The sequence below is a fragment of the Pelmatolapia mariae genome, linkage group LG7 (genome assembly GCF_036321145.2).
Source record: "Pelmatolapia mariae isolate MD_Pm_ZW linkage group LG7, Pm_UMD_F_2, whole genome shotgun sequence".
Lineage (NCBI taxonomy): Eukaryota > Metazoa > Chordata > Actinopteri > Cichliformes > Cichlidae > Pelmatolapia > Pelmatolapia mariae.
The window spans coordinates 10,384,030-10,604,810 of NC_086233.1; the positions used below are offsets into that span (position 1 = coordinate 10,384,030).

General features: G+C 39.9%; 8 protein-coding genes across 12 annotated transcripts; 6 read left to right on the forward strand and 2 right to left on the reverse strand.

Annotated features, from left to right (window-relative positions):
• Window positions 1–18,074: 18,074 nt before the first annotated feature.
• ajm1 (apical junction component 1 homolog) lies at window positions 18,075–35,242 on the forward strand. Its single transcript, XM_063477853.1, has 2 exons — window positions 18,075–18,293; window positions 29,668–35,242. Exon 2 carries the CDS (start codon window positions 29,722–29,724, stop codon window positions 32,998–33,000), a length of 3,279 nt encoding a protein of 1,092 aa, XP_063333923.1. The 5' UTR covers window positions 18,075–18,293; window positions 29,668–29,721; the 3' UTR covers window positions 33,001–35,242.
• Window positions 35,243–42,243: 7,001 nt separating this feature from the next.
• LOC134630517 (target of rapamycin complex 2 subunit MAPKAP1-like) lies at window positions 42,244–67,458 on the reverse strand. The gene is made up of 12 exons (XM_063477854.1): window positions 67,298–67,458; window positions 64,940–65,417; window positions 56,425–56,514; window positions 54,784–54,932; window positions 53,948–54,120; window positions 53,654–53,830; window positions 50,720–50,829; window positions 49,467–49,574; window positions 48,428–48,568; window positions 47,547–47,684; window positions 47,033–47,130; window positions 42,244–45,338 (listed from the first exon to the last, which is right to left on the reverse strand). The coding sequence occupies exons 2-12, from the start codon at window positions 65,220–65,222 to the stop codon at window positions 45,216–45,218; spliced, it is 1,590 nt and encodes a 529-aa protein (XP_063333924.1). The 5' UTR covers window positions 65,223–65,417; window positions 67,298–67,458; the 3' UTR covers window positions 42,244–45,215.
• A 2,914-nt stretch (window positions 67,459–70,372) lies between these two features.
• LOC134630519 (multivesicular body subunit 12B-like) lies at window positions 70,373–91,052 on the forward strand. Its single transcript, XM_063477855.1, has 10 exons — window positions 70,373–70,637; window positions 75,998–76,120; window positions 80,592–80,699; window positions 80,807–80,903; window positions 81,062–81,191; window positions 81,665–81,805; window positions 84,705–84,799; window positions 85,431–85,486; window positions 87,723–87,782; window positions 88,033–91,052. Exons 2-10 carry the CDS (start codon window positions 76,010–76,012, stop codon window positions 88,117–88,119), a joined length of 885 nt encoding a protein of 294 aa, XP_063333925.1. The 5' UTR covers window positions 70,373–70,637; window positions 75,998–76,009; the 3' UTR covers window positions 88,120–91,052.
• An 8,694-nt stretch (window positions 91,053–99,746) lies between these two features.
• Window positions 99,747–131,823, forward strand: LOC134631674 (LIM homeobox transcription factor 1-beta-like). Its single transcript, XM_063480233.2, has 9 exons — window positions 99,747–99,813; window positions 100,715–100,901; window positions 119,817–120,049; window positions 120,225–120,400; window positions 121,376–121,453; window positions 124,646–124,712; window positions 126,162–126,370; window positions 130,626–130,765; window positions 131,559–131,823. The coding sequence occupies exons 1-9, from the start codon at window positions 99,747–99,749 to the stop codon at window positions 131,821–131,823; spliced, it is 1,422 nt and encodes a 473-aa protein (XP_063336303.2).
• Window positions 131,824–140,675: 8,852 nt separating this feature from the next.
• LOC134630521 (calcium-binding mitochondrial carrier protein SCaMC-2-B-like) lies at window positions 140,676–164,654 on the forward strand. Of its 4 annotated transcripts, XM_063477860.1 has the most exons (12): window positions 146,969–147,014; window positions 150,121–150,319; window positions 153,041–153,167; window positions 153,792–153,879; window positions 157,211–157,246; window positions 157,582–157,693; window positions 158,194–158,352; window positions 158,434–158,586; window positions 158,732–158,839; window positions 159,528–159,695; window positions 159,789–159,939; window positions 160,521–164,654. In XM_063477860.1, exons 2-12 carry the CDS (start codon window positions 150,278–150,280, stop codon window positions 160,703–160,705), a joined length of 1,329 nt encoding a protein of 442 aa, XP_063333930.1. In that variant the 5' UTR covers window positions 146,969–147,014; window positions 150,121–150,277; the 3' UTR covers window positions 160,706–164,654. The 4 variants fall into 4 exon arrangements, with proteins under 4 accessions (XP_063333926.1, XP_063333927.1, XP_063333930.1 ...); XM_063477856.1 differs by lacking the exons at window positions 146,969–147,014; window positions 150,121–150,319 and adding an exon at window positions 140,676–141,478; XM_063477859.1 differs by lacking the exon at window positions 146,969–147,014 and having other exon boundaries at window positions 149,628–150,319.
• Window positions 164,655–166,007: 1,353 nt separating this feature from the next.
• On the forward strand, window positions 166,008–172,225 carry uap1l1 (UDP-N-acetylglucosamine pyrophosphorylase 1, like 1). Its single transcript, XM_063477861.1, has 9 exons — window positions 166,008–166,538; window positions 168,504–168,708; window positions 169,325–169,500; window positions 169,573–169,745; window positions 170,080–170,273; window positions 171,113–171,253; window positions 171,359–171,541; window positions 171,730–171,796; window positions 171,949–172,225. The coding sequence occupies exons 1-9, from the start codon at window positions 166,259–166,261 to the stop codon at window positions 172,033–172,035; spliced, it is 1,506 nt and encodes a 501-aa protein (XP_063333931.1). The 5' UTR covers window positions 166,008–166,258; the 3' UTR covers window positions 172,036–172,225.
• An 859-nt stretch (window positions 172,226–173,084) lies between these two features.
• Window positions 173,085–190,325, forward strand: zdhhc12b (zinc finger DHHC-type palmitoyltransferase 12b). 2 transcript variants are annotated; one of them, XM_063477862.1, is made up of 5 exons: window positions 173,085–173,639; window positions 173,740–173,879; window positions 176,765–176,857; window positions 187,601–187,770; window positions 187,856–190,325. In XM_063477862.1, exons 1-5 carry the CDS (start codon window positions 173,543–173,545, stop codon window positions 188,169–188,171), a joined length of 816 nt encoding a protein of 271 aa, XP_063333932.1. In that variant the 5' UTR covers window positions 173,085–173,542; the 3' UTR covers window positions 188,172–190,325. The 2 variants fall into 2 exon arrangements, with proteins under 2 accessions (XP_063333932.1, XP_063333933.1); XM_063477863.1 differs by having other exon boundaries at window positions 187,604–187,770.
• A 71-nt stretch (window positions 190,326–190,396) lies between these two features.
• On the reverse strand, window positions 190,397–218,123 carry pkn3 (protein kinase N3). Its single transcript, XM_063480234.2, has 21 exons — window positions 218,067–218,123; window positions 215,148–215,317; window positions 214,321–214,444; window positions 213,406–213,557; window positions 212,427–212,646; window positions 212,085–212,243; window positions 210,705–210,814; window positions 206,472–206,615; window positions 206,209–206,284; window positions 203,951–204,101; window positions 201,961–202,051; window positions 201,666–201,727; window positions 201,193–201,262; window positions 200,787–200,878; window positions 197,856–198,032; window positions 197,711–197,773; window positions 197,530–197,606; window positions 197,128–197,270; window positions 194,642–194,749; window positions 194,344–194,424; window positions 190,397–191,049 (listed from the first exon to the last, which is right to left on the reverse strand). The coding sequence occupies exons 1-21, from the start codon at window positions 218,092–218,094 to the stop codon at window positions 190,849–190,851; spliced, it is 2,499 nt and encodes an 832-aa protein (XP_063336304.2). The 5' UTR covers window positions 218,095–218,123; the 3' UTR covers window positions 190,397–190,848.
• Between the last annotated feature and the right edge of the window lie 2,658 nt (window positions 218,124–220,781).

Below are 220,781 nucleotides of genomic sequence, written 5' to 3' on the forward strand. Positions count from 1 at the left end.
TCACACTCTTGAATTAAAATTTTTTGTCACCACAGTAAATCTAAAATTAAAGTATCATGGGAGTCATCTAATTGTTGAAGTTTCGCAATAATATTGTAGGGTCTTTACCTTAAAATATTAGGGGCCTTGTGCTGACTGTTGTTGTGATTTGGCACTATATAAATAAAATTGAATTGAATTGAATATTGAGTTCAATTCCACCATTGGATCGGGGTCTTTCTGTGTGGAGTTTGCATGTTCTCCCCATGTTTGCGTGGGTTCTCCCTGGGTCCTCCAGTTTTCTCCCACAGTCCAAAGACATGCAGTTACTGGGGATAGGTTAATCGGAAACTCTAAATTGCCCATAGGTGTGAATGTGGGAGTGCATTTGAGTGCGAATGGTTGTCTGTGCATATGTGTTAGCCCTGCGACAGACTGGCGACCTGTCCAGGGTGTACCCTGCCGCTCGCCCTAAGACAGCTGGGAAAGGCTCCAGCACCCCCCGCAACCCTGAAAAAGGATAAGCAGAAGCAAATGGATGATTAATCCATGTAGTAACTAGATGTATTTTGTATAACTAAAGTACTAAAAAAAAAATAGAGTACTATTTTTGCCATATTTTTCGAGTACTATTGAGTACTATTTTTGTGTTTATAAATTAAAATGAAAATACCTCAAGATTCAAACAAGTCTCAGCTATCTTCAGAAAAATGACACAAGTTTGTAAGATGGGTTAAAGAGAGAAAAATACACTGACCTGTTGAAGCCACAGGGTAGCTTAACTTAAATATGCCAAAGGTTATTCATTTAAAATAAAATATGAATTTTGTTATCACAAAACAATAGTGAATGTTTCACAGAGCTTCACAAACAAGTGTAAACACCATAAATATGGTGTCTATCATATGAAACTAATAGTACTGGAAAATGTCTGAGCTGAAATGCAAGAAGTAGTGCATGGTCTCCTATTCCGGCACAATGAAAACCCCTTGGAGTAAGGAGGTGGTTCTTTGTCATTAGCATAGCTTAGGAGGTAGTATGGGTCATCTACTAATCGCAAAGGTGATGGCTCAATTCCTGGCTGCTTCAGTTTGCATGCCAAATAGATAGTATACTAACCCTAATTTTTTCTCTGATGCATCTATTGGAATATGAATGCGTCTGAATTTCAAATAGAAAGTACTTAAGGATGAAAAAAATGCTTGTGTGTATGGGTGAAGGAGCCATGTTGTATTGAGTGCTCCAGAAGAACAGAAAAGCTTATCCGGGGCCAGGTCGTGGGAGCAGCAGCCTAAGCAGAGAAGCCCAGACCTCCTTCTCCCTGGCCACCTCCTCCAGCTTGTCCTGGGGAACACCAAGGCGTTCCCAGGCCAGCTGAGAGATATTGCGGGTCCTAGGTCTGCCCCATGCCCGGAACACCTCGCCCAGGAGGCGTCCTTGTCAGATGCCTGAATCACCTCAACTGGCTCCTTTTGATGTGGAAGAGCAGCAGCTCTACTTTGAGCCCCTCCCAAATTCATCACCCTGTCTCTAAGGGAGAAGCCAGCCACCCTTTGGAGGAAGTTCATTTCCGTCACTTGTATCAGCGATCTCGTTCTTTCTGTCACTACCCACAGCTCATGACCATAGGTGAGGTTAGGGACGTAGATCGACTGGTAAATTGAGTGCTTTGTTTTTACACTCTTTACCACGATGGACCGGTACAGCGTCCGCATCACTGCAGCCACAGCACCAATCCATCTGTCGATCTCCTGATCCCTTCTCCCATCACTCGTGAATAAGACCCTCAATACTTAAACTCCTCCACTGGGGGCAGGAACTTGTCCCTGACACAGAGTGGGTACGCCACCATTTTCCAGCTGAGGACCATGGCCTCAGATTCGCTGGAGGCTGTCGCCTGATTAAGGCAACAGAACTCATCTGCGAAAAGCAGAGATGAGATTCTGAGAACACCCAAGTAGAAGTCTTCCGCCACTTGGCTACACCTAGAAATTCTGTCCATAAAAATTATGAACAGAATCGGTGTGTGGCAAGGATGATACATGACGGGTCCAGAGGTTTGATTTGAGAGCCAACTTTATTCACACAGTGTGACTGCAGCTCTCAGCTGCAGGCCACACAGACTCCTTGCCACTACACACGCCAACAACCCTGAATCCCCGTGTCTTTAACTCGGCGGGCGTGATTGCGGATGCCATGCAGGTGCGTCCGCACGGCACCGCAGACCACGTCCCACCACATACCCCCATCGCCCATCCAGCCGAACTTACTCCCCCCCACCAGCTTCCAACCCGACGACAGGGCAGTGTCCCTTCCAGAGGCTGCCTACGCCTCCAGCGGTGGCGGCAACGCAGGTCCCGAGGCCACTCACGCCCCCAGCGGCGGCAACGCCCATCCGGAGGCTGCCCACGCCTCCAGCGGCGGCGGCAACGCTGGTCCGGAGGCCGACCACCTGGTGAGCCGGCACAACGCCGCAGACACGGTTGGGAGCCCCGGCTCACGGGCAGCTGGGCCGGCATCCGTCACTCCAGAGTGACTCGCTCCTCGCCCTCGGCCCCAGGTTGCACAGATTCCCCTGGCACTGGCACCTCCGTCATCTCCGGCTGAGGCAGCTCCTCCACCACTCCCAGCTGGAGCAACCCCTCGTCAGCGGCTCCTCCACCTCCAGCGGGCACGAACCCTCTCGCCCCTCGTCCACCTCTGGCTGGAGCGGCTCCTCCACCACTCCCGGCTGGAACAGCCCTTCCTGGAGCGGCTCCTCTTCCTCCGGTCGGTGTGGACCCCCGCGCGCCTCGTCCACCGCTCCTGGCCAGGTCTCAGGCCTGGGGGCGCCCAGGCCTGAATCAGCGCCGCCATCTCCGCCATTCTTCCTAGGTGTCGCTCGGTCTCGTCCCGCAGTTCTTCCTGCCGGCGGGGCACCTCCGCCGCCTGCTCCCACTGGGTGGCCACCATTTTGGCCACTATCTGGGCCAGCTCCTCCCTTCCCTGGTTCAGGTGCGCACCCGCCATGCCACTTCCTGGGTTTCGGCACCACTGTGCCAAGGATGATGCATGATGGGTTCAGAGGTTTGATTTGAGCCAACTTTATTCATACAGTGCGACTGCAGCTCTTAGCTGCAGGCCGCAGAGACTCCTTGCCACCACACACACCAACAACCCTGAATCCTCGTGTCTTTAACTCGGCAGGCATGATTGCGGATGCCATGCAGGTGCGTCTGCATGGCACCGCAGACCACGCCCCACCACACGGTGACAAAGAGCTGCTCTGGTGGAGTCCATCATCCACCAGAAACAAGCCCAGACAAAGCTCTTGCAACAGTGATATAAATGGCCCATAGCAATGGACCAGACACCAAATACTCCTGAAGCACCTCCCACCTCCCACTCTGACATGGTCGAATGCCTTCTCCAAGTCCACAAAACACATGTAGACTGGTTGGGCAAACTCCCATGCACCCTCAACTATCCTCGAGAGGGTAAAGAGCTGGTCGATTGTTCCACAATCAGGGTGAAAACTGCATTTTTCCTGCTAACGACTAACAGACGGACTCTCCTTTCCAGCACCCTGGCATAGATTTTCCAAGGGAGGCTGAGTCCTCCCTGTGATAGTTGGAACACACCCTCCAGTCCCCCTTCTTAAAGATGGGAACCACTACCTCGGTCTGCCAATTCAGAGGTACTGTAACTGATCTCCATGCAACATTGTAGAGGTGTGTCAACCAAGACAGCACTACATCATCCAGAACCTTCAGGAACTCAGGGTGAAACTCATCCACCCCAGTGGCCCTGCCACCAAGGAGTTGTTTAATTGCCTCTTCTTTAACTCATATTGCTCCAGCAATGTTGATCTTGTCCGTCACTCCGGGTGAGACCCAGGTCACGGGCTTGTATCTCCTACTTAACTCAATTATGGTACTGCCCAACAAGGAGATGGCAAACTGGAGAAATGGAGGACTTCTGCCTATTATTTCCTCTATGGCATTTAGCCCAACTGACATGGTCTTTAATGTGAGACTTGAACATGCGAGAAAGGAATTCACATACTCTACCCAATTCCAAAAGCAAAACTGAACATACCGCTCATGAAAATACACTTTCAGCTTCACCTACCCCCGATGTCATCGGCATTACTCACCAATGCCAGAGTCTGTGGCTACACCAGTGTCTGTCCAGGGTGGGTTGTCTGAATATACCTCTGTGGTGAGTGAAATTCACTTTTCTCTTTATGCTTGCTCAGACCCAGCAAACCAGAAAACAAAGAGTTTTGTTTTCAGCACCAAAAGTTTAGAAACTGATTCTTTTGTTCCTGAGTCAGCCAGATCTAAAGTTTTCTGTTTTTCTTATAAACTGGCCCACAATAACTTTATGTTTTCAGTGTGTGTGAGTGTGTTTGCAAATGAAAGTTTTGTGTTTCGCAAATGAAACATTGTCTGGTCTGGATCTATGTTGTTAATGAAAGAGTTTTTTAGTGTTCTCTGTCTGAGCCGGCCAATTAGTTTTCCACACTGACGAGTAGAAGAAAGACAATTGCTGTGTCCGAATTCAGGGGAAGGATGCTCCGAAGGACACTACCTACCTACTCCATGTAGGTAGTGTCCTTCGACGGACGGGTAGTCAGGAAGTGAGCGGCTGTGGACAGCCTTTTTTTAATATAAACTTTATTGAACAACAATGAGTATACAACATAACAGGTGGACTGTGGACAGCTTCTAGCCTTCATTCAAGTCCGCCCTACTAGTTTTTCCGGTCGCTAGCGCCAGAGCGCGAAAACTTTAAAATGGACCCAGAAATGTCGTTCCGTTTTCTTATACATTTTTAATTCTCGAGGAGCTAGAAAAACCTTATCGTCGTCGCCCGCATGTTTTGTACCATAGGCTCATCAGAGACAATCATATCCAGGTAAAATAATTTCCTTTAATCTACACGCATTTAGGAATTACTTAGCTAATTACATGGATAATTGAATTATTGCCGGTGGTGTTCCAAAAAGTGTTCGCCTGCCAAAAACTGATTGCCAATGTGTCCGTGTGTAATATCTTCATGTATGTTGGTAAACAGACTTCGGTGAACATGGTTTACAAATGGGTTATATATATAATTTAAAAATTACCTGTTTTTCAAGTATCTTAACTCTGGTTATAATATAGGTACAGTTGATATATTTGTTGCACTGTCTGCTGCCCTCTTGGCCAGATTACTCTTAAAAAATAAATTTTTAATGTCAACAAGATTGTTTGTGAACTGGATAAATAAAGGATAAATAAAAGTCACTGCCAAAAACTGATTGCAGCTTCTACCTTGTTACAGGAATGTTGCTTGTGGCTCAAGGTGACTTGATATCATTATTAATGAGGGATACATTTGACATATGTTTAACGTATTATAGACCAACAAGTTATTTATAGCAGTTTAAATATGAGCAATCAGTTTTGGGCAAAAACCGGAAATCAGTTTTTGGCAGACGATCATTTTTTGGCACAACACCGGTCATTCTTACACATGTACTGTATCATATAAAATATATAAACTAAATATCTTTGAAACTTCTAGAATCTAATCTTTTGGTTTCTTTTTTTACATAGCACTTTATTTAACTGTTGTCTGCTACAGAGTTACAAGTAGTATTCTAGTAGTAATATAGCATCCACCATCTCCTGCTTGCATATTTCTGAAAGCATCTTAGTGGTGTGGCAGCCACGAGTGAGCCAGCCCTGCAAACCCTGTGGATGGACGATGCAGTGGACAGTGGGAGGAAGCATCCTAAAGCTCTCTTTGTAGACCACCCTGTGTGATTCTCCACTCGCCAACCAGAAAAGACAAACCGCAGGTCTCAGTTGCAGCACCCCATCCATTTCTGATCTTGCTCAGGCAGATTCAGCAACACTGCCAGAGACTTCCTGTAATCTATTACAGTTGTTAAAGAAACTGTCCAGGAACAGGTCACTCAGGTTAACCCTGTGTGAACAACTGTAAATATAGTTTTTTCATCTACATACTGTGTATTTGAAATATTCTTGTTTAATGGTTATTGTTATTTACTTTTTTGCTATCAAATAAATATCCATGCAATATTGTTCAAAGTTAGCGTTATGTTCATACATGTTACAAATACCTGTAAATAAAATGAGTTCAGTGACAATTACTGTTTGTTTGAATCAATTTATTAATAACATAAAACCTTTAAACTAATGCAACGCATATAACAATGTAACAAATATATTCAAATAAATAAATGGTACAATGCATAACTCATTTTGGACCTAATCTTTCAAAAAGTGAAAACAGTCTGTCCATCCTCTCCCTGCTCACCTGCGCTCTCCTCTCCTCAGCCTCTCTTTGCTACCTCATGTCCTCTCTGATGAGGTCTAGCAGCAGATCAGCCCTGTCTCTTCTCCTGTTCCTCCCTGTTGTGGGTGGCTCACTGCCTTCCTCCTCGCTTTTGTTTTGGTTACCCACTGCTGCGCTTGGCCCTTGAGCGTCCTCAGGGATAGAGGAAATTTGGACAGGAGGCCTAATTTGGAAGGCCTCTGTCCTATCACCTCATCCATGAGGGCAAACCAGGGCCAAGTAGCAGCAGTGAGATTCCCACTGACCCCCTCTCCTGAGCCTGGATACTTGCAATCCTAAAGGCAGAGGTAATAAAAAAAATGAGAGTGGACAAATAAAAACAACACAACAACTCTTAGTAATTGCACATTCATTAAATTGTGTTCTTAAGAATTATTGTCTTGATAACACACATACGTACTTTGTATTTTTAAAAGTTATCCCATGTCTTCTGGCCTGCAAGGGGGTGACTTTCCCCTGTAGGTCCATCTTCTCCAGAATTATCCTGTCACACACAACAAATAAGAGAAGAAAGGAAACCATGGCAACTATGTTAATCCCTAAATCCAAAAGTTTTCACAGCAGAACACAAGAGGAATACCGTCTCGACATTACAGGTTCTGCACACCAGCAGTCCTGGGGTTGTCTGGTACCGGGCCGCGAGAGTTGAGGCTCCGGTGTGAAATTTATGGTTTTCAAGGTTTGTATCGTTCCCTGGGTCTTTTCCTGTGTTGTAGTTGTGTGTCTTATTTTGAAAGAAATATTTACAAGTTACCATAGCAAAGGGGGCGCATTAGGGGGCAGAGAGGAGGATGTTACTCTCAATGTTGGCGCATTTCAGGACGACGCTGCAAATAAAGTTACACAATGACACAGTTAATTCGCGTTTATTATTACATTTACAAAATACCACAGTGTTTGTCTTGGTCGTATCATTTTATTTTGGTGTATTTTTCCACGACACCTTAAAGGCCGGTCCTTGTCTGACATTAAACCGGTCTGTGGCGCAAAAAAGGTTGGGGACCGCTGCTGTACAGCATGAGGGTTAATAAAACCGTACTCATATGAATATGATGTGTAAATTGATTTATTCTTATACCTCCACGCCACAGTGGCCCAATTCTTCAACCTAGTGAAGAGGTGATCGTTTTCTCCTCGTTTTAATAAATTGAGCCGTTTGGTCTTTGTTCCCCACAACATATCACCATAATGATTAATTCGAAAAAATCAAAATTAGCTGTATGTAAGCGGCAATACATGACAAAACGCGGGACCCACCATACAAGCTAGTTTACGGTTATTTAAATTGAAAAGAAACATGTGTATGCAGATGCCCAAAGCTTAACAACACAACCGCTATGACAATTTAACTTTTGTACAACCAGATTTTCATATACTTACATTTGAAAGTGTTTTCCTCTCCCACTTCAATCACCGTCGTTATCAGAAAAAAAATCTCCTGTATGGCCCGCAATGAATCCTGGGATATGGTAGGACATGAAGGATACATACATAAAATTTGGGGAAAAGTAGGACGCATTTGTCGCCACATTTTGAGTATTCTTTGCATTCGGACAGCCTTCGTCGCTTTGCTGTGACATCATTGAATCCAAATATGGCATTTGAAGCATCCTTCCCCAGAATTTGGACACAGCCATCCAAGTAAGATGCATTTGTCGGCACATTTCACGGGAATGTGAAATTCACAGAGAAACTCCCGGATCCTTCCACTGACATGACCGCTGCGGCACACCTGCACCAGGGCAAACCTCCACCTACCCCACTCCTGCTAAACAGGTGAAAATAGAGCAACAGGACCGCTGAGTCTTTCATTTTATTTATTTTCTGCTGTGTTTTACTTGCATCTATTTGAAAGAGTGAGTGTAAACACAAACAACTATTTTATTTTATATGCCGGAATATGTAGAAAATAGGTTTCAATGTTAAACAAATTTCTTTCAGTCAGAGAATGTTACATATAATTTCATTTTTGCTTGATGCATAAAGTTAAAAGATTAAAAATAATAAAACTAGTTTTAAAAAGAGACTTTTTCACTTGATTACATTTTAGATGATGGATTGTGCAGAGAAAGTAGAATTGGGCTGAAAGATCTATTGCTTTATTACCTATTCAGGTTGTAAATCATGTTTTTAAAAAGTAACTAAGTAACCAAGCAACTAATTACTTTTGAAAATAAGTAATCAGTAAAGTAACGGGATTACCTTTTGGGGGAAGTAATCAGTAATTAGTTACTGATTATTTTTTTCAAGTAACTTGACCAACACAGGTTAGATTTAGTTAGTTTGATTTCCTGAGTTGGCTATCCCAGAAACTTCCTGAACTGGCCTTTCTTGAGACTGTTGTCTTGCTTGGGGCACTGGCAGAAATTGGCTGAGATCCTGAGCTCACACTCCCAGATACTGTCACTCTGCTTGGGGAATTCCCAGAGACTCTGCCTCCGTTTAAGATGCCAGATGCCAACTCATGTTGGTACAGTGATATGAGGAAAGCGTTTGCCCCCTTCCTTATTTCCTATTTTTTGTATGTTTGTCACACTTAAATGTTTCAGATCATCAAGCAAATTTAAATATTAGACAAAGACATTACAAATAAACACAAAATGCAGTTTCTAAATGAAGATGTTTATTATTAAGGGGAAACCAATGGCAGTTTATGCTCAAAAACCCTCCAATGTGGTTGAATTACAATAATTCTGCAAAGATGAGAAGGCCAAAATTCCTCCACAGCACTATGACAGTCTCATTTCCTGTTGTAGCAAAAGCTTGATTGCAGTTGTTACTGCTAAGGGTGGTCAGGTTTAGTAATCACGAGTTGCTGTTGTCAGTATACTGCCAGACTATTGGGTGTCCCTTTATCCCTGCTATCACCACCAGCATCCCAAAGGACACTGCTTTCCATGCTGCTGCTGTCTTTATGCTTTGTCCTCAGTGTGTCCAGTGAGATGTCAGTCTTGTTTCTGTATTTCTTTACCTTAATTTCTGTTTAGTTGTTCCTCCCCTGCAGTTCGTCTCCTTTGTGAACAAGTGTTGGATTAATTCTGGGCTTACATCTTGTTTGTTTTGTTATTTCTTTTTTTTAAATCTATTTTAAAATTAGAAACATCCTGTCTCAGAGTGATGCTGAAAAACTAGTTCATGCATTTATTACTTCTAGGCTGGACTACTGTAATTTGTTATTATCAGGATGTCCTAAAAACTCCCTGAGAAGTTGATCCAAAGGCTGCAGCAAGAGTACTGACATGGACTAGAAAGAGATCGTGGTTCAAAGAGTTGGCAGTTCGTCTTGTAATCGGAAGGCTGCCAGTTCAAGCCCTGGCTCCAGTCTCTAGTCAAAATCCGCCCAGGCATTTTGAACTTTTGAAACTTAGCAAGCAGTTTGCTAACTGTAGCATGGGAGATAGGTGGTCTCGTAGGGTGTCTTGCATTGAAATCTTCTGCAATGACCCGGTTACTGCGTTCATATCAACACAATTTCGATCCGCTCCTCACGTGTTAACCTCTTCAACATGTTAATGGCTGTGAACAAAGAGAAACTTGTAAATAACTCATGAAAGAATAAAGTTACGTTGAAACCAAGCACACAATTGTTTTTCTTGTGACATTACCAATAAGTTTGATGTGTCACATGGCCCTCTTCCTATTGAAAAAACAAAAGTTGTATCCAAGATGGCCGACTTCTAAATGGCCACCATGGTCACCACCCATCTTGAGGAGTTTGCCCCCTCACATATACTAATGTGCCACAAACAGGACTTTAATATCACCAACCATTCCCATTTTATTACGGTGTATCCATATAGATGGCCCACCCTGTATATGATTTCTATACATTTTACATCAGATGACAACTTTGGCTGATTCAGATCATTATTTAATAAAAGCTAGACATTTTAAGAATAAGAAAGAAAAGTATTTCTTTGTGCCCCCCTTTTCCCTGTTAATGCCCTACCTTGCCTCCCTGTCAAAACTTTGCTAGACCCGCCCCTGCACAGTTACCAGTTGTCAGCTACGTAGAAAAGCATCCTGGTGTTATTTGTCTCTCAGAAACAGTTCATAACTTCCCTTGTCACCTAAAAGATAAACCTGTTTCTCCATCACCTGTTCAGCCCTGATGATTCAGCAAGGACATCTCTTGGTTTTATCTTCATGTTTCCCTCTCACCAGATATCCAAACTGATATCATGGCCAACACCTTTTACGGCCATGGCTCCAGCAGACATCAGCTGACACTAGAAAGTAATATTAAATAAATTCTAACAACAGCTTATCAAGCTTCAGCGTGCTGCTGCTGTTTAGCGCGACATCCGCTGGTTTCCTCTTTCTGGCACAAAGTGGGCGATAAACAAACAAAAAGAGAAAAGCCAATCAGCTGATCATTGATCAGTTTCATGATTGAAGTAGCAACAGGAGAGGGAGGGGGAGAGAATGAGAGAAGAAGAGGCAGCTGACAGCGTAAAGACACAGAATAACTCCAGCTTTGTGTCTTTTTTTCATTCTAGCTGAAGTACAGAACAAATTGTGTTCCTTTTCACCTCAATGCGGCTACCTCAATACCATTTTCTTCTGTTTGTCTGTGATAAGGTTGCTTTCAGAGCCATTGCCCAAGCAAAAGGGAGGGTGCATCTGACCTCCTCGGCTGTAATTGGTCCAGCCCAGAGTTGATCATGACCAATTGGCCAATCCACCACCTTTCATTGTTTATACCGTTACAAAAAACCAAAAAAAAAACATTGGCCTATAAAAAGGAAAAAAACCCTAATCGGCCCAAGGCCAGTCCTGCTTGCTTCCACAGGATGTCTCTGTGCTGTCATTATCCACTCACCCCCAACCCGTTGTGGCTGTCATGTTTAGAGGCATAAGAGTTCAAGAGACACTTCATACTTGTACTTTTTTGTCATAACTCCTGTAAATCATTTCTTTTCAGAAAGTTGCTGGTTCACAGTCGACCTTCACTTCCTGTTAAGTCTTTCACAATAAAAAAGGTTACACTAAAACAGAATAAACCACATCCTCCTTCCTTTCATAACACCACAGTCTTAAGAGAATATATACTGCATATATGAAAACTATAACTCTCTTTGCTCTTTTTTCCCCAAGAACCATTTACAGAACACTGTCTTTATTCTTTACATTTAAACCTTTTTTCTCCCTTGCATAAATCCAGTCTTTGTGGCTTTATGACAAGCCTGCCAAACCTAGTTCTTACAGGACATGGGTCAGCTGTCTTTGGAGTCAGAGCTGCAGGTGCTAATTGGTTTGATGCGGGCAGGGCGCCCTCTGTTGGTCTGATATTTTTGTCATCCAGTTGTCAGGAGTGCTCGGTTAGGGCTTGATTTCCTAGCAGGCTGACGAGTGGTCATTCTTTAAGTGTCTCCCGATTAGAAAATCTTTAAATCTTTCATACATTCCCACGTTAATCCAAGCGCCTCCTTCTCCACTTGTGCATACCTCTGCTCCGTTTCCGTTAAAGAGCAAGATGCGTATGCCACAGGTCTCCATTTGTCACCCAGTCCATAGAATGAGGCATCTGCAGACAGTTTTAACTCTTTGTTGCAATTTGTTGAGCACTGTGTGAAGTCTGGCGTTGTGCTCCTGCTGATCCTATTCCCAAATGAGGATGTCATCCATGTGACAAACCACTCCCAGCAGCCCATAGAGGATCACTGACAATCCTCTGGGGCTGAGGCTATTCCAAAAGGTAGCGCCCAAAGAGGGTAATGAACGTTGTGTAGTGTGCTGACTCTGGTGACAATGGAACCTGCCAAAAGCCTCTATTTGCATCCAACTTACTGAAGACTTTTGCTCCAGCCAAGGATCCAAGTGCCTGAAGGCAGGACTTTTCTCTGCACACTGCTTTATTGAGGTGAGTAACGTCAACATAAAATGCAAAATGAGTCATTTTTTGTTCTGTTGGTTCTTCGGCTCTGCTGATTACTTCCATGGACTCCATTCTTTCCAGTTCCTGTTTCACTTTTTCTAACAAAGGGATGGGGACCCTTCTTGGCTACGGAAAAAGGTACAGCATTGGGTTTCAACTTAGTAGTATAAGGTTGCTGCATTAAACCCAGTCCCTGACCCAGCTTTGGGTAGTTCTCATTCAACACATTCACGTCTATGCTGTCTGCTCTACACACAAGGTTCACACACCCTTGACAATTACTGGCCTGCTTAACAACGTTATGTGAAAATCTTTTATAATAAACCCATTTTCTTGTATTACTTGTTCACCTTTGTATAATGTTTCTCTGCACTTACCCAACACATCAAGTGGAGTACCACCTGGTCTATCTGGTTTACATAACTCTGTCACATTTTAGTTTATGCAGTAATACATCTGGGCTGGGATAACAGAGACATCTAACTTTGTGGTTTCTGATAGTAAGGACTGACCAAGGATCTGAACCTGTGTCTACAGAACCAAGGAACACGGGTGCATCATTACCTTTCTCTGTTTCTATCACATGCACAGATTTAACAGATTTACACTGAACAAATGAAAACAGTTCGCATGGAAGGGGGCTGTGCCAAAACAGTTCCGGAGGCCGATCACATGGAAGAAGGCAGTTCCGAAACAGATCCAGAGGCCGACTGCGTGGGAAGCAGCGGCGGCGCAGGTGAAGCAGGTCCTGAGGCCGACCACATGACTTGGTGGATGGATGTGGCCTTGCAGGCCGTGCAGGACCTGGAGGAGCCAGCAGGTGTGCTGACGTCTGGCGGAGATGGAGCTGGACCAGATGGTAAATGGTAAATGGACTGATTCTTATATAGCGCTTTTCTCACGGAGTACTCAAAGCGCTCTATACACCATGCCTCATTCACCCAATCACACCCATTCTCACAATCACTATACATAGTGCTTTCTAACGACATTCATACACATTCATACTCCGATGGATGCATCGGAGAGCAAGTTCGGGTTAGTATCTTGCCCAAGGATACTTGACATGCAGACTGGAGGAGCCAGGGATCGAACCACCAAACTTCCGATCAGTAGGTGACCAGCTCTACCTCCTGAGCTACAGCCAGATGGCACGACGACCTCCAGCAGAGACAAATCAGATGGTGTGGAAAACTCTGGCGGAGACAAACCAGACAGTGTGGAACCTCTGGCTGAAGCCAAATTAAAAAAAATGTTCAGCCCTGCTGAGAATCCATGCAGGCAAGGCTGGGACTTTATTTTCATGGTCACACCATGCAGCCAATCACATGCAAAGACAGACTGTGATCATTATGTGAAAGAAGGAAGGGGGAAAGACACTACGAAGACAGCAAGTGTAGTAGTACAGGCCAGGTACACGGAGAGGCAGGGAAATGCAAGGGGAAAAGTGAAAAAACTAGCCAACTGGATTCAATTGAATTGAATTGAATTGAATTGAATTGAATAAAGTGATACCCGTTTTTATTTTCAGCCATTTTCCATTGTGGAGGACAAAAGGTTTAAAACTTTAACAGGCCTTCAACCTCATAGTAAATGCATAAATATAAGGCTTTTAAGAAAACACTGAATGAAAATTGCAGCCTTAGAAAAGCCTAAAATCACAGTCCACTATTGAATATTTCATAAAATAAAAGTTTCTTTGAATGGCAGAGATGCAGAAATGTCTGCATGTACCACAGAGCCATGGTTCAGTGTCTGAGTGTCTAGTTGAGTCTCACGCAGTTTTCCCTCTCCCAAAAATGCCCTCTGACAAGAAAGCCTATTTTGTGTCATTAAGTACTGAAGAAATTTCAACTTTCACAAATTCTGCCAAATTAGAAAAAGGCTTAGCTATGTTTCTAATAAAACCTCTGTAACTTTCTGAAGAAAAGAAAAGTTTATGGTTACTATAGAAATTTCTTAGTGACTGTACTATCAATCTGTAATTATGCATACCTACTAATGATGTATTTTTAACCTTAAATGTGCTGTGAAGTGTTAGTAATGTGCAGTTAATTAGTTTAAACTGCAGCTAAAATATAATCAGTTGGTCTATAAACTGTTCAAACATCAGTCTAAAACCTAAAATGGTCATAGCTGCATGAAAATCTAGACGTGAACAGGTTTGTTGTTTTATATTAACGGGTTTTGATAGTTTTCTGTTGGTAAAATAATGTGCTAAGGATGAAAAACACAGCACTCCTTAATTGTTGCTGCTGCTGTTATTACAGTCAGGTGATGGCAAGAAAATGAATAAATCTCATTAATTGATGTGAATGTAAACTGTGTTCCAAATTATTATGCAAATTGTATTTAAGTGTTATGAAGATTAAATATGTTATTTTTCAATTACACTCATGGATGGCATTGTGTCTCAGGGCTCTTTGGATTACTAAAATCAATCTCGGACACCTGTGATAATTAGCTTGCCAGGTGAGCCCAATGAAATGAAAAACTACTAAAGAAGGATGTTCCACATTATTATTGTACTGTTAAGAGATTTGTGGCTGAGCCACAGCACACATGGGTTCGTGCAGATAAAGGCACAATGAGGAAGGTTTCTGCCAGACAAATACATTGGATTAAGAGAGCAGCTGCTAAAAGGCCATTACAAAGCAGCAAACAGATATTTGAAGCTGCTGGTGCCTCTGGAGTCCCACGAACGTCAAGGTGTAGGACCCTCCAGAGGCTTGCAGTTATGCATAAACCTTCTATCCGGCCACCCCTAACCAGTGCTCACAAGCAGAAACGGCTGCAGTGGGCCCAGAACTACATGAAGACTAATTTTCAAACAGTCTTGTTCACTGATGAGTGCTGTGCAACCCTGGATGGTCCAGATGGAAGAGTAGTGGATGGTTGTTGGATGGCCACCATGTCCCAACAAGCAGAGGTCTGGACTTGAGTCACATGACTTGGACTCAAGTCAGACTCGAGTCATTAATTTTATGACTTCAGACTTGACTTGAAAAAATGTTCTAAGACTTGTGACTTGACTTGGACTTTTACACCAATGACCTGGGACTTGAATTGGACTTGAACCGGTTTACTTGAAAAGACTTGATATTTCACCTGTTACGAAATCAATTTCACCCCGGTTCTTTTTTATTCCTCGAGCATCCAGAGACAGCACCGGACTCAGTAGTCATTTCACAAAACCTTTATTCATCTTCATTCATCTTCAGTTAAGCATGCATCTTCTAGAAGGGGAGACGTGCAAGGCCGGTGTCCCTCTGCAGATCTCTCACTCCTTTGTTTGTTACAGTCAGCTTTATAGAAGTGACCCCATCATAAAACCCCCATGGTGTGCTGCAAACTCTGCGTCTGTGTGTGTATGCACGAGCACGTGAGTGTCTGTATGTGCGCGTACCCGTATGTCTATGTGAGTGCACGTGAGTGAGTGTGCATGTAGGTATGGGTGCGTCGTAACAGTCAAAGCACTGTTTGTGTGTCTCTGTGTACGTGACTTCCTGCCGGTCATAAAAGCAATCTCCTCATCCAAGCTACACCAAATTCCTCTACACAACATAGAAAACACAGTTAACATATTACAAACACTGAGACCCCCACTCTGCATCCACTGGGCCATTGGCCTCTTGTTGTCTTACATTTACAGATAAGGCGGAGAGTCTCCTGCAAACCTACTTCTAAGTTTATAACAATTATGAGCGTTTATTAAATTCAGGTTAAAGCGTCAGCATCAGCAACCCCCAACTGTAGCTTCCTGTCTCCTTTTATGACAGCAGACCCCCAGTGTCAATAAATTCCTTTCCCTGTACACAATTACACACACTCTCAGGCCTACAGCTAAGCCAAACTGAAACACAGACAAATCCTTCCTTATTCCTCTGATCTAAACAAATTTAACACATCATATTATAATAATTATTTTCTTGTACTCACACACCCCAAATATAAAATTTAACACGCATATTATATAGAAAGTGTGCACCATTAATTCAATTCATTCATTCATTTATTCAAACCACACTCCGTACGTATGTGTGCGTGAGCTGTAGCACAGCCAATCAAATTAACCAGATTTTTTTTTAAAGAGGAAAAAACGCTCAAAAATGCTGCAAGGAGTTATTTTTTTCAGGTACATAAACTATGAAGTAGTCAACAAAAAACCGAAATGCAATATGCAAAACATGCAAGAAGAGAATCACAGACAGAGATGGAACAACTTCCAACTTTGTCCGACAGTTGAAGTTGCATAAAGGTAGGTGGTGCTTCTCTTTTGCTACGATGAGATAGCTGACTTCATCTAACTAGCAAATGTTGTCCAGGCTACGTTGGTAATACAATTTTTTTTAATGTGTATGATATTTTTGTCATGCAATTTTAAAGCCGGTCCTGCAAGCGCATCCAAGAATAACATGCAGCTTATCTCAGAACTGTCGGTGAAAATTATTCTTGGATCCAAGTTTAATTGAGCTGCATTTTATAGAGGTGCAATTTCACAATTTGTGTATATTTTCTAAGTTCACTATTTCGTCATGTGTTGAGAAAAACACAGATTTAAAAGTTACATGGTCTAATATTTACATTTAGCATATAACTGCAACATTCTTTTTTCGTTTTTTTGTTTTTTGTTTTTTTAAAGACTCGAAAGGACTTGAAATTCAAAGTTTCAGACTTGTGACTTTACTCGGACTTTTACACCAGTGACTTGAGACTCGACTCTGCCTTGCCTGACATTACTTGAGACTTGACTTGTGACTTGAGGATAAAGACTTGAGACTTACTTGAGACTTGCAAAACAATGACTTGGTCCCACCTCTGCCAACAAGGCTGCGATGTCAGTAATTACGTGGTGGAGTCATGTTTTGGGCCGGAATCATGTGGATTCCAAGCTGGTCAGCCCCTTTAGGCTCCCTGAAGGTGTGAAATTGACCTCTGCAAAGTATGTGGACTTTCTGACCGACCACTTTCTTCCATGGTACAGTATAAAAGACCGTTCTTTCTGCAACAAAATCATCATGCATGAGGATGCTGCAAGGAATACTATCTCATGCTGCAAGGAATACCTCTGCATCATTGGCTGCTATTGGCATAAAAGGAGAAAAACTCATGGTGTGGCCCCCATCCTCCCCTGACCTCAATCCTATTGAGAACCTTTGGAGCATTCTCAAGCAAAAGATCTATGAGGGTGGGAGGCAGTTCGCATCCAAACAAGAGCTCTGGGAGGCTATTCTGACATCCTGCAAAGACATTCAAGCAGAAACTCTCCAAAAAACACACAAGTTCCATGGATGCAAGAATTGTGAAACTGCTATCAAATAAGGGGTCCTATGTTAATATGTAACTTGACCTCTTAAGATGTTTTTGATTGAAAAAGCTTTTGATTTTAGTAAATATGATCTCCTAATGCTGCAAATTTAACAAATGACCATTTTCAGTTCTTTACAACCTATAAAATGTTTTGAAACTCTGTTGTGCATCATAATTTGGGATAGTGCATTTTAAGTGTGTTATTTTTGAAAAACATACTGTTTTCACTGGGATGTTTGTTCAGTAACATTCCAATTATACTCTAATGTCTGATGACTCGAAAATTATGCTGACTGTCACTTGAATCGACTATTTAGTTAAATCAGAGAAAAATATCATTTGCATAATAATTTGGAACCGCGGTGTAAATGTGCGCCAGAGCTTTGCTTCTTTTGTAAATGGTCATTGCAGTCAGGCGAAAGACTGAGGCACTCAGCCTCATTGGAAGGGGTGGTTTCAGGCGTGTTGCTGTCAGTGGTGCAGGCGCAATGGAAGGAGAGAGACCGCGAGAGAGAAAGCGGGAGGGGAGGCGGGGGAAGGGAGAAGGGACGGAGCACGGGTTGCGGCGACATACGTGTGGATGTTGCAGCAGGGTAACGCAGCAATCTACCGAGTAGGGAGGAGGAGGAAAAAAAATCTAAAGATTCTGACCAATAAGGAGCAGCTTTGCCTTTTGCACATGTTCGATGTCGTCACTGAGAAACCACTATCACACTCCCTCGTGTCACGTCCCTAACAGAAAATGGATAAGCACAAGCTGGGAATCCGAACTGATGCGGTAAGATGCAGCTTTTGATTTACGGTATCGCGCTGTCCACTATTATGCACGCAGGCACGGATGGATCGTCTCCCCCTCGCAAATCTCTGCTTAATTTCACAACACTGCGACGGTAATACGGGCCGAACAACATGCAGACTGTACACCTTGTTCTCGGATCTATGGTCTAATAATTAAACTGCTTGTAATCACTCGAAGCTCGCAGAGCATTGCATGTTCTGAGCATAGATGGGGTATTGGTTCTTTGTATTATTCATTTGGCCACTTTTTTTTCCTTTTTTTTTTTGCTTTCTGCTGGCTGACGATAGGCTAATGTGTTCCCATCATCGAACACTGACATCATCCTCTTAAGGATTCAGGCTCCAGGCAGCAGCAGGAGCTGCAGGATGTGCTGCAGCAATCAGGATAGTAGCCTGCGCAGTATTAGCTACCCCAGCGATCCCATGCGACGTTTATTCACGCTTGATTCACGGCTCTGAGACCAGAGTTCATTTTATTTAAAAAAAAAAGCTAGTGCTAGCCCTCAGCACTATGTATGCCCTCAGCATAGATACAAAGATGTCAAAAATACTGGCAAATGCCTATCATTGCGCCCATCAATACCCATCATTGCTTTATTGCCTCCCATATTAATTGGTCCATTATCAAATGGTCAATACAAACTAATAATTTTACCACTTTAGACCAGTAAAGTCAGATTTCTGCTGTAATGCAATAGGGTCGGCATGTGGCCACAGAGAGGCCACATACAGAGGTGTCTAAGAAGAACAATAGACATGTTGTGAGGAAACTGCAGCAGAAACATTGATCCAGCACACTGTCAGTCATCTACACACATCATTTGTCTGCCAATGGATGCAGGAAAGTGAGAAGAAAAGGGCATTTGTAGAGGTGAGGAATCAGCTTGCCTGTAATAGTTCAGTTATGGGGCTGACACACAAGATACCAGAGACTGCTCCACCTGGATTAAGAACAAGTAAAGAGATGGAGCCTTCAAGTCTGCTGCACAGTGTGTCTTGGGTTGAACTTTGGTCTTGAAATTTCATATGTTCGTCAAAACAAAACACTTTATACACAATCCAAAGAGAGAATGAATGAACCACACATCCAGCTGTCATATAAGTTTGTCCTAGTTACTTTTATTTTGTTTCAGTTTGGGAGGGGATGAAGTTAAATTTTTGCTTTTCATTAGGGCTATGCCATATCATGTTGTCCGTGGACTAAAATTTTACTTGATATAAAAATGCTATATTAGGATGTCATTGCTATTGCCTTTCCCTCGTACATGCAACAACAAGACAAGCTGAGATATGTCTTTTTGTGTGATGATTTAGTATCTAAAAGAGAACCATAACTGAACATGCATATGGTGAAAGCCCTGAAATCTTCTACCATGAATTTTACGTGTAATAGATATAGTATTTGGTTTAGCATTATCTTGCTGAAATACACAATTCCTTCCCTGCAAAAGATGTTGTCTGGATACGAGCATACACTAACAGTCAAAAATTTGGACACACCTTCTCATTTAATGTTTTTTCTTTAATTAAATTACTATTTACATTTTAGATTCTCACTGAAGGCATCAAAACTGTGAAGAAGCACATATGGAATTATGTAGTAAACAAAAAAGTGTGAAATAACTTAAAACATGTTTTGTATTTTATATTATTCAAAACAGCCACTCTTTGCTTTGATTACTGCTTTGCACACTCTAACATTCTCTCAATGTCCTTCATGAAATGGTTTTCCAAGATCTTGTTGGCTGTTTTCTGTGGTCCATCACCTCCCAAACCTTCTCAATTAGGTTTAGGTCAGGTGACTGTGGAGGTCAGGCCATCTGGTGCAGCATTCCATCACTCTCCTTCATGGTCAAATAGCCCTTACACAGGCTGGAGGTGTGTTTGGGATGGGATGGCACGCTGCTGCAGGATGCTGTGGTAGCCGTGCTGGTTCAGTGTGCCTTCAGTGTTGAATAAATTCCCCAACAGTGTCACCACCAAAGCACCCCTACACCATCACACCTCATCCTCCATACTTAACGATAGGATCTATGCATGTAGAGACCAAAGACACAAAGACACTGCGGGTAGAACCAAAGATCTCAAATTTGGAATTATCAGACCAAAGCACAGATTTTCACTGGTCTAATGTCCATTCCTTGTGTTTCTTGGCCCAAGCAAATCCCTTCTGCTTGTTGCTTTTTCTTGGTATTGGTTCTTTAGCAGCTATTTGACCATAAAGGCCTCATTCACACAGTCTCCTCTGAAGAGTTGATGTAGAGATTTGTCTACTACTGGAAGTCTGTGTGGCATTTATCTGGGCTCTACTCTGAGGTGCTGTTAACTTGTCTTCCTTTCCTGGGGCAGCCCTTATGTGAGCCAGTTTCGTCGTAGTGCTTTGTGATTTTTGCAGCTCCACTTGGGTACATATTGGATGTTTTAGCAATTTTCCAGACTGACTGACCTTCAGTTCTTAAAGTAATGATGGACTGTTGTTTCCCTTCACTTAGCTGATTGGTTCTTGCAATAATAGGAATTTTAACAGTTGTCAAATAGGGCTGTCAGCTGTGTACCAACCTGACTTCTGCACAACACAACTGATGGACCCAACCCCATTAAGAAGAGAAGAAATTCTACAAATGAACCCTGACAGGCACACCTGTGAAGTGAAAACCATTTCAGGTGACTGCATCATGAAGGCCAAGGGTTTGCAGTTCTGTCAACAAAGCAAAGGGTGGCTACTTTCAGGAATCTAAAATATAAAACATATTTAGAGTTATTTATCAATTTTTTTCTTTGCTACATGAGGGTACAACATGTAGGGCTGTCTTGGTTGATATCACGTGGAAATCTGGAGCAGAACCTTTCGTTTGGGAAACCAGGGTGGTGATTCCTGTCTTTAAGAAGGGGGATCACCAACATAATGAAGACATATTTGATGTCTTCATTATGTCTCTACAATGTAAAAAGTAAAAATAAAGAAAAAACATTAAATGAAAAGGTGTGTCCAAATTTTTGACTGGTAGTGTATGTTCCTCTAAATTCTGTATATACCTTTTGGCACTGATGGCGCCTTTCAGGATCCACATGCTGCCAATTTGATAAGCACTAATGCACTCCATGCCATCAGAGATGCAGGCTTTTGAACTGAGTGCTGACATACAAGCTGGATGGTCCCTCTCCTATTTTGTGCAAGAAGAAACACATGAAAGACATGGTGTTTTCCTCTTCCTCTCACCTAGATATGTAGAATGTTATGTGTTACACCTTGAAACAAGCATTAAATTATCATGATAAGTGTGTTATTTTAAAAAGATCACTGGGAGATGTTTTCAAAAGATCAAATTTTCCCAGGAACAATGGGCTTATATTTTGAAGCCTGTTACAGTATATAATTTTTTGCTGTTGCTGTAATTTATTACTGCTGTATAAAGTATATGCCATATTCTCACTGTTATGTTTCCATCTTATTTTTACCATGAAATATTTTATCTATTCCCAATGTCATCTTTTGGTCAGATCTGTCCATTTGAATATTTAATATGAAAGTAGTAGTTTTTACTGAACCAAAAACTGTGTTAGGCGTGTTGGCACAACTGAAAAGCTTTGATGAAGGAGTTTCACACACAGCCTCCCATATACTGCTCCTGAACAGAATTCCTGTATCAGCTTAAAAGTCTTCTTACCTTCTTCTGTAGTTATAAGTATTTTGGTATATGTGGTATGTTTTGTAATACCACAATAAAAAATCAAGTACACACGTATAACAGCTTCAGTTTTTATTACTGTATTATAATTTAGATTTTCAAGGCTTCCATGCCTCAAACATTTGACAGTACAGAACAAAAAATGTCTAGGTAGTCTAAGTAGCTTGGAAAGAAAAACATCTGGACTTCTTTTAGTTTCTTGAAGATGTTTCACCTCTCATCTGAGAAGCTTCTTCAGTTCTAAGATTGGTGTGGTGGAGTGAGTAGTGGATGTAGAACTGGAACTATGGAAAATATAGGGATTTCAGTCCTACGGTTCATTAGCTCAATCATCATTGAGCTAATGAATGGTAGTTCAATGATGGTAGCTCATTGCTTTAAAAGCATCAATATCAGCTCCTCTCTAACAGCATGGTGGGAGTTTCTAAAAATGACTGAGTCTTCATTGATCCCATGGTCTTCGAACACCCATTTAGAACAACCCTAACATACTACAGAACAATGATATGATAAACTTTGCAGATTAGAGTTGTAAAGGAATTAAATACTTTGAACAGTTATGAATAATCGAAGAAACAGACTTTATTCCAATTGACAGATTAGCTAAACAATATGGAATTATCAAGAATAGATTTTTAGAATATTAACAAATTAAATCTATAGTAAAAAATAAATTTAAGCCTAATCAAGTCAAATTATAAACACCACCAAGTGTGGTATAATTCCTTAATCTCAAAACCCCTCAAATTACTGTCTAAAATATACAGGCCACTCCTAAATAAATGAATCAATATCACTTCCTATTGCGAAATAGGAGGCGGATCTATCAGTCAGCTTGGACAACAACTTCTGACATGTTCTTCTTCAGACATGTTTAAAAACATTTAATTTGATTAGAAATCACAGTCTACAATTAATACAATATAAAATACTACACAGGGTGCACTATACAGGTCAGCGGATGTTCAGGATGGGTTTTACATCTTCTAACAACTGCGCACACTGTCAAGACAATACACCTGACAATTATATCCACGCTCTCTGCTTCTGTCCACTTTTTCAGACATTTTAGCACAGGATATGTGAAGACTATCAGTGTCTGAAATGTAACATTTCAGCCTCCCCTTTGCTTGCTGAGTGACTTAAATGATTTCACTACGGAGATGAATACAGTCCACATGGCTCTCACTGCCTTCTGAATTGCTAAGCAGACTGTCCTCATGAACTGGAAAAAATAAAACTAATGGGCTAGGGGTGTCTGGGGGTTCTCTAGGGGTGGGTTTTTTGGGGGTCTTGACCTGGGGGCTGTAGTGCTGACTGGGATGGGGCTCTGGTGGCTCTTGGGTGGTGTTTTTATGGTGGCTGCATGCAGCAGGGCTCGGGGAGGTCTATGCTGGCAGACATCGCAGTGCGGGTCCGGGCCAGGCTTGGGGACTTGGGGTTCTGTGGGTGCTTTGCTTCCAAGCTGGTGTTCTGGCTAGCCTGGGGGGCTTGGTTCCTGGTTGGTGTATCACCGGAGTTGTGCGTGGGTGCGTGCATGGGGCCTGGCACTGACGTGGGGCCTTTAGTGCATTGGTAGAGCTAGGGCCTCTTTAGATGGCGGGGAGGTTGTTACCATCTTTTGCAGGTGGTTTCTGCTCTTGTGGAATACACTCTGCAGGTGTAGTCTGTGAGTTGACTGAATGTTGGGGTGGGTGTAGTTTTCCTCTGCAGTAGGGTCGAATGGGCTATGTGGGCTCTGTGGGCCATGGTAGTGCTGTTGCTGTGAGCCCCGGTCTCGATGGGCCTGAGCCCTCTGCCCTTGGTGGATTTGGGGGAACGGGGGTGCCCATGGGGGTCAACGAGAAGGCTGGCTGCAGGGCGGGGGTACTTTGCCCCCCACCCCTTTCCTCGCCTCCCCATCGCTAATTTCTTCCCTCTTCTCACACCCCCATTCGCTGTTTGCTCTCTGGGGCAGGGGGCCAGGAGGAGGTCTGGTTGGTGTCTGGGCTGGTGGACTTCCCTGCTGCTGCGGGACCGGAGCAGTCTGCTAGTCTCCACCCCAGAGTAAAGGGAACCATATCCTTGGTCTGGGGTCAGATTGCCCCTCTGGGCATGTTGGTGCCTGGACCTGGGAGCATAGAGTATGTATTGGGAGTGTGTATACTGCGTTCTGTGTGTCTCAATGTTGGGTGAGTATGTGAGTATGTATTTGTACTAGTGCTGTCAAAATTAACGCGTTAACGCAAATTAATCCGCCATCACGGTAAACGCGATTAAAATTTTTAACACAATTGACGCATCTAGAGTGCAGAATGACTCAAAATACCTGAACTGTTTCTGTCAACGCATTTCGAGCAGTTTGTTGACTGATTCTGATTCTTATATATACAACAGATAGATTAAAGACACTGCAGTGTGCTGAAAGTTCACAGGCGCTCCGTGTCAGTGCCTGTTGAGGTGGTAACCAACAAACCAGAGGTGAATGGAGCCATCTACCTCCTTAAGGCCCTACATGTTGTAGGGCTGTCTTGGTTGATATCACGTGGAAATCTGGAGCAGAACCTTTCGTTTGGGAAACCAGGGTGGTGATTCCTGTCTTTAAGAAGGGGGATCACCAACAGTGTTCCAACTATAGGGGCATCACACTACTCAGCTTCCCTAAGAAGGTCAATGCCAAGGTACTAGAAAGGAAACTTTGTCCTAGTGGAACATCAGCTTCAGTGGTCTTTTTCCTGGTAGTAGAACACTGGACCAGCTCTTTTTCCTCTTTAGGATATTTGAGTCTGCAGAGAGTTCTCCCAACCAGTCTACATGTGCTTTGTGAACTTGGAGGCATAAAACACATCCTTCAGGGTACAGAGTATTTGCTACAAGCCATTCAGCCACTGTACAACTGTCGTGAGAGCTTGGTCCACATTGCTGGCAATAAGTCGTACTTGTTCCCGACTGGTCTCAGCATATTAGTAGTTCAAAACCATGTAATGATATGCCTGTCTGTTTCAACAGTTGTTTATTCTTTCTGCTTATGACTTGGCTGGGTGTTCCTGGAAAACCTCCTGATTACTAGGTGACCTGTTCTACCTACTGAGCTACAGCAGCCCCAATTAAATTATGATTAAATGATGGCTATCCGCTCCCCTAGCACTGTCCCAGGTGAGGATGCTGCCCCATCCTCTTCTGCAGCCGAGCTACAAGTCACCGCCGCCTCACCTCTAAGTTTAACCAGCTTAAGTTTAAGAACCCTACCATCATTAGTCTACTTCTTAAACCATGCAAAGATAGATGACTACCATCCAGCTACTGCCCAATGTCACACATAAATCTAGACCACAGAATACTTTGCAAAGCCCTTGCCAGAAGATTAAGAAAAATATCACTCCATTTATAATACACCCTGACTAAACAGGTTTTATCAGGGGCAGACACTCAACCACTAACACATGCAAACTAATAAATGTAATAGATTATTGCTTACTTTGGAGCTTTGGAAAGTAAGATCAATCTACAAATGGGCACCAGACAGGGCTATCCACTCTGCCACTTCCTTTTTTGTCATTTTCATTGAGTCACTATCAGCAGCAGTCCGACACAAATGTAAATATTAAAAGAAAATACAAACCGTAACATAAGCTTATATGCTGATGATGTATTATTTGTCCTTGGTAACACACAAACCTATCTTCTGAGGACAATCACACTAATAGAAAAGTATTCATCTATATCAAACTACTCCATCAAATGGAGCAAATCAACAGTTGACTCTGAATTGTAATTTTTAGAACACCTCCACTGTGTCACTATAGTCAGGTAACATTAGATATTTAGGTATAATTATTTTTTTCCCAGGGTCTCAGACATGGTACAGTTGAACCATATTCCTCTACTATAAATGGTCTCACATGTTGGAAAACTTTACCTATATTTCTTGTAGTGGCGGCACTCCGTCTCTATTTCACTCTTCTGTCCCACCTTTAGGAGTCAGTCCGGCAACATGCATTTGAAACGCGAGCAAGTCCATTTTCTTTTCTTGCAAAAAAGATGTTTATTGAAACTTTGAATTTACATGGCAAGGCTCGGTCAAAAAACTGTGTTGCTTCCAGCTTATCTGACTCCCCAACTACGTAACTACAGTGTGCCGGAAGCCCAAAATACTAAAAAGCGCATTAGAATGTCGCACTTCTATATTTTTATACCTTTAACAAACAGTATTTTGAAATTAACTAGAAAATATATTCTTAACAACAAACATGTATATTTCTCCTTTAATCATTTTACCATTAGCAATAAAATTAACCTTTAATTGGCTCTTACATTTCTCATGGGAAGAATTTCCACAAATAAGTCTTAAAACTCTACAAAAGCCAAAACACAATGGTGGTGTAGCAATACCAAATTTTCGTTACATGTTATTCAAGATAGAAACTCTGTTTCATTTCAGAAATTCATCAGCAAAAGTAAGTTTCTTGAATATCAGGAGTTGAAATCCATCAAACAGGAAAGATTTAATCCCAATGAACTGAACTTGATTATAAATTATTACATTCCTGTACCTAGGACTGGGCGATATATCGAGTTTTTAAATATATCGATATATTTTTATATGAGATAAGAGATGTGACAATATCGTTTATATCGATATAGTCTATGTTACGTTATAATTATATTTGTGGAACCGCAAGTTTGCCTCTCTTTCATCCACATTTGTCTCTATGCTGCGTTACTCGGCCTCGCCTCTCTCCTTCACTGAACACAACTCCCCCTCCCCCATCGCTTCACCTGCAGGTAACGACAAGATGGACACAGCAGCTATCAAAGAGGAGCTGGTCGGTAAAAAGAAAACATTTGGAGATTACTATTTTAGTGCTGCAGCGTTACTCTCGTTAAAATGACGTTAACGCCATAACTGTATTAACGCGGTAAATCTCCGTTAATGAGTTACCGCGGATCGCCCCATGAGTGGGGCCGCACAGCGTCAACGTGTTAGCGTTGCGGTTAGCGGTTACCTCATTAACGTGTTGACGCCGTGCAGCTAGCACTACTAGTATTTTCACTATTTACAACAGCACCATAAAGTGCAAAATGAAGAGTGTGTGAAGAGTGCTGTATCCCAGACCGCGAAGTCTCCCAGCCTCCTGCCCCAAAACAAACTACCTTACAAAACTCGTGTACCGTATTTTTTGGACTATAACCTTACACTAAAATCATTTCATTTTCTCAAAAATCGACAGTGTGCCTTATGTATGAATTCTGGTTGTGCTTACTGACTGCGAACCGTTTTTATGTGGTACACAGCGCTCAGCAATCTGTCAAAAATGCTTTAGTACGACTTTGGTAAGCTACGAAGCCGCACCGCTTGATGGATTGTTGGGGCATTACGGCTACCGTAGTCTGGAGCCTCGCGGAGTAATGCATACTGTGCTTCAACGTAATATTTCCGTATTGTGTGCGTATAAGGACCACAAATGGCACCTGTAAGAGACACGGTTACGAAGCGGATTTAAAACTCAAGGCTGTCAGTCACGCAGTAGAACTTGGGAACAGAGCAGCTGCGAAATCTGTCTGGCTTTGTTATTATGCTCAGCGTCTTTTAGTTTACATTTTGACTACACAATTGTAAGTATTTTGTTATGCACAAAAACAACATTGTTTTATTTTATTTATGGAGAATTATTATTTAATAAATGCTGATAATTTATTTGAGTAATTTTTTCATGTACATCTATGCTGTATGTTAATAAAAGTGCCTATGTGAGATCTGGGACACAGCTTTGACTAAGAACTCTCTTTTTGTTCTTACTTTATGGCTTTAAAAAATATCGAGATATATATCGTATATCACCATCCAGCTAAAGAATATCGAGATATGAATTTTAGGCCATATCGCCCAGCCCTACCTGTACCCCCAAATTGTTATCAAAAATATTATTATTAAAATGATGATTCAATTTCCTTTACAACCACAAAGTGGGAGCGAAGTCTTTCCATCAATCCAGACCAAAACTTCAAGACACAAATATGCTTACACACCTTCAAAATGACTAAAAGCACCAATTTACAACTTATACAATACAAAACTATACATAGAACACACTACACAGGACAAAGGATGCTCCAACTGTGCCTTACAGACTATGCACACACTGAACAGTGAACACAACAGATAACTATATGCACACAACAGATAACAATATGCATGCTATATGATCTTGTGTTCCTGTTCATAGAGGTTCTGGCAGAGAACCGCTGAACAGGACCCATCCATATGAGGACCTATCCATATGAATTAGTTGCTATATCCCAACCCCACATAGTTGTGTATCTTAGGTGACGTAAGTGAATTTGCTAGGAAAGTAAATACGTCACATATACATCTTACTTCCTTACACATCACTAATTAAAACTACAATCATGAAAGGAAAATTAAAAAAACAGATTCTGTATAACTCAATATAGAATTTTACGTATAGATCTACTGTTATCATCTTGTTTCTTTTATTTCTCTCTGGTCCCCATTGATCAAGTACATTACTTAGTTGGTGATAGTTGTCGACTGTAGTGCCCTCTCCCTGTCTGCGTTGCAGGTGGCTGGGGGTGGTCTCTAGGGCTATGGGTGTCTAGCGGATTCCTGGGGCCTGGAGGGGCCTGGAGACGGGTGCTGGCCCCAGGCCGGGTGGCTTGCCTCTTCTTTGCAGGTCCAGGAGCTCAACCTGGGGCTCTGATGCGGGGGTCGCAGATTTTCTGGTTAGGCCCCTGGTTCCATGGGGGTGGTCTGCACCCTCTTGGCCGTTCTAACAAGAGGCCCACTTAAACATACCCGGTCTGTGCCTCAGTGGCTGTTGAGTTCTTTCAGGCCCTTTGGGAGAATATTGACTTTTGTCACCTACATTGTTGATCAGCTAGGTTACTGCTGTTGGAGCAAGGGGTGGTGGCCTTGCATGCAGCGGTGCTCTGGTGTACAGAAGAAGAGAGAATAAGAAAAGTGGGCCCAGGACCCATGCAAGCTGTTTGCATGGGTCCCGGGTTCTTCATGTTATGGGCAGTGGGTGACCTGCTCATCTCGCATCTGTCCCCTCAGTTTTAATAGCACTCTAGTTCTCATACAGTCATACTTACTATTTAGACCCCATACTGGTTGGCTGGTGATCCGGGGCCAGGCTGGCTGCATTCCAGTGTTGGCTCTGGGAGGGCATCTGTTCATATGCATTTTTAAGGGTCGGGTCGATGTGGATAGATATGTGTCTTTGTGTATTGTGTGTGTGTGTACAGCTAGGCATGGGTCTGGGGATCGCTAAGTTTTAGTCAATGTGGGAAATTCGATTGAAGATAACAGGGGCCCCCTCCCTGCCGCCCCCAACTGATTGTTGCCACCCTCAATATCTTATTAGTTAAGTAGTTGCCTAAGTGGCATCTCACTAGCTGCATCAGTGTCAGCAGCAACTCTATTCCAAGTTGTTCACAAGGGAAGTTAATCTTGAAATAGAGAAAAAATTTTGATGACCTTATTCAATTCCATGATTTAGACCGGTTTTAGAGCGGTACAATTTTGCTCGACTAAATTTGTAGTACTGCTCTTGTTTTGATCTACAACAGTCCTAGAAGGCTGAATAGTTTGCAGAATTTAATATAAATTTTCGTTATTAATGTTTGTACAAAATGTGACTGAAATTCTTTGTTTTTCTCCAGGCAACATCAACATTAAAGCAACTTGATGGAGAAAACTAGAGGAATCCCTTTAAGATGACACGCACAGACCCACCTGACATACTGGTATCAACGGTGCATCAAGACATAAAAGTGATCCCCATTTCTTCACTCTATAAGTCCTTACAATCTTCCAAACAATGTGATAGTATAAATTCCAACACACTGGAGGACGGTAAAAGCAAAGACAATAAGAGACACTGCCGTACCTTTGACTACAAGTCACTGGAGTACCCCAAATCACACAAATATCCTATGGATTCTCCATACAGGAAAGGAGATAGGCAGGCATCCAACCAAGATGTAGCCTGGAATGTGTTGGGCCACCGGCAGAGGTACCGTTTTTCTGCTCCTGACATTTTTAGTCACAGGTTGACTCCTCAGCCAGTGACAACAGATATGGCCAGTGAGGTAATTGTCCCTGAACAAAAACGAAGGACCAGGTCAAAAAGTGCGCCTCGAGTCCACACAACTTTCACTGCCGTGTCTCTTGAAGGATCATCATCTTCAGGAAGGAAGGGCAGAGAGTTCCAAAGGGATTACAGAGACTCCCGTCGGAGACCAGAAGTATCACCACATAGGGAACCCTCCTATGCAGCAACCAGGGCTCATATGCAAGAAGTACATCCCATTAAGTTGCAGCCACAAATGGGTGACAGTAGTCGATATTCTCCTCACTACACTGCTGATAATTTTGAGGATGAAGGTCTGGATAAACCAGCAACTAGCCCTCATGTCAGGTGTCGGGTTGACATCAAGCCTGATGATGCAACATTACATCATTCAGGACGGAAAAATGCCACACCTCAAATGGACATACCCTGGCAGAGACACCACAGTGCAGGGACTAGGAGCCTGACTGTCCCACGCCATTTCTCATATTCTAGAACGCCCACTCCCACTGACTCATTTGTTACAGAAAGTAGACAAAGTTATCAATATTCCCGTAGCATGCCAAGTAGTTATGTACAACCTATGGAGATTTCCTTGCAGAGGATGCCTTCATCAGGTGATTTCTATGGCAGAGAACGCAGAGCTCACTCTAGTCCTAATGTGCCAACTAAGTTCTTTTATGCAGATGACCCAGGGGGATATGTTACTACTGCTCCTCCTCAACCAAGTTCTTACTTTCATGATGAACGTTACACACCTGGACAAGCATATACTCCAAAAGTCCAATTTGTGCAAGATCCAAGAACTCGAATAGTGCATGCTGTAGCTACAAGACCATATTATTCTGAAATGGAGCCCTATTCATACTCAATGAAGACAGGGTATCCCAAATCCTATGCAGCAAATGAACCATGGCCATATATCATACAGACACCTCCAACAAGAATATTTTATGGGGATGATCCAAGGTCTTATCAAATTCAGACTGCTCCACCTAGGTTTTATTATTCCAGTGAGATGTATGCAATGCCACCAGAGCACCATGTCCCAGCTAGGGCATATTACACTGAAGGCAGAAGACATGCTAGAGTAATGCATTCACAAACAGATGACTGGTATGGCTCAGATGCATCTGGTTACACCACCAATCCTCCCTCTCAAGCATCTCAAGTCACTCCAACAAGAGTACAACAAGAGCCTGCACTGACTCCGTGGTATACCAACCCATGTGTTGAACCCCAAAGATTTGGTACAGATTCCAAATCTTACTCAAGGTCTTGGGACAATATTCTGAACTCACGTGTGGAAAGAGAACAGCCTCTTCCTGTACAGCGAGGTCAGAGTTATGATGATCTTCTTGACTCCAGAAAGCCTGAGAGATCTGCTGGTGAAAAACCACAACCAGTGGTTGTTAATCTCTCTAGTTCACCAAGACGCTATGCAGCCTTGTCAATGTCTGACAACTCACTGATTGACAAAAGCCCAACAGAGATATCAAAGAGCAGCACCAGTAAACTCTGGTTTGTCACCCCTGAAATAACAATCACAGATAATGACATTCGATCAAGTAGCCTTAATAAGGCTGAAGGACGATCTGCCAGTTGGGACATTCTTGATACCAGAAGCACAGAGAGTCCAGAAATGATTCATCGGGACTTTGAGAGCTCAGCCAAAGAGAAGACACATGACAATGCTTCACTTCAGCAAAGTCTTGAACAACTTGATGAACTTCTGGCTGATCTTGTGACTGACTATAAACCACCCAGCAGAAGGGCAAGTGAAGACATTCTGGACCAACTAAAGAAGTTAATTGATGAGGAAGAAGCAGTGTCTTTGTCCAGAAAGAGTTCAAAGACAGGCACAGAAGAAGCAGCTCCTCTGGACAAACAGCCCACCTCGATCCGAATGAATCCTGATGCTTTTCGAGATATAGATGGGGCAAGTGATGTAATGAAGAGTGCAGACGAGTGTTCCCCTGATCAGAGCCCAGATGAGGATGACACAATGATGTGCTCTAACAACAAATGCCGGAGGACAGAAACCCTGTTCAATGCCTGTCTTTATTTTAAATCCTGCCATAGCTGTTACACCTATTACTGCTCTCGAAATTGTCGCAGGGAGGACTGGGATATTCATAAAGAAAGCTGCCTGTATGGAAGAATTGGTAGCACTTGCCGTCATATCATCAAACACTGTCGGGAGACTGTTGAAGTCCACAAAGCCTTCTCCCGTATTGCCAAAGTTGGCTACCTTTCTCGAGGTAGAGGAGTTCTCTTCCTTGGTTTTCCTAACCCTTTGTCATCTAGTAACTTCTTGCAGTATGGTCTGGATAGTTTACTTATGTCTCCTACATATTTGTCCCTTCGAGAGCTTGAAAGCTTCAAAGACAACCTAGGGGAGTACTGTAAAGAACTGCAGGAAGCTGGTAAAGAGTATGACCCAAACGAATGTTTCATCTTAAATGTATCCATTGCTGTAGGTGAGCAGTTGCCTGAAGGGCCATCACCAAGGAACCAAGCTCCAACTGTCAGAAAATATGCAAAAGTAGCATTGGCTTCGTTTAGCCCAGAGAGAAAGGTTCACAAGCAAGAGAGTGACATGGAAACACTGATCCTTACTCCACCCCCAGGAACAGCAGATCTCGACAAAGAGGGAGAAGAAGGCCGGAAGGCCAGAGAAATTTGCTTCATTAATATACAACGAGAGTTAAGGATTCGAGGGGTTTTCTTACGCCACGAATACCCACAAGTGTATCAGCAGCTCTGTGAGTTTGTGGAAAGTAACAGAAGATTCACTCCTACAACAATCTATCCTATTGATAAGAGGACCGGTAAACAGTTTATGTGCATGATTATGGCTGCTTCAGAGCCCAGGACGTTGGATTGGATAGGCACCCCACATCTCCTTGATGACATTATTTAAGTGCACCTTTAGTTGTAAATATATATGTATAGAAATACATATATATTGTTATACATATTTATATATCCACTCAATAACAAAACATTTGTAGATAACTATTTTGTTATCAAAATAATATATATATTCATGTTTACTTCGTCAGTATTAATCTTTATCAGAATACTTCCTGTCAGGTGCAGAATGAGTAAAATACATTTTTTACATTTTTTTAACATACCTTTTATCAGCCACACTTAATTTAAATAAAATAAAATTATTCGTATGCTGATCATTTATGATACATTTTTTTTGCTAAGGTGTACACAAAGGAAAATTCTGGTGTTTTCATTTTATTTAAATTAACAAGTTCTGTATATTCTTTGAATTATAGCCTCTTTAAATGATTGTCCGTTTCTGTGAGTGAATACCTTATGACTATGTCACTTAAATGGTATACCATGCTGAAAAAATGAAATTTATTTATAATTTTTGTAACTATATAACTTTCCTATGCAAAGTTATTTCACGAATTAACTACAGAAATTGTAGTTTCTCTTATTATATTATATTATATTATATTATATTATATTATATTATATTATATTATATGTAAAAAAAATAGCTGCAACTGAGCTAAAATATTAAAAAATTTTAATGGAAGCATAAATACTCATAATAAGACAACTCTGAAGTGAGATTTAAAACAAAAACTGATGCATGTATGCTGCTTTGGTAGGAATACTACACTTACAAAAACACTATTTTCCTCTTTCCCGAGACAGTACTTTGGAGAGTGGCTCAATTCAGTAGTTGTTCATGGCTGCTTTGCAAAATCAGCTGAGCAGTATTGGGCTTGAGTTACATTTTAATGGATATTGGAATGGTGCCAGCTATCAGCCACACTGTATGTGTTGGCCTGTACTGTTTAGTTTTAAGCACTGTGAATAGTGAGTGTTATCTACTACAACAAAAATAAGCAAACAAAACCATGCACATACAAAATGGTCTGATATCGATAAATTATGTATTTTTTAGATATATTAATAAATGAAACTATATGAGTAAACAGCAGGAGCAGGTTATTGTTCTTAGAGCAAGGTGAGCCAGAGTAGTAGCTATATGGTACATACATGTTTAAAGGAGACATTAGCTGTGTATTTGTGCTGCACTAGTTTTAATTCATCTGTGTCTTACACCCTCCTATTTTGGTTTTAGCAAACTGGAATCATTACATGTTACTCATTGGTTTTAGAAGTTTTAGAAATATTTCTGAATGAAACCATTTCACATAGAAAGTGGCTTGTGCACTGACTGCTAGGTTGAGCGAATGGCTCAAAATTTGTGCTGTGCTGTGCTTGGGTTTGTACTACAAATTTTTTTTTGCAACCACTTGTGATCTTTATGTGTATTATGTAACCATTCCCCATCATTCTGTGTTTTCTTTTGGTTGTACAAATTTACATTACACCGCATGCAGAAGTGCTCCACAGCTGCCATGCTTGCACTGCACTTTGCTTGACGCAATGAAAATCTGTTCTTGCACGATGCAAGCTATAGAAAAGAATGCATTCCAGAGCGCAAAGGTGCCATTGTCACCTGGTATGTGAAAGACACTTCAACCATGTTGGTTCATTATTTGTAAGCATAGAACATTTCTCGACTTTGTTTTTGTAGTATCCTAAATCTCAAATGCCTGCCAGCACAGTGATTACATTTTTTAAATCAGTTTTAAAGAATCAGTCATATGTTGCAGCAATTTGAAAATTGTTCAGCCAAGCCCTTTTTTGACCTGTGTATTTGCAAAAGTCATGACTTTGTCAGTTAGCTAGTGCTCAAAAGACAGTCCAGCCTTTAATCATTCCTTGACATTTCAATTTTTCCCTTGTGATATCACCTTTCCTTACATTTTGTAATACAAAGTACAATGAAACTTGAAGCACATATATTCGAAAGTCAATTTATAGGATGTGCTGTATAGATTCAGTGAAAAGTTGCTGGCTGCATGTGATTCTGTTTTCTATGCTCTGATATCATTTTAAAATGACATAAATGATAGTAACTTGCTTGATGAATGGATTTGTCAAAACTATCCTAAGGAAAATAGGAATTTTCCATTTTTGTCATTTAAGTTAAAATAATATATTAAAGCAATGAAGAAGAGACCTCACTAAAAAGTCTAGAAAACTCTGTAGTCTTGTATTTTTTATACTTTCAATGTGAGTGTCTGAGTGTGTCAATTTATAAATCATATATAATAAATGGAATGGGAACTGCTGTCTAGCTGTTCTTGTGATTATTATAATATTATTTTATATTCCCTGTAAAGCACTTTGTAACAGATTCCTGTCTTAAAAAGTGCTATATAAATAAATTTAACTTACTTACCTACTATGTTTAGCAAGGTCAGACTGTCAAGTTCTTAATTTTTCTTCAAAAGAGGGATACATATACATTCACAATACTGTGCAAAAGTCTTGACCCCTTGTTACTTTATATTTTGCTTCCACAAAGCCATCAGAAAATCTACCAGTTGATCAATCTGAACGGTCTCAGTGGGAAAGGTGGCTGTCAAGACGCCATTCTTAAGGAAGGGAAACAGGGAGAGATTCCTGATGTAAGAACTGAACTGAAAATCAGTGGCAACAGGTCTTATAGAGTGATGCATCCAAATTTGATATCTTGGCTCCAATCATCCTCAGAGTAGACGTCCCAGCAAATCCACCCTGTCAGATCATGCAAAACTCAGTGAAACTGCAATTAGCTTTTTTCTTTCTTTTTTTAATAGCTGATCTACGTTCCTGCCTACAATACAGCAGTGCAAAATTCTGAAACCAAGCCTCATTTTTTATATTTAGCTGGGAAAATAGGAAAGTGGTGCAGTGATTTATTGAAACGTGCAAACATACATGGAAATACAGTATAAATGCCAAACTCTTTATTCTTTAACAAAGCCTGGAGTGTCTTAGGCAAGCTCTTGTAATTTCTTTCATTTCTTCAGGATTATTTCTTCAGACTTCTTGAAGGACAATCCAAAGTGCTTCTTTGGGTTTTGGCTCTCTTTTGATCTGTTTTCTGTTGTGTTTCTTTCTTTTCTTTGTTAGTTTTTTTGTTGTCGTTTTTTTTAAAAAATATCCTGTCCTGTCTGGCAGCTTTTGCAATCGGAATATAGAAACAAATAGAAATGCACACACTTTTTCACTGCTGTGTTTCAATATAGTCTTTTTCTCTACCCAGGTATGCTTCTAGTGCATTCACACTGTGTTTTGGGAGACTGTCATGCTGAAAAATGAAACTGTTGTCAATCAGATACTTTCCAGATCATATTGCATGGTGGATCAAAATCTAAGAGGACCTTTCTATGTTCATAATTGATTACCTTTGATACCCCAACGCCACTGGGTAAAAAGGCAAAACTATCTACTGTGTTCTACAGATCGTTGTATATCCTCATTATTGTCATACATACCAACAATGATTTGAAACAAAAGATCAAATGTGAAATCATAACTCCATACATTCTGTTGCTACTGGTCTTCAGTCTATTTCTTGTGTAATTTGGCATAACACAGCCTTTTCTCTCCCCATTTCCCTTCTGGACAGCTACTCCTTCACTAAGACAATTTCTGATGAAGCTTTATCAAGCAGTAGATGCATCAACTAGCCCCATCTCAGGTCTTTATTGGGTTATTTTCTCTTTCATAAGGAGAAGATTTTTATACTCTGTTCATCTGCTGTAGATCATAGGCCTGCCACTTCTTTTGTGCCCAAATAATGAGATTATAAAAGAGATCTCGACTGGCTTGGAAATGCATTGATGGCACAGCTGGAGCCAAATGGTGAATATCACAGGTGGGGAGAGGGAGCTCTGGATATCGCTGCTTAAACTGCTGCCACCGCATTCCAGACCTGGATAAGTGGCAGAAAATGGATGGATGAATAGACTTCTGACGCTTTTTCTCCATTTTCATTTTTAAGTAAAGAGAATTTCTGAAATCTCCACAACAAAAAACGAAACAATACATTGTGTCACTTCTACTTGTTAGTTTAGTGCTTTCCCCTCCTCTTTCTGACTTCTTTCCTTTGTTTTGTATCGTCTTTCGGAACCTCTCTCTGATGAAACCTCAGATGATAAAGAAAAGATGACCTTCATCAGTCCACACATGCCCAACAACCACTAAATCGTTTAATATCTTTACATGTGGACTTGTGTGTCTCCTGTGCATGTGTTTAAACTGTCCAATGCCATTGTAAGATTGTAATGCAGTGGTGTAAAATTGTTTAGGCTTTCTTCTTTTGGCTGGGCATTAAGCTGCTAGGCACAGCTCCTTCTGTGACTAGTGGCAGTCTGACAAGTCTGCAGAGCTTCAGATTAGTGCCACACACCAGTGCACTGTGGGCACAGTCAATGCAAGTACTCTAGAAAACCCACCAGAGAATGTGAATGAGTCTGCACTGAATTTAGGCCATGTGTTAGAGAATGAATAACAAGGGCATAAGAGCACTGACTCAGAGAGCTCATCATGCTGTGGTTTAAGAAAACAGGAATCAGGTAAAACATTGCAAAGTTTAAACATTTTCATCCACTGCTGGTGTTTATCAGCAGATATCTACAATAGTCATACAAACGATGTGACCAAAACCATTAAACAAAATAAATGTCATTTCAGCTCATTTTAGCAAACCTCTCTTGACTTCATCAGCAACATGAGTCACCATGGCAACAACAAGCAAGTCTCAACTGTGTTCAAGTTGTAAGTCCCACACAAATGTGACAAAAAATGGTCACATTTTTGTTTTAGTCTCTGCTACTTTCAGGTTTTCCTCATTTCAGCTTCATATTTTTTTTTTTATTCTTGGACACTACTAAAGTAGCATTGCATTATTCCATATCAAAATAATCAAGTGGTATAAATTAGCAAAACAGGGAAACTGATAAAACACAAGATGGGATAAAATAAAATAATTCAAATAAAAGGAGGTATTAAACAATATGACATGGACTAAAACTCATAACTGGAATAACAAAAATGTCCCAATAGGAACCAGCACAAAAACAAAACCCTTGTTAGAGCTAAAGCTTAAGATTACTAAGATGATAATAAAATCAAGCAGTTGTCCAATACTAAACATTACAACACAAACCCCGGACTGGAAATTCATGGCCATTGACCTAGTCAACCTATTTTCTGTTTGCATATGTAAATGGACTGGTTCTTTTATAACGTGTTTACCCGAGCATTCATTTCTACTGAATTTTTACACTCCAGTGAATGCATCGGGGTTAGTATCTTGCCCAAGGATATTTGGCATGCAGAATGGAGCAGCCAGGAATTGAACTACTACCCTTTTGATTAGCCAGATAACCTGCGCTACCTCCTGAGCTACAGCCACCCCAACAATACACCTTCCTGATTTGCCAGTTAGTGTTGTTATTAAATAATTTAAACATACTATAAGAGACACAGTACTCTTCAAATCTATTTTAAATAAATGGACGAGTAGTCTTTTGAAGTTTTACTGAACTAACATAAAGATAAAGTCATCAATTCACTCACATTTTCATAAGGTATTTTAGTCTTTACACTTTAAGGCTTTTTTTTTTTTTAATTCATCACCTGCACATTCAAACTCTGAGGTATACATAGGGGCGGGCGGGGGGGTAAATTGGTGTTCTGTGTTCTTTCCCCATGAACACTTCAATATATACTGGAGAAGCAGAGGATCAAACCGCTGACCTTATGTTTAGTAGATGTGCAACACATTTTTAGTGACCTGCTGCCATCTTTACAGTAACTGCTGCATTCTTACTATTGTTGTTAATCGCTGATAAAATGTAAATGTTAAGAAACAGTTCTATGTCAGTGTGTGGTTTTTAGCTCTGCGGAGGAGGAGGGACAGGGCACTGGGTTCAGGGGGAGGCTGCCCGACACAGCTGGCAGTCAACACTCTAATTATGTCTTCCCTATTTAAGCAGCACCTTGAGTCCCAGAGGAGAAGGAAGGAGAGCTGTGTGTGGTGTGCTGGGCAGCAGAAGGCAGTTGAGTGCACAGGCCCTGCTGAGAATGTATGCAGGCAGGAGTTTGTCTTTATTTTGATGGGCACGCCATGCAGCCAATCACATGCAAAGACAGACTCTACCATTATGTGAAAAAAGGAAGGGGGCAGACGTCACGCCACGTAAACAGAGGGGCGCTGGATTTAAATGCAAGCTAAAAGAGTGGGTAAACAGATACCGCAAATGGATGTAAACAGAAAACGCGGGTCCGGACATGCCGTCACGTGTTGAAGTCGACATCTCACCGAAAATGCAGATTTCGTCACTCTGACCAAAAATCTGTGAACCAGCAGCAAAAGAAGACCTAAACTACACTTCACTTTTGAAAAAAATTGTAATGAATTCCTTCTTAATTTTAATCGAAACTTCCTGGACAGCTCTATCTCTCAGTGTGCTTCGGGACCACCTTCCCATCAAATCTCTGCTTTCTTTCGCTTGCTCACGCACCGTTGTGTAGTGTTGTCGACCGCTGCTTTTTCAATACCGAAGAAGTTTCAACTTTCACAAAACCTGACAAATTATAAAACGCTTAGCTATGTCTCTAATAAAACCTCTGTAACTTTGTGAAAAACAGAAAAGTTTATTTTTTTTTACTTTCTACTATAAAAATCTAAAGTTAATCTTGAAAAAAAGTTGAGCAACCAGAACTTTTTCTGTAATTTTACACATTTAATTCTTACCATTTTAAGTCCAAATAGTCGTGCTGACAGCAGCTTTTTCTTTGTCATACAGAAAAACAGTTAAATATGCAACTTCTTTACACTGACAGAAACGGGATCCCGAGTTTCCTTGGTCCGGTCCGCTTAAGATAGAAGTGGGCTGTATTTGGCTCACGATGTAAAATCAGTTTGACACCCCTGGTTTAAAGCCACATATTGTATTACACCATACCAAAATTATCTGTGATATAATAAAGCACTACAAAATTATAAAGAATAATCATAATATTAATTAATATCTAATATTGTCAATTGTAATCACTTAAAATGGTGTATGTTGTAATTTTAGTTTTTACTGAAGTTATTTTTATATACCTATTTCTTAAAAACATGACGTTACATGGCTGCACACCTTAATTAAACATGATTGAATGTGAACTCTGTGCATAATGGTAGAGAATATGACTGCAAAAAATAAATAAAAATATACTTAAATTCAAGATCCCATCTATCAGCAGGTTCCAGGGGAAACTGGAGTTTTAATGTACTGGTGTCTTTAGCATCTGAGAATAACAGCAAGCCATTGTCTACCACTATGCAGGAAATTGAAAAGATGGGCTACACCAATTCAATCTTCTGCCCTACTTCTGAGAATTGTTTCCCTGCAAATTTTTTCATTTCTCCAAATTGAAAATCAAGTTTAAAGGTTGCTGAATGAGATCATTGCAGAGGCAAAAAAAAACCCAAAATGTAACCATGCTGGGAAGAAAAAGTGACATAGTCTTGAAGGGGACACTGATCAATTTTGAACCAGATTATCTTTAGGTTAATTTCTGTAACTTTCTGATCATATAGATTGTTCCCTAAGGCCTCAGTATGTACCAACAAAATGTCAAGCCCTCACTGATAATAACTACCTCAATCACATATAGACTCTGGAGAGCACAGCTGAATTATATTATAGGATCTACCTTACAATATAAAGCAACTGTTGTTGTGATTTGGCGCTGTATAAATAAAACTGAATTGAGCTAATCATTTCTATCATTTAGGAAGTGAGTTCAGCTTTGAAGATGTACAACAGGTCCAACCTACCAGAACTTCAAAGTGTTTAAACTAGACCTCTCTGCTCAAAGGCTCACAAATTCAGCTAAACTACAGCTATTCCAGGTATCTCCATTTTTCTGCTGATACTGGTGTCCTGATGTGCAATTTTACTGATGTTCATATTTCCATTTTGAACAATTTATCAAATGATCATTTTACTACAGGTCACATACACTGCTGTCAAAAACTCAAACTCAGTTGTGAAGAACATTCTTCTCGCACTTGACTCTCACCATCAGCTAAGTAACACTGTTCTAAATCGGTTTCCCTTCATCCTGCAGTATTAAATATCAAAATTTTAGGAAATTGCTCTGGTATTTCATTAAGTGCTGCAGTGGTAGGTGTGTCAACGGGGCTGGCAGCTGTGTTCCGGGGTCCTCCCTGAGGCGGAGTCAGGCAATCTCCCGCACCTGGGACTAATCAGCTGCGATGTGGAGGCTGCATTTAAACCCAGCCTGGTCTACTCTCCTTCACCAGTCCGTCAGCTACTCATGGTGATAACAGGCTGCTTATCTCTGTGTCTCCTGTGGTTCAACGTTGGCCTTACCTGTGTTCTCCTTGTGCTCGCAGCTTGCTTCAATACTCACACCACTGGCAGCCTCCAGCTGGGAAACCTCATCATTTGCAACCGATCCTGCTCAGTCTTGACTTAGATTACCTTCACTCTCTCTGCCTGCCGTCTGCTTCAATGTACTGGACTCACAGATCGGACTTCTTTCCCTGTCACAAAACCACTCACTCGGATCAGCACTCCTCCCCAAAACTGAACCGTCTCTTTGTACAAGTAAGCAGCAACACCTACTGATTAACTCTTCGGTCTCCCTGCCTTGGTTTTCCCTTCACTTACTCTGCTCTCCCTGTATCCTAGAGACTCTGTGCTCCCCGCCCTGGAAAAACCTGTCCTTTGTGCTTTCCCCACGTCCCCAGTGTTTCCGGAGAAACTTCCTGATGCCCTGCACATTCCCCTTTGAATATAGATTCTTGTAAATAGTTGTCACCAGGTTAGGTTGAGGGTTTAGGTGTTGTTATTCACTGCCATCAATAAATAAATCACTTGTGTAATCATTGCTGAGTTCACTCTGTCTGCTTCTAGGACCTCCCATTTCATGCCAGCCTCTGGGCGGATTGTGACATATTATATAATTACTATATATACTGATCAGCTATTCTGTTATCAGTTATCCTGTTTTTGTTAACTAACCTAGTTAAGGAAGAATTAACTGCCATTTTTGTAAGGTAGACTCTACAATAATACATACAGAGAAAAAACCCAACAATCATATGACCCCCCTATGAGCAAGCACTTTGTGACAGTGGGGAAAAAAACTCCCTTTTAACAGGAAGACCCTCCAGCAGAACCAGGCTCAGGGAGGGACGGCCATTTGCCGCAACCAGTTGGGGTGAGAGAAGGAAGACAGGACAAAAGACATGCTGTGAGCCAGAGATTACAATTTATCACCTAATAGACAAATCCAGATATTTCAGCCACAATAAACGAAAAAGAGAATTTAAAGCTTAAGCTGCAAGAGGCACAGACACCAAACTGCCTGTAACAGGTATATTACAAATACAAATACAGCAGGTAAAAGAAGTATTGAACGCATCACCAATTTTCTAAGAAAATAATTATTTAAAGGTGCTATTGACATGAAACTCTCACCACATGTCGATAAAAAACAATCCAATCTACACATGCAAAGTAATCACACCAGAAATGTCCATAAATTATGTGTAATAATGACAAATTACACAGGGAAAAGTATTAAACACGCTTACTGAAATGTAATTAATACTTGATAAAAAGCCTTTGTTGGTGAGAACTGTCATAATGAAAATTGTTCAATACTCCTTTTACTGTATGTAACACTGCTTTTTTTGTACATTCACAGTATCTCTAAAATTAGAAACATTGAGTCTTAAGTGATTCTGAAAAACCATTCCTGCATTTGTTACATCTATCCTGGACTATTGTAATTTGTTATTATCAAGATGTCCTAAAAACTCCCTGAAAAGCCTTCAGTTGATCCAAAATACTACAGTAAAAACACCGAAAGGGACTAAAAGGAGCATGTTTCTCCCATATCGACTTCTCTTTGGTGGCTCCCTGTTAAATCCAGAATCAAATTTAAAATCGGTCCTGAGTAACCAGGCTCCATCTTAAGACCTCACAGTACAGAATTTTGTGATTCCTAGGATACTGGAAGGCTGAGCCCTCATACTTGAGGGCTCTCTTCTGTAAGACCAGCTTCCAAGTTTGGATTCAGGTGACAGACGACTTCTATACTTTTAAGATTAAGCTTAAAAATGTTCTTTCTGATAAACCATATATTTAAGGCTGGATTATGTAAGCCTGAATCATCTCTTAGTTGTGCTGCTAGGCTACTGGCCGTTTCCCACGATTCATCTTTTTACTTCACTCACCTTTTTTTCCACAATGCGTTTATACACCACACATTTAATGATTAATCATTATTAATCTCTGAATCTCTTCAATGTGACTTTTGCTTCATCTCTCTCCCCTCACCCTCAACCATTTGCAGTAGATGGCTGCCCCACCCCAAGCCTGGTTCTGCCTTTTCCTGTTAAGTGTTGAAATTGGGCTGCATGGCCAGAATTTTTATGGAGAGAATTTCTAGGCGTAGTCAAGTGCTGGAAGGCTTTCACTTGGGTGGTCATCTCTGCTTTTCACAGATGACATGGCTCTGTTGCCTTCATCGGGTGATCGCCTCTAGCTCGCACTAAAACGGGTCACGGCCAAGTGTGAAGCGGTGGGAATAAGAATCAGCGCCACCAAATCTGAGGCCATGGTCCTTCGCTGGAAAAGGGTGGACTTCCCGCTCCAGGTTTGGGATGAGTTCCTGTCCCCAGTGCAGGAGAATCTCGGGGTCTTGTTCATGAGTGAATGGGAGAGGGGATCAACAGACGGGTTGGTGCTGCAGCTGTAGTGATGTGGACGCTGTACCAGCTGTACTAGGGATTTGTGTTGGTGTGTGGGGCTGTAGCCTGTAGGTTTATATTATGAGACAGTGTGTTTAAGATCATTATACAGAGTAAGATTGAAGTAATGTAACGAGTAGTTATAAAGGTAGTTTAACAAATTTCTTTCTCCTGGGAGTAATTAATCAACGTGCTGCATTACTTTTAAGAGAAATGTTCTTTGTATATGTGTAACAACTTTTTTACTTTAGTAATGAACACTGATCACAAAGAGGGGAAATACCTCCAACATAAACAAACACTTGAATTCAGCAAGAATGTAATGTCTTTGATATCCTGCTTAGAGATGGTGGTGGTTCTCAAAGTGGAGCAATGAGAATTGATAAGGGAATCGATAAGGAATTTCATTTTTTTTTTAGATTTATTTTTTTTATCCTGGCAAGTTGTTGCTTAGTTTTACAGTCAGTGTTAATTGAGCAGGGATAAAGAGTTAACCCAGCAATCAAAAGTTTGACATTCAAATGTCATATCTTTATATATGGAGGTGGCTGTAGCTTAGGAGGTAGAGCAGGCGATCCACTTAACGGAAGGTTGGTGGTTTGATCCTTGTCTGCTCCAGCCTGCATGCCAAGTAGCCTTGGGCAAAATACTAACCCTGAGTTGCTCTCTGATGCATCCATCAAAGTATGAATGTATCTGAATGTTAGATAAAAAGCACTTCAGCAGAAAAATCAGAGAAAAAAAAAGTGCTTGTACAGATGAATGAGGCAAGTTGTATAAAGCGCTTTGAGTGCACAGATAAGAACCAGTCCATTTATCCCTTTAAAACTTTCAAATTAACCATTTTTTTATTTTCTAAAAGTGTTTGATCTTCTTAAAGCATGAAGAATATTTGCTATTAAAACTTTTTTTTAAAATATATGCCTGAAAGAAATGCTTTAATGTTAGACTGATAAACCCAACAACAAAGTCCAGAGAGACCTTTTCATTTCCTAAATAAAAAATATCTCTATACAATACATTAAAAATGTGAAACCTTTATTTTCACATTATGTTAAATCTGTTAGATGAGGAGGGCAAAAGCAATAATATAGTCTGTAGCTTTGATTTTTTTTTTGGTGCACATTGCCAACTTGTTGAAGCTCTACAAATCCATCCTGGAGGACAGAGCTTAGATTCAGAGGCAATGAATGAACAAAAAGTTTAAAAAAAAAAAAAAAAAAAAAACTAACAAAAACACAACAGCCAAAACAAGTCTTTTTTTTTCAATTTTAGAAAAAGAATGACTTGACACTGGTGAAGTTTCAGAAACTTCCACCTTGCTCTGCTGAAGCAGACATACATCCTACAGGACCATTTTCTAACCATTGCTCTCTTCCTCTCATTTTCATCTTATAGGGATTGTAGATTTAGGTTGATGCTCTCCATATGCAAGGCTATATATAGAGAATGTACTGACAGGTGGCAGAGGAGCCCGTCTATTGCCCAGTTTTCTTCTCCTTCTGGAAACTGAAGCTGGTCCGGCGGCTCAGTTTTCGTTGTTTCTGGGCAAAGTAATCAGCACGGGAGGTGCTGGCCCGGGACTCCAAGATGTAGTTTACCTGAAAAAAATTGGGAAAAACTGGCATTAATTATGAATTGACTTAAAAGATTTGTGTGATGCATTCATTTGCATTTCAAACACTGCAATACAGTACTGTGAAAAATTATTGAGCCACCCCTTTTTTCTTTACATCTTCCTTCCAAGGATCCAGACTTCTTTCTTTCTTTCTTTCTTTCTTTAATAACTGGTCTTCAGTATTAGCTGAAGGTGCTTCAAACTCAGGGGATTACACAGTGTCACATAACAACTTAGGAAAGAATGCATTTTAAAACTGTATCTTAACACACTTTGTTTCTAGCGGCATAAAACAAAAATGCATAATTTGCTCTCATTTCTTCAAATCCCAACAATCACACAGTTTGATAATCACAAAAAACCATTTTTTGGCACGAACAAGATGGAAAGGATACAGGCAGTCATCTTAAACATTTACTTTCAAGGACAGATCTGCTGGACTGGTTCAGCTATTTCCCCCTTGCTTCAGCAGCTCTAGGCTTGAAGCAGAGGACTGACCCTTTGCCTATGCTAAAAGGCTGAAGGTTGCAGGAATCAGTGCCAGCACCAAAGAGAAAACTACCTGTTGCCCCATCAACCCAACCAAAGCTACCAAATGGCACTCTCGCTAACGCTTTATTCATGCATTTCACTCCTCAGAACCTCTAGCTGTACACAGATGCTGATTTAACAGAACCTGGTTTGCCCTGGGGCTTTGGTGGAAGCAGACTGGGTTGAAGCGTACATGGTGACGTTTACAAATATCCCATGGTGATTAATGGACATAAAACATGGGCAAAATTAACAGAAATAGCTCCTAGTTGACTGACCCAGGTTTAATAGGTTGGTAGAGCAATGTTTGGGGGTGTACTAACAAGAGCTATGAATATGTATTGTCCATAGCACAAAAGATACAGGAGAGATAAGGGACAGACTTTATCAACTGAGTCCTGACACTCGCACTGAAGAGGAACAGTTTTTGGTGGGAAATAATTGTGGAGGCATATGGTATGCTAAAACTTTGGACCAAATTATGACCCAATTCTAGTGGCTGGGTATCTAAAGAGATGTGCACTGCTTGTGTGCATCCTGCTCAGAATGTTAAATAGCACCAACTAGCCTTTTCAAAGTCTCCTTTATGCCCTTTCCTATTAATGGATGTTCCATTTGAGCGCACTGGCAAGGACCTCATTGAGCCATTTCACTGACTGCACGAGGATATAATTTTTGGTTTTGTCCTGTTGGATCATGAAACATGATATTCCGAAGCACTGCCTGTGTGCAGCATCTCTGCAAAGAGTGTCACACATCAGCAACTACAGACATGCGAGTCTCTTTGTACTCATGGCGTACATTCACATTTGATGGTGACACATTGGAACAGAGCTACTTTCCATCATTCTGATGAAATCTAAAAATAAAAACGATGCAATTGTTTCAACGAGTTGAAGGGCACTGCAATCTAATCAAAGCTGACCAACAAAAGGAAAATCATCAAGGGAAATACGTACATTAAACTGTACTTGCGTAAACACTCGTTCTTTTAACATAGCAGAGATTGTTCTGATCTGCTTAGTCTCTTTTGCCACTCCTGCTTTGCCATATTTAGCAGGTATTAGAATAACTAATTAAATCAAAACTGTTAAATCTTGTCCTCACAGAAATGTGCTCCAGCACAGACATTCGGCTCAAACTCACCTTCAGCACTATTTCATTGACAGTAGCAGCATCAGACTCAAAGTAGAGAGGCTTGTAGTCATGATTGCTGAGATAAGTGAGTTTAAATATTGCATGACCTGTAAAACAAAAAGGAAAAACATGTTTCATTAGACAAAAATGATACAACAAACTTGTCCAACAACCATTCTGAGGTGACTGCAGGGTAGGAGCAGGAGATGAAACTATTTGAATGTCAACAAGAATCTCAGTATGATTTGGCGTGTGTGCCTTCTAGTGCACCTTTTGTTAATTTCATTAACACCAAAACAGCTGAAATGCATCAATAACCCCGTAAGCTACTTAAACTGACCAGATACCAGAAGTTTAACTGACTTCTGGGATAAGGAACTGAGTGTTTCTTTAATTTTTTGAGTAGTGTAGATGTAGATAAATGGATAAAAGCAAAATAAACCTTAAAGGTAACGAAAGTTTAAGTACATGAATATCATGTTGACATGTGCATGGTGACCTAATGTTTCTGTGCTGCACTCACTAGGGCTTCTTTCCTCCACAAGGTCACAAGCACAAAGGTGGTCCGAGTCAATGGAAATGGGTTTCTGCCGAATCCAGAACTTAGTACTGGCTTTCTGATTGGTGACAGGATCAATCTCCAGTTTTTCTCCTGAAATCCCTGATGAGATACCCATATGTAAAACATGATGGTCAATGTATTTCACACATGATACACATTCACTGTTGGCGCTGCAGAATGCTGTGGTAGCCACTCAGTTTTTTATTTTAGTTTTTTGTTTTTCAGTCTTCCTCGCGGTCGTCGGCTTCCAGGGTCGAGTCAGAGGGCTGTTCTTGACACCAAATTCTCCTCACTGCGCATGACATGTCCATACCACCGTAGGCACGCTTCCCTCATCTTTTTTTCGATTGGGGCAACTCCGAGTCATATTCGAACACCTTCATTCGTCACACAATCCAGGCGGGTTAAGCCCACCATCCACCTGAGCATCTTCATCTTCACATTGAGGATCTGCTAATTTATTCAATCATGCATACTTGCATAATTGCAATAAATTCTTTCAATCAATTTGTTTGTTTTTTATTTGTTACCTCTAGTCGTTTTGACTGTTCTTTAAAAACTGTTTTATTACAAGTTTAAACAATGAATTAAAAAAAAAAAACAATTTTTTTTAAATTCATTGTTTAAAAAAAAAATACAGCTGCCAATACAGCTGCTATTCAAAAATCACTAAAAATGAGATGCATCATTCTTTGTCGAGAAATAGGGACCCATTGTATTTCTATTATTAATAATCATAAAACATCCATTAAAAAAATCTTTGTAAGCTGCACACAATGAATTTAATTAAAAAATACTGACTACAAATTGTAAGCAGATAACGTGCATCAAGCAGTTTGTACCTAGCTGGACATCTGTGGTGAAACGCAGTTTGTGAATCATGCTGATCTTGAAGGACTTGTAGTGATGACTGCTCAACATGTCTTGGACTGTGGTGATATCAATAGGAGGGTCTTCCTCTGAACTCTCCTCACCTCTGGAGCCTGAAGACAGAAAGAAAACAAGAGCACTCAGAGAGTGCAACTACCCCTGAAGGGCAAGGGCTTTATACTAAAACTTTGATGTTGCTCTTCCAGAAGGAAGGAAATATGTAATCGGTTTGTTTGTTAGTTTGTTAGCAGTCTAGGGTCCACATTTTTCAAAGTATCATTTTTTTTATTCTGTGGGACGGTAGATACCAATAATAGCTCCGGCTGATTTCATTTTGGTAATAACTGGGTCAAGGTCACACCAACTCCAGGTATTTTAATTTAGGTGAAAATTGGGTCAACATCAAGATCACACCAAATCTGAAAATCAGTTTACATTTTGTATTACACCCATTTTTTTTAATGAATTGACTTTAAAATTCACAGTATAGTATGAATTGGGGGATAATGAGTACCTAGGTTGGCTAAGCGTCTGACCTTGACCTTCCTGTTAGTGCCCAAGGTCAAAGTTGGCTGTGAAATTCTTTTTAAAGAAACCATATCATATGAAAGGACATAAAGCAAGCTGTACAACACACCTGACATATTCTGGCATCAACAATATGCTTCAGGACTTCTTTTAAGTTTCTTGAAGAGGTCTTCTCATCCGAGAAGCTTCTTCAGTTCTAAGAGCAATTGGTGGAGAGTCCCAGATTTTAAGCCCTATTTGGGAATGTCCCCAAAAGGGTTATGGACCCTCTTGGGGTCCTCTGCCTAATCACACAAGCCAAGGTGTGTAGAAGCCAGCTGAAGAAGCTTCTCAGATGAGAGGTGAAATGTCGTCAAGAAACTTAAAGAAGTCCAGACACTTATCTTTCCAAACATAATAACTTTTTTATGTACCTTACTTAGTCCATGCAAAAGGTTTGCTGTCTAGAGGTCTCATGACAACAGTCATTCTAAGATCACTTACTGTTTTCTCTGACCAGGCAAAATTCCAGGGTACTCTGGCTCTCCAGTGAGGAGTCCAGGTCTACTGCTACATTTGGCTCGGTCTGCTTCTCGAGACGATACAAGGGCCCTGTTTGAGAATAAGAGTATTTACATCAACACAGCACTGACAACTTTTATTGATATTGCAAAACTCTTATGAGAAAGTTATTTTTTAACAACTTGGGTGTTGTTTTTAGTTGTTACTTTCAAACTAGTGCCAGACTAATTGTTTGACTGTGCTGCAGTTGTTCAAGTAGAATGAAATGTTAACTAATAGGAAAGCTACTGGTAACAACTGGAACTGTAGACATATAAACATATATTTTTTATAAAAAGAAGCATATCCAAAATAATCTGGGCTCCTCCTTTGACCGTGACCTTCGGACTAATATTCATTCATGTGTCAAAATCATATTTTAGAAGGTGAGTTTCAAAGTGAAACATTTTAGGCTCTACAACCACTGGTTGCTGTCACTAATTAGAGACCAGTGTCATTAGGGTCACTGCAGCTCTACTCCACCAAACTTCCCTCTTAAGAGCCAAGTTATTCTATGTATTATTAAATTTCTAGCCATTCCCTTTGTCTCCTCCGAATTCCTGTAATGTGAACCTTCTTTGGTTTGACTTCCTTAGATCAAACAGTTAATAAAATTACTGTCTCTCAGAAACAAAACTCTTGTTGATGAAAAGAGATAGTTATTTCCATCACTGACATCCTATCCTCACATACACACACACTTGGTAACATTCTGCAACTTAATGAAAAGTGTGTTCATAGTAGAAAGCAGAGATGTCCCAGGAGAAGGAGGGAGGACTCCCAGCATCTGGGAAGTGACTGGAAAATGGCTGACACTCAGCTCTCATAACTGCCACCCATAGCTTGCTAAGGGCCTGTATCTGTACATGGCACTCAGGGTGGAAAGTCAAGTTACAATCTAGGCAGTCTGTAGGTTAATCACTCCTTATCTAGCAATGTGAGGTATATAGTAAAACATGCCAAAAACTATTTTCAGACACAAAATACAAAGATGTAGAATTATGCCCAATGTATCCAAAAGAGATTATATTTATGGATAAAGATTATGGATAAAGATTATATTTATGGATTATATTTATGGATAATTCAAGGAAGACAGCACACTGTCTTTTTATGATTAACAGATCATAAAAAGACAGCACACTGTCTTCCTTGCATTAAAGAGAGAAGGGAATAAATGGTGCAAACATCATTACCCGAGCCTTTCTGTGAACCTTTCCTCTTCTTGAGAGCTTTCTGGAGAATTTCCTTCATAGTCACCTTCAAATTGTCCACCGGAATTAGAGAAAAACCATGAGCAGCATTTCTAAAATAGAAAAATAGAAAGTAATTAAGAATGCATTAAGCAACATTTAATGGTTCTGATTGTTTCATAGCAATAAGATGCAAGTATGAGAGTACTGCTTTTTGTGCTAGCACAAACTGCTAAGCTGAAGACACAAAGACAAGATTGTAATCTGAATAAATAATCTACTGTGTTCTGCTTTCAATTTGCAAACAGCAGGAAGTTTCAATATGCTGGTTGTTTTGAATAGCCACCTCATGCATTTTTAATCTCAACTACCTTATTTGGAACATTTTACTTTAAATAGTTTTTGGAGAAATTATTATCATAGACCTTACTTTTAGCAATTAAACAGTATTACTGTTGTATACAAATGCCTTCCTGTTGGAAAATATTCAAATATTTATTTAAATGCAGCACAAAATAATCAGCCTGTAAAAATGTACTTGTGCACACCCTAACATCGTTTAATACTGGAAATATTTAAATGCCTTTTTATTTATATAGCGGCAAATCAGGCAGGGGGTCCATCTCCCAAATCCAAACTATTAAAGCTGATTCCACAGAAAAGGGGCCTGGAAGTTAATACTCTATCTCCCATTCTTCTTTTAAATACTCTAGGAACAACAAGTAAGTTTGCAGTCTGAGAGCAAAGGGCTTAATTGGTGTGATTAGATTATTAAGATAAGATGGGGCCTGTTTACTCAGGACCTTGTATGAGGTGAAGGATTTTAAATTTAATTCTGGATTTAACAGGGAGCCAATGAAGGTAAGCCCACATAGGAAAAAATATGTTCTCTCTTTTTAGTCCCCGTCAGTATTCCTACTGCAGCACTTGGGATTAGCTGATTTTTACATCAGCTTATAGGACATCCTGATAATAAGAAATTACAGTAGTCCAGCTTAGAAGTCAAAGAAGTCAGCATCACTCTAAGACATGATTAATATAAGCATTGAATGACATGCTCATATTTTAAAAAAAAAAAAAAAAGGATCTAAGATTCCTCACAGTGTTACTCGAGGCCGAGGTAATGCCATCCAGAGTCGGCATCTGGTTAGATACCATATTTCAAAGACTTTTAGGGCCAAGTACAATAACCTCAGTCTTATATAAATTTGTGAACAGAAAATTAGTGGTTATCCAGGTCTTCATATCTTTAAGCCATTCCTTCAAGTTGGATATCAATATATATCTTTTAATGATACTGCCAAAGGGAAGCATGTATAATGTAAACGGAATTAGTCCTAGCACAGAACCCTTTGGAACTCCATAATTAACTTTAGTGTGTGAAGAGGACTTCCTGTTTACATAAACAAATTAGTCTATTAGATAGATATGATTCAAACTGCTGAAGTACCTTTAATACCTACAGCATGCTCTTATTGCTGTGATACATTATTATGGTCAACAGTATTGAATGCTGCACTGAGGTCTAGCAGAACAAACACAGAGATGAGTCCACGGTCAGAGGCCATAAAAAGATCATTTGTAACCTTCACCAAAGCTGTTTCTGTATTATGATGAGCTCTGAAAGCTGACTGAAACTCTTCAAATAAACCATTTTTATGTAGATGATCACTTAGCTGTTTTACAACTACTCTTTCAAGTATTTTTTTTTAGACAGAAAGAAGATTGGAAATTTGCCTATAATTAGCTAAGACAGTAGGGTCAGGTGGTGGCTTTTTAGGCAACTGTTTAACTACCTCCTATCACCCCTTATCACCAGAGGTTTTGCATGAAACCATTGTGAGACCTTGCCTCACCCTATCTTCTGACCTACTGAGATCACCTAACGCAAGATGTGGGACTCCTTTGTGGATCTTCGGAAGTCCATATGTAAAGGGTATAGCATTGATGGGGCAAATGTAGACAATGGCTTTTTCCCTTTCAGGCTGTTGTAGGCAACTGATTATTTTCTTTTTTTAGTTGCTTGTGGTGTCTCATCTTAAGACTTCATAAATATTGCTGTCACTGAGGAGTGTAGTCATTTTGTATGATAAGGAGTGGGTTCTTTTTACTGTGAACCCTGAAAAGGATGTGCTAGCTAAAGGTCTCATTTCTACCATAACTCCACAGCAGCTGCCCATAGTGAATCTCCTCATAGTTTAATAATACTTATTGTTGTTTCTGTTGCTAACAACCGGAGGAAATCAGGATGAAGCTTTCAGCTATCCTCTCCAGTGCAAGACCATCTCCATCCAACATCACAATTGAAGAAAGGGTCATTAAATCTCTAAATAAAGAACAAAACATCACCATGCCACCAGCTAAAAAGGGGATGCTAACCGTTGTTCTAAACTCAAGTTGCGTTAGGTAACCTCGATAGGTTACATGACAGGACAAGGCAAGGTCTCACAGTGGTTTTACCCAAAATCCTGATGCTAATGACCCATGCCTTTTTTCACAACTTATGTGATGATGCACATGATTAATAGTGGGTCAATAATCACCTCCTAAGGGACAACCCAACTACTGTTTAAATACATCGGCTGTCAACTTTTAAAACTGAAGAAGCCTCTTGTTTGAGAGGTGAATCGTCTTCACAAAAACCAAAACAAAACAAAAAAAATTTAAAGTCCAGTTGCCTTCCTGTTTAGCTCTTAAGGCTACCATGACCTGGAAGACTGTGAACCTACAGAGCCAAACTGGTTGTTTATGTCATTTTGTGCTGTCCCAACAATGTAGTTTTATTCATAGATGTAAATCATTATCTTAGTCCTAGCAAGACTAAGATAATCTTGCTGTCTAATAATAGATACTTGTGTAAGTATCTATAATTAGACGACTCTATCAGCTTTCCACCATTTGTTGTTATAAATGATATATCACTCATTTCATACTTACATTCTAACAAACAGTGACTGCCTGGAAGCGATGCCAGGGGAGGAGTATTTCTCCACCAAGGCCAGAGTGCTGAAACCAAACTTGTGTATTGGCTCATTGGAGTCTAGCGGAGGGAAGTCAGTGTCTACCTCGCCATCATCTTCAGCAATGTGAAGGCAATAAGCATTCACATTTTCACTGTTGGATATGTGGTGGAAGGATTTGGATATAGAGAGACAGAAAAAGTGTGTTACAAAGCAAAAGACATCCTGTGAAATGTAGCAGTTTTATTTTTTTTAGCCATTTTGTGCTCACTTGAGTTTGGGTTCTCGTCCCTCGCTTGTGTATTGCCAACAGATAAGTCCAATGAGGTCATGGACACGGGCATTGGCGATGGTCACCACTGTCATTGGATGTACTTTCTCTTGAGTCATTTGCATTGATAGGTAGACGTCTATCTTTTTTGTAGCTGTGGTGCCGATGTGGCCCTAAAGGTGAAGAGAGGATTGTGCAGTAAAAAAAAATTACATCGAATAAATAGACAAAATGTAGACAAATATTAACTTATTGTTTTTCAAATAAACACTAACAGGCAAGTTATAGTTTCCACATCCACAAGGCTGCTAGAGTCAGCATGGCTCAAAGTGATGTAAATTTTGTCATCAGATTAGATCATTAGCACAAGCACGTTCGTATGTCTGTCAATTTTGTGGCTGCACAGATTCACCTGCTGAGAATGCTTGATAGCACCATATGCCTTTGAGGCAGACTTCAAAACACAAAGCTGATCCTATAAGTCCTACCAGACAAATGAAATGATTTATTTCTACTGTGGCATTCTAACATCAAATGCCAAAGGAGAAATAAATACACAATTAGATTGAAACTGTGTTGTGATTATTTGGGTAATAACTTCAATAAAATTTATAACTGCTTATTTAGTTAGAAACAAAATTTTCACCCTGAATTGAGTGAAAATTGAGTACTGTCTTGACTATCATGATATATGGAAAAACCTATACAAAGAAAAAGCTTATCAATTCTTGAAGAAAATCAAATTGAAGACAAAGGTTTTCCCACTCTACAAAACTGGATTCAAATCTTATTATTTAATGTCCAAATAAACCTAAATAAAATGTTGAATAATTCACCTTGCCATCAAATTTAGAGTATTCATTGAAGGGATTATTGAGCTGCTGGGGACACTGCTCAAGCCTCAGTGACAAAGTGGATTTTGTACCAGTTGTCTGCGGCCTGTCTTTAAAGTTGCGCTTTTCAAACAGAGACCCCAGATCTTCCACTGGACAGAACACACAGAAACAGAAAAAGAAGAGTTAACGTATACTGATGGAGTTTTGTCAACTAAAGAGCTTTTGTGTCTGAATCTAAACACATTATCTTAGAGGTTTTGCTGAGAATTTCAGGAGATTTTATCAAACAGCTCGTGTTGATACAGTGTGAAAAAACATCTGACCATTTCCCAATTTTACTATTTTTTGTATGCTTGTCACACTTAAATGTTTCAGATCATCAAACAAATTTCATAGACAAAGATAACCAAAGTAAACACAAAATGCAGTTTTTAAATGAAGGTTTTTATTATTAAGCGGGGAACAATTCCAAACCTGTGTGAAAAAGTTATTGCACCCTAAACCTAATAACTGGTTGGGCCACACAACAACAGCAGTTGCAGCAACAACTGCAATCAAATGTTTGCAATAACTGACAATGATTTTTTTCCAGCAATGTGGAGGAATTTTGACTTACTCATTTTTGCAGAATGGTTGTAATTAAGCCACACTGGAGGGTTTTCGAGCATGAACTGCCTTTTTATGGCCACAGAATCTCAGTTGGAATCAGGCCACTCCAAAGTCTTCACAACAGCAAGGTGGACTTGCTGTTGTGTTTTAGATCATAGTCCTGCTGCAGAACCTAATTGTGCTTCAGCCTGAGTTCAGGAACAATTAGCCAGACATTCTCCTTCAGGATAAAGGAGAGCAGAATTCATGGTTCATTTACCACATCAAGTTTTATGGGTCCTGAAGCAGCAAGACAGTCCAAGACCATCACATCACCATGATATTTTACTGTTGGTATGATGTTCCTTTTCTGAAATTCTGTATGACTTTTTGATCCACCACCCTGTAATAGGATACACACCTTCCAAAAAGTTCAACTTTTGTCTAGTCAGTCCACAGAGCACTTAGCCAAAGGTCTTGGGGATTGTCACGATGTTTTCTGGCAAAACTGAGACAAGACTTTATGTTCCTTTTGCTCAGCAGTGGTTTTCGTCTTAGAACTCTGCCATAAACACATTCATTTAGAAACTGCATTTTGTTTACTTGTGTTATCTGTCTTGTGTTATTTGTTTGATGATCTGAAACATTTAAGTGTGACATACAAAAAAAAATGGAAATCAGGAAAGAGGTAAACACTTTTTCACACCACTGTATAGAAGTGCCATTCACTTCACTGGCTCAGTTACTGATTCAGATTCAATAAAGACAGGTTTTTGTCTTTGATTACTTAAAATGTTAACATACTCTTCTATAAATGCTTCAATATATATTACTAATGAAGTGGTCTGTGCCCTGCGGCAATAGAATATTTGATTTCATATTTTAGACAAAATCATTTGAACATGCAGATCCTCAGCAAACTATGTAATCAGAATGACATTAAGGGATATAAATGACAAGCAAAAACAACGTTTGTAGAACATGGTGTTACAAAGTTTGTAAAATGTGCAATTTAAAAAAGTAAAGGTATTTAGAAATGACTAGGAACAGTACCTGATTGGGAGGACGCCCTCTCTTTCCACTGAATGTTTTTGCATTTGATTTGGTTCTGTCGTTCTTTTCTTAGTCTTTCAAGTCTTTGGGCTACAAAGAAAGGACAGCTGGTCATTAACTTCTTTGCATACAAAAACAGAGTCACTAAAACTTAGTTAAACAGACAACAGATCATCATTTACGACACATCATGAAAATTATTGTAAATTCCTGTAAACAACTGCTTCTATAGAATGTAGATCATTGAACAGTCATTATTTCCAACCACAGAGGATGTCATTGCTCTCCAAAAGTTTGATTTAGTTGACTTTACTATTTTATTATACATGTAACAAGCATAGCCAGTATAAGGAAATTTGCAATATCAATCATGTTGTTGTATGTTATTGTACAGAAAGCAAAGTAACATAAAACACAGAATAAGATAAAAGATTTAAAAAGGAGAGAAATTCAAATGCATTACAATATCATACAATAAAATATGGAATAAGATGTATATAAAATATCATATTAGTAACTTATTGTTAGGCTGTTATTGCTGAAGTGGCGGTATATCACAGTTTCAGATTCAGTCATTGTGTATAATATAGTGTATGAATGTGTTTAATAGAGTCCATTTGATAAAATACTTACGAAATATGGTCAGAGATAGAGTTACACTCATGTCGGATGCAACACTTTTAGATGTCTTTGATGACAAGTTGCTGACAGTTAACACTATTAACAGTGTGCTCAGCTGCTTTTACTACCCACTGCAGGGCCCTTTGACCAACGGTCGCCTAGTTACCATACCACACTGTTATACAAGATGTTATAATGCTTTGTACAGTGCAGTAGGAGATGCTACCAAGGTATTTTTCAACCTCCTCAGAAAGTGTAGGGATTATTGACATTTTTGTATCAGACAGAAGGTGTATCTATAGAAAATGACATAGATTAAGGAATTTAAAGCTTGTTGCCTGCTCAATTTCTGCAGTTGATGAAAACCGGGTTTTCTCTGCATTTACTGGACAAGGTGAAATAATTTCATGACCAGCTTAGAAAGGAAAGAGGTACTAATGGTACGGAGCTATAATCGTTAAGTAGTGTTTAAGGGCAAAGTGAAGTAAATTTACTTCTACTTCTATAGCACGTTTTTACTCTGAGCTTTTTACCACAAGTCTCTTTCACCCAGTCTCTCACACATTGATAGAACCTTTATAACTCTCATTGATATAGCTTTATATGTAAGGCAATAATTGGATTGCTGCTTTCTATATATGTTCCCTTCTTGCAATCAAACATGCTGGTTCTTATTCTCTTCATCCACAAGATTACTTGTTGCTTTCTGTTCCATTTGCACAAACTGAACTTGGCAAAAGAGCTTTTGTCCATTTAGCACCCTTGGCTTGGAACGAGCTGCAGAATGACTGAAAAATGACAAAATTATTTTCATTAAGTGTTTTTAATCCATAACATGCAACTGTTTCAATTAGATTGCTTGTCATTTTAATTAAATTTTATTTGCATTTTTGTGTATGTGTGTTTTGTTGTTGTTGCGTGTGTTTAATTGTGTCATTTTTGTAACTGCGTGATACTTGCTGCTGCCCATCTTGGCCAGGTCTCCCTTGAAAGGTTTCAAGGGTTTTTAATCAAAATGGGATCTTCCTAGTTAAACAGAGGTTAAATTAAAAAACAAACAAAAAAAACCCCTTTATATCCACAAATGTTTAACTTTCTAACAGTCGCACTCTGATGACTGCATCGGGGACAACTTGGGGATTCAGGATCTTTCCCAAGACTGGACTAGCTGGAGAACTGATCCACCACCCTTCTAACTAGTACATAACCCACTGTACCTCCTGAGCCACAGCAGCCAATAAATAGTACAGTGAAGACAGTACTCTCCATCAACCTGCTGGAATGATAGGCAAAGAGATGATGGTCGAGAATGGTGGTGGTAGTGTTGGCTTTAATATAGGTAAACACAAGTCTCTAAGAGTACTTCATTACAGTAGGAGTAAGGGCTATAGGGAGGTAGTCGTTCAGGCAAGTTAGTGGTAGTTGTTTAGGCATAGGATAATGGTGGTCGACTTGTAAGCATTTGAGGACAAGTTAAAGATGTTAATAAACACCTCAGCCAGCATACTGCCACATGCTCTGATCACCCGTTCTGGTATACCGTCAGGGCCAGCAGCTTTGTGTTAACTCACTCTGTTTAGGGAGGACCTGACCTCAGAGGGCAGAGGTACATGGCCATCTGGTGGTGGCAGGGTTTTGATGGGAGTCTCTGTATCGAGTCTGTCAAAATTGGCATAGAAATGGTTTAATACATCAGTGAGTGAAGCATTATGGACAATAGGGGAACTGTCTGTGCTCATGTGATCAGTTATTGCACGTATTCTTTGCCACGGGCTCCGTAGGTGATTGTGTTATAGGAGGGCATTATCAATTTGTCATGTATAGTTTTGCTTTGCAGTACCCTTTTAGGATTGTACCTGCATCTGTGGGCTAGAGTGCCACCAAATCTAAATGCAAGGTATGTGTATCAGCAAGAGACAAACGTCATCCTTTATCCAAACTTTATTCAAAGTTTTGTGATTTGGGTATACGTCTATTAAGTTCTATATTGTGACAGACTATGCAACTTTTTATACTGAGGAGGGATATACTTCTATTTCTGTGTGGGAACCCTGGGTAGCTTTGTGATGATACGGACTCCAATTAGTACTGGCAAAACAGCACTTGAGGGTAGACTCAGCCACTTGTGGCCAGACTGTAACCATCTTAGTTACAGTTCGTCCCTTTCTGTAAGTGGTCTGTTTCTGAGTAGTAAGAACAAGGAGTGGTAGTCCAAGATGAGTGCAGGGTAAGCTCCTTTGTTGTTAGTACAGTAGAGATCAATTTATGTCCAAGGTAAGGCAAGGCAGCTCAACAGTCCACAATAATAGTGGTAATAAATGTTGGAAGGGTGGTATATCAGTACCATGCTGAGAACCAATTAAGTGAGCTCTTTAGAATGACCCATTTCTCTCAAAAATGTTTAAAGGCTTTCAGAATGACTAGGTGCTTAATTTTATACCCCTGAATTAAAAAATTAAGAGATGTGACTCACTTCTTTTGTCCATATAGAGTACCACTAATTGAGCCTTTAAAGAAAAAGACCAGTTTTCATGAAGCTACACTGACTATCTGGCATGTAAATTTTTTTAATAATATGACCAACCCTTTAAATACAGTCGTGTACACAAATAAGTATAGCAGTTCAAAAAGGGCTAGCATAAAATAAAACTTGCATGGTTGTTAATCCATGTCTTACCAGCAGCCACTGGTTTGTCACAGCTATCTTGGTGAAGTCCTGATGAGAGCCACAAGAGGTCAGTATCCAGTGTCAAGTCTGAAAGTCTCAGAGGATTGCAGCTTTCTACCCACAACCCAAAACCATCCCCGTCACTCTACAAAACCTAATACAAAAGTCAAGGGAGCCAAAAGGAGACAATGTCTACCTTTGGACTCCCTCTTTCACCAAAACCAACTTTTTCTTCCAAATAAAATTTCTGAAAGTAGTTGCAAACTCACTTTAACCTCACTATAGACAATTTTTACAAAACAAACAATATAGTACACCAACACCCTCAATTGATGACTGATTAGATTAGATTATAACACCAAACTTTAGGATTATGGGGATAATAGAAGAACATGACACAAGCAAGTCTGTATTCTGGTGGGTGGCAAGACTCGTGGGTTAGTGAGGTCTGTTAAGCCAGATAGTCTTTTTCCATGGCATATAGACTCTCAGCTGAGGATATCCCTGATGAGCCAATCAGCAACAAAATGAATACCACTGTCAAATGAAGTTAATTACATAGATTATTTTAACAATTTTGGATTCTGATGTCCCCGCATAGACAACACTGGAGACCAAGCACCCTTCGCAGCATTATTTCGAGTCATTCTACCCTCCAAAACTCCTGAGGTCCTCATCCCGTATCTCATTAAGATTAACTAAGACATCCAGCAACAAGCCCAACTATTCACCCATGGGATGCAGAAGATCTACTGCCTGCATCCCATTACTGGACTCTGCAGAACAGCCCCAGCCCTAAGGTCCCTTTTTTCTGTTGGGTCAAAGTTGTTTTGGAAGCACAAGTAGAGATGCTTTCTATACGTTAAGGAGGGCACCATCATCGTTTTGCACTAAGAGTGTAAAATACTGGTGGGTGCTTGCAATTTAATTGCTTAACAGTAATTAAATGGCAAGCAAAAACAGAGCATGTGCTTTAAGATAATCAAATCTAAATGGTGAATTATTCTATTAAATTCTGGTCTTGTTTATAGTTCTGAATGTCATTTTTAACAGTAGAAATACAGCAATTTTAAAACTGAGAATGAAGTCTTTTTTTAGGGGGTTGTTTTTTTGTGTGTTACTCATCCATTTGAATAATTAAAATATAAAAAGAACAAATGAACTTAAGCATGGTTCCAGAAGAATTGTTGTCCCATCAGTTTCTCAGTGCTCGGTAGCACACTAAATTTCACACATGATATGAAATTTATCTACTTATTTATTTATTTATTTATTTTATTCAGCTTATACCACAACACTAGCTGTGGCTTTTCAAATTATATAATAAACTGCTTTTATACTGGCTACCAGGAGCACTAAAGAGCACATTTAGACAGGACCTGTATTAAATTAGCACAATTTTTACTATGATTCTAACCACATAAGGGCAACACAACAAACTTCTTACACGGGGCAAAATATCCGGACACACAATTTGTGAAACTACGGGTAGGCAATATAGCAATTGTGTTTCTAAGACTATCGAGTCAAAAAGAAAAAAACAAAAAAAAACAAAAACAGAAAAAAAACAACAGCAACAAAAAAAAAAAAAAGAACTTCATCTGTGAGAGCAGTTTCGAAGCAGCATTATTTATTACTGCAAACAAAGTTAAGGATAGCTTAGTCATTTTTTTCCAATGAGCTATTGTCATTGATGGCAACCATGTAATTCGCAGTGTGAATATATTGCCACAAGATGCCAGGAGTAGCAGTATTATAGTGGAATATTCTTGCATTACAGCAATACGATGATACACCATTAGTCAAACGTAAGCACAAAAGCAGCCTAGGTAATGTTTTCCCTGCTCAGCCCACTCTTGCACAGGAATAAATTACCACCCCAAGTGGAGGGCTTCAAATATCTCACAATCTTGTTCATGAATGAGGGCAGAGCTGAGCTTCAGCCTTGCATATAGACTGAAGAGCTTGGCCACTTGAGAGGGGCTTGCAGTGGAGCCGCTGCTCTTCCACATTGAAAGGTGACACTTGAGCTTGTTCAGGCATTCAGGTCTCTTGGAAGGCTCCGAGAGGAGGTGTCCAAAGCATGTCTGGCCCCAAGGGAGACCTATGCCCCAGAGATTAGCTGGCTTGGCAGCGTCTTGGTATACTCCTTCCAGAAGAGTTAGAGGAGGTGGTCAGGTAAAGGGAGGCCTTGGTTGCAGGGGTAGCCTAGACCTAGCAGAAAATAGATCAATCCAAATGGATGGACTGTTCTTTTTCCACTGTGGACTGATTGTACAGTTTATATTTTTAATGACTTTAAAAAAACAAGTATTGTTGGAACAGTGCTCTTGGGTCTAAAAGCCTCATCTTTTCTCCTCAAAACACACATCCTTTTACTTTCAAATACACACCTTAAAGCATAACTCGTAAGCTGGAGAGGAAATGGCAACTCACTCATTTAGAAGATCATACTTTAGCCTGGAAGATTAGTTTTTTGCTCTATAAAAAGCCCTCTGTAAAGCTGGAAGATCTTACTATTCAATACTGAGTGAAGAAGAACCACCCTAGGTTTCTCTTCAGCACTGCAGCCAAAATTGTGCTTTTTAGACCCCATTCCTACAAGATTACTCAAAGAAGCATTATTGACCATTAATAAATGCTTTAAGCTAGAGCTGGGCGATAGAACGATAACGATATGTATTGCGAAATAACTTTTTCTCGATAGAAAAATTAAACTATTGCGATAGGCCTCATCTCTCTTGTCCTCTTAATAAAAAAAAAAAAGAACAGCCAATCCAAATTAAGTAGCGCAGAGCCGAACCAATCACAGCCGCAGCGTCACGTCACGTGACTTGTTACGTACAGCACAAGTGCCAAGGCGCACATGTGTATTTGTTTTTGCAGCCGGGCTGCCCAGGTAATGGAGGAAATGAGTTTGCCGACTAGAGAAAAATCAACCGAGAGCGTGAGCGAAGGTTACCGAAGAAAAAAAAACGATGATGGTTCCAATGCCGGAGAGCTTGTCGAACGGAAGGGCCATAGAAGTTCCGTAGTGTGAAGGTATTTCGGCTATTTCAAGTCTGACAAAAAACAGAGTAGCGCGCACTGTAAATTGTGCCAAAAGCAAGTCTGGAAATACAATAAACCGGTGCATGCTCAATCTCTGACTGAAAGCGCTAATTCGTCATTCGGCTTTTGTCAGACTAAAGTAACTGTTAAAACTGTTTGAAAAGCTAAGCTATACAACAAGGAGAGATTGAGAATTTCCTTTTAGTTCTCAGTTTATTTGATATTGACAAAAGTTAGTCAATTTTGTCTGTTCTTCTGTAAAACGAACTAAGATTTATTTTTAGAATTAATATTTTGTTTCTAAGTGGAATTGACAATTTAGTAGTCTGTTTTGTTTGTTCTATTTTGAAACTTAAACGCTTTAGCGGCTGCCTTTTGTGTAGTTTGCAATATTTGCCTTTATTTATCTGAAACTGAAGTCTCATGTTCCTTAAGTACATCTACCCTGTTGAACTTATTATGGGAAATAAATATTTAAATCAAAACAAGCTGCAGATTATTTCACATTTTACTTGTGAGCAACGGCACATTTAAATCTTACAAATATAGTTATTTGGTTTATATCGTGATATATATCGTTATCGCCTGAAATGAAAAAAACATATCGTGATATGAAAAAATCTTATATCGCCCAGCTCTACTTTAAGCTTAAACATAATCAACCTATCTCTATGACTTGAGTACGTAAGACAGGCCTTTAAGCTGTCAGTAGCTAAACAGTTACTTAAAAAGCCATAACCTGACCCAGCTGTCTTAGCTAATTTTATGGGCCAATCTCCAATCTTCCTTTCATTTCAAAAATTCATAGTAGTTGTAAAACAGCTAACTGATCCTCTGCAGAGGAATGGTTTATTTGAATTGTTTTAGTCAAGTTTAAGAGCTTATAATAGCACAGAAACAGCTTCAGTGAAGGTTACAAATGTGGACAAACAGTGGACTCATCTCTGTGCTTGTCCTCCTAGGCCTCAGTGCAGCATTCCATACTGTTGACCATAATATATTATTACAGCAATTCGAGCATGCTGTAGGTATTAAAGGTACTGCAGTGCAGTGGCTTAAATCATAGCTAACAGACTCCAATTTGTTCATGCAAATGGAGTCTTCTTCACACACTATAGTTAACTATGGAGTTCCACAGGGATACCCAACTTTATTTATCCATGAAGCCAGATAATATATACAAATTATTTAAACTGCAGGAATTTCTTACAGACATAAAGACCTGGATGACCTGATTTTCTGCTTCCAAATTCACATAAAAACTGAGGTTATTGTAGTCTGACCTAAAACTCTTAAAAGTTATTATTGGGAAGGTATTACAAGTATTACCAGTATTACAATACTAAGCGCCTTGAGGCGACTGTTGTTGTGATCTGGTGCTACATAAATAAAATTGAGCTGAATTGATTGTAAGCCAAATAGTTCAAGCTTTGTCTTGTCTGACCATAGCAATATTTTCCACAAGGCATTTGGCTTGGGCATGTGGGCAGCTACAAATTTCAGTTGAGTTTCTTTATTGGTCAACATCCTCTCAGTCCATGACAATGTAAAACTCGCTAGAAGTCTTTAGGTAAGTCATTAAAAACGTATGCTGAATCACCATTCCATCCTGAAAAATGAAGTTTAAAGACATTATTAAAAGTGCCAAATTACTATTACATTCATGTCCATGATCCACTGGAGCCACAGTAGTAATGGTAATAACACCGACAAAGAACAACAACAATATGAAAGCTGAAAATGTAAAAATGAATTCCACATTTGCTGAAGTAGTGGGTTTCCCTCACTTTTTGTCATCATGGTGGAAATGTTTGCAGAAATTTGGTTTTATATAGAGTAGGCACTTGATTTTGGAGCACACAGAAGCTGTGTGACACATAGTCAATGATTATTCATTCTGCTGTGTCATTTGTCATCTCCATAACCATATTTAATGCAATATGTCACATCATATAAATTACTTAAATGCACAATGAACCACAGTGTAATCCCAAGCTTTTCACATGCGCTGCACACAATTTAACTCAGTGAAACCACTGGCCCTGATTAGCCACACAAAACCCCTTCAAACAGCAGCAGAACAGGCTTTCTGGCTGCCTCCCACCATAATGACAGGAGGGAGGTCTGACAGAAAGCTGGCCCAACTAACAAGCTAAAGTCTGAAGATGAGTTTACCTGTGTTGGAGCGCCGACGAATGCCAAAGTCCCAGCTGGAGGTGATGTCCATAGACTGAGAGAGGTCACAGGGATGACTGTCTGTCACACTACTGCCCCCCTCATTCAGGAGGCCCGACCCAGTTGACCCAAAGCTGCTACCAGGCACCAGAGAAAGCTGGCACTTCTCAAGATCAACATCCTGATCTATTAGCACCATCTCACACATTCCAGTATCATCACTGGTCACATGAGATTGTCTGATGTGAGCCAGGATAATGGCCGGATTGTCCAAGAATGCCATTTCCTCTGTTTGGCTAAGTGTGTCTTTTCGCTTTGGAAATTTCTCACCCTCTTGCCTGTATGCCAAAGGGTTCCTTTTCTTTTCTTATCAGTCTCTGTTTGAGAGTGTTACAGCGCTGACTGATGACAAGAAAGGTGTCACCTTTTCCATCTTTTGATGACTATTTTTTCAGGTCCAAGGTAGGCAAAGTAGTCCCTAAGGAGAGCAAAGAAATTGTTATTAAATGTTGCAGTCTAGAAGTAGGATTTCAGCTCAATCTTTTAAAACTGATATATTTAAAAACTATAAGCTCAATTCACACATTCCAAAGCCCACTTTAACTTCCAACTTTCACAGTTTAAATAAATAAATACAATAAACTAAAACAAGAAGCAAACCTCTGCCAAGGCAGCTCACTCTCTGGGCAGTATTTGCTTTTAAGGGACTAGTATTGTATTTTGTATACATTCTTTTGTTTTTGTTCTTTATACAGTCCAGACCAAAAGTTTAAGATCACTTGAAAAATGGGCAAAAGAAGTTGGGGTTTTTTTTTCATATTTTGCATGGTTTGATCTTAACAAGGTTCCAAGTAGAGCTTCAACATGCAACAAGAAGGGATGGGAGTGAGACAAAACATTTCTTTTGAGCATGCATTTTATTGAAAACCACACTTAAACTGAAACAGGCGGTTTTACACTCGATCAAAAGTTGAGGACACATCTAGCTGTTTGATGTGGAACAGTAAACTTTAATGTTTAAATGGATCTATTTTAAAGATGTAGAGCTCTAATGTGCAGCTGCTGCCTTAAAAATCATCAATGGCAGCAAAATCCCACTCAGTGATAAAACTGTTAAGTAGAATTAAAATGAATGCTGTTTGCGCCAAATCACCAGATTAAGTAAAGAATTTTCTCGTCATTTTTAAAAACAGTGATGCATTTTACTGGTATATTTTTATGATAAAGATTTTTATTGCAATTTGATAACATCTCTAAAGTATAGGTAGCACCCACAGGGATCATTTTCTATGGAAGAAGAGTTACATGATTCCTGAAACGCCTATTTTGTGATTGGTCAGATGTCTGCCAGTGCCACACACTTCGTGTGAATGCACAGGGGAGACCCTTCGTTAACACAGTGACTTGATAACCAGCTTTGTGTGATCGATTATCCTGATCGTCAATGTTAGGATAAGTGAATCCAGACAATGGAAAGATACCCTAAATATATTGAACACACATAGTTTACCCAACTCCTGCTTCACAGTATAGGCCTCAGCTTGGCTGAAGAGGCTTTAAAAGTCTCAACAGTTAAAACAAAGATCGTCATTTTGCCAATAATCTCTTCAAATGGGTTTGAACTTTGATACCTAGACCAACAAACAAAAACTGAAGTTTGAATGTCTGTGATATTAACACTGAACATAAAGATGTTGATAATTTCAACATGTAAATAAGAGCTGTAAGCCAGGCCAAAACAACCCCATACTCAAACTAGGTTGAATGAGATACCAACGTTAACATGTCCAATAAAGGATCAGGACCAGAGCGCCAAGATTTTTTTTTTTAACTTTAGTAAACAAACGTCAAACTATTAATAAAATATTGTTAGGTTTTGAATAGTTCAAATTGTATGCGGCGGGCCTAATCTTACATTAGAAGATCCAGTTATTGCAAAGAGCTTCTAGACGACGCTAACTGCAACTAATGAAAAACTGTAGTGTATTGACAGGTTTGTCCTTGCTGACAGCTTAAGGGTCTTCTTCTCTAAAGCGAAATGTGTTATGGCGTGTAATGCCAAGTGATACTGTTTGATACCTGCAACAAGCACCTCACTTAATGATTCATCGTAGCTTTTTTTAATGATAGGTGATGTAGCTATTGTCTTTTTTGCTAACCTTCGTAGCCAACTGACTTCAAAGTAATACTTTTTTAAATCAAAGTTCGCGTGCTTAGAGTGGCAAAAAGGTTTATGTTTAGTATCAGGATTGGAAAAATATTTCACCAGAAGCGGTTCAATCTAGTAGCTTGCAAGCTCATTTAAGCTAACGCGACCAGCATTTGGTTGCACCTCCCTTGTTTAAGACGACGTCTTACCTTTAGATTTATCCACCAAGGGAAAGAAACATCCACGATTCTCCATATTATACAAGCATAATCATAATAGAGTCAGAAACTCTGTTCATCACGACTAATGTTCCACATTAAAGTCATAATACAAACACAAACCAACTCAACCTGGTATGCTCTGCCTAACAACCAACCCACAACCAACCCAGCTATACTTCCGGTTCCGTTACTTCGTGATAAAAGAAACAAAAAAGACTATGATTTCGTTTTCACAAAAAGCGTCAATCATCGACATATTTTGCAACATTTTTATCCTTATTACGCTTTTATTAAAACATATCTCCTAACACACAATAACTGTTTATGAAAATATCAGGTGACTTAATTTGATTAAGTCTAAATTATAATTAATTATAATTTAGTTATAATTATAATTGTAAAAAATATACCCGACAGTCAGGGAGTGCATTTTATGTGCTTCGACCTAAAATTAGGTCCATATATATTTGGAAACTGTGTTTTTTTTTACCTGTTTACTGAAACATATTCCAATTATAGTTATATAATTGACATGGACATAATATGTAGAATCTCACCTTTCATCTGAGGGTATCCACTTTTAAACTGGAATGAAGAGTTCAGGAGATTCAGGTCCTTAAAATGTGCCACCCTATTTTTAAAGACACCAAAAGTAATTGGACAATTGGCTCAAAGGCTAGGGGAGCCTATGGTGAAAGAGTTCATTACGATTTGTTCTGCACTGAAATCGATTGGACAGTGTTAACTGCACAGTATTGCAGGCAGCATTTAGTGGAGATGGACAAGCCGCAAGGAAATGCTCCAACGAGCCATGATACAAATATGCCATTATTTGCATCTGTCGCTTTTCCGGTGTTAATCAGACCCTTCCCAGCTACATCAGCTCAGCAGTGTTGTTGCTGGAATGATTTAATAAGCATTCGGCTGCATCCTCCTCTGTGTAAGGATGATTGAAGGTATGTTAAAAAAAAAAAAAGTCATTAAAGAGATGTGAGTACATTTATCGATTTTGTCAAGCCTTCTAAAGAAAATAAAGTGCTTAATTTACTAATACATGCATAATTTTAAGAGAAAGCCGTATAAGCTGTATTATGTGTGTATTTGTCACGTTCCATGAGAGTGTCTGTTGGTGTGCTCCCAGGGTCCGCCCTCTGGGGCGGAGGTTTTGGTGTTGCATCAGATAGCATCGCCTCAAGGGTTGTCAGGTCCTGCGCAGATCTACTGTGTGGGGTGATGGAGCACAACTTCGAACTGAGTCTGAGGCTGGGGAGAGTTCAACAGCTCTGGAAAACCTCTTGTGCTGTACCAGTGCCAAAGACTCCATGTCCCAAGAACCTCAAAGGCTACAGGCTGGTAGCTCTGACATCCTACCTGATGAAGACCTCTGGATCAGTTGGTCCTGGCTCAGCTTCAGCCCCTGGTGAGCTCATCACTGAACCGACTTCAGTTTGCCTGCCAACTTGGCATTGGAGTGGATGATGCCGTCATCGTTCCCTCTCTCACCTGGAGACTGCTGGGAGCACTGTGAGAATCGTGTTTTTTTAGTACCTTTAACACTATTATTCCCACAGTCCTTAAGGACAAGCTGGAGAACTCAGAAGTGGGTCATCATCTCACAGCATGGATACTGGACTACCTCAAGAAAGGACAGAGCAGGCTGTACCTGCTGCAGGGGCTCAGGTCTTTTGGTTTGAGGGGCCCACTCCTGAAGACCTTCTATGACTCTATGCCCCGGACAACATAGACCCTGGGATCCTTGGGACACAAAAACCTGTTCTAAACTGCAGCAATTGCCCCACTTTGTTTTCCATCACTGGGTGTAATAATTGAAGCTTCTCCTGTGTCTAAAAAATAATAATAGTTATCTGAATACCTAAACAGTTATCAAAATACAATAGCTATAATAACATGCTCAATCATCCAGGTAAGTAAGTCGGACTACGGACGAAAGTTTGAGCCTGTTTCAGCAATGCCCCATCCAACATCAACATGGAGGAGAGGAAGGCACTCACATCACTTATAATGACAATAACATTATCATCCTTCTGGCAGACAAGGGTAGGTGCACGGTTGTGCACCAGGAAGACTATCATGAGAAAATGTTGTCACTGCTCAGTGACAAAAATACTTATGAGCGCCTGAAACGAGACCCAGGAAGTGGTTACAGGAAGAGGGTGATAGATTGTCTCAAGCAGTTAGAACAAGAAAATGCTATTGACCAGATCTCATACCACATCTCATAACAGGGGAATCTACACCAAGTCTGTATGGTTTCCTGAAGATGCATAAACAGGGTGTAGGGTGTACCAATTGTCTGTATGATCAACGCGGTCATCTATAACATTCCAAAGTTTCTGGTTTGAAAACACTATGCCCAGATGAAAAGAATCAACCTTTTGGGATTTGTTACATGGTGGACACAAAAATGTACATTAGCAATTAAACAACAGAATAAGGCTTTCAAAAGATTTAAAAAAATGTTCCCAAAATCTAATAAACTACAAAAAGACACAAGCACAGGTTAGAAGGATCATGATTATTGGAGAAAATACTGTGATTCCCTGGGTAAAAATACACCATTAGACAGTGTTTGGTGTACTTTAAAAAAAAAGAAAAGAAAAAAGAAGAAAAAGAAACCCTTTTCACATCCCCCATGTAAAGGTTGGCTACAATAGGTGACACTGGGGAGCCCATGGCACATCCATGTTTTTTTTCTGTAAAAACTCTTGCTGTAATTAAAATATGTGGTGGTAAGGCAGAGGTCTAACAGTGTCCTTAAACACTCCTGAGAGAGAAGTATTAATGAGTAATCTTAATAATAACAAAACTAATTTAAGGATAAGGAAATTCCTTCAAAGAGACTCAGGGCATATAGTTTTTGCTGATATTTTTTTACATTTTTGAAGGCGACAGGAATTTTAAAAAGAAATATATTGGCGGTACTGTAGATTCTGTGCTATACTCCAATCTACAAGGTGGCGGTATTGCACCTAGAAGTTATTTGCCAACCGCCAAAAAAACAGGAGAAGAAGAAGAATTTCGCTACTTGCCAACCAATAAATATTAAGAAGAAGAAGAAGACCACGACGACTCCTCCGAATCCGAACGGGTTCTTTCCGCTTTTCGAACAATGATATCTTCCTGAAACCGCTAGCTGGAAAACTGTTATACAGATATGCACAGAATAGGTTGTGTTTAGCACTGCTTTCATGGATAAGGCAATTTTCTAACAATGCGAGCTTTTCCAAAGCTGTGAAACGACCTAACCAAACAGAACACTGAGGAAAAATTTCGGAAACCTCTCACATCCAACTGTTAGCCTATTTCGGTAAGTGGTCAACCCAGCTAGATTGCTAACATTATCATTTATTGCAAATCCTGTGTCCTCGCAAGAATGTGATACGTAAAGCTGCCTTTGGTGGTGTAATTGACTGAGGTATGTGATATAAGCGCTTAAACGGTCCAAGGGATAACAGACCGTTGGCTGGCCAGTAAAACCATAGCTGACGTCTGTCGTCGGTTGCAGCTGGCGTGTGGAAGATGCACTATGTTACCTGACTAGCTTGTTAGCTTGGTCGCTTATTTATTATTTCACAGTTAGAGTTGACAAGCGAGGGCGAGTTATGGTCGGACAATAAATAATTTAGTTAAACTGTTGGGTTAGTTATGGCTGTTGTTAGTAATTTGTGTTAATCCTACGAATCAGTGCGTAACTTGTCCTGTATGGGGAGAACTTTTGAGTGACATCTTTTTATCTCATTGCACCACTGAAATTTTGAGTGTCTGGACGTAGAAGAGAAATCCAGTCCTTTGCAGAGGAGCTCGCTCGAGACCAAAAAAGCAAATTTATGTCCTTAACGTAAGCTGTTTGTTTATACCCCAGTTTTTTGGGGTTTTTTTGTGACTTATGTAAAATAAGTTGCATCAAGATTTGAAAAATATGATGATGGAAGTTTTTTCTCACAAGCCAATAAAAATGTACATGGGCCATTAAAACTCTGAGCCATTGTCCTGAGGGTTGTTTGGTTGGAGACTGAATTACTATTATTGTTATTGTTGTTATTATTATTATTATTATTATTATTATTTACATCTACTGGGGATGGAACAGTTTACAAAATCTGTGGTTCTGTTCATAGCACAGTTTTGGGGTTACAGTTTTTGATTCGATTTGGTATATCTTGGCTCTTGTAAGTTAGTTCTCTAATACAGTGATACCATACTTTGAGATCATTAAGATACGCATCTGGTTAGATACAATATTTCGGAGATTTTTAAGGGTGCAATAACCTCAGTTTTATCTGAATTTAGAAGCAGAAAATTAGCGGTCAGTGCCTTCTAATGATACTGGGAAGGGAAGCATGTATAATGTAAACAGAACTCGTCTTGGCATCAAATCCTTTGGAATTCTATAATTAACCTTGGTGTGTGAAGAGGACTCTCCATTTACATTACAGGTCTTATATGGAGGTGAACTATTTAAACATTTTAAAAGACCTGGTTTTTGTCTTTTGAATATTTATTACTGCTCATTAATAAGAAGAAAGTATTTCTTATTCGATTATTTGATGCAATAATAGATACTCAATTACTAAAATGATCTAAGATGAGCCCCAGTACAGTCTCTACTTATCTGAAAACAAGAAATGTCCTGCAAGACTGTTATAGAACATAATGCAAGCAGTTTCAAAATTAAGTGTATTTCAAACTAATAATATGGGAGAGGTAGGGTGAACAAAAAAAATTAATATATTGATGATAAATAATTCACATAATCACAAAATGTATTTTTCTAATAAATTATGTGAGGATAATGCCATGATCAAAATATAAAAATGTGCTTTTTGAAAACTAGACTATATAATGGTGTTAACTATGTGCATTTCAAATTATGGCCAAGTGTGATATGTATAGCTTAATGGTTTCTGTCTCAATTACGAGTTTCTGAATGTGTTATTTGATCCAAGATTTGTCATTGAAAGTAAATTCATAGATTTTATTATCTGACTTGCAACAATGAAAAAACTATGCAAGTTGCAGCTAGGGCTGGGAGATTTTATTTTTTGTGTGTGACTATATGGGATTTTTTTTCTACTTTGAATACAAAAAATCTGAATGAATTTAAATGTTTTATTTAAACCATTTCTTTAAACCATCAGCTGTGCACAGAGGATGTTCAGAAATGACAATACTGTCTCAGTAAGTCTCTTTCTGTGGTCAAAACTAGACTTTTAACAAACAAAAGATTATAGCATCAAGCAAGAATTCATGAGGCAAAATAAAACAATTTAAATTTAAAGGCGCTATTTTGTGCCTATAATGTATTTAAAAAAGTAAAATAAAATATGTGATGATCTCAAATTACAGAAACAAAGTCTAGATAGTGACTATAAGAACAACTAACCAAGAACAGTCACAGATATGACAGCTTTAATTTTAGATTATTTGTACTATTGCTATTTTAAAAAAAACAACAACAACAAGTGTGTGACATATACAATGTAAAAAATAAATAAATTAATTAATTAAAAACATGGCAGACCCAAAAGAACAGAGACCAAACAGCCACTTCACAAGCGCATGGCACAACATAGAAGAGCCACCTCCACAGGACAAGACTCAGCAGTCCATCTGCATCTTAAGGACAAAGGTCACTCTTTCGAGGATGCCAATGTTCACATTTTGGACAGAGAGGACAGATGGTTTGAAAGAGGAGTGAAAGAGGCCATCTATGTCCACTGTGAGCGACCATCTTTGAACAGAGGCAGTGGTTTACGACACCAACTGTCTGCCATCTATAATCCAGTTTTGAGTTCCCTCCCCAGACGCCTTAATGCCCACTCACATCCTGGGCCATCTGACCTCAGGAATTCACACGACAAGGTGGGGCCAGGTTTCACAATGAGCACACCCGAAACCCTGGCTGATTAGGTCCCACACCCGCTTTCACACCTTGGCTCATGTGATTAGAGGATCACCAGGGGGTCCTTTGTCCCTCTTTGGGGGGATACTCCCACTGGGTTTAAATCTGGGACTTCGGCCATTTGACCTTAGAACTGAAGAAGCTTCTCGGATGAGAGGTGAAACGTCTTCGAGCAACTTTAAGAAGTCCAGACGCTTTTCTTTGCAAACTCCTTTGACTACGATGACCTGGATGACTGAGAACCTTCACAGACGTCTGAATACTTTGAGGATCTCCTGAAGAGACCTGCACCACCAAATCCACCAGACATCAATCCAGCCAACGAATATCTCCCCATTAACTGCAGCAGACCAACCAGAGAAGAGATCAGGAAGTCCATCACCCTAATGAAGAACAGGAAGGCTGCTGAACCTGGCGATATACCAGCAGAGGCCCTGAAAGCAGATTTGGAAGCACCAGTGGAGTTGCTATATACACTCTTCTAGAAGATCTGGGAAAAAGAGGAGTAACCAACTGACTAGAAAGAGGGATATGTAATCAAGTTCCCCAAGAAGGGTGACCTCAGCAGCTGTAACAACTACAGGGGCATCACACTCCTGTCAGTACCAGACAAGGTCTTCAACCGGGTCGCTACTATGAGATGAGCAAGCAGGCTTCCGACAGAATTGATCAAGCACAGATTAGACCGCAGTGCTACGCATCATAGCTGTGTTTGACAGTGTGGACCAAGAAACTCCTCTGATACTACGGCATCCCAGCCAACATGGTCAACAGTCTATCAGTCTGCTCCAGGGCAGCTGTGGCTACAACTGTAGCTTGCCTCCACCGGTGTGTGAATGTGAGAGTGAATGAATAGTGGAATTGTAAAGCGCTTTGAGGGTCTCGAAAAGCCCTATATAAATGCAGTCCATTAATATTATTATTATCATTATTATTATTATTATCAACATGATCAAGAGCTCATATGAGGGCACGACCTGCAGAGTGATCCATGGAGGGCAACTCGTCAGCAGCTTCCAAGACCAGAGTCCAACAGAAGGTCAAAAGCCAGCAAATGTGTCCTCCTGATTGAATTGCCATTTTATAATGGAATATTTTTGAATTTCTGACTCTGTCTCTTTTCCTTCAACAGAGCTCGAACTACTTCATTTAAATAGTCTTTAAGTACTTTGTGTATTAGAAAGAGTTTTTTTATTTTTTCCTAGCACGCAGAACCGTTCCTGTAATCACCATTAAAACCTTTACTGGGAAAAAGTGGGAGTGAGGTGTGTCTATTACACTATTTTTTTTGCTGTGATACTGGGTTGAGGGGGAGTCCTTCATCAAACCACCTAATCAACAAACTCCAACATCAAGAAAAGTGAACTTTGTAGTTGCTCCATCCACAATTGTATGTTTTATACAGGAAACCTCCTTGGTAAAGCTGCAGAAGTTGCATTAAAATATGTAGATGAACTGTTAACTTAGCCTGATACCATGTTTAAAATGCGCAGCTTGCCATTCCACCTTCTGTCGCAGTGATACCTGCAGCAAGCAGAGGGGACTTTAAAGTGGGGCAAGGGGTGTGCTAGACCAGTCTTTTAATAATTATTATTTTTCAAAATTAAAGTGGAGTGAAATAAAATGTTAATATTTAAAAAATATAAATCTAAAGGGTTTGTTTGTTTTGTTTTTGTTTTTTCCAGGCCAATAAAAATGTACAGGGGATGGTAAAACTCAGGCACTGACCTGGGGCTGTTATATTAGACAATGTGAATTATTAGCATTCATTATTAAAATCTATGCCATTATAATATCCTGTTTTCAACCCACAAAATTTTGCATCAAAGCTCAGGGTAAATGTCCAAATGCTCACTATTCTTCATTGTATTCTTCATTCTTCAAATACTCTTAAAGGCTTATTCATTCACTAACACACACAGATGCAGAAAAATGTACACATGAACACACATCTACCTCATCCAGAAGATACAATACTACAGTAATACAAGGGTTTAGGTTTTTGTGACAGTGCAGTGTTCAGTTAAACTGCACCGTCACAAAACCCCTGCATTTTCTAAAATTGAAACCTACGAGCAGTTTATTTTGAAAGACCTTTGTTTATTTTTTTTCCTGTGAATATATTCTATTAGCCTCATCTTATTGTATCCTATGTGTGTTGTTATCTCTCACTGAAATTGACTTTTGTTATCGCTTGATGTTATCATTTTCAGTATAATTTCTTGGCACTATCCTATGGATACTTAAGAATCTGGATTTTTTTTTCCTTTTTTTTTTTTTTTTTTTCTTTATTGGAAAACTTTATTTTCCAAGCAAATATGATTTAAAACAGTGGAGTTTTTTGGAGGGCGGATGCTGCAACAATGTAACTCCACTTAATGCAGTAACCTGAGCTGTCCATGAAAGTGACCAGTCACATTAGGACACCTGCTTTCTTTGGGCTCCCCCTCCAAACAGTCAAAAATCTGATGATTTAAGCAAGCAGGATTCACATCGGAGTTGTGCCCAAGAAATTAAATTATTTGCTCGGATTATATTTTTTCCCTTTGTGACTTATGGTACAAAAAATAATTCCATACTATAAGTTCAAAACGGTTAGATCGGAGCTCAGTAAGTGGAGTAAAAGAATTTGCCCATTATGAACAGCAGAGAAAAGTACATGTCTTATCTTACCAATCAATCTTGGTGTTTATTCCCGTTCCCTCATTGTCCTACTTTCTGTGCCTGTTTTCCAATAATGTCATCTGTGGGGATTTTGATTGCAGATCTCTATAAAGATGCCTGAGGTTCGGGACCTTTCTGAAGCTTTGCCAGAGATGCCAATGGACCCAATCACTGGAGTCGGAGTAGTAGCCTCTAGGAATAGAGCACCCACTGGATATGATGTGGTAAGCAACATAACATAACTCAAGAATGATTGGTCAGAATTGCCAAATACCAAAATTTTTCCCACACTATTAGATTTTATTTTTTGCAGTAGCAGAAATATCTAATTTGCACATTTATGCACTTGTGTGTGCGCATGAAAGCTGATTTTATATTATGTTTTTTAAACTTGCCAATAGTGATTCTGTTTTTGTTTTTTGTGTTTTTTGGGCGGGGGGGGGTTTCGGTTCGCCCAATTCCAAATGTCTCTGGAAAAACACATGTAATATTCTCCATGTATATGATGATAGCCCAGACTTAAGAGTGGTTTGCTGTGAATTAGTCTTCATGTATCAGGTGGATGACAGTGTGTGTTTGCCAACAGTAGCAGCTGCTTTAGCACTTGTAGCAACTTTTCACCTGGTAGTTTACAATTAAAGAGGAGCAGAATCACTATCCTTCTTTCCTATGAAATAAGGGATGTGCATGACTTGTTAACCAAGCAACTAATCGTCGCTATTGTCACTACGTAGTAATCATTTAATCTAATTGCTATCATTTTAATTGATGCGAAGTGATGGTAAATTCTTCTGCCTAAATGTTATACAGCCATGTGCTGCCATTTGGCGCATCATTGTTGAGAAACTCCATTAATCTGTTAATTTTGGGCTAATCTATTATTGTTAATTCTTTTATAAGCGAAAGAAAAAGATTGAGGATATGAGTAACGAAATCAAGCTTGATGGGCTTTCCGTTAGAATAAGATTAATAGTTCAATTATTTGTGAGGGGTTCAGAGTAGAGCTGCTGCTCCTCCACACAGAAAGGAGCCAGTTTAGATGTGAGGTAAAGGTGTTTCCTCTCCTACCGGGAGACGGTCCGGGGTAAACTCAGAACACTCTCAAGAGATTACATCTATTGACTGGCCTGGGAACGACTCGATATTTCTCAGTATAGGCTGGAGGAGGTGGCTGCAGAGAGCGAGGTCTAGGCTTCCCTGCTTAGACTCCTGCCCCTGCGACTTCAGATAGGCGGAATAAAATTGCTAGATGATTTATTGATTTACTATTTTAGATATTAACTTTTTTTTCTTAATATCTTGTCCTGTCTTATTCCTGTGTTATTTCACATATTACATTATATATGGTATAGTATGACGATGTCTAAGGCAAGACTGGCCAGAGAGGAAAAAAAAAAGAGGAGAAAGTGGTGTGGGACAAAAAGAGACAAAAAACCCCAAAACAAACATACAAACACAAAAAATAGAAAATACATAAATCAACAATCTTCCTTTAGTGCGTGTGTGTGTGAGTGAGAGATGTATGAGTGAGTGAGCGGGTGTGGGAATACCTGCGTCTTTGTAACAAATGCTGCACCAAACAAGCAGAACAGAGTCAAAATGCACCACAAGCCGCCTGTAGACTCCCGTCCCAGGCAGGCCGTGGATTTTTTTTGTTTGTTTGTTTGTTGTTTTGTTTTTTAAGGGATATAGGAAGATGTCCCTCCTCCTCACTTATTGTTTAAGGAGCTATGGTGTTAGATTTTAACTTTTATTGAAATAGTTGTTATGAATTTCCAAACAGCACGCATCGTTCAGAATAGACGGGAACACTGTGCCACAGTTTTCAGTTGCAATTCATTAGATTTTCAAATGTTAATTTGTCATTTTAATAATACGTGAACATCTTTTATAGTAAGTTTATATTATAACATTTATTTATTTAACATCGGTTTATTTTCGTCTTCGTTTTCTGTTTGGAGTGTAATGTGGTCAATATGCACAATGTGAGGTCCTGCACGGTCAAGCAGCATGATTCATTATTGAAGAATGTGATTAATGTTTTCAAATGTCTTTGTTTACGGAGTTTTTGTCATTGGCCGTTAAACGGTTCTCAAATTTAACTTGATTTTTGAGTGTCTTAGTTTTACAGTTTTTTGTTTTGTTTTGTTTCTCAAGTGATTTTTTTTCTCTCCCTCGTTTAGTTGACTAAAACATTGGCCTCCAGGAAAATCTTTTCAACTATTACCTTCACAACTGCAATCAACCAAATTTGAATTTCTGTTACCTACCAGGAATTTAGCTTGTTAATACAACACAGTTTTATTTATATAGCACGTTTAAAAATCCAAAGGCAGACCAAAGTGCTTCACCATTATACAGAGAATCAACATAAATCAATTAACAAAGTACAGATTGGGCACTAGCACAGATAGAAGGCAGGCACTAATAGACCAGAAGAGTTAAGTAAAATGGGTATTGAACCTCAATTCAGGAGGAAGGTCAGTTCATGAATACAAAATATCAACTAAGAAGTTAAAAAAACAGCAATAAAATTATTTATAAGTTTAATAAGGGTATTAAGTGGTCAGGAAAGCCAGGTTAAATAAGTAAGCTTTCAATCTTGATTTGAAGGATTGAATAGAGTCTGTGGCACGAATAGAAGCAGGGAGGCTATTCCAAAGTTTAGGTACAACTGAAGCAAAGGCACGATCACCTCTGGTCTTCAGCCTAAACTTAGGTTGGGCCACGAGTAATTGACCTGATGGTCTTAACGCTCAGCAAGGAGTGTACAGATTGAGGAGATGAGTGAGATAACTTGGAGCAATATTATTAAACTCAATGTGATATTTGATTAGTAACCAATCAAATATCACAGGAGATGGAGTGATAGAATCAAATTTTCTTTTCCACAGCATTCTGAGCAAGCTGTAGCCTATGAAGAGAGACGGATAAGCTAAGATGACTGTTTTGATCACGCGGACTGGGAAATGTTTCACGTGGCTGCTAATGACATTGATGAGTACACAGACTCAGTCTGCGGATTTATCAGAAAATGCGTGGAAGATGTCGTCCCATCCAGAACAGTTAAATCCTTCCCAAATCAAAAACCCTGGATTAACGGAGATGTTCGCACGGCGCTGGCGGCACGGAGCACCGCTTTTGCCTCCGCGAACACATCGGACTACAAACACGCACATTACCAACTCCGGAAGACGATCAAAGCAGCCAAACGTGAGTACAGGGACAGGGTGGAGCAACAGTTTGACAACCCTCGGAGTATGTGGCAGGGACTAAACACAATCACAGACTTTAGAGGGAAAACCAGCACACCGCAGACCACGGCCTCTCTGTGTGAGGATCTGAACGTATTCTACGCTAGATTCGACACAGCGAACACCATGAGACCGGACAGTGTGCGCACCGCGGATGACGTCAGTGCGCACACTGTGTCTGAGGAGGATGTGCGGAAGTGCTTCAGGAGGGTGAACGCACGCAAAGCTACTGGTCCGGACGGGATTCCCGGCCGCGTCCTCAAGTCATGCGCGGCTCAGCTGGCTGGAGTGTTTACACACATCTTCAACCTTTCCCTCTCTCTGTCTGTAGTCCCAGCCTGCTTCAAAATGGCCACCATCGTCCCTGTACCCAAATCCTCCACCATCTCCTCATTGAACGACTGGCGACCTGTAGCCCTGACCCCCATCGTGAGCAAATGCTTCGAGAAGCTGGTCAGGGACTTCATCTGCTCTGCACTACCCGACTCACTGGACCCTCTACAGTTCGCATACCGCCACAACAGGTCCACTGATGATGCCAGCTTTTTCCACCAGGCCATCACTCTGCTGAACACGTCATAGACACCTCACCTTCACTACTGGAACTTCAACATTATGCACTCCATACTGTACATTAATGCCACTGTTTTGCACATGTCAACTACCAACCTCTGTATATTTTATATATCTTATTTTATTGTTTACTCTATTTCATTTGTAAAATATGTATATACACACTCACACACACACACACACACACACACATAGAAAAACATATTTAGTATACACATCCATTAATGCATATACTCTTATATATTGTACATATATTTATTACTTTCAGATTTAGCCATTCTTATATTTTGCTTGTTTTACGTTATTGTATTTTTGCACAACTCTGTTGCTTGTGAAGCTCGCACACAAGAATTTCACTCTCATGTACTGTACCAGTGTACCTGCACATGTGACGTGACAATAAAAGTGATTTGATTTGATTTGATTTGGATTGGAGACCACAGTAAAGAGAATTGCAATAGTCTAACCTGAATGTCACAAAAGCATGGATACGTTTTTCAAGGTCCCTGCGTGGTATATAACGCTTAGCTTAGCTTTAGAAATCTGGCGCAATTGAAAGAAGCCAGATTTAACTACAGGTGACACCTGCTTATCGAGCTTAAAGGAGCTGTCCAAATAGACACCCAGGGTTATTTATAGAATCAGAGAGAGAGTTAGCAAGGGGCCCCAGTAGGGCAACAAGCTGGTCTTGAGGAATATGACTATTGAACACCATAATTTCAGTTTTCTTCTCATTTAAAATTAGGGAATTATAATTTTCTTTGGAAGGTTGGGGTTAAAAAGAAGGAATGAGATATGTTTAAAAGAATCCACAGATATTGTTATTCTTGTCTCAGAATAATGAAAATCTATCCCCCTCTGCTTATAGATCTCAACAACAACAGATGGCCTGGATGCTGACCTGTGGAAAGATGGACTTTTCAAATCCAAGGTGACCCGATACCTTTGCTTCACCAGAGTTTTCTCTAAAGAAAATGTAAGTTTACTTACCTCCTCAACAGTTAAATAAGTGTCCCACCCCCTCTCCAATAAACATCTCCTTTCTCAATACCATATTCTTGTACTCTATTCTTTCCTCTGCAGAGCCATTTAGGTAATGTTCTTGTGGACATGAAGCTGATTGATATAAAGGACACTTTGCCTGTGGGTTTCATCCCAATCCAGGAAACTGTTGATACTCGTAAGTTATTATCTCAAGTGGAAAGACACTTAGAGCCTCAATGTGTGGTAAGAATATGTGAAAATAATTCATCTTTTTAACCTCTGAAATAAGAATTGTTTGTTATTCATGAACCACCTTGTTGTGGAATGACCGTCAGTTTGTCTTTTCTGCAACAGAGGAGCAGGCCTTCAGGAAGAGGCGACTCTGCATCAAATTTATTCCACGAGATTCCACAGAGGCAGCCATCTGTGATATCCGCATCCTGGGACGCTCCAAGCAGGCACCTCCTCAGTATACCTTTATAGGGTGAGGATTGCAACTTCCAGTCAAATGTAACTTTTTTTGTTGTTGTTTAAAAACAGAAGAAAATAGTTTATAAATAAAAGTTGTTTGTACTGTAATGGAATCAATCCATTTGGCATAACAGTTTCCACTTACTCCAGAAATCAAGTCACATGAATCTTTTTTACATTTTTAATGTATGATGGAATGTTCAGGGCATTTCTATCAGAAAGTTTTCTACATGAAAAGACACTTCCAGTATGTCAGATGTGTTCCACATGAGAGCTAAAGAATCAAAAGTATTTCTGGCAAAATGTTTATTTAAAAAAAAAACCTTTGTCCCCAAAACGTTTCTAGGATAATTGCTTAGAGAATGTATGAAGGGGAAAGGAGGGCATGGATTTAATACACACACCTTTTGACTAGCAGGTTTACATTAACCTTGGAACTGGTGTCAGCGCTTTCTGCTTAATAATGCTTCTAACATTGTTTGACAGAGAGCTCAACAACATGGGAATCTGGTATCGCATGGGAAATGTGCCTCGGGCCCAGGACTCCACACACACACAAACCATCAACAACACCCAGAATGTGAATTCCTCCAGCTCAGGATCAGCCCCACCAGCTCCCATGCCTAAGTAAATTCACTCTAATGATGTGCTAGTACTTGTATGTAATTGTCTTCACTTGTATCTAGGGCTGCCACGATTAGTCGACTAGTCACGATTACGTCGACTATCAAAATCGTCGACGACTGATTTAATAGTCGACGCGTCGTTTGAAGCTTTGTAAGACCACAAAAGACGCAGGAATAAGTAGTAGGATTTAAGAGTGTAATAACGGACTGAAACAGAAGATGGCAGCACTGCATGTACAAGGATGCCAGCTGCCGTTAAACCCTGAAGAAGAAGAAGTAGCTCTGTCCCAGAATTCATAGCGCAGCCCAGCTCAGTTTCCAACAATGGCGGCAGCTAGTTAGTTTTAATATTACTCTTATTATTCTTTCTGGGTCACAAAATAAACGTTTAATATATTTTCAGGCGAGAATGTAACTGTGTAAACCTCAAGTATCTGCTCAGTTTATCAAGACACCACATATTTTCAAAAGCGCTCCGACGTTTTTGGACACGTCTGTTACCCACTAGCTCAATAGCTAGCCGGGGGCAAGGCTCACTAGAGCCCGTGAGAACACCGGACTCCCGGCAAATCGTTTTCAAACCCACCGCCGTCTTTCGCTACTCAGGTTAAACATATATAAGTCACTTAGATAACTTAAAAATATTATTGTTTGGCTTTTTTTTAGTATTTTATTTGTTCCTGAGTAAATCGGTTTGGCTGAGATTAAAGTTATAGTTTTTACACAGCTGAATAAACGTCAAGCAGACAACTGATTATCAGAAGTGTGAGATGCTCGAGAATTTACTCCGGTGTCCTGTTATATTTTAGATAGCAAGGAGCAGACGGCTGAGTTTATTAAACTCCACGGAAACAATCTGCAAATTTCATTAAAATTTAATAAACTATCATCTTGTCTTTATTTTTAGTTAGCACATACCTTAAACACTTAAAGCTGTAAGCTAATGATAGTTATATAAGAGCAGATGCATGCTGGTGCAATAAGCTGTACGTTTTACGTCCAATGGATGCATGACCTGATTAGTCGACTAATCGCAAAAATAATCGGTGACTAGTCGACTATCAAAATAATCGTTTGTGGCAGCCCTACTTGTATCTCTTACTAGTTCTAGTAATCTTAAAAGAGAAATGCAACACAAAACAAAGCAAGTGCACTGTAACAATACAGGTTGCACAGATTAGCACTTTAGTTTATCTTGGTATTGCCTAGAGGTTATGGAATGTACATGCAAGTAGTGATTCATTCGCTTGTGAGTGCCCCAACACATAGAGAAGATGTATCTTCAGATGTCACAAAAATTGTTATGATGATATGATTAAATTAACAGTCGATATTTATTTTTACACCTTTGAATGAATCAGTGGAGGAACTTCCTTAACTTTCTTGTCATCTTCCTATTTCAATTGTTCCAGATTGTATGCCTCCATGTCCATACATTACCAAATCCAGTAAACATCTGTGGTCTTTCCCTTTTTCTCCTCCCTGGCAGCACCATACTCAGCATCCTTTTTCCACTATACCTCATCTGCACATCTCCAGACCAACTTAGCCTTGCCTCTTTTATTTTGTCTCCAATTCCTTCAACCCAAGTTGTCCATTTGGAGTGATTTAATTAAACTTTTATAGAAAATGTGCTTAAGAGTTCAAATAATAAAATAATGAGTAACATAATTTCTTATAATATTAGTGGAACAATTGAGAATTGAGCAGAGCACTTTACAGATTTAAAAAGGATTTTTAAAGTTTTCTCTCTCAGATCTTGCACAACAATATATATATAAAAAAATCCCCTCTCGCCCCTGTGGGCGGTCTATCCTTTAAGCTCAGGCCCTCTACCAGAGGCTTGAGGGTCCTGCGCAATATCTTTGCTGGTCCTAGGACTGTGCTCTTCTGGACAGAGATCTTGGATGTTGTTCCTAGGATCTGCTGGAGCCACTCGGCTAGGTTTTGGGTTACTGCACGGAGTGCTTCGATTACCACTGGGACCACTGTTACCTTTGCCCTCCAAATCTTTTCAAGCGCTTCTCTGAGTCCTTGGTACTTCTCTAGCTTCTCATGTTCCTTCTTCCTGATGTAGCTGTCATTCAGTATCGCTACATCTATCATTACGGCTGTCGTCGTCTGCTTGTCCAACACTGCTATGTCTTACCCACCACTATTTTGTTTGTCTGTATCTGGAATTCCTACAGGATCTTGGCTCGGTCAGTCTTGACCATCCTAGGAGGCATCTCCCATTTATACCTCGAGACTTCGAGGTAATACTCGGCTCAGATGTTTCTGTATACTAATGGCGTTCCATGTATGGCCTGCCTGCCAGCATCTTGCACCCTGCTGTTATATGCTGGATTTCTCCAAGGCATCTTTACACAGCCTGCACCTGGGATCTTGCCTGATGTGATAAACTGCAGCCTCCATGGATCTTGTCCTCAGAGCTTGTTCCTGTGCTTCCATGATTAGTGGCTCTGTGGTGTGTTTTTTGTCCAGCCAGTAGTAGGATTTGTGGACGTCAGCCACTTCATCTATTGATTCATTGATCGCAGCAGAAACCCATGAAAGAGGAGGAGCCACCATCAAAAATATATATATTTCAGCTACTGTAGCAAAGATAATTTTCAAATTAAGTACATTATAACAATGTATAAATAAGTACTTAACATGTCTCTAGGGTGAATAGAAATTACCCAACAAGCCATAGTCAAAAATTTGGATACAGCTCTAATGTACAACCCAACTTCCTTTGCTTAGCTGTGCAATTTGACAGTCCAGGATTAGTTCTAGCTGACACAGCAGGAGTGGATAGTGATAGTTTCTTTAAAATCTTGAGCTGTTTGGCTCACTTTCACATATATATTGAACTACTGAGGTGCTTAATGTTTGGTTTTTTTTCTTTTTGTTTCAAGGCATATTTCCATGACCCTCCCTGCCAGCTTCAGAGGAAAAAATACTACCAGACCAGACTATGAGCACCAGAACTCCAACCTGTATGCTATTACAGGTCAGGTCTTTACAGTTTCAGTCGCTCTTGTTGATTTAAAGATGAATACACACACACACACACACACACACCTGTCTGTCTGTCCGTCCGTCTGTCCGTCCATGTATTGAAATAATATAGTATAGTTAAGTCATTATAGTGTAAAGAAATGTGTAGGGTTAAAACAATAATAATAATAATAATAAGTTTTCATCTAATCACAAGAGAAAAAAAATAGCTGTAGCTTACCAGTTAATTAATCTTCTACCACTTATCTTGGGCTGGGTCATGGGGGCAGCAGCCTAAGCAACCTGTCTCTAAAGCTGAGCCCATCCATCCTGCAGAGAAAGCTAATTCTTACTGCTTATAGTTTCAGTCTCATTTTTTGTTCATTTCCCAGAGCTTGTGGCCATAGATGAGGGTAGGGATGATACATCAACAGCTTCACTTTTGTGTGCTTTTAAGCTCTCTCTTCATAATAGACTGCGTGTTGAAGGTGACCGTGTCCACATCTCTGTATATGTGGACACTGTCATTTGTTTAACAGTCTCGAGTCGTTGCTGTTATTCAGTTTATGGTTTGTATGGGTTTATTACTTGATCTCTTTTACGAGATGAAATTATGTAACATTTTTTTGACCTTTCTCTTTCAGCAATGGACGGGGTGCCTTTTATGATCTCTGAGAAATTTGCCTGTGCCTCATCTGATGTAAGTTTTAATCCTAGTGATATTTGCCAACATGTATCAATTTCCAGTGTTGTGCTTTAACATCTCTGCTCAAAATAAGTACAACAACCACAGTATATGCCCAAAAGCTGTAAAAAGAGAGTAGCCTTAGATTCATACACTAAGCTGCATTACATTGTCTGATGTGTATTTGGTACGTGAATGTCAGATCACATATATTTCTTAGTTGAGATTGCTGTACCCTGCAAGAAAGGGGTACAGTGCTTAACAAATGTGTTAGACCCAGATGTCATAAAAGCAAGAAAACACACACAATTTAGAAATCTGTGAGAAGCTTGTTTGAAACTAAAAAGTACAGAATTAACTTAAATGAATTCATATTTTTATTCCCAAACTTAAGCCAGCGCACTTAGAAGTCAGAAATTAATCAAGCATAATAACAACAAACAAAAAAAACAAATTTTTCTGTTCAGGAATGCAACTGAATAACAGTAAAAATTGGCATAAACTTTATTTAATCCCAAGCTCTTGGGAAATAACTTTTTACAGCAGCACAAGTAATAAAAAGAGAATTAGAGATATGGTAGAAAAATAAAAATATGGAAAAAATAAGAATAGTGTACAAAAAAGCAAAAATACTATACTATTTCTAGATGGTTACTATATACAAAAATACATCAAGATTTTTATATGTACTTAAAGTGCAGTGAGAGTGGTAATAATACACATTTGTTTTTAAACGGTATTTATCCTGTGTAGTTACAGTCTGACTGTTGTTAGGATGAAAGACCTACAATAGAGCTCCGTCCAACATTGTGGCTAAAACGCTTTACTGCTGAAGGAGCTGCTCAGGACCTCTATAATCTTATTTAGGGGGTCAGAGATGTTGTTCATAATGGCCATTAGATCCTTTTCTCACCCACCTCTTCTATGCAGTCAAGGGGACTGGCCAGGCAAGAGCTGGCCCTCATTTTTCAGACTGTTAATCTGTTTCCCGTCCCACTCCATGCTGCAACCTCCCCATCAGACAACCGCTTTGAAAAAAATTGCCCAATAGCCATAAAGTAAGGTTATGGTCGACTCCTGCTCCTTTTCAGCTTTTCACCTTAGCAGGGCCTGTTGAATTGTATTGAAAGTGCTAGAGAAGTCAAAAAACATGACCCTCACAGTGCTTCCAGTATTCTTAGGCATGACAGTAATGTATGGAGGTAGATGGGTCTGGCAGCAGCATGCTTACTAGAGTTTCGAGGTGGTTGAGGACAATCCTCCCTAATGTCTTCATCAGGTGGGAAGTTAAGATTACAGGTGTGAAATGGTTAGATGGTACTGGAACCACACAGGATGTCTTCCACAGGATAGGGACCTTCTCCAGACTCGGAAGCTCGGGATAAACATGCGTATGATCACAGACCTGATCTGCACAGTCCCTGAGCAGTGGGGAGGTTTTCTGGTCTTGAGCTTTCTTTTTCTTTTTTCTTTTTAGTTTCTTCCTCATTCGATCAGCACTCAAGAAGTGTTGTCCAGTGTTATTTCACTTCTCATTCACAAACATCGCTATTCCTCCTCCCTTTCTCATTCATCACTCTCTGGTGATATCCTGTCCGCCGTTGCAAGCCATCCAGAGTGATGAGTGAGCCTTTTCAAAGTTCATTCAGCCAAATCTCAGTGAAGCACTAAAGGGTACACTGTCAGTACTACTATTGCTTAGCTAGCACAAATTAACTCTTGCATCTTGTTGGGAAGAAATTAGTATTAAGTAACATTTTCCATAATGACAGATGGTATTCAAATTAAAAGTAATTTAATTTATCTTAATAAGTAACATGCTTTAATATATTTAATGCTTATTTATGAAATGGTAAATTTGAAAATGACTGGATAGTAGCAATAAATATATATTTTAGCATTCAAAATATTTTAAAGACCTTCGGCATACTGGTAGATCAATTATTATGAAACATAAAAACGGATTTTGCTAATAGCAGTATTACCAGTATTGCTCTAAATTACCAATTCTGTTAATTGAAGGCAGCTGTGGCATAAACCTTCTATTGGGTGATGAGCTGATAAATTTGTTGAGCCTCTATCACAATGTTCAGACTGCACCTAGAAAAATAGCAAACTTTTATTCGACTTACCCCTTCAAATAAGTCACGTTGTAGTAATACAAGTCTCCCAACACTACTCCCACACAATTGCAACATGCTTAAAGTTGAGCTTGTTCACACATCTCAGCATTCCTGTTCTCCATGTACAGCTGCAGCAGGTGGATCTGATGGGTATTACAATTAAATCACTGGCTGAGATTGAAAAGGAGGTGAGTACACATAAGACTTTGTTACATTTCTGCTAGTATAATTTATGGTCTCCAGAGATGAATAATGAAGTAGTATTTGCTTTAACTACAGACTGTCCACTAGAGGCCAGTATGGTCAATAGGTTGCTGTATATGATTGTTAATCAACACTGTATTTTGCAGATAGGTAAATTGGGATTTTAGTGAACAATAAGAATATTTCTGTTAGACCATACTAATTAATAATAATATGCAACTCTCCCTATGTAAGTATGATTACAGTTTCCGCACAGAGCATAGTGCAGCGGCTCGCCTCCCTCCAAGTCCAACACGGACCTCTCTGAGTTCTGAGGCCTAATCATCTCTTATATGAACAACAGTCATCTCCACACTATAGACAGCAGCCGGAGAGAAGTGCACACAACTACTGAGAACATACCTACAACGGGGATATTCAGTCTGTAAATGAGAAGAAAAATTCCCAACAAAAATTGTGGATTTTCTAACTTCTGGGACATGTTGTAGGCAGTCTGTGTGCTGTTGAAATGAAAAGGAAATGGAAAACAATGGAATTCAGTCAGACTCGATCTACTACACGCAGAGCTGGGACAAGAAAACACATTTTATGCTCATCGAGATACTTCAGTATCTCACTCGAATGACTTCAAAAATACATTTCTTTTGTTAAGTGAACAATGGTCAAGTGTCGTATTGTGGTGGAAAAAAACTAACCCTGTCCCATCTAAAGATCTTGTTAGAAATAAAAGGATCACACGGTACTTTTTTCACAGAGGACTTCTGTTGGATCTCACACCAGTCATATTGCCTTTTTTGTTTATAACATGGTCTGTTCTGAATCAAAGCGCACCATAAAGGCACTTAGTGTGTCAGAAAGTTAAAAGAAAACTGTGACTTTTAAGTTTTGTTGTTGAGCTTGTACTGGTCTTCTTGATGGGGAAATACTTCTCATTGTTTTCTAGATGTATTGCCATTTACTGGTGTGACTGTGAGTGCACTTTTGTGTTTGAGATTGTTATTGTGCTTCCTGATTGCTGTAGATATTCTGTAAACCACTTCTTCTCTTTCTGTGAGGTAGCAGCTTGCCCAACAGAACCATGACTACAGCTAATATTCACTGTGCGGAGTATTCACATCAAGATTTTCTATTTATACCATACTCTAATACCTTACTTTGCATGCATATAGATGTTTTGATACATCTTTTCACTGAATGAGTAACATTGAGCAAACCTCACACATTTTAGCTAAAAAGCACTGATAGTTAGTCCTTATATCTTGACAATATCATAGCTATATTCATCGTTTTAAGTTTCCTTCATCTTCATTGGTGTTATATCAGAAATGGATGCTCCAGGAAAAGTATAATATCGCAAAGAGTTTTATTTTAGCACATTGGTTATGGAACGTGTGTACAGAATTTTACTCTCCTGGTCAAAAGTTTTAGAACACCCCAACCCCAATTTTTCCCGTTTTTATTGAAAATTATGCAGTTTAATGTCTCATTGCACTCTGAAATGAAAGCCTAGTACAAATAAGGAGTTTAAAAAAAATCATGGGATCAATTCATAGGCCAAAATGTATTCTAAATTTTTCACTCATCAAAGTAGAAACCTTTGGCAGATATAACAGCTGAACACACCCACGGCTTTCTTTCTACAATAGAAATCAAATATTCTTCAGAAAGTTCTTCCCATATCTGTTAAATAAGTTCCCATAAATGTGTGGTACCCAAACCAGCTCGATGGGGTTTAAGTCTGGAGATTGTGCTAACCCCTGACCAACTAGGCACATACCAGAGGGTATTGCATGGCGCTACAGAATGCTGTGGTAGCCGTGGCCCAGGCAAACCTCTTCGTCTTATTCTGACGTCTTAGCAATGTCTTTCTTGCTGCAACTCGTCCTGTCAAACCTGCAGCCTGAAGTCTTCTCTTCAGTTGAAACTGAGACTTGCCTACTACGATCACTATTAAGCTGTGCTTGAAAGGGTTGTCCTGTGAGCCGTCTATCACGCAAGCTTGTTAACTCTCAGAAACTTGTCCTCTGATTCATTTGTGTCTTTGGGTCTGCCAGACCTCTTCATGTCAGAGTTTGCCCCAGTTTCTGAGTGCCTTTTGATGGTGGAGAAAACTGTACTCATTGACGCCTTAACTTTCTTTGCAGTTTCTCTGTAGGAAGACATACATTTTGATGGTCCGTCTCTCTTCCATTGCTATGCCTTTTTCAACTGATGCTCACGAGGGTACGGTACCACAGTGTGTTCCAACACTGCTTTTATGCAGACAGAGGGGGTTGGAAGTAATCCAGAAAGGTTGGAACACCTGTAGGAATTAGTAGCACAAGCTTTCAAGGCTTGTGTGTTGTTGTTGTTGTTGTTTTGGTTTTTTGTTTTTTTAAACCTCTGGCAGTTCACCATTTACCTTTGTTCCATTTCAAGTTATTCATTGGACTTAAACGACCTGAATTCCAATAAATAACTGAAAAAATTGGGGTGTTCTAAAACTTTTGACCATTAATATTAAAATCACCTATTTCACATTTAATGACAATTAAGACCAACTCAGAACCATGTGACTTTATGGAATTTTGACCCTGATTAGAGTCACCACTGGTTATATGCAAAAAACTTTTTTTTTAACTTGTCTATAGCACTAACCACTATTATTAAGACCACCAGATAAAATAAGTATCAGTTAGTTACTTTGTTTTTTTTCTTTACTACCTACATTATACATTGAGCCTTTGAGATGTTTGGAGAAAAGCAGGAGAATAAATAGTAGGATATGTTTCATGCAGATGGGGAGGTATTCTCTGGCCTATTGTATTCTTATGAACTGCTACAAAAAGGTCATATTGGAAACTTTATTTTATTTGTAGACTATTGCTGTTTGATACTTTGAATCTGTAATACACTAAAAAGGCCTATTATAATTTTTTTTTTTTTTTTAAAGGGAAAGTAAGTGGTCTTGTTTATTCACTTAATTCTCAACTTTGATGTGAACAAAATGGAGTTGAAACTAATTGTTATAATTTATCTCATGTTAATTAAGCTTAATTATCTCCTGTAATAGAAAAAGTTTCATGTTTCCGCATATCGAACAAAATGTACACTAATAGAAATATGTGATAGGCCAGTATAAGTTGGGCTCTTATTATTGACCTTATGTTCAGCCTGAACAGGTGTCTGTGAAGGTCAGTCTGTCTACCATCTTCTTAAAACACATGATGTAGCGTCACCGATTATGTAAAGAAAATTAAATCAGTTTTAGTTTTGCTGATTTCTATTTTTTTCACAGGTCATATGTGACAAGAAAAAATGTTCTGCAATATATCAAGTCATTAAATAGAGTAACTCCTTTTGCTCTGTTTGTTTACTTTGTCAGTATTTCAGTATAGTACCTACTTGGTCTTAAATAAATTCTTTTTTCCAGTGTGTCCTATAAACCTTAATTATACTGCTGACATTAATAGGGTTAGACTAATGGCTATGTGAAGCTTTGTGTATTTCAGCCGTGTGTAACTGCCTGCTGTGTGATAAGCTACACATGTATATTTCTCAACTTTGTTTACTTCTAGCCAGGTGGGCTGCAGTATTCATTTGCTAAGTAATGTAACTGTTAACTACAAATAATCTCTTTAATGTATTAATAGTATGCATGGTGACATGTTGGGTTCAGAGGTTTCAGTATTGCAGTTAATGTTTATATTTTTAGTGATCAATTTGTCTCAAAATCGTTTTATTTAGTAAGCATTGAACAAAACAACATTAGCTTAATTTGTGTTTGATTAAGTTTTAATAAAGTGTGATGAACTGAAGTCCTTATAAAAATTCCCCTCACCCCTCAGGGTGATCTGTTCTTCAAGGTCAGGTCCTCTACCAGTATCCTCTACAACAGCGGTCCCCAACCCCCGGGTTTGGTACCGGGCCGCAAGAGTTGAGGCTCGGGTGTGATATTTATGGTTTTCAGGGTGCTTGCTTTTTATCGTTTTTTTTTGTTTTTTGTTTTTTTTTTTTAAATCATTTTTTATCGTTAACTCGATTTCCCTGGGTTTTAGTCCCGTGTGTTATGAATAAATTTTGGGGTTTTCTGGTACTGGTACTGGTTTTATTTTGTTGTATTTATCCACAACACCTTAAAGGCAAGTCCGTGAAAATATTGTCAGACATAAACCGGTCCGTGGCGCAAAAAAGGGACCGCTGCTCTACATCTTTGCTGTTCCTAGGACTGCGCTCTTCTGGACAGAAATCTTGGATGATATTCCTGCAATCTACTGGAGCCACGTGCCTAGCTTGGGGGTCACTACAAAGAGTGCTGTGATTACCACTGGCACCACTGTTAACTTCACCCTCCACATCAGTTCTGCTCTCAGGCCTTGGTACTTCATCAGCGTCTTGTGTTCCTTATTCCTGATTATCATCGTCATTCGGTATAGCTACATCTATCACTGTGGCCGTCTTCCTCTATCTGTCATTACTATGTCCGGTTGGTTAACCATCACCAGTTTGTATGTCTGTATCTGGAAGTCCCACAGGATCTTAGCTCAGTCATTCTCAACTACCCATTTTGAACTTTTGATTTCCAGGTACAGATGGTCCTGTATACTATGTCGGGCACTTGCCGTGTATGCCCTTCCTGCTAGCATCTTGCAACCTGCTGCTATGTGGTGGATTGTCTCAGGAGCATCTTTACACAGCCTGCACCTGGGGTCTTGGTACACCCCTACCTCTAAATATAAAAGCTTGTTCCTATGCTGCCATGATTAGTGGATGTGAGCCACTTCCTCTGTCTGCTGGTGTTACACACTATGCAGGGGGCCTGTCCTTCCATGAGAATGCAGTAAGTTGTGTCCATCTTCCTGATGTACTCGTGGATGTTCGTTGCCTCATCCTCTGACACTCACTAGTCCCTAGCCTCCTTCACTTCCACTTAGCATACAGTCTCAGGGTTTGGGACTTGAAGTGAAACCCTTCATGCATGGTAAGAAGCTCCCTTGTCTTGATGTCAATGGCTTCTATCTCCTCCTTTGGCCAGCTTATTATTCCAGCAGGATATCAGATGACATGATCTCGTTCTTCCCATTCAGCTGGTTACTCAGGACCTGCCTTACACTCTGCAGGTATTTGGTGGTTGCAGATTCTTTGTGGTTCCCCTGCCTATAGAATTACAAAGTGCTTGTAACTATCCCTGATTTTTCCAGTGTTGCCAAGCGGTAGTCATTCCCCTCAGTTCTGACTACCATCCCTCTCTTTGTAACCTAGTTGGTCTGAGGAACGGTTTATTTGTGTGAAAAATATGTCAAATGAATTAAAAGCTTCAGGACATTCACTTAGAAAGTAAGACACCACCATGTTTTGCTTCATGGTGGGCGGAAACTTGCTTGTGTGTGGTTGTTTTGGACTGACTGGTAATGAACTGAGGAACTAATAAAAATCCGGAGTGGATTCCTTGTCTTCTGTTTTGTGAATGAAGTTATGCAACTCCTATGAATTGATATTATGGACTCTGTGTACTGAATTTACTGGTTGATGGAATTTTGTATTGTTTTTGTGGTTGAGTGTTGTGAATATATTTCTAGGTGTGTTTTAAATTCCATTGGGTTCGTTTTCATTCATTGTTCAGGGTGTTGTCTTAAAATATACAAATATCCTTTGTGTGGTTTGCATTTAAACTGAATCAATCTTATATATTAGAAGAGAAACCTGGTTTACACCCTAAAAGAGCCTCCTTGGCTAAGCAAACGCCCTATGTGTGTATATATATATATATATATACACGGCGCTATACAAATACCATTTGTTTAGCGCCATTTACAGGCCATTTGTTCCGTAAGTAGTGCTAGTTTCAGTCATTGTGCAAATTTACTGTTTCTAAGATTGGGGAAACCTGCAGTCAGCTGAGACTGAAGAAGTCACTTGGATGAGTGATGAAACGTTTCTCCCACTGAAAACGCTATGTCCAGATGAACAGAATCAACTTTTGGTGGCAGGAATTGCATGGCCCTGGTTATACTGAGAGTGCAGGATCAGAAAAATGGTGATGTGCGTTGATAAATGAGAATAAACAAGCTGTTCTCCACTCACCCATCCAAGATGTACTCTCAGTGGTACGAGAAAAATATGAGAACAGTCTGACTACATTGTGCCAAGTGTAAAGTTGGGTGGTGGTCAGGGGTTATGGTGTGGAGGTTTTTTTTTTTTGTTGTTGTTTTCAGGTGTTTGGCACAATCTTTAGTTACAGTGAAAGGAACTCTTGGAACTCATAGAAGACATTTTGCATAATTTCATGCTAATTTTCGGAAAACCTCTGCACACCTGAATCGAATGACAAGTGCTTAGAGAAAAAATAAATGTAGAAAAACATAATATAATAACATAACTGCTGCTTGCCACCATTTTTATTCAGTTACAACATTTCGGTCTGTGCAACCTTCATCATTTACAGAGAAAAGCACAATTTCATGCTGCTAAATTTGTACGAAGGGTTTGGTGATGGCCCCTTCTTGCTCCAACATGACTGCACACCAGTGCACAAATCAATTAAGGTTCATAAAGACATGGATGAGTGAGTCTGGTGTGGAAGAACTTGACTGGCCTGCACAGAGTCTTGACCTCTACCCAACAGAACACTTTTGAGATGAATGAGAGCAGAGACTGTGAGCCGGGACCTTTCATCTAACACCAGTGGGTGACCTCAGCAATGCGGTTCTGGAAGAGTGGTCAAAAATTCCCATAAATTCCTAAACCTTGTGGAAAGCTTTCACAGAAGAGTTGGGGCTATTATAGGTTTATAGGTTTAGAGGGTGGGTAAACTCATGTTAAACTCTGCAGATTAAGAATGGGATAACACAAAAAGTGAATACTTTTAGCAATATTGTGTATATGTATAAGATGTATAAAATGTTTCTCAGTCAGTCACAAACTCCATTGTATACGTTTTTGTAAAACTAATTTCAAGACTTTTCAAATGTATCTGGGTTTTCTGAAACTGGAACTATGGAAATTTTCATTTTCAAATTCTGTCTTTCTTTTCATCTTTTTTTCTCAATTTTTTGGGAATTGTCTGGAATTTTTGTCATTATGCTGAAGCTTCTCATCTGAAAAAGAATAACATGTCCATGTTTTCTGAAAGCACAGAAGACAAGTGTTTGAGGGGCAACAGATAAGTCCCGAAGTCTTAATTAAAGACTACCTCATACTTCGTAGGTAATTAGCAGTACAGCGAAAAAGAGAGTTGACAGGATCTACCAACCCCCACCCTTTTCCTGCCACACAACCCCCAATCTCTTGCACCCCATCTATCCCTTTAAAGTATGAGGAGATCACCTGTGAAATGCCCTTTAGCCCCCATGCAGCCATGCAGCCATCCAGCACATGCCATCCCCCATGGATCCACCAGGAGAGGCATGCTAGGCCAGTCCCCTCCCCCAAGAATCACAGAGGACCAGGCCCCAAGTGAACTGGGCTGAAGAGAGAGAGAGGAGCAGAACAATGTGAGATGTAAGGACCCCCTTTCACCATGACACCTCCAAGCCGGTGAAAAGAAGGATTAGTGATTTGCATTAAAATGGAAAGCAGGTGGAGTAGGGGATAGCAAGTTTGGGGGACCAGTGACATTATTGCCAGGAGATCACCTGGTAGTGGAGATTTACCAGTCTGGAAACAGTTATGACGTTTAATTGAAATGGTAATAAAGGGGAGGTCTGAAAGTTTAATGTTATTATAATCTATCTAATTCTATCCAAGTGAATTATCTTATAATATATTTTACTGTATTGTACATTTGTTTTTATGAAGAGTGAAAAGACTGATTTAGGCTCTTTTGTTTTTCCAGTAAAACTTAATAATGTTGGAGTCTAAAACCATATGGATGTGGTTTGAATGGGATAATTGAGAAAAATAATAATTTAGGGTAAGTCTTTAATTTTGATGGTAGCTATTCACCCTAATAATGTGATGGGAAGATTTTTCCAGCATTTCAGATTGTTATTAATCTTAAATTGCCATATGCGGTAATATACCGTGCTGTAAATCGGGCTGATGTACATCGAACGACCAGCTGATGTCAGATGTTGTGTGACCTGCCTTTTGGCAAAGCAATTGGCTGGAAATATTCGAGATGGGGCTTCATCACACCATCGCTACTTACCAGGTTAGCAATTAAATGAAAAATCAGTGGAAAGGCACTATCAATTTTGATGCTAAACATTTTTCTTTATATGTCAGGTTATTTATTTAGTATGTGATGTGTGTTTGTTGATGGAGAGGGTGTGGGAATTTGGTAGAGATCACTACCTCTGGTCCTTAGAGTCCATTGTCCAACAGGTATTAGATTTTTCCCTTCTGTAACACACCTGAATAAAACTGGATGGTTCTTTAACATCTTGTCAAGTTCTGTGCATCCCTGTTAACTACCCACAAATTTACCCCAAAAATTGCTATGCAATTTTTCAATAGAAGAATTAAAACTCGGTGGCAAGACTTTGCATATATTTTTAAAAGCTTTTGTTTTTAATGGTGATTACTAATACTAAGTGAAAAACTGAGTTGTGCTAAAGTGGGGGACAAAAGCTTTAAGGTCTTTGGAATAAATTATCTTTTTTGTTTGTTTCAATGTACATTTGTGACTGTGGGGGAAAATAGTTTTGGCTTATTTTAAGTGCATATTTAAGTTTCAATCAAATCAGAATTGTTGTCTGAGTAAAACTAATTTAGCAAATTAGAGTAATTTCTAACTTGTTCGTCTGTCTGCCCGTGTGTTCCCTCCCTGACAAGTTGGTTCAAAGTTCAAAAAATGTAGTGTACAATAAAAACATTTGAAATATATTTTTTAAACTTTACTTCACATAACTTGTCACTCTTTGTCACACTTTTTTTTCACATACAATTTTTAACCACATGGTGTCAGAATTGATCACTCAATGGTGGGGGGCTATATATTTTGCCTTTCGGGAGACCTTAAAATTCCGCTTGAACAATAATATCCACTCAGCCTCTGACTCCGCCTTCACCCTCCTTATTTCAGGATTTGGTTTGGTCCAGGTGCCAGCACTCCTAACTGACGCAGAGCTGGAGCGGTAGGATCGTAGGATGGCACTGTTAAGTCAGGGTTTTAAATAACGAAAGAAAAGAGAGAGAGGGGTGGAAATTAAACTCAGCGAATTTCATATGAAATAAACTGACAGACTTTCCTCTTATTCCTTTATTTTTTAACAAAAAATAATGTGTTTATGTTATTTTAGTCAACATGTAAATGGTACTGGCAGATCCAATGTACATATCTATACTAAATCATTTATTTCCCAATCAGCTGCCAGGCCAAACAGATCAAACCCCTGGCTCAGGCCTAGCTGTCCCACTCTCATCTCTCCATACATACACTCCTGACACTGAACCATCCCCACTGATATCTGAAGAAGTAGGTGGGTTAATTTGTCAAAACAATTTCTGTAGTTCCATGAAGCCCCTTGGGATATTTATTTATTTTTCTATGCACTATTTTTTTAGTAAAATGAATACATTATCATTATACCCCACATACACAGAGCATTTTTGGAAAACTGTATTATTCTGGATATATTTTACACGCTATATGACTGTGCAGGTGGTGAAAGCTTTCAGTAAGCTAAATGAGATTAAAACCTATTTGAGTTCCACTAGGTCTCAGGATGGAGTTGTCTATACTTTGAAAAGTGCTATCCAGAGGAATGGTAAATGGACTGCTTCTTATATAGCACTTTTCTACTCTGAGCACTCAAAGTGCTTTACATAACTTGCCTCATTCACCCCAGCACTTTTTCCATGCTCTTTCTACCTAGTAGTTTCTATCAAACATTCACGCACATTCATACTCCGATGGATGCATCAGATAGCATCTCCTATAGTATCATCATCAGACAGGGATCAAACCACCAGCTTTCCAATTAGTAGGTGACCTGCTCTACTACCTGAGCTACAGCCAGGATCATTTAAGTCAATACGCAAATAATATAAATAAAAATGTTTAAGCAGTAAAAATACTTATCTACTTATCTTAACTTTTCTTTAAACCAAAAAAAAAAAAAAATCATATATATTTTATTTGCAGGCAGTAGGGTGGCACGGTTAGCCCTGTTGCCTCACAGCAAGAAGATTCTGACTTCACCATCTTCAGCTTCATCCCACAGTCCAAAAACATGAAATTAATGGGGTTAGATTATTTGGTTGTTCTAAATTGTCCATAGCTGTGATAGTCCTGCATCAGACTGCTGACCTGTGTACGAGAATGTATATATATATATATATCTATATCTATATATATAGATATATATAGATATAGATATATTTAGTGTAAGGTACCAATCGATATAACAAAAAAGTAATCATTAAAAATATTAAAATGTAAGAAATTAGTTGCACATATCTCATGAATCTTGCATGAAATCAAAAAAATCTATCTGTACAGAATGCTGATCCATGTCTGCACAGCTGAACAACAACATTTTTAGGATTGGAATGGTTTACAATATTAAGTGGTGGAGCCCAATGTTGTATTTTTTTTCACAGGGCCCCAAATTCCTGGCGGCACCTCTGCCTCGGAAAGTTTTATTTGGCTTATTTATGCAGTCGGTGCTTGTTTATTTCAGTAATATTTTACTAAAATTGTCAATTCTAATGAATCCTCCGTCGTGCTGACGCTCAGTATCAAGCCTGACCTGCTCACATCCTTCATTTGTCAAAATTATTTTTCCCCGATAGTGAAAGCTTCCTCCTGCTCTTCAAATATCCTGACGCTTTCCCCATGTGACAGTGAGGGCTGTACGAACAAAATCGCACACAGTTGACACAAATCGTTCTTTACTGCGGCTCACATAGTTTGTATGTATGACAATATGCGACGTTATATGACGATTGGTGAGATGTATTTCATATGCCAAACAAAAGTGAATGTGAGCGTGTTTTTGGAGCAGGCTGTGGGTTTATGGGGCATCAGGCTACACAGATTTAATGAGAATTCATCCTGACAATCTGCTCCAAACCTGCCTTTCACGTGAATAGATTATCATTAGGCATGGAGACGTTTAGAGCTGTCACGTGACAGGGCACCAAACGCCAGTTTTGCATATTTACTAATATGGATAAGAAACAGTTTCAGATAAAAAATTGTAGTCGTTATGTTACTCGGGTTGTAGACTCAATTTTGTCAAGTTGGCATTTTCATTCAATTTTAGTATTGCAAAATATTTTTGATATTGTTTCTGTTTTTATTTTGCAAGTTGAAAACATAATAGCTACCAGCTAGGAGTATTTTTATTTATATTAATTTTTATATTATATTTATTGTTATATGTATGTAGTTACTCGTATTTACTTTGACTGCTTGATTGTAAGCAAGAGCGAGAGAAAGAGAGATATATGATTGTGTCAAACTGCACATATTGTAAATTAGTGTCACGATGCCCCGTCTATTATTTGTATTTTGAGTTTAATTCGTTTGTAAACAATTAACGCAATCTAATTCATTTTTGTGGTCACCACCATATGTGGGGTGTCTGCCGACTGATACAGTTGTCGCATATAAACAACACAGTTTGGAAAGGATTTTTCTTTCCTTCCATTGTGTGCAGGCGGATCTATCCACAGCAGTGCCAAGAAAATGTTGTGCCGGAGAGCATGGGTAGGCTTCATATCTCTGCTGTTGCCCTGTATAGAGAGATCACGGCTGAGATATCAAGTTCAGGGGTGCTTGAGAGTTTCAGTGCAGACCTCTTGACTTACAAGAGGTGGAAACTTGTTGAAGGTTTCATCTTTGCGACCATTTACGTGCTCTTGATTTTGCCCATATTTGACTCCCAGGCAGCAGAGACTGTAGATGTGAGAAACGAGCCACAGGCCTGGATCTCACGGCTTATGGAAATTGCAACAAGTGTAGCTATTATATGGAGAAGCGCGACTCGAACAGCAAGGCTAACTCCACTACCTTTTTAAAGATGTTGAATTACTTTAAAATGAAGGATCAACTGCGGAGCGATACCAGTTCTTTGGATGGTAAGATCGGTGAGTTTCTTTTTTGCCTGCACAACGGGATGGTCGGCTTTCCTATCTTCTGACAGGTTTGGAAGAGTGTAAGCTAATTTTGCAACGCCTTTGTTTCTGGGTCTGTCCAGGTTCGAGACTGTGTTTTCAGTTTTATATTTTTATGATATTATTATGGCTACATGTTCCCCACTTGATTTTATGAAACATGTTTTATATGTGTGCAGCTACGACGCATAATTTCTAACATAAAAACTCTTTCAAATTACGTTGTTATATTTCATGCTTCTGGGGCAATTTTGTGTAGTCTTGTTGTTTATTTTATTTAGTTATGTTTTATGTTGTTCTTTTTAAAATTATGTTTCGATTTAAAGAGATATGAATAATCCCTGCGTTAATTTATGGCGTACAACACTGAAACTCTCCCACTAGTTTTCTCAATAAACCTCTAAGAGAATTCTTTAGTCGTTATAAAAATATAAGTAGTGTTTAATACGAATATACAACCCCAGCAGGTTCTGTCCTCTTTATTCACTCAGACGATTCTCTTGATTTACTGAAATGAACTATTCTAGGGAAAATGTATAAATAAACAAGAGAAGAAATTCATTTTTATATATTCGCAAAAAAAAGTGAATTTATTTTTTTGTTACCAGGTTTGCAGATTTTTTTCCAGTAGAATGGACATATATTTTTGTGTGCTTACATGATGACCTCTATATTTCAGCAAGAGCTTTGTGACATGCAGGTTCGTCTGGGAAGCGCTTTATTTGGATGACTTGGACATTTAACAAATAATTCATATTCCCGAGTTACAGGGCTATGTGCAAATCACAGTCGCAGTTTTGGGAGAATTCTCCCCTTTTACATCAGCTGTAGCCTTCTAGTTCATGCAGTTCATGTCTGTCCTGTTGTCAATCAGGCGCTGACTTTCGACAGCAGGCCGTGTGTGAGGGCTGCGCGCAGATCATTTCAGACCGTTTCCTGATGAGGGTCAGTGGCGCGTCCTGGCACCAGAAGTGCCTTCAGTGCGCTGCGTGCCAGCAACCGCTCACCGACACCTGCTACTTCAGAGACACAAAGCCGTACTGCAAGAGCGACTACCAACAGTAAGAACGCTTCTCTGTATCCATGGACTTGGCCTCTGTGGGCCCAGTCAGCCAGTGGCTCAAAGTAAAAGAAAAGAGTATAAACTGGGTTGTTTTTGTTTATTTGAAGGCGCTTTTTATGCAAATTTAACCTTGAGCACGTTTTATAATCTGGCTTTTTTGTTGTTGTTTAGTCCTAGCACATTGGTTAGTGCGTGAAAAGAAGGAAGTGCCTTTCTGTTTATTTTTTACGAGTTACATTTTTCCATATGCACCTTGACTCCTAAAAAATGTCTTATTTATTTGTTTTTGGAAGGAGTTTATTCTTGATTCATAAAATAACAAATATTAAAATTTAACAATTCCATAATTAATTGTAATGCTTCCAGTAATTTTATTTTAAGTGGAGCTACTGGCATCCCAGAAATCTCTTTAATACAGTTCTAAGTATCCACTGTGGTGCATTGATGTAAAAGTTGTTTTAAGGAGTTAGAAATTAAAGTTTAGTTATTACGTTATTTGGAAGATAGAAAATAGAAGAAGAAATTGATGCATGTTATCATAGGGGTCTGTAATCTCTGCTATCAAAAGATTCATTATTTAGAAACTTTCATCTTAAAACATCTGTATGGAGCTGCCTTAAAGGAAGATAACACAGTTTAATCAGGTGCCTCTACATGTGCCTCTACTCTTAATTGTCTGGAAATGACACATACCCTGCCCACAAAGGGATTTGTGTCTCTTACAGGGATCAAACTGGGGATCTTTTGATTGTGAGGTAAATGTGTAAACCTGAGGTATTAGTAAACCTATGGAGCCACTACTCTTTCGTCTGTGTAAATCAATCATATTGAAAGTAGCTTATTGGGACAATTTGCTGCAGATGTCATATCTTTGATGGTATGTATGAAGTATGGATTCATGGATTCAGAGTAAAGAGTTCAGCTTCACTGGCAATAACTGAAGCAACTGAAGCAATAACAAATGCACTAGACCTAAAAAAAAAAAAAAAAAAAAAAAAAAAAAAATATATATATATATATATATATATATATATATATATATATATATATATATATATATATATATATATATATATATATATATATATATATATATATGCAGCTGGAATATTTATTAATATTGATAATAAGCTACATTTTTTATGGCATGAGACTTTACATCTGGGTACATGAAAATTGCTTGTGGGGTCCCCCAAGGGTCAGTATTGGGCCCCAGTCTATTTAATGACATGTTCAAAAAAAATTTAAAGGATCAAACTTAATATTATGAGCTGATAATACTATTATTTTTTCTGGGAATAGTTATGAGGAACTTATTAATAATGTAAATAATGAATTAAGACAGTTGAAAATTGGATGGATAGTAATACATTATCACTAAATCTTAGTAAAACAAAAGAAATGATATTTGGTAACTATAAGGTGAATGATGGGAGACAAATACAGGTAGAAAATGAAAAAAATGAAATACTAAAGGAGACTAATTTCTTAGCATTGATACTTGACAATAAAATCAGTTGGAAACCTCATATCAGACATGCTCGAAATAAATGATCAATCAATCAATCAATCAATCAATCAATCAATCAATCAATCAATCAATCAATCAATCAATCAATCAATCAATCAGTATTTTATACTTGAACACCTTACTGTGAATATCTTTGTGCACCAGCTGTCTGAAGCAAAAGGCAGTCTAAGTGTCTCTTCTAAGATGACATAAAGATCGAACTGCTCTCCAGTTGTGAATTTGTTCTGTTTCTATTATCTGCAGATGGACAGTTCTCACCAAATGAAGCGTGGTTTCTATGAAATGTCTTTACACAATTTTCTTTTTTCAATTAATGAATTAATGTATTTGTTGTTGTTTACAACTTCTCACTACAGGTTAAGCATACCAAACAAAGAAAATTGTAAATAAACTGTATTATTTTCCTCTGTTACTTTTTCTTTTGGAATCCAGACCTGGGGCCACTCAAAACTAGCCTTTGATGCATTTCTACTAACATTGCTACTAAGGTTCAACAAAATTAAGAGGATAAGGCATCAGGTGACAGATGTAGGCTATGAAACAAATTTTAATTGATAAATTTTTTTCTTTTGTTTTATTTTTTATGACTTTAAATACAGCATATAGGCTACAAATTTTATAAATAATTAATAATTAGTTGCACAACCACTGTTCATTTTCATAGTGAAAATAATGTATTTTTGTTAAAGCCACTGAAAATGGGTGAAAGAGCTGAATGTTGTTGGAAACCTGTTGGTGGCATGTATCACAAAACTATTTTCAGAGATTTTTTTTACTGAACATACAAGAGCCAGTAATCACACTGACTGGAAGTGTTTCAATAGAGCATTATAATAAACCCAAGTGGGGACTGTCCCTTGAGAGGATCGTTGACCCACTATTGATCATGTGCCTCATCACATGAGCATAGGTGTGAAAAGGGGTGTGGGTCATTATCAGCAGAGGTTTCAGGTGGTTTAACTGCCTTGCCTCACCCTATCATATGCCCTTGAGATCACCTAACGCAAGATGTGAGTGGACATTAGGGTGGCTGGGAAAAGATCTCAAAATTGCATTGTAGTGACAGACAGTTGTTGTAAGCCACCCCCTCTGTTCAAAAATGGGCATTCACAGTGGACATAAATGGCTTATTTAACTCCTCTTTCAAACCATCTGTCTTTTCTGTCCAAAATCTGAACATTGGCATCCTTGAAAAATTGAGTTTTATTGTTTAAATGCAGATGGACAGTTGAGTCATGTCCTGTTGAGGTGGCTCTTTTATGCTGTGCCATGTATTTATAGAGTGGCTCATTGGTTTTTGCAATATAGAGGTCTGAGCACCACTTGCTGCACTTCAATGCAGACACTGTTTTGTTTAGCTTGTGTTTGGGAGTTTTGTCCTTGGGATGAACCAATTTTTGTCTGAGGCTGTCACTGGGTGGGAAGTTCACAGGGATGTCATGCCTTAAGAAAATTCTCCTGAGTTTATCTGCTAAGCAAGGCATGGCAATGTTGTTCCGTTTGTCATTCTGTTTCTCCCTAGTTGGTGTCTGACCTTCTTTTCTATTCATCTTTGCTGATTTGATGAAAGCCCAATTGGGATAACCACATGTTTTAAGAGTTTTCATTAAATGTGTGTGTTCCTTTTTCCCCCCTTCAGGCTGAGAGGGAACATTTTCTGCCTGTGTTGTAGGGTCCTGATTACTCCAAGTTTGTATTCCAGAGGGTGGTGGAGTCAAAGAGGAGGTGCTGGTCTGTGTGGGGGGGCTTCCGGTAAACTTCAATGTTTTCCTCAATGCACAGTCGCGAAATGGCAAACTATTATCCTTTATATCTTCCCTGGTGAACCATATGCTTCTCTCCACAGAGTTAATGCGAACAGTCAAGGCTTCTTCTTCTTGGATTTGGATTTTGACCCAGGTGTCATCCATGTATCTCTACCATTGGCTAAGTGCTGTCTCTTTAAAAGAGTCAAGATGTTTATTTTCCACTTCCTCCATGTAAAGGTTGGCTTCATCCATGTTTTTGTCTGTAGAAACCCTCATTGTATTTAAAATATGTGGTGGTAAGGCTGAGGTCTGACAGTGTGCAAATCTGAGTAAAACTGGTCCTGTTTTCGAAGGTTGTTTTCTGTCTTGCTCTAGTTGTTTTCTTACAGTCTCGACTGCCTCAGTTGTAGGTATGCAAGTAAAGAGTGAGACCACATTCAAGGACATTATATTCTTTATCTGGATCCAGTGTAAGTTTCTAGACCTTGTTGGTGAAGTCAGTAGAGTTTTGATGTGATGGAGTGTGCTCCCCACAAGGGGAGCTAGGATGGTGGCAAAGTGCCTGGACATGTATGTGGCTAAGACTGCTAACAATGGGTCTGAGTGGGACTCCTTCTTTGTGGCTCTAGAAATCCATATATACAGGGTATAGTGTTTCCTGGGTACAAACGGTGGTATGTACAACAGTCAGTACCTTTTTCCTTTTCAGTTGTTGTAGGCAACTGATGACTTTCTTTTTGTAGTTGCTTGTGGGTCTCATCTTAAGGCTTCATAGGTAGTGCTGTTACAGGGAAGTGTTGTAATTTTTGTGTGAATTTAGAAAAACAGTGCACCTCCCCTTGTTAGCTGGTAACATGGTTATGTTTTGGTCTTTGCTCAGGGAAGTGACAGCCATCATTTCTTGTATTGTGAGGTTAGACTGAGGAATTTTTGCACTGGAAAGGGTAGCTGAAACCTCATCCTGATTTGATCTAGTTCAGGTTGTGTTAATTTAATTTATATAGACTCAGAATGATAAGTTTTTGTTTGCAATGTATGGAATTTCCGAAGTTGTCTTTCCATTCCATTAATGTGTTGGGCCAATTAAGCCTTGTCCACAAACTGCTTATTAAATAGGTGAAGCTAGGAGTGTTTTTAGGTTCCTGCAGAGTCTGGTTGATCTTATTCCGGAGTGCATCTATAGTGAAATGGGCGAGATTTATTCTTAGATATCTTTAGAAGTTGATTTTGTGCTCTCCATAAAATCAGCTCTGTTCTATGTCCCCTGACATAGAGTCTGTTTTGCCTGCATCTTAGGTTAAAGCGGAGGTGGTTTCTATAATCCGCTAGTGTGTTTGATTCCCTTTCATACTCCTGCACCAACTGAAGGGTGTTCCTCCCAAAGTGCAAGACAATATGTCTGTGTAACTTCTCAGTCGTCCAGGTCATGGTAATCTACGAAGCTTGGAAAGAAAAGTGACTGGACTTCTTTAAGTTTCTTGAGGAGGTTTCACCTCTCATCCGAGAAACTTCTTCAGTTCTAAAACTAAATGGTGGAGAGTCCCACTATTCGTTGTGTTGCTGGAGGGGGTATCCTGCAGCTGGGTGGTCTTGCCTGTTGTATTGGGACGTCTTCCAGAAAGGAGCAGCACGCTGATAGCAGGCTGACTTACTGTCACATCATCTCTCTATGGGATTGTCTTTGGGCCTGTCTGCTCCTCTTAAAGGACCATTGTCCACTCTGAAGGTCACCATATCATCTGAAGGTTTTCTACAAGATGTGACTACAGCACTGTTAACAATCTCTACTGCGATCATCACCAAAACCAAGCAGCTGATCTATAACTCGGCATCAGTGATCTGCCGTGATCTCAGTAACTATAAGACAAACAAACACAAGGTAAATGGACTGATAGCTCTGTTCTTCTCTCCCGGAGTACTCCAAGCACTGTATACAACATGCCTCATTCACCCAAGCACTTCCTTCTATACTATACTCAATATCTATACTCAAGTGCAATCTAAGCCATATTCACGCACACTCATTCATGCTCCGATGGAGCTAACTTGGGGTTAGTATCTTTCCCAAGGATATCCAGCATACAGACTGGGGGAAGCCAAGGATCGAACCACCAACCTTCCAGTCAGTAGCTGATCTGCTCTACCACCTGAGCAACAGCCACCATGTCATGTAAGGCAGTTTTGGAGAAAATCATGATGTAATTCAAGTAGGCAAAAACAAGGTGATTGATGATATCCCGAAGGGCGTCATTGACAAGTGCCTGGAAGACATCAGGAATGTTAGTCAGTGAGTCTGTTATGTATTTCTCCATGTCTTCTCTTTCCGGTTTGGATAAACTATATAAACTGCTAGTGGGCAACGGTCCACTAGGATAAAGGTTGATAGCAAATTGATAGTAAATTCTGTGAGGAGGAAGAGAAAGAGAGGCAGGGCTTTTTTAAATACTTCATCTAAACAAGATACATGGGGTACTGAAGCTAGATCTGGCAGATCAGGTGGAGATGGGGGAGGCTAAGAGGAGAAAGATGGATAGTAGATTTCAAACAGAATTGATGACAGCGAGTGCTCCAACCAGAAATAAAAATGTTTTTTGTCTATTTAGTGCTGGGATTATTCTCTCTTAGCCATGAATGACCGAGGACAAGAGGAGTGAGTGGTGCAACAAATACATAGAGGCATATTTGTTCTGTGTGGTTGCCTGAGACAGTGGGAGTTGCCAGCTGGGTTTTGTGAGTTATGTTGAGTAGTCTTTTTCCATTGAGAGTTGTGACTTGGAAACACTTATAGGGCAAGGATATGATTTTAGTTCATCATTTAAAGTGCATAGGAAAGCTCCTTGAGGGGCCTTTTACTCCCATCCCGTGTCTTCTGCCAGAGTCCAAAGATCAATAGACAAACCTGGCCTCAGGGAAAAAAGCAGAGGCATTGAGGTTTGAACCCTTGTGAAAAACACTGCAGAACTTACAAGAAATTCCTCACAAGAGAGATTAGTTAGTTTTTAATACAGCTTGTGCCCATTTAACAGCCCAATATGTCATCGCTGTCACATTGGAAAGAGACTAATATGGGCAGAAATCTGTGCCATCAGAAACTGAATTTGAATAAGTTAAATTTGAATTTGAATTGCTCGGATTGAATCTGAATTGTAACTTGAATAAAAGCTTTTGAAAACTGAATTTGAATTAGTCTAATTTGAAATTGAATTTATGGTTTGAAAATGATCATCATTAAATTGAAATTGAATTTTATATTTTGAAAATGAATTGATTTGCTTTGAAACTGCATTTTATCCTTTAAAAATTCAGCTCTCGAATAATTTCAGTTTCACTTCTCACCATTCAGTTTCAGTTCTACAATTCAATTTCAGTTCCAAAATTCAGTTTTTTGGAACTTACATCCAGTTCCGGTTCAAGCGTAGATTAGTAGAACTACGTTTTGCCAGCGGACTGAAAGTGTTACTGACGGGATTCTACAGCGTCTTGAGCTGAATGAAGACTTCAGAAGTCATTCGTCATGTCGAATGACCAGCGGATAAACTCTCAGGTTGGTAATAAATGTATTACATGTATAAGAACAAGCGTCATGTTAACAAATGATAGCCGTACAGTAACTTTTATGCTTATTGTAGCTGCTAGCTAAAAACGCTAATTTAGCATAGTTTGCCCTGGATTCAGCTTTGACAAACAAATACTGTTTCTAGTAGAAATCCAAAGTTGTCATCTTGTACCCTGTCAGAGCCCTGTATGCTTGCAGACACCCCTACAGTAGGGAAACATGCAAAACGGTGTCCAAACCTTTGTATTTTAGCTTTATTTATGTCTTACACAGCATCCCAACTCTTTAGCTAACTTAATAACTTTAGCTAAAGTGAATAGTTAGTCTAATTCATTAGTACAGCATTAGTGGATCACCTCTGTTTGAAGTAATATAATATGATATACAACTCACTGTGTTTAACTACCATAATAATTCTTAGGGTACTGAGTGCATGCTTAATTAGATTTTTTTTTTAAAAACATACTGCTCCATTGCTATGTTTGACAGGCTGAAGTTGTCATGTCACCTCCTAAATCGACCATCTTTTACAGGTGTTTTGAGCCAGAAATGGAGTGTCCACTGAAGACTGAAGATACTGAATCTCTACGCCGTGCCATTGATCCCTCTTGTGCCTTCATCTAGACAAGAGACATCAACTTAACCACTCTCACATGCTCTGTACCTACATCACCTTCCCTGACAGTCGTAGCTTGGCTCATCTGAGGGTGAAATTAGAAGAATGTGTTATTTTGCAAAGTGCTCTCTAGGGTTCCTAAATAAAATATGGCATTGAGGTCATTTCTTTTGAATTAATCCCTTCTTCTGAAATATAAGAACCTCTCCTGGTTTTATTGGCACTTTCTGTTCCACTCCCAACCTCAAATAGATGCTGACACAGTAACATGGAAGAGGGAAAGAAGTTGAACAGGACTACTACAAATAAACCCTATGCTTAACAATGAAAAATGTAAAATAAGAACAATAATAATAATAATAATAAAGATAAAGATAAAAGATGAAGTAACAAGTTTTTAGTTTTTTGTTTATTCCAAATGATCATCCAGATGTCTGTGACATGTGATGACAAACACAATAATGGAAGGCCTTAGTCATCACATGCTTAAACTCATATATTTTTGCATATGCTGAACAGGCAGTCAGACATGCTGTAACTGTGGGGTAGAAAACTGCATGAACACCATACGGCAGGGGTCTCAAACTCCAGTCCACTGGAGTTTGAGACCCCTGTCATATTCCATATGACAGGTGTGGTTGAACTGCATGAAGACTCGGAAGTTTCTCTTCTCTTCTGGCAGGACAGGAATGTGGCGTTGTCCTGTGAGCCACCGTAAGGATGTACTTAGAGTAGAACTGGACTGTCACCGGCCTCAGGCTCTTTACCTTTTCAAAGACAAAGCAGTCATTTAGATAAAATATTAGATATTGTTTACCTGTAAATGCACAAAGAGAATTTAGAAATGTAATTATTGTCAAGAGTGAACAAGCACTGATACAGCTGTGGCCAAACGTTTAGAGAATGAGAAGTGTTGTTTGTTTATTTACAAAGTTTGCTGTTTCAGTGATAGTTGTATATCATATTATATCACTTTAAACAGGTGATCCAGTAATGCTGTACTAATGAATTAGACTAACTATTCACTTTAGCTAAAGTTATTAAGTTAGCTAAAGAGTTAGGATGCTGTGTAAGACATAAATAAAGCTAAAATACAAAGGTTTGGATGCCGTTTTGCATGTTTCCCTACTGTAGGGGTCTCTGCAAGCATACAGGGCTCTGAGAGGGTACAAGATGACAACTTTGGATTTCTACTAGAAACAGTCGATCATATTTGTTTGTCAAAGCTGAATTCAGGGCAAACTACGCTAAATTAGCGTTTTTAGCTAGCAGCTACAATAAGCATAAAAGTTACTGTACGGCTATCATTTGTTAACATGACGCTTGTTCTTATACATGTAATACATTTATTACCAACCTGAGAGTTTATTCGCTGGTCATTCGACATGACGAATGACTTCTGAAGTCTTAATTCAGCTCAAGACGCTGTAGATTCCCGTCAGTAACACTTTCAGTCCGCTAGCAAAATGTAGTTCTACTAATCTACGCTTGAACCGGAACTGGATGTAAGTTCCAAAAAACTGAATTTTGGAACTGAAATTGAATTGTAGAACTGAAACTGAATGGTGAGAAGTGAAACTGAAATTATTCGAGAGCTGAATTTTTAAAGGATAAAATGCAGTTTCAAAGCAAATCAATTCATTTTCAAAATATAAAATTCAATTTCAATTTAATGATGATCATTTTCAAACCATAAATTCAATTTCAAATTAGACTAATTCAAATTCAGTTTTCAAAAGCTTTTATTCAAGTTACAATTCAGATTCAATCCGAGCAATTCAAATTCTAATTTAACTTATTCAAATTCAGTTTCTGATGGCACAGATTTCTGCCCATAGACAAAAGACACGCATACAACACAAAAAGCAGTGTTTCAGGTAAAGTGTGTTTTACAGTTTTTCTCCATTGGTTTGGCTCATTTCTTGAAACAGAAATTACATTCTCAAAACTCTAAGATCATTTGGCAAAACACTCTTACAGTTTAGCACAACACTATAGCTCACCTGCAAAAGCTCATATCTCTTCCAAAACTGTTCACTCAGGCTTCATTCTAAATCCCTTTCTCATCTAAACAGTCAGTGTCTCCAAAATGGCAAAGATCCTTCTCAATAGCTTTGACTCATTTCTCGACACAGATCGGACATTCTCATCATTCTTGGTACTTTTGTCAAAATAAACCTGGATGGTTGATCACAACAACATGGTCCACCTGCAAAAGCTCATATCTCTCCTAAAACAGTTCACTCATGTGTCAAAACTACATTTCTTGCTAATCTGAATAGTCAGTGCCCCCAAAATGCATCGTCCCTTTGGCATTGTGTGAGTACTGCCATACAAAATGTTTAGATGTTTTGTCACTATGGCAGAGGACCAACAATATACAACAGAAAAGAGTAGCCTCCAAGGTTTGACATCACAGATTGCACTCACACTACCAAGAAAATTATAACCATTTTATATTCACACGCAAAGAAAGTTTCATACATATGTAAAAAGAAAATGTACATTACAGTAGTAAATTGTATGAACACAAAATCAAAAAACAAGGACTTATTCAGTGGTCGCTGTACTCATTCTCCCGCTCTTGTCCACTGTCTTCACCCTCCTGATTATTTACACGCTGTTGTCCGTCTGGCCACAGATTCTCGTCCACATCACAGCGGATATTTTCTCTTGCGATGCAACGACGGAAGAAATGGCGTGCATTAGGGCTGGGCCATATCATACCATTCACGGTAATACCGGTATAATGTTGGGCAACGATAAGAAAATGAAATATCGCGATAGAATATGGGTAAAACGCGCATGCGCAGTGCCTTTGTTTTCATACGCACATGGCGGCGACAGAGAATGAGAAGGGCGAAAGCGGATTGTTGAATGAAACGGATGAACCAGAATTGGTTTGTAAAAATGCTGCAACCTCAGTGGTTGCAGCATTCTTAGCTTTCATCCGTCAGATACATAACAAAGCACTATTTCTGGTAGAGCATGCTAGCGGGCCGTCGTTATTACCGTGTTTTGTTTTTTTTTTTTGAAATTACGGCACACTTAAAATCAATCCTTTGATTTTTCTGAAAATCGACAGTGCCCCTTATAATCCCGTGTGCCTTATGTATGAATTCTGGTTGTGTTTACTGACCTCGAAACAATTTTATGTGGTACACGGCGCTCGAAAATCTGTCAAATGTTTTAGCACGACTTTGCTAAGCTACGAACCCACACCGCTTGATGGATTGTCGGAGCATTACGGCTATCGTAGGCAGGAGCCTCGCGGAGTGATACGTACTGTGCTTGAACATAATATTACCGTATTGTGTGTGTATAACCTCTTTTTAAGCTTTGTGGATATTATACATGGTTATGCTGAGGATATGTCGGCCAATTTCCACTGGAAATGCCTTTTGGCTAAACTGTCAGCAAGGAATTTGCATTTGCACTGTTAAATTTTTATATAACTTTAATGCACATTAAAAAAAACAGCTGCTTGTTTAAGTGAAAATACATTGATTTTTTTTTTTTTTGCACTAATAAAGTTGTGGAGTTGTAAAGTATTTTGTCTAGTATCAATTATATCGTCAGTTATATTGTTATCGCAAATTTTCAAATGTATATCGTGATAAATATTTTTGGTCATATCGCCCTGCTCTAGCGTGCATGCCGCAACCATCCCCTGCATTGATCTCCTGTAATGTCGTCACACGCTGCGTCCATAGCATGGAGCAGGGACGGCTGATCCTGAGCATGATGCTCATACACTCTCCACCTCCAAGCAGAGAAAAACTCCTCTATCAGATTGAGGAAAGGAGTGTAAGGTGGTAGGAACCCCATGACCATCCTTGGATGCGTTGCAAACCAGCCCCTAATGAGTGGGCTATGGTGGAAATTGACATTGTACCACACAATTACATAAATGGGTAGGTGAGGCCCTATGAGACCTCTCTCATTTCCAGGGATAAAATCGGTATAAAGGCAATCCAAGAAGATGAGGAGCTTGTGTGTGTTGTATGGGCCAAGACTGGGGATGTGAGTGGCCACACCATTTTCAGAAATGGCAGCACACATAGTTATATCGCTGACCTGGGACATCCACTGTGGCCCGGTGGCCAATAATATTATGGCCACGTCTTCGGCCCTTGGCCAGGTTGAAGCCAACTTCATCCACGAACACCAGGATGTGAGGGGTCTCATGTCCTTCCAATGCCATTATTCTCTAAAATAGAGTAAAGAACATAAAATCAGTCATACAGAAGAGTCATATACTACAGTTAGACAATTACGTGTTCTCCCCCACAGGTTCAATATACTACAGGCCACTACTCCAGTGGTTCTAAACTAGTGATAGGCCTATGAGGAAGTACTGCAGGGGTATTTGATAGAAAGGGGAGCGGGAAATAATGATGACTCACTGAGATGTTACAGTAAAACCTACAGTATTAGATAGATTTGATTGGGAGACAACAAAATAAGGATTATAATGAGAATTGTATCATACAGTAAACTGCAGTTTTCTGTTGAAATTGTTGAAGTCAGATGCAACAAATACTGATTCTGAAATCAGGTAAAGGAGGTATTGAAACCAAATAAGTGAACTACTGCTTACTGTGATTACAGGTAAGGTTATAATGAGAGACAACCAGTAACTGACTTACATTTACATACTGGCAGCGCAGCTCCTTCACTCTGTCAGAGTTCCTCTCAAATGGTACCCTGTAGATTTGTTTCATTGTCATCTGATGCTTCTTCAAAACCCGGTCTATTGTGGAGATGCTTATTGTGTTTATATTCTGGAATATATGATTGTCCTGAAGGATGGCATCACGGATCTGTCTCAATGTGATGGCATTATTTGCCATCACCATGTTACAAATCTCTCTTTCCTGTTGTTCATTGAGCAGTTTTCCTCTGCCACCCACGCGAGGTTGTCGTCCAATCCTACACATAGAACAGAATACAGTAAGTTACCAGTGTAATTGTATTATTGTTTTACTCACAGTAACTTCACCACAATCCTAATGCAACATTGCACAGTGACTGGAATACTACTCTAAACTGTATGAATTATGTAATTCCATAGTTTACAGTAATTTGTTAAATATCTTTCTTGTCATATTTAGTATCACAACATTCCACTAGTCCTCTCCACCTGTTAGTATAGACCTACTACTGTAGGCAGATGCACACAAAATCTCTACAGTAAGTTATACATTTTTTGCCTCACGCACAGTGCCCTGTCCTATACAACATATAATTCCATCATAGATTACATAGAGTACATACCTGTTTTCCCTGCGAAAGGTTTGGATGATGGAGGAGACTGTAGAGCGAGGCACATTAGGCTGCACTCGACGACCTGCCTCTGCCATTGTGAGGCCATGGTTTATGACATGGTCTATAATTGTGGCCCGAATTTCATTCAGGACAGCACAGTGTCTTCGCGCACCTCGGCCTCTTCCCCCTATTCCTCCACCACGCATTCTCAGTCCTCCTCTTCTTCTTCTTCTTCCTCCTCTTCCTTGAGGGAGAACTTCCCCTTGTCCGTTTGCTTGGCCTTGTCTATCCATGTTCAGAGATCGGACTGGCTCTGGTCAAGCTCTATATATCTGTGTTTGGCAGCACACAATCATGGAACACACCTGTGTGTGACACTCCCCCTTCGTTAGTCTAGTTTCACCTGACTGTCAATGACTGTCATCAATTTATCAAATATTCAAAGAAATTCATATATGGTATTCATGGTATTATGTTCTTGACCAATTTTGACAATTGAACAGACAGTTGTGCATGCGAGTACTTATACAATGAAATCATGCTGACATGTTTTGGAGAGAATGATCATTAGACTGGGAATCAACTAATCAGTTTAGATCTACAAGATCTATTCATTTGGAAAATGTGCTAAATGTGGGCTAACTGTATAACTGTAGGCTACTTGTACTAAATCATTTGCAAAGATGCACTGAGACAATTGAGACATGTACTAAGGCATTTGCCATTTGATAAAATGAATGAGAAATGCCATTCTGTTGTGAACATTTGCCAAGAGGTTTGGAGGTTTGTCCATGTTATTTTGAGAATGTAATTTCTGTTTCAAGAAATGAGCCAAACCAATGGAGAAAAACTGTAAATATGTACTGATTTGTGTCATGAAATTACCTCTTCTTTCTGCTACAGCAACACAAGTCTGTTTTATTAATGACAAGCCACGCTGTTAAAACAGAAAACAGAAAAAACATTAAGATGACCGGACATTTGGATGGGGCTTGTTCGAACTTGTTTAGCCAGAGTGAGGACGACGGTTGCTGCTGGTGTTGGTTCCGGATTTGCTATTCCTTACCCTGCAGTGGGGTGTAAGAAATCTGTCCTTCCGTGTACAGTTGTCTACCTCCTGGTCTTAAGCATCCCGATACCCCCCCCCCCCCCCCCCCCCCCCCCCATATCCCTCTGACAACTGTTACAGCAATGGTGCTGTATGTGTGTGGTTTTCGGTTTTCTCTCGCTCCCCTTTCTCTGTTGGATTTGTCCTCCCTCTGACAGCAGGTGTTTCTCCTCATAATTGTGGGCACAGCGTATAAAGGGGAAAAGGAGGAGAGCAAACAAAGCTGTTGGGCCTTTCAAAGCAGTGTGCACACCGTGTGTGGATGTGAGAGGAGGATATTGTGTTACTTCCGTTGGAGAGGGTGTCTAAATAGTGTGTTATATCACGGAGTCGGTTGTAGACGTTACAGTTTCCTTTCAGATTTTACTTCCCTTTCTCCTCTTCCTTTAGTTTTCCTGGGAAGGGACGTGACTTCAGGTTGGAGATTGTTTTAAGTTCTAGTTACTTTTATATTAATGAAACAAATAATAAATAATAAAGTAATTACAGCGCATGACACATGAGCTATAATGACTTTATTATTTAGGGCTTGGGGACAGTTGTGTTATCCAGAGGTTGATGGGTGAGGTTGATGAGGTAGTTCCAGTTGCCTCTTTGTTGCCATCTGCCTCTCAATTTTACCTGCACCTTAGACATTGAGGGTTTTCAGGGAGAGGCCAGCAACCATATTCTCATGTTGCATCTGTCCCCTCAATTTTATTACCACTCTAGTTTTCACGCAGTCATACTCATTTACACCTCATACACTCACATACAACACATGCACAAAACAGTTGACCTTGAACACTGTCAAGTAGGGAAGGGATGAGGCGAGTCTTCCTACACCACTGCTTTTTATATCCTGTCTGGGGTGGGGACCTCTACCAGAGTCAGTTTAGGGTTCTTTTTCTATTCATCTTCCTTCCATTTTTCACCAGATGACTCAGATAATAATGTGAATAATAAAATAAAATAAAAACAAGTAAAAAGACTAATAGGAGGAGCCTATAGAAAGTCTACAGCGCTTCTCTTGTTTGGTACAAGAAGGCATTCAGACTACGATTCTGCTTGCTAAAACTGCTGGACAGGACAGATAGATAGATAGATAGATAGATAGATAGATAGATAGATAGATAGATAGATAGATAGATAGATAGATAGATAGATAGATAGATAGATAGATAGATAGATAGATAGATAGATAGATAGATAGATAGATAGATAGATAGATAGATAGATAGATAGATAGATAGATAGATAGAGGGAATTATAAACATAGAAAACTACCATTAGATTTTTCAACAGTGCAATCACGCACAGTCCTCTTCAGTTCTTTTTGGCCTTTCAGTGCTAGAGTCAACTCTTTGGTGGAGCTTTAACCCATTGGACCTGTGCCCTATGCTTCCAGCAGCTTAATAAGCATAAAGAGGTACAGGATTAAAGAGGATAAGAGGAGAGGGAAAAGAATGAAGCAGTAAAAACAGACTGTGTGTGTTCCTTCACTATTGTCTTGTTTGTTCTCCCTCTTCATGGAGCTGGGTGACCTAAAAGAGGAGGTTGGGTGGATGAGTGGGTGGTGGCTTTGGGTGGCAGCTTGATGGACTTTTAATTAGCCAGAGTAATCAAAAGATGTCTATGAAGGAGGCAGGGAAAATAAAATCAGTATTCAGAGAATGGATTTGCTGTTTGTTCAGCGAAAGCTCAAAAATTCATAGTAAAGCCTAGAGATTCTCTAGAAACTCACTTCAGCATGTTTTTAGCATGGTAATGATCTCAGCTATCAGTAGAGCTATCGGTGAAAAAAGGAAGTAGGAGTAGTGGAAAAACCCTTTTGTCATTTCTGTATAATATTAAACAAAAGTAAATGTGTGATTCTCACAATATGGATCTTAAACATTAAAAATAATTTTTATATTCCATATATGATACAGACTCAAAGTGTTTTGAAATAAAAAAAAATGAACCCTTTGCTTTTGCCTGCCTCTAAATCTAACTAAAAGCAAAGAGAAAGACGTTTTCACTCTGCCTTTCAAAGATGACACATTGCACTGTATAATACAGCATGGGGCTTATTTTTCGAGTGCCTAAAAATACTTACTGATTCCTGATGATACTTGGCAAGGTGAAACAATATATAATGTAAGTTGTTTTTTTTTGTTTTTTTTTTAAATGTGATGAGTATCTTTGGGGTATTTCAGAGGAAAGAATAAATAATATTTCCCCTTCATTCACAATTATTAGGGGTGTAGACTAGTCTAACCAACCCTTCTTACACTGTATTTTCCACACATTTCTTTCCAGGCTTTTATTTTACTTTAGTACACTTTGTTTACAGCATATATGAAAGCCCACAACAACTGAAAAACAAAAGGTTGTGAAAATTACACGTTTAGGTATAAACAAGGATTTAAACTGTTGCAGTCTATGCAAGCTTGAAAAGTTTTTTGTTTTTTTTTAAAGTTGCAGAGAAGCTGTGGTCTCTCACCCCAACCAGTCGCAGCAGATGGCCGCCCCTAACTGAGCCTGGTTCTGCCAGAAGTTTCTTCCTGTTAAAGGGGAATTTTTTTATTTCCCCACTGCCACAAAGTGCTTGCTCATAGGGGGTCATATGATTGTTGGGTTTTTTTCTCTGTATGTATTATTGTAGGCTCTACCTTATAATATAAAGTGCCTTGAGGCAACTGTTGTTGTGATTTGGCGCTATATAAATAAAATTGAATTGAATTGAATTTTAATTTCCTTTTACTTATGCAAATGTATCTGTTAACAGCATTGCAAACATTCTTGGTGAGTTGTGTAGCTGCTCACACTATTAATAATTCAGTTAATCAAGGTGTTGTGTTCGGTTTTTTGCTGAGAGTAGTTCAGGAGACAATCTAGCAGTTATCAGGCAGTTAAAGATTTGGCTTGCACAGCTGTGGACTTCTCAATGTTCTCAATGTTAGGCAGTCTGCACGTGGAGAAGTGAAGTACAGTTCATAATTCAGAGCATATATTAGACACATGACAACCGGAAATAATTTTGATTGGCTATTGATGGGGAGATGCCATGGTTTAGACTTGATTTGTTCTCCTCGGGGTCCTTCCACATGGCAGCAGTCATTAACCTCCAGTCAGGGATCTTGTCCTGCATGAAAAAAACCATCCCTACCTTACAGTTGTTACCAGGGATGTTTTATTTTCATGCATGAAAATGAGCACCCTGTTATCATACACCCAAGGGCAAGCAGCCCTTCCTGTCTGATAGTGTGTTCTGTAAGCGTGTAGCAATTTACCTTCACTCAACTCTTTCTATCCCTCTTAGTTATCCCTTCACACCATGTGGTTAATGCTTATATCCATTTAATGAGGAGTGTATCAACGTCGGCAGTGCGTGGTCTGCGGTGTTGTTACAGGGGAGATGGATGCAATTGCGTGGCATCTGCAATCACACCTCTGCCGGCATAAAAAGTTGTGCTGTCTGTCATTATGTTGTTGTTGTTGATATGTGTCGGGCTGTGAGCGGCGGAGCTGCAGCCGACTGTGGTTGTACAGCAACCAGGAGAATAAAAGTGTTAAATAAAAAAATGCTGAAAACCATGAACTCGTCACCGGGTCTGTCGTGGTTCTGTTACACAGCTCTATTATGAGCATACATTGCAATTAATGTAAAAAGAAACTATCAAAGAAGGTACTTCTAACAAAGGGCAGTTGAGGCAATAGTCATATTTGACAGAATCTAATGTTAATTACTAGCAGCATAGTCATATCACTAAAAATCAAAAATGCAACTTAACATTCATCTGCCACCAGTTCACAACAGCCATCTCAAGCTGTTTTATTTTGTAAGGTAAACAGTGATTTAAACCAGATTGTGGTGTAATTTTATTTGTTAATTTTACTTGGCAATGTCTTATACTTTATATACTCTGTCCATCTTTTTTTAAAGGGCCTTTATGGCAAATGTTCTTCTCACTTTCTGAATTGACAGATGGTAAGACAAAGGATGAAAGAGAAGATCAATGAGATATGGGGAATGGGAGAAAAAAACTATTGAACAGAGAAGGATAGTGTCATTAGAAAGGAACAGTGCAGCTGTCCAAAGACTCTTGTGTACCTGCCTAGTGCTACCTCTTTCCTCCTCTCCCACTCTTTAACTAATAAATTACAAAAACGTATCTACACAGAAGCTCATGTGCTGTTACCACAAAGATACCAATGGCAACTAGAATAGACTAGCCCTTTATTGTCATTGTACAAAAACGGTCTCTCAGAGCAGTGATACCAGATCCAGCAGCAACTTGTATAGCACACTAGTCTCCTCTGGTCTAATCAGTTTTCCATTAGACCAGAGGCTCATAGAGAAACAACCAAAAGAAAAAAACCTACTGGCCTCTAAGATTGGAAAGCTCCAGTTATTGTTAGCGGGACATGAACACACCCATGAAATTTAGACATGGTTGTGATTCAGTGGACTCAAAGATAAGCGACGCTTCCTGTGACAAAAGTTAGCTGTGGCCAAAAGTAACAGAAAAGTAACACCAAAACTAGATTCAGTTTTTTTTTTAACCTAGGTGTTACTTTGGTACCTTAATTAAAGTAACAATTTATGGAAAATTATCTGTCAAACTTAGTGTTTTGTGGTTTAAAAGCCACAGAGATCCGGTAAATTGATAAATAACTTTACACTTCAGTGGTAATGGGATGGTGAGAAAACTGTAGAAAAAAGACATTTTAAAGAGAAGCCTCTTCTATTTAAATCCTGTTGAAAACTGTTGTTTGAGTACGCCAGTTTGTAAACCCATTCAAATGAAAATAATCGGTGAAATTAGCAGGTTTTTCAGTGTGACAAATAATTTTTCACCCGAATTTCAATTTGAGCAGCAAAATGTGTTGAATTATGGTCAGAAGGCAAAACAACTTTCATTAGATTTAGCTTGGTAGCTTTTGTGTTATGTGACTGATTGGTGGATTAACAGCAGCAATCTCATTGCTCCTCCTCTGCACTCTGTTGGAGGAGAAACATAACTGCTAGAATGATTCAATTGCAAGGGAAAATTATGTCAAACACAATTTTCCCTAAAAATGCTGCATCAATAACACTATTCTTGCTTCCCCTTGTGCTCAGGTTGTTTGCTGTGGAATGCAGCAACTGTCTTGGAAAGATAGCGCCCACAGAGTTTGTTATGCGAGCTCTGGACAGTGTTTACCATCTCAGCTGCTTCTGCTGCTGTGTCTGCCAGCGCCAGCTGTGTAAAGGAGATGAATTTGTACTGAAAGAAGGTCAGCTGCTGTGCAAGACTGACTATGAGAGAGAGAGGGCCCTGCTCAGTACACTCAGTCCAGACATCACAGACTCAGGTAATATTTTATAACAGATTATTAAAGAAAAGAACTGAATCAAAGGAACGTACCTAATTGATGACTTTATCTAGAAATGGAAAATTCCCATGCAATGCAAAAACCTGAACTCAAGTCAAATCTGCAGCAACAATTAAACAAAGGGATTAATGGAATTATTTGTGTCTGGTGACAGATAAGAGTGAGGATGAGGATGAGGATGTGAAATCAGAAAAAATCCTATCAGTCAGGAAATGGAGCAGTGACAGCAAAGAACCCCTAAGGCCCAAACGCCCACGCACCATCCTAACCACCCCGCAGCAGAGAGCCTTTAAGGCCTCTTTTGAGGTTTCTTCCAAACCCTGCAGAAAGGTGAGTAGAGGTATAGAGTATATTATAATTGTATACTGGTATATTTTAGTGAAAAAGCACATATCAAGTACTACAATTACATTGCATTTCAATTCTTACATTACATTTGAATTCAGTATAATTTCATTTATAGCATCAATGCTTAACAGCAGTCACCTCAAGTCTATTTCTTAGTCATAGTAGAAAAACTGTATTATGTTCTTAATAAAAGTAGTAGTTTACATATGAAGGAAAAGGCCCCAAAACAACCAGCCAAGCAAATATTTAAAATTATTTTAACATTGAAACTTAAAAAGTAGTTTCTCTAGCTTTAACAACCCAAATTTAAAATGAGGAGTTGAATGAATTAACAATTGAGAATTCATTAAACTTACTAACACATATATACAAAGAAAATTAATATGTTTAAGCACAAAACCTTACTTATTTTGTTGTGAAACTGATCTTATTTCCAAGCAACGTTTTGTCTAGATGTAAGTCATTTCCTTTTCTTTTTTTAAAATAGGGTTTTGTCAATCCTGCATCGACGCTTGAGGGTTGAAACCCTGTAGAGCCTACATTGTAATAGATTATGTTGTTGTGTGTATATATGTGTGTGTTGTATTTATACTTCTGACCTGGTGTGTCTACATTTGTCCTATATCAAGGGTTACACTGAGGGTAGTAGAATTTAAAGCTAATAAAAATTAGCAAATGCCTGCACTGCCAGAAAACTGGTTAATGCATTACACAGTTACAGCCCAGAAGAGTTTGTTTAATTGAAGCATGTTAGGTTTTTTTATGTATTTGTTATAATAAAAAAGTAAGAATACTAATAGTATTAATACTACTACTACTACTACTACTACTACTACTACTACTAATAATAATAATAATAATAATAATAATAATAATAATAATAATAATAATAATAATAACAATGACAACAACAACAACAATAATAATAATAAAATGTAATTGTGCTGTGATTTACAGGTAAGAGAGACCCTGGCTGCAGAGACTGGACTTAGTGTTCGTGTGGTCCAAGTCTGGTTCCAGAACCAGAGAGCAAAGGTAAGGAACACATCCCCAAAGCTATAAGCATTTATACATGCATAACGTAGTTGTCATAATTTTATGGTTGTAACTTCTAAGCATTCACATTGTTGGACTACAGTTACAATTTTTAAATTGCTCCTTCTAAGCAAAGATAGTTAAAATGAGCCTTTAGGTGTTTCACAGAAGTCTTAGTCGCTGATGGCCCCCCACATTGCATCCTCTGAAAATGGGCCCTTACTGTTTATTCCCAAAAGTCCTTAGTTATGTAATCAGTTTTTCATCAGTCAAGCTTCAGTGTACTGAGAGTTTCTAATCTAATTTGTCTGGCCTGGTGGCATTTGAGAGAATAAACTCATCATAGTCTCACTAGCTACAGGGATTTTACTATCGTCCATCATCGGTCTGATGCAATACTTGCTCAAGTCTAAAATATATCATAATCATGCCGTTTAATTTAACAGCCATTCATTGCTCTTGCATGTCTACTAATTTCTTCTTTGTAAATTAAAAAACAACATAGCGTTTAAAAAATTGTAGCATGATGAATAGTCTGTCATCTGGTTCCTAATAACCCAGAAACTTTTAAAATTTTCAAAGCTTTCTTCTGTAGCATATGAATTAGCGTGCATCTTCTCCTTGTGCCCTTGTGGGTTCTCTCGAGGTACTCCGGCTTTCCACAGACATGCATGTTAGGTTCCCTCCTTCCACAAGACATCGACACACACATAGACACAGTGGCTTACTGCTCTCTGCATTCGGTGCTTGCTTTTCTAGATTTTCTACATGTATATGTGCGGATGTATGTGTTTTTTACTACTGTATGGCGAGTAGTATCTACTCAGGACCTTCTGAGTTTGGGATTACACTGTGCAAGGAACATTATGCTGGACTATCACCACTTCCACAGCATTCCGGAGGACATAATAAGAACTCCAGGCCTGCAGCAAGCCCAAAAGGAAGTGTAAACAAAGGAGGCAAAAGCGAGGCTGCAGGGTGGGCCCAGTAGCACAGTTAAAGAAAAAAACATTTAAGCCACCGCTCCCGAGTGTTTGCCTCACCAACATTGGGGGTTTATGCATCTAGATCAATGACAGCTGGTCTAAAGAGACAAAAGACTGTAGACAGCCACTGTTCTGATTTGGAATATTTGACTGTTAAATGCAGACCTATCTACATACCTTATGAGTTTACTGTCATCATGGTAACGGCCGTGTATGTACCACCCGATGCTAATGCTAACTCAACCATGGATGAGCTGCACAAGGCAATAAGCAGTCAACAGAAATCCTGGCCAGAATTCCCCAGGTTTGAACAGCATTTAATTGTGCAACAAGGTGGAAAAATACACTGGATAAAGCCTAAAGCAACAAAGGCTCATACATCACGGTACTTTTTGTTGATTACAGCTCCGCCTTCAATACTGTCATCCCACACAAAGTCACTCACTTTGTGTGTGGAAGTGGAGAGGGTGAGCAGCTTTAGATACCTGGGCGTCTACATCACTGAGGACCTCATCTGGACACTGAACACCACACAACTGGTCAAGAAGGCTCAGCAGTGGCTGTATTTCCTGAGGAGGCTGAGGAAATTTGGTATGTCGGCCAAGATCCTTGGCAGGTTCTACAGCTGCATTGTGGAGAGCACACTGACCAGCTGCATCACTGCATGGTACGGCAGCACTACTGCTATGGACCGCAAACCCCTGCAGAGAGTGATAGCAACTGCAGAGAAGATCACCAGCACTCCGCTGCCCTCTCTGCAGAGCATCTACCATCGCAGAGTCCAGAGGAGAGCTGCCTCCATCCTCAAAGACCCCACACACCCCCAACACGGACTGTTCACACTTCTGCCATCAGGGCGAAGGTTTAGAAGTGTGAAGTCTAGAAGATCCCGACTCAACAACTCCTTCTTCCCCACTGCTATCAGACTCTTGAACAGCTGACCTATTTTAACTAGTAATAATAATTTTTGCACATCAGGTCATCTCACATATCAAACCAGCATTTTAAGCTCATAGCTCTTTTGCACATAAATCTATTTAACACTTCAATTTTTTTGTTGTCTCCACTTATTTATTCCTGCTATTTGTATTTAATCTATTTGTACATATTAACCGATAAGAATTTCATTGTACAGAGAAATGCTTTTTCTTTGCGCACATGACAATAAACGCTTTGAATCTTGAACATCCAAAAAGGCTACAGAACAACGCCTTTACCACATCTGGGTTCTTCAGACCAGTTGTCCATGCTTTTGAAAACACAGACTGGAGTGTGTTTGAACACCAACAGAGCACACAACATCGGTGCTCTCATAGATCAACTTCTGTGTCGACAGCGTCACTGTAGACAAACTTCTGCAGGTGTATTCCAACCAGAAACCTTGGATGACTAAAGAGGTCCAAGTCATGCTGAAACAACGTGATGCTGCTTTCAGATTGGTGACAGAATGCAGTACAGTGCAGTCAGATCTGATCTGAAAAGAGGTATCAGAGAGGCCAAGCCAGCGTACAAGAGACCTGTTCTGGGTGTACCTTGCCTCTGTCTGTTACTGAAGGACAGATTCCATTTTTAGAAACTAGAATGATGCATTGGTACAATATTGTATAAAAGTCTTAAACTACCTCTGATTTCTTTACATTTTGCTAGAAAATGATAAATAGGAGCAGTGATTTATTGAAACATGTGCATACATGAAAATTAAGCTTCAAAACAGAAATTAGCTCACATGAGGACCGCCCCAGGAAAGGAAGACCAAGAGTCACCTCTGTGTTTTGTCTCTATGGCTGTCTGCTTTACTGGTCTTATCAAGTTCCTATGTGGCTCCACTTCACATGACACAGTCCTCTTTACTGTATGCTGTAATGCTGCCCCACACTCATACCCGGGCAACTGCTCAATCCATTTGGCATGCACAATGCAAACCTTTTCCTGAAAACACTTGTGATAAGTGGGAACTAATTATTTTTTGCAGTTATGAACTGCAAGTAACAAAGTACCTAAAGTGCTAAATATGTCCAAAAAATATCTTTGAAAGACCTTAAGAACATTGCTTAGAAAAATAACTGGTCCTTAGAACCACAATATAAAGAAACAGCACAAGACTTTGCACAGTATTGCATGTGTGTTTTTGTTTGTGTGTGTGTGTGTGTCTGCTTGTTTGCCTGTCAGTCATGTATCAAACTGTTTACTATTTATTTATTTGCAGATGAAGAAGTTAGCCCGCAGACAACAGCAACAGCAGGAGCAACACAACAGCCAAAGGCTAGGCCAAGGTAAGGATTTATCTTTGTTTGCATTTCCAGTACATTCTTTGCTGCTTTTCTCTAATGTAGCAAAATGAAACGTACCACCACTGACGTCCTTCTGCGTCAGTGGGGCAGAAGGACATTAGAAATGTAACTGTCATTACAATCTGTCCTTTAGAATTCTAATAACAGCGATTCCAGAAAGCTAGGTGATTTATCAATAATTTGGAGAGACAGCTTGAAATATTTAATTTTTTATTGGAACAATAAAAAGAGTAGAGTCACTCAGCAAACACTCCCAGTTTTGTAGTTTTTAGCACGCCACATATTGTGAAACCAGAATTTCATCTCTGCTGGTAAATATTAATTTTTCAACAACAGAGCTATAAAGCGGGAGCTAAGATTCTCTCTGCAATATAGTTCCACATGGCTAGTGGGCTTATTGCCACTGTGGTCTCACAGTGGATATGAACAGACAGTTTAGATAAGTGTCTCACTGGTTTGGCAAGAACTGCTTCTGTCTGTTCAGGGACTTCCAGCATGTCAATATTGGCATGGCAACAGGGTTTATTAGAGTCGAAGCCGCTGCTGTTAACCAAACGAACTAAGCAAACCAGCAGCAAGCAGCCGGTTGTTTGAAGGTGAGATTAGCAAATGAAATATTAGGTGAGACATCTTTAAGATCAAACAGCCAATGATAATGATGATTTATTTGTTTCTATGTAAGACACGTTGTTGTACAAGAACATTTTAACATTGGTGTGCTGCTTAAGTCCTGCAGGAGAATAGGTCAATAAAATAGAAAAGGAAAATGAATGAAACAGCTGCTTCAAACAAACAGACAATACTGTCATTGTGTTGTATAATATCAGGATAAAATGTCAGATCTAAACTGACAGTCTTATTTGTGTATTTACCTCTATACGATATACAATATTTACATGTCTTTTCAATATGTCTGGCACTTCTATATTCAGCATCCTTTGCGCAATATATCCACTATCCTTTTCACAAACCCAAACCATCTCAACTGTGCCTCTCTCTATAGACTGCTCAACCTGAGCTGACACAGTGATATACTAATTTCTGAAGATAAATACAAGTCTAAATAAGTAGTGAAAGAACAGCACAAATTTTTTGGTGTTAACTGAGGTAGTAGTAGTAACTAAGGAGGTAGGAGGTGAATATAACCAATTGGTAACTTAGAGAAATAAAATGGACATGTACAAGATAAAGGTTTGATAAGATGTTCAGTTAATCTCTTACTTCTGGTTTCTTTTGTCTGTCTTTCTAAATAAGTTAAACAATTCCCTGCACTTTTTCCAACCTATATTTTAAATAGAACATTGATAATAACAGAACTTTGTTAGCAGCGGCTCAGGTTATGTATAATTTGTAATAAAAGATTATTAAACTCTCTCTACATGGTCCATTTTTTTTACTTGTTTATATCTTCTTCTTCTCTAATTTTGACAGGTATTGACTTCATCCATGACATTGACAGTGAGACCTCTCTGACAAGTCTAAATGATTGCTTCATGGCCACTCCAGATGAAGCCTCTTTACATGAAAGGGTGGGGAACACCATTGACTGTCTTTACTCCATGCAAAGCTCATACTTCTTAAGACACATCATTAGTTTCAGTCCTTCTCAGCCCACCATACCTCCTACCAGGCTGTGGACGGTGAGCCCACAATAGTGCAGACAAAAGGCACAGAGTCTACTTGGCCATAAGACACAAAACAGCAAGCAACTAAATATGACCAAGGCCAACCAAATACACCAGACTAACCTCTATCCAAGGAAAGGCGCACCTAAAGCAGATACTGGACTCCTTTGTTTCTCAAAAGTTGTTTTGTTGCAGTGGGATTGCCTTTTAAGCTATTTTCTTTTTGGTGGACAGGCGGTTAATTAGGATAAGAACTAGTTGAGCCCTGTTTCACAGCAAAATGTAATAGTATTGAAAGTGTTCGTTCATAGCTGTGTATGTGTAATTTTACTAGCTGGCTGAAATGAGATGACTGGCTGAGAATGACTGGTTTACTGGTGGGTCAGTGATGGTCCAGGAAGGCATATTCATGTTATCACACCTCTATTGGCTAAGCAATGCCACTATTAGGTATCAGGATGAAATCCTTAGACCCACTGTCAGCCCCTACGTTAGTACAATGGATCCTGGGTTCCTCCTGGTGTGTGACAATGCTCGGCCTCATGTGGCAAGAGTATGCAGACAGTTCCTGGAGGATGAAGGAATTGATATCATTGACTGGTCCCGACACTCACCTTTTTAAATCCATCCTCTTGGACATTATGTTTCTATCCATCTAACACTGACAGGTTGCACCTCAGACTGTCCATGAACTCAGTGATGTGCTGTTTCAGAGGTGGGTGGAGATCCCACTGGACACGATTTATCATCTCATTACTTACTGTAAAAGCATGCCCTTATTTTGTCATGCCATACAAACTAATGAGTATCATTCTGAGTTATTGCAATGGAATTTCAACAAAATGGACTAGCCTGCCATCATTTGTTAACTTCAATTTTCACAGTGATTTTGACTTCAGCCCTCTGTAGCTTGATAGTCCATATTACTATGGATACCCAACATGATTTTTTCCCCATTGAGGTAAAATATATTTTCAACACGTTTCTTTATTATTTTTTTAAGCAGTGTATATTTATTGGACAAGAATAATAATGCTCTGTACTAATATTGTAAACATTTTGCAGTTTGTCTGTTCTGAACTAGTTCAACTTAAAGATTTATTGAAGTACTTCAAACAGTGTCTCAGAAGCACAGAGCTTTGTGTTTCTCTATCTGCCACTCAGTAAAGATACCCGAATAATACTGTAAGTTGTTCTAAAGGAGAAATTAAGCAAATATCATATTTTTGTTATGTGAAGTATTATGTGAGCCAGCTGATTGATACCCATTGTTGAAGGTATATAGTATTCCATCTACATATACTATTCTTGAAGAACATGCATTTTTGCATGTTAGAATGGACTAAGTTATTTATTTCTCACCAGTATGCACATACAATAAATAAAAAAGGTTCTATTTAAAAAATGCAATATCATCCTGTTTTAATCTAGTTATCATATTATATACATTGTTTATATTCTGTGTTTAGTGTGACTTTGCTATTTATTTTTTTCCAATGGGGTCAGCTAGAAATGATCAGGGATGCATTTTAAATTTGCTGCTTTACTAAGTGTTGGTACTTAAAATAAACAATTAATTGCCTTGAATCTTTATCTACTTATTTTTTTATTCCTTGACAAACAACTAATGCTCTTTTTATTTAAACACAGTTTAAGCTATATTGTCAAAGTCATAAAAGTAGTGTAAAAGCACTCTGAGTGCTCAGCAAGGCTAGAGGTGCAGAAAAATAGTCAAATATGCTTAGGAAGGTTGCTAACTGAGGTAAGTGACTTGGAATTATCTGCATAGTAGCCATAATGACAGCTGGTTAAGTTCTTTTAATAATATTAAAAAAAATACTTAAGTACTTCATTTGTAACCTCCTTTAGTATAGGATACACTGATCCATTCGCTTCCGCTTGTCCTTTTCAGGGTCGCAGGGGGCACTGGAGCCTATCCCAGCTGTCATAGGGCGAGAGTCGGGGTACACCCTGGACAGGTCGCCAGTCTGTCGCAGGGCTAACACACAGAGACGGACCAGCATTCACACTCACTCCCGCATTCACACCTATGGGCAATTTAGATTGATCAATTAACCTATCCCCACCAACTACATGTCTTTGGACTGTGGGAGGAAGCCGGAGTACCCGGGAAGAACCCACGCAAACACAGGGAGAACATGTAAACTCCACACAGAGGGACCCTGGTCTGATGGTCAAATTGAACTCAGGACCTTCTTGCTGTGAGGCAACAGTGCTAACCACCGTGCTGCCCTCCAGAGGTTCAGACAATTAGGGAGGTGATGCTAAATGGATAGAAAATTGAGTTCAGCCTCTGACATGGAAAGGTGGAAAGGTGGAGGCTGAAATCTCAGAATGTCCTCAAAAGGAGACAGACCTGTGGCAGAAGAGTTTAGGGTCATTCTACCCACTTTGCACAAGGTGGGAGATCCAGGTGATCTGGTTGTAGGACACCACACAATGCAGGGTCAGCTCCAGCTCTCAATTTAGCCCTCAGTCTAGGCACTTGTTTGGGGATGAAAACCTGATAACAGACTAACCTGGGCACCAATGGCAGTGCAGAAATACTTCCAGGCCCTCAACGTGAATTGTCGTCCTCTATCAGTTTTGAGAGATGCTGTGCAACTGAAAACACGTTCTGTCAGAAACTGGGCAGTCTCTAAGGCTTTGGGGAGAGCAGAGCGATGAGATGAGCAGCATTAGAACAATGATCGACAATAATTAGTTGTGAGCGATCCAATGATACAGATGGGAGGAAGGATTGTTTTGTTTTCTGTGGGAGGATCAAAGGCTGCAATTGGTGAGATAGAGCATCTGGCTTGGTGTTCTGGGTGCCTGGACAATAAGTGGTAAAAAAAGTTAAAGCAAATAAAAAGAAGTGGAGAGTCTGGGAGGAGATCTATAGCGCAATCATAAGGTCGGAAGAGAAAGAACAAGCCAGATCCTTCTGGTAAACATCTGCAAGGTCATGGTATACTGTCAGGATTCAGTGTGTGGCAGGCAGAGAGAGGACCCAAATGCAGGACTCTGGAGACTTACATGAACTCAACGGAAACAGCTTTATTGCTGAACTTGAAAGACTAGGAGCAGGATACAAAATAAAAGCACAACTAGAACTAGAACCAAAGGACTAAAAAAACAAAGTACAAGCGTGAAGGAATCTCCGTCGACGTAATCAAGAACAGAGGGAACATGAGAACACACCTGAGGTAATTAGGGAGATGGAACACAGCTGGGGAAAACACACAAGACGAGGAGTTGTCAAAAGAAAACGGCAAGTAACACTGCGCACTGAGATTCAGAAAAGGGAGTTCGACTCTACGACAGGGGATAAACAAACATGGACACACAACAGACTGAGGAGACAAAGGATGAAACACAGAAGAACATGAGAACAGGTAAGGGAGACAGAACATGTAGACATGACTGAGATGAGGAACAGACAGAGAGAGAGAGAAAAAGACACAAAAGGAACTAGCACTGTATGTAACTAGCACTAGAAAATAGCACCGTATGCGCTAAAGTGAGTTGCCAAGTGAGGTAGCAGAAGTATTGGAGGTGGTCGGCACACATACATACTCACACTCACAGTCCCTTAGGCTTACTAGGTTCTGGATATGCTGAGAGGTCTGCGCAGAAACCAGAATTATTTTGAGGCAAGATACTAAGCAACGACTCACAGCCTTGGCCAGCCGGTTGAAGAGGTACACCAGAGGGATCGAAGGCAGGAGAATAAACCAGCTGTTCTCCACAGAACCAGCCAAAGTGTACTCTCAGTGGCAGGGGAACAATATGAGAACAGCACCACCAAAGCTGGAGACGGAGCAATACTGAAAGAGCATATGGGAGAAGGATGCAACCCATAACGGCAATGCTCAGTGGCTAATGGATCTGAGGGCAGACCTCAGCAACCTCCCCGAACAGGGTCCAGTAACCATCACAGTGGCAAACATTCAAGAAAGGGTCTCCAGTATGAAGAGTTGGACAGCACCAGGCCCCGACATGGTTCACGCCTACTGGCTGAAGAAGCTGACTGCACTCCACGAGCGTCTGGCAGCACAAATGAACCAGCTGCTAGTTGACGAGAGACACCCAGAATGGCTAACCGAACGCTGCACAGTCCTGATCCTCAAGGACCCCCAGAAGGGAAGGGAAATGTAGTCGGATGATAACAAAGAGAGGGAAGGTAGTCAGAACTGAAGGGATCGAACTACCAGAAGGCAACATTCTAGACATAGAGGACAGCTACAAGTACCTGGGGATCCCACAGGTAAATGGGAACCATGAAGAGGCTGCTAGAAAAGCTGCAACCACCAAGTACCTGCAGAGGGTCAGGCAAGTACTGAGAAGTAAGCTGAACGGTAAGAACAAGATCCGGGCTATCAACACCTACGCCCTGCCCGTGATCAGGTACCCTGCTGGGATAATAAGTTGGCCAAAGGAGGAGATAGAAGCCACTGACATCAAGACAAGGAAGCACCTGACCATGCATGGAGGGTTTCGCTCCAAATCCAGCACCCTGAGGCTGTATGCTAAGCGGAAGGAAGGAGGCCGGGGACTGGTGAGTGTCAGCACCACAATCCAGGATGAAGCAGCAAACATCCACGAATACATCAGTAAGACTGCCCCAACCGACCGTGTGCTCAGTGAATACCTCAGGCAGCAGAAACCCAAGAATGAGGAGGAAGAGGAGGCACCATCATGGAAGGACAGGCCCCTGCACGGTATGTACCACCGGCAGATAGCAGAGGTGGCTGACATCCAGAAATCCTACCAGTGGCTGGACAAAGCCGGACTGAAAGACAGCACAGAGGCACTAATCGTGGCAGCACAGGAACAAGCTCTGAGCACACACATAGAGGCTGGGGTTTATCACACCAGACAAGACCCCAGGTGCAGGCTGTGTAAAGATGCTCCTGAGACAATCCAGCACATAACAGCAGGGTGTAAGATGCTAGCAGGCAGGGCATACATGGAATGCCATAACCAAGTGGCCGGCATAGTATACCGAAACATCTGTGCCAAATACGGCCTGGAAGTCCCAAGGTAAAAATGGGAGAAGCCCCCTAGGGTGGTGGAGAATGACCAAGCTAAGATCCTGTGGGACGGACAAAATGGTGGTGGCTAACCAACTGGACATAGTGGTGGTAGACAAACAGAAGAAGACGGCCGTAGTGATCGATGTAGCGGTTCCGAATGACAGCAACATCAGAAAGAAGGAACACGAGAAGCTGGAGAAATACCAAGGACTCAGAGAAGAGCTCGAGAAAATATGGAAGGTGAAGGTAACAGTGGTCCCAGTGGTAATCGGAGCACTAGGTGCGGTGACTCCCAAACTAGGCGGGTGGCTCAAGCAGATCCCAGGAACAACATCTGAGATCTCTGTCCAGAAGAGTGCAGTCCTAGGAACAGCTAAGGACCCTCAAGCTCCCAGGCCTCTGGTAGAGGACCCGAGCTTGAAGGACTGATCGCCCGCAGTGGCGAGCAGGGAATTATATATTCTTTACAGATGAAAGCAGGTTCACACATAGAACATATATATATATATATATATATATATATATATATATACATATATATACATATATATATATTATATATATATCTTCTCTTCATTGGCTCCCTGTTAAATCCAGATTTGCATTCAAAATCCTGCTCCTCCCATACAAGGTCTTAAATAGTCAGGCCCCATATTATCTTAATGACCTTATAGTACCATATCACCCCAATAGAGCACTTCACTCTCGTATTACAGGCTTACTTGTTCTTCCTAGAGTATTTAAAAGTAGAATGGAAGGGAAAGCCTTCAGTTTTCAGGCCCCTCTTCTATGGAACCAGCTTCCAGTTTGGATGTGGGAAGCAGGCACTCTCTCTACTTTTAAAATTAGGCTTAAAACTTTTTGCTAAAGCATATAGTCAAGGCTGGATCAGGTGACCCTGAATCCTCCTTTAGTTATGCTGCAATAGATGTAGGCTGCTGGGGGATTCCCGTGATGCATTGAGTATTTCTTTTTTAGTTACCTTTCTCACTCACTATGGGTTAATAGACTCCTCTGCATTGAATCATACTTGTTATTAAGCAACTGGTTCTTTTGTGCTGACCTCACGCTAATGGAGTGCAGTGAGCTTCTTTAGCCAGTAGGCATGAATCATGTCAGGGCCTGGTGCTGTCCAACTCATCATGCTAAAGTCTCTTTCTTAGATGCCTGCCACTGTGACGGTCACTGGGACCTGTTTGGGAAAGTTGCAGTTAGCTCTACTTGCCACTGAGCATTGTTGTTATGGGTTGTGTCCTTCTCCCATATGTTCTTTCAGTATTGCTCCAGCTCCAGTCTTAGTGAGGCTGTTCTCATATTGTTCCCTTGCCACTGAGTAGAGCTGATTTATTCCCCTGAATTCTATCTCTCTGGTATATCCCTTCAAGCAGCTGACCAATGCTGTGAGTCGTTGCTTGGCAGTTTCCAAGGCTTCAGGTATAGACAGATTGCTGTACTTGTTAGGCATCCCTTTCTTCATCACACCTTTCTTCAGCTTTGATACGGTGGTTGGCTAACTTTTCTCCGCATTGCCTTGATCATGGCCTCTAGTCTCCATCCCTTCTCCATGAAGGGCACTGCTCTGTTCACCTTTTACCCATGCACCTCAAGTATCACTTGTGCCATGGTGTACATCAACTGGTTGGTTTCAGTGAACGTCGCAGTAGGGATTGTCGGTAATGCTGCATTCACATCTTCTAGTAGACCTGCAGAGGATACTTCACATAGACTTGGTAATCAGCCACAGAGGATCCAGGTTTCCAGCTTAGCCATGATCCTATCTCTCAGGTCAGCTGCTCTAAGACTCATCGCACCTTCAGTTATACTTGGGGCTTCCTACCCAATCATGGGTGAAGGTGATGCTATCGTCCCCCTTGCCATTTTTGTTTTGTACCTCATTGATCTTCAATTGTGGTAGCAGTTGCTTCTTCCGAATATTGGAACACTGAGTACTAGTTGTTTACTCGTTGTTTTGCCATCAGTCTGGATGTTGGGTATCAAAGATTCCATAGGTCCCACATTCTCTTCATGTAATGCTTTCCACTGGGGTTACTTGCATAGTAGAATTCTAACAGCGCCCTGTACTCATCCCTTCCCCATGTATGCCTTCTTGTTCCAGTAGTATCATCAGTGTATCCTGATTCCTAGACACCTGACATGGACCTTGTTAATCCAGAATCGAATGCCTGACTCCAAAGACGAGTAGTGTTACCACTACACTATCCAGTTGGTAAATATAGATATATATTGATTCTTTATATATGTTCTAATAGACACATGTATGTTTTGGGGTTTGGTGGTTATATGATGATGATGGTGATGATATGGGCTTATGATGGCCTATGATGATAGGCCACTGTGACAAAGATCGGACCCACCCAGTGCACTTGATGAGCCAGGAGTCAGCTCATTTTGCAGCTCCTCCACTGCACACACACTCCCTGTCAGTCTCCACCGTCACTATATACAGGGAGAAAGTCATTAGTCACAGCACACACACCTGTTCCCTCTGCTGCACCACCCCTCCACTGCAGCAGACCAGAGACCACACCCCTGCCACACAAACCCACCGCCCTACTGAGGCCCGGGCCACATCCAGTCGAACCTCCCATTTAACCTGGAGGATAAAAGGGAGGAATAAGTTTGGCGTGGGTAACAGTGGCTCCCCACATAGAGCACATTTGACTTGCACAAACGCCACCTGGCAGTGCCCCATCCACCGGACCAGATCTGGAGCACCCTTACGGGTGAGATTGGTCAAAGAGCTGGTCAGGTCCGCAAACCTGGACACGAACAGGCGATACTAGCCAGCCAGACCCAGGAACCGTCTCACCTCCTTACTGGTCTTAGGGCACGGGCAGGATGCGTTCACTGCTGTCTCCTCCACTGTGGGCGTACCTGCCTGCTCACCAAACGGTACACCAAAAACTGCACTTCCCTCCGTGCACTGAAAGGTGGCAGGGGCTCCAAACAAGCCAAATGGAAGTGTGACAAATTGGTACAAACTGTACGGAGTGGAGAAAGCTGCTTTTTCCTTGGACTCTGTAGATAAGGGAATCTGCCAGTAGCCCATGGTTAAATCCAGTGTCGTGAAAAATCGGGTTGCACCTAACCTGTCCAGGAGCTTGTCGGGGTAGACATCGAACCATGACACTTCGTTCACCTTGCGATAGTCGACAAACTGCGTTTCAAAATGGTGCTCAATCAGAGTTGTATGGCTGGGCAGGGGAGAGAACACATATGCAAAATGCTGTTGCAATGCGACAACTCTCTGAGCCTGTGTGAGATGGTTATCAACTGCAGGGAGACGGGAATGGTGGAAGTTGGCACCTTCGGCCCAAACTCATCTCTTTCCTTCACCAGGCTCACCAGAGAAGTGGTCTCAGTGAATATCACTATACACACACTTCACCTCCACCCACCCTGTTTCCAGCACCGGGGGAGGGTGCTGGAGCACCGGCGACGCAGCGTCGTTCCACTTCCATTAGTGGACAATCCCACTTCAGGTGGCCCAGCCGCCCACACCTCCAGCACTCCTGCCCCGGCGTCTGTGCCATTCTCCTATGCTCGGAAGCAGTGCTGGTCACTTGCGTATGGTCAGAAACCATGGATAAAACATTTACAAAGCATTTTTAACCACGACACCACCAGCAGCTTGAGACAACTGTATATTCACTATTAAGTGAGAGAGTTCATTGCTGATAGAGAAAATGAGAGCAGGTGGTACAGTTTAGAAGCATTTTTTTGACTTCCTGTTTTTGTGTAAAATTGGTATCAGTGTCAATATATCCACATCTTAGTCGTTCTGTCACTTGAATGAGGTCAAGAAAGCAGAACTGAATTAGATTTTTATCCAGAAAAGCTCCAGAAAAGTGTTCATTCTCTTTGAGGGCTTTGAATGTGTTCATCCAAAAACTGTTTTCCTGGTATTCCCCACCAGGATTTAATGCACTGCCCATACTGCATCCACAAATAAAACTCCTATTTCTGGCAAAAGTGTCCTTGTGGTTTCTCCCAAGAAACATTTGCCTGCTGGAGACTTGTCTGTATTCTGTGCCATTATCAGCACGAATCCTCTCTGGACAACCACCCAACCGCGTAACTCTTTGATTATAATAGTTAGCATGACCTCTGAGTCGTTATTTCTCGTGGATGCTTCCATCCAAACAATAAAACAACTGAAACAATTAATGCATCCATTAATTCCTATACCAAAGGGCACTGATTTATCATAAGAGTTCATGTGCCAAATAGCATTTGGCCCTTTAGTGCAGTACTGCTGATGCCTAAGATGCTGTGCTCCAAACCATGAGGATCGATTACTTCAATAATCTGTGGGATTGTGTCCTGCTGTACCACAAATCCCATTTGAATAACTCAAATATGTAACCAGCGATATCCTTGCATCTCTCCATTGTGCTGTAGTTCTTGATACACAAAGGCTATCAACTCATCCAAATCAGTGTGTTCTTTTCTTCTGAATAAATCCAGTTCATGACAAAGTCCGGATGCTGATGATAACGTGGTGATTCTGAGCCAAACTCAAAAGTATTTCCTTGTTGCTAAATCCAATTGAAAAGTATGATTTAATTAGGTCCTCTATTGTTGGGATAGTGCATGGCAATCTCAATATGCACAGTAATGAGTTTCCTTGACCGAAAAACAGCTATTTTCTCACAACAAATTTTCTACATAAACCTGCCACTTTTTTTGATTTGAGACTTTAATGCTGAAATCTTTCCTTTTTTTCTCAATTGTTTTAAAGTAAGCTATTTCAAGCTTTTTGTTTGAAGTACAATAACATAAAGAAAACGGAGAAAACCCCAAAAATCATATGACCCCCCTATGAGTAAGTGTTTTGGTGACAGTCGGAAGGAAAAACTCCCTTTTAGCAGGAAAAAACTTCCAGCCGAACCAGTCTAAGGTAGGGGCAACCATGTGCCACGACCAGTTGAGGGTGAATGGATGAAGACAGGACAAAGACATGCTGTGGATATCCCCCAGCAGCCTAGTGCTATTGCATGTAGCTATGGGAGGATTGAGGGTCATCTGATCCAACCCTAACTATATGCTTTATGAAAAAGGAAAGTTTTGAGCCTAATTTTAAATATAGAGAGGGTGTCTGTCTCCAAACTGGAAGCTGGTTCCACAGAAGAGTACCTAGGATAAGCATGTATAATGTTTTTTTGTTTTGTTTTTGTTTTCTTTAATCCTTTCCTGTCTGGCAGCCTATGCAATCAGAATTGTGATCTAAATGCACTGTGATAAGTAGAAATATATTGAAATTACAGAGTGCAAATAGAAATGCGCAATCCCAACTGCTGCTCCTGTAAGAAAAAACAAACATACAGCACAAATAAACTGGATTTTGTCCACTAGGGTGGACAAGGCTAAGCATCAGGTTTCAAACGAACTGAAGCTCTGTCTAGGTGTTTGGTTAATGAAAAAGCTGGAATGGAAGAAACCCTAGCGGGTGTGTCGCCGAGTGGTGAAAAACAATTAGATTTTTCTGAAACATCATGATTAGTTAATGCATTGTCTCTACTGTTCCCCAACATTCCCTGAACTCACAATGGTACCCAAGAGCTGCCATCTGGTGGTGTAATTAAAAATGGCACACACACACACCTTTAGTGAACATTTAGCAACTCCAACAGTTAGTTTACACATGACCACACTAAGGTTTGTTGCATGGAATATACATGAAGTTGGTTCCAGGGAAAAGAGGCTTAATATTACTAATTAGTTTAATGACTTACTTGGCAGAAATTGAAGAAAGACATGTCTTTCTGCAGGAGACTCACATGTCCAAAACATCTGCACACACACTCACTTCTCCACAGTTCCCTCACACATTCTCAGTCTGTTACAATGCAAAACAAAGAGGTGTAGCCATATTAATTAACATAAAAACAAAACTTCACTGTTAGCAGCTCTAGGTTGTTGAGTGACATGAGATCAAGAGAGACTGAAGTCCCCCCGGCCACCCCTGTCATCACAGTTTGGGCGGGATGGGGGGGTAAAGGGCTTAACATGCTTATGTGTTAAAGATGACCAGAGGGCTACAACCGAGCCATTTTCATTTATTATTTTCCATATATGCTAATAATAGATTATCTTTATTCTTATTCCAAAACATAAATCAAATCCAAGCTTAATACTGAATACCAGAATATTATCAGGTAAACATAATTATGTTTAAGTTAGATATTGGTGGATCCTATTTAAACAGAGTGATTGGATGTCTAGGGAGGAGAGATGGAGTCAGCACTTGAAATGGCATAAATTGGAGCACCCAGAGATGTTTTGGGTCTGTTTCCAGCAGTCCTGCGAGATGAGCAGTTCAGAAGATTGGATACCAGAAGTTCGCCATTGAAAATTCCCACAGTGACACCAGAGGGATCAACCACCACTGTCCAGATGGTGGACTTTAAACTTGGAATTAAACTTGGATTTGGCTCTTTCTCTGCTCATCATCACCATCATTGCCATGTTGGATTGTTTCCATTAACACAGAACACTGAGAAAACACATCTCCAGGCCTGTATGTGCCTGTCTCTCCTCGAAAGAAAAATAAGCATTAGCTCAGAGTAAGTTAATTAGTAAATGATTCAGGTGAATTGTTTATCGTTTTGTGATTATTACTATTTAATTTTGCTTTTGCTTTGCTCCTGCTAAATTGATTTTTTAAAAATATCCTGCAATTAAAGTCTGAATTGTGGACATTCACTTTTTAACCTTTTGTGAAATAGTGAAGTTAGAAATCTGGATACTAATCATTAATAGTGCAAATAGCTCTTACAGGTTACTACAGCCCTTAACATATAACAGTCCCTTGGGGGTCTACTGTTGCTCATTGGTCCAGTGTTCTCTTTTTGTATGACAGTACATTTTTCATTTTATTTACAAATAAATGTCCTCAGACTGGGAGAATATTGCCATGCCAGTGTTTTTTCCACTGTGTTTTAAGCACAAAGTTATCACAGCTGTTCACTGGAAGATTTTAAAGTACGTCATCCTTTCTGACTGTGTGTGCTGACAAGATTTTTGGAGATGCAGATTTGCTTTTCCAGGAGGACTGTACACAGTGCCAAAACTATTGCCAAGTAGTTTGCTGATTATGTTCTTACTGTGATTGACTGGCCAGCAACCTTGTCTGACTGAACCTAATGGAGAATGTGTGGGGTATTGTCAAGACAAAATCATCAGTCTTGTTTTGTATATTCAACAATTCTAGACAGAAAAATAACTCTGGTGTTACCTTTTAACTGCCCCTCTTTAAGAAGTGATCTGTTATATTATAGAAAAACATTGTATATTGTGTTTTCCCCAATAATGTCCCCAATTCGTCCTCTAAATGTTGCAGGGAAAATGTTCTACCACTATTACAATTTCACAATTAAAGAAACATAAAAATAAAATCATCTCAGCCATAAAAAGCATCCTAAAAACATTTTCAGAATATTGCAACAATTGTCATGGTTCTGGGTCTTGGACCTAGCGTTTCTGGACCCTGCCCTGTTGGTCTGTATTGGTTCCAGCTGTGTGATTTATTATTAAAATAGACATAACATAATTTTTTCACCCCCTCCCAAAAAACACATGTTCAAAGCAGCATGTCAGACCAATATCAGACAGAAATGTCACATGATATCAAACAGAAGTTGTTAATTCAGCTCTGCAAAGCGGGCAATCATAGTGAAGCAGTTCATTATAAGCTGTAGTTTTAAGTTGCGCTTCATATTTTTGGCCACCAGATGTCACCAAAGATGACTGTGTTGAAAAGCTTCGAGTAATGAACAGTTTTTCAATGCAAGCTTCAATGCTTCAGAAAGCTTCATTTAGCCATCACAACTGTCAGGTTTGAACTTGAGTTTTGTGAGCTGGCCCCCAAGAAAGCTGAACTGTGATCTCAGAAGCTGTGCTTTCTGTTCCCCATCTAACTCATTCAGAGACTATTTCTAATGTTGCAATCTCTGTGTATCTCCTGCTCATTCTGAGACGGCTTGATATGCTGCCTATAGTCAACTCTCCCTGAGACTGAGAATTGTGTCCCTGTGCTTTCAAAAACTGCTGTGTTCCAAAGCTTTCTAAACCTGAAACTGTGTATTTTGAGACTGTTTGCTGTGCTGCTAACTAAATTCTCTCAGAGACTGAGACTCTGCCAGCGGCCTACCCAGAGATAAGTTTGTGACCTTGTGGTCTCCTCTCTGCTTCAGCCAGAGGTCCCTGTACTGACGCCCCGTCCTGATCCGGCCAAGGGGCAAGGGGGCCTCCAGACCTGTCTCCCTAGGGCAGTGGTTCCCAAACTTTTTTTGCTTGGCCCCCCTTTGTTTTAAATTTCATTATAAGAAGCGTTTGTGAACTAAAAATCAATAATGTGGGATACTGTTTTTCCATGATTTGGACAGTCCAGGGCGTGCTGTCGGGGATACCTACCTTCGCACCACCGTTGTGCAGGTGAAGCCAAAGGCAAGATATGCGTCGTCATATTTTCTAGTCTTTGGCTTGGAAGGAAGTTGGTTTGGAAGCATATTTGGCATATTTGGAAAGAGATATACAGTTACAATTGTGTCATTAACTGCATTGCTAAGTTTCTTCAGTTATCTGCATGAACATAAGAAATAATCAAAAATGCTTTTTCCTTCATGCACACTTGCACGCTACAGTGTGTCATGAGCTGAAATCAGACACCACAGCACCCCTACCAAATGCAAGGAGAAAAAAGAAAAGAGTGTGTTTTTGTGCCGGGAGTCTGCAGCTCCCATGCAGCTCTGTTTTTTAGCTCTCTCTTTTTCTCTTTTTTTTTTTTTTTTTTTTTTTTGCCGTTTTCCACAACATGAAGACTTTTGTTGAATAGTTTATTAAATCCTACAAAAATCCTTTAAATTTTGAGTGACGATGATCACTAACATGTGTAAAAGACATATATTATCATATTATATATAATATAAAAGAATAAATATTAATCTTGGTTAGTTTTGTTTTTTTACATGAAATCTGCATGAATGGATTCAAAGATTAAATCTATGGCTCTCTCTTTCAGTTCTTCCTTCCATGCGCTTACGTTTTCACTCAGAAGGCTATTCTCTAACTTTTTTCCCTTGTTGACAGAATTTTATTACATATATGCAGAATTCCATTAAATTCCCTCTTCAGCCATTTCTTGCGCCTCCAAGTGAAGCCTGTCTGCGTGTCAGTAGTCACGCAGGCAAAAATCCCAATCTTAGGCCGGTTCGTGTTGTAATCTCGCGTTATGTAGCGAGACTTCGGGTGTACCGGGCTCAGCAGACAAATGTCTTGCTCTTTTTAATGGGCGGTAAGTTGCCGGGTGCCTAGATATTGAAATAAAAACTAAAAGGGGACTTCAGAATGGAACCGTATTGTTTGTAATAGGTGGAAGTCGAACATACGCTGCTGTGGAGATATTTTAATAGACGCTTAGAGAGCAGACAGCAGAATTCTCATCACATCGACGCGTCTCGTTTCGCCGGCATCTTTCACTCGCTAACGTTGAAAATAGCTAGCTGAGCTGATGGACTCAAGTGGAATTTGTGCTTGTGTGTGAGCTTCACGGTTGTGTTAGTGGTGAAAAGTGTGCGTTGTACGCCAAGTGAAAGCCGTCGACTTTAATAGAGGCACGTGGTGACGTAGTAGTCAGGAGTCGCGATATAAAGGCGATTCAGCCTTTGGTTAGTACTGGGTCAAGCTGTTCGGGAGAGGCGGACACATGATGCACCAGCAGGGCTCGTTGATGCCCTCTTTGCTCAGTGGTGTATTCTGCCAGTGTCGGTCGACAGACACACATCCAGGGGCCGACCCTGGTGGTGGAGGCAGGGTTCCCCCCTCCGTCCCTCCCTCGGCAGCATCACCATCTAAACCAGTAACCCAACAGTCAGCGTCCGGCGTGTGGCACACCGACGAAGGAGAGCATCCATGTGACATATGTGGGGGTACGGAGCAGGAGCACAGACTCAAAGTGCTCTTCCAGGTCCTGGATGTGAACGGGGATGGAGGCATCTGTGTGAACGACTTGACAATTGGGCTGAAGAAGTTAGGAGTACATCGCACTGAACATGAGCTCATGGTAAGTGGACACAGCTCGGATGCTCAGTTGCATGATATATAGTGTCTTCACTTCCCTGTTTGTGTGTACTAACAGAATTTCAAAGCATTTTCCACGGAAAGTCACCATATTCATTGTAAAATTTTCATTTAAGAAGAGTGAACATGAATGCTGGGTGAGACAATGAAATGAAACTGGTGCTCAGAGTTATTTAGATAGGAGAGTAGGGTAAGGGAGTAAGATGACACCAGGGCATGGCTTGAAACAACTGGAAAAAAGTACAAATGCACTGAACAAGCTTTGGGGAAAATACAAACTGACATGTCATTTAGTAACAAAGGATTTAATTACTTGTACACCAAAAAACATTAAGATATATCAGCTGAGATAATAGCGATAGCACTGTCAATAAGCAATGCTATACTTTAGGGTGTTAAATGGTACAATGCATATTTTATATTTAAAATATCTCTCATACATAAGAAGTGCCAAAATACTAGGGATCTGCACAACTAGTTGACCAACCAAGTAATCGTTGCTATTGTCACTAGTTACTCCCAGATGTACTAGTCCTTTAGTCTTAATTGTTTTACATTTGAATTGATACCCGTGGCAGGTGTTGTGCCAAAAAGTGATTTCCAGTATTTGCCAAAAAATGACTGCTGGAACTTAAGCTATTATAAAATAGGTCAATCATAGTTTAACAAAGAATATCAAATCGTTTAGAGCCAGAAAGCGCATTCCTATCACAAAGTAGCTGCTGCCATCAGTTTTTGGCAAAGTTACTTTTTTTAAATCAAGTAAATAAAGGATATATAAGTATCACTGACATTAATGAACAGAGATTTTAACAGAGATCTTTAACAGAGATTTAGCAAAGTGGCCTCTTTGCTAAATTGTAACAAATATAACATCACAGTTCTATAAATTTACTTGAAGTGACCAATAAAGACTAGATTAATGACAGTATGGGTTCAAATACACAGTCATAAAGATACTTCAAAAAGAGGTAATTTCTTTATTAAATATATATAACCCCTTCATTAATTTACTGTACAATATAAAGCGCCTTGAGGCGACTGTTGTTGTGATTTGGCGCTATATAAATAAAATTGAATTGAATTGAATAAATCCTATTCACTAGTCTATTTACTACTGTAAGTAAAGATATTAGATGTTTAAAAAAAAAAAACCCTAAAAACAATGGAAATCACTTGCGTCTTAATGTTATGCAGGCATCTGCCACCAGATGGAGCTACATTGTGAGAAACACATTAAATCTATTAATCTGGGCTTGATCTTTTTGTTAACATTATTATTGTTGGGGTTTTTTAAGGCGTAAAATGAGATCACAGATACACATGGTGGAAATGAGCTTTCACTGAAAGGTGGATAGTGTTACCCTTAGCAATAGGATGAGGAATTTAGTCAGGGGATCATAGTAGAGCTGCTGATTTTCCACATCGAAAGGAGCCAGCTGAGGCGGGCACCTCCGGAGTAAGGTGTTCCAACCAGGCATGTTCTACCAGCAGAAAGTGCTGGGGTAGACCCGGGACCAGGTTTGAATAACTTTTCCCTGGATGAGCTGGAGGAGGTGGTACATATTTCAGTCGCAGTTTCTGAGTTTTTCGGATGTTAATTTGTCACATTTTAATAATATGTGAACATCTTACGTAGTAACATGTTTTCATATCATATTTAACATCGGTTTATTTTAAGTGTTTTTCTTCTTCGTTGTCTGGAGTATAACATGCAGTGTTCATAATGCCAGGTGCTGCACAGTTAAGTGGGAGGATTTATTATTGAAGAATGTGATTAGTGGTTTAAAATGCCTTTGTTTAATGAGTTTTTGCATTAAACGGTTCTCAAATTTAACTTGATATTAAGTGTTTCTTAGTTTTAGACTAGTCGGGTAGTTTTTTGGGGGGGGGTTGCGCTTGGAGGACTTAGAAACATCCCAACTAAATACAATTAGAGTACATGCTTAACTGAGTGCAGCTTTGTTATTTAAAAAGAAAAGATTTCCAGACAAGGTAAAAATGCTCCCCAAGACCAGTACCGCAGGAACTTTGACAACAGCTTGAGATGCAGAGGGAAATTGGGGATGAGACTGTGTGAGTCTAAAAGAGAGACACAACACCGAAAGAATCCCAAAGAGAAGTCTCTGGGAGATGAAGTTGGTACATCAATGCCCCGAAAGAACCAACTGACAGCTGAAACAGGAAACATATGATTCAACTGTGTTCTTGTCTAGAAACGTGCACAGTTGAGGTTCACAACCGTTTCACTTGTGTGTTAGTAGGTGAATCCTTGCTGATTGTAATGGTAAAGATATAGCTATGTATTTGTTGTTGTTTTTCTTGGAACACAGTGAGCTTGGCTGTGTGCTAATAGGTTAAATTCATTTTGTTGGCCTGCTGGGTTGAATGAAGGGGTTATGCTGTGTATAACTTGCAGTGGGGGGAAAAAAACCCATTTCAACCTTCGTGAGGTAAATTCCACAAAATTTATACATTTGTGAAAAATGAAAATGTAACTGGTAACTCTATACCTTGTGTTTTGGGTCCCGGTGACCAATGAAATTCCTTTCCTAGTTCAGTTTGATACAGTTTTCTGTACCTGAGTGACAAGAGTTGATGTTATGGTTTTTGGAGTGAGAGGAGAGTTGCAAATGATGGCAAAGCTTTGTTGAACACAAGCATCTTGTTAAAAATTTTGTTTGGAAATCTGTCTTAATAATTGAGGTACCACTCTATGTTACCATATTCATGTTTTTTTCAAATATTTGTGAATTGATTCTTCTCAGTGTGACACACATGTCTCACAAAATTTTTCTCACTGTTTGCTAATAACAGTCTCTTAATACCTGATGACAGTGTCCTCCTAATACCATGTAACATGCTGTTCACAACGGGATTCACCTTCAGCAGCTAAATGAGAATGAAATTTCAATGTTTCTGAAGATAATAGTAAAATCCTATACCCCTTTGACAGCAGGAACCTTTCTTTAAGCAGATTAAAGTCGAGTGTTTTTACTGGAGTATTCTCTATAGTTTATTGCAATGAACATCTAGTTTGTAAATAGTTACCCTGTGCCTGGAAAACCTACAGACAAAGACAGAACATTTTGACTAACCATTAGAAGGTGTGACAGAAGTTCTCTGTGACCAAACACTGTGTTGTGCCAGATGTCATGTCAGCATTGCCACATATTTAACCAAGTCCTTTTGACTGAAAAGAATTATAAACACTGCATGGATCAACAAATCCAACCTGATGTGTTTGACACAGAAAAATTCTGCACTATATATTTTGTACCCAAGTTGTTTGACATATTTAACAAAAAATACATTAACTCTGGTGCATTGAAAACATTCAAGTTTATTGATATAGTCCCAAATCACCACAACAGTTGCCTCAAGGTACTTTATAATCAAAGTATAGACCCTACAGTATTTGGGATAAAATCCTACAATAAGGCAATCCAATATTAAAACACTTGTGGGAAGAAAAAACTCCCTTCTAACAGGAAGAAACCTCCAGCAAAACCAGCCTCAGGGAGGGGCAGCCGTCCACTGCAGCTGGTTGGGATTGAGAGAAAAGAAAAAGAGCATATTGGGATTGGACAGAACACACACTATGGGGGAGAGACTGCACAAATCAGGCCTTTATGGTCAAATAACTGCTAAGAAACCAATACTAAGGAAAATCAGCAAGCAGAACAGATTTGTTTAGGCTAGGAAACACAAGGAATGGACATAAGACCCGTGGATATCTGTGCTTTGGTCTGAGGAGTCCAGATTTGAGATCTTTGGTTCCACCTTCCGTGTCTTTGTGTGATGCAGAAGAGGTGAATGGATGGTCTTTACATGCATGGTTCCAACTGTGAAGCATGGAGGAGGAGGTGTGATGGTGTGGGGGTGCTTTAGTGGTGACACTGTTGGGGATTTATTCAAAATTGAAGGCACACTTAACCAGCATGGTTACCACAGCATCCTGCATGCGACATGCCATCCCATCCAGTTTGTGTTTAGTTGGACCATCATTTATTCTTCAACAGGACAATGACCCCAAACACACCTCTAGGCTGTGTAAGGGCTATTTGACCAAGAAGGAGAGTAATGCTGTGCCAGGTGGTCTGGCCTCCACAGTCCCCTGACCTAAACACAATCAAGATGGTCTAGGACAGTGGTTCACAAACTGTGGTACGCATACCACTGGTGGTACTTGGGCTCCTTCTAGTGGTACACAGGAAGTCTCCGGATTAAATAATATACCATGTTCTGGCTGAGAGATTTCTAAAAAATTAAACAGCTCTGCTATCACTTCCGACATAAATTAAGACAGGAAACTAAACCGCAGTGGCGTTTGTAAGGTTACTGAAGTTGGGCTAGCTAGTATATAATTATGTGCTAGAGCTATGTTAGCATAATATAGACACAGTGAAGCTGGAGGATGAACTTTTTTCCACTCGATAAAAGTTAACGTGAGCGTTCCCGATGGTTAAGGACAAATGCAATCGCATGGCAGGATGCTGTAAACGTACCAAACTTAAGTCAGGAGAACAACTGAGATAATCCATCCACAATACGAGGTTAGTCATTAATATACTGCTGGGCTGGGCTGGGCTGTAGTTACATTGTAAGGTTTGAAAAACTGAGCTTTAAAATGAACAGTGGTAATAGCAACTGAGAGAGGCTGACAGTGATCACTGCCTTTTTTTAGGGGCTTGTTTGGATTAAATAGAACAAGATACAAAGCATTAAAATATGTTAAAAACACAACAGCCCTGATAGACTCAGAGTAGTTTGTTCATATGTCAACACTTAAAGACCGTATTTCCCACCTGCTGGAATGTTTTAATGCAGTACAGTTGTTATTATTTCCACTTATCACGTCCTGTTTATGAAAGTTAAAATAAATAACATTTATATAAGAAATAAAATTGTCTCATGTAAGCTGTATATGGTGTTAAATAGGCCTATACTACTGTACTTTAATGTCGGTCATGAGCGTAGTACTTTAAGAGCCATATATTTTATGAGGTGGTACTCGTGAAAAGTTTGAGAACCACTGGTTTAGGATGAGATGAACTGGAGAGTGAAGGCAAAGGGCCAACAAGTGCTCAGCATCTCTGGGAACTCCTTCAAGACTGTTGGAAAACCATTTCAGGTGACTACCTCATGAAGCTCATTGAGAGAATGCCAAGAGTGTGCAAAGCAGTAATCAAAACAAGGGGTGGCTATTTTGAAGAATCTAAAATATAATACATGTTTTGAGTTATTTCACACTTTTTGTTTACTACATTATTCCATATGTGTTCATTCATAGTTCTCATGCCTTCAGCGAGAATCTACAATGTCATGAAAATGAAGAAAACCCATTAAATGAGAAGGTGTGTCCAAACTTTTGACTGGTCACTCGCAGGGCGTAGGTGTTGTTTGGCTGGATTTTGTTCTTTTCATTCAGCAGGATTTCCTTACCCTCTGTAGGTACTTGGTGGTTGCAGCTTTCCTAGCGGCCTCTTCGTGGATCCCATTTGCCATGGGATTCCCAGGTACTTGTAGCCGTCCTGGATGTCTGCAATGTTGCCTTCTGGTAGTGTAAGCCCCTCAGTTCTGACTAACTTCCCTCTCTTTGTTACCATGCGACTACAATTCTCCAGTCTGAATGACATTCCAATGTCGTTGCTGTATATCCTCGTGGATCAGTGAATCGATGTTTCGTTCACACCTGGCATACAGCTTGATGTCATCCGTCACTTGGTGTTCGCTCTCTCTGCAGTAGAATATCACTTCCTGTTCCTGTCACAATACACAATGGTGTTTTTGTGTAGCTTACCTGCATAGTAATTTAATAAAGAGCTTTTAGAAAACTTTTTATTTTATAGTGTAATCTTCATGTGCTTCATCTGAAGCACACTCTCCGTGTATTCAGTTGCTAATTTATGGTCACAGTATTCACTCACTGTGTCTTTCACTAGCTTAGCTGGTAGCTGACTCGCTAGCAGCATGGCCTTTCCACCTGTCCCTCCTGCACTTTCCTGCTCATTGTGTCAGATGTTTAGTTACTCCTCGGCCTCCCTTAGCAGTATTGATACTTGTAATAAATGTAGCCTATTTGCAGCTCTGGAGGCCAGGATCACTGAATTTGAGACTCGGCTTTGCACCCTTGAAAAACCTGTAGCTAGCCAGGCCCCTGTAGCCGGTGCAGCCGAAAGTAGCGTAGGCCCAGCTAGCTGTCCCCCGGTAGACTGTCACGAGCAGCCGGGGAAACAGGATGCCTGGGTGACGGTGAGGAGGAAGCGTAGTCCTAAACAGAAGCCCAGGTACACCACCAACCTGTTCGTGTCTCTAACCGCTTTTCCCCAATTTGACAGCAGTAATGACACCCAGTTACATCAATCAGAGTTGAGTAAAATCAAAGCTGAATCGGTGTGCAACTAGTTTTCTCTGGTCCACTCCCCAGTCGGACCAGGAGTGACATGTTTACCCGCATGTTCTTCTTAAATTGCTGGCTGTCTTAGTGGTGTCCAAAAAACGATGTGGGCTTTATAGATAATTGAGAAACTTTCTGGAGGAAACCTGGTCTTGTTGGGAGAGACGGCATCCATCCCATTTTGGATTTCTAGAAATTTATTAAACCCCCTAAAACGTGAATTTCCAGAGTTGGAACCAGGCAGCAGAGTTGCAGTTTTACACATCTCTCTGCAGCTTCTCCCCTCCTGTTATTCCCCCAAAACCCCACTCTCTTAGAACATCTAACTATTCATCATTGATTGAAGAAAATAAGAACAACCCTAGGTTTCGCTTCAGCACTGTAGCCAGGCTGACAGAAAGTCAGAGCGCTCTCAAGGGATTATAGATGGGAAACATCCCTCTTATGGGACACTCCCAATAGGGCTTAAAATCTGGGACTATGCACCATTTGCTCTTAGAACTGAAGAAGCTTCTCAGATAGAGGTGAAACATCTTCAAGAAACTTAAAGAAGTCCAGTCGCTTTTCCAAGATCCTTAGATCAGTGGAAGAAATGTTTCGTTACTCATCCAAGTGACTTATTCAGTCTCAGCTGAATGGAGATTTCCCCAACCCTATAAACAGTACATTTTCATCATTTATGAATAGCAGATGTGTTGATGCATGCTCAAAGTTGAGGCTTCAAAATGCAGAGTTCTCAAGCAGAGGGTGAAATCAAGCTAATTACGTCTACCTTTCAAAAACAAAAGCTTTTTTCCAAACAAAATGGGAAGATGTAGGATTAATGACAACTGGCTCATGAACATTGATTAGTTACAAACAACAGACACAGCTCCTTTATTGGTCAGGAGATATTTTAGAGCATTTCTGCTCTTTCCTTTTCATTTAATCTGCTTTTGCTGTTCATGAATGTAGTGATGGAACTCCTCTCTGCAGTTAATAGACTGTTGTGCTACCTAGCTACGTACCATTACTCAGCATATTAAATAACAGGTTAAAATATTTCAAATGAATACCTTTTCATTTCTGTCTATACACAGGTATTTGAACTGTTGTCATAGATTTCTACAATAGTAACCAGTGGACTGGGACGATGCACGTTTCTGTGATTTTGTTTGATTGGTTGATGTTAAGATACTTATAAATTAATGCCAGTTTTATCCTTCTATAAGCATAGAGATATTTTTTCTTTTCTGGTCTAGAGAGGCATGTTGACAGTGTGGTCAGTAAGGTAGTAAGCCAGGAAACGGTTGCAAGAAAGCAGCGTTTAATGCAGAAATAGAACTACTCTGCTATGCCACACTGTAACTCTCCAAGCAGGAGGAACTATATACGTGCTGAGAATGACAATCTGTCTGCCTTGGATGCTTCAGAATGCTTGCTTGATGCTGACAATGCTCTTAGAATGACTCAGAGCAAGTGCAGGAGGCTAGTGTGGGAGGGAGGAAAAGGAACCGTCACTCAGCAGATTTTCTTTACAGGGAGGGAGGTGCAGCTGAAGGGAATCCTGCTGTTTAGCCAACCCTATCCCTCTAAGTTCATTGACAGTCAGTGACATCGCTTCATTTCCATGCTGCTACTCTGTCCTCTATTGGCGGAGACCCACATTCTGTGGTGAAGCAGTCAGACCTGCTTGTATGGTCTGCAGTGATTGGCCAGGCTGGGCTGCAGTGAGGATGCAGGTTTTGGAGGCTCTCACTGCTGCATTTCCCTGGCTGATGATACTGAAGCTAGCACAGTGGCAAATCCTGACTGTGTGTTGCTGATTCTATTGCATTATCAGCATCAAGAGAAAAGATTTTTTTGTCTGCATCTAACGATTTGATGATCCGTGAAGTAACCGCGCCTCAGAAGCAGTGTGGTAAGAGTTAAATGGGTGAACTTGGTTTTGTACTGCTGCAGCTGATGCTGTGATCCTGAGCCTGGACATTTTAATAAGGAAAAAGATGCACTTAGAATATGAGGCACTGAGTCTGAGAAGTGAGTGAAATCCTTTCTGCAGCCCCATGCTGTCTTTAGCTAGCCTTTCCACACTTGTAATACTAGTTCACCTCTCTGCATTTTGCAAGACCTATACTGTTGCCGTTGCTTTTGGTCTGAGTGCAGTCACCCAAATAGTGTGGGAGAGCCAGTTTGAGGATGCTGCTGGACATACTGAGCTTTCTATACCAGAGACTTTTTGGCAGGACACAATGTAAGCCTGCTGAAACCCAGCTGCCAGGAGAGAAACAGTCTGAGACTACAAAAAACTGCAGAGGGCTACAGGCAAGTCTTCAGGAAAGCACTAAAGAGTCCTCTAATGGTAAAGAAATCAGCAGGAATAATGTTACTCCAAAGAAGACCATGGTATTAATCATGATGGCACCACCTACAGATCTTCAACAGGTAGGATAAAGCTGGTAGTATAAGGTCTGTTTTCTAGACCTGTATAGCCTTTAGTGAGAGTTACTTTACTGTTCAACTTTCTAATAATATTAACTAGAGACCTTCAAGACTGAAAAATAAACCCACTGTAGTCCCCCAAAATGCAGTTTCTCTTAAGAACACTTGGGCTGACTACCAACCATGATTTTGGTGTGCGTGTGTGTGGGCGTGTGTTAGTTAGTTTTCCTTTCTAAACAACTATAATGAGGGTGGATTTGTTTAAATCACAAATTTATACTTAGAACTAATATCAATATGACAAATATTATGCTTCTTTGTGGTAAAAACCAACCATGAGGTCTGTGCTTTAGTTTTGATGATTGAAATTCTTGCATTGTAATAGTTTGTTACTTGATACACTAGTAGGTATCAGAGTCTGCAATAGCAGAAAAGTACAGTTAGATGGATGCAGTTTAGAAATCAAGTCATTCTTATATGATCTTTTTATTGTAAGGTAGACCCTACAATAATACATACAGAGAAAAAACGTTGGCAACAGTGGGAAGGAAAAACTCCCTTTTGACGGGAAAAAACCTCCGGCAAGTATGATTCAATGCAGAGGGGTCTATTAACACACAGTGAGTGAGAAAGGTGACTGAAGAAGAAATACATCAGTGTGCATCATGGGAATCCCCCAGCAGCCGACACCTATTGCAGCATAACTAAGGCAGGATTCAGGGACACTTGATCCAACCCTAACTATATGCTTTAGCAAAAAGGAAAGTTTTAAGCCTAATCTTACAAGTAGAGATAGTGTATGTTTCCCAAATCCAAACTGGAAGCTGGTTCCATAGAAGAGGGGCCTGAAATCTGAAGGCTCTTCCCCTCATTCTACTTGTAAATACTCTAGGAACAACAAGTAAGCCTGCAGTGTGAGAGTGAAGTTCTCTAATGGGCTGATATGGTACTATAAGGTCATTAAGATAAGATGGGGCCCAATTATTCAAGACCTTGTATGTGAGGAGCAGGTTTATGAAATCAATTCTGGATTCAACAGGAAGCCAATGAAGGGAAGCCAATATAGGAGAAATATGCTCTCTCTTACTAGTCCATGTCAGCACTCTTGCTGCAGCATTTTGGATTAACTGAAGGCTTCAGGGAGTTTTTAGGACATCCGGATAATAATGAATTACAGTAGTCCAGCCTAGAAGTAATAAATGCATGAACTAGTTTTTCAGCGTCACTCTAAGACAAGATATCTATGAATCATTCAAGCATTAAAACATTAGTGACTGGAGTTGGTTTAAAACATTTTATATGTAACAATGACCTCTGCCAATCAATAGTGCCAATGGAAAAGTGAAGATAGGAGTGCAGGCAGGGTGGAGTGGGTGGAGGCAAGTGTCACAGCTGACTTGTGACAGAAGAATAGCAGCAAGAGTGCACAGTGAAGATTTCGTCAAAACAAAAGTGAAATCCAGGAAGGAGCAGGTGTACATGTGAATCTTTATTCACCAGGTGTGTGATGGCCATATGAACCATTGTTAATGAAGGGCACCATCTGTGGACCAGAACACAATGATGCTATCTGCAAGAGGTGCATAAATCTGCCTCGCAGAGGCAGCATCACTTGGTGTGGTTTTCTGTGTTGGTTTGTGATATTTTAACAGGGCCTACCTACCATTGCTTTCAGCTCAGATGGCGCTATTATGGTTGCTGCATCATCATCCAGCACTGGTGAATTACACCCCCATTGGGCTGTTAATTTCCCACTTCTTGTCTTAAAAGACCTCATACTACCATATCACCCCAGTAGAGCACTTCGCTCTCAGACTGCTGGCTTACTTGTAGTTCCTTGGATATTTAAAAGTAGAATGGGAGGCAGAGCCTTCAGGTTTTAGACCCCTCTTCTTCCCCTTACCCCCAACCGGTTACAGCAGATGACTTCCCCTCCCTGAGGTTTCTTTCCTGTTAAAAGGGAGTTTTTATTTTATTTTTCCAATATGAAGTACCTTGATGATTTAGCCTACTGTAATTGTCACCATAAGTATATGTATATCACTTCAACTAAAATTTTCTGGCTCTTTTCTTTTTTCTGTAGGTCAGGGTATAATAAGCTCTTTTTTATAGTCCACTATAAAGTTTCATTTCAGTATGTCGAAATCTCTGATGATCGTGTAATTTTCAGTAAAAGGAGTTACCCTGGTCAAATTGCTCTTCTGTGTTATAGCATGATCTCAATAAGATGTTTTTGCTGATTTAAAAAAAAATCTAACTTCATTTCGTTGTTTCACTTCACTTCATTCTTAGCATATTAAAACTTCATGATGGTTCAAGTAGACAGTTTCAGTATATCTTTTTGTGTGATGGTTGACCCCCCTTTCCTAATAGGAGGTATCATTCATTCTTCTGGTACCCATTACCTGACAGTAGATGGTATTTAATTGTGTTTCAGTTAAAACTGTTTCCTTGCAACCTTTTTAGTTGACCTGACAAGCTTTGGTAGCACTAAGCACCCTGGATAGTCTTAATTATATAGTAACCTGAGATGTGTGGTGGTTGTAAAGTACAGTAAACTCCAAATCGAGTCAACAAAGCACAGATGGTATGAGGCAGGGGATTGTACACCCTAACCTCGACTGCTGTTTATCACATCACTCTTTCCACACAGATAATACTATACTATTAGAGTCTGTCGTTACTTAAATGAGCTGGCATCTAAATGTTTCTCTTTGTTCACAGAAAATAGTGAAAGCCGGAGACAAAGACCTGGATGGACAGTTAGACTTTGAGGAATTTGTCCATTATCTCAGAGACCATGAGAAGAAACTCCGACTGGTCTTCAAGAGTTTGGACAGGAAGAATGATGGTAAGGCCATTTGTCACTATACACATGAGATACAGAGCATCTCCTACTTAGTGCAGACATGTGGGAAACGAAAGGGGGGTGACGTGCACAGTTCTGCAGCACTATATACGTATGAACAGTATTCAAAAATATCAAAAGTTCAAATATACAAATCAGGGGGAAAATTAAATCATGTTATATATTTACAGTGTGAGTTATTGCATGTAAATTAAGTACTGCACAATGGTGATGGTAGTTGTGTAGTCTGTGTATAGAGGGAAGTCCTTGGATTGGGGGGGTGGAACTGTGTTGTCAGTACATGTGTGAGTTCAGGGTCATTATGGCTTTTGGGAAGAAACTATTCTTGAGTCTGTTGTTACAAGTTAAAGCAGAGTTTGAAGCATTTTCTGAGCAGTGCCAACAGCTGCTTCTGTGGTCACAGTACGTAATTATTGGATTCTTAAACCAGAGTGCTGAGCCCATGCTGGTTTTTGAAGAACTGATAGGAAGAGATGGTTTCTTTTAGACTTGACCATAATCCTAAAGAAATGCAGAAGACATAGGATTGTGAATGAATTTGAATTGATTTTAACGTATGTGTGACATCGTTATGGTAGCCATGGCTAATAAATTCTTGTGTTGCAGGTCGAATTGACTCACAAGAAATCATGCAGTCTCTGCGTGACCTGGGAGTGAACATCTCTGAGGAACAGGCAGAGAAGATTCTTAGAAGGTTAGATAATGCTGTCATTCACTGAACACATATCTATCAAAATGGTTAGGCAGCATCATTTTTTTTGTGAGTCACATTTGTGGTAATGAAGTTAGCAGCACTGTTTTCTTTAGCCTCTTTCACACATGCACGTCTTGGATTAACTGTGTCAGTAAATGGTAATTTAACTTTTCATCATCATATCTGAAGCATCCCATTTCTGTCAAGAAAAGTACAGACAGAGATCTGCACATTTTTGTGTCCAGTCCAATTCCTGCGGTGTTGGGTATTTCAGGAGGTAACTGTCAATGCACACCTGTCACATCAGCCTCTCCTTTACTGACAATTTCAATCTCTTCTGGGAACGCAGTCAGTTATTCAGATACAATGGCAAACATCCAATTGGACTTTGAACAAAACTTTTTTCCTTCAATATTTCTGGTATTATCTACTCATGCATTCCTGTCCTTTGAACTACTCACAGTTTATGGTTGTTAATATATCACTATATAACTTTCCCAAACCACTCTCTCATAATACAATAAAAATTAACAAGAGACCAGTCACCTACAAACCAGTAAGCAGACCTCTAATACACACTGCTTTTGTAGACCTTATCGGAACACATCACCCATGAGCCATCCAGGAAGCATCCTTATCAGATGCCTGAACCACCTCAACTGGCTCCTTTTAATATGGAGGACTCTATCTCTAAGGGAGAGGCCAGCCACCCTTCAGGGAAATTTCATTTCGAGCTTTGCTTTTACCCTCAGCTCTCTTTACCACAATGGACCAGTACAACACTGCAGCCTGTCAATTGATGGTATGATTGCCTGTCGATCTCCCGCTTCCCTCTCCCTGTGAACAAGACCCCAACATACTTAAACTCCTCCACTTGGGGCAACAACTCGTCCCTGAACCAAAGTGGGCACTCCACCCTTTTCCGGCTGAGGACCATGGCTTTAAACTTGGAGGTGCTGATTCTCATTCCCGTGAGGAACGAGGTCAAATTCCTTTTCCAAGTGATATACAGTATGGCAATGTGTAAAGCGGAACAGGCAGGAAAGGGAAAAAGATGAAAGCTGTAATAAAAGGGCAAAGAGAAATACAAATAGAACACAGTACAAAGAAATGCACAATATATCACCAACTGCTGCACCTGTAAGATAAACAAACATACAGCAACTGGAACACAAAAATTCTGAAGTGCACAATAACATAAATCAACAATCTTCTTGTCTTTTTCACGAAATGTACTTGAAAATGAGAGTGGGAACCCACAATAACGCTCCCCAGGAGCCAGAGGCGAATCAAGAGATCAGAGATGGATCAAGGACAACCGGGCCATCCACAGTCCCCAAAAGTACTGAAGACCTAAGGCCACACATCTCTGCGATATCTGCGTGCCCATCCTAGCAGGAGATGGAGTAAAACCCCATGTGAGGTGCCCAAGGTCAAAGGGTGGGAGGGGGCAGACATTCTCTCCAGACCGATGTGATGTGTATTTGCTTCCATATCTAGTTAACTTATGTCACTTAAGATCCACAGCTTGTGTGAGGTTTGGGATACAGCAACTAAACCATGTGGATAGGACCTCTGGACAGGCATGTAATACTATGCTTGAGTGTGTACCAGCCATTTGGAACAACCTTTATTCTGTGTAGTGTTCTGTAGAGAATTTTGTATAAGTTGTAAGTTGGAGCTTTTATTCATTTTGAAGGTGTTTAAGCATATTTGTGTCCAGACGTTTTGATCTGGATTGATGGAAAGATGTTCTGATTTTCATCCCTTTTTCATGCCACAATGAAAAATTTCTTTTTTTTTCTTTTTCAATTTACAATGTTTTTCAACCGTGAAGTGTAGTTTTGGTCTACTTTTGCTGCTGGTTCAGTATATTTTGGTCGGAGTGATGAAACCTGCAGTTTGAAATTCTGTGAGATGCTTTCAGCAACCGATGGCATGTCCATGTATGTGCCATCGGGTGAACGGAAGGATCCATGCTTTGTGTTTACATCTTTTTGCGGAATCTGTTTACCTGCTCTTTAATTGTTTGCTGTTTTAGCTGTTTGGTGGTTGTTGAAATGGTTTTGTGAGCTTTTAACTGAGATTCTGACTTTTCTGTGGATACCATGTCTATGTCTATATTTAAATAACAGATCTGGTGGTACACCCCGTTAAACCAGATGTTCTCCGTCCCGCCTCCAGTACCGGTGGCACTGGGATTCAACAAATTAATTATTTATCGCCTTTTACTTTCTGTAGTATGAATGGCCATAAGGGGTTTTTATCACTAGGAAAAGCTGCAAAACTTGTGAAAATACAGTAAAGTCCAAAATTTCTGCTTATGCGCTTTTGTGGTGAGCAGCAGATCAAACAAGTTAAGAATTATAAATGGCTTTATAAGGGCACATTCGGACCTCTGAGACTCATTTAAACACATGCAGACATTTCTGCATCTCTGCCATTCAAAGACACTTTGTAAATAGTTTATTTTATTTATAATATTCAATACTGAACTGTAAATGTAGTCTTTTTCAAGGAAGCAACATTTTATTCAGTGTAATTTTTATGCATTTAGTACTACTAGGGAGAACACACAGGAGGTTTATGGACTGGACAAGATTGAAAACTTTTGACCTCCACAATGGCTAAAAATAAAAACAGTTAAAAAGCAGTCAAAACTTTAGTCAGGTCCTAATTTTATAAATTCTGCACTCAGCTTTTTAGTCTCCAATATCATTGAAATGCAGCCAGATGCTGCTGTGCGTATAAATCAATGACTGTAAATCCACCCTCCTCCTGGCCTGTACCACTACACTTCTGCTGGTTTGGGACATCTGCCCCCCTTTGTTCTTTCACGTAATGGTATGATCGCAGGCTGGCTTTGCATGTGATTGGCCACAGAGTGTGCCAATTTTTACTGAAACGGTGAAATGATTTCTCACTTCCAGACTGGTTCAGAAGCTAAGCAACCTACTGGGAATGCTTTTGTTGGCCATCCCAGTTGAGTCATAGTGACAAATGTCATTTTGTTAACTGTGTTAAAAGCACAGTAGAACCTGCAGCGTAACTGCTTATATACTGATGCAACCTGCCACATAGCATTTTAACTAGTGGTATTGTGAGCACAAACATAACTTTGTTATTTTTAATTCCAATTTTAATCAAGTCTTGAAAAGGAAAAGTGTTGTGATGTTGCTGTCAGATTGTCCTGTGATTGTTCTGTTTGTCACTCCAGTCTCCACCCATGTTTCTAATTTCTGCTTTATGTCAAGGTTCAGTGTGATCATTGTCTGTTTCCTCTAACCTCCTCCATGTCTGTCTTTGTCTTCTTTTCTCTGGCTGATCTCAGAATAAGGAGGGGTCATATCTGGGCCCCTATTATGTAGTAAGTAGTAGCTTCTATAGTCTGCTTGCTCAGCCAACGCTGCACAAATCACCAATGCATAGTCAGCACGTCTGAGTGCTGACTATCAGTTTTCAGCTTCAGTGTATTCCAGTGACGTAAAAATGCAACATTTAATTGTAATGTTACGCTGATTCAGGTTTAGCAGAAATCGTAAAGAAAAGCATCCTGCTACAACAGACTGCATCTGAATCCATGGAGGCAAATGTCTTAATTACTGAGAAGAAACAGTGCATGTGAGCAAACTGCTTGTGTTTCTTCCTAAAAGCATCACTTCTCTTATACTCTGTCCGCTGTGTTCTCTCTTGCATCTGCAGTATGGATAAAAATGGAACAATGACCATTGACTGGAATGAGTGGCGGGACTACCACCTCCTGCATCCAGCTGACAACATCCCTGAGATTATTCTTTACTGGAAACACTCCTCGGTACACACTCCTCCTCTCCATCCTATAGCAACACAACAATCACAAAGCAAATCACGTGATTTCCACTTGTTTTTAATTGTGTACAGATTGTATGTGATGGGTATGTTGACGTGTTGATTAATTTTAAATTATTGAAAAAATAACAAAGGAATGTTCAAATGAAAAGAAATTGCCAGTTTATTAATCAAACAATTCATGCACCTTTATTACTGTAGCACCACACTGACATTTACAAAAGAAAACGTAGTTTGTGCTTAACAGTATGTGGAAGTCCATAATGCTGATAAATGTTTAATAAGGACTAATTTTGATCCCAATTTTGCACAGTGTTATTATAGTACAGAAATGCCTATAGGATATGAGGGAAATAAGTAATAGAGACACTAATCCCACTTGAATAAGGGTTTTTTTCCTTTGGTCGACTGGTATTTTCTCATGGTGTTCCCCTGTCACTGCTGTAACTTATGTGTCCAGGCTAAAAACGGCTGCTTCCTCCACAGATCTTTGATGTAGGGGAGAGTCTGATGGTTCCTGATGAGTTCACAGCAGAGGAGAAGAAAATGGGTATGCTATGGCGACACCTAGTGGCTGGAGGAGGGGCTGGTGCAGTGTCTCGAACTTGCACAGCACCACTGGACCGTCTGAAAGTTCTCATGCAGGTAAAACACAACTATTGCAGTTTTCATTTTTCTCAGTTAAAGGAGAGGACGGCTAATAAGCATTTCATCCCACTCGCCCAGGTTCACTCCTCCAAGAGCAACAGTATGCGTATCGCTGGTGGCTTTGCTCAGATGATCAGAGAGGGTGGTGTAAGGTCTCTGTGGCGAGGCAATGGTATCAACGTCGTCAAAATTGCCCCCGAGTCTGCAATAAAGTTTGTAGCTTATGAACAGGTACACAAAACCATGCGTTAATGGAAAAGAATATGAAAGATAAAAATTATGTCATTTGTATTTTTTTGCACAGCTCATAGCAGAGTGAACTTGTTTGGTCTGATTTTGATGTTGCTGCTAAACAACACTGACATCTGTCCATCAGATTAAGCGACTGATTGGAAGTAACCAGGAGACGCTGGGCATCACAGAGAGACTGGTGGCTGGCTCTCTGGCTGGAGCGATCGCTCAGAGCAGCATATACCCCATGGAGGTGAGAGAACAATGAACACAAAAAAATAAAGCAAGACATCAGTTTAACAATAGCTGTAGCTAGGCAGCAACTCATAACTTACTGTATGCTGAAATACACTGGACTGCTCTGCCATGGAAGCTCCTGGTGCTGTTTTTGTTCTACCAGAAGAGGTTTGGAAATGTGGTTTTTCATTCGGAGTGTTGGTGACACTCTGCAGCCACATTCTGGAACTTTACGTGGTCTGACTGATTTGCTGTAGTTCCTAAACACTTCCAGGTTTCAACAATACCACTTACACTTGATCTAGAAGGGAAGAAATTTCAACTAACTCGTTCCAACACTGGCATTCTGTTAATTCAGTCAACTCTTTATCTTTCACAAATTCTTTGTAAAGGCAGATTGCACAGTCAGTTCCTTGGCTTTATGCATCTGCAATGCGACTCAAAACACCTGAATTCAAAGATTAAGATGTGTGGCCCAATATTTTCATCCATATAGAGTGTCTCAGAACCTCCTTGCCTTGTGACTGATGACCTTCAGTGTGAATATGTGGTATATGGGAATGAGGTTCATAACATGAATTTGAAAAATGTTAATTTTAGTTTTCCTCTTGCTTGTTACATTATTGTAAGTACAACTGATTCCTGGGTGAGAAGTGCAGATTTTCTTTTTTTACAAGGTGTGGCATTACTTCCTGTGCATTCAGGTCCTGAAGACACGGTTAGCCCTGAGGAAGACAGGTCAATACTCGGGCATCCAAGATTGTGCTAAACATATCTTCCAGAGGGAAGGCGTGGCAGCTTTTTACAAGGGCTACATCCCAAACATGCTGGGCATCATTCCCTATGCTGGCATCGACCTGGCTGTCTATGAGGTTTGCTACTATTGCTGGGTGATAGTTTTTTGTTTTCTTTGGGGGGGTTTTATTAGTTCATTCTAACCTCTGTGTTCACCTCTCCTCTGACAGACTCTGAAGAATTCGTGGCTGCAGCACTACGCTACAGATAGTGCTGATCCAGGAGTGTTTGTGCTACTCGCTTGTGGCACTACTTCCAGCACATGTGGCCAGTTGGCCAGCTACCCACTCGCTCTGGTCAGGACTCGAATGCAGGCACAAGGTAAGTCACTGGAGAGCTCTACTGCACTGCATAAGACAACAAAGATATATACACACACATGCACACACAACTTTGTACAGCTGTTTTGAAGAGGGAAACTATTCACAGAGGTTCACATGGTTATTATACCAGGTTTAATGCTGTAAAGTTGGAGGTTTTAAAATGAGAGTCTATGGGGATTGACAGCCTAAGGTGGCTACTACAAGAACTGTTGGGTTTTTGCGATTAACGATGATTTGTGAATGATTAAAGATTTCTTCTCATAGCGTATTATTAAAAATATTACCCCAATTCTTTTAATTTTTGTATTCATCATCCCCTCTGAATGCAATGTTTTGTTCTCCATTTGTATTTATTTAACGTACACCACCCGTACACAACTTAACAGTCACCAAAATTTTTATCCATAGCAGAATTTTGGAGGAGTCACCACTAAATGTAGAATAAAGAATTTGAAAAAGTGCTGTAGGCACATATTCAGGATTTATTGATACAAATTCTGGTTGGAGGTGTAAAGGACAAAAGTAAAAAGATGTGTTTGACGTGTGTTTGATGGCATCATCTTCCCTTTGTTCCTACAGCTTCTCTGGGAGGAGGTCCTCAGATGAACATGACAGGACTGTTCAGACACATTATTAGGACTGAGGGACCAATAGGACTCTATCGAGGCCTGGCACCCAACTTCATGAAGGTCATTCCATCTGTCAGCATCAGCTACGTGGTCTACGAGTACCTGAAGATCACGCTGGGAGTCCAGTCAAAGTGACCAGGGAGGCAGACAGAAGAAAATAAGTGGCCAAAGGTTTTTTGTTTGTTTGTTTGTGGTCTGAAATGAACAGCTACAGTTCAACATATTTCAGTGCAGAAAATGAAGGACAAAGCTGAGATGTGTGATTTGAAGAGAGAAAAAACTTGACTGAAGTCATGTCTGTCAGTTGTTCTCTTAAGCTTTCTTTTAGCAGCTCGGTGGTGTTTCAGCACCTGTGAGTCTTAGTTTAACAAGTGTTTACATGACTCTAAATTACTGCTAGAACTGGAACATGTCCCTGCTGCTGAGTACTGTGAAAGGAACAGTCTTGCGTCTCTGTGGAAAGGAAGAATCTTGATCTTGGTGGGCTTTGCTCAGTCATGACACTATATCATCATATAGCTGACAGCATATGATATCATACGCTATCAGCTTTGTCGTGAAGCTGTAACTGGATTTAAAACGGTAGATAAATGGTCGATATGGCTGCATTAAAACAGAGATGATACAAACAAGAGAAACTAGTGTACTTTAAGCTAAAATCAGTATATAATGAAATAAAGCATTAACGTGATCCAAAGTGATTAGGGCCATTCTAGCAAAAACTAATTACACAACCAAGGGAAGTGTTCACTATCTCTGAGATTAAAGTAATAAGCATTAAAATAGGCTTAAAATAGTTATTATCGATGTCCTATGAAGAGATATTGTTGTAACCAGAGGAAACCAACTCAGACTAGTTTGCTTTTTTTCACACCTGTTAGTGTGTCATTCATATTATAAAAGATGGGAATAGCTGCTGCGACTTGAGCCATTGGTTAGTGAAGTCTCAATCTGATCCCTGAGCTGAGAATTTTTTTTCCATTGGCGTTTGGTGTTTTGAAACTTAGAACAATCGTTATTTACAAGGTAAGGTAAACTTCATGTTGCATTCAGTATGACCTGAAGCCCATAAAGGAAAGTGTTTACTGGGGTCACATAAAAAGGGTGCTGAAGGCCGCTTTCCCAAAGACCTGTAAATAACCACAAGTCTTTGCAGTCAGAAGAATGAAGGAAAAGGCATTAAAAAGAAAGCAGGTTTAAGGCACTTTAGCACTGACTTCACTTTTCAGACCAAGAAGCTGTGTCCATATGTCACCCCCACAGTATCTTTTGTATGATTGATGTGGTTTCTTGACAAAAAAGGAAAAAAACAGACCATGAATCTGTAACTTTGGTCTGATCATTTCTGATGTGTGTAATTTTTTTTCTTTCTTTCTTTACCACTACAATCATCGCAAATAGTTATTTTTCTTGTATACTTGTCAATTCAGTCCAAGTCCATTTAAAATCATTATCCACTGTCATTTACGTCTGCTTTTTTTATGTAGAATGGCCCTAATAAGGACTTTCATATAAGTTTGCAGAGGAATTTCACAGAAAAATAGAAAAAAAGGCTATGAAACAATAACAGAACGATCATCTAGGGACTTGTCGACACGCTGGATAAAGAGCTCTGTTACATTCAGTCTATGGTCATAAACAGTGAGATGGAATTGTTTGTTTCTTGTATTCAGTTTTGTTTTAATTTTGGCAGATCCAACATGATCTGACCATAACAGACGTATTGTGCAGAATTCTGTTTTAAGAGAGAAAGAAGGCAACCACAGCAAACAAAACAGTGCTACAGGGAGAGTATGACGAGCAGGAGCAGTCACTGACCCAAGAAATCAGCATTGTTGAGCCACAAAGCAGTAATGCCCATGCAGTGAAAAGGTTTGCACTCATAATGCTAATCCAAAACAACAGACACCTGTGCATTAGTTTTTCAAATTGAAAAATGCTTAAAGCAAAAACTTTATTGACTTCCTCTCAGCTGAAGTTGAAACTGAATGTTGTGTTATCACACTGATCTTATTTTGCTAACATGTCCCAGAGCGCTGTTTGGTTTCTCAAAAGCTTCACCTCTCAAAACTGTAATGGAAATTGATAATTATAAATGAAAGTCATGTTTCCATTTTTGTATAAACACTCCATAAAATAAGTGGTACAGCGCCCAGGCAGCACTCTCCACCTGACTGATGTCTGTATTATATGATCATCTCAAGAGTGCCTTGTGTTACACGCATAAATGCACCTGAACACTATAGGATAGCATTCCTTTTTTGCTTTAAATGTATTTACTACTGTATTCGTTTATTTATTTTTACAGAGAAGTCAAGATGACTGACTGAAATGGTGTGAAATTGTTATTTAGTGCTTTTGCTGTTTTCATAGTACTCATGATAATGGTGGCAGAATTTTTATTTTTGGCTTTAACAAACCTTCAGTTATACAGAAGCCCAAAATGTTTCAAATGAAAACAGTGAATAAAATTGGATAAATGCTAAATTGTTTAAAATATATATGTTATAATTCTATATATTCAGTTTTCTATTAGATTTTTATTTAAGTACATGCAATTTTTGCTTCATATTATTCTTTTATTTTGTCAATTAAGTCAGTGACATCAATCCTGTTAACATACAGAAAAACAGCAATGAAAACATTTCTCTCTCCTTGGCAATAATGAGTAAAGCCGTGGAAGTGACTGAATTAACCCACTGAGATTAGCTCCTGCTGTACTGGTTCTTAATGTGAGTGTTAAAGATATTGCGTGAGATTTGAAAGAGAACAAGTTCAAATCTCTGTACAGATGATAGGTTGTAAAATAACACAAGCACCTACCTAACTACCTGCCATCATATTAGCTATACTGGTAATTTAGAGGGTTGCATCCCTGGCTATGTAGCTAAATAAGTATGAAGATGATACTGAGTCTGTTCACTATATTTATTTATAGCAGCATCTACATAGTTAGACGTGCTAAAGGGCACTAATTCCACTTGCTAACTAATGGATAGGCAAAAGGGCAAGGAGCAAAAAAAACAAAACAAATTCCACTATTATATAAAATGTTTGAAACAAACAGGGAAGAATGCTAAATAAAAACGTTTTAACATGTTTAACAATTTAGTTTTTAAACCTGTTTGTTATAAGTCTTAAAATTTATGTAATGTTGAATATGTTGGGCCTGACAACACAGAATTCATATCTGTGTGTATCATTGTTAGGATGATAAAACACTACTAACCCTACAAACACATGACTTCAGCTTGGAAGCGAGAGAGATGCACTGTGGACAGGTGTTCATCATACTGATTCAAGTGTGTGTGCATAGTACTAGAATAAACATGAAGAAGCCAGTTGCCCTGATGTATAAAGCAATGTGCTAAACAATTTGTGTGTTTCTCTGGTAGAGCTGCAGTCCCACACACTGGACTGTCTGGTTGTGATCTTCAGAATGTGGGCTGCTCTTGGGAGCTGATTTACTCCAGCAACATGTCTGCTTAAGTCATCACTTTCTAGCAGACAGTGAAGCAATTATGGGCCTACACTTGCTTATTTGAGAGTTGAACCTCACTGATGTTGAATAACAGCAACAAAAGTGAACGGATGACAAATACTTTATTCTTAATGTCAGTGTCTGACTGTCTCATGCCTTTATTTCTGGCACGACTGGTGTGTTTCGCACTCCTTGCTCTGTTATTGCATATCATGCATAAAGCGGTGACACAGAATGTCATTGTGTGGCTGTGTGTAAATGTTTTCTGTATTTGTACAGTGAAAGGTAATGCTGCAGTGTCTTAAAAGTAGCCATGTGTTGGCTGTATGCTGTACTGACCAACAGCCAATTAGGCAGACCCAGTGGAAGTGCTACCTATACAAACTAAAGGCTACGCTATTCATAAATGGTGGCCTAGTTTACAAAATATATACACTTTATATATATTTGCATTTTATTTTATTATGCTAGCTGTAAGTGAATGAGTATGTGAGTACATGTATAGTAGTTTTCTGATTGAAGCCCCTGCCACTCAAAGTGTTGAGTTGAGACAAATATTTATGCTTTAATGAGTTCAGCTGTTAAATAAACTAGTTCATGACTGACTGTTTGTCTTTTGTTTGAAAACTTAAAACATAGATATCCTAAGCTCCTGTAAATATGGAACTGCAAAATGAATTTGTCACATCAAACTCCAGCAGTGGAAGACGTCATTGCATAATTGTTTGGCAATTTGTAATTGTCAAGATGTGTTATTGTTGAACAAATATAAAAGTGTCAGTCAATCCACAGAGAAAACTGGCCTTTGTGTTTTCCATGAGGGACTTGATCAAAACATCATGATGCAGTGGGCTGTTTTTCTTCTGATTTTTACCATTTGATGTAATGAGTGTCCAAACATTGGGATGTAATTGGACAAGCAAAACAAATTTTCATCAAAGTCATGGCTTCAGGGTTTTTAAGTTAAATATGTGACTTTTCACTCTGACTCTGAGGTAGGGACCCAGGTTAACATATCCTCACTCACTGCGTTTGCCTCAAAAGAAGCTTAATGCCTAGTGACAGTAAGAGAAGACTTCAAAATAAAAAGCACCTGGCGCAAAACAATTTCACTTTCACTCAAACATTAAAAAACTAATCTGAGGTGGTGTCAACTTGGGATTTCTGGTCTGGTGACTTGGATGAATTTATCCTCAGCAGCAGAGGTGAGTTTTGGTCATGTGAGCCAGTTTCGTCATAGCACTTGATGGGTTTTTACCACTGCACTTGGGGACACATTCAAAGTTTTAGCAATTTTCCATCTCACTGACTTTCAGTTCTTAAAGTGATGATGGCCTTTGTTTCCCTTTACTTAGCTGATTGGTTCTTACCATAATATAAATTTTAACAGTTGTCAAATAGGCCTGTCAGCTGTGTACCAACCTGATTTCTGCACAACACAACTGATGGTCCCAACCCCATTAAGAAGAGAAGAAATTCCACAAATTAAACCTCACAAGGTACACCTGTGAAGTGAAAACCATTTCAGGTGACTACATCATGAAGCTCAGTGAGAGAAGGCCAAGGGTTTGCAGCGCTGGCAACAAAACAAAGGGTGGCTACTTTGAGGAATCTAAAATATAAAACATTTATTTATCAGTTGTTTCTTTTATGCATAATTCCATATACCTTGCTTCATATATTTGATATCTTTAGTTTGTCTCTACAATGTAGAAAGTAGTAAAAATAAAGAAAAACCGTTAAATGAGAAAGTGTTTGACTGTTATATATTTAACTATCTATGAACTGAACCAAATTAGTTCCTCCCTTTACCGTAATGCCTAGTTACACAACAAAACAACTTTAGTCTGATCGTGTTTTTCTGTTGTTTTTTTAGTGGATGCGGCTTTAACCACAGTGTGCAGTCAGGTGATCAGACGCTGACTTAACAGCTTTGTCGTGAATTTGCTGTCGTGGCCTCTGGTCTCGTGGTCTGACTGACAGGAAGCAGTACACACGTTTTGACTTCTGTAAACATGGAAGTGCATAAAGACGCTTTTGACTTGCCTTCTACAGTGTATCCTGTATGATAGGATCCCTGAGAGCTGCAGTCACGAGTTTTTCCTGACATTCAGCCACTTCCTCCGGAGCAGCGTGTTTCTGCTGCCTGATCGGAGGAGGAAGTTGAATATGTATTGATCTAAAATTGTTTCGGACTAAAACGCAAAATGCCTTCTTTTGAGCAAGTGAAGCAGAGTTTGGAGAGCGCAGGACAGGCGCACGTCCTGCAGTTTTGGCCGGAGCTGTGTGAGGAGGAGAGGGACGTTTTCCTCGAGGAGCTGGCTCAGCTGGACCTGAAAGGGCTGAAGAATCACTGTGAAGGGGCCGCGAAGGCTGCAGCCTCCCCGCCTGACAGTTTGGATCAGCACATAGAGCCGATCCCCCCTGAGTTCGTCGGCAGCGTGAAGAAAAGTGGGAGAGACTCTCTAGAAGAGTGGGAAAGACGAGGTGAATGTAAAATACACATTTGGTGCACGAGTAACGCGTTAAGACACGGAGGGGGGCAAAAGTGCAGACAGTCGTTACATACGCAGAAGTACAGATACTGAGTGTTAAATACTCTAGTAATCATCATCCAATATGTACACAGAACAGTTCAAAATGGCGAGCACTTTAAAGTTAATTGTAGTGTTTTCATACTAAATTGGTTGAAAAATAATTGTTTTAAATTACTTTGGAAACACTTTAGCCACCAGCTACCTGGCTTTAGGAGTGATAACAGCCTTACCAGAGTAGGGGAAGAGGGGGCATGGTAAAATTGTATCATTTTCTTATGATGGAAAGGTTAATGAAATATACTTTTTTTTTTTTTTTTTTGCATTTTCTGATTGGACCACCAACTATAGATGGAAACCTGAGCATGTGCACAGAAGGCTTATCTGACTATCTGGACTGGATTAGGAGTTAAAATTGGATTTCACAAGGTGTGGGAATGCTAAAATCAGTTGGAAAGAATAACAAGTCGTAACAATTTCTCTTGAGTTCCAGTAGATTTTCTGAGTATAGGCAATGATCAGTTGAGACTTGCTGCTGCTGCTGCTCTGAGGCTAACTGTCTTTCCACAACTCAGTTAATCCAAATATAAGCACATATTACATGAGAGCACATGGCGGATTTCCAACTCATCTACATTATAATCCTGAAATTCAGTGAGTTAATCTGATGAGCAACATCATCTTAAATTCAAATTGATGTCTGCATCTATAATAAAGCTAGTAAGCCATACAATTAAGATATGGGAAAGAGTTGTTGTAAGAAGAGAGGTGACAATTGGAGAACAGAACAAATGTGATGTTTGCTTTGAGGGTGCTGATGGAGAAGTACATAGAAGGTTGGAAGGAGCTTCGCTGTGTCTTTATGGATCAAGAGAAAGCATAGGACAGGGTGCCAAGAGAGGAACTGTGATACTGCATGAGGAAGTCGAGAGTGGCAGACATGTGAGAGTGGTGCAGGGCATGCAATGAAGACAGTGAGACAGTGGTGAGCTGTGCATGAGCAGTGACAGATCAGTTAAAAATGAAGCTACAGACTTTGGTTGCACAAGAGAGGTGAAGAAAAAAGTGCAGGCATGGTGGAGACGAGTGTCAGGGGCGATTTGTGACAGAAAGAAAGCAGCAAGAGTGAAAGGGAGGTTTTACAGAACAGTGAGCTACTGTGAGGGGTTTTTTTCAGGCTTAGATTTAAATCATTTTGTTGACTATATTTTGATGAGATGGTGAAATGGTAAGGGCTAACAATAGCACCCTTGGTTAGGAAGAACAAACTTCTTCAGTGGCGCTAACACATCACAGGACATATTAGTTATTTGTTAATTCCTTAATCTTCCAGTATTTGAGCACAAACACAGTTAAGAGGTCCTTTTCACTGTGGCCAAGTAGATGGCAATCTGCTACAGCTGCCTGTAGATGCAGACAGATGCACACATAACTTTAGGCCTTAAAAGAGAGGTTACGTATTTAGATTTATTTTTAAATCCTCTCTTAAATGGAGTCTATAGAGAAATGTATAATATACATATAATATAAAAACATATAATTCATATAAGTTTATTCTGATTATTACTTTTTAAAAAATCCAAATCAAGTCAGAGCCATTTGCCCTGGCAGTACTTTAAAAGCTATGACATGAAATGATCTGACACTGGGCTGTCATTGCTTCACTGCTGTCCTCTGTGATTGTCATGAGTAAGCACTGCTGGGTTATGACAGAAAATAAAACGGAGTAATTTCTAAGCTCCACAAAATTAATCTCTGAAGAATGCTTCTATAAAATTATGAATAGAGTAATAAGTTAGGTATAATTATAAATTAAAATAAGTTTTTATAGAAAGTATCAGTTATATAAGTAAACAATTCCCTTGTGTGTGCTTCTGCTCATTTTAGCTTTTTTTTTTTTTTTTTTCCCCAATAACAGGGCTGCTGGAAATCTCGGAGAACTGTGTTGGAGTCCTGCTCTTGGCTGGTGGTCAGGGGACCCGTCTTGGTGTTCAGTACCCTAAAGGAATGTACAATGTTGGGCTGCCGAGTGGCAAAACTTTGTATCAGATCCAGGCAGAACGCATTTGCAAAATCCAAGAGCTTGCAGACAGCAAACATGGCTCTAAATGCACTGTTCCATGGTAAGTTCCTCTTGCTCTGCTAATCTGATAAGTGTAAGAGTATATAAGAGTACATTAAGATAAGATAACCTTTATTAGTCCCACACGTGGGCATACTCAAAGTCAAAGTAAAAATCCTGATGCATTTTCTCTTTCTATAAGTTGTTGTAATGTTAACTTTTTCAATAAAGTCAACATTAAGTTAACATTGGTTTGAAAACGTGGCTGTGGTTCATGTGGTTACTAATCTACTAATCAAAAGGTCTGCTTGTCAAAGTGTCCTTGGCCAAGACACTGATCCTCAGGTTGTGCCTGCATCCATCGGAGTGTGAGAATGTTTGTGAATGTTAGAAAGCATTTAGGCATTAATAAAAGCACCGTATCAGAGTGTGCATGATTGTAGTAGAAAGTATTTTCAGTGCTCAACTAAGTAGAAAGGCTCTATACCACTGCACCTCTGCATCACTTCCTTTAGCTTTTACATGGATAATAGTTCTCATTTTTCAAAACATTTTTTGAAATAGATTTTGCTAATGCTGCATTCAGTTTAATCCCCGAAACAGGAGTTCCACAATAGTCCTCCATTGCTGCAGACTGTGTGTAATGGTGTATAATTTCTACCCTCTGTGCTCTTCAGGTACATAATGACCAGTGAATTCACTCTGGCTCCCACTGAGACTTTTTTTAAGGAGAACAACTATTTTGGACTGGAACCAACAAACATCATTATGTTTGAGCAAAGAATGATTCCAGCTGTGACATTTGATGGAAAAGTCATCTTGAAGGATAAAGGGAAGATAGCCATGGCACCAGGTGGGTGCATATGAAGTTACACAGAAGAATCAGAAACAAATATGAGTGGAGTTATCTAAACTTTGGTTTCAGATGGTAATGGAGGTCTGTACCAGGCACTGGTGGACAATAAGGTGCTGGAGGACATGAAGAAAAGGGGAGTAAAGTACCTGCATGTGTACTGCGTGGACAACATTCTGGTCAAGATGGCCGATCCTGTGTTTATTGGCTTCTGTGTGAGCAAGGGCGCTGACTGTGGGGCTAAGGTGGAGTAATACAGCATCACACAGTATATACGAAAGAATACATTAAGATGTATTTTACATTGTAATTGAATATAATCAACAGAAGGATTATATTTTGTGGAAAGTGAATTTCGTTTTTGTTTCTTATGAATATTTTCTTTGGACTCTCACGTTAAACGTAGTTACTTGAATAGCAGTCCAACCCTTCACCTACAATAAATCGTACAGAACTACGAGTATCTGTGTAGTCATTAGAACAGACTGCATATAGCCAAGTGATTGGCTGTACATGAGGACAAAATGCTAATGGTTTCTCCTAATTCTTCCTTGTTCGTCCACCTCTGTCTTGCTTTAGGTGGTGGAGAAGGCGTACCCTACAGAGCCGGTCGGCGTGGTTTGCAGAGTACGAGGGGTATCCCAGGTGGTCGAGTACAGTGAGGTCCAGCCACAGACGGCTGAACTGCGAGGACCTGGAGGAAAGTTGGTTTACAGTACTGGAAACATCTGCAATCACTTCTTTACCAGGAGCTTCCTGCAGGATGTGGCAGAGTAAGGGGCAGCACAACATTATAAACAACTGACCAACAGCTTTTAGTAGTACACAAATGACCCCCAAAAATTAAGAAAGAACAAATTTGAGCTCTTTTTATTCTGCAAATTACACTTACAGTAAAGATCTGGCTGTTTCAGTATATGCTAGATGTTTGTTAAAAAGTCCACAAATAGACCAAAACAATATATTAGTGCATAAATGTGTACTTTCCCAGCCTGTTGGGGTATCTTAGCTTCAATTAGTTTCTACTGAGCACACGTAAACCTCTAGAAGGTGGTAGTTGCTATAGTTCAGTGATTCTCACTTCATAATCATTGTTGGGGAGTGCTTTCTTTCTAAGATTCTGCAGCAACGTTCAGGTGTGTGGTGCAGTTCTGTGCAACAGTCTTAAGACACTACTTGAGTTTCTTTATATTTTAGTTCAAAGGAGCTCGCCTTTGTTGTAATATTTTAAATTGGTCATGAGCAGTAGTTCTCCACGCTTTATACGTTTTTCAGTGGACATTGGCTGCTTTGTCACTCACTTTTAGTCCAGTCCTTGAACCTGATCTCTTTTTTTTTGTTTGTTTGTTAAGACCAGCGTTAGCACTGGTCAATGATTCATTCGAGCATAAAAGGCTATTTAACTGAAGGGATGAGTCAGTGCTTTGTTTACTGATAACTGACAACTTGGCAAAGAAGAAGTCTTAACATGTTTTTCACTGCCAAATTAACCAGATTTTAATTATACAGCTATTGAACTTCATTGCTCTTTGAGTATAAAACCGTTATTCCAGCCTTCCATTTTTATGGTATTCCATTTTGTTTGGTGCTGCTAACATATTTCATCTTTTAGGAAATATAAAGACCAGCTGAAGCAACATGTTGCCTTAAAGAAAGTGCCCTTTGTTGACACACAAGGTGTTCAAGTCAAGCCATCCAAATCCAATGGCATAAAGATGGAGAAGTTTGTTTTTGACGTCTTCGAATTCTCAAGGTATTAATTGCTCTACATTATCTTTCAGTTTGTGTTTACACATGTTGTTTTTACTGTATAGGTCATTTGCAATTAATTAAAAATTTACTCCCTTGTATTTGGAAGGAACTTCGTTGCGTTTGAGGTTGTCAGGGAGGATGAGTTTTCCCCCCTGAAAAATGCAGATGGCTCAGCCACAGACAACCCGACCACAGCCAGAAACACTCTGCTGGCTCAACACTGCCGCTGGGCCACATCTGCTGGAGCCACACTGTTGGATAAATATGGGAATCCCCTTCCTCTTCCCAGGTCAGGGATGCTCCTATGTACTCCACACCCTAAGGAGCCGATTTGTTGTTACTACTATTGGAATTATAATATATACTTTGTGGCATGTAGCTCTTTCTAAAATGTATGTTAGTGTTGTTTTCAGGCTGACAGAAAAAAAATTGAAACGTATTATTTAAATCTCAAGTTGTGCATTATTCATCCTGCAGCGTGTCAGCTGATGACAGTCCTCCGGCTCAATGTGAGATTTCACCGCTTGTCTCATACTTTGGAGAGGTGAGAACAGTGTGTTAAATTGGGGAACCCTGCAGAGCACTTAGAGACAGCGATTCTTTCTTGTATTATAGATACACTGTGGACAAAAAGTACTCAGTAAATAATTTCTAGTTTTGCTCATGACTTAACTCCTGTCTCATCTCCTCTGTCAGGGTCTGGAGCAGCTGCTGAAAGGGAGGACAATTCATACTCCCTTTGTTCTGGATGAAAAGCAGGCCAAAAAGTTGCAAGCTCAATAGCTTTTTTTGTCATTTAGAGTTTTTTGACATTCCAAAACAGTGGATTGCAGCTTAGAGGTGTGTGCCAGGACTGCAGCAAAGATTGCTCAGTATCTTTTGTTTGTTTTGTTTTTTTAAATTTTGAATTGTATGTAATTATGACCATATCCAAATGTCACTTTGATAACCTACAATGTGATGTCGTTTCCTGGGGGGGTGGGGGGGAGTTTCTAAAAGAAAAAAGAAATTGATCCACAAAAAATAAAAGAATATCAAAAATAAACCACTTTCATCTATTTTGTCTTTTGATAATCCAGAATACATATGTGTGAATGATGGGGAGACGTGTGGATGAGTGAATGCCTGTTGGGTTACTTACTACCTTGGGTTAACCCCACCCCCCATAGAGACCCATGAGGGAGGGTGTTTTACTGACTGATACAGTCACTTAGATAATAAGGTATTTTAACTTGATTGTATAAGAAACAACATATTAATGAAACAGTCTACTTACTGAGCACATCTGGCTGTTAGGTCACGAAATCACACCCTCTTCTGCAAATGCTGAGAGAGAAGCAAAAACAGACTTTAATAGATACCACTACTTACAGATTAAAAATAATAATACATAACCCTCCCACAGTTACATTAAGATGACTTTTTTTCCTCAACTTTGTGTTACGACCGAATATGTGTGTGAAAATATGCAGATGAGGTATCATCACCTCATAACTGTAGCTACTTGGGAGCCATCTTGGTAAGGTCTTATATGATTAGGTACATTTATGGAAGCAAAATAGCCCTAAATGTCACATCTGACCAGTGTACGTTTCCTGCCCTGACTTCTAACCCGTCTGTTTAAGAAATGATGTAAAAATCACCGTTTAATACGTCAGAACGCCGTATTTTACGCCAGAGAGTGGCGCCTTGAACCGCCCCTTCTGAGTAGCGGAAAGAACGCCGTTTTTCCCGGTCTATGAACGCCGCTTTTCCCAACGCTCACAAAAACAGCGCTCATTGCGCAGCTGCGTATGACGTAAAAAGCGGCGTTGGAAGACCGGGAAAAACGGCGTTTTTTCCTCCATTCAGAAGGGGCGTTCAAGGCGCCAGTCTCTGGCGTAAAATACTGCGTTCTGTTGGGGGTCAACGCCGTTTTTTTCTTTACGGCGTTCTGACTTATCAAACGGCGATTTTTACGTCATTTCTTAAACAGACGGGTTAGAAAATTGGAGAATTTTGGCCTAGATTGTTTGCCATACTAATCGCTGCTACTGTGAGTCGTTGGCAGGATAAAAACAAATCCACTGGAAGGAAGCGAGCGGGATGTTTACTTCCCAGCTGCCGAAACTCGACATATGTAATATGTACTGGGTAGAAAAAATATTCAACGATTTCATTCGGTCGTAACACATCATTTAATACTCTGACGACATTACGGCTTGTATGACGCTTGCCCAGGGAAGAGAGTGGTGCTGTCGTTTATCAGCTCCATTTGCATGTTGGATGGCTGATCTATTATGCTAGGAACATGTTCAAAAATGTTTTCGGCTCAGGGTTTCTGGTGAGAACATCACATGTGATTCTGACATGGGTCATAACGTTAATCCTCTTCCTACATGATACAGGTGAATCTATCACTTTACATTCATAGGCTTTGCCTCTATAATCGCTCGCACACCCCTGGGAACTGTGGTGGTGTTAAGTGTGTGAGTGATTTGTTCACAGAGCTGAGGAAGCAGGAGGAGACGGGCCAGCTTGTCCAGCCCGTGCTCTTCGTCCTGCTGGTGCTGTTGTCTGTGCTGCTGTACTTCGCGGTCTCTCTGATGGACCCGGGTTTCATCCTGTCTGATGACACGGACTTGCAGGTGAGCACGAGCCTACTGTACATTACTGTTATCACTCCCACTTTTTACCTTTGTGTTGTGATGGTTTCAGGGTTTGAAGCAGCTTGAATGTTTACGTTGCTGGTTAAAAAACCTGATTTAAAAAATATATCTTAAAAGATAATCGTGTGCTTGCAGTGCCAAAACAATAATGATAACAATAATTTATTTAAGGCAAACTAACACTCTGCCTTTAATTCATTTCAGTTTTATTTATATAAGATCACAGCAATAGTCGCCTAAAGTTGCTTAATATTGTAAGGTCTCAAACTTAAATGAGCTGTAGGCCACTGCTGGCACTGTCACATGTCACATCTCATATGAGGGCCACTTTAGTGTTCAAGTAGTGCAAAAACAAACCAATCAAGAAAACACCCACAAATATTTCCCAAAATTTTGTGTTTTGTTTGTTTGTTTTAAATTTCAAATATTGTATAACAAGACAAAACTGCCAGTGTTAATGCAGTTTTTTTCCCCTCATGCTTAACTAACTGAAGCCTTTCATTAAACTACCAAAGAAAGAAATTGCTACTCTCTTTCTGGCCAGACACATGGCATCACTTCTGCTATAATTTTGTTCGTATTTAACAAAATAAAAAAGCAGACAAGTGTACACGTTAGCTTTTGACTGCTGGTGAAAATGGGTTTTTTTCACAAATAACTCTCTCACTGAACTAACACAGCCAATCCCTCAACATGTTTGTACTCTCTCCTCATAATGCCTTCATATTAAATCATTTTTTGCTTTTTAAAGAATTTATTTTAACATTGCACTCAACAACAAACAAATCCTCCCTAACAAAAAAGTAACTTCAAGGGCCAAATTGCTTTATATTTCTTCACGTCAATATACAGGCCGCAAGTAGGGGTGACGTGAGCCACAAGTGGCCATGGGCTGCGAGTTTGAGACCCCTGCCCTACTCTAATAGCGAGAAAGCCCAGCAATCAGATGGCCCCCTATGAGCAAGTGCTTTGGCAACAGTGGGAAGGGAAAACTCCCTTTTAACAGGAAGAAACGTCTGGCAGATGGCTGGCAGCTCAGAGGGCCAGCCATCTGAAGTGACAAAAGACATGGTGTGGAAGAGAGCCAGAGATTAATAGTATTTAATATTTTAACCTTCCTTGGTGGTTTGATCCCGCTAGTCTGCATGCCAAATATCCTTGGCCAAAATACTAACCCTAAGTTGCTCTCCGATGCATCCATCGGAGTGTGAATGTTTGATAGAAAGCACTTACACAGAAAAAGCTTAGAAAAAAGTGCTTGTTTGAATAGGTGAATGAGACAAGTTGTTTAAAGCGCTTTGAGTGCTCGGATAGAGAAGAAAAGCACTACATAAGAACCAGTCCATTTACCATTTAGAATCAGTGAGCAGCAATATGGCTTCATGCTCAGAAAGAGCACCACAGATAATAGGATACCCAGAGAATAACTGTCAGAGTGGCAGAGAAGTATGTGAGGGTGGGGCAGCACATGTATGAGGATAGTGGTGAAGGATCTTCTTCTTTCTTGTTTGCAGGTGTAATTAGGGGTGGTTTTAAAAAATCTATTTTCCGGTTCAAATCGATCTTAGCTTGAATAACACGATATCGATTCATTAAATCCTGAATCGATTTTTAAATATAAATGTATTTTGCCAGAAACGTCAAAATCTCAGGTTAAGGCTCACAAAACTATTTCAACAACCACCAAACAGCTAAAACAGCAAATGAGAGCAGGTAAACAGATTCCGCACAAAGATGTAAACACAAAGTGCAAATCGTTCACCCGATGGCATGTGCACAGACACGCCGTCGGGGCTGAAAGAGACATCTCACAGTTTCTGATGCTGCAGGTTTTGTCATTCTCCAATCAAAATTCACTGAACCAGCAGCAAAAGAAGATCAAAACTACAGTTCACATTTGATAAACCTCATATTTAATTCCCTTCTACTTTTGCTGTTTTGCTTCCACCACAATAAAATCACACTTCCTGCACAGCTCTCTCTCTCTCTCTCTTTCTCTGTGTAATTCAAGAACAGTTTCCCTCAATCTCAAATCTCAGTTTTCTGCATTATTTGCTTGCTTATTACACACCAGTCTACCGTTGTGTACAGTGCTGTCGCCCGCTGTTTTTTGTTTGTTTGTTTGTTTGTTTGTTTGTTTTGTTGTTGTTGTTGTTGTTTTTCAAAAATGCCTAATTTCTGCTGTTCAACCACAAAGAAATTTAAACTTTTTAAAATTATGCCAAACTGCAAAACGCTTAGCTGTGTATCTAATAAGACCTCTGTAACTTTGCTCTGTTTCGCTTCAACAGCACCAGGTAATGTTCATATGTTAATTCATGGTTTTCCTCTGTTTTTGATCTACTGCAGAGAATTTTTAAGGTGGTGTTGTAAAAATTCAGGCCAGGAAAATCTCCTTCATGTTTTTCTGTGTTTTATCCTCAGTTAATTTGACACAAAGGCATCTGCTGTGATGCTTACACCTCTGATGAATTCTGATAAGTGTCAGCTTTGTTTTTATACCTAGATATAAAATATGGATATGTACTGATAAATGATCAGAATTATAATATTTCTGACTAAGTCAAAAAAGATAAAAGACAGGAGTGTGAAAGGGATGATTTACAAGATGGTAGTAAGACATGTTATGATGTATGGCTTGGAGACAGTGGCTTTGACAAAGAGACAGGGCGCTGAGGTGAACATGTTAAGATTTTCACTTGGAGTGACCAGGAAGGATAAGATTAAAAATGAGGACAGCTCAGTCCATCTGATGTCCCTACCATATAGAAAAAGTGGGAAACAGTGACAGTGTCCACTTTAACATAATTTGTTAGCTGGACAGTTACTCCTTTCTGACCACTTTGTCTTCTTTGTTGTATTAGTTCATGCTGGGAGTGACTGAGGAGCAGCAGGACATGATTCCACCTGCCACCAAATCCCTGCGACAGCGCCGTTGTGGCCACTGTCTGCTTCAGGTATGCTGCTCAGCTCGTCGGCAGAGGTGGTATACACACATCACTTAAATAGAAGTAGAGACACTTCCAATAAGAAATACCCTGGTAAAAGTTAAAGTACTTATTCAACTTCTTTACTCCAGTAAAAGTAAAAAAGTACAGGCTTTGAAAAGTATAAAAGTAAAAAGTAACTCCTTGTTACTTCAGTTCTAATTAATAATGAATGTAATCAGTTTGCACATCCATAATGTAGAACACAAGCAGAGAAAAACAAAGGGAATTTAAAAAAAAACTAGCTCTGTTGCCTTCATTGTAGATATGTGGAGATCAGATGGAGCTTTCCTGCTGCTCTTTCTGGCCAAATAAATTCAGCAGGATATAAGCATCTTAAATGAGGTATTACGGCTGATTTTCAACCCAAAGCAGTACAAAGCTAGTTTAAAGGTGGAATTCATTGAGTGAATCTAATAAACATCATCACCTAATTTGCTGCCTGCTGCCCTTGGTGTAACCTGACACTGACCACCACTCCATCATAGGGCATGGCTGTAAACGTCACTGTGTTGTAAGATAAGCAGTGTAGTCTGCACTCAGCTGCCTACATGTGAATAACAAAAAGGCATTATGCCAGTTTATTATTGTCAGGTCTCTACAATCTCGAGCGCCTTGAGTTGATTGTTCTTGTAATTTGGCGCTATATAATTAAAATGGAATAGCTGGAATTTTAATTGAATTGCTATTGAATTTTGCACAATGTTTCATAATATGAAAACTGCAAATCGCTACCTTATCGTGGTGGAGGGTTTTGTGTGTCCCAGGGATCCCAGGGGCTATGTTGTCCAGGTGCTTTTGCCCCCTGATAGGGTCTCCAATGGCAAATTGGTTCTGGGCGAGGGACCAGACAAAGAGCGATTCAGAAGACCCCTATGAGTGCAAGATCAAGGGAACACTTCCATCCTTGGGTGGATGATTGACACACCTCTGCAATGTTGTGTGGAGATCAGGGGTAGTACCTCTGTATTTGCAGGCCGGGGTAGTGGTTCCCATCTTTAAGAAGGGGGACCGGTCTGTTAGTCGAACCTCGGATACAATGTGGTTTTCATCCTGGTTGTGGAACACTGGGCCAGCTGTTTATCCTCTCAAGGATACTTGAGGGTGCACGAGAGTTTGCCCAACCAGAGAAGACATGGAGAAGGCATTCAACCGTGTCCCTTGGGGTGTCCTGTGGGAGGTGCTTCAGGAGTATGGGGTGACTGGCACATTTCTACGGGCCATTCGATCCTTATACAACTGTTGCAAGAGCTTGGTCCACATAGCTGGCAATAAGTTGAACTCGTTCCCTGTGGGTGATGGACTCTGCCAGGGCTGCCCTTTGTCATCGATTTGGTTTGTTATTTTTATGGACAGAATTTCTATCTGTACTCAAGTGGCAGAAGGCTTTCATTTGGGTGGTCTCAGAATCTCATCTCTGCTTTTCGCAGATGATGTGGTTCTCTTGGTTTCATCAGATGATGACCTCCAGCTCGCACTGGAACGGTTCGCAGCCGAGTGTGAAGCAGTGGGAATAAGAATCAGCACCACCAAATCTGAGGCCATGGTCCTCAGCCAGAAAAGGGTGGAGTGCCCACTCTTTGTCAGGGACAATTTCCTGCCCCAATTTGAGGAGTTTAAGTATTTCATGGTCTTGCTCACAAGTAACAGGACAAGGGAGCAGGCGATCGACAGACGGATTGGTGCTGCAGCTGCAGTGATAGGGACGCTGTACCAGTCCGTCATGGTGAAGAGAGAGCTGAGTGTAAAAGCAAAGCTCTCTACTTGCTGATCAGTCTACGTCCCTACCCTCACCTATCACGAGGTCACGAGCTCTGGGCAGTGACCGAAAGAACAAGATCACGGATACAAACAGCGGAAATAAGCTTCCTTCCAGAAGAGATAGGTTTAGGACTTCAGCCGTCTGGGAGGGGCTCAGAGTAGAGCCGCTGCTCCTCCACAACGAAAGGAGCCAGTTGAGGTGGCATGTCCCACCGGGAGGAGGCCCCGGGGCAGACCCATGACACACTGGAGAGATTATATCTCTCAACTGGCCTGGGAACGCCTTGGTGTTCCCCCGGACAAGCTGGAGGAGGTGGTCGGGGCCAGGCATGGTCTGGGCTTCTCTGCTTAGGCTGCTGTCCCTGGGACCCAGCCCCAGGTAAGTGGAAAAAGAAGATGGATGGATGGAAAACAGATCACACCGAACAACAGATCATCTATTGATCTGATATCTTTTTTTAAAAAAAGCTCTAAATTAAATAAGGAGATTACATGTCAGCTATCTAATGCCACTGAGCAATCTTTATCCTAGAAGATAAAATCTCCTGTTGTCTCTCTCCATCTCTGAGTGAAGTTATCTCACTTTCTTTTCTGTCCTTTGCAAGCACAGCAGGCATGCTGTGTGACAAATGGCACACAAACAGTTTGTGTGTCTGCTCTTATGAGTATGTTTGAAAAATTGCACTGGAAATTCCTTGAGGTGACTCTTGTTGTGAATTGGAGCTGTATAAATAACATTGAATTTAAATTATCCACGACTTTAAAAAGTTTTATGCTTCTCTTCCGTAGCACTAGATGCAGAACCACCAGTGTTGTGAAAAAAAGCATATTATGACCAGCTTTCAGATATCTGGACCAAAACACATTGTTCTGGATTGTTCCGGCCCACTTTAAGCCTTGAAAACAGTGCTGTAAATGATGCACGGACTACATTTTTTTGCCCTGTTTATTTGTTCATGTGCAATAAGTACTGGTCATGAATACCCTAATAGAACTATGTTTGATATGTTATTGTTGCCTCCATTTAGGTTCAACTTTGTTTGATATTTCAAGACGCACAGTAACCTGAAATAATAACTCAAATGTCCTCACATGTCTTAAACTTAGAGTAACAACCCTGAGTAGAAAATGGAGATATTTGTGTAAAAATGTAGGGACTAAAAGTGAAAAATAAATACTTTAGTACAGTTGAGATTTATACTTGTACAACCACAACCCAAGTGACTAGATCTCTGAAGGAAAAGGCAGTGAATGTGTAAAATATCTTTGTCACTACATTTGTACTGCACTGATTCACTTTTCTGTGAGGGAGCTAATCTCAGTTGTGGAGAGGTGAGGGTGGTACATCTGGCCAGAACTAAATCAGAGAGCCAAATCCACCAGAGCTGTTTGGAGGCTAAGCAGGTCACCTCCTTGGGCAAGATATTAATCCCAAGTTGCTCTCCCGTCATCATCCATTGGAGTATAAATGAGTGTGAATGTTAGATAGAAAGCACTTGTATAGAGGCAAGTTATATAAAGCGCTTTGAATGCTCAGAGTAGAAAAATGCTATATATAAGAACCAGTCAAATGGTACCAGTCCATTTACCATTTGGTAAATGGACTGGTACTTACAGTGGCTTAAAAAAGTTTTTACCCCTTACCTTCTTTGGATACTTGTCACGCTTAAGTGTTTTAGACATAACCCGAGTAAACACAAAATGCAACTTTTAAATGATAATTGAATATATTAAGGGGAAAAAAAAATCTACCTGGCACTGTGTGGAAAAAGTGATTATACCTGTCGAGAAAGGTGGGATTCAGCGAGACATTAAAGTAAATGATGTATGTGCACAAGTCAGATAGATAGAGAGAGGATGATAGTTGTGGCTGGTCATCTGGTGATCAGGCGTTAACAACGTGACTGGATGTCACAAAGGGTCGGGCCAGATGTCATCTCAGAAGATGTGACGTCCAGAAAGAGAGGGAGGAGAAAGCTTGACCAGGTATAAAAGTTAGGTGAAAAAGAGATACACGGTTCTTCCCTTTGTCTTCTGCAAGATGAGCAGTTCAGAAGATCGAATATAAGATGTTAAAGATTCCAGCAGAGACTCTAGAGGGATCAATATACCTGGATACCAGAGGCAGCTAGTGCTGTTACTGCCCCTAACCCTCACCCATCAGGCTCCATCTAAGCTCATTGGATCAGAGGTTAGGACTTTTTAAACAGAGAGACAATCCAGATCTCCTGTATTAGGGTGTTGGTTCATCAGATCCACACCCCCTAAACCTAATAAGTGGTCGTGACACCCTTTGATGCAAGAACTGTAATCAAACATTTTTGATAACAAGAGTTCATTTTGTTGAATCGGAACCCTGATCTTGACTGAGGCAATTGATGTGGATGCATTGGGGTACAGTATCTTGCCCAAGATAAACTGGAGAAGCAGAGGATCGATCCATTGAATTTTTGATTAGTAGACGACTTACTCTACCACCTAAGCCACACCTGCCTCTTCTTCCTTCTTTCCTTATCAAATGGCCAGAAATAAAAGGACAGTTAAAATTGTGTTGCTTCTAAAACAACGAATGGATGCTGCTTGTGACGGATCCACAACTCTCCAGAGGTCATTTTCTGCTGTTTTTCCCCCCTCCTTGAAGTCTTACTTTTAAAAGGAGTCTGAAGGTCGTTCTGGATGTTGAAGCAGAAGTTTGAATAAGCATATGTCTGCTTGTGACAATAGAGAAAAAGCTGGGGTGGACAGACGTAGCTTCTGTATTCCCATACAGGATGGGCAAACTGTCTGTTTGTACAATGTCACCTCTTTGTTCTCTGCATGTGTTTGTGTGTGAGTGTGTGGCTCTCAGGCTGAAATGAGACACTTGATATCTGGCAGGATCCAGCAGTAGTATAGGATATCAGGAAACACAGGGCTGTGTTACATACCCAGACGACCTTAAAAGTATCAGATAATACTTCAGATGCAGTATGCTGGGACTCTGAGTAAAATGTTTCATCACCAGATAAGAAAAGCCTCCCCCCCCCCCCACACACACACACACACAAACAAGAACTAACAAAAATTGGGCAAAATTCATGACGCACTGACACTTTCTCTAAGGAGGTACCACGGTCCATTGATAATACTGGATTACTGAGTTGAGCTCTGAGTTACAGACAGTCTGCTTGTATTCATTGTCTTTGTATTTAGCCTTTGGAAAAAGCAAATTACAAGAATTTACAAGAGCTACGTTGTGCTCACAGCCAGGTCTCATGCTCAGTATTTATTGACCCGGTCCTTCTGGTACATGCTGCATCTTGGGAATAATGCATCTGCATTATAATGACCTAATGAGCAAATCCACATTCTCATTTGTTTATGTTAACGACGTGCTTTTTGTTGATTTTCTATATGTAAACCTCAAACATGAGTAGGAAGGGGAGGGGATGAAGGATTTTACTCCAATTAATTTCTGTAATGGTCTTTAATCTTTCCTTCTTCCTGCTCTGTGTTTGTCATCATCATAAGCGTTGTGCCTGTCCTGGCTGATTAGCTCATCTCAGTGACACAACAGTATATCAGTCACCTGATATACTTTTACACATCCAGCTACACTCTATTTCAGCTGCTTTAGCCTATCCATTTCTAAGGCACTTTACAACCCACTTCCCTGTCATCCCCATATTTCATTTTGTGTCAGATTTAATCGGTTTCATATCTGCTGACATGGTTGCCCAGTCTGCTCAGTGCTAGGGGGTCTTCCTGCTGCTCTCCCTGCCTCCGAGTGGCCTATGAACTGAACGGTGATGCTAAATTGCTCTAAATTAAATGGCTAAATGACTAAATGGCTGAACTAACGACACTTTGTGTCCTGTGCTGTTGTAATCTTACCAAATACAGTGCATTTGGAAAGTATTCACACCGCTTTACCTGTTCCACATTTTGTCACATTATAGCCTTATTCAAAAAATGAATTCAATTCTTTTCACTTCAAAATTCTACTTGCAATACCCCATAATGACAAAGTGAAAAAGCTTGCATGAAAATCTTGCAAATGTATTGAAAAACCCCCCCAAAAAACCCATTGTGACGTGCACATATTCATAGTGTTTATGGATCCTGTTTGCACTGATCATCTGTTAGATCCACCTATGGTAATTCCCCTTTACATACAAGGTCTTGAGTAATCTTAAACACCTCATATTCCAGGAAACTGTTCATCTAGGAATGCTCGGACCTGGCACCCATAATGTGGTGGTGCACCATCTTGCTGGAAAAACTCAGGGAACGTGCCAGCTTCAGTGCATAAAGAGGGAAACACATCATCATGTAGCAATTTCAAATATCCAGTGGCCTTGAGGTTTCCATTGATGAAGAATGGACCCACTATCGTTGTACCCCATATACCACACCAAACCATCACTTTTGTTGTTCCGACAGTCTTGGAGGGATCCATCCAATGTGGGTTAGTGTCAGACCAATAGCGGTGGTTTTGTTTGTTAACTTCACCATTCACATAAAAGTTTGCCTCATCACTGAACAAAATCTTCTGCGTGAACTGAGGGTCCTGTTCCAATTTTTGTTTTGCCCATTCTGCAAATTCTGTGCGCCGATCTGGGTCATCCTCGTTGAGATGCTGCAGTAGCTGGAGTTTGTAAGGGTGCCATTTGTGAGTAGCTAATATCCGCCGAAGGGATGTTAGACTAATGCCACTCTCCAGTGACATGCGGCGAGTGCTACGCTGTGGGCTCTTGCTGAATGAAGCTAGGACAGCCACTGATGTTTCTTCATTAGTGACAGTTTTCTTGTGTCCACATTTTGGCAAATCCAACACTGAACCAGTTTCACGAAACTTAGCAAGCAGATTGCTAACTGTAGCATGGGAGATGGGTGGTCTCGTAGGGTGTCTTGCATTGAAATCTGCTGCAATGACCCGGTTACTGCGTTCACCAGATATCAACACAATTTCGATCCGCTCCTCACGTGTTAACCTCTTCGACATGTCAATGGCTGTGAACAAAGAGAAACTTGTAAATAACTCATGAAAGAATAAAGTTACGTTGAAACCAAGCACACAATTGTTTTTCTTGTGACATTACCAATAAGTTTGATGTGTCACATGGCCCTCTTCCTATTGAAAAAACAAAAGTTGTATCCAAGATGGCCGACTTCTAAATGGCCACCATGGTCACCACCCATCTTGAGGAGTTTGCCCCCTCACATATACTAATGTGCCACAAACAGGACTTTAATATCACCAACCATTCCCATTTTATTACGGTGTATCCATATAAATGGCCCACCCTGTAGAACAGAAGGCAGAGCCTTCAGCTTTCAGGCCCCTCTTCTATGGAACCAGTTTCCAGTTTGGATTCAGGACGCAGACACCATCTGTACATTTAAGAGTAGGCTTAAAATTTTCCTTTTTGCTAAAGCATATAGTTAGGGCTGGATCAGGTGACCCTGAATCCTCCCTTAGTTATTATGCAGTAGGCCTAGGCTGCTGGGGACTTCCCATGATGCACTGAGTGGTTTATACACAACTCTGCATTTAATCATTAATTATTAGTTATTATTAATCTCTTGTTCTTTGAGGCAACTGTTGATGTGATTTGCCCCTATATAAATAAAACTGAAAGAAAGAAAAGGAACTGAATATAAATGGTACAATTATTAAAGATGAGGGTTCTATGGCACGTGAATTTAATAACACTGTATACAGTTAGTAGTAGAATTACAGTTTTTTCTGATTGCTTAAGCACATTTTTTGTAACTATTGGCTATTTTTGCAAAACTCTACACACAAATAAGAAAACCTGTCACCCAATTATCAAAACATTGTAGTTCTCTTGCAAAAGCGAACACAGCTAGATTAACTCTTCACACCTTCGTAAAAATGGTGTTTTCGTATCAAACAGTACACACAAGCCATCATCTACTAAGCACACAATGCGCCAACTGCACACTGATGGTATGAATACAAAACACATCTGGCTTTTGCTTTCTCTGTGTACAGATGTCAATTTGAGGTCACACTTTTGTCATAGTGTCATGTAAACATACAAGGATCCAAACTTCAAGTATTGGTGTTTATTCACACTCATCAAAACCAAGACAAAGTCAGAACACAAAATAGGAATTTCACAAAAAAAAGGGAAAAAAAAGACAATCAGCCTACATCATGTCGTCTTTCTGGGTCCGGCCACAAAATTTCGTCCACATCGCATGCGATATCCTCCAGTCCAAGGCACCGGGGAAAATATCTCCTTGAATGCCGTATCCAGGCCTGACATGATGCCTGGTCAGTATCTCCACATGCCTCCTCCATTGCCTGTAAAAGGGCTACCTGTTGATGAGGATGACGGTCGTACACTTTCCAGCGCCAGGCAGAGAAGAACTCCTCGATGGGATTTAAGAATGGAGAGTATGGAGGGAGGTTGAGTGCCATGAAGGATGGGTGGTCTGTAAACCAGTTGCGGACCAAAGCAGCCCTATGGAAACTAACATTGTCCCATATGATGACATATCGGGTCTGCTCTGGTCTCTGAACAGTGAGCATGTCATGCAAGGTGTCCAGGAATGCAATAATGTGTGCAGTGTTGTATGGGCCTATGGTTGCATGATGGTGAACAACACCATTTTGGCTTATAGCTGCACACATGGTTATGTTACCACCACGTTGTCCTGGGACATTGATGATGGCACGGTGTCCAATAATGTTCCTGCCACGTCTCCTGGTTTTACTGAGGTTAAAATCGGCCTCATCCACAAAAAGTAGCTCATGTCCCATTGCATCTGCTTCTAGTTCCATCACTCTCTGGACAAGACAAAACAAATGCAACACACCAGGCCCATGCACAGCACTACAGTATGCACTTCCAAATTCAGAACCAATGACACTAGCTTACCTGCACATAGTCATATTGCAGTTGCTTTACACGTTCTGTGTTTCTCTCGAAAGGAACTCTGTAAACTTGCTTCATTCTTATTCTGTGGCGCGCAAGTACACGACTCAGTGCAGAAATGCTTGCACTGTGTACATTTTGAAAGATGGTGTCATTATCAATTATGCGCTGCTGTATTTCGCGCAGTCTTATTGCATTATTGGCAATCACCATGTTCACTATATGGGTCTCTTGCTCTGGAGTGAACATTCTGCCTCTGCCCCCAACATCTGGACGTCTAGCAATTCTGTAAAGTAACAATTTCAGTATTTTTGCATGTATGGTACTGTTGTGTTTCTCATTAGAGTATGGCAGTGCTACAAAGTACTTACCGATTCTCATTTCGAAATGTCCTAATGATGCCTGCCACAGTGTAGCGGCTCAGTTTAGGCTGAACCCGTTGGCCAGCTTCCCTCAGGGTCATCCCATGGTTGATGACATGGTCCACTATTATAGCTCTGATGTCATCAGTTATTCTGTTTCTTACTCTTCTTACCCTTCCTCTTTCCCCTCCTCGTCCTCTTCTTGCTCCTCCACGTCCTCTTCCTCCAACTTCTTCACCCCCACGTCCTCTTCCTCCAACTTCTTCACCTCCACGTCCTCTCCCTCGGCCTCCTCTGATTCTCACTCTTGCTGCTCCTTCCATTGTACTCCACATAGACAGCTTACCTGTGGTCTGTTTATAGTGCTTAGGCTGATTGCAAAGTGGACTAATTATCTAAAACAGTTTTCACATGTGAAAGTGTGCCAGACAGTTGGCAAAATAGTGTTAATGATAGTCATACATGTGTATAATTTTGCTAGGAGTGTGTTGGAAATTTGGTAATTGAGTGTAAGCAGTGAGTTGTGTTTAAAGTTCTGCAAAAAGAGTGTTGTGCAGTGAATTGTGCCTACAGTTTTGCAAAGTGTGTGTTACAAAATGGCAAACTGAGTGCAAAGCAGTGTTTGTGCTTTTAGTTTTGCAAACTCAGTGAGTGGTTTTGCTATAAGTATTAATAGTTTTAGAAATTGTGCTATAAGAATCACAGTTAGGGTTTAAGCATTCAGAAAAAACTGTAACTCAGAATTTCAATTCTTCAGTTGTAACATATAATAACTGTGGAATCATCAGATTTATTTTGCGTGCAATAGGTTAATGAAGCAGAAATCATAGAGATGATTAATGATTTAGACACTTGTTTCATTAAAAAAATACAGGAATTCATTGTCAAAACCATTGGCATATCTTGTTAATTTACTGAAAAAGGCAGTAGTTACTCCTGTTTTTAAACGAGGGGGAGCATGGTATAAGCATATGTAACTGTCATCCAATTTCTGTACTCCCTGTCCTGTTCAAGGTCAGAGAAGATTGTGGCTGCCTTCATCCAAAGCAGTTTGGTATTAGGCCAAAATGTCCTGCAGAAGCTGCTCACTGTTACTTCATTAAAAATATTATTTGCTTTTTGGATGATGGCGATGTTTTCTTGGCAGTTTTTCTTGACTAAAAAAAAGGAATCTGACACTGTCAGCCATGACATACTTCTGACTAAACTAAAGTTTGATTTATCAAAATAAGCAGCCGATTGGTTTGAATCCTATCTTTATAAAAGAGAGCAGTGTGTGGGGGTTAATCAAGAAATGTATTGTTAGGAAACAGAATGGTCATCCGCCAAGGATCAGTCCTTGGTCCATTGAACTTGTTTAGCAATGACCTCCCTGCCATTTGCATCTTTTACAGTAAAGGTCAAAGCTTGGTTAAAGGTAAATCAGACTTGTAGTCATTTATATTAATTAAATTATAATTTTGCAAATATCCACACCTTTGGAAATAATTTTTTTCTATCCTTCTCACTTTGTCTGTTACACTATATTTTACACTGTGAAATTTTTGTAGTTTTGTAAGTTTGGTGTATTATGGTTTTATGGAATTGAATGTTGCAAGCACAACAAGGGGCCTGGGTCATGTGAGGCACATTAGTTGGAACTATGTTAAACTGCATTGTGTCTTCTAAATAAAACAATTAAAAAAATTGTTCTGTGTTTCAAGCAGCAGCCAATGAGATCAAAGCACTGCCAGACGTGTCAGCACTGCGTCCGGCGTTATGACCATCACTGTCCCTGGATTGAGAACTGCGTTGGTGAGAGGAACCACCGCTGGTTTGTGCTTTACCTGGCCTTCCAGCTGTTAGTGCTTCTGTGGGGCCTGCGCATTGCCTGGTGAGCAACACCACCCATCTCTACCTCCATGTTACTGTTGCTGCTGTTGCAAAGCTGTCACATCCTATTGCTCTCTCCTCTTCAGGACGGGTTTCACCTACGTACCCATCTGGCACCAGTGGCTGCGTACAAACGGAGTCCTGACGGCCGTGACCATGCTGCTAGCGCTGCTCTCGCTCATCGTACTGTTGCTGCTCGGCTCCCATCTATACCTGGTTTCTCTCAACACAACCACGTGGGAGTTCATGTCGCGCCACCGCATCTCCTACCTCAAACACTGTGGTGCAGATGAGAACCCCTTTGACCGCGGGACATTCCAAAACCTTTGGGGTTTCTTCTGTGTCTGGGGCACAGTGGTGTGGGAGCATGTGTACTTCAAGGAGGGCAGCGATCAGGTTTAGGTACATTTCAGTGATGAACAGCCTCTCTGGATCTGGGATTACACACCAAATAGGAGGATAAACTGTGCTTGTGAGCAGTTCCCTTTATATAGGCATTTGTGTTGTTGTGCCATAACTGTGGAGCGTTTCCCTCCTCCTCATCCTCTCAGTGGTTCTTTATTGCAATTGATTACCTGCATTTCCTGTTTTTACCTCAATGCAGTCGTAGTGAAAACTGTGGGAGCTTTCATATAGTCAGTTTTGGTTAGAAAGTTTTCTAATGAGTAAAGTGATACAGGTGTAGCTGCATGACAGCTATAATAAAAGCATTTCAAATTCTGGTCTAAAGACCTTATGGTCAAGGTCTGCATCAAGAGAAATAAGAGCTATAATAATTGACTTAATTATAATGCACAGTTCACATTTGGAATGTTTGTTGTTCTAATGCAGCCTTTAGGATTATCATGGAATTAATTTTTACTTTAGGTCAGCTAGAATAAGTGGAAGGAAAATGATTTATTTCATTTTACGGGCTATGGGGCAGGGCGAATTAGCATGATACCCTAATGATCATGATCTAATAATAGTGCACTAATTTAATGAAATTTAAAGATGCAGCCGATTCATTTCAATAATAATCAATATGCTGCCAAGAGCAGAACAAATTAGCAGCTCAAAAACAGCAGAACCGGTGAGAAACCCAACGAGGATTGTGCGAACCAACGCAGGTCTTAGAAATAGAAACTGCTGGAGAATGTGAGGTTCAAAGGTCTGAGACACAGCTGGAGCTCAGGATTTATCCAGCATTTTTCAAACAGCTGTATGACCTGTAAGATGTGTAAAAGGTAAACAAGAGCATCAGATCCTGAGCCTTGCACATGTTCATGAAAATACAGCTACTATGCCTACATGCTTATGAGCATTGCTCATTGTTGGTCTGTGCAGACTCCAGAGGAAGGACAGTTCAGTCAAGTTCCTCTGTTTCAGTATTATTGAGCAGAACACTCAGGGACAGGACTTTTTTTGTGACCTACATGAAACATCACAGTAAGAACATGCTAATAAAGTGGGCATTTTGCCGTCCATCGTTTCGATGCTGTAATTTCAACACAGTAGACATTGAGTCGGTTAGAATCTCAGCACACAGGCTTCTTTTCCCAAGTCCTTAAACATTTTGACCTCGATGGAGAACATCACCAGGTCGGGAACAGGAAATAGGAGTCATTTTTAGGACAATTTGAACATACTGTGTGTTTCCAGAATGAGGCTGCTGCTCTTAATAACTGGTAATCAGCACTGCGGCCTTCCTCCTTATTGTTTACACATCAAGTTCATAATTTCCTTCAAAACAAGCAACTCTGTACATTGTCTTCAGGCATTTTACACACCCAAGTGAATCCGGTTAAGCTAGGACTTTACTCACCCAAATACCCTCAGTCCTGCCTCTTCCACAAAATCATTTAAGTAACAAGTGATAATGTTTGTTGACAATAACCTGACTGTTCACCCTCAATTCACATCAATCATTACATTCAAAATTTGAGTAACAATACAGATCTATAGCTGGCATGGTTTCTTGATTCACTCACAGGATTTACTTTAGTGTAGTGGGTTCCATTTTCTTGTAGTCTCGTGTGATGAATACTTTGCCTGTTTTACAGGATTCACCTTCTCCAGCAGCTTTTGTCACTGTTAGTCCAAGTGAGTGTGTTTGAAATATGAACTGTATTGTTCCTGGCAATTATTCCATACATGTACACGATATTTAGACCTGTTACAGCGTCTCAAGTTGTTTAAAATTGTACATATTTTTTAAACTATTTTGGAGCAGAAAATGTCTTTAGATTTTTGTAAAACTATTTTAACAGGGACTTGAATGATACAGTGGAACACTGGTTATTAGCTAAAAGGTTTGAGTGCAATATGTTTCCATTTAAGCTTTTCCTTGTGCAATAGTAACCTTGTAAGACAGCAATAAATGTTTGTGTTTAATCCAGTGCAAAATGCTGAGTCCTTCTGCTTGGACGGAGCCATTATCAGTAAGATCTCTGCTTTTTTTACAAATTAACATTTACAGTCTGTGGTGTAGTTCTCAATTATATACAATATTGTCATGCAGCGTTTTTTTTTTTTAAATACTGTAAATACTGGAAGTACTATAAAACTCAATAAATGTTTCATGAGGAGCTTTCTGGTTAAAGTCCAGCATTTATACATTTATTCATGTTTACCTTCACATAATTTACACTTTACATATAGGCTGGTTTTGTCTAAATGTTCTCTTTGTTATTTAAAATTTCTAGACATTAACAGGTCAATATCAGCAGAAGTGAGAATTTTGGCCATTTTAAGCATTTAACAAAGAGACAAGAGAATAACAAAACGATCAATAGAAAAGTACATTCAGTGCATTTTACCTTCAGTGAGACTTCACGTATTTACAGGTTAGACAGTGCTACTTTTCAGAAACATTGCAGTGTAAATATTCTGTAAATAGCCTAATGAAAAATGACAAAAAAGTACAAAAATGATTTTGGCAAAGTGTTAAAAGTAACTCCTGCACAATGAAATCAGACTCAGCTAAGCAGATCTTGCCAGGGAAGAAATATCTGAAGGATATCTATAGTTTTTCCATCTTCTGCTCTTCTGTTGAGTCAGAAGAGCTGTGTTGAATAAGACAGAGCTTGAATCGCCGTGGTCAGCTAATGAAAGAGAAATCAAAGTCTGCAAAGATTTCCTGTTGCTCAGCAGTGAGGATGCAGGGTGTCCGTGGGAGTGTAAGGACCGGTTTGAGACGAGTGAATTCTTCATCAAAGTTACTGACATCCTGTGCAGCTCTAATGACTGGCAGGAAGGGAGGCTTCACCTTCTTGGCCAGAAGAGCATCCCAGTCCATTTCCTGGTAACATAAAATAGGAGTTAAATTGTCTTTTTCAAGAAAGTTGTGGCCAAGACGGCAGCGGAAATTGCAGGAAATGACAGTTCTATAAAGAAGTTTTAAGTAGCCAAAAAGGCCTCCATCGAGTATAATGTAGAAGATAGTAGGTATAATAACCGGGCGTCATAAAGATACTTTATTTAACATATAACTCCTTTGGAAAATTTGTTGTCTACAGGCCATTTACCAGTATAAGCGAAGATATTAGACATTTAAAAACCATACAGAAACACCACCAATAACTTTTTGGCAGACAATTACTTTTTGACACAACATCAGACCCTTCTGTATCTGCCCTGGTGGCTCTCTCCACTAAAGTGATGGCAATTAATGCCCAAAACATTCTGACATTTGTGTTTGGTCCATTATTTCTTTGTTGTAAAAATGTTAAACCGTTGGAACGTCGGTTTATTTCCCTTTAAATTGTGTGTGGGTTGCACCCATGAAAAAATTGAAACTAAATCAATAAATTGTTAAATTGCCAAATATTTCCTGTTTCTTCAGACTTCAATCATCCAGTCCAACAAACGACACCAAAGGGTCAATAGCAGAATAAGCTGTTTGGCACTGGCAGAGAAGATTTGGTAGGTTTTCCATGGGTGCAACCCACATACTGAACTCTACTGCTCAAGCCACAAATGATCTAAGGAGCTTGGAAAGAAAAGCAACCGGACTTCTTTCAGTTTCTTAAAGACGAAAGTTAAAGAAGTCCGGTCGCTTTTCTTTCCAAGTTCCTTAGATTACCATGACTTGGATGACTGGGAACCTTCACAAATACAAATACATTTCCTTACACATAAATAGACTTTCCAATGGTAGAAGAATTGTTACAAAAAAGAAATAATCAACCAAACACAAATTTCTTTACTTTTTGTGCCACGTTTATCTCATATAGAGTGTTTATTTTTACGTGCACCTAGGATTTCTGGCCAACAAGGCACAACTGCTGATATTTTTAAAAAGGGATTTTTATGTCACATGATCTCCTCAAGCTGTTACGTGTACTTTGAGATGGCTGCGATTAAAAGTACACAAACGTAACCCTTGTATGGTATTTTAATTTGGCATCCACCTTTTTTTTTAACTACCTTGACCTGGATGAAAGAGAACCCACACAGACACACAGACTAATTTTTCAACTTCTCATGATAATCAGAACTTGCAACTGGTTGCGGTAGATGGCCTTACCTGCCTAACCCTGGTTCTGCCAAGGTTTCTTCCTGTTAAAAAGGGACTTTTTCCCTTCCCACTGTCACCAAACGCTTGCTCAAAGGGGATCACTTGATTGAAATAATCCAGAGGAAAATCCCAACAGAGTCTTTACCTTACAATATAAAGCACCTTACGGTGAATTTTGCTGTGATTTGTCATATAAATAAAACTGAATTGAATTGAATGTTGAACTCCTTTGCCTCAATTCAAATCAACTGTATTTATACATAGCACCAAATCACAACAACCATTGCTTCAAGGAGCTTTGTATTACAAGGTCAAGACCATACAACAATGCTCAGGTCACTCTCTACAAAGCCAGTCACACTGTTGTTCCTTGCTCACTGGTTAAATAATCAAACTTGTGCTCTTCATCATTCCTGTCGAAACTAATAATATTTAAATTAATAATGATTGTGGATGACAGTGGGTTTGGTTGTGCACTGTGAATATTTTGAAAAAACGAATTTAAATAATCTCAAAAATTGTAATAACAATTATCCCAGGTTATTATTTGATACTGTTAATAGCACTGTTTCTCCTCCACCCTGTTCTAATGAGGATGATTCTCAGTGCCCTGAATCATTTATGTCTTTTTCTCTAATTACACTTAATGACTCAATGATTACCTTCTTTACATCCTATTTGAGACTTCCACCACCATTAGTACATCTTGCTTTCAGTTCACTGAGGCAAGGCAGTGTTCCCTCCTATACAAAACGGCCTGAAATAACTGATTTACTGAAGAAACCTAATCCATTGGTAGCTGTTACCAAATTATGAAGAAACACTTGAAGAACATCAATTCAGATCTTTTAGCATTTCCTCCAAATGGCAGATTTTTAAACTCAAAAGCAGGACTCCATTTTTGAAGCTCTGTTATGATCTTTCGATGGCTTCTGATACAGGGACTTGCTTTATACTCTTTCTATTTGACCTCAGTGCAACCTTTGATACTGTTGACCATAAATTTTTACTTAATAGATTTAAGGTTCTGGCTGGCATCGCTGGCTCTGCATTCGATTGGTTTCCCTTCTACTTATCTACAAGGACTTTCTCTGTTAGGACGAAGAAGTTATCCTTGAACATAACATTGTGGGGTTCCACAATGAGTCGTCTTTTAGTCGACATTTTATTCAAGTCTCTGACGATGGCATTCAGCTATATATGCCTTTTAAGGCTCAAAGATGGATAGGTGGTCCTCCCTAGTCCACTGTTTAATCCAGATTAGGAACCGACTCACTATCTGTTACCTTGTCCTAAACGGCAACAAGACTGACATTGTGGTTATAGCTCCTCCTGAATTATGTCCTAAAATCAGTCAGGCTTTTGCTTCTTTCTGTTCAAATGCAAATTCCAGAATTGTGATCTCTGGAGAACATGTAAAATCTATTTTACATTTCTGTTTCTTTCACTTAAGAAGCATTTCTAAATTGTGACATTGGCTGAACTCGACAAAATCATTCATTTGTGCGATTGCATGATTACTAAAATGCCTAGATAATCTCTTCCATGCCTCCAAACAAACTCACATTTCTCCTCTTTTATATTCTTTATACAGACTCTCACTAGATTCTAGGATTAATTTTCAATTTCTTATATGACAGAACAGTAAACAGCCAGGCCGTAGGCCATTTATCCCAGCTGCTTAAACACACTGCTGCTCACAGTCTTCAGCCACAGACTCAGAATCTGTTAGATGTTCCTTATAGAAATTTAAAGACTAGGGGACACAGAGACTTTGAAATAATCTTCCACTAATTTGGTTAGCTGACTCTGGACTTCTGCTTAAAAAGCAGTTAAAACCTTTTACTTTAACCCGACAAGTCTTTGTTGAGACTACCGTCTTAACCTGATTTTGTATTGGAACTGCGGTATTTAATTTTCTCATATTTTTTATTCTGTTTACTTGTGCAGCTCTTTGTGATTCCTTACTTTTCAGATGCTTTTACTCAGCACCTGTCCTTCCACTATTTCATCTCATACTCGTACTGGGTACTTCAGTGACTTCAGTTGAAGCAGCTACAATAACTGGAAACTGACCTCATAAAATTTGTGTCTTTTGATCTCCAAGGCATCCTCTTCTCCTGCTCCCAGTCTCAACTCAGGATTTTTCTGCAGCAGCTGAAACACAGGCGGGAGAAAGAAGGTGATGTAGTAGCCTAGGTCAAAAGCATTTAGAATATTCAGATCATATAAATAGAATTCAAATGTGCTGATAAGCTCAACAGACAGTTTAGATTTTGAGCACTACTCCAGTATTAAAGGTGTGAATAGAACTGAAGAGGTCATAAAATGTTCCTCATCAGGAGAATTCAGTTTCCTTAGTCTGGGAGCCAACCTTCTGAATGAGGGCTGCAGAGTTAGGAGAAAGGAAGCGGGGGTAGCGCACATCATCATTGACAATGCTATCAAACACTTCTTCCTCATCGTCGCCGGGGAAAGGAGACTGAAAGAAAGAACAGAGCTGTAGTAACTTCATATTGTTCTTTACATTATTTAAGGATATAATTCAGGCATATGCTCCAATGCCTTGTGCCAAACAGCTACCTGAACTCTACTCACACAGAGGTGTTTTTACATCTTCACTGGGTACGCCTCTTGACTCCTCTGAGCCAAGCATTCCTTTAACCTTAACTATTAATTAGTGTGAATGCCGATTAGGCATTTGGACTGGCAGTAGTTAAACCATTACTTAAAAAGCCATCACTTGACCTGGCTGTCTTTCCTTTTATCTCAAAAATTCCTGAAGGAGTAGTGGTAAAACAGCTAAGGAAAGGTTTATTTGAAGAGTTTCAGAGCCCATCACAGCACAGAAACAGCTTTAGGTTACAAATGATCTTCTTATGGCCTCTGACAGTGGACTCTTCTCTGTGCTTATCCTGCTATACCTCAGTGCAGCGTTTGATACTGTTGACCATAATATCCTATTAGAGCGATTAGAGCATGCTGTATTACAGGTACTGCGCTGCAGTGGTTTGTATCATATCTATCTAATAGACTCCAGTTTGTTCATGTAAATGGAGAGTCCTCTTTCCACACTGAGGTTATTTATGGAGTTCCATGGGGTTCCGTGATAGTAACACTGTGAGAAATCTTGGAGTCGTTTTTTGACCAGGATATGTCCTTCAATGCACATATTAAACAAATATGTAGGACTGCTTTATTCCATTTGCGCAAAATCTCTAAAATTAGAAATATCCTGTCTCAGACTGACACTGAAAAACCAGTTCATGCATTTATTATTTGTAGGCTGGACTACTGTAATTCACTGTCATCAGGAGGTCCTTCAGTTAATCCAAAATGCTGCAGCAAGAGTACTGACAGGGACTAGAAAGAGAGCATATTTCTGCTACATTGGCTTCTCTTCGTTGGCTTCCTGTTAAATTCAGAATCTAATTCAAAATCCTTCCCCTCGCATACAAGGTCTTGTATAATCAGGCCCCATCTTATCTTAATGACCCCAACAGGGCACTTCGACCTCAGACTGCTGGCTTACTTGTGGTTCCTAGGATATTTAAAAGTAGTATGGGAGGTAGAGCCTTCAGCTTTCAGGCCCCAGGTGACAGACAACCTCTCTACTTTTAAGATTAGGCTTAAGACTTTCCTTTTTGACAAAGGTTACAGTTAGGGCTGGATCAGGTGATCCTGAATCCACCCTTAGTAATGCTCCTTTTTTCACCCCTTTTCACTTACCATGTATTTACACACCACACTGCATCTAATAGTTGGGTATTATTTATCTCTGACTCTTCTCCATGGCATGTCTTTTGTCCTGTCTTCCTCCCCTTAACCCAACCAGTTGCAACACATTGCTGGCCCTCCCTAAGCCTGGTTCTGCAGAGGGTTTCTTTCTGTTAAAGGGACTTTTTCCTTCCCACTGTCACCAAAGTGGCTGCTCATTGGGGGTCACCTGATTGTTGGGATTTGATTAAGCCTTTGTAACACTTTGAATTCAAGTTGATTTTTTTTTTTTTAATTTGAATATCCAATATGGTGGTGTAGAGAGGCAAAACTATCAATAGTACCCTTGTCCAACAAAGTACAGACCTAACTGTAATTATATAAACATTTGTATATACAAATGGTTGTTAGTTGTCCATAAACAGTCCAGCATTCACTTCTTTTCAGATTTTTTTTTTCTTTTACTTAGCACCAAATCACAAGAGTTGCCTCAAGGCGCTTTATATTGTAAGGTCAAGACCCTACAATAATAATTCATGTTTGGTCTAAATAGACTGGTTCTTATATAGCACTTTTTTCCCTACTTTAATGTCCTCATTCATCCATTTATATAAGAACTTTCTCTTCGCCGAAATGCTTTCTATCTAACATTCACACACACTCATGTTCCCAGTCGGGCTCATCCCACCAACCTTCCAATTAGTAGATGACCTGGTTTACCTCCTGACCTAAAGTCATATTTAGACACCCCATGTCTAAACATGACTTTATCCTATCTCTGAAACATGGTTTTAATATAGTAATTTTGGTTTGTCTGAGCTAGGATGACTTTTCAACATTAATAGAGCATTGAATTTAGCATTTTGGCAGCAAAGTCTAACGGGAAAAGCTAATTGAACTAACCAAGCATTTCATGTGAGGAAATGTGAGGTAACATCAGTGTTTAAGCTCTTCTGTATGGAAGAATGAGTAAAGATTACTTTAAAGTAATGCAGTGATCAAGAATGAATGGAAATGTGTAGGAAGGTCTACACCAGACACTGAAGGTGAAGGTGGACATTGCCCCAATAAATCCAAACCTTTTTCTTTCTGCAACTTTATGACATGGTGCATCTTTATATACAGTCTATGGTTTACACTGACCTCCCCCACCAGCATCTCATAGAGGAGGACCCCCAGCCCCCACCAGTCCACACTGCGGGTGTAATTGCTGTCTGTCAGCACCTCTGGAGCCAGGAACTCTGGTGTGCCACAAAAGGTTGACGTGCGATCCCCATGGCCCATTCCTATGCACAGTAAAGTGTCACAGAGTGACTACAGGGATTGATTACATACTTGCTTAGTTGGTACTGTTCATGCATATAAGTGTGAGCGATTAATTACAAACTATCCATGTACATTCATAGCCTTTGACACAAACACTATACAGTTCTGAAATCTGGCAAAACACAAAATCTAAAGCTTTGACTTTCTGCACTGAAGACACAGAGACCACACAGTTTGATTTTTCAACAAAAAAATAAAATAAAATAAAAATCTATTTACCTTCTTTGCACAAGCCAAAATCTGCTATCCTTACAAAGCCATCTGCGTCCATCAACAGATTGTCCAGCTTCAGGTCTCTGAATGACACAAACATGCAAACAGAAAAAATGATGCCTCATGCTCCAGACATGCAGCTCGTAGTTGCGAGGATATAGTAATAAATTGCCTTGAAAGGACTCACCTGTAAACTATTTTGTTTTTGTGGAGAAACTCTAGACCCAGAAGCACACACGAAGAGAAAAACCTAAAAATCAGAGAAGTGGTAGAAATATCAGCACTATCCTGGATTGTAGAGGCAGGTTTTACAGAAAAAACCGTGAGCTCACCGAGCCTGACTCTCATTGAAGATGCTGTTGTGAATGTGTGTCATGAGGTCTCCTCCGGGCGAGTAGGCCATCACAAAGCACACGTGGTCTGCAGTCTGGAAACAGCCGTACAGGTTCACCAAGAATGGATGACGAGAGGAGTTGATCACTTCAAAGATCCTCTTTTCACACATGAGGCTGAACATGACCACACAGATACAGTGGTAGAAGTGACATATTAATACCCATCATCTCCTTCCAACAGTCTTAACTCTATTCAGACCCATGCAGTTCAATCTTTAGATGTCACAGGTCAGAGTAATCATCGTCATACTGATATATGTTAATTAAAGATGGGGGCAGAAATATGCAGATGTGAAGCGCTCCCAAATACTGTGCACCTTTTTGTGTTGGCTGGCTATTGAGTTCACCTGCAAAAACAACAACACAACCCCCACCTCTATCCATCTTCCTCACCAAACGTGAGATTCCTCATAAACAAAATGGGAGGAGCTGCAATCAGAGATTTACAACAACCGGGACGGGACACTAGACCATGTGTACAGTAACATTAAATGGGCCTACAGAGCAACACCCCTCCCCCACCTAGTACAATCTGACCTGCTCTCTCTACCTACACCCGCCTCAGTCCTCCAAGCACCTGGGTCATTAATACATGGCCAAATGACACTCGCCTCCAGCTACAGGAACTGTTTTGATCTGACAGCCTGGTCCATCTTCGAACAGCGGGACCTGGAAACCTTCACTCACTCTGTCCTTTTCTGTATTAAGTGTTGTGTGGAGAATGTGAAAGTGACTAAAACCATCTCTGTTTTTCATAACCGAAAACCTTGGATGATGGGTAAAGTACAGGCACAGATCAGAACTTGTAACTCAGCCTTCAGGCTGAGGGACAGTTCCATGTACAGCGCTCCCACAACCAACCTGAGGAAGGTATCAAACAGGCCAAGGAGGCCTACAGGAGGAGGACAGAGGGCTTCCTCACTGATATCAACCCCCGCCAGGTGTGGAGACCTCCAAGCCCTCACCAACTACAAAGGCCTTTTTACCAGGATTTTGAAGAAAATTTTGCTGTCAACCTTGATTAAGCTAATTGTGTGATAAGAGCCACACTTGTCAGGGGGTTTATCCTTTTTAAGGATCAATTACATATTTGCTGTATATAATGACCTTGGGAGGGAGCCTGTCATTGCTGAGTGGAGATACATATTTGAGAGAGGAACTTTTAGTCAGTCCTAAATTATCTTATAAAATTCAGGTCCTTATCCATTCAGTCAAGGAGCTTTTCCATTCTGTAAAGCATTAATTACCTTTACATCTCCTCCTCAGAGATAGACTCAGATAAGGAGGGAAAGGAGAAGGAAGGAAAAACTCCCTTTTAACAGAAGGTAAACACAGGCAGAACCAGGGTCAGCTGTGACTCACTGGGGGTGAGGGTAAGAGAGGAGAGCAAAGAGACACTGAAAAAAACTGCAAGAAAGGGATAACATTCCAGCATGCAGAAACACTAATTAAAATTATTATTTATATTCTATTTGATAAATCTTTTTGTCTGTTCTTCATCTAGCTCAACAGCTGTTCACCTAATCTGCAAATGGTGGGTGCATGCCAAGTCTGATGTTGTGTGGTTGAGCAGTTCTCACATTTTGCCTTTTACCTAAAAGTTAAAAGTTCTCTAGAGAGACTGTTCCACTCTGTGCAGGAGGAGGGACACACATACATAAGCATGTTTGTTTGGCTCTCTTTGTGTGTGTATTCATTTACATTAATGCATTCCCAAGATTCCTACACCTGTATTTAACCATTGCAGAGCTATACTCAAACTCTAAAGTAAACTAACTTTAAACCCTGAAACTGCGCTCTGAAGGATAATTCTAACTTTTAACAAAATTTCACTGCACCGATAGTCTAAAACTCACTTTATTATTTTCTCTTTCATTCCCTGCAACAACTGACATCCATCACTCACTCACTCATGTAATTTAGATGAGAAAGCTAGACCCTATATTCTGCCCGGCCAAGTTTGTAATGGGCACAATCCCACTGAATCAACCTTTAGCTAGCTTCTTTTCAAAACAATAACTTTGACTGTCTTGTGAAGGCATCTGTACACCATAACTACAAAATATAACCTGGGTTACACAGGCACTAGTTTTATTCATGAACAGCAGTTAACTGATTTTTTTTTTACTTTTTAAAGAGGGAGGAACAGAGGACGATGTAGAGTGGAGGAAGATGCATACAGGCCGATTAAAATCTTATAAAGAAGATGCAATCTGAAAGAGATGGGAGACTTTAGTTGATCCAAAATGCTGCAGCAAGAGTGCTGACACGGACTGGAAAGAGAGCGTATTTCATCCATACTGGCTTATCTTCATTGGCTCCCTGTTAAATCCTCCTAATATATTTAAAAGTAGAGCTTTCAGGCCCCTCTTCTATGGAACCAGCTCCCAGTTTAGATTCAGGAGACAGACAGCATCTCTACTTTTAAGATTACGCTTCTAACTTTCCTTTTTGATAAAGCATATAGTTAGGGCTGGATCAGGTGACTCTCAATCCTCACTTAGTTATGCTGCAATAGGCGTAGGCTGCTGGGGGATTCCCATGATGCACTGAGCGTTTCCTCTTCACTTACTATGTGTTTATACACCTCTCTGCATTTAATCATTAGTAATTATTATTATCTCTGGCTCTTTTACACAGCATGTCTTTTGTCCCGTCTCCCTTCCTTCACCCCCAACCAGTTTTCAAAGGACAAGGTTAGCAAAGAAAAAGTGGAATAGCTAAGGACATAAAGAAAGTAGACATGCATATAGGGAGACTAGGTGTGGAAAAGAAAAGGTTTAATTTCATCAAGCACTGGGAACATGTTCCAAGACACCATCCACTAGAGTCAAAGCATTTTGGTGAAGACGAGATGAGATTACATACCTGTCAACTTCATCACGTGTCACAATATCACCTTTCTTCAGGGCTTTGATGGCATACAGTTTACCTGACTTCTTATACTCTGCTAGCAGCACCTTGCATCAAATACAAGAAACAGAAGTAATGTTTAAGAAAGAGAGGGTATGTACTGCAAAGTTAAAAAATACTGGTGGCTTAGTAGATACTGGTGGTATAAATTAGAAAATCCTAGGTGTCTTCCTTCTTGAGTTATCGCATTTACAGGATTTTCAGAAAAACTTGATCTCTGACCTTAGCTTTGAGGTCAAGGTCACTGAGATTTGCAATCACTGCATTGCAATACTTGTATATAAATTGTATTCCATTTTTAATGAAATGTTGCAGTCCCACTGTTGCCTTACAAATACAGGAAAGTAAGTTTAATGTATACCTTTCCAAAGTGACCTCTCCCTAGGACTGAAATACACTTGAAGTCTTCTATTTGAAGCCCTTTATCCTTCCTGCATGAGGATACAAAAGTGCACATGTTTATGTCCTGAAAGATTCCTTCATTGATTTCAGAGAAAAAATAAAAATCAGTGTCTTTGTTACCAGAAACTAGAGAAGCAAACTTCAAACATTTATGTTACTGAGACGTGAACCTTCCTTTTGGATGCAAAATGAACATCTTCAAATATTTCATCTACACAGAATATCTACACATATCGACACAGAACTTTTAGACGTGTATTACTTTAGAACTAGAACCACAGGAAGTGTGGTTTATTTTTACTTATCCTGTTTCACAGAAGGAAATAAAATCTTGGGTTCGTGATCTGGAGTACCCAAAAACTGTCTAATCAAACCTAACAAATTCACAAACATTAAAAAAAATAAAAAATAAAAAAAATCAATATGACTTACAGTGTAGGTGGAAGAACAGACGGTTGTCTCTTGGGCTTTGGGCTGTTGTTCTCATTGGAAGACTGTTTTTTTCAGCAAAACAGAAAATAGATGAACTGACAGAAAGTGAATCCACATAGAAAAACAAGAGCAGTATGCGAGTCAAAGCTGTAAATTCCCTCCACACCATCCATGAATTCAAAAGAGAGGACTGATCCCAACCCAGATTACTTTAGGATACTTTCTAGAAAACATTATGATAATGCGTTTCAGTTTTTATTACTTTATTACTTTGTCACGCAGACGGGAAGCTTACCAGTGGGGAGTTTTTACTGTTCTTTCTTATGGAATGTGGAGATCTGCCTGGTGGTTCTTCAGCAAAATTCAGACTCATTACTGCAGGTTCTCTTAAATAAACCAAAACAAAATATAGTTTATTACACTGTACCATTCTGCAGTTATTGTCTTGAATTAAGAAACTGACAAATAAATAATTAAAAATGATACAAACTTCAATAAATAAAAAGGGCAAGCCATTAGAAAAAAAATATATATATATTAAATTTGTCTCATATATTAATACAACAGAAATCAGATCAAACCTGAAAACAGGTCTATATTACAAGTGGTACTTAATCTAAAGTAGACCCATCTCTGTCTGTGTGGAGCCTGCATGCTCCCCATGTGTCTGTGAGGGCTTCCTCCCACAGTCAAAGGCATGCATGATGTGAGGCAGAGTGCTTTAAGTATATAAATATATAATATATATTAAAGATATTTGAATTATATCTAAATGTATGATTAAAATGCGACATGATTCTTTTGGATTGCCCAAAACAATTCCATTCATGAGCTGAATAAATCCTGATTAAGGTATACCAACCTCATAAGGATAGCATCAAATCTTTTAAACAGATAAAAGATGAGCTTAACATCAGCAATACAGACTTCTGCTGCTATTTAAAATTAAGAAATGTCTTAATATGACACGAGGAGTGGGAAAAAATTACAGAGGAAATGGGGGTGAGAAATTTATAACTGCAAATACTACATTACAAGTAAAAAGGAAATGTAAAAAGGAAATCTGCAACGGAGCACACAGGGTAACAAGCTTAAACTCTTGGAGAGAATTCAAATGGAACGGCCCACGCCACTAATACATGTTGGAGAAAATGTGGTACACATACTGGGACTTGCATACATATATTCTGGCCATGTGCAGAGTTAGATAGATATTGGAAGAACGTTTTCTGTGCGCTTCAGATTTCTCACCAAAATCTGGCTAAAGAATATTATTGGTGGCAGCAATTACATGCATTACAATTAGACAGCTGAAGCCCGACACTCCAACTTATCACATGTGGTTGGATAGACTTTGGGAAATCTGACTAATGGAGCAAATCTCATACTACCTAAGGCTTCAGAAACACTTATTTATTAGTTGATGGAGACTTAATTTTACATTTTTTCAACAACGAAGAGAGAGAAACACATTAGTGGGCTAGAAGGGGGCATGCAATTGTAAATTTAAATATGGTTATGTTTGTTTCCTTTTCTTCATTAAATCAAGTCAGTTACTGATTACAAGCCACATTGCAATTTTAGCAACTATAAACGTAATCACATTTTTTTTTTTTTACCATGGACCGAATTTCAAAACCAAACAGGTGTTCTGTAATTTCACCCTAACCAGTCGCACCAGATGGCCACCCCTCCCTGAACCAGGTTCTACTGGAGATTTCTTCGTGTTAAAAGGGAGTTTTTTTCTTCCCACTATCACCAAATGCTTGCTGACGGGGAGCCATCTGATTAATGGGGTTTCCTCTCTATTATTGTAAGGTCCTTACTGGAGGCGACTGTTGTTGTGATTTGGCACTATATTAAATTTTTTTTAATGAAATCTTAATTAAATTCTCTTTATAACATCTATGAGCATTTTCTCATTCAATTGGTCAAATGACCCTTGCAAAAACAAACTACCAACAATCATGTACGTATTCTTTCTGTAGTGTAAGTTTTTGTTCCTGTGTATTTTTTTCCCCACTAATTTTTCTTGTATGTCTGCACAGGGTTTTTTTTGGAGAGCAAGAAAAATATAGAATCACGCATTTTTATAACCTTCAATAACATTATACAACCACTCCAAATACAGTCCAGTGATAACATTAGATTCAGCCTTCCAGTCAAGTTAATCTGTCCAGTCTGATAATATGAGCAGAAAAACAGCCTAAAGCAAACAACTTATTATTTCACTCTTTCATAGATGTCACAAAGAGATATTTCTGGGTCAAAACACAGAGCCTTACTGAGCTGGTGAAAGAGTTGATGTAGTACTGGGGGCTGCTAATGGAGGGCTCATGGGCTCCAGTGAGTTGCAAGGAGGCAGGATGCTCATCATCAAACGGCCCCAAGCAGCAAAGTTCATGTTCATTTGGGCGGCACGCAGGAAGTCCTTCCCTGTGAGCAGGAATGATGGGAGAAAATTAAATCTGAGCTACATGACTGAAAAAGTTTTACATGCAGCAAATACTATGTAAAGAGAAAATGAAGTGCTCAAAAAACTTTGAAAACACCTCAGATCTCAATGGGAAAAGAAGCCATGTGGATATCTCCACTGATGTGGAATAAATAATGTATTAGGAATTAAAGGTTACCACATTGTTTGATGGCAATGAAAGTACAGAGGGCTGAATTAAAAAAAAACCCAAAAATTAAAGTGAACCCCCCCCCCCCAAAAAAAAAAAACAATGCCGCAGGCTGAAATTTTATTGCAGTAACTCAGAGTGGCACTCAACAGTTTGTATAGCCTCCACATGTTCAGAGGTATTCTGTTGGATTTAAGTCAGCCAAGTGTGGGGCCAGTCAAAGGAATAAATTCCTTAATTTTCAAATTCAAAACTTCCAGCATATGCTCCCCACATGAGGCTGGGCATTGTTGTGAACCAGGAGGAACCCAGGACCCACTATACCAGTGACAATGACAATGGGTCCAAGAGTTTCATCCTGATACCTAAAGGTAATCAGGGTGTCCTTGCCTAGCCTGTAGAGTTCTATGCATCCCTCCATGGATATGCCTCCACAGACCATTACTGACCTACCATTAAACCAGTCGTGTTGACCAATGTTACAGGCAGCATAATGTTCTCCATGGCTTCTTTTAACATCTGCCACATGGGAACCTACTCTCATCTGTAAAAACCCCAAAGCACCAGTTCTGGTAATCTATAGTAAATGGCTCCAGTGTGGCAGACAGAGTCCACATGCCCCACGAGAGGATGTCAGCCCTCCCTCATGACCTGATAAGGGCCGGTGTTTCTAATTGTTCGGTCAGAGACACTGACACCAGCGGGCTGCTGGAGGTCATTTTGTATCTCTGGTAGTACTCATCTTGTTCTTCCTTACACAGATACTGGTCCTGCTGATGGGTTAGCCTTCTACAGCCCTGTCCAGCTTTCCTAGAGTAACTGCCTGTATCCAGGACTCACCTCTATGTTCTTGAGACTGTTCTGTTACCAGCAAACCTTCTGGTAATGACATGTATTGATGTGCCATACTGAAGGAGTTGGACCACGTGTGCAACCCATGCAGGGGTCCAGGGATCACCTCATGACACCAGTAGTGACACTGAGCCTAGCCAAAAGCAAATTTACTCAAAAAACATGCAGTAAAAATGAAGAAGGAAAAATGTCCGAGGGTCTCATCTGTAAAGCCATTCCTGATTTTGGGGTTGTCTTCTGTTGCCCCTCTAGTGAACCTGTTGTTAATTTCATTACCGCCAAACCAGATGAAAGTGATTAACACCCACCGCTGCTATTTAACTGACCAGATCAAAATGCCAGAAGTTTATGTGAGTTGATGCAATACTCTGATTAAAAAAAAGTGTTCTCAAACAGTCTTTTTTTCTTGAAATACAGTACATGTAACCATATTCTCTAAACATTTGCCTAGTAATATTTAAAAAAAAATTTGGTACCAGAGGGTTTCTGGTTTGTTGTGTGCACATAAAACAGCTTGGCTACAAAACCTACAGATCAGCTGATATCAAAGCACACATAATGCTCAGCTGATATACCATTGTATATCCATACCCAGTAGGGCATGCTATAAAAGCCACTTAACCTGTCCATCATTGGACATCTGCCAGCTGCTCTTATCGTAGTGACATTTTGCACAGACACACCAGGAGCAACATTTTATGTCTATCTGTCAAAGCTGAAGAGGAGATGAAGTAGACTATAGCAATTCTGAGTAAGAAAGATTGTGAAAGCATCCAAGAATTGTTTCTGAGGTTCTAGATTTAAAACAGTGCTGAGAGAAACGAGCAGTCACAAAATAAGTATCCTTACTGTGGACATAATGAAGTTTCATTTTGCATTATTTATGTAATTACTATCAGTATGAAAAGGGTGAGATAAAGGTTTAGCATCAAATGTAATAAACAGAAAATGATCAGATTTTCCATTCAAGAACTGCCTGATAACAACTGAAATTGTCAAGGATAAATCGACATTCATCAACAAATCTAAAAAAAAAAAATGGAAAAAATATTAATAATTGGTGCCACCTTTTTCTTTAGGGAAAATTCGCTTCTGCCTCTGGAGCTTGAAGGGACGCTCAATGACAGGATTTATAAATGTCACCTGGAAATGAACAGAGAAAGCGATCAGGATACAGTTACAGAATCTATACTATACATATGTTTAACCATGGGATACCCCTCTGAAATGACATAACCTAAGCTTGTGGCTATGTCCATCTTTTATGTACAGTCTATGCATGCCACAGAGGTAAATAAACAGTTTGAAGACTAGATATGAACAGGAGAACCTCAATAAAGAGAACGCCCTGTGGCTCCAGCTGGAGACACATGCCATGTCGCTGGTTATCAAGGAAGTCTTCCAGCCGCAAGAACTTCACTCCACTTAATGCTCGCCAGTCTCTCCAGTACACAGCAATTTCCAGCTCCCTGGACTAGACCAACACACAGAAACATGCACACGTATGTGCACACACATGGATTACAATTCAGATATTTTCATCATTTCATATTTAATTTGCATTGATTTTTGTTTCTGAATTATTACATTTGGTGTGAGGGATATTCTGTTTTCAAAATAGCTACAAACAGATTTATCTCACTGTCATTCTTAGTCTTTACCATTTACAATTTATTAAACTTAAAAAACCGTGAATTTTGAGAGAAACAGACAGACAGATTTGGTAATCAACTAACATTTGGAAAAAGTTCAAATGTAAGGTAATAAGATATTTTACATTAGGACCCGACAGGTAGAAAACAAGTGGTGAACTTCATGAGTTCAAGATAAAATAGAACAATAAAAAAACAACTTCACTCAAACAACTATGGTCAAGTGATAATTTATTATACATACCTACATTTAAAAATAATTTTTTTATTATGAGGTTTTTCTATTAGTCATCTACACCAGTCAGCCACAGCACAAAACCCTTCTGCCTAACATTTTGTAGGTAACTCCAGAATACACAGCTACACAGTCCTACAAGCAATGCTCAGTGGCTAGTGGATCTAAGAGCAGACCGCAGCAACCTCCCTGAACATGGTCCAGTAACCACCACAGTGGAAGAAATTCGAGGAAAGGGTCTCCAGTATGAAGAGCTGGAGAGCACCAGTCCCCGACATGGTTCATGCCTACTGGCTGAAGAAGCTCACTGCACTGCATGAGCATCTGGCAGTACAAATGAAACAGCTGCTAGTCGATGAGAGACACCCAGAATGGCTTACTGAAGGCCGGACAGTCCTGATCCCCAAGGACCCCCAGAAGGGACCAGTCCCATCCAAATACCAGCCAATAACCTGCCTCAGTACCACATGGAAGCTGCTGTCAGGCATCAAAGCAGCTAAGCTGAACAGGCACATGGCACAATACATGAGTGGGGCACAGAAAGGAATTGGCAAGAATACCAGAGGGGCAAAAGACCAGCTAAGGGTAGACAGAGTAGTCGCCTGAGACTGAAAGACTAGAATGACCAACCTGTGCACTGCCTGGATTGATTACAAGAAGACCTATGACTCAATGACCCACACCTGGAACCTGGAATGCCTTGAACAGTACAAGATCAACAGGACCCTAAGAGTCTTCATCAGGAACTCAATGGGGATGTTGCGTATGACACTAGAGGCCAACTTGAAGCCCATAAAACAGGTCGCCATCAAGTGTGGGGATCTACCAAGAAGATGTTCTGTCCCCAGTGGTGTTTTGCATAAGCCTGAACCCCCTCAGTGAGATCATTGACAAGATTACCTACGGGTACCGACTACAGAATGGAGCAATTGTCAGCCACCTACCCTACATGGATGACATCAAGCTGTATGCCAAGAGTGAATGAGACATCAATTCACTGATCCACACCACCAGCATCTCCAGCAAGGACATGTCGTTCAGATTGGAGAAGTGTAGTCGGATGGTAACAAAAAACGGGAAGGGAGTCAGAACTGAGGGGATCGAACTACCAGAAGGCAACATTGCCAACAACACTGACGGTCAGGCAAGTGCTGAGAAGTCAGGTGAACAGTAAGAATAAGATCCACGCTACCAACACCTACACCCTGCCCGTGATCAGGTACCCTGCTGAGATAATAAGCTGTCCAAAGGAAGAGACGGAAGGCACTAACATTAAGACAAGGAAGCTCCTGACCATGCATGGAGGGTTTCACCCCAAGTACAGCACCCCGAGACTGTATGCTAATCGAAAGGAAGGAGGCCGGGGACTGGTGAGTGTCAGCACCACAGCCCAGGATGAGACAACGAACATCCACAAGTTCATCAGCAAAAAGATGGCCACGACTGACTAACTCAGGCAGCAGAAATGCAAGAAAGAGGAGCAAGAGGAAGAACCATCATGGAAGGACAGGCCCCTGTATGGTATATACCACCGGAAGATACAGGAAGTGGCTGACATCCCGAAATCTTACCAGTGGCTGGACAACACTGAATTGATAGACAGCAAAGAGGCACTAACAGGAAAGGGCAGAGCAGGCTGTACCTGCTGCGGAGACTCAAGTCTTTTGGAGTGAAGGGCTCACTCCTGAAGACCTTCTATGACTCTGTGGTGGCCTCAGCCATCTTTTACGGTGTGGTCTGCTGGGGTGGCAACATCTCTGCTGGGGACAGGAAGAGACTAAAAAGGCTGATCCGGAGGCCCAGCTCTGTTCTAGGATGTCCTCTGGACCCAGTGGAGGTAGTGAGTGACAGGAGAAATGTGGCTAAGCTGTCATCCCTGTTGGACATCTGTGCAGACTATAGCCTGGAAGTCCCGAGGTCAAAATGGAAGACGCCCCGGTCGAGAATGACCAAGCTAAGATCCTGTGGGACTTCCAGATACAGACGGACAAAATAGTGATGGCTACCCAACTGGACATGGTAGAGGAAGACGGCCGTAGTGACAGATGTAATGAGCAACATCAGGAAGAAGGAACACGAGAAGCTTGAGAAGTACCAGGGGCTCAGAGAAAAGCTTGAGAAAATGTGGAAGGTGAAGGTAACAGTGGTCCCAGTGGTAATCAGAGCACTATGTGTGGTGACTCCCAAACTAGGCGAGTGGCTCCAGCAGATCCCAGGAACATAAATCCGAGATCTCTGTCCACAAGAGCGCAGTCCTAGGAACAGGAAAGATACCCCACGGGACCCTCAAACTCGCAGGCCTCTGGTAGAGGACCCGAGCTTGAAGGAACAAAAGACCGCCTGCAGGGGCGAGAGGGGAATTATTTACAAGAGGACTCTGACACGGCTGACTATCTCGTGTTTTGTTAGACACAAAATCAGCATGATTTCAGGTCCGAGTCAGTTCGGGATCCGATTTTTATATGTGCCAGTGCTTCGGGAAAAAAAAAAAGACCTCACAATCCGACTCTGGGAGGAATAAGTATTTACGCAAGTAACAGAAAATCTTTTTCGTTTCTTCTGACTACTAGATAATAAATCTGAACAAGAACTTTTTAGAGCACAATTTTATACTAGTTCCACCCAATCAAGAGGATATCCCCTTGCAAAAAATTTTGATCTCTACCGCTCTTTCTTTAAAGCCCTCTGTGGTTTGGTATGATCACATCAATCTCAAAAAGTGACTTTCAGATAAACCTTTCTTAAGTAGGTTCGGATGTGTACTAGTAGCTAATCCAGTATGAAGAGGTTATACAATATCTCTGACCGCAAAGGAAAACAGTGTGTGAATTCTTGTCCTAAACATTATACAAAAAGTTACTTTTACACATTTCTGCTTCTAAAATGATTTTTTATGTCTGAAGTTTGACTCTTCACAAGGACAAATCTGTTTACAGAATGACAGTTGCAAGAAAAATACAGTGAGTTGAATTATCAGGATTTTTGCCTTGATTCACTAAACAAAAATTGGCTTTATATAAATAAATAAGCAGTTCTACTTTTCTGGATACATTCACCTTTTATAATAAAATAAATACAGAAACACTGGAAACCAAAGGTTCAAACTTTCTTTATAGAGAAAGAATGGGCAACAACTACTCTTTTTTTTTTAACTATTTTTCCATGTTATTCCAGTTTGTAATGTAGTCTCTGTCAATCAGAACAAAGTTGGTTTAAAGGGAGCTAAAACTAAATTTGATGAGAATAAATATCGATTATGTTAAAAAGTGACACATGGAAGTCTACTCCAGCAGTCGCTAAGAAGAAAAGAAGTGAACTGTGGAGTTGGAGAAGAATAAGCCCATGCTGTGAATCTGAGGATAAAAGATTCTTCTTTCCTTCACCAAGCTGAGATCACATGCTGTCTGTGAACAAGATTTTTTTTTCTTCATAAAACAAAGAAAACTACCAAGCCAAATCCCCTGAAATTGGTGAAGAGATAGAGAATGGGCAAAGACACAATCAACTGAATTTTGGTGCAAGTGCAAATCACTTTCTTCAAAGCTGCGTTGTTCTTGACAGAGGATAACCTATTTGCATGCACGTATAGTCTGAAACCTAACTAATTTAACGCTGTCATAATATATTAGTGATGATTTGAAATGATCCTTAAAGCAAGTACATGGCAGCCACTGACCCGTTCTAGTTCAATGCTGAAGCTCTGGCCCCAGGCCTCTTTGCCCAGCTGTCTCCACTGTGTGCGCCCCACTACTCTGTTGTCAACCTTCAGCACTGCACTTATCTCCGCTGAAACACAAAGAAAACAGATGCAGTCAGAAAACTAATCAAAACGAAAACCTGTCAGTTACCATAAATTCAGCGCTTACTACATTTCTTAGACCTAATGTCATAAAAACAGGAAAATAAGCATTTTAGAAATCTTTCAAAATGTATACGGAGAAACATCTACCTCAGTAAGAAATAGGCACATGCTGTGAATGCGGCGGTTTGTCTTCAAAGTTTAACAAACCGCCGAAGAATGTCTCCTTGAGGAACTAGGAAATGTAAGTAATTTAGATCATGGTCATGATGACCAGGATTAAAACTACTTTTAGTATGAATTATGTTACCCACGGAAATGCTCCTAAACTTCAGTAACTCTTGGGTGGGGTCTGCAGAGTTAAAGATGCAGCAGTAATACCCACAAGACTGCCACGATCCAAACATTTCTGACTGGCTGGAAGCTGACTGAAATTAAAATGGTGCAAAGATTTGGCCATGTCTACAGAGCTTGTAAAATACTTTTGCTTATTTTCAGTCCTGCAATTTTGGTGGAAAAAACCTTGAGCCTGTCTGTATTTGTGCTATTTCTTACTTCTTGTATTGTCTGTTTTTGTTACTGTTTGTACTGGAGCACTGTAACCAACATAATTTCCCCTAGGGATCAATAAAGTATTCTGATTCTGATTATTTTTGTGTATCCTTCAAGTGTTTTGAATCTGTGTTGCTGCTTTTGTTCATCTCTTTTTTTTTTTCTTTTGAAAAGCAGTAAATCACCACCACGCTTACAGTTGGTACAGCACTGTGTCATAATAATTCCGATAATAGCGACCTAATGGACAGGAGCAGTTTGTTTTGTGTACAGTCCATCCATTCATTCTCTTCCACTTAATCCAGCCCCTCCCAGTTACCATGGGGTGACAGGTGGGAAACACCCTAGACAGGCTGCAAGCCTGTCGTAGGACTAACACAGAGAGATAGACAACTAGATCCAGATAACCAACAGTCTGAAGGAACCTTTCAGTTACTGGGACAAAATATCTAATGGAATCTAATGGATCTAATGGTATGGTATTCTAATGGAAATGTAGCTAATACTCAGCTACAACTTCAGGTTTGTGTTGAAATACAAAAATGTTTGTCTTGTCAATTTCACCATTTCGGAAACCAATTACTTGTTAGTTTAAGTGTCCTTTACTAGATTTTTGCATTTTATGACACAAAGAAAAATAAAAGGTCTAAAAAATTAAAAAAAAAAAAAAAAAAAAAAAAAAAAAAAATTGGAGAGTTGACTTACAGGAAATGTCTTCAGCCTTGGCACTGCGTCCGGTTCGTACCTTCAGAGACTTCATATCCGAGATGCTCCCAGAGGTGGTTGAGACACTGGTCACACAACTACGGCCTGGAACTGACTCCAACAGGTCCTGGCAACCCATCAAACATACCTCCAAACGACCTAAGGAAAAGCATTTCAGTCATTAGTTCTTACTTGGGATAACATTACTGAAAATTCAATGGAAAGGTGCTTCAGGTAAAAAAAAAAAAATACATTTTAAATTTAAATGTTGTTATGAAAGGTTATTTAATAAAATGACTATCAAAATTTTGCTTTTAAAAGAGACTAGCAGACTTAAACAACCTGTTAGACTGGCTGGCTTGAAGAAGGATGAAGATGACAAAGAGGCTGGAGCCTGGGAGTGTTTCTTTGGAGTACCATAAGAAGGTGAGGTGCCTACCATTAAAGCCTCTTTAATGGTAGTATGTGTGGGATGATCATGAGCCAGCTCACATAAACGTCTCTCCAATGAGAGACGCAACAAATCCACCTTGTGAGATGACTCCTGCATTCGCGCCTGGGCCTGAAGGATACAGAAATGCAATCTCTGATGCAACAATATTAATAATTAACATATGGAGTTCATAAGATTATATCTCAATCTGTATGTATGCATGTAATCAGATTTATAATTATGCACTGAAATTTGGAAATGTGTATTGTAATGTGCTCACTATGCAAAAATATCATAAAAACTTGAGCTGTACATAGACATAGACTGTAAATGTGAATACAATTTGAAAAACCAGTAATACCCAAATGTTTGGGTTCACTTAAAAACTACTAAACAAAAGTAGTTTTTTAATCTAATCTAACATGAAACTGACCATAAGTGTTTTAAATGACAAAAAACATGTATATGTGTGCTTAAGTATCACCCTGATAAAGGATGCTTCTAATTTTAGAGATATTGCGCAAATGAATCAAGGCAAATAGTGAATGGATTGGTCTTCTATAGCACCTCTCAACTCAATTTGAGCACTCAAACCATACATAAAGCAAAGTGCATTTAACAAACATTCACACACATACACATTCATGAATGCATCAGAGGCAATTCAGGCTTTAGTATCTAGGAGCCAGGGATTGACTGTGATTGGTAGATCACCTGCTCACAGCCACAGCCATCCCAGGGCAGTTCTACATATTGTGGAATATATTGTGAAGGTCACCTTGAACTCAATTATAGTTCAAAAATGTTCATTCTAATTATTTATAGCCATCGTGTTCTTGTTGTAGCTGTTAGGTTGGTGAAAGTGAAGACATTCCAGCTGGTACCCACTTCTGCAAGTATTCGGCGGTCCTGGACTTTATGCCCATTCAGTTGCTTCACCACATTTTTGGCTCCTTCTGCTACAGCTGATTCAATCTTCATGTGGTGAATTAATTCAGCAACTCGCAGCTCCACAGGATTGATCATCTCCATAGAGTGACCTTAGTGCAGATGAACAAAACAGTCACCACCACCACCAGTAATCACCACTGTACTAAAGTTAGTAAAATATCAATTATTGCATTTCACGAGAAACAATTGTGTGCATATTGAGTGCATTATAAATTATTTCCTATTGAAGCCATTTAGTGACACCTTTGGCCCTAAATGTTATCATAACACTGTAAGAAGTTCCAAGATGAAAACACCATCTCAAAAGTGAGAACCACAGTGGACAGTCTTCATTTGGGGTTGATTTCTCGGTCCTGTGACAAACACAATAGTACTATCTTTTTTATGGATTTTTCAACTGCATCTTATGGTCTTGTTCAGAAGATAAAGTTTGTGTAGTTGTCATGAGATCAGCTCACTAGTCATCACTGATGAACTTCAAATTTCCATAACATGTCTAAGGAACTTGGAAAGAAAAGCATCTGGACTTCTTTAAGTTGTTTTAAGACGTTTCACCTCTCATCCGAGAAGCTTCTTCAGTTCTAAGAGCAATTGGTGGAGAGTCCTCAAGAGGGTCATGGACCCCCCATTGATCCTCTGCATAATCACTTGAGCCAAGGTCTGAAAATGGGTGTGGTTCACAATCAGCAAAGGTTTCAGGTGAACCCATTGTGAGACCTAGCCCCACCTTATCATGTGATTTACTGAGATCAAATGACCCAGGATGTGAGTGGGCATTAAGGCATCTGGGAAGGGATCTCAAAACTGGATAATAGATGGCAGACAGTTGATGTCGTAAGCACCAAGATTTACCATATTTGCCATCCTCCTCTCCATCTCTGGCTTGACTGACTTTAACAATCTGCATGCGCAGCAGCTCTATTTTAGTACGACTGTCCCGCAACATCTGCTGGGCTGCAGAGAGCATCTTTCTGTCCTGGAAAATAAAACAAACAATTACAAACCAACACAGAACTTCCGATCAAGAGAAAGAAAGTAACTTAAAGGTCACACACACACACACACACACACACACACACACCGTATAGGGGAAGTTTACTTTTTCAGGAAAGGTTAGAACTGTGATATGTGTTAGGCACACGATTTGATATGTCATTTTGATTTAGCTCAGATGGTATAATGTTCTCTGTCCAGTTTATACAAGAAACTAAGTCATTCCAAAAGGATTTACACACTGTGCTTAACAGTATTAGTTCCTTCTTTGCCTTCCATAACCTGATAATTAGCCTGGTCTATGCCAAGGCTGTCCATTCACATTCTCTAATATGTCAAAATGTCTGCATAAGAATGCCTTACTTCGAACTTTAAATGTATAAAAGTTTTAAATTTGAAGTAACATCTCTAAATGACTTCATAAAGAGTAGTTATAAAGAAAGGCAGAACCTTGTTAACAAAAATACAAACTATTCTGAACAGTGAGAAATTCTAATTCATAAAGGTATCTGGCAAAGTGCTATAAGTCTAATCCTCCACTTAATAATGTATTCAATTACTGTAAAAGTTTTACATGGAACAGCAATTTACCACATGAGCCACTCAGAGAGAGTGTAAAGTGGGTTCTGTACTCATGAGGCTTTGTGTGTTGTGTTGTGCATAAATTAGGTCATGTTGTATAATACCTTAAATGAGCCATTAGTGTAAGTCTGGATCATGTTCTCAGCACCCTGTTTGACCTTGGTCTCCATGGTAAGTTGTTTCTTCAGTGTTCTGACTCGACTGTCCAGTGGTGATGTGACCTCTTCCCACTGACATGTCTCTCCTGACAGGTTTTCTTCTTCCTCTAAGTGACCTGCATGGAAAAAACAAAACATACAGGCTGTATAAAGGGTTAGAATCCAAATAAGATAAATATTAGATGGATACCAACTTCAGATCAAGTGATTTATCTCTGTATAGTATAGTGGTGGTTAAGACAAATACAGCATAAAACACAGCATCCCTGACGTGTCCTGTCTGGGGGGCCTATATACACTGCTTAGAATTTTTCTGATTGAAGCATGTTGGGATTTTGCTTAGTTTATGACATTATGTAAAGAAACCATTCTTCTCACATAAAAAGAAGGGTAATAAATCAAATTTTCAATCTGCAGTCTCCATGGAGGCAGCCAGGGGGAGATGGAAAGGTTTCTAAACATGATGCTCTCTGTGAGTAGCAGTGAAGCCCAGCTGACATCCACTCTGTGCGCTTTTTTGCAGTTCAACAATTTTTACATATAACAGCTTGTGTGTGCTGCAGCGCCCTTTACTGCCATCACTGATGCATTTTTATTGAATTCAATTTTATTTATATAGCGTCAAATCACATCAACAGCTGCTTCAAGGCGCTTTCTATTGTAAGGTCAAGGTCCTACAACAATAGATTGTCTGAAGTGTTACAAAATCGTGCATTTCTTTCCCTCCCTCTCTCCAACAATTTATACCTCATGTTTTCTGTCACCATGTGAATATCTGACAACAGGACTGCACTGCTGCTTTATTTATTTTTAGCCAGTATATTAAAGATTAACCTTAATCAATGAACCTGGAGGTTTAGGGTAAAGTGCATGAATATAAAATATAGTTTTCATAATATACCAACACAAGTCATTTACAGTGTGGTGGTTTCAACCAAAGTCCTAATTACAGTGGCTTGCAAAAGTATCCGGCCCCCTTGAACTTTTCCACATTTTGTCACATTACAGTCACAAACATGAATCAATTTTATTGGAATTCCACGTGAAAGACCAATACAAAGTGATGTACATGTGAGAAGTGGAACGAAAATCATACATGATTCCAAACATTTTTTACAAATAAATAATTGAAAAGTGGGGTGTGCGTAATTATTCAGGCCCCCTGAGTCAATACTTTGTAGAACCACATTTTGCTGCAATTACAGCTGCCAGTCTTTTAGGGTATGTCTCTACCAGCTTTGCACATCTAGAGACTGAAATTCTTGCCCATTCTTCTTTGCAAAACAGCTCCAGCTCAGTCAGATTAGATGGACAGCGTTTGTGAACAGCAGTTTTCAGATCTTGCCACAGATTCTCGATTGGATTTAGACACCAGACAGGTCAGGGATAAAGTTATTGAGAAATTTAAAGCAGGCTTAGGCTACAAAAAGATTTCCCAAGCCTTGAACATCCCACGGAGCACTGTTCAAGCGATCATTCAGAAATGGAAGGAGTATGGCACAACTGTAAACCTACCAAGACAAGGCCGTCCACCTAAACTCACAGGCCGAACAAGGAGAGCGCTGATCAGAAATGCAGCCAAGAGGCCCATGGTGACTCTGGACGAGCTGCAGAGATCTACAGCTCAGGTGGGGGAATCTGTCTATAGGACAACTATTAGTCGTGCACTGCACAAAGTTGGCCTTTATGGAAGAGTGGCAAGAAGAAAGCCATTGTTAACAGAAAACCATAAGAAGTCCCGTTTGCAGTTTGACACAAGCCATGTGGGGGACACAGCAAACATGTGGAAGAAGGTGCTCTGGTCAGATGAGACCAAAATGGAACTTTTTGGCCAAAATGCAAAACGCTATGTGTGGTGGAAAACTAACACTGCACATCACTCTGAACACACCATCCCCACTGTCAAATATGGTGGTGGCAGCATCATGCTCTGGGGGTGCTTCTCTTCAGCAGGGACAGGGAAGCTGGTCAGAGTTGATGGGAAGATGGATGGAGCCAAATACAGGGCAATCTTGGAAGAAAACCTCTTGGAGTCTGCAAAAGACTTGAGACTGGGGCAGAGGTTCACCTTCCAGCAGGACAACGACCCTAAACATAAAGCCAGGGCAACAATGGAATGGTTTAAAACAAAACATATCCATGTGTTAGAATGGCCCAGTCAAAGTCCAGATCTAAATCCAATCGAGAATCTGTGGCAAGATCTGAAAACTGCTGTTCACAAACGCTGTCCATCCAATCTGACTGAGCTGGAGCTGTTTTGCAAAGAAGAATGGGCAAGGATTTCAGTCTCTAGATGTGCAAAGCTGGTAGAGACATACCCTAAAAGACTGGCAGCTGTAATTGCTGCAAAAGGTGGTTCTACAAAGTATTGACTCAGGGGGCTGAATAATTACACACACCCCACTTTTCAGTTATTTATTTGTAAAAAATGTTTGGAATCATGTATGATTTTCCTTCCACTTCTCACGTGTACACCACTTTGTATTGGTCTTTCACGTGGAATTCCAATAAAATTGATTCATGTTTGTGACTGTAATGTGACAACATGTGGAAAAGTTCAAGGGGGCCGAATACTTTTGCAAGCCACTGTATTTGTATAAAAAGTTTTATACCGATAATGTTAACAGTTTGACTCCCTTTTTTGTTCTCTCTAATTTACATCCATAACACGAGTCAGGAACAGTCAAACCTATGTTAAGAAACTGGATCTGGGTTTGTATTGGAATTCCGCTGACCTTGTTCTACCCCCCTCTTTTTAAGGACTTGTCTTCTGTTTGTTAAATGCAACAGAACCTGTGAAACAAATGGATTTGTACTCTTACTGGTTTTCCTCCTTCTACACGAAGGAGAAAAAGATTTTGTTACCTATGGCACTGTCTTTCTGTGTGGCCATAGACCTTGCATTGAGTTCCTGCAGTTGCCAGTGCAACTTTTCCAGCTTGCGGGTCGAGGCCTTAAGTTGGCCCTCAACATCAGCTGCACTCTTGCGGTTAGTGACTGCCCGTCGCAGCCTCTCGGCTGCCTCCTTGATCTTCAGCTCTCGCTGGATCTCCTGCCGGAGCACTGATCGAGCAGCTTCCAAACGCTGCTGAAACTCGGGGTCAAGAATATCCCACTCTTCCAGATTCTTCAGATTCCCATTCTGTAAGACAATAGCACAGTTTCAGTCTCTTATTGGTGTGACTGTTAATTAAGGATATTCAGTCCTAAATCTATTATGTGAACATGCCAATGTCTCCTATTTTAGGTTTTCCCTTCTTAGGAATCGGTTGTTTTTCTTGATTACTTCCTTTAAACAGAATTATGTGTACATAACAAGTGATTTGGGGAAGCAAATGTGACAGTAGGTATGAAGTGTTTGAAAGTTCAGATGCAACTTAAACATAAGCTGGGCTGCCATGTTGTTTTTAGAGGGAAGAGGCATTCTTCTTCGTTCTTCTTCAGATTTTGGTATTAGAAAGACTTCATACAACTTTTTTTTTTTTAAATACTACAATATTGTTGCTGACCTAATGCCTATTTAGTTTGTAGCATGTTTTGAAGGAAGTCTATGATCATCATCATCACCATACAACTTTTTCAGTCTTTTGTTGCCACTGCCCTAACTTCCTTTCACACCTGTTGTTGGCAAAAGTTATCAAATTCAGGCTATTGCATTTCCATTTTATCTAGCATGTGAACTTTGGGTATTGTGATTGAAGCTAATTCTAGCAGTAAAGAAAAGCACAGTGACACAGGCCAATGCTACTGAAAAGAACTTGGGAAAACCATCAGCAGTACGAAGACGAACAATTAGAAGATGCAATTACACTAAACTATATAATGTAATTTCATCTGAATCAATGAAATTAGTTTAAAATGACCTGATTGGCGCAGCCAAAGTGAAATGAAAATCATCACCTGGCTAAACAGAAAAAAACTGATAAGGCTGTTAACCAAAAGCATCGATCTGGACCAACACTACATCAACAACAGCGAATGACACAATGGCTCCCTCTTATGGGCAAAAACTAGTGAGCCTTACTAAAGACAAATCTTTTCATTCCAATCTCCCATTATCAGTTTCAGGATACATTTATACCTCTATGAAAACATGAAATCCTTTCTATTGCTTTGTTCAAACAATGGCAAAACATTTGATCTAAAATACGTGCCAAGTTAGTGAAATAACAGTTTAAGTCAGCCACACTAATGCATAAACATCTGTACTGGACACTTAGGCCATATTATTTGCCAAATATTATAAATGGTTCATAGGGCACAAGGAGCACAAATACTGCCCAAGGTCAAGTTCACTGATGAATTAGCAGAGATGAAATCTAGCAAAGTAAATGCTATTAGCCAAAACTGACTGTGTGAGCACACCTGCTAATCAGCGAGGGCACACAACAAACTTTAAGCCTCAACAGTATCCAGGTGGATGAGAGCAACATTTTGCTCATTCCTTATTCACAAGGGGTCACCACAATGGGAATCAGAATAAATTTCCAAATTCCTAACTTGAGGAATTTGTGTCAACTGTAGAAAGGAATTTTTTAAACCAACTTCTTCACATATAAAAACAGGAGTTAAAAATAAATAATACATTTTTTTTTTTTTAATTACCCTCATACTAAGGGGGAAACTATCCAGAGGCCAACATTGTTTAGATTAAACTGTTAACATGGAGTTTACAGGAATCTGCTGCCTTATGGACCCAGCCTTAATTCACCACTAGAGAACTTGCAGTTTTTGACACCAAGCACATGGTCCATCCAAGCACATAATGTCCTAAAAGGCCGAACAGCACTCCAAGTAAACCAATGAAAGCCTGTATGTATTATGTGAAATAATCTGGAAGGAATGGGCTGTCATTAATCTGTACTGCTATTTAATTTATAATTCAACATATGTGTGCCAAAGAGACAAACAAACAAAAACATTTCTATTTCTATCATAAACTACCTTACAGCTTCTGTCTGACACCTGTACACTATGCTGCTTTACTCATTACTCTGGTATGAATATTCCAGCAGGCTCTCATGATCCTACAAAGAGACTGTCTCAAATTATACATTTGTTTTCTACAGCTATCCATGTATACAACAATGTGTTTGTTCATAAATAGTACACACTACCCCAATATATTCTGTATGGAGTGATGCACATCTGTCCTGCATTGGTAGGGACGTCTGAGTTAGACATACAAGTAAAGATATGTAAAATAATGCAATTTGTTTGATCATTAGCCTCTGTGATGCTTACTGATCAAACAAATTGTGATCAGGACAACTGGAAAGATTTAAGCTGAAAAACTGGCACAGCATTTTAAGTTGATTACACAAGTACGTAGTTCCAGGGTTCAGTGAATGGCCCTCTAAGTCAGCTTGACCTTCTGAAAAAATATTCTGGACACTTTTTTTAAACGTAAATTTAATTTAAATGGTCACAATGAAATAAAAAGCTTATGTTTTTCCAGTAGGTTCTGTTTCTTTTTTGTTAGATAGACTTCAATTCAGAATCTTTACAGTGTCTCTGGCTATATCATAGCCAGTGATAACAAAGCCCAGAAAAGTTAAAATATGAAACAAATTCTCAAAC

What these genes read in the sequence shown, in the direction of transcription:
- LOC134630521 (XM_063477856.1), top strand. Translation starts at nt 141,122, where the DNA reads ATGATGCACCAGCAGGGCTCGTTGATGCCCTCTTTGCTCAGTGGTGTA. An exon ending in GCACTGAACATGAGCTCATG is followed by an intron (nt 141,479 to 153,040) that starts GTAAGTGGACAC and finishes CTTTGTTCACAG; the next exon opens with AAAATAGTGAAAGCCGGAGA. An exon ending in TTTGGACAGGAAGAATGATG is followed by an intron (nt 153,168 to 153,791) that starts GTAAGGCCATTT and finishes CTTGTGTTGCAG; the next exon opens with GTCGAATTGACTCACAAGAA.
- zdhhc12b (XM_063477862.1), top strand. Translation starts at nt 173,543, where the DNA reads ATGTTCAAAAATGTTTTCGGCTCAGGGTTTCTGGTGAGAACATCACAT. An exon ending in CCTCTTCCTACATGATACAG is followed by an intron (nt 173,640 to 173,739) that starts GTGAATCTATCA and finishes ATTTGTTCACAG; the next exon opens with AGCTGAGGAAGCAGGAGGAG. An exon ending in GTGGCCACTGTCTGCTTCAG is followed by an intron (nt 176,858 to 187,600) that starts GTATGCTGCTCA and finishes CTGTGTTTCAAG; the next exon opens with CAGCAGCCAATGAGATCAAA.
- LOC134630519 (XM_063477855.1), top strand. Translation starts at nt 76,010, where the DNA reads ATGCCTGAGGTTCGGGACCTTTCTGAAGCTTTGCCAGAGATGCCAATG. An exon ending in CACCCACTGGATATGATGTG is followed by an intron (nt 76,121 to 80,591) that starts GTAAGCAACATA and finishes CTCTGCTTATAG; the next exon opens with ATCTCAACAACAACAGATGG. An exon ending in TGGCTGAGATTGAAAAGGAG is followed by an intron (nt 87,783 to 88,032) that starts GTGAGTACACAT and finishes TCCCTATGTAAG; the next exon opens with TATGATTACAGTTTCCGCAC.
- LOC134631674 (XM_063480233.2), top strand. Translation starts at nt 99,747, where the DNA reads ATGTTGAATTACTTTAAAATGAAGGATCAACTGCGGAGCGATACCAGT. An exon ending in TTCTTTGGATGGTAAGATCG is followed by an intron (nt 99,814 to 100,714) that starts GTGAGTTTCTTT and finishes GTTGTCAATCAG; the next exon opens with GCGCTGACTTTCGACAGCAG. An exon ending in CTCCTACCAGGCTGTGGACG is followed by an intron (nt 126,371 to 130,625) that starts GTGAGCCCACAA and finishes GGGATCCCACAG; the next exon opens with GTAAATGGGAACCATGAAGA.
- pkn3 (XM_063480234.2), bottom strand. Translation starts at nt 218,094, where the DNA reads ATGGCCACACAGAAAGACAGTGCCATAG. An exon ending in ACACGTGATGAAGTTGACAG is followed by an intron (nt 198,033 to 200,786) that starts GTATGTAATCTC and finishes GGTCATGTTCAG; the next exon opens with CCTCATGTGTGAAAAGAGGA. An exon ending in CTGCAGCCCTCATTCAGAAG is followed by an intron (nt 194,425 to 194,641) that starts GTTGGCTCCCAG and finishes CCTGTGTTTCAG; the next exon opens with CTGCTGCAGAAAAATCCTGA.
- LOC134630517 (XM_063477854.1), bottom strand. Translation starts at nt 65,222, where the DNA reads ATGGCATTCTTGGACAATCCGGCCATTATCCTGGCTCACATCAGACAA. An exon ending in AGGTTCACAGAAAGGCTCGG is followed by an intron (nt 49,575 to 50,719) that starts GTAATGATGTTT and finishes ATTCTCAAACAG; the next exon opens with GGCCCTTGTATCGTCTCGAG. An exon ending in TGTGGAGGAAAGAAGCCCTA is followed by an intron (nt 47,131 to 47,546) that starts GTGAGTGCAGCA and finishes TTTGTTTTACAG; the next exon opens with GTCATGCAATATTTAAACTC.
- ajm1 (XM_063477853.1), top strand. Translation starts at nt 29,722, where the DNA reads ATGACACGCACAGACCCACCTGACATACTGGTATCAACGGTGCATCAA.
- uap1l1 (XM_063477861.1), top strand. Translation starts at nt 166,259, where the DNA reads ATGCCTTCTTTTGAGCAAGTGAAGCAGAGTTTGGAGAGCGCAGGACAG. An exon ending in TCTAAATGCACTGTTCCATG is followed by an intron (nt 168,709 to 169,324) that starts GTAAGTTCCTCT and finishes TGTGCTCTTCAG; the next exon opens with GTACATAATGACCAGTGAAT. An exon ending in GCGCTGACTGTGGGGCTAAG is followed by an intron (nt 169,746 to 170,079) that starts GTGGAGTAATAC and finishes GTCTTGCTTTAG; the next exon opens with GTGGTGGAGAAGGCGTACCC.